The 282,511-nt window shown below is 39.9% G+C and overlaps 27 protein-coding genes, 3 long non-coding RNA genes and 2 pseudogenes across 64 annotated transcripts in view; 19 read left to right on the forward strand and 13 right to left on the reverse strand.

Annotated features, from left to right (window-relative positions):
- Window positions 1–818: 818 nt before the first annotated feature.
- LOC120110094 (protein LURP-one-related 15-like) lies at window positions 819–5,561 on the reverse strand. Its single transcript, XM_039124032.1, has 4 exons — window positions 5,137–5,561; window positions 1,852–2,079; window positions 1,389–1,521; window positions 819–1,088 (listed from the first exon to the last, which is right to left on the reverse strand). The coding sequence occupies exons 1-4, from the start codon at window positions 5,401–5,403 to the stop codon at window positions 1,081–1,083; spliced, it is 636 nt and encodes a 211-aa protein (XP_038979960.1). The 5' UTR covers window positions 5,404–5,561; the 3' UTR covers window positions 819–1,080.
- An 895-nt stretch (window positions 5,562–6,456) lies between these two features.
- LOC103714387 (DNA-directed RNA polymerase III subunit RPC4-like) lies at window positions 6,457–14,329 on the reverse strand. Of its 2 annotated transcripts, none has more exons than XM_008801608.4 (12): window positions 14,189–14,329; window positions 13,293–13,397; window positions 13,132–13,190; window positions 12,969–13,035; window positions 12,830–12,875; window positions 8,792–8,881; window positions 8,631–8,683; window positions 8,487–8,550; window positions 8,320–8,411; window positions 8,029–8,247; window positions 7,834–7,935; window positions 6,457–7,116 (listed from the first exon to the last, which is right to left on the reverse strand). In XM_008801608.4, exons 2-12 carry the CDS (start codon window positions 13,335–13,337, stop codon window positions 7,045–7,047), a joined length of 909 nt encoding a protein of 302 aa, XP_008799830.2. In that variant the 5' UTR covers window positions 13,338–13,397; window positions 14,189–14,329; the 3' UTR covers window positions 6,457–7,044. The 2 variants fall into 2 exon arrangements, with proteins under 2 accessions (XP_008799830.2, XP_008799832.2); XM_008801610.4 differs by having other exon boundaries at window positions 7,776–7,935.
- LOC103714388 (pentatricopeptide repeat-containing protein At2g38420, mitochondrial-like) lies at window positions 13,610–16,472 on the forward strand. 2 transcript variants are annotated; one of them, XM_008801611.4, is made up of 2 exons: window positions 13,610–13,995; window positions 14,809–16,472. In XM_008801611.4, exon 2 carries the CDS (start codon window positions 14,818–14,820, stop codon window positions 16,285–16,287), a length of 1,470 nt encoding a protein of 489 aa, XP_008799833.2. In that variant the 5' UTR covers window positions 13,610–13,995; window positions 14,809–14,817; the 3' UTR covers window positions 16,288–16,472. The 2 variants fall into 2 exon arrangements, with proteins under 2 accessions (XP_008799833.2, XP_008799834.2); XM_008801612.4 differs by lacking the exon at window positions 13,610–13,995 and having other exon boundaries at window positions 15,297–15,510; window positions 15,597–16,472.
- A 3,048-nt stretch (window positions 16,473–19,520) lies between these two features.
- On the forward strand, window positions 19,521–20,504 carry LOC120110095. The gene is made up of 2 exons (XR_005510846.1): window positions 19,521–19,617; window positions 20,369–20,504. It is a non-coding gene; the product is annotated as an uncharacterized LOC120110095 (long non-coding RNA).
- A 6,123-nt stretch (window positions 20,505–26,627) lies between these two features.
- On the forward strand, window positions 26,628–27,636 carry LOC120110096. The gene is made up of 2 exons (XR_005510847.1): window positions 26,628–26,749; window positions 27,501–27,636. It is a non-coding gene; the product is annotated as an uncharacterized LOC120110096 (long non-coding RNA).
- Window positions 27,637–44,192: 16,556 nt separating this feature from the next.
- On the forward strand, window positions 44,193–50,631 carry LOC103714386. Its single transcript, XM_008801607.4, has 2 exons — window positions 44,193–44,438; window positions 48,455–50,631. The coding sequence occupies exon 2, from the start codon at window positions 48,776–48,778 to the stop codon at window positions 50,492–50,494; it is 1,719 nt and encodes a 572-aa protein (XP_008799829.2). The 5' UTR covers window positions 44,193–44,438; window positions 48,455–48,775; the 3' UTR covers window positions 50,495–50,631.
- Window positions 50,632–52,730: 2,099 nt separating this feature from the next.
- Window positions 52,731–55,766, forward strand: LOC103714414. The gene is made up of 2 exons (XM_008801651.4): window positions 52,731–52,890; window positions 53,648–55,766. The coding sequence occupies exon 2, from the start codon at window positions 53,824–53,826 to the stop codon at window positions 55,564–55,566; it is 1,743 nt and encodes a 580-aa protein (XP_008799873.2). The 5' UTR covers window positions 52,731–52,890; window positions 53,648–53,823; the 3' UTR covers window positions 55,567–55,766.
- Window positions 55,767–60,562: 4,796 nt separating this feature from the next.
- On the forward strand, window positions 60,563–63,403 carry LOC103714413. Its single transcript, XM_008801650.4, has 2 exons — window positions 60,563–60,678; window positions 61,529–63,403. Exon 2 carries the CDS (start codon window positions 61,581–61,583, stop codon window positions 63,174–63,176), a length of 1,596 nt encoding a protein of 531 aa, XP_008799872.2. The 5' UTR covers window positions 60,563–60,678; window positions 61,529–61,580; the 3' UTR covers window positions 63,177–63,403.
- A 9,102-nt stretch (window positions 63,404–72,505) lies between these two features.
- Window positions 72,506–87,149, forward strand: LOC103714385 (SCAR-like protein 1). 2 transcript variants are annotated; one of them, XM_026807400.2, is made up of 11 exons: window positions 72,506–72,875; window positions 77,541–77,704; window positions 78,071–78,194; window positions 78,275–78,404; window positions 81,098–81,165; window positions 81,259–82,562; window positions 82,972–83,385; window positions 83,511–86,233; window positions 86,341–86,427; window positions 86,512–86,616; window positions 86,695–87,149. In XM_026807400.2, the coding sequence occupies exons 1-11, from the start codon at window positions 72,721–72,723 to the stop codon at window positions 86,743–86,745; spliced, it is 5,325 nt and encodes a 1,774-aa protein (XP_026663201.2). In that variant the 5' UTR covers window positions 72,506–72,720; the 3' UTR covers window positions 86,746–87,149. The 2 variants fall into 2 exon arrangements, with proteins under 2 accessions (XP_026663201.2, XP_008799827.2); XM_008801605.4 differs by having other exon boundaries at window positions 72,507–72,875; window positions 81,259–82,727.
- Window positions 87,150–88,991: 1,842 nt separating this feature from the next.
- LOC103714412 (putative pentatricopeptide repeat-containing protein At3g08820) lies at window positions 88,992–91,245 on the forward strand. The gene has a single exon (XM_008801648.3). The coding sequence runs from the start codon at window positions 89,071–89,073 to the stop codon at window positions 91,147–91,149; it is 2,079 nt and encodes a 692-aa protein (XP_008799870.2). The 5' UTR covers window positions 88,992–89,070; the 3' UTR covers window positions 91,150–91,245.
- Window positions 91,246–95,303: 4,058 nt separating this feature from the next.
- Window positions 95,304–97,874, reverse strand: LOC103714384 (annotated as a pseudogene).
- Window positions 97,875–102,665: 4,791 nt separating this feature from the next.
- On the forward strand, window positions 102,666–103,824 carry LOC103714382. The gene is given in 4 exon segments (XM_039124925.1): window positions 102,666–102,817; window positions 103,140–103,215; window positions 103,432–103,499; window positions 103,501–103,824. Coding segments are annotated over 4 exon segments (210 nt in total). The 5' UTR covers window positions 102,666–102,811; the 3' UTR covers window positions 103,561–103,824.
- Window positions 103,825–113,050: 9,226 nt separating this feature from the next.
- Window positions 113,051–119,906, forward strand: LOC103714411 (F-box/LRR-repeat protein 3). The gene is given in 11 exon segments (XM_017844579.3): window positions 113,051–113,458; window positions 113,461–113,609; window positions 113,611–113,893; window positions 113,896–113,972; window positions 115,215–115,325; window positions 116,052–116,183; window positions 116,265–116,646; window positions 116,735–116,864; window positions 117,347–117,641; window positions 117,723–117,974; window positions 119,487–119,906. Coding segments are annotated over 11 exon segments (2,106 nt in total). The 5' UTR covers window positions 113,051–113,220; the 3' UTR covers window positions 119,544–119,906.
- A 4,697-nt stretch (window positions 119,907–124,603) lies between these two features.
- LOC108511557 (WRKY transcription factor WRKY24-like) lies at window positions 124,604–127,762 on the forward strand. Its single transcript, XM_039124927.1, has 5 exons — window positions 124,604–125,093; window positions 125,745–125,933; window positions 126,078–126,664; window positions 126,755–126,916; window positions 127,112–127,762. Exons 1-5 carry the CDS (start codon window positions 124,773–124,775, stop codon window positions 127,554–127,556), a joined length of 1,704 nt encoding a protein of 567 aa, XP_038980855.1. The 5' UTR covers window positions 124,604–124,772; the 3' UTR covers window positions 127,557–127,762.
- Window positions 127,763–137,187: 9,425 nt separating this feature from the next.
- LOC103714381 (probable protein phosphatase 2C 73) lies at window positions 137,188–141,161 on the forward strand. The gene is made up of 5 exons (XM_008801600.4): window positions 137,188–137,740; window positions 138,753–139,115; window positions 139,205–139,322; window positions 139,479–139,702; window positions 140,306–141,161. The coding sequence occupies exons 1-5, from the start codon at window positions 137,519–137,521 to the stop codon at window positions 140,750–140,752; spliced, it is 1,374 nt and encodes a 457-aa protein (XP_008799822.2). The 5' UTR covers window positions 137,188–137,518; the 3' UTR covers window positions 140,753–141,161.
- A 7,591-nt stretch (window positions 141,162–148,752) lies between these two features.
- LOC108511558 lies at window positions 148,753–149,702 on the forward strand. Its single transcript, XM_017844574.2, has one exon. The coding sequence runs from the start codon at window positions 148,934–148,936 to the stop codon at window positions 149,375–149,377; it is 444 nt and encodes a 147-aa protein (XP_017700063.1). The 5' UTR covers window positions 148,753–148,933; the 3' UTR covers window positions 149,378–149,702.
- Window positions 149,703–154,296: 4,594 nt separating this feature from the next.
- On the reverse strand, window positions 154,297–158,015 carry LOC103714408 (cation/H(+) antiporter 15). The gene is made up of 3 exons (XM_008801646.3): window positions 157,705–158,015; window positions 156,339–157,346; window positions 154,297–156,025 (listed from the first exon to the last, which is right to left on the reverse strand). The coding sequence occupies exons 1-3, from the start codon at window positions 157,933–157,935 to the stop codon at window positions 154,760–154,762; spliced, it is 2,505 nt and encodes an 834-aa protein (XP_008799868.1). The 5' UTR covers window positions 157,936–158,015; the 3' UTR covers window positions 154,297–154,759.
- Window positions 158,016–159,937: 1,922 nt separating this feature from the next.
- Window positions 159,938–175,582, forward strand: LOC103714407 (pentatricopeptide repeat-containing protein At4g19440, chloroplastic). Of its 22 annotated transcripts, none has more exons than XM_026807386.2 (8): window positions 159,938–162,815; window positions 162,923–162,987; window positions 164,202–164,280; window positions 166,202–166,268; window positions 166,805–166,943; window positions 170,704–172,249; window positions 172,354–172,571; window positions 174,897–175,582. In XM_026807386.2, exon 1 carries the CDS (start codon window positions 159,966–159,968, stop codon window positions 162,375–162,377), a length of 2,412 nt encoding a protein of 803 aa, XP_026663187.2. In that variant the 5' UTR covers window positions 159,938–159,965; the 3' UTR covers window positions 162,378–162,815; window positions 162,923–162,987; window positions 164,202–164,280; window positions 166,202–166,268; window positions 166,805–166,943; window positions 170,704–172,249; window positions 172,354–172,571; window positions 174,897–175,582. The 22 variants fall into 22 exon arrangements, with proteins under 22 accessions (XP_026663187.2, XP_026663198.2, XP_026663179.2 ...); XM_026807397.2 differs by lacking the exon at window positions 172,354–172,571 and adding an exon at window positions 165,903–165,993 and having other exon boundaries at window positions 170,704–171,501; window positions 174,897–175,097; XM_026807378.2 differs by lacking the exons at window positions 172,354–172,571; window positions 174,897–175,582 and adding exons at window positions 163,700–163,757; window positions 165,903–165,993 and having other exon boundaries at window positions 170,704–172,060.
- LOC103714379 (aldose reductase-like) lies at window positions 168,241–172,336 on the reverse strand. 2 transcript variants are annotated; one of them, XM_008801597.3, is made up of 9 exons: window positions 172,122–172,336; window positions 171,395–171,445; window positions 171,221–171,294; window positions 170,853–170,940; window positions 169,465–169,671; window positions 169,288–169,359; window positions 168,985–169,050; window positions 168,693–168,869; window positions 168,241–168,614 (listed from the first exon to the last, which is right to left on the reverse strand). In XM_008801597.3, the coding sequence occupies exons 1-9, from the start codon at window positions 172,269–172,271 to the stop codon at window positions 168,525–168,527; spliced, it is 975 nt and encodes a 324-aa protein (XP_008799819.1). In that variant the 5' UTR covers window positions 172,272–172,336; the 3' UTR covers window positions 168,241–168,524. The 2 variants fall into 2 exon arrangements, with proteins under 2 accessions (XP_008799819.1, XP_008799818.1); XM_008801596.3 differs by having other exon boundaries at window positions 169,288–169,671; window positions 172,122–172,334.
- On the reverse strand, window positions 173,857–178,265 carry LOC103714380 (aldose reductase). 2 transcript variants are annotated; one of them, XM_039124933.1, is made up of 9 exons: window positions 177,369–178,265; window positions 176,683–176,733; window positions 176,464–176,596; window positions 176,169–176,278; window positions 175,002–175,208; window positions 174,838–174,909; window positions 174,539–174,604; window positions 174,251–174,427; window positions 173,857–174,172 (listed from the first exon to the last, which is right to left on the reverse strand). In XM_039124933.1, the coding sequence occupies exons 1-9, from the start codon at window positions 177,516–177,518 to the stop codon at window positions 174,083–174,085; spliced, it is 1,056 nt and encodes a 351-aa protein (XP_038980861.1). In that variant the 5' UTR covers window positions 177,519–178,265; the 3' UTR covers window positions 173,857–174,082. The 2 variants fall into 2 exon arrangements, with proteins under 2 accessions (XP_038980861.1, XP_008799821.1); XM_008801599.4 differs by having other exon boundaries at window positions 176,169–176,256; window positions 176,523–176,596; window positions 177,369–178,263.
- Window positions 178,266–180,384: 2,119 nt separating this feature from the next.
- On the reverse strand, window positions 180,385–189,930 carry LOC103714377 (protein RETICULATA-RELATED 5, chloroplastic-like). The gene is made up of 7 exons (XM_008801593.3): window positions 189,216–189,930; window positions 188,124–188,253; window positions 184,868–185,398; window positions 184,455–184,562; window positions 183,663–184,211; window positions 182,853–182,969; window positions 180,385–181,902 (listed from the first exon to the last, which is right to left on the reverse strand). Exons 1-7 carry the CDS (start codon window positions 189,872–189,874, stop codon window positions 181,738–181,740), a joined length of 2,259 nt encoding a protein of 752 aa, XP_008799815.2. The 5' UTR covers window positions 189,875–189,930; the 3' UTR covers window positions 180,385–181,737.
- Window positions 189,931–194,171: 4,241 nt separating this feature from the next.
- On the forward strand, window positions 194,172–204,215 carry LOC103714378. Its single transcript, XM_008801595.4, has 11 exons — window positions 194,172–194,416; window positions 195,897–196,045; window positions 196,366–196,547; window positions 196,712–197,482; window positions 197,616–197,672; window positions 201,518–201,878; window positions 201,963–202,162; window positions 202,576–202,652; window positions 203,429–203,530; window positions 203,632–203,818; window positions 203,926–204,215. Exons 2-11 carry the CDS (start codon window positions 195,898–195,900, stop codon window positions 204,013–204,015), a joined length of 2,175 nt encoding a protein of 724 aa, XP_008799817.2. The 5' UTR covers window positions 194,172–194,416; window position 195,897; the 3' UTR covers window positions 204,016–204,215.
- A 1,715-nt stretch (window positions 204,216–205,930) lies between these two features.
- Window positions 205,931–209,756, forward strand: LOC103714376 (SWR1 complex subunit 6). Its single transcript, XM_008801592.3, has 4 exons — window positions 205,931–206,160; window positions 206,544–206,646; window positions 209,157–209,266; window positions 209,355–209,756. Exons 1-4 carry the CDS (start codon window positions 206,056–206,058, stop codon window positions 209,556–209,558), a joined length of 522 nt encoding a protein of 173 aa, XP_008799814.1. The 5' UTR covers window positions 205,931–206,055; the 3' UTR covers window positions 209,559–209,756.
- A 956-nt stretch (window positions 209,757–210,712) lies between these two features.
- Window positions 210,713–214,269, reverse strand: LOC103714375 (laccase-3). The gene is made up of 5 exons (XM_008801591.3): window positions 214,082–214,269; window positions 213,848–213,999; window positions 213,401–213,645; window positions 212,076–212,204; window positions 210,713–211,973 (listed from the first exon to the last, which is right to left on the reverse strand). Exons 1-5 carry the CDS (start codon window positions 214,193–214,195, stop codon window positions 210,892–210,894), a joined length of 1,722 nt encoding a protein of 573 aa, XP_008799813.1. The 5' UTR covers window positions 214,196–214,269; the 3' UTR covers window positions 210,713–210,891.
- A 2,294-nt stretch (window positions 214,270–216,563) lies between these two features.
- Window positions 216,564–223,804, reverse strand: LOC113463203. Its single transcript, XR_003387039.2, has 2 exons — window positions 223,319–223,804; window positions 216,564–217,287 (listed from the first exon to the last, which is right to left on the reverse strand). It is a non-coding gene; the product is annotated as an uncharacterized LOC113463203 (long non-coding RNA).
- Window positions 223,805–231,880: 8,076 nt separating this feature from the next.
- Window positions 231,881–246,289, forward strand: LOC103714374 (sorting nexin 2B). 4 transcript variants are annotated; one of them, XM_026807376.2, is made up of 6 exons: window positions 231,889–233,040; window positions 235,413–235,622; window positions 235,767–236,027; window positions 239,702–239,788; window positions 245,533–245,612; window positions 246,040–246,289. In XM_026807376.2, the coding sequence occupies exons 1-6, from the start codon at window positions 232,039–232,041 to the stop codon at window positions 246,152–246,154; spliced, it is 1,755 nt and encodes a 584-aa protein (XP_026663177.2). In that variant the 5' UTR covers window positions 231,889–232,038; the 3' UTR covers window positions 246,155–246,289. The 4 variants fall into 4 exon arrangements, with proteins under 4 accessions (XP_038980863.1, XP_038980864.1, XP_026663177.2 ...); XM_039124935.1 differs by lacking the exon at window positions 235,767–236,027 and having other exon boundaries at window positions 231,881–233,040; XM_039124934.1 differs by lacking the exon at window positions 245,533–245,612 and having other exon boundaries at window positions 231,892–233,040; window positions 246,040–246,258.
- A 909-nt stretch (window positions 246,290–247,198) lies between these two features.
- LOC103714373 (probably inactive leucine-rich repeat receptor-like protein kinase IMK2) lies at window positions 247,199–250,558 on the reverse strand. The gene is made up of 2 exons (XM_008801589.4): window positions 248,409–250,558; window positions 247,199–248,081 (listed from the first exon to the last, which is right to left on the reverse strand). The coding sequence occupies exons 1-2, from the start codon at window positions 250,351–250,353 to the stop codon at window positions 247,432–247,434; spliced, it is 2,595 nt and encodes an 864-aa protein (XP_008799811.3). The 5' UTR covers window positions 250,354–250,558; the 3' UTR covers window positions 247,199–247,431.
- Window positions 250,559–255,307: 4,749 nt separating this feature from the next.
- LOC103700456 lies at window positions 255,308–256,355 on the reverse strand (annotated as a pseudogene).
- A 6,378-nt stretch (window positions 256,356–262,733) lies between these two features.
- On the reverse strand, window positions 262,734–263,770 carry LOC103714372 (PRA1 family protein B4). Its single transcript, XM_008801588.4, has one exon. It carries the CDS (start codon window positions 263,686–263,688, stop codon window positions 262,987–262,989), a length of 702 nt encoding a protein of 233 aa, XP_008799810.1. The 5' UTR covers window positions 263,689–263,770; the 3' UTR covers window positions 262,734–262,986.
- A 4,297-nt stretch (window positions 263,771–268,067) lies between these two features.
- On the forward strand, window positions 268,068–269,902 carry LOC103714371. 2 transcript variants are annotated; one of them, XR_005511198.1, is made up of 3 exons: window positions 268,068–268,944; window positions 269,034–269,751; window positions 269,799–269,902. XR_005511198.1 is itself a non-coding variant. In XM_008801587.3 (2 exons), exons 1-2 carry the CDS (start codon window positions 268,094–268,096, stop codon window positions 269,671–269,673), a joined length of 1,491 nt encoding a protein of 496 aa, XP_008799809.1. In that variant the 5' UTR covers window positions 268,068–268,093; the 3' UTR covers window positions 269,674–269,793. The 2 variants fall into 2 exon arrangements, 1 of the variants encoding a protein (XP_008799809.1); XM_008801587.3 differs by lacking the exon at window positions 269,799–269,902 and having other exon boundaries at window positions 269,034–269,793.
- Window positions 269,903–275,569: 5,667 nt separating this feature from the next.
- On the forward strand, window positions 275,570–278,245 carry LOC103714370 (exocyst complex component EXO70B1-like). Its single transcript, XM_008801585.4, has one exon. It carries the CDS (start codon window positions 275,845–275,847, stop codon window positions 278,038–278,040), a length of 2,196 nt encoding a protein of 731 aa, XP_008799807.2. The 5' UTR covers window positions 275,570–275,844; the 3' UTR covers window positions 278,041–278,245.
- Window positions 278,246–280,722: 2,477 nt separating this feature from the next.
- LOC103714369 (dehydration-responsive element-binding protein 2C-like) overlaps window positions 280,723–282,511 on the reverse strand; it is a 3,971-nt gene continuing 2,182 nt past the window's right edge. For 4 of the 5 annotated variants that reach the window (XM_008801582.4, XM_008801584.4, XM_017844578.3 and 1 more), the window contains one exon: window positions 280,723–281,980. In XM_008801582.4, coding sequence (XP_008799804.2) covers window positions 281,038–281,980 — 943 coding nt within the window. In that variant the 3' untranslated portion in view covers window positions 280,723–281,037. Of the gene's footprint in view, window positions 281,981–282,216 lie in introns of all 5 variants that reach the window. The other variant, XM_026807374.2, reaches the window with a different exon arrangement.

Raw genomic sequence — 282,511 nt, forward strand, 5'->3', positions numbered from 1 at the left:
TTTCCATAATTTTAACTAGCTTGGCCTAATTGCAAGCTTTTTTTTTACCTTTTTCCTTGCATGAGAGGAAGAGAAGGAAACCAATCCTTAATTTCTGTCATCGGGGATGGGAACCTTGGTAGGAATTAAGGAGGGTTCTGGGCGGGTAGGTTTGATGCTAGCTTTGTTGCCTTGGCATTGGCTGATTATTATCCAAATCCAAAATTTGACATAAAGTTAAAGATGGAGTGCTTTCAATAACCCTAACTAGGTCGGCCTAATTTCAAGCATAGAACAACTCACAAGTTTTTTTCTTTTCTTTTCGCTTCAGAGGAAGAGAAGGAGGCAAATCCTTGTAATTATCCAAATCCAGATTTGGGGATGCAACATCCAAGCAAAGAAGCATAACCATTAGTGCAAGCCTCAATTCGCAATCCTAGCACTGGTCCAGAAAGATAATTTAATTATTTGTATTTCATAAACACACATGTTCATGATTTGTACTTGGCGTGAGGTATGGGCAAGTATGTCTAGCCAAAATACAGTCGATATTTTTGTTTACGCACATTGCTAGTCATTTATTCAAAACTTTTCCATCATTTACTTGCAAATTAAAGAAGCCAATAAGCCTAAAGCTGATGGTATGTTCTCAAGGGATGCAAATTTTATCCTTGCAAGTGTTCTGTGTTAGACACATGAAATGGCTGATTTAGAGCATGATAGAAAATTAAAATGGCAGTGCACTTGCATCACCATCACCACAAGAATCATGCATGGGTAGCACCATGCTGCACAATTACCATATGAATTACTATGTTGACATAAAAGATAACAAAATGTTTTCCTTACAGGAAGCACATCCAATATGAATGTATTTGCGGTCGTGGACTCCGAAATAAATGAGAGACAATCAAAAATTGGAACATACGAACTTATATACTTTATGACAAAAAAAACATCACATCATTAATCAACAATAAACAAATACTTTAGAGGTGATAGTTCCATGCACATGAAATGTTATCTCAATTCACTAAAACTGGCTTGCCAACATCAGGATGCAGATATCTCCCATGCACCGCACCAATTTTTGAAGTTTCTCTAATCCCCTGTTGGCACATGATTAAGAGAACTCATAACATTTTAAAGGGGAAAAAATGAAAGAAAATAAATGCATACTACTCAGTAGAATTATTCAATCATATACTCATGGAGCTTGCTTGCAATAGTTGTCCACAGTAACAAAGAGACATTTAGACCTCAAACAAAATAATAGAATCTCCTAATCATTTGACTATATGCAGCATAGTTTTGTGCAGTATCATAATCCAAACATTTATGACCCCCTGAGGAAAAACTTCTGGAGATGCAAGTCTATGTTAAGCAAGCACACCAATCAAATTTATTACCTCTGTCATCATTAACCTCGTCAAGAATCACGATGAGGGCTACAATGAAGGCATAGTCGATATTTGGATAGATGGTCACCCCAAACATGTCCTTTCCGAGCATTGCATTCTTAAGCGTGTGCTGACGTCTCATCTGTACCACCAATAATTATTAATTTAACAAATTATTTTAATATATAATTATTGGCAGTATCTTTATCTCAGCTCTTTATTAAGCCATAAATCATGGATTCATGATATATAGCTTGATATTGGGTAGAGACAAAGATATTACCAATAGTAAAACTGGGCACCATTAATTATTCTAAAAAAAAAACACAACATGAGAATTATCTAGAGTTCAGTTTGACATCAATTAAATGAAGTACTAATTAAGATATGAAGATATTATAGTGATCTGAAAAATAATGTAACCAAAGCAAGAATAGAATTTTTTAAAGCATGGCGGAAAAGCCTTTCTTACTTGGGCTACGATTGTGTCAGACTCCCCAAGGTAAATGGTGCATGCCCTCTCGCCATAGCTCCCTTTAACCTTGAAATCACAAGCTTTCTCACTGGTGTTAGCAGCCAAATACACACTGAGCTCGGTTTTGAATTGGATGAGTGAAGACTTCTTGGTGCTGAATAGCAGATCTTTTGAATCTGTGCTGTCTCCCCTGTACACTACCCATCTTCTGTGTGCAGTAAATACCTAAAAATTGATAGTGAGGATTAAGAAAGGTAACCTTTTTTTTTTGTTCTCTCTTTTTTCTTTGGAATACAAGGACTAGTACATGTTCCTTATGATAGTACAATTAGAAAAACTAACATTACCTATTTGATTTTTTTTCTTTCTAAAAGGACATATAAAGTCCATATGAGTAAGCTCTTTAGGGAAATTCTCAGTCTACATAGTAACATTTCTATCCTATTGTGCATGCCTTGCAGTCTACTTCACTGCCTAACTTTCTTCTCTATTTGAACTGCTCAGCTTCACGCAGCCTTATCGCAGCAGAGATGCCCCATGAATGCTCCAGTAACAATATCTTTGCCTAAATCGTTGCGCAAGTTTTTCAGCAATGGTAGAATTATTTGTTCATTACCCTGACTTTATGGAAAACTTGTCTTGATAAAGTTGAAATCTTTAAATGGCTGGCTCTGAAGAACAAGTTTAGCATTGTGAAGTTTCTCAACAAAAAAGAGACGAAGTATTTAGTTCTCTCTTTTGCTAAGCACCTTCTGAAACCATTGATCTTATAATCCTCTACTGCCCTTGTGCAACTCAGATTTGGAGAATGATACTAGATGCTTGCGACCTTTACTCCTTTACCAGGAATATGACCATTAGGAATTAACTCTGGATGTGAATTTTGGAAGACTTCCTCATCTCAATCCTAAGCTTAATGCATGGGCCATCCTTGGTTCTTGCAATCCTGGACCATCTGGAGAGAGCGTAATATCAGGGTGTTTTTGGACAGATCTCTCCGTTCTAGAGCTGGCTCCTTATCTCCTTTTCTTTCTTAGAAGGAGATTACTCCATTGAAGCACAATCAAAGTCTTCTTGCTCTTACTAGCAGGTTAGATCGGTTGTTGTAACCGATTTCGCAATGAATCTTCTATTTTTCTGGGTGCCTTTTGGCGTCATTTCTAGCCTCACTGGCACCTTCTCCTTCATTTGCTTAATGAAGCAGGTGCAGCTGCTCTCTCCCTTTCTCTATTTTTTTTTTAAAAAAAAACTTCTTCATGGACGTAGGAGATCTTGTAAGCTAGTGCATCAAAGCTTTTTTTTTCTTTTCTTTTTTTAAAAGAAAAGTGCAGTTTCTCATGGATTTAGCTACCTTATTTACAAGAATATGGTTGACTGCAAACAAGTTGACTAGCTGCTCAATCACTATCACGTCCAGTATTTTTACAAATAGTAGCAAATTAGAAAATTGACGGACAACAATCATTCATTCCTATGCAGGGCCAGTCCAATTCTTAGGCAATTGAAGCGGTCGCCTAAGGTTCCGGCCCAAAGAAGGCCCGCAAGAAGGGCCTCAAAGATAAAATAGAAATGAAAAAGGCTCTCTTTAGTGAATTTGTCTTAGGCCGGTCCACTGCAGAGAAGGCTTCAAAGACAAAACATAAAGAAACAAAGCTTCTCTTAGTGAGTTCGCCTTAGATCTCCAAATACATTAAGCCGCTTTTGTTCCTATGGGCCTCATTCATCAAGTATATATCTTGGTGCACCACTGCTGAAACAAGCAGTTATGACTGGTAGGGTTTATTGTCATGTGGTGCACGTAATGTAGAACAAAAAATTTTCTTTTGGTGGTTGTGATTGGTGGCATGCACAACCATGTGGTGCACCTAGGATAGATTTTTTTTTTTATAATTTTGGCGGCTTTTGAAGACCTTTATTATTTGTAACAAAAAAAGCCTTTATTGTTCTTTACATGGAAAAGATCAATTCCAAGATTTATATTCAGGCTGCTCCTAGGAACCCCCAACAGGGTCAAATAAGATATGTAATTACTAACGGGCTAAAATAAGATGTTTAATCAAAGATCATGCCCGTCATAATCTTCCTTATCTAAAAACCCTCTCTGTACTTTTTCAAGAATCCAAGATCAACTTCAATAGTGGTAGGCCAGATGGCAGAGCAAATAGTGGAGCGGCTTTTATTATTCATAATTTTATTTTCGATTTGGTGGAAGTTGGGAGTGTTTCCTTTACGCCACCACAATTCCCCTATCCGAATTGAGAGGTGCAGGGTATCATCTGATGCGGGATTTGCACCCCGTCACCAGCACAGCCCGCACACCAGCCGAGCAGGGAAAGCGACCGCGTCCTCACCGAGGTATTGTCCGCTTTGAGGATCGGGGATCGTGACCGCTCCCGGGGGTCCGCGCTTTGACGGCGCCCCGGGTGGAACCACCCATTCCACCCCTCACGGGTTTGTCCTTCAAAAGGCGCCTCGGTGAGAAGAGGTTATTGAGCCCCCCATTTAAGGCACGGACCTTTCCGCTGATTAGCCGATGTGGGACTAAATTCGGGGAACCCCCCGTAACACAGCCCCCCCAGCGGGAAGGTCCTGTGCCCGGGTCGGCTCCTTGCTGGATAGGCGGAGGGCCAGGCCCTCCTTCTAGCGCCATCTAATGCGGGATTTGCACCCCGTCACCAGCACAGCCCACACACCAGCCGAGCAGGGAAAGCGACCGCGTCCTCACCGAGGTATTGTCCGCTTTGGGGATCGGGGATCGTGACCGCTCCCGGGGGTCCGCGCTTTGACGGCGCCCCGGGTGGAACCACCCATTCCACCCCTCACGGGTTTGCCCTTCAAAAGGCGCCTCGGTGAGAAGAGGTTATTGAGCCTCCCATTTAAGGCACGGACCTTTTCGCTGATTAGCCGATGTGGGACTAAATTCGGGGAACCCCCCGTAACATCATCTATGCCATCACCACCTCAATCAGGCTTGAAGGTGACTTCAAGATTGTCATTAGCTAGATAAATGGACTTGCCCTTCTGTAGCAGACTTGTGAAAGATTACTTAGGCGTTATCGGCCTTTTGAAGAAGTGTACGTATCCAAAAAAGCCAATAGTGTAACTATTTGGTTTGCTTTCCATGTTACTAATTACTTGGCAATGTCATTCATCCACCTCACTTAAAAAAAGAAAAACAAAAATCATGCATGCTAATTTGGTACCAATATTCTAACTTTAGGATATCTATATATGAAAATGTCCATATTATTATTATATGAAAAGAAAAAGAAGTAAACAGACCTTTTGTTGCATGGAGAGGACGGGATTGCCGGCGTTGTCAAGGAGGACTCGCCGGTCCCGGAGGCTGAGCATTTTGCCCTTCACCTTGAACGCCACGGTGCCGTTCACATCCGTTACGGTGAAGTTGCCGTCCGTTATGTGGAGGGCCTTCTCTACCACGGTGAAATCCACGGGGTACTGCAGGCAGAACTGCGGGCCCACCACCACCACGGGGCTGTTTAACTGCGCGTAGCTCGGTGCCGGCGGCCGGTAGCCCTGCGCGGCCATGATTCTGACCTTAACGCGTTAACTTCGAACGGCGAGTTGAAGGCCGGAAAAGGGCGGAAAGAGAAGGCAAAGAGGAAAAGGTGGCAACTCGTTCCAAGCGCAAACTAACGCGTTTGAAGGAAACCGGTATGGACGTTGAGTGCAACACGTGTCACAGCTCTGTTTCTCGTGCATCGCAAATGGTGGAATGGGAGCGATTCACGGGGCCATATAAAGTAGATGCACACCTGCAACGTATTGTGGTATTGCAAACTTTTTTGCAAACCAAGAGAGGTCTCCATAAATCCTATTTCATGTGAGCTATGGGCTTGTGTCCCAGGAGGATGAGTTGAGTATAATCCTTTTGGACTCGGGCTTGTTTTGCATGAGCAAAGGGACCAAATCATGTTGTATTTGGATTAGTACAGGGTAAGAGTTCGATCGGACTCAAGTTGTGTTTTGTGTAAGCCACATAGGTTTGAAGAGGTTGGCTTGGTTCTTGGGGTTGAGATGCCATTAAAATGGCTCATTTATTGATGAAGATGACCACTGGAAAAGGTACAATCGAATTATGAGAATTTTGGAGCAGCCGTCTCCATCCTTACGAGAATTGTTTGGTTGGTAAGAATAATCTTTTAGAATATCTTTTTAAGAAAGCTAATACCTAAAAAATTACGTTTTTGCATATTTGGTTAATCATGAAAAAATAACACATATCAAAGTGACTTATATTTGATCGAGCATCTATTTTTCTAAAATTTTTTTATAAAATATATGTTATGTGCTTAATAAAGAAAAATACTTTACTCCATTCTACCTTAAATACTTTTAAAAAAAAAAATCTCAAATTTTCATCCGATAAAAATTATACTTTTTCATATCTCATATGAATTTTTTTTTCTATGAAATATAAAAAAATCCTTCACTTTCTTTTTCTATTCTAAATCTCCTAGTTTTTCTTACCAGCTTAGACTAATCCCTTGCCCATTCATTATCTCAACAACAGGGGAATAGACTAGGCTCAACTTTTTCTCGAAATACATGACTCTTTTCAAGCATATATAAATCAAATAATAAAGTATACCATAAAACTTTTTGAATCTTATTGATTGCCCATCCGTACAATAATTATCCAACCTCCTTCCAAAAAAAAATTATCCATGCTCAAAAACTTAAAATGCACCACCTCACATGCAAACGTAGAATCAGGGGTTCAGAGGGGTTCGACTACCGGAGTATCAATTAATTCTTCTATGCAAGCAGGTCAGATTTAAACAAGTCGATGATCAACAAAGTTTCCCCGAATAGACCCCAGACTACGTTTGCCATTGAGCTGATCTATTATATAGTTAGCTTTGTTTAATGCCCGTCGAATATGCCATGCACAGCTACGAATATTTATACAAGGCGTTGACTTCGCCGCACACAGAGTGAGGAGAAAGCACTAATTCATGTCAAGTCACCAGCTATGCCTTTGCCAACTCCAACTATAGATAACAATGTCTCCTAGAATCAACCAAGTTTCAGGTGACTATGTCTTGGCAATCTCAGTCCACATGGAGGTGCAATTCACGAAATATAGCAACACACTGCAGCTAATTCTCACTGCTCTTTTGGTGTCAATGTAGATATAGCATTTTATCATGGAGTTGTTTTCCATGTTCAGGTTCCCTCTAGTTTGCAGAGGAATTTCCTTTCAAATTTAATCATCCTTCCCCATAACAATGCTGCATCCTGGGAAAAAATGGTCGATGTGTTTAGTATTTTCAAGTATGCTACGAAGGATATCCAACCTTGTACCAAAAAATAATAATAATAAACGAAATCCTACCAATAAATATTCATTTTATTCAGCTGAAACCTAGCATGTTACACATTTGCTCTTAAAGCCATATCGCTAATAGGCTAAAATAATAACTGAATATAACACACAGGCTCCGGAAAACATATTGAGTTTTGATTCAATACCAAAAGCTTTTTACCCAGTTATTTTATTGTTTGGTTGTGTAATGGGTTTGAGGGCCACTAGTCCTTGGTTGGTTATATATCTTTATAGGCTGTGGGTTTCGGTATGAGTGTACCTCGTGGCCATTCTGGCAGTTCTAATATCAGAAAAAAAAAAAAAAGACATACACAAATAAAACAGTGTTTATTGAATCTCAAAAAAATGCATATTTTTATTGAAAACAAGTGGAACTTCTCTATGCAAGCATTTGTTTGGAAACACTAGCATCATCATTATTAAAAACTTGGGATACATAGCAGTACTCTTATCATAGAATATTCACTAATTGCATGTAAAGCTTTTTTGCCATCATTCATAGCCAAATATTGCCTAGTTTATTTCAAAATTTAACTAAATACTGATTTAAATTATTTAAATTGAAACTAGCCTCATGATGAGCCCACAGCATCTATATAGTCTAACAGAGCATCCACATGTGGGGTTACCACTGCATGCTTGTCAATCTCCCCTAGGATGCAGCAGTGTTTCTCCTTAGTATTAATTGCTGCAACATCTTGGGCAAATACACAGTCCACGCCGGGAGAAACCTGTGTAAGACAAAGATTAAATCCTATAGAATGCTGTTCAAAAACAGAGTCAAAGAGAAACAAGCTTGATAAATAATGGGCTCGCAGACTCACATCAAAGAGCGCATCTCCTAGCTTCATCTTAACTTTCCCACTCTTGTACACCATTAATTTTCCCATGTAGCCTGCTGGAAGCTCTTCCAATTTGCATCCCTTCAATGCATGGTCAATTTTGCGAATATTATCTTTGGTGTCTGCTTCTGCGGCCGACTTCACCATTGGAAGAGTTGTAGGCATTTGGAAAAAAAGCATTTGTGGTTCTTCCCTCTTTTTCTGCCATTGCTCAAGTGTGAAAAACTGCAAGCAACAAATATAACAGATGTTATCTGATTCAGAAATACATACCATCAGTCCAAGCTCCTCAGCTGGATTGATCTCAGCTTCATCTAGACCTGACCTTGCAGAAGCCTCTCCAAACTCCTCCTCATCAAGAATTTCTGAGACGAAATAGGCGCCGTTAATGCGACAAGGATGGAGCACTCTAATACAAGCACCATTGAATCAAAGTTTACCTGGGTTCCCTGAGTAGGGCCTCCTGAGAGGAAGAGTAACGGGATAATACGAATGACTGTAATCCTGCAATAGGAACCAGAGAAGTGAAAAATCATAGGGGTTACCAAGGAGAGAGAAATGGAAATGGTGCTCCAGTCGCTCACCCAAGGCTCAAAATATTCTTTTTCTATCTTTGGGGCTGATGCTCCAAAACCATCTATTATAGTTATAAAAAAAATCAAAAAGGGGTCAGACCGTTTATGCTTCCCACACTGCCAGACTTGGAAAGAGAATGAGAATAGAAGATGGTAGTTGAAAATGATACCTTGATATTGGTTTCCAGAAAAAGGACCTCTGGAAAATGACCTTGCTAGCGAGGAACTTCCAGGTCCAAATGCAATTCGCGATGAAGCACCTACAATGATGAGACAAATACAAGGAATCAACCTGAACAATAATTGAAAATTGACATGACCACTGTGGAGAGATAACTGGTCCCACATCTATCTTCTGCAGAAAAATGTAATGAGCCATGAAGGTAACTCTATGCAAATTGCTAGTCTCCAACAAGGGTTTTAGCATTGCTCATGGACAAGCAAGAATCCTGATTCTATCATTTCAGCTTTGTCCTCTCACAAATCCGGAGGCAGATTAAATTCTACGCCGTGACTTCATCATGTCAATCCTATGGTTGCTACATGTGATCCCTCAGGGGCTATTCTTTAAGACTTAACAGGATAGACTGACAGAGGGTCTAGTTGTGAGAAAACCAACTGTTAAATTTTAGGGAACCCTGCACTTAATGCTGTCCCTGGCTACCATAAGTTCCTATAGTGTGAACTCACTAGAAATATAGGCCAATAGTTCTAGTGGCATCATGATGGATCTTGTGGAGTACAGTTATAAAATAAGCTGAGTACAGAGGATTAAGACCTTGAAGAATCTAAAAAAGCATAGCCTCAACATAGAACAACTAAAAGAATGTCAAGTCCTTTTGCAAGGAATGTCAAAAGAAGAGTCATACATTTTTGCTCAGCACATATCTCCTAGTATCCCTTCTAATCTAACAAAATAAGGCAAGAAAAAGGAGTAGTAGTAGTATGGGGCAAACTCTACCTGACTCAAACAGCATAGCCTCCACATAGAACAACTAAAATTTTTTGCTCAGCACATATCTCCTGGTATCCCTTCTAATCTGACAAAATAAGGCAAGGAGGGGGAGAAGAAGAAGAAGATGATGATGACGATGAAGAAGAGGGAAGTGGGGGACTCTACTTGACTCAAAGAGCATAGCCTCCACATAGAAGAGCTAAAAGAATGTCAAGTCATTTTGCAAGGAATGTCAAAAGAAAAGTCATAAATTTTTGCTCAGCATATAGCTCCTAGTATTCCTTCTAATCTAACAAAATAAGGCAATAAACAGAGCTGATTTTCTGCAAGCTCCTAAGCATTGCATTGTTGTGAGATATTTACACAAAAAAAAAAAGAAGAAAAATTCTCAATCTGCTCATGACCACGGCATGAAATGCCAGTCAGGCCAGTCAGTCACCAGCAGAATTGACATCTAAATTATTGAATAAAAAATAGGTGGCAAACATCTCCCTTTTCATCAAAAAAAGAATTGACATCTAAATGTTACCAAAAAGATATCAAAATGTTTATAAAAAATATCTGAATCTTCCAAGCAAATCTACAGAAAAAGAAGATAACTCGTCACTGAATCTTGGGAACATTAAAAAAAAATAGCTTGCAAGATGCATATCGAGTCAAAGTTAGTGTTGGCTAACTCCTAATTTTTGGCAACCACCTACTTTCCTAGTGCACCTAAAATGCAAGATCATGATATCTTAGAAAGAAGACTAAAATAAAGATTTGATAATAGACAGACCCTCAGAAGACTCTCACATCCCCTTTGAATAGCCCCTGAGCAGACACTCCATATTCCTAGAAAATATCCTATGTCATTTTAATTCCTTAAAAATATTGATAAAACTTAAGACACCAAAAACAAGGATTTAGATGCTGTGATACATATTGGTCCATACCACCTTGGACCCACTGGTTTGTGGTGCATATTGGTGGTTGACACATATCAGCATACATGTTAAGGATCAATACAGATCCATACCATGCATATTAGTGGGTGGGAACTTTCTAACCTGCTTGAATCACTCAAAAAAGTGTCTGAGTTAGATTGCTAAGTGGAGCCATGAAGCTCAAATTTGGTCCAAGTCACATCTCAAAAAAAAGTGAAAATGCATTTTGAAAGTCTTCTGTAACAAAAATTTATGAATTTGTTTGGTGTAGATGTTCAGCAAACTCACTATCCACCTAATACCCACCCATCAAGCTTTGACCCAATTCCTTCCCAACTTCAAACTTTGGCCTAACATTATTTGGCATGTAGTCTAATGTGTTGTTCATGCAAGTCGACATAGACCAACATATGCAATGCCAGTATCTTATCAGCAAAGGACATGGCTCTATTTCAGTGCATGTTTGTTTCAGTGCATGTTTCCTTGTTGTGTCCATGCTTTAGTGCATGCCAAGCATTAGTGCGACACTTACTAGTGCCAGACAGCATGGTACCAATGCATGACACTTGAAACCAAAGTACGTTGTATCAATCCGAACTGAACGGTACTAAGCGTATTGTACCGGTTCGGTATCGGTACTCGGTACAGGTGATGTACCTACACTCGGTACACTAAAAAAATTTCATACCATACTGTACTGATATTGTACTAGTGTGGCACCAGTATGGATTTCGGTACCAAGATGGCGAACTTTGCTTGAAACCCTAGTTTAAGCTTATTATGAAAAGCACTTTGAAAACCTCACTAAATCATTAAGCTAAAAAAACTTATTATTGGTCCAAAATGCCACAACCTTTACTGCTTCTACAACATCCAGAACACTCACATTCCTACTATCTTCCCTCAATACAGCAGTCATCTTTTTAGAAAGCAATGTGATAAGGTTTCCTAAGTCCTAACCACAATCACATAACTATAAAGAATTTGACCATTCCACAATTAGTTTTCTATCTTCGGACAGAGCCCCCTTGACAGCCCAACTTCCTTATTCAATTTTCCCTTTCATTTCAAATAGTACTTCACCATCCCAAATCAGCCCAAATCCAATAGTGCACTTTTCTCCTAAAAGATATCTCATATATCCAAACCAAGACAATAATCATCACAATTATCATAGTAAGTAACCAGCATTTGCACCACACATTCCCTCCATCCACCAATCCTCAACCCCAACCCGAACATAATACGCATATGGAATAAGAAAGGGGAAGAATTTAAGACCACTGAGCAAGAAAAATGAGAGAAGAGGGCACAGGAATCTGGTTAATGCAATGAATTACAAGTCCAAAGACTTTTGGGGAGTTCTTCCATTAAGTCAGTTCTTTAAAAAACTGAACCCATGAAAGTTGGAATGTAATAATGAAATAGCCTTTATCAGAATGTGGCAAATATGAGGGAGGGAATTTATCTTTAAATCAGCTTTTGAAGATGTCTTCTCAATGGTAAATAAGTAGATGCAGTGTATTCAGGATTGGAACCCTATAATATTAATTTCATTGTGCATGTGCACCTTCTTCATCCTCATAGAGTGAAGTACCTTCTTAGATGACCGATGCAAATATTTGGATGTAAGAAATGAGGAACACCCACAGTTTGAGCATTTAAGTTTCAAAAAATACTTGAATACTCCCAAAAGATGACATAGATTTTGAGTTTAAAATTACAATAATACATTGACCCACAACAACTAATAGGGTTATCCAACCCAACATTTTAGAACTACTTGATTTTGGTAACTACATAAACTACCACATATGCCTTTCTAGAGCTTCAAAAGCATTATGCTAACTACATTATTTGTGAAACTGGAATAAGTCAAAGGGTAGGCCTGAAATTGAAAAAACCAGTAGATGGAAGAGACTGTAACTACTTTTTACTGGGGAAAAACTATGGAAATTATTAATAACTATAATATTTATGAAAAAAATAAATTTGAAAATTACCATATTTGCTTACACCATAGTACCAACTAGGTTAATCCACTAATGACAATTTCTATACTAAAAATTTAAATATCTTTTCATGGGGGAATCAAAATAGATTTTCTATTGACTACTATTGTATGGATCCCAAACACCCATCTACTTTTAAAGGCAACAGAATCAGGACGGAAAAATAAAAAATATACACTTACAGAGTTGCTTTAAAACATAAAATGTTGCTGATAAGAATGATAATAAGACAAGCAATATGATAAATAACAAAATCTTATGCAAGGAAACAACTGAGTGAATTGCAATAACATAGTTTGAATGATCGGTCTCTACCTTTCCTCTCATTCTTAGGCATTCTCCTCCCAAAAGCATCATTAGCCTGCTGATTAATAGCTCTGGTTAAGGAGCCCACCATAAAATAATCCAGCGCTCATAAACCATTACACAAAGACAATGACAAAACTAAAAGTACCTTTGCACTGTTAAGCTTCGCCAGAAGCTCCTTATCAATAACATCATCCTTGGTCTCAGATGGTTCCCTACATGCAGTTTATATACATAAGTTCTATCAAAAGAAAATAAGGGACAAAAGAAAAAGAAACAACATCAAAAACTGCATTGTGATAACTAGAGACGTTTTGACTACGGCAGGGTTTGGAGGCTTGCGAGGTGGTATTTTTGGCACGAATTTCATCTGCATAATATGGAAGCATGTGAAGAAAGAGAGACAAAATCTAATCCTTTAACAAAACTACGAAAAAAATGGTGAAAAAGTAAAAGATTAAATAAAACAAACCTTTCGAACAGGGACGCTTGGAGCTTTGCTTGATCCGTTCTTCATTGTATTTTCTCCAAAGAAAAGCAAGATGAATACAAGAGCACAAACGAATTAACTAGCGTTCTGTAAAAAAGAATGAAATTTATTCCAAAGTTATTTATGTACGATTAGGGAAAAGGGGAAAAAATATTCATTCGATCCATCGTTCAACGGTGGAGAATATCATCTTTAGAAGAAATGAAAAGGAGATCATCAAAAAGAAAACACTAAAACTTCAGAACCCGAAGAAAGATTCAAGCTTTAGCGCTGTAGAGGGAGAAAGAGGAGAATCGGGAAGGGACGAGCGTGAAGGGCAGGAAGGGTTTAAGTTTGAGCTTTTATAGGTTTAGGGTACGGCGGTCTAGTGGATCCGGATCCGGACCGAGAAAAGTCCCTGGTCCGGCTATTCAAGCATGCTTTAAGATTGGCGAAACCAAGGACGTGGCACTCGATGAGGCAATGCGTGTACGACCGCTTATTAGACGCGTGTCTAGATTTTTTATTCCTCGCTTTCGCCCCCGTAGCCGCCGCCTTCCAGCCCCCCGACGCAGCAGGCGCCCGACGCTGCCGTAGCGGCCGCTGTAGGCCCTTTATGGACCGCCGGAAATCGGTCATCCAACGCCGTGTTGTTCGGATGTTGGGAAGCGGAATAGGACAGAGTGTCTCCTCCTAGACTACGAAGGTACGAATTTTAGGGTTTTGTGCTCGGAGTTTAGATTACTTCTTGACAATTCCTTTTCTAAACTCTTGGGTTTCCGTATGGTTCCCTGTCCATTTTTGTTAGCTTCCCTTCTTGACAATCCGGCGGCTTACCGGCCGTATTCCCAAAGAAATAATGACCCAAAGACAAAGGAGAAGGTGGAGAGGGTGCTCACCTTGCCTCCGGCGAGCTTCTCCGGCAAGCCCGACGGCGAACAACCCAAGCCTCTCACGGATCGCCTAGAACTCCAAATCTCTCTCTCTCCCCCTTTTTTTTTTCTTTTGAGAGAACCTCTCGGTTGGTGCCCTAGAAAGAGAGGGAGGAGGTCTTTTAAGAAAGAGGATTGGCCCAAATATAGTAGGGTTTGATCACCCTAAATCTCTCCTTCCGGTGGATTCGGGAGGAGGGAGAAGAGTTTGAAACAAGGGAGGGAAAAGACTCCAATCGGGAGTCTCCCTCCCCCATTTTTCATGTGTTGGGCCGGCGCCCTTGCTCAGAGGCCGGCCCAAGCCCAATATGTGGGCCTTTACAGTCTGCATCTTCTGTCTCTCGACTAAGTTTAAATAGTACCACCTTGCATTGAATCCGAGCAACCTGGTTTCTACTATGAAAATTTTCCTCAGAAAATCTAATGATGAAAGAAATGCTGTAATGCAGCCGGTCCAACTAAAATAAAAATGCCATCCAAAACTTGTGGTGGATTTGGATCATTTAGTTCGGTTTCCATAATTGTCTTTGTATGGTACCACAGATAAGTCTTTTGAGAATCTGATTTCAAATTTTGTAATATATTAGGAATGAAAGATGGCAATGCCTAGTCGTCCTGTAAGCAACAGCAGTATGAGAAGTTGGAAGTGGCCTCGCTCCCCATACAAAGGCAAGTGGCAGCAAACCTTCAGTGAGCTGCAAGCAATGGAAACACTGAAGAAGAAAGTATCGGAAGAAAAGGACACCCCAATCAACTTCATCTCCATCCTGACTGATTGTTTTCGCAGCTATGACTCCGATCCAAGCCCCTCTGCATACTCCTTCATCATCAAATATTTGTTCGGGAGATGTCTTTTGGCGCACGTACCTCTGATTCTTGATCATCTTGAGAAAGTTGAAAATTTTGATGTTCCTGAGAGAATCTTTGTCAATGTCATACGAGATTATGGCAGACTTGACATGCTTCAGGACGCTGTCGACATCTTCTTTAGAATTCCAAAGTTTCGATGCACCCCTTCTGTGATCTCTTTAAACTCTTTGCTCTCTATTCTGTGTAAGAAGGAGGAGGGCCTTCTTTTAGTCAGAGAGGTCCTGATGAAGACTCCAGAGATGAACATTCGACTCGAGGCCTCCACCTTTTGGATACTAATCAGAGCTCTTTGCAGGAATGGCCAAGTCTGCTCTGCAGTTGAGCTTCTTGACATAATGCCGCTTCACGAGTGCACTCCAGATGGAAAATTTTACTCATTGGTGCTTTGTTCGCTTTGTAAACAAGCAGGTTCTTCTGAGGTAATGGACTTCTTGGAGGAAATGCGAAATGCTGATTTCTTGCCAACTCCGATAGAATATAACCGTGTAATTGATGTACTTGTTAGGGAAGGGAAAGTAGATGATGCCTACCATGCTCTTAACCAGATGAAGTCGGAGGGCAAGAGGCCAGATATTGTAAGCTATAACAGTATTCTAGATGGATTTATCTTAGCAAATAATTTTCACATGGCAGATGAATTGTTTGATGAAATGCTCTTGATGGGTCTTGTCCCTGATGCTTTCACTTACAACACCTATATAAAGGGCCTTTGTAAGCAGGGCAATCTTGAACAAGCTTGTAAAATTGTCAGTTGCATGGAAAGAGCAGGATGCAAACCTGGTTTAGAGACCTTCAAAACACTCATGGCCGGACACGTTAAAGCTGGAAAGGTGGGGAAAGCAAGAGACTTGATGAGTGAAATTCTCAAGAAGGGCTACCAGTGGGACTCGCATACTTATACAATTTTAATTGAAGGATTGCTTGATGAAGGTGGAGTGGCTGAAGCGTATCAGTTGGCAACAGAGATGATATGCAAGGGGCTTACGCCAGGGCCTTCAACTTTTAATGCTTTGGTATGTGGCTTATGTGAGAAAGACTTGCTATATGAAGCAATGCAAGTGCAAAAAGAAATGACTAGCCGGTCTGTGACTCCCGATGCTAGGTCATGGGAAGCTCTCCTTGTAGGGTTCAAGTTGAGTTGCCCAGAAATTTCAGTTGATTTGGAGGACATCAGTGTGGAACCATCATCTTGCTGAGGCCTCTGAATCTCTTTTGTTTGTGATTATTTGTGATTACATAAAAATGACAGCCTTATTTGGTAACAAATATTGTTCTTGGAACTAGAGCATGAAAGCTTCGAATCAAGTTGTATAAACCTAAACTGATCTTGAAAATATTATCAGCAATTACCATAGGCCCTTAATGCCTTTCTGCTTTTCAATGTTTTAATGTATGGGGTGGTGCAATATTCTGATGGACCTTAAAAATCATTACCTTGACAAAATCAGGAACACACTTCATAGATAATGCATTCAATGCTTGGGTTGCAGGCAATATTTCTTGTATGTATAATGGAATGGCAAGCCAGTCTTTGCTATCCAAGGCTAGGATGGGGTGTCTGTTCATCACCTTTGAAAGCCATTTGGTAGTAAAGTATGTCATGTGAATCTTCCTTGAAGATGCTGTTGTATTATTTTTAATAATATCCAGTGAATGTGCATGATGGATCATTCAAATCAAGAATCTCCATCATTGATAATAACTTAAAATTTACAACCGAGCACTTGCTCTAATGGTATCACCTCTTAGGACTTGGGCAAGGGAAAAGGGGTTTGGTTCCAATTGGAGTCAACCCTTAAGAGCGGGTCGGGTATAGGATACAATGGTCAGGGATTGGCCCTCCTAATCTCGAAAAGCAATTGTAATGACTTCAATTTTCAAAACCATAAGCTAAGTCTAATCATTTATCATGTATTAGTAGAATAATTTAATTTGTAGTTTATAGGTTCTTCATCTACTATAACATTATAGGAAAGGATGCTGCCATGTTTTCCTAACAATCTCCCCGGAAATGATAAAAGAGATAAATAATTGTTAGGGCAACTGTTCGGCACCTTCTCTCCTTAGGAGAGGTTTCAGGTTCAATCCTGCAGAGTGCAAACAATGATGGTATTTCTCAAGCAAAGATACAATATGGGAAAAGAGTGGACCTCCAAAAATGGCTCATCCTAACACCTCTGCGAAGCTTGAGACGGTAGATAGTTTTGCATCATGAGGCTGTTAATGTTTGAAAATAGTTTGGGTTCGGCCTAACGGAGCCTAAGATGGCCTCTACTGGTCCATATTCATCAAGTACACTAGTAAGGATCTACTATTGCTGATAAATCTTGGATCCTGTCCATGCTCTGGTGTTTGTAAGTCTTTCACAAATCTCATCATCTCTATGTAAGTCTGCAGACCCATTCCATGCTAATTATTTTGGAGTAATCTTGCCATCATGGAGGCCGTGGAGAACAAGATTAGATTCTAGTAAAGTCATTTGATCAAACTGTTGTTTTCATGAACAAAAGCTTAGAATTTAGAGTATGTTATTATTTTTTACTGATCATAATTAGAGAACATTATTCGCAAGTTTTTCTGGGAAAAGATCTTTGGGTGCTAACTTTAGTGATTTGGATGATTCCGTGTCTTGGCCCTTGAAAAAAGGTGGCAGCTGCTGCAAACTAAGCTGAGCTTTTCCTTTTGCATACTGGAGATGAAATATCATGTAATTGATGGACGCAATTCAAACAAGTATTTTTCTTCAGCAGAGAAAACAAACAAAAAAAAAAGGTTGGATGATTTGTTAGCTAGTGGTGTTGATGTGAGATATCTAAGTTTCCTCTTGGTCCGAGCCGCCAAGGAGAGGAAGGAAATGATAAGAGGAATCTGACACCAGTAATGGCTATGAAACTTTGGACACCTTGTATGAGAAAATAAATCAATTTTCTTTTCTGGACAGAGAAAGGAAGGCCACTGGCGCTAAAATTACCTGAGTTTTAATTATAAGGAATGTGTCATCGTAGAATCAAGTCCTGAGCCACTGAATGTTAAATAGAGGAGTGCAATCACTAGGACAAACCCTAGTTTACAATAACCAGTCTTTTTTTGCTCATTGACATGTAGTAGGCATGCAAGGTGAGTCCTTCAAGTCTAATCAATTTGAAGCCAAGGGGACAAGAAATGAGAGTACGAATTCGTCGCCTTACATCTTTGTTGGGTCTTCTCATATTTGTCAATTGACAGGTGATTCTTTATTGTTTGTATCTATTTCATCAAAAAACAAAGCAAGAATTGATGGTTCTCATGAATAGTGCTATATATGCTGTGAAGACCCGAACTGAAGTCGGCAAGGAGTGCCGACTTCAGTTGGGTCATCGTGGTTTGCCCACGAAGACCACGCCGGCCGAACGGCCAGCGAGATCTCCGCCCCACCCCCCCTCTTCCCTCTTCCCCTCTCTCCCTCTCTCTCTCTCTCTCTCTCTCTCCCTTTCTCTTTTCTCTGAGAGCCCATTCCTTCCTCTTCTTTTTTTCCCTCTTTTGAGAAGATCGCCGGAGCCGTAGCCGCCGCCGGAGCCGCCATCACCGCCGGGAACCCACTCGTCGACGACCGGAGGTGAGGAAAACAACCTATCTATTTGTTTTATGGATTTAAGGGGAGAGAAAAGATGGGGAGCCATTCGGTTTTACCTTCCCCTGTTTCGGGGAAGATTTGGTTAATTTTGGCCGGCCGACGGTGGCCGGCCGGGGTCAATCCGGCCGAAACGAGTTCGGCCGGAGGTGGGTGAACAGGGGCCGGGCTTTCCAGCCCCGGCCTCTCTCTTTCCTTCCCTTCTTCCTCCCTTTCTTCCTCTCCTTCTCCTCTTCTCTTCTTCTTCTTCCCTTCCGCCGCCTGTGACAGCACAGTGGCCGGCAGCGGCTGGCCGAGCGCCGCCGCCGAGGGCCACGGTCGGCCGCCGAGGGCCGACCGGAACCACCAGCCATCTCCTTCTTCTTCTCCTCCTTCTTCTTCTTCTTCTTCTCCTTCTTCCTATTCTTCTTCTTCTTCTTCTTCTTCTCTTTCTTCTTCTTCTTCTTTCTTCGATCTGGGTGTTTTTCCTTGCTTTGAAATCCGTGCCTTAATGGTGAACCAGATTTTGAATCGGGTCTAAACTGTGAACCGGTTCCACCTATTCCGTGAATGGGTTCTGATTAGGGTCTGAATCTGAGTCAAGAATTTGGGTTGGGGGTCTGTTTTTGGGCTGAGTTGGGCTTGATTGGATCTGTGGGCTGGTTTGATTTGGGCCCGAGATCTGATCTGGACCTGTAATCTGGTTTGGTTCAATTGGGCCTAATCTGTGTTGAGCCACAATTGGTTTTGGGTTTAAAGGATTCTGATTTTAGGGTCTATGTTTGATCTTGGGGGCCCATTCTTGGATCTATGAACTTAGGAGTTTAAGGGTTTGAAAAATAGTTTAAATTATGTTTCTTAATTAATTAAATAATTAATATTTATGTTTAATCAGGGGTTCGTGATATCTGTGGCAGGAATTTTTAAGCGAGCCCAGGTAGGTGACTTATTGCTTTAAAATCGAATTATAACATGTATCTTGCATATCTTGATGTTATGGTTTATTCTTGGCATTATGTGTTAGAATTAGAATTAAATATTTATTTTTTTTATAAACTGCTATGTGACTTATTATTGGGAGCATGTTCATGACTTTGATTTGGAAATTCACGATGTGGAAAATTTATTTATTGATTTTTAAAGACCGCGTGACTATAGTCTAGACCCCGCCAATGGGATGATACGTTGGCCCTGTCGACTTGTACTGAGGAACTGGTTCCGACACCGTGACCACCGGTGATAGAATAGTGGCGGCACAGGGGTGCGTTTTGCTCTGCGGAGCGGCTCAGTGGAGCGTGAGATTGGCACCAGGGGGTGCGGCACAGTGGTGCGTTGGCTCAGTGGAGCGTGAGATTGGCACCAGGGGGTGCGGCACAGTGGTGCGTTGGCTCTGCGGAGCGTGAGATTGGCACCAGGGGGTGCGGCACAGTGGTGCGTTGGCTCAGTGGAGCGGCTCTTCGGAGAGTTGTATTGGCACTTCGGTGTAACCATGCCACTGGGTGATGTGGCCGTAGTCATGCGGTTGAGATATTTTGAGTCTCGGATCGGGTTTACAGATTATTGTGTGGATTTTTGGATTTATGAGTTTAGCTGCTTTTATATGCATTATGACATGTTATATGATGACTTTATTGCATGATGTCGCCTACTGAGCTGTTAGCTCACTCCTATTATTTATTTTTTTTCAGGTGATGACATGTGATTATAGGGATTACGGGATGGAGTGGTCATGATGTAGTTAGCTAATGGATATGGACTTTTCCTTTTGACATATGTATATATTTATGGACATTTGAATTGAAAACTGGAATTTATCTTTGTTTAGTTATTGATGATTGATCTGATTTATCTGCCTTGCGTGCCTGCGGGGTTCGCCCTGCAGGTGCGCGGCGTCTGCTCGCGCCCCGGGCCTCGGGTTCGGGGCGTGACAGATTTATTGGTATCAGAGCTTAGGTTAACGATCACTAGGGACATCAGAATAAAAAAAAAAAAAAAAAAAACAATAACTAATGAAAACCCTAGGAGCATAGGGACACATGTGAGGAAATGAGAGTGGGGTAGTAAACTCATAGGAAGATTTTTGACTTAACCCTAACTTGTGGTATTATGTCTGTATCAGGATGCCGCCCCGCCGTACTCGTATACCACCTCGTCGTCTGATTGAGACGATGGGAGATGATCCGGCGACTCCTCGCCCAGCTGAGCGAGTTCAGGAAGAGGAGATTGCTCCGACAGTTTTAGACCGACCAGAACAGGATCAGGCGGGAGGATCGACCCCAGTATTGGAACTGGTCAGGGAGGTGATTGAGCTGGTCAGACAGCAGAGGGACCCACATCCACAGCATCCCTCTGCTAGCTCGTCGGATCAGGGGAGGAGCATTGCAGAATTCCGGAAGTTGGCTCCTCCGGCCTTCAAGGGAACTACCGATCCCCAAGAGGCCGAATGGTGGATAGATGAGATGGAGAAGGCTTTCAGGGCCATGGGTTGTACTGAGGAGGAGAAGATCAGATTTGCCACCTATATGCTTCAGGACCGGGCTCATCATTGGTGGGAGTCTGTGGAGAGGACTATGATGCAGGATGCAGGATATGTGACCTGGCCGGGATTCCGCATGGCCTTCTACTTCAAGTATTTCCCTTCCAGTCGTATCAGGGAGTTGGAGAGGGAGTTTCTGAGTCTCTCTCAGGGGAGTATGACTGTGGAGGATTATGAGGCTGAGTTTGATCGACTGTCACGTTTTGCACCATCTCTTGTCCAAGACCCTAAATCTAGGATGAGTAGATTTGAGGAAGGACTGAGGCCTCGCCTGCGTCAGGGTTTAGCTGCTGTTCACTCGACTGATTATGATGACCTAGTTGACAGAGCTAAAAATATGGAGATCATCTGGAAGGAGACACAGGATGCTCAGAAAGGGAAGTCAAAGAGGACCAGGGACTTTGATTCTGACGGTGAGCGGCATCTGCGCCGACCTATGCAGTTCCGTTCAGGAGCAGGGCAGCGAGTTCCATATGGGAGGACTGCACCGGATCGCAGGGGGATATCAGGAATGTGCTTCAAGTGTGGCCAGACTGGACATAGAGCTGTTGAGTGTCTTCAGACACGGCCTGGTATTGGGGCATGTTTCAGGTGTGGTCAGCAGGGCCACCGGATAGCTGAGTGCCCTCAGACTCAGACTTTTTCTGGAGTTTGTTTCGGGTGTGGTCAGCCGGGTCACAGGATTTCCAGTTGTCCTCGTACTAGATCCGCGCAGAGGCCACCGACTTCTATAGCTCCTCAACGACAGACTTCCTTCACTCCAGTACAGGCTACCCAGTCAGCTGTCCCCAGGCAGCAAAGGGGAGGAGGATCTCGCACCCAGGGACGGGTATATGCACTGACACAGCAGGATGCTCAGGCATCCAACACGGCAGTGACAGGTACCTTATTAGTACATTCTACTTATGCATATGCACTATTCGACTCAGGGGCCACACACTCTTTTATTTCATCTACATATGTGTATAAGCATGATATATTTTGCTCACCCTTGGAGAGGGAATTATGTGTGAGTACCCCAGCTGGGGGTAAGATGATCACCTCACTGATATGCAAGTCTTGCCCAGTAATTGTAGAGGGTAGAGACTTGAAAGCTGACCTTATTGTCATGGACTTACATGAATTTGATTTAATTCTGGGTATGGATTGGTTAGCTATATATCACGCTACCATTGACTGCTTCTCGAAGCGGGTGACTTTCCGAATCCCTGACATTGAAGAGTTTTATTTTGTGGGTGATGGAGGGTGTGTCTCCCCTCAGATAGTGGCAGCCTTACAGGGTATTCGGTCTCTCAGGAAGGGGTGCTCTGTGTATATGGCAGCCGTCATGGATTCTGAGCAGTCGGAACAGAAAATTGAAGACATACCCGTGGTCAGGGAATACCCTGATGTTTTTCCTGATGAGCTTCCTGGTTTACCACCAGTTAGAGAGGTGGAATTTGCCATTGATCTAAACCCTGGTACGGCACCCATATCTAGACCTCCTTACAGAATGGCCCCGGCTGAACTAAAAGAACTGAAGGAACAGTTGCAGGAGCTATTGGATCTGGGTTTCATTCGACCCAGTGTCTCTCCTTGGGGTGCACCAGTGTTATTTGTGAGGAAGAAGGACGGCAGTATGAGGCTATGCATTGATTTTCGGGAAATTAACAAAGTGACTATCAAGAACAGGTACCTCCTACCCCGGATTGATGACTTGTTTGATCAGCTTCAGGGTGCCCAGGTGTTTTCAAAGATTGATCTGCGATCTGGATATCATCAGTTGAGGATAAAGGAGTCTGATATAGCCAAGACTGCCTTCCGCACCAGATATGGCCATTATGAGTATCTGGTGATGCCTTTCGGGTTGACAAATGCTCCAGCTGCATTTATGGATCTGATGAACAGGGTATTTAAACCTTTCTTGGACAAATTTGTAATTGTGTTTATTGATGACATCTTAATCTATTCCAAGAGTCATACTGAGCATGAGCAACACTTGAAAATTGTTTTGGAAATTTTGAGACAGAATCAATTGTATGGGAAACTGAAGAAATGTCAGTTCTGGCTGGATCAGGTGATGTTCTTGGGGCATGTGGTATCTAAAGAAGGAATTATGGTTGACCCGAAGAAGATCGAAGCTGTAGTTGACTGGAGCAGACCGACAAATGTATCAGAGATACGCAGTTTTCTTGGATTAGCCGGCTATTACAGAAGATTTATAGAAGGCTTCTCTAGTATTGCTGGGCCCTTGACTCGACTCACTCGCAAAGGAGTGAAATTCGAGTGGTCGGATCAGTGTGAGAAGAGCTTCAAGGAATTGAAGCGCCGGCTAGTGTCAGCACCTATTTTGACTCTGCCAGTCACGGGTGTTGGTTATATTATTTACAGTGATGCCTCCAAGAAGGGTTTGGGCTGTGTGCTGATGCAGAATGGAAAAGTTATTGCCTACGCCTCTAGACAGCTCAAGCCTTATGAAGAAAACTATCCCACACATGATCTCGAGCTTGCAGCAGTTGTATTTGCTCTGAAATTATGGAGGCACTATTTGTATGGAGAGACATGTCAGGTATATACTGATCATAAAAGCCTGAAATATCTCTTTACTCAAAAAGAGCTGAACATGAGACAGAGGAGGTGGCTAGAGTTGTTAAAAGATTATGATCTGACTATCCACTATCACCCTGGAAAGGCAAATGTAGTAGCAGATGCACTGAGCCGGAAATCTTCAGGGAATATTGCAGCCTTGATTACTACTCAGAAGGATATTCTGGAAGATCTGAGGAGAGCAGAGATAGAGGTGTATCTACATGAGGCTACTATGAAATTGGCAAACTTGCGAGTCCAGCCTACACTTATTGATAGAATTAAGGCAGCGCAAGTTGATGACCCTCGACTCCAGAAGATCAGGAGGGATATCGAGTCTGGTACACAGTCAGATTTCCGTATACATGAAGATGGCTCTTTGAGGTTTATTAACAGAATCTGTGTTCCAGATAATCCTGGTCTGAAGAAGGAAATCATGGATGAAGCTCACAGTACGGGATATACAGTGCACCCAGGCAGTACCAAGATGTACAAGGATCTGAAAGCGGTGTTTTGGTGGAATAACATGAAGAGGGAGATTGCCCAGCATGTATCTCAATGCTTAACTTGTCAGCAAGTTAAGATTGAGCATCAGAGACCAGCAGGTATGCTACAGCCTCTGCCGATTCCAGAGTGGAAATGGGAGCATATCACTATGGATTTCGTATCAGGACTACCTCGTACCCTTAGAGGTCATGATTCAGTCTGGGTGATCGTAGACAGACTGACCAAAACAGCTCATTTTCTGGCAATCAAGACTGGGATGACACTGGAGAAGCTGGCAGAATTATATATCGAGCAGATAGTACGGCTGCACGGAGTTCCAGTATCCATTGTATCAGACAGAGATTCCCGGTTTGTGGCACATTTTTGGGGCAGCTTGCACAGAGCTTTAGGGACCACCCTTAGCTTCAGTACAGCCTTTCATCCACAGACAGATGGACAGTCTGAGAGGACCATCCAGATTCTAGAGGATATGCTGAGAGCCTGCTCTATTGATATGAGGGGCTCTTGGGATCATCACTTGTCACTGGTAGAGTTTGCTTATAATAATAGTTACCAGGCAAGCATACAGATGGCTCCTTATGAGGCTCTATATGGTAGGAAGTGCAGATCGCCTATCTGTTGGGATGATGTGGGGGAGAGGAAGATCTTGGGTCCAGAGATGGTGCAGCAGACAGTGGAAAAGATTCAGTTGATCAGAGAACGACTCCGAGCAGCTCAGAGCAGACAGAAAAGCTATGCAGATATCAGGAGGCGGGAATTGGAATTTCAGGTCGGAGATCATGTGTTCCTCAGAGTATCCCCTTCTAAAGGGATCATGCGGTTTGGAGTTCGAGGCAAGCTCAGTCCGAGATATGTGGGACCCTTCGAGATTCTCGAGAGAGTTGGATCTGTTGCTTATAGACTGGCACTTCCACCTGCTCTATCGGGAGTTCATTCTGTATTTCATGTCTCCATGCTGAGGAAGTATATTGCTGATCCAAATCATGTGATTGATGTGGCACCTTTGCAGCTTCACGCCGATCTTACATATGTGGAGCAGCCTGTCCGTATAGTGGATAGGAAGGACCAAGTCTTGAGAAGACGCACTATCCCATATGTCAAGGTCCAGTGGAGCAATCATAGTGAGAGAGAAGCCACCTGGGAGCTGGAGGAGGAGATGAGAGAGAAGTATCCAGCCTTGTTCTCGGATTGAGGTATGTTTTTAATTTCGAGGACGAAATTTCTTTTTAGTTGGTTAGAGTGTGAAGACCCGAACTGAAGTCGGCAAGGAGTGCCGACTTCAGTTGGGTCATCGTGGTTTGCCCACGAAGACCACGCCGGCCGAACGGCCAGCGAGATCTCCGCCCCACCCCCCCTCTTCCCTCTTCCCCTCTCTCCCTCTCTCTCTCTCTCTCTCTCTCTCCCTTTCTCTTTTCTCTGAGAGCCCATTCCTTCCTCTTCTTTTTTTCCCTCTTTTGAGAAGATCGCCAGAGCCGTAGCCGCCGCCGGAGCCGCCATCACCGCCGGGAACCCACTCGTCGACGACCGGAGGTGAGGAAAACAACCTATCTATTTGTTTTATGGATTTAAGGGGAGAGAAAAGATGGGGAGCCATTCGGTTTTACCTTCCCCTGTTTCGGGGAAGATTTGGTGAATTTTGGCCGGCCGACGGTGGCCGGCCGGGGTCAATCCGGCCGAAACGAGTTCGGCCGGAGGTGGGTGAACAGGGGCCGGGCTTTCCAGCCCCGGCCTCTCTCTTTCCTTCCCTTCTTCCTCCCTTTCTTCCTCTCCTTCTCCTCTTCTCTTCTTCTTCTTCCCTTCCGCCGCCTGTGACAGCACAGTGGCCGGCGGCGGCTGGCCGAGCGCCGCCGCCGAGGGCCACGGTCGGCCGCCGAGGGCTGACCGGAACCACCAGCCATCTCCTTCTTCTTCTCCTCCTTCTTCTTCTTCTTCTTCTCCTTCTTCCTATTCTTCTTCTTCTTCTTCTTCTTCTCTTTCTTCTTCTTCTTCTTTCTTCGATCTGGGTGTTTTTCCTTGCTTTGAAATCCGTGCCTTAATGGTGAACCAGATTTTGAACCGGGTCTAAACTGTGAACCGGTTCCACCTATTCCGTGAATGGGTTCTGATTAGGGTCTGAATCTGAGTCAAGAATTTGGGTTGGGGGTCTGTTTTTGGGCTGAGTTGGGCTTGATTGGATCTGTGGGCTGGTTTGATTTGGGCCCGAGATCTGATCTGGACCTGTAATCTGGTTTGGTTCAATTGGGCCTAATCTGTGTTGGGCCACAATTGGTTTTGGGTTTAAAGGATTCTGATTTTAGGGTCTATGTTTGATCTTGGGGGCCCATTCTTGGATCTATGAACTTAGGAGTTTAAGGGTTTGAAAAATAGTTTAAATTATGTTTCTTAATTAATTAAATAATTAATATTTATGTTTAATCAGGGGTTCGTGATATCTGTGGCAGGAATTTTTAAGCGAGCCCAGGTAGGTGACTTATTGCTTTAAAATCGAATTATAACATGTATCTTGCATATCTTGATGTTATGGTTTATTCTTGGCATTATGTGTTAGAATTAGAATTAAATATTTATTTTTTTTATAAACTGCTATGTGACTTATTATTGGGAGCATGTTCATGACTTTGATTTGGAAATTCACGATGTGGAAAATTTATTTATTGATTTTTAAAGACCGCGTGACTATAGTCTAGACCCCGCCAATGGGATGATACGTTGGCCCTGTCGACTTGTACTGAGGAACTGGTTCCGACACCGTGACCACCGGTGATAGAATAGTGGCGGCACAGGGGTGCGTTTTGCTCTGCGGAGCGGCTCAGTGGAGCGTGAGATTGGCACCAGGGGGTGCGGCACAGTGGTGCGTTGGCTCAGTGGAGCGTGAGATTGGCACCAGGGGGTGCGGCACAGTGGTGCGTTGGCTCTGCGGAGCGTGAGATTGGCACCAGGGGGTGCGGCACAGTGGTGCGTTGGCTCAGTGGAGCGGCTCTTCGGAGAGTTGTATTGGCACTTCGGTGTAACCATGCCACTGGGTGATGTGGCCGTAGTCATGCGGTTGAGATATTTTGAGTCTCGGATCGGGTTTACAGATTATTGTGTGGATTTTTGGATTTATGAGTTTAGCTGCTTTTATATGCATTATGACATGTTATATGATGACTTTATTGCATGATGTCGCCTACTGAGCTGTTAGCTCACTCCTATTATTTATTTTTTTTCAGGTGATGACATGTGATTATAGGGATTACGGGATGGAGTGGTCATGATGTAGTTAGCTAATGGATATGGACTTTTCCTTTTGACATATGTATATATTTATGGACATTTGAATTGAAAACTGGAATTTATCTTTGTTTAGTTATTGATGATTGATCTGATTTATCTGCCTTGCGCGCCTGCGGGGTCCGCCCTGCAGGTGCGCGGCGTCTGCTCGCGCCCCGGGCTTCGGGTTCGGGGCGTGACATATGCATATGTGTATAGGTGTATTTAATTTGTATCAAGATGCATGACAAGTCAATTAACTCTTGAGTAAACAAGAATTTGGCTAGTTTCAAATCATTAAATATAGATATTATTATCAATGGTAAGGATATTTAAAAATTAAAATATTATCAAAGAACAAAGTTAAAACAAAACAAAAAAAGGTCACTTTCAACATGGGATTCCTAATCAATTAGAAACATATCAAAGTGATCAATTTCTAATCAGGGATAGGAGACCACTCTCCCCCTTTCTCTGATAGTGAGCTATCGAAAGACTAGGTAAATGGCGACCCAACCTCATATGATGCCTTGGTCCTCATGGCAAAGCAGCTGGCATGCATGGTGCCACAGCAAGCCACTAGGTCTTCCACGCTGAAGGATATGAAATAAGATAGGGTTCTTAACTCGGATTGTAGTTCTTTTTTGATGTTTCTGATTTATGTAGGTAAGCAGCATCCCTTGTTAATTGCTATATATATATATATATATACAAAAAAAAGCCTTGTTACATTATGAGAATGTTGGTGTTTAAAAATAGTTCAGCTTGGCTTTGTAAAAAAAAAAAAAATCTTAATCATTATCAAAGCTCATCAACTATTCTTGTGAGCGGGCTTCGGGCTTGCAGGTAAAGAGTATATAGTTTGGACATGGAGCTAACTTAGATCAATTTTAAACATTTAACAACCGATGTTTTGGTGTTGGAGGAATAACATCTTTTTGTCAACTTCTTTGCATATAATCTAGTACAACTTCAAGAATCACCTTTTTTTCATTATTTTTGTTTATCATTTATATATGAAGCTAATGGTGCATCAAAGTTAATAAGTAGTTTATGTTGTTCGCAGTGCACCTTTGCATCAGAAAGGGGAGGCTTGGGACGAGTGTGTGATTTGTTTATCATTGTTCTTTACAGCTTTGCGTTACTGCATAATCATCTCTCCTATTCGATTAACTATTTGAAGATGAACAGCTCTTTAAGTCAACTTTCTCCAGAAATGAAGCTAGCTACCTTTTCCTCACAAACTTCTTGAAGAATCTTTTTGAAAATAGTATTATTCCTTGATTTGAAAAGATATTCTCCATTACCATATTTTACTTGATGGATTGTCACTAACCATAGCACTGCTTTATGTAATATATATATATATATATATATATATAAGAACTTCAATTCAAAGATAATTCTCAAAGCACATTTAAGGACTTGATTTTCATGAAATCATAATGTTCATTTTCAGCGTCCAACTAAAATCACAAATTATCACACTATTTTTAATACATCTGAAAGAGCAGTCCATCTTTTAAACTATAGTTCACACAAATAAACTTCACCTACAATTTTGCACAATAATTTCCTGACTTTTTGAAGCTAAATATTGTACTAGATGGCATCCATTAGTAAATCAGGAGCATGAATGCATGCGCTTAACATAAATCAAGAAAAGGAGGGGCATGAAAAAGGTAGCAAGGGTTCGAGCCAGTGCAGAGGAGCACTTTTGGCAACAATGGGCCATGTGTCATCAATTTTTTTAAAAAAATCATAATCTTGTCAGCAAGATTAAGAACTGGATTAAAAGTTATCGTTGTTTCTTATAGAAACATTATATTAATAATAAAGCAGTTTTCTATCAACTTTGCCTTCATTAAATGCTGCAGTTGCTTTACATACTTAGCCAATAAATTGCTTTCCAAATCAGAAAACAACTTTTCGCCTATTTAAACCTGTCTAAAACTAGCTCTATGGATTGCTTCCTTTCCGGCTCATCACTCGGAAAGTTTTTTCTGGATAGACCACGAAGCTGTGCCGATGCCTTTGCGCAGCATTTTGTTTTCTGATTTTATCGGCCGTTTTCACACTCATCAGGTGTGAGCCGCCGATGTACTAAAAAAAAAAAAAGGGCTCTATGGATAAACTATCTGTAGTCATAGTGGATCTCAGCTCAGACATTGAAGTTATGTAGAGGATCAAATCCTCATAAATTGCAAGGTCTGTAGAAACTTGAAGTGCAGGCCAAAAATATCAGCAGCCTAAATGTGTATTTAGGAGAGGAAAAAAAATGGACTGCAAGCTTCTGCCAGTAAGTAATTTGGTGCCAAAGATGAACTTCCTGCATCCAGCCATTTCTGAGCACTTCTGCACCAAAATGAACTTAAAAGTAGGAAGTTCATATTGGCACCAGATTGCTCAGAGTTGGCCTAAAAGGTATTAGTGGAATCTAGCTGGGATGGGGCAATGAATTGAGAGATTGGTTGAGGTGGGAAGGCGTGGCAGGTCTATGGTACAAAATCATTTTGGTCGAAGGGCCCATTTTCAGATAGGCTAGAGTTTTAGTCCTTGTAAACGTAGAAGCTTTTTGGCTCGGTAGATCTAAGCTATCTGTCATGCACCAAATTATTAAATTCTTCCTTTCCTCTTCTTTTAAGGAAAGTAAAAGCTCTTGATATAATCTCTAAATGCAAATATGAGCATACAGTACTATTGTGCACAAGCTTTGGTTTTGCTAACTAATATTGCCAAGTGATGGTAGTACAAGACAGCGGTGCAAGACCCATTTCTGCATATGATATAAGATCTTAACATGGTAGTAGGTCTATATAAATAAGCAGAAGATGTTAAAAAAAAAAAGAAAATCCTACCTGAATGAAATACAGACTCGGCAACCAGTTTATAGATATGAAATAACTGAATAATTTGAATAATAATATGATGATGCTAGTTGTTCTTCGAAATATGAGTTTCCTTGTGAAACACATTGAATCTTTTGCTGATTTGTTGCTTTTCACCTTTCGCGAAGCAAAAGAAGGGATCTTCCGCTTATCAGTTCAAAAAGAAAAAGAAAGAAACGAGAAAAGGATCGAAGCACAACAACATCAAGATGTCTTCTCCTTCAAAACTTCAATTTAAGGTACTCTCTCTCTCTCTCTACATATATATAAAATGCCAGAAAAAATACCCTCTAGAGAAATTCATTAAAAAAACTGTAGTCAAAATTTTGTAAAGAATCATGAAGGAAATGAAAAGGACCTGTAGATGACAAGAAAGAGAGGAAAAGAATTCTACAGAGATCAAGAAGAGGATCGAGTGGTGGTCTTCTCATAGTAATGAATTGAGTATTCACCCTCATGATGGAGTGCTGCTTTTTCGATCAGATGACAAGTTTGATGCAAGCTTACCAAACCCCGGTTACTGCCGATGTTGGCGAACAATCTAGTCTTGCTGATCTTCCATATCCAGTAGTGTTAGCAGAAAATTAGGTAGGTTGGGCATGGTGGAGAAGATGGGCACATGAAGAACTACATAACTCTCTGTAACTTGGTGAAAGAGAGGTGTTCAATAGTAATGCACGTGCCCTGCTTCTCCATCCTGCACAACCCACCTTCCAATGCTCCGGAGCACCAGCAACCACCTACAGAGATTGAGAAGCTCTCCCTCCTTTCTTATTCATATATACCATCCAATTTGGCCTGTCCATCTCTCTCTCTCTCCCCCTCCCTCTCTTATCTTCTTCATTAGTTTACCTCGGCTTTGGATGGGTATTGGATGGGCATTGGTCATGAAGAGTTGGGAGGGTACCAACCTAGGGGTCCAGGGCAGAAAACTTTTCTTTTTCCTTCCAAAGAGCAGGTGACAGATGTAGTCCTCCTCCTAGTGATAATTAATGCCACATAGGACACATTGCCCGACGACTTTGATGACATGGACCCATGGGGAGTCCACAGGTGTGATTGGCTGGTTGGGCATTGAAAGGCCGAGCTCGAAGGTTTGTGGGAACGCAAACTTGGTATCACCCGCTGCATGACAAGGCCCAAATCGTGGCTTGCTACCTTCCATTTCTGCCAAATTTTTTTACAGTAGCTGCAGGGTCCGTTGGAAGTCTTCTTCTTTTAATAGTTTTAGTCCCACATTGTTTGTGTAAAGTTTTTTAGATAGCTTTATAAGCATTCATATCCTACACATGTTAAAGTAACTTTTTGGTGGGAAGTTGTGGAGGGAAAGCCAATATTATATTATCAAAGATTGGCACTTGGCACTTAGTTTTATCCGTTTTGCATAAAATAACTGCACTAACAGTTATGTTTTGAACAGGCACTATTCCAAAGGTTGTGTTGGTTCAGAGTTTAATTCAGGATTATAAATTGCCAATATTCTTCACAGATTTATATAACTTCTTCTACATAAATCTTTCATTTCGTTGTTTTGGGGAATTCTAGTTTGCTGGCTAGGATTCTGTTTTGGTTTTGTTGTATCCTGGAGCGAATTTGCTGGATCACCAATAGCAATATAGTGGGGCAAAATTCGCTTAAGGACAGTGTTAATTCACGCTTCAAGATCGGTTTCAAATACTAGAGTTCTTCCTGCTTCAACAGCGTCGGCAATCCACTCGTCTCTTCAGAACTCACAGTAAAGGGTGACGCATGGGAGTGATTCACTGATTTCAGTGTAAGTTTGTGATATTTAGGTTATGGAAGGTGCCTGCAGCCACCCTATTAATTATTACGGCTGCTCATGAAGATGACATGGGCGTGTTTCTACCTCAACTACCATAAGCAAAACTTTTTCTGTCCTAAAATGACAAAACATAATACTTTTCATATGTCTTTTCCTTCATTCAATCTCCACGCTACCTATAGTTTCAATATATGCACAAAGAAATAGAATACTTTTCATTTGGCTAGAAAGAAATTTAACCGCAAAGCATTGTGTTATCATACTATTTTTTTCTACCATTCCATACAAATGATGGAGAGAAAAAAATTTCACATAAATGTGCACCTTAAATGAAATCTACACTGATTAAAAATTGCCCAAACTAGCCAACTCAATTACCAGTGAAACCATATATGATCCAATTGTTGCTTTAACCATGGTACTTGAGTTATTTTCTAGTGCGGCTAATGCATTGTATATCTCATATACCAAAAATGTGAAGGAAATATGACATAATGTTCATAGGACCACAATCTCTTTGTCCCAATTAAACAATGGTCCCAAAGAGAGACCTGGATCTTGATCTATCAACAAAATCCATCTCACTACCAGATATGTAGAGAAATTGGAGAAGGGTGTCGCTTAATGACCATCGATCTTCTCCTGCGATGAGCAGCCTCAAAACACTAACTACGTTTTTCTAGCATCTGCCATTTCCCCATGAGTTTTAGAAAATATTTCTTATTATCTAATTAGTTTCTATCTAACATCTCAAACATCTCGAGAGAGCAGGTAGACATATGGATATATCACATGATGGCAGCTTTTCTGTCATGACCTAGGATCTCACCTAAAAAGATTAAATAGAAGATATTGTTTGGATTTCTTAGTTCTGTGTAAATATCTAAGATCTATCCCGTGTATAGTCGATGTGAGACTACATTCATATCTACATAGGTCCTCACATACTTCCTCCATTTAAGTCTTAGTATCCTTGCTTGGCTAAGAGTTCAAACTTAATCATAAATACTACAATTCCAATTATAAATACCATGACCAGTCCATGGTCAGCTCAAATGGATCCATCTTGCAGTATTCTCTAGTCTACATAGGCCACGGACCAGGTTCACTCTGATACCATTTGTTATGACCTAAGACTTCACCTAAAAGGGCTAGCTAGAAAATATTATTTTAGTTTTTTGGTCTTGTATAAGTACTCAAGATCTACCTAATGCATAGCCAATATGGAAAACAAACACTTATGCAAGTTCATACAAAATATGCGAGGATCCACATGAGCATATATTTAGTCCTACATCAGTTATACAATAGGTGGATCCTAGGAACTTATATAGTGATCCGATTAGAAAGAATGGAAATTTTTCTCAATCCGCTTAACTCGAATCTCTTGAAAGAAAAATAGAAGAAGATAGAAAAATTATAAAAATAGAACTTAAATCCGCTTCTCTTTTATTGATGATTAAAAAAACGAGGCATATAGCCTCTATTTATAATGACGAGATTCACCCTTATATAATTTAGATCGAATACATTTTCTTAATTCTAATAAGACTCTCTTTCCTAAAATAAATATTACTAGTAGAAAGCTTCTCGAAAAAGTTAAAATTATTAAGGAGGTAGATCTCGACTTCTATATCAACTCTGCTTACTGTTGCTCCATATGATTCTTTTCGAATAAAAAGTTATGTCTGGTCAAAGTTTTATTCAAAAAAAAAAAAAAATCAGTTTGATAAGCCCATTTCAAGCCCCAAAAGATAGAACTTAGGCTCAATTGCTAGAGATGCTGCTCCCTTAAAAGGTTTGGCGTCACATTGTAGATTCAAAAAGTTGTCTGATTTAAGAAAAAAAGAACATCTCAATCAGACGTCATATGATCAAATTATGGTCTCCAAAAATTTGGCCTGCGATTTGGCTTCCTAATGTAGCAGATTTTGCTTCTAGACCCTGTTCAGCTCTGCTCATAGTGGCCAAGATAGTTCACATCAATCTGAGGATCCTCCTGGATCATATAGGGCCGAGGTATCTAAATAATACCTTCTGGCTAACCTTTTTGGATGAGATCCTGGATTGTTAGAAAATGCATTAGAACAAAACTCAAACCCATAACCATGTGGACTCTAGGATACTGTAGCACAGGTCTACTTGAATTTACAACAGATTGATCATGATATTTGTGATTAGATTTGGGTACTTATTATTAGATATGAATGAATTTGAACTCTTAGCCTGATGAGGATGCAAAGGTCTTAATGGAGAGAAGATGCGAGAACCCGTGCGGGCATGTCTTTAGTCTCACATTGGCTACATAATGGGTAGATCCTAGGTATTTGTACAAGATAAAAAAATTGAAATAATATCTTCTGGCTAGCCTTTTGTGTGAGGCCGTGGGTTGCTCGAGTTTCCTTGTTTATTTTTTTCTGCATGACATATCTAACCTACAATAATAAGCTACATTTATATAGCATAAGTTACATCAAGTGCAAACATATTTGCATGATAGTCGATTCTGAATTGTCGTATCTTGGCTTGGAATTCAATACATACCTCAAACTTTGCACTAAAATTTGTCTTCTCACAAATATAAATTATTTTTAACATAGTTTGTCATTGATAGCAGTTGTATCTCTATGAAACCTTTTATATTATTCATCCTTCATTTTTTAAAACAATAGTATGATAAGGATGCAACCATCAAGATTTGAAACATGTACCTCTGCCAAAGTGGAGAATGTGATGCATGTAACCTAATATCTTGCTGATCATAATAATATCTTAAGATTGAGTGCAAAATTCATTCTCTATCTAGCATTATAAGATGAAACAAAAGGTTTAATTATAAATAGATCAAATGTTTACAGTGTGCTTGACAGGTAAAAGCGGCCAAAGGATCCTAACACCCATATTTTTCTATGTGCAGATGAGTAGATCGCGTCGTCGTCCTACTAAGATTCGTCTGCTGGATTGGTGGAAGGAACCGTGGCATGGTCGGAGATGCGCGTCCTCGATACGATTCCACAGTGGATTCCAACACGGAGATCCTTCCAAATTTGGGCTATTTATATACGCAGTTCGGCTGCAATGTTTCAAATATAAATTTGAGGAGGAGGAGGGGGGGGGGGTTTAGTGACGGACTTTAGTGGTAAGTGATCATTTCATGGCGTGAGGACATTAATGCGCGAGGAATCATTACACATGCGAAAAAGAGCAGGCAGGGAGCAAGTAAAAAAGGTTGGCTTTGGCCATCTTTTTATATAGCGATGGTCGTCGCAAGAGCCAGCATCCACGAACCAGCCGTCAGTGGTGAATCCAAGACATAATAAAAAAACGAAAGATTAGATCCCCACCTTAATATCTTAGGCAAGCGTGATTTGTGCACCTATACCAATTAGTCCTAGTAGTTTCCTCCCTGGTTTCGTGCAACCATTTGTACTAAATCCTCTAGTTTTTTCCCTGGCTTCCTGTTTGCTTTTGTCCTGTATCCTTCTCTTTCTCCCCCTTCTAGAATACGTGGACCATCCAATGAGAAAGGAGGATAAAATTCACCCTTCTTAAGGTTTTTGAGGGGAAAAAAATCACTAGTCTGAGTGCAAGTGCTGCTTTCTTATTAACGACACTTTCAAGAAACAGTGCAAATAAGAAAGTGATACCTTCTCTTTGATGCCTCAGTAGCTTTTACTAGCATGAGAATTTGCATTATATGTGGCCATGATTAAGTCATGAAATCCACTTCAATTAGCTAAACTTTAAGCATTTAGATACATTAATTTGCCTTGTGCATAGGTATATAAGTCACATTGCGCTATAGCCCCTTTGAATCTAAGGGACCATAACAGGTTATAATATATACATATATAATTATTCTTTCCTTTTTTCTTGAGAATGACAGCAAGAGAAAGTTCAGCTGAAATTGGGATAAGGGCAAGACCGAGCCGAGATCGTTGGCATTGGTTGGCACCTTCAACTTTTTTTTTGAAATTGTAATGCTTATATTTATATATCTCATTTCCATAGGAACTTTTGCATTCGAGTAAGGTGATATGAGCTTGGGCCTGCTCTAGATATGAAAACAATGAGTAGGAAAACAGTGGAAGGCTGATTGGTCTCATGACATTGCCTTGTCTGATACAAATTAGATTTTGTTAACATGCGGTCCCCTAGTGGACACGCATGCAACAATAAGGGCCTGTGGATCAGTCTTTTAGTTAGCGGGCATATATGCTTTTTAGAGGGATTAAAAATTAAAAAAATATACGTATAGTTATGGACCGATTATTAAAAAAATGGTCCGATGGTAGCACTTTTTAAAATTTTGGTTTATAAAAGGACCAATTCTTTAGTTTCCCTGATAATTAAGAGGGCTCATCTAAGACAAGACTAAAAACTTGTTTGATTCGAAGAAAAAAAATATATCTAATAAAAAATAAAAAATTTTCTATTTGGTTGGAGTTTTCGAGATGAAAAAGTAGCATTCTCATGAAAATAAAATTCTCATATTTTATGAAAAAAATTCATGATACATTAAAAGGCTACTTTTTCGCCGATTGAAAATTAAATTTTTTTCTAAAAGTATCATTAAGCCATCAAAATTTATGGATAATTTTTTTTTCTGTATTAAGAATATAATAGATATTTCATACAACTTTTCTAAAAAAAATAGTTGCTCAACTAAATATAAGCCGTCACTTTCGTATAATCAACTAAATATGCTAAAACTATTTTTTCAGATATTATATTCTTAAAAATTATTCTTTAAAAATATATATATATATATATTTCTGCAAATCAAATAAGTAGGAGTATCGGGTTGCAGTCTTGCAGAGGAGCTGGGCTGGAAGGGTCCCCTACTTTAACTCCATTTTGTTGGTATTTGAAATGCGCATCTTTCCTAAATTTTGAGCCAGACTTTGTCTATATTTTGAAATCTACTGGCCGATGCCCTGCTGTGGCCTCTCGTTTCAAGCCACTTGTGGTCACGTAGCATCAATCTGAGCCTTCTCTTTTCTCTCCGAGAGAGCACCTTTCATCTCCGTGGGCATCATCGTCATCTCACAAGTCACATGATCAAGCTTACGTCCTTTTCCAAGACATCAGCCTCGCTTGGTGCCTTTGCAATGGCTGTCGGACTCGCGATGATGTGACTAATGGGGGCCCTCAGCATGGTGACTTTGGACTCCTCATTTGAAATGGCAAGCTTGCAACCTCAATGACTTTGATGTCTCCCTCAACATGGCAAGTTTGCACTCCAGACGTATCGAACATGGTGGCCCAAGATGTGATATGGCTCATTGAGTAGTGTCATGTTCAATGATTAATTTGACAATCTAAAATAAAAATAAAAATACTAATAGCGCAGCTGATTGGATGGTAACTTAAGTAGCCAACCATATCGGAACTATATTATGGAACTTCATAGCTTATTTTTTTTGCTTAATTTTTGAATATCTTATTTTCTAATTTTTACGAATATATTTATTATAGAAAGTAGTTTTATTTTATCAGATTTATCAAAAAAATTACATCAATAATTTACAAAATTGATGTGCAAACCTAAGTGGACAATTAAGTATCGTAAGTAATACAGATTCTTAGAAAAAGGTAAGACAAACAAAGTAACTTTTGTACAAGATTCTCATCTAGATGTACATGCATGTCTATATGTATGGACCGCTATCAAGTGCCGTTAAATACGCATACCATATGAGAAGCAAAATGAAGATAGGCCGCACGAGGTGATACCTTAATTATCACCAAACCTAATGGTTGATAGTCTCAAATTAGTGATCTAGATATTAAGGACCTTATGAGCTTTCCTCTTTCTTCTTTTTTTTTAAAAAAAAAATAATGGTAGTAGTGTCTTTACATTTTGTAATCTCTCTCTTTTCTTTTCTTTTTTTTTTTTTTGAGTGAAGGGGAGGTCAAAGGCCTCCCAATTTATTAAAAGGAAATGTACATATCTCCATTAGACAAGGAATGGGGGATGGTAGTTGTGGGCTTTTTCTTGAAAAAAATTAACTTAGAATCCATTTTGGATGTATCATTTCATCCTTCACTTTCATCCTGAAAGCTACTGCATTGAAAAAAATTAACTTAGAATCCATTTTGGATGTACAACCAAGCATTGCTGGCAGAAGGCTTAGGTCTCAGAAGGGAGATATCTAGAGATAATTTTCCATCTATAGTGTTGAAAGAGAATATCTCTCCATCCTTGTATATAAACAGTCAGAGCCAACCTCTTTTCCAATTGCGGTGCCTAACATGAGTAGTCATGGATGCTTACATGACAAATTGAGTGACAAGAGAGAAATTTCTACACTCAAATCCAGAACTAAGCCTCGCCGGCGATCATTATTCGCTCGATTGCGTCTATGATAGCTAGATGCAGGATAGCTGCATCCTCAGCTGCATCATAGTGTTTTCTTGGACCATATGAGAGCCCAAGCTTGTTATCTTTCCTCGTTTTCGTTAAGTTTTACTAATTATCAAAAACATAAGGCAGGAACATGAAAAGTAAAACTAAATAAATGCATGCTAACAATTAATTGGCTGCAAGCAGGAAGTTTGCAAGGGTTGCTTGGAGATGAAGGAATTCATGTAGATAATAGCATCTAAAATTTAAATACTTAAAAACTTTTAGTGAGACTACTGGTTTCTCTCTAACAAATGGTACCAAAGCCAATGACTAACGATCGTAGATGACTTTCGAAGCCGTAAAGGTACCGGAACTGGTAACTCTCATGAAGAAAGGTAACATAAGAATTGGTAGAGCCGCGTTGTGGTAGTTGTGGTATGTCAAGTGAGTACGGCAAATCAACATGATGGAGCCAAAGGGTTGTTTCGAATATGGTTCTTGGGAGGGTCACTTGGCGAAATGTGGTTGTTAAAGAGTACGATGGGGCCAACGGATTTTCGATTTCTCAGTGGTGTGTGCTGAGCTCAGAGCCGTCTGGAAGCGCATATCCTATGCCCAACGGACACTCGGTGCAGATTAGATCATCCTCGAGGGTGACTCGGCCACAGTGATTGATTAGATCAGAGGTCGGAGACGTGCAGGCGAGATCAGGCCGTTGCTACTTAACATTCGCAGACTTTTGCAGGAGTATGGTACCCATCAGACTACACACATATACAGAAAAGCGAATTGTGCAGCTGACTGGGTCGGTTCCTATGCAGCTTACTATTCTGGAGGTTTTGTTTAGAGAGAGCACGACATAGTGCCGGAGCTCTTTTCTGCTTTGTTATTTTTGGATTTTGTTGGCCGTATTCACATCCGTAGGGTGTGAGCCGCCGTTATACCAAAAAAAAAAAAAGTGCAAAATCCTTGAACCGGAGCAATAATATAATTGGTGAAATATAACTCTCGGCGAGCAGGCTTTGGACCGGAAGTAACACATTATGCATTCAGAAGAATAATTAGGCACAGAGCTGGAATGGAGAGTAGTGGGTTGGACTGGAGTGAGTTAAAGTTGTCTCATACATGAAGGGGAAGATTGTTGAGGATTATACGTGAGTTTTAGTCCCATATAAAATAATTAGATGAAGGTAGAAGGATTGGTATGGAAGATTGAGTTCAAAGCTAAAGGATTAAGTTTTTTAAGTTGAAATTAAATTTGACTTGTATATCAAGATCTTCTCTTAGTTGGAGTCAAAACTTCCTTAACAGTCTCCTTCTTTCCAATTTTTTTTTTGGGGGTGGTTGGCCTTGCATGTAGGCATCGGGCCTAAAATGGCCTAATTGATAGCCTTATCCGAATTTGCCAAATGATGTATTTTTCTTTGAAACTCTCTTCATCCAGGTAGGCCAAAGAGGCGGAACCTGCACGTTAGTTGGTGGGCACAAAGACCGTTTGCAAGATTGGGTGCCGCCAACATAGAGTCCAAATGTCATTGATTCTAGAGGCATATTTGGTTAGGGAGAACTAGATGCTGGAATAGGAATAGAAATAAGTAACTCTTATTCTGACTGTCTTGTTGGGGGGAATCTTATTTTCATTCCGATTATAGAAGAAAATGAGAATGCCCTGATCCCAAAAATTCAATTTCTACTCTTTCCTAATATTCAAACCTTATTTTGATTTTCATCTCGAACCAAACACATTAGCGGATATGGCCATTCCGATCTTCCAATTCATTTTGATTCTGAATCTAATTCTAATTTCTATCGCGAATCAAACACACCCTGGATGTCCTTAATAATTAAAAAAAAAAGTTCAATGTCAGGGGCTAATGAAAATGAGGTGATTAAGCAAATTTCTCATCATATGTATGTTTTCTCAAAAAAAAAAAATATTGATGTGCCCTTATTGCATGCCTGTCTCGTGTCTGTTTGTGTGAAAAAGTGGGACAAATCAAAGAAATCGCATCTGTTGCAGTACCAAATGTAGAGAAATTCTTTCATCCCGCATGTGCATGGGTGCGCATGTATGCATGTGTGCATGTGTATGTGCGGGTGCGGGTGCATGTGTGCTTGCGTGTGCACTTTTTCTTATTTCCTACCTTGTAACAAAAGTTTTGGTAGGAATTCCTCTTTTTAGCTTCTCCTTCTTCTCTTGAATATCGAGAGCTCTTTTTAGATAGAGCTTCTTTAGAAAATAGGGTGAAGGGATTGCCTTCACTTCAAAATTTATAGATATAAACAAGAAAAAAGAATAGACTTCTATAAAAAATATGAGCTTTTAGATCTTGCTGCACGGGTTTGCGTTTTCAACCATAACAATTTATTAGGACTGGCAATGGACTTCAGTCAAACCAAAATCCATTATGCTCGTCTGGCTTTAGGTTATGTTTTGGACCAGACTGAATTAATTTTGCATCAATTTCAAGCAAACCTTAGCTTGGCCTAAACCTGCTCCTACCTTAATTTTGCATTAATTTTGAAGCCTGAGCTTGAAACTTGATATATATCCTGAGCTACCATCACTTTTACATGGAATCTTAAACATCATCATCTTTTATCTAATCCAAAACAAAAACATAACCCCTTCTCACTGTCATCGCTTTGCTCTTCCTACATGCCATGCCAGCTCCCAACACCTCGTTGCTCTTCTTTGCCCTCTTCCTGTTCCTCCCCACTGCCCATCTTAAGGGCCTCAGCTCTATCAGCAACACAAATACCTATTCTACTTGGCCCTTCTCCACATCCAATAATACTAATAGCATTAGAAACGATCACTAAGAAGCCTGTTATAATGGCCAAAGCTACCATGCTCTAACTAAGCTTTTGTCCTCTCTCTTATCCCATGAATGTCCCTGTCCAGGTAATAAAACAGGAAAAATTAGAATTAACACAAGTTCAATTATATAATATAACTAGTACATCTATAACTAGCTAATAATATTTTTTCAGGGCTTGTAAATTTAACATCATGTATTGTTAGCCTATCAAGCGAACATCTCAAGAAAAAAGTTCCCAAGATTCAGACCTCTTGAATTATGTGGCATCTGCAAGTCCTCCTAAATTGGACTGAACCGATAAGGTGAGTGGATACTCTTCCTAGGATCTTACCTAGCCAAGTGATTGGACCAGTTCAACATCTTGACCCATTCCTATATGGGCTGGACCAAAAGCATTTAGCATGCTAAGATTACCGAGAACTTTCTTCTAATCACGTACTAAGATCTTACCTCAGAACTATAAAGCCAGGGAAAATTAAGGAGAGATGAATGGCTGTCGCACAAGAATAAAGATACAACAATATGCAATTATGCAAAGCCCTGTCGCAAGGAGAACAAGAACATAGTCTAATGATCACATTTTGCCTCCATTTATAAAAAACTTTCAGGTTTAAAACTTAGCAGAGGTTTTCTAGGTTACCATGGACATTGGTATCTAAAGCGAATTTCTGTCCCTATTCCTAAGAAAAGTTGCAAGACCTAAATGCAGTTTAGTAACTTGAGAAAATATAGTAGCACAAAAACTTGGATGGTGAATTTTCCCAAAATTGGGTTATTTGAGCAATGAGAATGTGAAGTCTGTTGGTTGCGGTGCTGCCAATACCTTATTGCATTTGCACTTGTAAGAGAAATTGTAACAAATGAACCAAACTTCCCTTTTAAAGGAAATAAAAGGAATTTTTTTTGCAAGATCTAATCAATGTCCTAGTAATTTAACTCTTGTGAATAGGACTTCATCCGATTTTGACTCTTCTATTACAATAATTATGAAACTGCTACTCTATTCTTTGCAAAGTTTTTTAGTGTTTGACATCTTTATATTCTTTTCATATATTTTTTTTTACGTATAATTCCTTTGTTTTGTTGACTAATCATATACAAAGACTCCTTTTTTACACAGTCGACCTCTCTTATTCCAGAATTTCTTATAAATCTTTAAGTGAACTTCTTAGTAGTCACAAAAGGATATTTTTCCCTATTTTTTCCCCGTTTCACTCATCACTCGGGTCTTTAATACTTCTAACCAGTAAGCCATTCATTCTTTTCAACACTCTTGTTGTCCAGTTTCAGTTTTGTTGCCAGCATCATTGCTATATTTTAGATTTCCATTCTATCTCAAATTCGAAGTCAAGCAACAATAGGGAGAAATGTAGCTCACTTAGTTAAAAGCTTTGAAGGATTGAAGAGATGGAGGGAAAGAACTACACTAAATACTTCAATGTGGCTAATGGGGAAGGTAATTAGGGTCTTATTAGACAATTTTTTTTATAAGCAAAATGTCTCTCTCTCTCTATATATATATAAAGGACTTTATGAACAACTTATTGATAAAGAGAGGAGTTATATAAAAAAAATCCCTGACAATTGACAACTGACAAGGTCAGGAGAAATTAATACCCTATCATCAGGGAATGAATTTTTCATTAATACCCTCCTGCCGTAAAGAGATTATACCCTCCACCAAATGCACAGATCAGCAATGCACCATGCCAATAAAATTTCGCCACATGGCGTAAGAAGAAAAAACAAAGCCGTGCAGCAGCATTGCCTGCCTCATCATCGCAGACCTCGCCGTCCCCATCGTAGCCCAAGCAGAGCTGATCACGGACCTTCTGGCCCGCCTAAACCTGGTCCAAAATTTTTCGGACTTGGGCATTAAAAAAAAGGCTCATGGGTCGGATTTGGGCAAGAAAAACGGTCCGATCAAAAAAATCAGGCCGGGCCTGATCGGGCCATTCTGGCCCATTTTCAAATTCCAAACAAAAAAAAAAAAAAAAATCGGACCTATCGGGTCGGGTCGAACTAGACGGGCCTAGAACCAGATTTATAAAGTCGGATCAGACTTGGACAAAAATTTAAATCCGTCAGTCGGGCTGGGCCGAGCCTGGGCATAGCCATCGGGCCTAATTTTTGCTGTAGAGACCGGTCCGAGCCCGGCCCGGTCTGAATTTTGATCAGCTCTAGGCCCAAATCCTCGCCAAGACATCCGGCCATTGCTCGCCCTCCTCCGTGACAGCGGCACAGCCTCCCTCCACGCCCAGGTCGCGGTCGCCCTCAGCAACCACTCCGCCGGTCGCGAGCTCTTCTTCCTCATTGTTGCGGACGTCACCGTCCCTCTCGTGCTTCAGGTCCTCATTGCTGCCCTTGTTGCCCGGATGGAGTTCGCCCGCAAGGACGCCATCCGCCCCTTGTCTCCTGGCCACGTGGTGAAATCTCATTGCCAAGGTGCAGGACCGATGTGGTGCACCAGGTTATGGTTTTCGCAGCTGACTCTTAGCAGCCAATCCGTGTTCAGGGCATTGATGGAACTCCATCACTCGAACACGTGTCATTCATCCGATGGGAAGATGAGGTATTTCTCCCAGCGTTTACCTTCTTGTCGATTCCCAACAAAACCCACCCATCGTCGACTGTCACAATCAACCCTCATTTGCCGCTCTGTAATTGGTTCGGTAAATGGCGATAGTAGTGATGCCACCATTCATCAATGGCCACGTCATATATAATATTGTTGTGAATATGGAGGTGCCCTTTAGTATTTTCCTCTTTAAAGATTCGCTGGAAAGCGGTGGGTTATCCACTTGTCTTCCCTTCTCCCTACCTTCGTTTGGTCACACCAAAAGCCCCAAAGCTCCTCCTCCTACCGAGATCAAAAAGGAGAAAGAATGTCTACGAAAGAAAGGGAAGAACAATTAAAGAAAAACCCTAAAAAGCCCTCCTTTCGCTCTGTCTGTTTGCGCTTTTCTCCTCTAATCTCTTCCATCTCTGGGGGCTTCTTGGTTTTCCAGGAAGAGAAGAAATCTCTCCTCGTTTCTTGACCAATCTTGAAGCCAGCGGTGAGTATGTCAACCGTTTCCAGTTAGGATTTCTGTATTCACATGTTACTTATCTGGAGCCCGTTCTTGCCCCGTTCTTTCTGTTTATTTTATAATGGGGTAATGGAAATCTCAGTTGAAATATGGTGAAATTTGAGATTTTTGTGGTTTATGCTTATGATTCCTTCTTCTCGATCGGATTCGTTGCTCTATACGTGAGTTTGACTGCTAATTGATATGTTTTGGTGATGATATGTATCTGGAATTAGTTAAGTTTGATCGAATCAGGGATTTCAAGGCCGGGTTTTGTTGAATCTTCGTTGATTTATTGAAAGAAACAAAAATTTAGTCTTCTCTTTTGTTCTAACAAGTTTGTCTGCTGATGCTTCTTCGAATTGTAAAGCTTTGTATAGGAAAACTTTGTTGATTAATGACATGCTGAAATAAATGCGGGCAATGCGATTAAAAAAAAATTGGAAGGATAAATGCGTCCACCAAATGGTTCCTACATATGAGGGGAAGAAATTGTGGGTATTCGATAATTAGTCTGACCTTTATAGTATAAAACAACGAAAATTCTTGGCTAAGAAGTTTAAAACTTCGAGGAAGAAGATCATTAGGTATGCCAGTGAAGTAGGAGGAGCTGAGGGAAATGGGAGGTATGGATCCTAGTAAAGCAGGGATCCAGGCTTATGAGGGTTGATCACTGTAAGGAGGACACCTCCATATGATCTTGTGGACTGGTCCAAATTCAACAAAGTCGAGGGAAGAAACAATGGCAAGAAAGACAATGTTTTTTTCCTTTAATTTTTCTGATAAAAAATTAAAAAAAAATTACCCGAGTATATGTCAGCCATGGAATAGCGGATTGTAGTTGTGAGCTTTTTCTTTAAAAGAAAATAAACTGAGAATTAGGACTAACTTACTGTATAAGGTGTGGTAGCCTTGCAGGCAGAGAACTTATGGTCGCCTTATTGTTGAACATGCTTTAAAAAAAATATTTTATTAGTTATTTTGTATTTACAAGCAATAAAGATGGGGTGTCACATCCTAAATCCAAGACATAATACAACCATGCTACCGTGGGGTACCCCGCTCACGATAACATGAAGCCAATCATGGCAACTTGTATAAAAGTTCATATTATACAAAATATAATAATAAGGGATCCAAAATCTTGCATCAATTAAATAAGAATCAAGTTGTTGCTACAAATCTTCTAAACTCAAAATTCTCATATATTCATAAACCAATATTTCAAAAATCCATAAAATTATTAACTCTAAGCCAAGAGTCAATTAATAAACTAAAATTCTGCTGCAAAGGTCTCTTAGCTCAAACTCCAAGCCTAGATCATTCCTCATTTCTAGTGATCTTATTTGTCTAAAAAAAAAAAAGATGTGAGCTATATAGCTCAGTAAGTAAACCTTATACTATCTTATCAGATCAATTATAAATTTTTACACGCATCATTAAATCATTTAAAGAAAATAACTATCACTAGAAAACAGAATATATTATAATAACAATATAATCGTAAATTAATCGTGTTTTTGTATATGCATAAATCATGCAAATTACATAAATATGGTTTCCAACACAAACAAAATCGTAAATCATGCTAATTTTATAAATTCATAAATCATTTATCATTTTGCTATATCATAATTCATAATAATTCTAGAGACTGAATGCTAAGATCAACTTATATCCGTGACAGGACTGTAATCAAAATCATGCCAACTACTATAACTGCTGGTGGGGCTGTATGCTAAGCTACTATAATCCGTTGGCGAGAGCTGTATGCCAAGCTATTGTAATCTGTTCACGAGAACCGTATGCCAAGCTACTGTAACTCGCTAGTAGAATCGTACATAGCTATTTAAGAGCCCATAGTTATATTTCTTATGCCATATTTTCTTAAAACATATGTTCATATGTCATAAATAAATGAATAAATAAGTTGAAAGACATTAAATGGCTTGATAGAGTTAAGAGTTCATAAATAAATCATTAATAGTGAAACAATTATGTAAGCAGTCGTTTCATAATAAAGATGCAAATTCCATAAATATGGAGTTCATAGTTCATAAACCAGTCATTAATATAGAAATATCAATAAAACCATACTTTTCATGACTGTACATGATTGCATAATATCATATGCTTGACCTTAATTTAAGAAAACATAAAATCATCAATATCAAATATTCTTTTTATATTTCAAAAAGTTTTAAGCAACTGATAACTCAAAAACTACTAAGAAGTGTCAGAATTACTTATCTTTTGCGTTAAATCCTCAAAATTCACTAGACAAATCTGCTAAATTTATTTAAAGATATTAAAAGAAAAATTAATTCATATTCGATAACTGTAATAGTATTAAAATAATAAGAAAAGGGGACGGTTGGTCAGGCATGCGGTAGCACCGGGTGCGTGATGTCTAATTGATTCGATCAATGAATCATGAAGCACGGACTCGATCAAGGCCAAGATCGTTTGGTAGGATTTATCTATAATGGGTTTCAAGATGCTCAATAGGGTCGGGATGATCGGTCTGATAGGCTATTCGGGCCCCAAGGCAGCTTCGAGCCTCTTTGCAAAGGTCAACTTGGATCCATAACAAAAAAAGATAGAACTTTGAATTGGGATCCCTAGGTCCGCTTAGAGAGAGAAAGAGGAAAAAGAGAGAGAAATAAGAAAGAGAGCATCTTCATCTCTTCTAGAAGAGGAAAGGGAGGTTGGGATCATCAAGGACCATGCTGGGGGGCATGGCTAGTGGCCAGTGGCGGTGGACAACCACCAGCAGTAACTGGTTGGCAAGAAAATAAGGGGCAAATGGTCAAAAAGATGGGAGAACATGGAGTTTTCTTCCATTTTTGTAGCCCTTGGTTGCTCACTGGCGGCGATGGCTTCGTCGGAAAGGGTCATAGAGAGGGTGGGGGACTTGGCCAGAGGTTCGGCATCAAGAGGCGGTGGCATCGGTAGCTAGAAAAAGGAAAGAAGGGCCGAAAAAAATAGGAGAAGCAGAACAAGGAATTTTTCGGTCAATTTTCAGCCAATTTCTTGGCCGGTGTCAGTGGTTTAAGGCTGTGAGAAGAAGAGAAAACAAAGAGGAGGAAGGCCGAAGCCTTGCCTTGGCTCCGCAACCTCTCCGACCCCAATTTCCAGTGGGCACAGTGACAGATTCTCCGAGATTTTGAAGGGAGAAAAGAGGGAGAAAGAAGAGAATGAGGGTTGTTGCTCAATGGTGGAGGGTCATAGAGGGGAGGGGTTTTCTTTTTATAGAGGAGACCTAGGGTTCCAGCGGCCTTAGGTCTCCGATTTGTGCTCGGAATCCCCGATGGGAGTCTACTGTTGCATGTCACGTGCGAAGCATGCAAAGGGCCTGCGATAGGCCAAGCCCAATCAGGCCTAGTGGACCAAGCTCAGGCGGGCCTTCACATGGGATTGCAGAAGAAATTGCTGAAGCTGTTTGTCATGGCTTTAATATAAAGAGATGGGTTAGAGCATATGCCAGCCCTCTTTTAAGGGATTTGCAGAAAAGTATAGGAAAGAGTGAAGAAGAAAAAGAATTAACTGACAAGATTCTTGGTGGTTTAGATTTGGGGAGGGTGGGGGGCAAGAGTTTGGCCTTTTTATTTAATGTAGGTGCACAAATAACATGAAAGTCCAAAGATAATTATTTTTGTATATTTTATGAAAATATTATTTGAATTTAGTGGTCCAAATATCGCCTAAACTGAATTATCTTTAGTTGTATTAAACTAGTACCGGTCAGTTTTCTTGATTTCTTAATATTCTATTTTTGCTTTAATTGTTCTTGCAGTGGTGCATATTATCATTAATAGTGTTTCATGGATGGCAAGGCTCTAATGTATCTTGTTTTTATATACATTCAAGTTTATTGTCTGATATTCTTATAGAATTAGTGATCTTCAGTTTCATGCTATTATTGTCTGTTGGAAAGCTTTATTAAATAAGTATCACTGTAATAATGACAATTATTTGATATTTTAAATATTAATTTACTGCAGGTTATTCGGTCGATTGCTTATCAAGATTAGAGTTGGTGCTGTTCCTAGGACAGAATTTCAGGCATCTTACTTGAGTACAGAATTCTGTCATACCTATTAATGCTTAACTCTGTGTTCATCTGTGGCGTATCCTTCCAAAGACCCAGAAAATTCATAAAAAAATAGTGAATCCTAGCATTTATGCCCTTGAGTGACTTCAGAAAGAGACTATAGTAGGGTGAATTTCCATTAAGTAGTTAATCATCAACTACTTCTAGTCACAGCTGCCTAAGAGACCTGAACTGGAGTATCCATTGAAGTTTGCTTAAACTATACAAGAGAATGGTTTCAAATGGTAATGGAAAATCCACGAATGAAATCCAGGAAGAAGTAGGATCAACCATGCCACCAAATGGTTATGGAACCAAGGATCAGATACCTCTTTATATCCAAACTTCTCAGATGGGACTTCTGGATGAGAATAAGCACCACAATAAATTTCTGAATACATTAAAAGCTATTCCTTCTAAATCCAGATTTAAAAAATTTGGGCCTTCCCCTTCAGCCAAATTCCGGCAGCTTGCAGCAGAACGAGATGAGATCTCACGATCAGTTCATTCTGCTGATGAAAGTTCTTCGAGACACTTCCATGTGCCCTTTGTCCGGAAAGTCAATTGGACTTATCTGTGGGGACTGTGTAAGGAATGGATCAAAGAACCCATGAACATGGCTCTTCTTGTTTGGATTGCTTGTGTTGCCATCTCTGGTGCTATCTTGTTCCTTGTCATGACTGGCATGTTAAATGGTGTTTTAACAAGGAAATCCGAGCGAGACACTTGGTTTGAAGTTAATAACCAAATTCTCAATGCTCTGTTCACTCTCATGTGCCTCTACCAACACCCAAAACGATTCCACCATCTTGTGCTTTTATGCAGATGGGAACCCAAAGACATTCTAAGGCTTAGAAAGATATACTGCAAAAATGGGACCTACAAGCCTCATGAATGGATGCATATGATGGTCGTGGTGATTCTCCTCCATTTGAATTGCTTTGCTCAGTATGCTTTATGTGGGCTTAATTTAGGATACCCCCGATCAAAGCGACCTGCGATTGGAGTCGGCCTTTGCATAGCTGTTGCAATTGTTGCCCCAGCTTTAGCCAGTGTATATAATATTCTTAGCCCTCTTGGTAGAGAATACAAGATTGAAATGGATAGTGAAGCACAAGTTGAGATCATCTCTACTGATGATAGCAGACCAGCAGCTCTCCGGATCAAGTCTCTTGAAAAGAAATATTCATTTATTGCAAGAGAAGACCACGGGGCTCCAGAGAGTAGACCAGAATGGATAGGGGGGTTATTCGATTTCTGGAATGATATTTCTCTAGCCTACCTTTCAGTCTTCTGCAGCTTCTGTGTTTTTGGGTGGAACATGGAGAGGCTTGGGTTTGGTAACATGTATGTTCACATCGTGACTTTTCTTCTATTCTGCACGGCTCCTTTCTTTATTTTTAACTTGGCAGCGGTCAATATTAATAATGATGCTATTCGAGAGGCATTGGGAATTGCTGGCATTTTACTTTGTCTTTTTGGCTTGCTGTATGGTGGCTTTTGGAGGATTCAGATGAGGAAGAAATTTCACCTTCCTGGAAACACCTTTTGCTGTGGTCATCCCTCAGCGACTGATTGTTTTCAGTGGCTTTGCTGTTGCTCATGTTCTCTTGCTCAGGAGGTGAGGACAGCAGACTATTATGATGTTGTGGAAGATAAGCTTTGTATGAAGCAAACCAGTGATGATAACCAGCTTGCATTGTCTCCTTTGCCCAATGAAGACGGGTTGCCTCTATTCAAATCCACCCCTAGTTCTCCTTACAGGGGAAATTCCAGTCCATCTCTTTTCAAGATGGAATACTCATCAAGTCCCGGCAGGTTTTCAGGTGGGCATACTCCAGACAGGCATTTGCCTGCAGTAAAGGAGGGTTCATCTCTGGAAAAGGAAGATGATGAAATGAGACCACCTGTTCAAGATGTTATAGAAAAAGAAGATACTCGGGCACCATAGTTTGTGGAATAAGAGAATTGTAATTTTGAGTGTATTCTAGTCAAAACTGTTTTTGTTTCTGCAATTTCTTCTCACTGTATGGAATTTCTATATTGTGTTGCATGAAATGGAAGTGATCGAGTTTCAATATTTTGATCTATGTCTGCCCTTAGATGTTTTCACAGAAAATCACCTTCTTTCCTTGCATATTCAGAAGTTCAATGACATTTATTTGTCATTAGCTTATTTATTTCTCATTGCAAAATATGAACAAAATATAACTACTACTAAAGGTATTACATATCTAAGACCTAGCTGGTGTCTGATTTACCTTGCTTGGCTTCTTATTTACTCTCCTATCAAGTGTAATGCCTGATTAGTGCGATGAGATTAATATACTTTGTTTAAATTAGTTGCAGAAGAACTGTATGTACATTGTTACTTTTCCGGTTCTAACAGGTCTAAAACATATTGATCAGGATGGATCTCTCTTTCCATCATATTCAGTTTTAGCTAGTCTTGGGTCCGGGAGGGTGAAGCCAACAAAGTCAAACTACTTCTGATTGCTATAGGGTGGGATTTTGCTCATGTCGAGAATTGAGAGTGGAGTATTATCTGCTGCAAAAAGTCAGCAAAAATGGCAGATTTCAATTTGTTGTAGGTTCACATTTGTCTCTCATCATTTGAAACAGGTAGATGCTCGAATATGAAGCCACCTAGTTAGGAAGGACTACTGCGTAACATGTCTACATCGATCTCTCAAGTACTAAGTGATGAGGATAGCCCTCATTCCATGCTCCTTAAGCCATCTCTATGATTTCATCGTCACAGCGCTGAATGTTTTTTATACTGAAGAGATGGGAAAATTCGGTCATGTAAAAGAGATCCGGTCGCAGCGAAAATTTGAGCCTCCTCAAATCAGAAATCCAAGGGGAAGCAGACAATTCAAACATAGTAGACCACCCACTCTTTCCAACCACATTCCCATTCTGACATGTAAAAAGGCCACTTGCTCCAATATTCAAGGCCTGTTCTGATGCAAAAGTCCATCAACTTGCTCCAACCAATCACCTGTTCCGATAAAGTATATGGAGTTTAAACTTACACTTCCTTTCAATTCTGTTTAAATCTTTTATTTCCCCGTAAGCATGTCATTGGATATGAAGGATAAGAATTGATGAGGTCTTTCAAGAAAACAATTAATGAGACTGTCCTAGCGATATTAGTGGTTTAATTCGGCATTGTTTGGTTTAATGCGTCTTCCTGTCTTTTGTCAAGTGGAAGCAAAATGATGCATATCATTAAAAACAGAGGATTCTGCTGTTTGACGGCATTTCCGATGATTAGAAACTCCTCTTTATTCATCCATTATTCGCAGCCAGATCGACGGCAAATTGTGTCAAATGGGTGATCCCAGAAAAGCTTCTTGTTGTCAACTCTCTTCCCATCCAACATTTTGCTGTTTAATAGGACGTTTGGGGTACTTGGATCTAATATGTATCTTCTGTTGCTCGGTCAAGTTTGGGTACCCACCACGGTCCATTTCCTGCTCCACCGGAGTGGGGTCTTGGCGTGTTGGTCCAGGCCTGCAGTCGACCTCACCAAGTCTTCCCAAATAGAAGGATTCAATAACGAGAGAGGATGCGGAAGAGGGTGAGTCATAACGGTTTCCAAAGCCAGACTATTCCACAGTCAAATATGTCATACTGCTTGTTTGTCAAAAGCTATTTAGATGAGACGCTGGTCGTTTGTTACATATATCCTTCTCAAGCCCGAGTCCCAAACTCCCAATCAAATAATATTGACTGGAAAGTTGCAATTTCTAATAGCCTGATGGTCTTCGACTTACAAAAAAGATTACTCTTTCCTTCTTCTGATTAGCTGAATTTTTTTATTCGTGGCTGGAGAAACTCTCATGTTGAGGGTACAACACCTAAAAATGAAAGGAGGGTCCTATTCCAAGAATAAATTTATTCTATTCCTCCATTGAAATAATTATTCCAGAAATAAGTAGGCCCGGTGGGAATAAGCATTCTTGCGGCTGAACTCAATAGGGAGGGCAATGCCGTAACTTCGGTGAGACATGACTGGACTCTCTTCGTTTGACCCAAAGAAGTTTGAACGTCTGGTGGCGAGCTGACCGTTTCCACCCGCCCTTTTGCTTATGATATCCCTTTCGGCCAGTTCATTTTGATGTCTAATTTAATTTCCTCTTCTATATATGTATATTAAGAAAAAAAATAAGGCTTTCACATGTTTGTGGTACAACTAAATGGAAACTTCTTCCAATATGAACGAGGGAGCCATGCTTGTTCTCTTCCGGGCAAGCCCTTTCTGACGGGAAGCAGGAAGAGCTCTGGTGCGGACTTCCCAGATTCTTTCGATCGACCGGCATATCATCTCTCACCATCGCAGAGGTAATTCTTGCTCTTCGATTATATTTAGGAAGCTGGATTTGTTTATTTCTAGTAGATCATAAATATGAAGATCTGAAGGTTTTGGCATGACAGGTTTGGATAATAGAATTTTTGTTTCGTAAGATTGGGTTTTGAGTTTTTGTGAATTTGGCATGTTGCTGAACTCGGTAGGATCTGCTGAACTCGGTTTCTCTTATTGTAGAAAATTTCAATCGAAATGATTATATTTTGATCATCTGGTTTGTTGTTTCATGCTATATTTATCAGCTACAATGGGATTATTACAAGTTATATTTTCTCGATGCCTTGAAAGCAGTTTTTGTGTCAATTGATGGATATTTGTTGTCATTTTTTATGTGAATCCCATGTTGGATATCTCAAGTTAGTGATGGTATTAAGGGCTTCCTTCAGCAACTTGGCATTGGTTTCTGGCATATGGCAACAAGTGATCACTAGAACTTTCGAACTCTTTGAATCATAGTTTGGTGAATACTTTGCTAGGATGGGGAAAGGATAAGGTGTTTGTGTTTTCTGATAATGTGCTTTAAAGTTTGCAACTTATGATTTGCCCTTTTATTTCCCCTAGAAAAAGAAGAAACAAACAGTTTTCTGGGTAGATGAAGTTCTTCAGATTCTGATTGTATGCCAGTATTAATATAGCTTTTCAGATATAAACACCAAAGTTAACATGCTCAGGACTATTTCTGCTCAAAAAACATGGCTAGAATTATTCATCATCTTTGGGATTTCGATGCAGGAAATTTGGTTTTGGTCCTGAAAATTTTGGTGCCGCCAGCCAGCATCATATTTGCAAGAAGTTTTGTCCAAATTTCTGGCATCCTCTTGAGAAAGTTGACATTCTATCCATCAAGAAGGATTTGGCAAAGAGTGGTCCACTGAATTCCTCATTCTTCAAATTATTAGCGTAAAACAATGGTTTCTAGTGGCAACGAGGATAGCACAGAAGAAGTCCATGATGGATTAGAATCTGGAACAGCACCAAGACTCCCCAAGCTAAGGGAATACCGCATTAGGATCCCATCACTTGATGCAGGACCACTGGATGAGGGAACACGCAGCAGGAGGCTTCTGGACTTTCTGAAAGCTCGTCCCTCCGTCGAGTGGTTTAAGAATCTCAAATTCTACTCCCCCTTCGCAATTTTCCGGCGAGCTGTAAATAAAAGAGAAGAAATCTCAATTTCAATTCCTTCTCCAGTTGGCAACCGACGCCGTTTCTATATCCACTTCATCAGGAAGATCAACTGGGCTTCTCTCATTCATATCTGCAAGGAATGGTTGAAGAATCCACTGAATGTTGCTCTTCTTCTCTGGTTTCTCTGTGTTGCTGTCTCTGGTTGCATGCTGGGTTTGCTCCTGCTTGGGCTCTTGAACAAGGCCTTCCCTACAACATCATCTAGAAATCATTGGATTGAGATCAACAACCAAGTCCTTAACGCACTCTTCACACTCATGAGTATTTACCAGCATCCGAATCTCTTCCATCACTTCTTTCTACTCTGCCGATGGAGATCAGAAGACATCATTGAGCTCAGAAAGATATACTGCAAGAATGGAGCTTACCGGCCTAAAGAATGGGCTCATATGATGGTTGTTGTGGTCCTCCTCCATATCACTTGTTTTTCGCAGTACACCTTGTGCGGTCTCTACTGGGGATACTCCAGAAAGCAGCGACCTGAGTTTGCCGAGAACTTCTTCTTTGCTTTGGGGATTGCTGCACCAGTCTTTGCTGGTCTGTACACAATTTACAGTCCTCTTGGGAGGGAATACAATTCTGAATCCGAGTCTGATGAAGAGTCCCAGGCTAAGGTTTCTGGTGCTGATCCTAACCAATCTAATAAGGTTGGTCTTAGGCTATACGAAAGGAGAATAGTGATAAGTCAACCAGAATGGGTCGGCGGGCTGTTCGATTGCGGCGACGACGTTACCGTCGGCTACCTCTCTTTCTTCTGCACCTTCTGTGTCTTTGGATGGAACATGGAAAGGCTTGGGTTTGGGAACATGTATACTCACATCTTTACTTTCCTTCTGCTGTGTGTAGCTCCCTTCTGGATTTTTAGCATCTCTGCCCTCAACATTCACGATATTGTAATTGGCGATACGGTGGGGATTGCAGGGATACTTCTATGCGCGTTTGGTCTGATCTATGGTGGTTATTGGAGAATCCAGATGAGGAAGAAATTCAAATTTCCAGGTAATACCTTGTGCTGTGGCTCTGCTTCGATGACTGATTACATGCAGTGGATGTTCTGCTGGGCTTGTTCCCTGGCTCAGGAGGTGCGAACTGGGAACTTCTATGAGATCGAGGATGACAGCCTCTACAGGAAGCTTTTGGATGCTGATGAAGAAAGCCGGTCTCATGATGGTGGATCGAGCCCAGAGATTGCATCCGATTGTAGCTCCCCTCTTCCAACCTCTTGTACAGCTGAGTCACCAACTTCTACTACGAGAAGAGGAGTGGAATGTAGCAGTCCAGATGATCAGTCATTTGGAAGAAGGCAAGAGAGCTCTTTGTTGACTCTTCATGATGTAATGACTCCGCCTGTTCAGCCATTGATGGAGTCTCAATACAGAGCTAGCGATGATGATGCAACCACACCATCACCGGCTTCACCATCCATATTACGTACAGAAGATAAAACACCGCCTCCAATTTAAAATGTGAAGTTTTATGAGTTTGTAAAGATTGTGCAACGTTTGTACCAAAAAAAAAAAAAGATTGTGCAACGTTGCTTTACCATAACTTGTTCAGCAGTGTGCACAGAGAACACTGCTCTTATTCATCAGAGCAAGTTGTTTCAATTTTTAATGAAAATTCATTCATGATATCTTAATGACAAAAAGGATGGCTTGGTATACGAGGCTCGAAGATTTGGAGAGGGTCGGATGTGCATAGCCTTTCTATTTCTGTGTTCGGAACCTATGACATCTAGATCATAGTGAAACAACCCTGCAATGCTGCACTCATGAATTACCATACTATTAATGTATTACCATATTATTACTATTCATGAATTTCTAAATTAAGGATTCTATACTCATAAAAGGGTTTTTATTTTTTGTTGAATTTATATATGGAAGAAGGCAATGGCTTTTGAAAGATGGATTTACAATCGTATAAGCTTGAAATTATTTATTCTTGAAGAATATATAACTAAATTTCTATAAAATAAGAATGAAAAAAAAAGATTTTAGATACAACCACTAATTAAATGGAAACAATTGTTAGGAACAAAGCAACATTTTGTCCAAGATGCGGATTTTTAATAATAATATTCAAAAAATAACTTTTTTTAAAAAAAAATAGGTGGATTGAACTCTAAGCCTCCAACAATATTGCAGGTATGTGCGAGTCAAACATAAGGTTAACACTTAATATTTTCATTCAGAGATATTCTAGATCAAAACCTTCCTATTATTTTTGCGCCTTGTTGATGCATCAGACCACATGAGATCAGCTCACTTTAGGATACAAAATTTTAATATATACCCTAAATTAGCCTTAATCAAGTCGTATTGTTTCATTGTGTACTGAAGGGGTCTCTGATCATACATGAATCTTTCATTGATCAAGTTGTTAAAACTCCATTAATAAAAATGAAAAAAGAGACAGCATTTAGAAACATAAAACAGGACTAGGATCACCAAGCATATATTTTGATCTTAATACTGTTTTCCTCTTTTTGAACAGAAAATAGAGAGAAAAAGCTTAGACCATCTTGCATTAAAAAGAAATATGAGTCTAGACTATCAATTGTTTTCAAGATATTTTACAATTATTCATGATAGGCATAAATTAGTGGTCACTGTTATTGCTTCCACCTATGTGCTTTATATTGGCTTTCAGTACTATAGTTGTATATAGACAAATCAATAATTTTACAAATATTCATGGATGCCACATGTAAATATTTTTAGTGAAATTTTTTAATACATGATTGGAGTTAATTGCGTTGCCCCTCAAGCTTGGGCCTATGGTGAATGGAAGCTGACTACTGCAAAGATTCAAAATTTCGCAGCCTTCTGAATTGTCCACCCTTTCACTGGCCTCTCAAGTTTATGGAAGGGTAGGGTATAACTCTGATATAACATAGTCTGGAGGTGGCCTGCAAGTCTCCTAGATTTCTGTTCGCTTACTCAACCCTTTAGATTCACCAATAACAAGTCTAAGTCCTCTTCTGCAGCCTAGCTTTAAGGGTCCAAAGGTGGACCAATCAGAGGGTCATATTGTGATTATAGACCATGCATGGTGCTCGGTCAATGGTAAATGATGCGGCGATATTGTTAATTTTCAGGAGGCTCATCGGATGCTAATTGGTCTAGACTAGTAGGATCACTTATATCATCAAATCGGCGCATCAGCACGGTAATTAGTGGTCTCACTATTGTGACCATGGTTGATTCTTGCATTGCATCATTAATCTGAGTTGACTACGCCATTTGGCCAGGTCAACTGGTCAAAGGCACATTGCTAACCGACCGATGAATGGCATATGGCCCAAAGTTAGATTGATGAATCAATTTTATCCGGTAGCAATTGGTCGTCTTGCCATGGTTACCATGATTATTTCATAAGTTGCACCTTAAAACCAAGTTAAATGCTCCACTAGGCCAGGTCAAGGGTGCGTCATTGGCCTACCAATAAATGTGACATGTATGGCCCAGAGTCAGGTTAGCCAAAATGACCTAAATTAAGTTCAGATAGACTTTGGGGTGATGGTAGGCCCCAATTGGGCTGGACGGTTATCTAATTAGATTTCTTGGCTCAATTTGATACTGATTTTGGAAAGTCCACGGGAAATCGCCCAATATTGGACCGGTTCCATCTTCTTTTATTGGTAATGACCAGTTCCATGTAATGGCCGGAAAATTGTCCTTCAATTGACCAAGAAGAGCTCGCCAGCTGGTCAGCGTGAATGTAGTCATGTTTGGACTCGTGTGGGCAGGCTTTGCGGCCAAATATTTTTCTAGTTCTCCATGAAGTTCATTTGATGTAAAGAGGATAGATCCTATATATTGGCAAGAAAATGTTATAGATTAGTAGTGTGTGGTTTGATTTAGTAAGATGATATATGATATGAAACTAGCATATATAATCTGCAATAGATACGCTTCTGTAATTTTTTTAACTATTTTTGAAATACAATATTGTAACAAACTATTTTTTATTAAAAAATAATAATGTAACAAACTATTAATATCCGTGAAGGGTGGGTATATTTTTGTCTCCTTTACAATATAACAATGTATTAACTTATAATAAATAGAAAGTTTTAATGATTAAATTTTTGTTGCATATTAAATAATAAATCTTAATGATGGTTTAGCACAACACCATCAAATAGTGAGCTTCAATGATGGCCGACATCCTAATACGGATAACTATATTGGACAAACAGGACCTCCATGCAGAAACTTTTATTAATAACACCGTCATCATTAATATTTTTGTTACATATCTCAGGCTTGACTGGAAACCAGGTTCTAAAAAGACAAAAGAATAGTTTCAGGAAGAGGGTGGAAGGCGAGAACATCGATAGCAGGTTGTAATCTCTGAAGAAAGAGGGGTCGAAATCTTTTGTATTGGTTGAGATTACGAAGGAAACATGCAATAATCTATTTCTTCCTTGCGTGTATGGATGTCCGGTCCCTACTTTCACCTTGCTTTCGAAGCATCCTCTGAATTTCCTCCCTGAGTGTCCCTTGTGAGAACAACGTCCGGTTTTCCACAAGAAAGGAGATTTGTTCCCTAACCGTGTCAAGTAAAGAGGCTTCAAAACAGAAAATCCGGTTGCTTCGTTCTCTCCACAAGCACAAGCACAAGCACAAGCACACCATGGCTCTACCGGCTCCACATGAGGTGCAATTTTTTTTTAAAAATAATTTTAAAAATATAATATAACAATATAATAGATTATAATAAATAAAAAAATTAATAATTAAATTTTTATTGCAAATTAAACAATAAACTTTAATGATGGATGAGTACATGAATATCGATGTCATTAATAGTTATTGCATATTAAGCAATGAATAGTGTTAGCATTATTAATACGGAGTTTATATGATATAAGTTAAGCCTTTATTTTATTATGTATGTATACATATAATAGATGAATTGGGTTAATAAGAAGATACTTTTATCATTAATATTGATATCATCCATTTGTCGAATGAAAAACTGTACAATTTTTATGTAGAAACTCCTCTCATTGATACTAGTATCATTAATACCGATCGCATGTGATCTAAGAGATACGTTTTTTCTTCTTTTTCTACATGTTCTTAAAACATAATATAATAATATAACAAATTATAACAAATAGAAGATTTCAAGTGCTAAGTTTTTGTTGCATATTAAGCAATGAACATTAATGATAATCAGCATATTAATGTAGACATTATTGTTACGAATATTGATATGGTGAATGGAGAGTTTTGTACAAATTAAATCTCCATTTTAGACATATAAAATAGAAGAGAAGTGAAAAAAATAATTAGTTAGTTAGGCAATCATATGGTTTGCCAGGAACATTGCTAATCCATTTTTATTAATTTTTCATCCAGGACAATTTTGCAAAAGTGAAAATCTTGAAAGTTGACTATAAATAAAATTTTTCTACTTAAACACATAACATGTTTCCAAGCAGAGTATTTGCGCCACTAATAATGATTCAAATATATAAATTCACTTTTAACAAAAGTTTGTTCTCAGCATGTTACAGAACACAAAGTGCAGTATAGATTTGTTTCATTGTCCAAGTTACAAATATTTTTAGTACAATCAGACAACTCGAGGGCTCTTGTGTCATAAATTTTGTAATTAAGATTGTTAGCATATAACATGGAACTCATCGTCCACTTAATACAAATTTCAAACTCATTTATGAAACACATCTTGTTTCAAAGAAAATACCTCATTTCCCTGTAAACACTTAAATACTGTTATCTTTCCATCAACCTGGAAATAAAAGGAGAGAGTTTGGATGCGTGTCTATTTGTGTATGCACGTGTACGCGTAATTGTCGCTAAGTAATTCGTCAAAACAAACGTGCAAACCGAAGGTGTGAACCTGTGACTTCTGGACCCGACGCAATAACATAATGAAAAAAGTGGGGTAAATTTATCAATCATCCGGTAGCCGCAATCCGCGCAAAGACCTTAAAGGACGCACTGAATTCAAAGACGCACCTCATCAATTGGACTCGCAAATCACGCGAGTCGGGGGTAGTTCGGTAATTATGGCGTGGTCCGCCATCTCCAGCACGACAGGATACCTTGTGCGTGTGGGTGATTTGGTCAGCAGTCCTCCCTGGAAGTCGACCAGCTTCCGCCCGTTTCCGTCGACCGTTAAACGTTTGAAAATCTACAGTCCCCGCTCCCTCTCTCACCATCTCTTGCCGCCCTTCTCTGACCTCTTCATCCTCCCCTCCCAAATTCCTCAAACTTTTAATACGGTTAATGGGAAGTTGCTGCCATTGACTATAAATTTCTTTTTTTTAATCGGATATCTCCAAGGAGACCATTGACTATAAAGCCTTGAGGAGAGGCAATAATAAATTTAGTTAACTCTAAGAGCAGAAAGGTCACCTCTATTGGTCCTTATCATTTATTTTTCTCTCTTTCTTTATATATAGTGGGAAAAAGGCATTGCATGCCGAAAGTGCTCCTTAAGCTTTTCCAGGTCTCTTTAGTCTGGGAAAGGAGGGATCAGGAGCATGCGTTTCTAGTCATCTTCTCCTCCTGCTTGCTCTCTCCGCTTGGCCAGAGGTACTATTGCTGGCCTTTACTTCTTCTGTATCATGTTCATTTGATAGATGTATCGATAAGGAATTTAAAAGCTTGTGTTTAGAAAAAAAAATCATACTTTCTGAAATTGAATTTGACACTGTGATCGTTTGTGTTGTAGTTTTTCGGTCTTAAAAGAATAAATCTGCTTTTCTTCTTGATTCTGTGCTTTCTTGATCAAATATGATGTCGTATTATTCTTTTCTTAGGATATTTTTTGCTGCGAAGGGAGGAGGTATATGCTCTTTGTAACTCATAGTTCTATAAATCCTAATGGCATGTCAATTAATTGATCTGTACAGAAAGATCATGGCTTGGGAATGGAGTGATAGTTTTGAAGATTTTGCGCACTTATGTGTTAAAAAATTCTACAATTAGGTATTGATTTTTCTTAGGATAGCCTTATAAAATCATTATGGAAGAGAAGAAATGACGCCGGCATCAGTTTCACACAAAAAAGAAAAGAACTTAAGGCATTTGGAAACAGATGGATGAGCAGGACAGAAAAGGAACTAGTAGGAGAGAGAGGACGAAGAGAAGGACAAAATTTCTTGGATGTATTCGTACATGTATTGTATGAAATACCCGTTTTCAGCACAAAAAAAAAAAAAAGAGAAGGACAAAATCATGATAAGAGAAAAAAATATTATGACAGAGAAAAAGGTTTTAGTAACAAACCACAAGGTGAAAGAGAAGGTGATCTTTTGATGTGATAAAATATGAAACCACAATTGACATCCATCCAAATATAATTCATCGCTTAAATGAGTGTTAATAAAGATAAAGTGGCTTCTCAATTGGGCTTTTGGAATCTGACGCTGAGTTTTTACAGGTAACTGGCATAAATATTGGAGTCCCTTCGTTCTACATAGATACAAAAAAGAATGGATTCCGACGAAAACGGTGAGAAGAAAGATGAGATCCAGGCAGCACTTGGAAAGGGCAGAAGGGATCACATCCCTGTTTGCGTCCCAACTGTTGAAAAGGAACTTCTGGATCAGAGAACCCGCAAGAAAAGATTTCTGGACTTCTTAAAAGCCCGTCCATCCAACGAATGGTTCTCCAAATTTGGCTCCATTGGTAGGTCGTCTCCTTTCACCTTTCTGAAGCGAAAGGGAAACCAAAGGGACGGCTCTTCACCACCTGATCCTGCTCCCGGCGGTAGATGGCGACACTTCCATGTTCGGTTCGTCAGGAAGATCAACTGGGCGGCCTTGCTCAGGTACAGCAAGAACTGGGCAAAGCATCCCATGCATATGGCTCTTCTTGTCTGGCTCTTCTTCGTCGCTGCGGGAATCATCATGCTCTTCCTCCTCATGACCGGGCTCCTCAACGGTGCGATACCGAACAGCTCCCAAAGAAAGAGGTGGACGGAGATTACTAACCAAATCCTCAATGCTCTCTTCACCATCTTGTGTCTCTATGAGCACCCAAAATTGTTCCACCACCTGGTACTCCTATGCAAATGGAGATCGAGCGACACCGTGGAGCTAAGGCAGGTTTACTGCAAGACGGGAGCTCGCCGGCGTTATGAACGGGCTCAAATGATGCTCGTCGTCGTCCTTCTCCACATCACTTGTTTATGTCAGTATGCCATGTGTGCTCTCTACTGGGTTTACACCAGAAAGACGCGACCAGACTGGGCGGTGAACCTCTTAATGGGCCTTGGGATTGCAGCACCAGTCATCGCCGGTCTCTACGTTGTCTACAGCCCCCTGGGGAGGAAGTATGAATCCGAGACAGATGAAGAGTCGCAGCGCGAAGTAGCCATGGCTTCTAAACCAGAAGCAAGTGAGCTGAAGCAGTATTCCAGAAGGGTAGTGGTGACGAGCCCAGAGTGGGTAGGAGGGCTCTTTGATTGCTGGGATGATCTCACTGTGGCCTACCTCTCGTTCTTCTGCACCTTCTGTGTCTTTGGGTGGAACATGGAAAGGCTCGGCTTCGGCAATATGTACGTTCACATCGTCACATTTATGCTGCTCTGCCTTGCTCCTTTCTGGGTGTTCTACGTGTCGGCCCTCAACATCGAGGACGATGTGATCAGAGACATGATGAGGATCACAGGCGGCGTGCTCTGTTTTCTCGGCTTACTCTATGGAGGCTTTTGGAGGACTCGGATGAGGAAAAGGTTCAAACTTCCTGGGAATCCCTTCTGTTGTGGTTACCCAAACGTGACTGATTTCATGCGGTGGCTCTTCTGCTGGTCATGCTCTCTAGCTCAGGAGGTGCGGACGGCGAATTTCTATGACATCGAGGAAGACAGCTTCCATCGAAAAGAAATGGAGGAGGAGAGCTGCCCGGGGTTGCAGCCGCTGCCACGAGAAGGTGGACTGGGGCCATTGGTTGCACCCAGCCACCCAATTCTGAGCAACTCTAGCCCAGCTAAAGATGAGAACAGCAAACCAGATTCTAATGGAATAGCAGCAGACTGTACTCCTGATGATTCGGCAATCACCACCAACACAGGGGTTTCAACTTGAAGATAACCAGATGCACAAGAGCTGAGATAGGTCTCTGAGTGGTTGATGGGTCAGAAAGAAGAGGGGGTGGCCGTCCATAGGCTTCCTTCATCAGATAGGACACTTCGCTTGTGTTAGAGATTCTTAATTAAGAGCCTAAAGAGTTTGATGATCTTTCTTTGTACTTATTATTCATAAGAAAATTCTTTTCTTATCAGTATAGGATGGAAACATAAGCTGATTTAATATTGGGGTGGAAGATTGTAACTGGGAAATGCATATAACCTTAGCAATTTGGTTGTGTAAGGCCCAGCCTTACTGGGCCGGCTTGTTGGCCTGGCCTGGTGCCAAAATAGTGGCATGAAGGCCTGTTTTAGTTAGAAACAGAGCAATGCCCTGGTAGATCATGGCGGAGAAGGAGGAAGAGTCCTTCTCCACCATGAACTCCATCAAAGGCTAGGATAAGCCTAGCCTCCACTACTATATACAGCCCTCCCAACTCTCCTTCAAACATCACCAACGATCGCCGACCACCGTCGCCACTTTTTTCCTCTTTCTTCTTCTAATGCCGCCGATTCCTAGTCACTATGCTCGCCGGAAATTAGGGTCGACGACGCCGACCGAGCCAAGGTAATGCTCCGATCCTCTTCCCCATTCCTTGTTCTTCCTCTCATAACCCGAAGTAATAGCTGTTTGCCACGAAATAGACCAAAAGACGACTGGATAAGGATCCCTCATTTTGCCTCTTTTTCCTTTTTTTTTGGCAATGCTCGTCGGCGGCATTCATCGCCGAAGCCATCGGCCGCTTCTCCATATTGGTTCATGGTCGGAGCCAGACCCTCAGCCATCGGCGAGCGAGCTGGGATCCGAGTTCACTGTGGTATCCAAGAGAACCATCCCTTGTTGACCAAATCTACGAACCCGAGTTAACCTCTATAAAAGGCCCTATCCACTCTGGTGCCCGAGCTGCCTACTCGACTAATCGCTTTGGCCCTGTTAAATGTCCCTACAACCTTCATTGATAAACCATTTTAATTAATTTTGGCCCTAATTGAGTCTGATTCATTGAGCGAATTGTCTAAACCTAACCCACATGAAACCATCGTATGCCCGATCAAATCTTCTCGTATTATTTTATTAAAATTATCAATTAGACATTAATTTTGTTGTTAATATTTTAAATAGGTCTAGTAGAGTTGCCTAGTGAAGTCTGACAGTCTAAGATAAAAGAGGTAAGTAGATCTTACACTCCTTATTATTTTTTACATGATCATATTTTTTTTGTGCATAAAATTTGCTCGTGAAAATATCATGCTTTTCTGAAAATTATGGATCAGCATATGTGCTATGAAAATCATGCTTTATTATGAAAAATAGTTTCATGAATGTTTTGATGAAAATAGTTTTATTATGAAATATGAATCTGATCATGTCATTTAGTGTTTTTCATCTATTTATATGTATGTTTTATATATATATATATATATATATATATATATATATATATATATATATATATATATATATATATGTTTTCTAAAGGCTTTTAAATTACTATGACCACTCACCACACAATTGCCTCCGTCCCTCATAAAATAAATGTTAGAAATACATATAAAGAATAGTAAATTCAGTGGCCTGTGTGATACATAAGTAACATAATTCCATCCCTTGAGGGGAGGGAAAGAATTCGGCATGTGACATGCTGAATCAATTTAGAGTACCAATGTGCAAACCAGATCCCTTGAATCCCATAGAGAATTTATGCAAACCAATTTACAGGTTTAATATCTAGTTAATCTGCTATATGACCTCAAGGGCAATTACCGTGGCAGAGAGATCTTATCTGAGGTATGAATTGTGGGAGGGAGCATCAGAAGGTTGTCCATCAAAGAAAACATTGAGAGGTTGGAATAAAACCTAAAATGATGAGTTATGAAACTAATAATCTATAATAGGAGGCAAAAATAAATTATTCCTATGAAGATCCATGGGGGCGTATGTTTAGTCCCACATCGACTATGTATTAGATAGATCTTCGATATTTATACAGAACCAAAAAATTCGAATAGCATCTTAGCTAGTTTTTTTGGGTGAGGTCATGGATTATTACCAATAGTATTAGAGCGGATCGAGCCCATAATCCACCTAGATTAAGGAAAACTGCAGCACAGGCTTATTTGGGTTAACCATAAGCTGATTATGGTATTTGTGTTTGGTTGACCCTTAATCTGGTGAGGATGTTAGGGATTAAATAGAAGTATACGAGGATCTTAGAAGTTTTTGTTTAGTTCCATATCGGCTATATATTGAATAGATTTTGGATATTTATAGAGGGTCAGGAAATCCAAATAACATCTTCTGATTAGTTTTTTTGGGTTCAGTCCTTGGTTATTACAATTCTTTTAATGGTTCTCAAAATGGTGAGCTTAATTGCCTATCACATATATCTAGTCTAATGTATTGCATATCTCAATACCTACGCCTTGTTCCTTTTTCTTCTTTAATCATTTGAATGCTCTGAGGGAAGGATGTCTTGATGTAAATAAGCATCTAACCGGGTGCAAGGATATATCTGTGTGTGTGTGACACGTACTCTGCCCAGAGTTCAAGCGATAAAGCAAAAGGGAACCCAATTATTTGGTCATAAGCTCATAGGCTGAAGGTTTCGGGTATGTTGTATAGCTACTACAGAATAATAAGCTAGGGTTCAGAACGTTAAATTCGGGTTTATTTGGTGATATTGATCGCCCACTTCACACAAAATTATCAGATCTGGATTCATGCAGCCTCCACCTCTGGTTTACAATGCTGACATCCCCAAAGCCCTTGAGCAAACCTTGACCACTTCACAATTTTTGCTCATTTAAAAATGTATAATTAGATAGACCTCTGAATACTTTTTTCTTCTTATTTAGATGGTGTTTACATCCCTCCAAACTTTTAAGATCAAGCTTCCTCAGAGCCAGATGATCTAGGTAAAATGAATGTGAAGTGATACTTTATGACAATGTCTAAGCTGCAACTGGGTCATTGATTGCCTTGTTTTAGCTGGCCAGGGCAAGTTAAAAAATTTCTAGAGACTCTCAAAACGTGAAGCTAAACACTACAAATTATTTGGGCTCTGAGTTCCTTTTTGCCCCTCTTTCTTTTCTCCTTTTCAAGATGCCATCAACTTGATAGAATATAGGACAATTGGATAAACATTCTATGACCTGATTAGATTTCAAAATGACAACCTTGCTATTTATTCCCTGCATATCGTACTTTAGAATCTTAAAAAGCTGCTAAGAACTTTTTAGGTGCTAATCACTGCAACGAAAGGGTAGCATTGGTTATAACCAGCCTTAGCTGAGCTGGTTGGTATCCCTTTCCACTTGAAAGAGATCTGGGGTGAGAGCACCAATGGTGGCACGTTCACCGTATTTCTTAAAGAAAGTCAAAATTCGTATTTAGTCCAGCTGCTTTAATAACATCAATAAACGCTAATTTAAAGAAAGTTTGGTACCAGAAAGTAACATTTCAGATCAATATAGGGGAGATGAGAAGGAGGTTGATGTAAATGGAGAATATTCAGACAAAAAGGGGTTTTGAAATGTATACCTTATTTCTGGAGGTATCTCTTTCTAAAAGCAGGGAGAACAGGTAAGACAGGAAGTTTTCTTAGTGCATTCAGACTTTTTAACTACCTTTGGTTCATTTAGACATTTACCTTTTGGGCTAAGTTAGGGTTTGAGAAGTTCTCCAAAAAGTAAATTTGGTCCGAAACCTATGCCGATAGGATAAATGGCTTTAAACTAATTATGTTTCTCAAATTCTGGATTTTGATATTATCAAACCGAATTTTTCTCTAGTAACGAACTTAAAGGATTTATTGTTCCAAGAAAGAAAGCAACAGTTTACATTGCTTTCAAAAATAAAAACTAAGATAACGGCACGTTATAATTCTATTTGCAGAACAATATATAGTGCTTTCTCTATTTAATGATCTAAATTGAATAGTGTAAAGTTGGGTGGGGTCAACAGCTTATTAAACATACCTCAAATGCAAAAAGAAGTTTATTCTCCTTACTCCTTGTGATAACCAAGATCTCACCCAAAAAGCTAGGCGGAAAGTATTTTTTTGGTTCCTTAGTCCCATATAAGTAGTTAAGATCTACCTAGTGCATAGCCGATATGAGATTAAACACACACATGTACGAATCCTCATATACTCCCTCTGTTTAAACTCTGGCATTCTCACCAGGCTAAAAATTTAAATACATTCAAATCCAATCACAAGCACTATGATCGGCTCATGGAAAGCCCTATTTGGAAAATCACCAGATTCAATGTGGACCATTTTGGCCACTACGAGCGGGGTTCGACAGGGTTCAGAAGCGAGATCCGCCACATCAGAAAGCCAAGTAGTAACTCAAACTTTAGGAGGCCATAATTTAGTTATACGGTGCTCGATTGAGATGATTTTTTTTTTAAAAATTGGGTATCTTTTCGAGATCTACAACTTTGGGCCAACCTAGGAGATTGAATCTGGCTAAAATTTTATTGTTTAGGCCCCGAAACAAGTTGGTCAAACCGCAAGTTTTCTTTTTGGGTAAGATTTTGACCAAGCATAACTCTCATCCAATAAGAATTCGGTGGAGCGACAAAAGTCAAAGTTAATATAAAAGTCGAGATCTACCTCCTCAATATTTTTAAATATGTCTATTTAAGAAAGAGAAGTCATACCAGGATTATAAAGAGGAATCCGATCTAAATTGTGTTAGAGCGGACCTCACATTATAAATAGAGGCTATGTACCTTATTTTTTAAATAATTAATGAAAGAAAAGAGAACTTAAAGTCCTACTTTCGATATTTCTCTATCTTCTTCTAGCTTTCTTTTAAGATATTCGAGTTCAGCAGGTTGAAGAAAATCTTTCTTCTCTCCAATCGGATCACCATGGGCCAAATCCGTTTTGATACCATTTGCAACAATTTAGGACCTCATCTAAAAGGTTAGCTGGAAGATATTATTTGGATTTTTTTAGTTCTGTATAAGTACCTAAGATCTATCGAGTGCATAACCCATATGAACTAAACTCACCCATATGAATCCTCACACTCCTAATTTAGTCTTAGGTATAAACCGCTCTATCAACAACGTGTTGTTAGCAACTGACATGCTTCAGCAGAACATTCCACTTGCAAATTATAGAGCTCGCTCAGTTGTATCACTTGTAGCGAGTGCAAGGACCTTCAAGGTTGACCGAGCCCCTCTAGAACTGCTCTTTCTCCATCCCTCCTCAAATGGAATTCCCAACTCAAACTCTACTCCATCATCCCTCCGCGCATTTACAAGCATTTTAAATGCTAAAAGTATTTCTATTATGATCTTCTGTTACACACAACACTGTAGAATTCACTTTTCAATTGATTTCAGCTAAATTGGTGGTGCAGTTGGATGCAGTTGTTAAAAATACATATATAAATGCACTACAATACACATAATCTAAAGTATACTATGAAATGCCTGTCAATTTTACAATCACTGGAGCTTACACTTCGTTTCTATTAGGATATTGATGTTCTCATTTGGGCTTTCACTCTCTTTTTTTTTGGCACTTCTTTGAAAAGGTACAATCATCATCTCTTGGTAAGTATCATGCCTTTACACCAGTCATCTATTTCTCCTTGTCACCGTGGACCATATTTGGTCCATTATATAATTTCTATCATTGTTAATTGGCTATTGGATCTGATCCTGCAGCATAATTGTTTCAATCTTTTGATGATAACATTTAGAATGGCATGAATTTTAATCATCTTCACCCAAGGGTCAGACTTCTAGGATGAGCAACTAAGTAGCCCTGCAAAATAATGCATGTTGGTGCCAGTTAGGAGATTAAACCGTGACTTCCACCACCTTATAAGTTATAAATTGGCATTGTCATGGTAGGCCACCATTTCCCACGCCTAGTGTGACCTAATTAAAAACTCATCGGTCCAACTCTCACTCATTGCAAGCCCTCAAAAATCCTTTTTCTAATATCAATTCAAGCATTGCATGCGTCGATTATTTGCATCATTTTGATATATATAATATAGACATATACATGTATATTATGTATATATACACATACATATATATAGACACACACACACACATACTTACAAGCATACAAGCATACACATTTTGCTAGATATTTCAAGCACACACTTACTGTGAGGACAATAGAACAGTTATTTCAGTTCTCCAATTGGAGTATTTCTGGGGAAACAATAGCTTCAAGGCAAAGACAGGCCCACGTTCCTTCCCACTGAAAGGAAGGAAAAATACAAGAGAAAGGAAAAGGCTTCATCACTCATTGCAGTAATGGAGGCCATTATTTAAACTAAAATGACACCTGAGTGGTGTAGAAGCATCAAAAGTTCTCTCTCATGATGCATGAGGCTCTTCTTGTGCAAACAACGTTCATGTGAAGCTTTACAGTAGGAAATCACGACACAATGTACATGTATTGTGCGGTTCTATGTTTGAATTGTTGGTGATGTATGAGGTTTCCAAATCTTGAAGCTGAAGTTCTTATAGTTGCATGATTGTAGGGCCTGCCTTTTGTTGGTCGTTAAGTATCTTAGAGTTGTGGCCATTATAAATAAGTTCATATAAAAATTGAAGATACTATATGGCAATTATATTATATATAGGTAACAAAGATGACATGTGAAATGAAGCCTTAGATCTTACGGACATCAAGCTTCCATGGTACTAGATGATTAATAATAGTTCTTATACTAATGATATATCCATCGAATTCTGACATGCTAATTACTAATTAGCAATTTTGTTTCTTAAGTTAGGTATCAAGGTACATTTCGTAACTGTTCGTTCCACATCGGAATTCACAGTTGCTTTCCCCTTTATTTTCATGGTCGAATGTTATAGATTATGTTCGATGATTTCATCTTCCCATTTCCTGTTATGTTAAGTTATTATCGGTAAGGTGATTGCATCAACAGAACAGGAGAAATAAAATAACAGTTAGAATATAGTTGTTCAAGTTAAGTTGATGTTTTCCACTTAAGAGTGACGGAAACATGGTTGCGATTGTGATTAAGATATGATTTGTTCAAGTTAAGTTGATGTTTGAAGTGTCTTAATTTATGTTTTACACTTAGTGTAATGAAAACATGGTTGCGGTTGTGATTAAGATATGATTTGTTTAAGTTAAGTTGATGTTTGAAGTGTCTTAATTTATGTTTTACACTTAATGTAATGAAAACATGGTTGCGATTGTGACTAAGATATGATTTGTTCAAGTTAAGTTGATGTTTGAAGTGTCTTAATTTATGTTTTACACTTAGTGTAATGAAAACATGGTTGCAATTGTGATTAAGATATGATTTGTTCAAGTTAAGTTGATGTTTGAAGTGTCTTAATTTATATTTTACACTTAATGAAAACATGGTTGCGATTGTGATTACGATATCATAAATTCTCTTGGACCTGCTCAAGTATGGGAGTGGGACGGCCAGATTTGGTAGGTAGTTGGTCTCATGTATTGCACTATAAGTATACGGTCATGATGAGGGGGTCCATAGTATCAGACATGGTTGGAGATAACGACATGACTCCAACCAATAGCCAGAACGGCAGAAGCTGTTCTATTTCATCATTAAATATGCTATGTTTCGATGATATTGTCGCCGTTAATTAATTAATCGAGAAGTTTGACCATACCCCGGCTGTGCGCGTACTTTTCTGCTTAGATTGCGCCGCGGAGCATTCTAACTCGGACTCTCTTTTACCAATCGCAGGCTATCATGTGATCGCAATTATGCTGCCCCCGCACCGATATAAGGACGTAGATAAAGTTACTGTTACCGTCCGTGATTTCCTTTAATTTTGTAAATAAATTTATAGTCTAGAGGTGGGCTTCACTAGTTCATGTAGAAATACAAACATTGGCATTTGATTTACAAGAAAAAGAAAGTACTCTTCATGATAGTTAAATATTACAAACAATATAATGTTTGAAAAATGTATTGGTGAACTGGTGTACAAAAAATTAAATTACATGAAAGAAATGCGGGTTCAATTAAAATAGCTTTATCACCAAATGGTAGATAATATATCTATTTTCTAGAAAATATGTTGGTTGCAAACATACAAAATCTACTCCATGATATGTGTGTGAAAGAAAGTGAAATTGATCTTTTTTTCAAGACATAAATAAATTTTGATTTTTAGTTATACAAAATGATAAATGTACTTTTATGTTCAATTTTCTAATCATTTTATTTTTTTTTCTTATGAATAAGGAAATTGAATAAGTCAACATATTGATTAAAGGAAGGATCAGTAATTTTTTTTTAAGAATATGATAATGGAGATAAAACTGGAAATGCTATAATGGCCAGTGTACGTGGAGCCATCAAAACATTCATCAAAGTATAGAGATAGAAATGTATTACTAAATTAAGTATTTTATATAAAGCTTCTTTAGCTAAAGCTTTTGTAGCAAGAGAAAAGGGTTGAACTTTTGAAGCTTTCATTGTTCTTGAGTTGAGAAATTTGCAGAACTTTTTCTAATTACAAATTTGAGAAATTTTTTTTGCACAAAACCTTTTATTGTCGGCTTTTCTTCTACATCAGAGAAACGAATATTTTACGGCTAGGGTTGATCGAATATTGTTATATTTATATCCATATTTATTTTATTTGATGAATACAAATATGGATATAGATGTTAGTCAGATATAAAACTTCATATCTATATTTATTTTAAATAAATACGGATACAACTTAGACATCGATAGTATACATATAAATATAGATATAAATTGGTTAATTAAACTTTAAAATGATAAAATCAAAAATATTACTAAGTGTATGATAAATTAAGTTAATAGTATATTAATGTTATTTTTTTAAAAAAAATTATGAATGCTATGTAAAATTAAATAGGATTATAAATAGAATCGGATATTTGAATACGAATCGAATAATTATCCATCTATATTTATATCCATTTTTTTAATAAATATAAATATTAGTTGAATTCTCGATAGGCTGATTTGAACTTTTATCCCTACTTCCCGCGCTCCGTTTTTAACAATTGTTTTGACAACGTAAAGATCACTACTTACATCTAAACCTCGGAAGAATTAATGCTTATGTTAATCCGCCGGTAAAATGTAGCAGGTTGATGAGGCGTGACGTGGGTTACCGGTTTCCGCGGTAAGCTGGACCCCTGAATGGCGCACTTTAAGGTGGGTCCACCGTCAAATTAACTCAGAAGTTTTTAACGATCTTATTAAATGCATTCGCTTCTATCCGGTTTCCACTGTATATTCACCGGAATTCCCAAATCCCTAAAAAAGGAACCAAGAAAAAGAGAAGCAAAGCGAAGGGGCTAAAGAAATCTCGTCTTTACGCCTCTCTCTCTCTCTCTCTCTCTCTCTCTCGTTCTATGTGAGCTCTGTCGCAGAGCTCTAATGGACGAAATGTAGCAGATTCCCGCAAGGAGAGCGGCTCCCAATTTCGAAATCCGGCAGTTTTTCTTCTCTTTCTTTGGGTTGGAGAGATGCCGATGATTCGGTACCAGATAAGGAATGAGTACGGATTGGCGGATCCGGAGCTCTACGGAACTGCACAGAGGGATGATCCCGAGGCGCTTCTTGAAGGGGTCGCCATGGCAGGCCTCGTAGGCGTCTTGAGGCAGCTTGGAGATCTCGCCGCGTAAGTGTGATTTTTCTTTTCTTGAGCTACTTGTGTGTTTCTTGAACCTTGCTCGTTGATTCGGAGTCGGAATATTTTTTAAGGGGATTTGACGGGATTGGGTTCGGGCATCAGGGTGGAATTGGAGAAAACGCGCGCTTTTATTTCTTTGGAGGATTTGAGTAATTGAAAAAGAAATAGGGTTTTTGGGGTTTGTTTTAAGAGAGAAAAAGGTGAAGGGCTTTTGGGGTATTTTAGTTGCTCAGGTTTCTTGCTTAAACTATTAGGTGTCGGTGGAGAAAATGTTGGATTTGATTGTAAATTTAGAAGTTTGGGGGATATGAATTTCCTTTTCGAGCCAAAAGAATGATAGAGGGATATATCAAGTGTAAGAAATTATTATTCGTAACGAATGGAATGAAATAATATGTGTTTAGATGATCTTGTTCGACATAAATAAAAAAGTAACCATCTTTCCATTTCTGTATTCCTCCATGCTTACTGAATTATTGCTTATTTGGAGTCCTTAGATTATGTGCCGGGAGACACATTAAGAGTTAACATGATCCTTTGGACTTCTGATATTTAAGCTACCTGGATTGTTTGCTTTAGGAACTGAAATGGTTAAGGTTGGCTCTCTTATTGTACTTTTGTAATACAATTGGATCTCTGTTGAGAGTTTCAAAAACCCGTGTATTCTGCAATTACATTGAGGCTTAAGTTGTGAAGGAACTCAATGAATAGAAACACTTAAAAGTATCTGGCATGGCACCGTCTGGTGTCACGGGAGATTGGTGGAGCTATATCACAGTGAGATTGTAGGAGCGTAGCAGAATTATGGAAACCAGGTATGATGCATAATCATATAAACTTGTATAATTTTAATAAGACTTGTGTATCAGAGGTCTATACTTGATAAAAAGGGAGCTGTTAGTCTCAAGTGGGATGTAATTGAGGGGACTTTAGATTCTGGAGGGGGTGCCACAACCAAGGTAGATAATTTTAGTTACTTAGAAAATGGATGAAAGATCAAAAGATTTTACCGACCGCTTGAATATATACAAATAAACAGTAGACCATGGATGATACAATTAATAACAAATAAACAACAAAAGAGGAAGATAAACAGTGAGATGTGTGTTATAAATGTCACGCTCCAAATTTGGGACATGACACGACCATACCACCGAGAGGTACAACTCATGATAACATGAAGCCAATAATTACATTTAACTTCCAAATTTATCTCAAACAAAATATAGTAAATAAAAGTCCAAATTCATCATCTATTAAATGTAACCAATACTGGTTTGGAGCATCTAAATCCAAACATAAATACTAAACCCATAATTCTCAATATTTAAAAAGTTATTAAGCTACAAATTCATGACCAACTAAAGAATTAAAGTCCTGCGACATAAATCACCAAACTTACTAGCACAAACTCCAAACCCGAACCATCCTTCCTTCTACAAACTCTACTCATTTGAAAGAGAGAAAATAAAAGATATGTGGACACAGCTCAATAAGTAAAATTTACACGATCTTACCGAATCGAGCATAAGTTTTTCGATATCAATACACTATTTAAAGAAAATAACAGTTATTGTAAAAATAAAGCTTTTTATAGTACAATATATTAAAAAGTCATAAGCCAATCATGCATGCATAAATCATCAATATTTCATAAACATAGTTTCAAGTTTATATTATAAATAAATTCATAAATTATTTTTTTGCCATTTAGCATATCATAGTTCAAAATATTGCTTGTAAATATTCGTGCTACAATCACTTTATACTCGTGATAGGGTCCTGTTTCGTAATCGACAAAAAATTATGTTTTGTATGCCAACTTTATATCCACTGGCAAGGTAGTATTTCGTATGGATGCTAACTTGAAGTGTCGGTCTTCTCCAAGTCTGGAAGGTCATACATAGCTATCTAAGAGCCTTTCAAATATTTATATCTTTTTTTCTTAAAACATACACATAGATAGATAAAAAAACTAAATTGAATGATCGGATTCATAATTTATAACAAAGCTATTTTCAATGAAACATTCATGAAACTATAAAGTATGATTTTCATAACACATATGCTGATCTATAACTTTAAGAAAAACATAATATCTTCATAGACAAATCTTATGCATAGAAGACGCGATAATTTAAAAAACAATAAGTAGTGTAAGATCTACTTTCCTCTTTCATTTTAAACCGTCAAACTTCGTTAGGCAAATCTACTAAACCTATTTTAAAATATTAAAACCAAAATTAATTTCTATTCGATGATTTTAGTAAAATTAAAAATAATAAGAGAAGACTTGATTGGGCATTCAATGGTTTCGGGTAGGTTAGGTCTAAACGGTTCGCTCAATGAATTAAAGAGGCGCAGACTTGATCATGGCTAAGATCGTTCAGTAAGTTTCATCAATGATAGTTTGAGAGATGCTCAACAGGGATGGGGCGATCAGTCTGATAGGCTGTTGGGGCACCAGGACGGTTTAGGACATCTTTACGGAAGTCAATCTGGGTCCATAGGATAGGAAAGTGGGACCCTTCGCTGGGGTCCATAGGTCTTTTAGAGAAAGAGAGAGATGGGAGAGAGAAGAGAAGAGACGAGAGAGAGAAAGAGAGGGATGGGTTCTCTCTCTCCTCTTCTTTTTTTCTTTCTTTCTTTCTTCTTCTTTTCTCGATAAACAGGGGAAGAAAGAGAGGGTGGATCATGGTGGTCCGGTGATGGTGCCAACCGGAGGTGACGATGGGAGGTGGAGAGCGGCCAATGATAGCCTATGAGAACGACCATGCTCGGCCAAAGCAAAGGAAGGGAGAAAAGAGGAGCAGCATCCCTAGCTGCCTCGGTGGCAGTTTTCTCGGCCCAAGGGAGCGGCGACGGGGGTGGGGAACTCACCAGCGAGTGGCATGGATGGCGGCTCTCAGCCGTGGCGATGGATTCCGATGAATCTTAGCGAGAAGAGAGATGATGGCTCTCAAAATAGGGCACCGAAAATTAGAGGGCGAAGGTGGTGTTTCGGGCGGTGGTGCTCGGGCGGGTGACACGCCAGCCACTAGAGAAGGAAGGAGAAAGGAAATGGGGAGAGGTGCGGTGATCAATCGAAGGGAAGAAGGGGTTTAAATAGAGGTTTTGGGAGAGGATAAGATTGAATCAAGTCGGTTGTTCACCGGTTGCAGCGGCTCCCAACAACCGCCGGCCGTGGAGAGTTTGCGTTTGTTGCGCCTCCCTAATGGTGGCCGTTCGGGCGGGGGATTGCGATCTCCTACTCCATTTCCTTCTTTTTTTTCGTTGAGGAGTTTTGGGCTTGTTCCAAAGATGGGCTGGTCCAGTGAACCAGGCCATCATAATGAAGTAGCCAGATGAGCAGAATATCTGATTCACAAGTAGTGGATGGAAAACTTTTGTAAAAGCAAGATAGACTATGAGGGCCTAGGAAGCACAATACTTCAAATTGCATCTCGTGCTGATATTTTTTGGATAGTTCAAGGGTATACGTTAGATACTTATTTTAATTTTTAAGTATCTTATTTTTCAAAATTTTGAAAGGCTTCAAGTATTTCCTGAATATTCTTGAGATACTTTTTCATTACCTCTAAGATGATGGGGAGGGCTGTATTTCCTTACATCTTTTTTATGAATTTTCATATTTTATGGTTAATCTTGGAGTTTGTGGTGTTGATATTACTGTACGGGGTATGAAATATTATCTATTAATTTGAATCCAATAAAATGATGGAGTTTGTGAATTTTAATACAGGCTAGGTTATCTAGTTAACCCACTGTGCTCTACACCTAGCAATATTGCATCCTGCTTTTTCAAGATTTCCCATATCAGTTATTCATATTGTGTTATATCCTATGCCCTATCTGGAGGCGGTGCTCCATGGACAGGGGTGCAATTGTGCTGGAGGAACTTTAGGCGATTCAACCTACAAAGAGAGAAAAGCTATTAGCTGGAAAAAAATCTTTACCTTGACATTACCTTTTATTTTCTGCCTAGTTCGAGAGTGTAACAGATCCTACACATTCAAGATATTCTGGCTACTTCAGTTTTTTCTTCCTAGTAATATTGGTGAGATTCTGCTGGCTTTGCTTTTAGTGGTATTGGCCATATTATATAGTAATGAGATGGCAAACCTTTGAGGCAAATTTTCGTTAGTTAATCTGTAATGTTATAGAAAAATTAACTGCCGAGTTGTTTTTGTCTACTTCAACATCGTTCCTATCGTAGTTAAGTTTATTACGTTTAATACAGTCAGCATATAAGAAGCAATATAAGCAGCCACCTAATTATCTAAATTGGGTAATGCATGTTTTATCCTTTTCTTTGTGAATGGATGTTTTTGCCTTGGCATCTTCATGATAGAGATGGAACATGCACTCATAATATCAAGATGGAATTTAATCTCAATATTGTTTTGAGTTATATAGTTCTGTATGATAAGAACTTATTATATCCTTCTCTTTTAAAAATGTCATTTTATTACTCAATTTGGGAGTTGGTCATATGTGTGTCTGCATTTTTTATTCTATTGTTTCCAAAAACATAAAGCTGACATGAAATTTGGTCCCCTCTATGCAGCTGTGCGATAAAAATTTCATTATTTGCTCACAGTTATTTTGGATTGTTCAGTCAATCGAGGTGGTTGTGTTGCTTTTCTGCCACAGGTTTGCTGCAGAGATATTTCATGACTTGCACGAAGAAGTGATGGCCACGGCTGCTAGAGGGCATGGACTGATGCTTCGTGTCCAGCAGCTAGAGGCAGAATTTCCATCAATCGAGAAGACCTTCTTCACTCAGACAAATAATTCAAGTTTCCCTTGCAATGATGGTTAGTGTGCATTTGTAAATTCTTCAATAATGCTAATTTGTTGTTGTATTTTTAAGGTCACAAACAAAGTTAAAAAACATAGGTCTGTTTGCAGTTTGGTTAAGCTGATGCAGGTTCACTTAAGTAGTTTTAGGAATTAACCACTCTAATTATTGAAAAAGGAGCTTAGTAAAAACTTTTATTACATATTAGGTTGAATTGTTGTTTTGTATCTTTTCTCTTAATTGATTATCCTGAAACATTAAAGAAGAAGCAATATTGTGATATCAGAACTGGTAAGAATGTTAATCCCTTGGAAGCATCCAAGTTCCAACATTTTAGTTCATATATATTCTTATGATTGTTGTTAATGTGACCATGCTGTAGGTATTGACTGGCATGCTAATATTCAAATGGATCAGAATCTAATCACGCAAGGAGATATGCCTCGTTTTATCTTGGATTCTTATGAAGAGTGTCGTGGTCCACCTCATTTATTTACACTGGACAAGTATGATGTTGACACCGGGACCTCATCTGCTTTAGTGATATTTAAAAGTTGTCTTTGATGACTCGTCCTTGGTCCTTCAGGTTTGATGTTGCTGGTGCCGGTGCATGTTTAAAAAGATATTCTGATCCCTCTTTCTTTAAGGTGGTGTTAGCCTCCTCTGGAATGCTGGAAACAGAGCTCCCAAGAGAAAAGAAAGCTCGTAAGACTAAGGTAATATATTAAAAAGTAGATAATGACAATATGACACATTTGCCATGTTAGGATTGTGATACGGCTTGTCTGGAGTTTCTTGAGAGATCTTTTGCTATATTTTGTTGTTCGGTGTGGTTTCTTCCTATGATTACTGCATTACATTTTAGTTGACTTTGTAATGTAGAGTAGGGCCTCCATAAACTTTTAATAATGAGTCCATTCATGTTCCTTATTTTTTTTTTGTTTTCTCCCCTCCCCTCTATTTTCGTTCTTCAGTGAGCCGTCTCCCTCTTCGAGGACCCTTAATCAGATTGGGGATACTGAGATGTGACATCTATAGCTTAGACTCTTCACAATAGTTGAAGACTGGATGCTGCCTTTGGCTTTATGACTAGAGTGAATATAATGGTGTAATCTTTTGGGGAAATATGGACTTTAATAATAGGTTTAGAAATCTCTCATGCCACTTTAATTAAGTTTTGAACTTTTGGGCAATTTGATCCACCCATTTTCTTGATTTTTTTTTTTTTTGAGGACTTCATGTTTGTGACTTACCTTGCAAGGAAGATTGGAAATTACTGACATATGTATATATATACATATATACGTACACACACACACATATGTATATATATACATACACACACACACACGCATATACATATATATATATATATATATATATATATATATATATATATATATATATATATGCATGTATGTATAGATATACATATATACATATATATATATATATGTCTCTCTCTCTCTCTCTCTATATATATATATATATATATAATCTATGTGTGTGTGTGTGTACAAAAAGGGTCCTCTGAGGCAAAGAAATCATGATCCAAACATCATCTAGTCATGCTTTTGTCTTTGAGGTGCAGCAGCTTGGGCATCACTTACTTCTAGTCGTCTTACTCATCTTTTAATTCGTGCATTTGTTGCATGTTCTGTTTACCTGTTTCCAGGGCCAATAGGACCCTTTTTGTGATTTTCTTGAGGATGTGTAATCAATGGTGATTAGGATATGCTATTTGTGCCTTTTGAAGAATGAGAGCATTCATTACTTGGCTATATTGGCACTGTAGTGACATTTACTTCTTTTTTTTAATCTGTTGAAGGGTGATGTATATTTCTAATGCTTAGTTAGGAATCTACCTTGGCCTTCCAAGAACGAGATATGTTTGGGTTCGCCCATGCAATTGACCATCCTCCAGCCTGCCATTCTGCATATACTCATTTGTCAAGCTGATGTTCTTCTCCAGTTCAAACTCTAGGTTTTTTTGTATGCCTTTTGGTACATCGAAGGACCATTATTTGTTGCTGTTTATTCTATTCAGGCTCTTTGCTTAAGGCTAGATACCACACTTATGTTGAGAACCACTTATTCTGCCAATCAGCAGTCTACAGCTGTCTTTTACGTCTTCTTTTTTGACTTTGTCATAACCTAGAACAGCAAGAAGCAATTTTTTCCGTCAAACAAAAGCACCAATCTGGCTATCTGATGTTGTTTCATAATATTCTGGAGGTTGTTTAGCCTTCTCTCTTATTAATAAGTTGCCTTTGGTGATCCGTTTGTGCTATACTTTAATCACCAATAATATGTGCCAATAGTAAAACCAATAGCCCAACTCTTCATCAACACACAAAATGTGTTTATGTTAGGGGGATGAAGCACTGATGGTAAAGGTAGGGAATCAATGCCCTATGTATCCACATTTACCAAAATTCCTGTTTGAGGAATACATTGAGATTTTGATTCTCATTTTGATATTTAGTTTGATCCCGATATGAATCTCTTCCTTAGTGTAGTCTATGTAGCATTTTTTTTTTAAAACTTAATAAGAAGATTCAACCCATCATGTTCTTTCACAATTTACAAGAACGAGCCATAGCTCTATGATTGCCATTTTTGAAAGGAGTATATGTGTGGGAAGTGAGCGGGAAAAACTATATTGTTGGTATGTATTTTCTACTTAAGTGTTATTCTGGTGTAACGATAGCTATGCAGGTGTATTAGCCAATTGTCATTGCATATCTATCATTATACTTGCAACTTGTAAATCCATCAATAACTCCACAAGTTAGTGGTCTGATTATTAACTAGTTGCATTGGTATAATAGTTGCCAACTTCCAATGGTCTTGAAACTTCAAAGATACCAGACTACAGCAAACATGTGTTTTAATGGTCATAATTTCTCCGAGAATCTTTGGCCTAGGTATTTGCTGGAAAGAAGAATCTTTTTGAAGCTATGGTATTGGAATCTATTATTATCACTGTGAGGTGACTAATGAGATATGATAGAGATATTAAAATGTTCAAGCACCTATAGACTCCCCTGTTTTTAGTTAACTTTTGCATATTACTTTGCTAAGAGGCTGTTGATCATTATTATTTTGTGGAAAATTTTGACGGGTAAAAATACCATTCTTTAAAATAATATGTGCTAGTCTCTTCTCCATTATAACATAATCTATTTTTATAATTCATATTTTCCCAAGAAACTTTTTCATATTAATGAGTTATAATAGGAGTTAATTCTATTGCATTCCAGCGATCATGTTGTGTCTCTTCCCTATGTTGTATTTTTGTTTTTCTTTACTATTTTCCACTTTTTTAAGAAAGCCATATTATCAACCTAGTTTAAATTATCAATTTCTTGAAATTTGAAAGGAACATGCTTTATCATTTCTCTTTCAGAAGAAGGGATCACGTCGGAAGAATGGTCAAACGCTCGAGTCCTTGTTGGCACCCGATGCCGATTTTGAGTAAGCGTCCTTTTGATTTAATCTACAAGCTGATTATATTTTTGATACATAATGTCAATTTATTGTCTTTAACTTTATGATTGGTGCATACAGTTTGCGGCAGATAACTTTTGACCAAGTTTCTGAGAAAACTTCAAGACATGTGAGGTTGAAAACTAGGCATTCGAATGGTATGGACAAAAGCAACGACAGAGGCTTAATGGAGCGTCTACTTGAAATACATTTATCTGAGCAGAAAGTTCTGTTTGGAAATTCTATAAGCCACTCCCACGTAAAAATAAATCCAATTGATTCAAATGAATCAGCTACTGAAATACGCGAGATTGCAGTTGATGCTTCAGCTGACCGCCCATTAGTTAGAGTGACAGACCTAATTCAGTCTCCTGATGAAAAAGAAGTGGCAGGGTTGCCTTTATATGATTTGGAGATGCAGAAGATAAAGAATAAAGAATTGTCAGAGGTACTGCATGACTCATTTGGTGAACTAAAGAAGACTGACTCAGACTATCTTGTTGTGGAGCAAAAGGAAATGTCCACTGAGTGTGGATATAAATCAGAAGTCTGTCTTGATGGCTATGTATTTAATCAACCTGAAACAACTCCTTCACTGCAGGTGGTTGATCAGAACAAATTGTTGGGGGATGCTGAATGCAAAACAGAAGGTGGTGCTTCCGATGACATAAGTAGTGAGCTGGATAATTTCGTGGATGCATTGAATACAATGGAATCAGAATTAGAAACAGATTTTGAATGCAGAGGTAAAGCTGAGGCGGGTGTCTTCAACATGGAATCTCATGGAGAGGATTCTGACACTAATGAGGCACAACAGGAGTTGCAAGCGCAATTTTCAGAACGAGATTCTGTTGATAACTCTGCCAAATCGTTGAGCTCAAACACTATGCTTAAAAATGAAGTAACAAGTATTTCTGACTCAGATGCAAGTAGTTTGGCTGTTGCACAGCCAACTCAAAGGAATATGGTTTCTCTTGATTTGCCTGCCAATTCAGAAATTTGGACCGGTAAAACCCATAATAATACCACTGAAACAGATTGCAAAGACATGGAAAAATCCGATCTGGGTGTCGTTATCGTGGAACCTCATGGAAAGAATTCAGACAATAATGAGGCACAACAGGAGTTGCAAGTTCATTTTTCAGAACCGGATTCTGTTGATAACTCCACTAAGTCATTGGACTTGAACAATATGTTTAAGAATGAAACAACATGTGTTTCTGAATCAGATACTACAATTAATCCACTTGTTGGACAGCCAACTCAAAGGAACATGGTTTCTGTTGATTTTCCTGCCAATTCAGAAATTTGCCCTGCTAAAAGTCACGATAAAACTACTGAAGAGCTCTGGCAAGATGACGAGGACATGGAACTGAATTCTTCAGGTGATTTAGTCTCTAGTTCTTGTTTTAGAGATTCAACTTCTGTTCTTGTCAGTGATCATCATCTGGGGAGCTGTCATGAATCCCAGTCTGTTACCGGAGACCAGAATGGGTTACCTTCTGGTTATGAAGCATCAGAAGCTCATGAAGCTACCAAATATTTGGATGGTAATTTATGATTCATCTTCGTGTGGAAAATGCTATGATGAAAAACTCTGAGAACAAATATAAAGACTCGTATTTGGGAGACAAACATCACTTGTCAGTGGATCTCACCTGTCAGCGTGGTGTTCTTTATCCATAAAAAAGAAGAGTCTTGATATTTGGTGTTAACATAGAATTGCTGTTTTCCTATTTGCTGAAAACTTTTACATTTCTTCTGATTCTTTACTCTATATAATATGGCTGGCAGGTTCATCCCTTGAGAGCGATCATCTTGAAACGCCTCATCCTGCAGAGCATGTTGAAGAGCTGATTTCAGAAGATATGGCAGGAACATTTGACATGCCTGATCTCTTTTCCCAAATAGAAGACAGAAGTGTGTCCAGAGAAGTTCCTACAGGGTATATTGAAGACTCATTGCTTTCATTAACTGCGTCCATAATAGGAGAGTCACAAGAATCAACAGAACCAGATACTAGGGCTTGTTCAGGTGGGGCCATATCACCAACCATCTCTGCATTCTCCCCTGACATCAATTCTATTGCTTCAAAGCCTGACAGCTTGGCTACAGAACTGGAAAATGGCATGCAGCCTGAAGATATAGTTTCACAGACATCATCTGGCTTTGTGAAAGACACTCATGACATAGCTGAAGAGTTCGATGGTAAGTTTCTTGCAGAGCAGAGGCCTCTGAACTTCTTTCTCAAGCAAATGATGACATGGTGTTTAAAAAATTTTAAACAGTCAGAACTCATTTCTGATGTTTTTTGCATTTATTTTATATGACAGGTTCATCCCCTGGGACTAAAGATGATGTTTCTGAAAAGATTCATCCTTCAGACCATTCTGTGGAGCTAAATTCAGAAGATGTGACAATAATGCTTGACATGACCAATCATCATTCCCAAACACGAGATGAGTGTTTTCTTGAGAAGGTTCCTCCAGGCTTTGTGGAAGATTCAACCCTATCTTCAACCGGGCACATAGGAGAGACACAGGAATCCATGAAACAAGATACAGAAGCTTGTTTATGTGGTAGCATATCACCTACCATCCCTGCTTTGTCTCCTGATATCAGCTTTACTGTTCAGCCTGAAGGCTTAGCTGCTGAAATGGAAAATGTTGTTGCACCTAGTGAAAATTTAGCATGTTCAACAGTTGGCCCTGAAAATGCTGAGGAAATGGCTGAATATAATATTTTAGTTCCCAACACTCTGGCCCCTGAGTTGGAGTACTTTGCTGATGCTAAGCAGCCTCAAGAGTTTCCCTATGTGGTCTCAACAGGGTTTACCCATTTGTGTTCTTTAGAAGAAACCTGTCCTAGTGACATGCAGTTGCCGTGCAATGTTCCCAACCATGAGCTGATTGAATGTCCCATTCCTGTTGATGATACTTTGAAATTGCTAGATGAGCCTACAGTACATACTTCTCAGGAGAATACACTGCAGACAGGAGAACCTACACAATGTGATGACCTAGTAGCTGAGAATGCAATTTTTGAACATAACAGTGATAATGCACATTCTTCTTCAACCTATTCTCCAGAAACATCAGGCCTTCAAGTACAGTCACAAGAATATGGCATTCCTGATGTTGCAGCGGTATATCAGCACCAAGTGGAGAAACAAGAAGCAATTAGTCCAAAGGACAAAACAGCATTGGATTCTCAAAACATCCGGTACAGGACTCTTCCTTTAAGCGAGGAAGATCAACCTGACAAATCAGCATTGGATTCTCAAAGCATCCAGTACAGGACTCTTCCTTTAAGTGAGGAAGATCAACCTGTGGCTGCTTCTACAGCTTTTGACCCTGAGTTATCCATTTTATATTCATCTGATCCATCTGATTTTAGATTGCTTACCGATGTTTGTCGAACAAAGTCATCTGGAGATGTCCAAACAGATCTGCATTCCGACAATGACGAAGCAAATTCGGTATGTTCCTTAGAAAGCAAACAAGATTTTGTTTTAAAAGCTTTGCCATGTGGTGGTTGTGAGAGTACAGAAGAAAAGAAGCTGCCTCCATCTACTCATTTCCTTTCAGAGCCAACAATTTTACTTGAAGAAGCTGCCTCCAAATTAGAGATCGGCAGGGAACTAAATGTGTTACCTGTCCATCAAGAGGGTGGGCATCTTGATTTGCATGCTCCAACTATTGACCTTAATGATGAACCATCAGAAGAAGGGCCAGAACTGAGGTCCCATGACTCTGCTACCAATGCAGATGTTAGTGAGTTGGATACACCACTATCAAACAAAGCCATATGTTGGCAAGTTGAGCCAGAAGCTTCCACTTCTTCTGCATGCAGTTCTGAACTTATCTCAAGTTCTTTGGCTTCTAATGTTTCAGCTGTTATGTTACCATTTGTTTCAAGCTCCGATGCGATGATTTTGGAAACTTCTCCTCAATTGCCTGTCGAGCCACAATATGGTAAACCAGTCTCCAGCTTTCCTTTTCAAGATGTTGAAGAACCACCACCGCTTCTGCCACTCCCTCCACTTGAGTGGAGAAGGGGAAAGCTTCAACTGGGCTCCCTATCATCAGTTGGAAGTTTATTTCAACCTCCTAGTGGAACAAATCGATCAATGGCACCATCAGCTACTGATTGGAAGCATGGACATGGTTTACTAGCGGGTGAAGGCGAAATGGTTAAGCCAGCAAATCCATTTGTTACTTTACCGGTGTTGGAAGCCAAGAGTTCTCAGCATGGTTTGTTAAAATCAGAGGGAGAAAAGATGCATCCCTTTAGGTTGTCTGAACTGCCACCTATTGCGGATGATGAGTATCAACATGATGCCCCATTTTTAGAGGGGAAAGTTGCGTATTCTTCAAACCCTTCTTTGGTAGTTTCACCTGTAGAAGATGAGAAGCATCGGTACAGTCATAATTCGGTGGGGGGAGTGATGTTGTTGCCGTCAAACCCATTTGCATCATTATCAGCATTAGAAGATGAGATCTCTCAGTGTTCCCCACTATTACAGGGGGAAACACCACAGCCTTCAGAGGTTACTGGTTCTCAACATGATCAGTTGCTTAGTTCAGAGTTGGAGAGAGATCAAGATTCCAGACATGATCGCTTAAGTTTAGAGAGTGAAACAATCCAGCCTCCAAAAACATTCTTGGCTGGTTCTCATCATGATCAGTTGCTTAGTTCAGAGTTGGAGAGAGATCAAGATTCCGGACATGGTCGCTTAATTTTAGAGAGTGAAACAATCCAGCCTCCAAAAACATTCTTGGTACAGTCAGATATAGAACACGAGCAGCATCAGCATGGCTCTGAAATTTGTGGAGTCGAAAATTTGCATCTTCTGCAATCATCGATGCCAGTACCAGCCACAGGAACTGAGTTGCCTAAGCCTGGCCATGTAACTTCAAGGGAAGATGGTCAATCTTCTCAAATTGATGCTTTACCAACACCAGACGATGAGAACTCAAATGTGAAGCCTCGTTCGATTCGTAACCGGCCTAGAGATCCTCTGATTGAGGCTGTTGCTGCTCATGATAGAAGCACGGTAAAAATTGTTTAGGGACACAAGCTTATATTTTCAGAAATCTATGCCAGGTAAGAATTGAATAAGAATTTTTTCCCCTTTTATCTTGTGTTTCAATGATTTTGCAGATGAGAAAGATATCAGAGATGGTTCGACCTTCCAATAAGCCAAAGGAAGATGAAAGGGATTCATTACTAGAGCAGATAAGAAGCAAGGTAAGTTGCACTTAATTGGATTTCCTTTGTTTTATTAAAGGCCTGGCTTTGGTTCTCACTTAGAGATTACTTGTTCTTTATCAGTCCTTCAACCTCAAACCAGCAGCCGTCACAAAACCAAATATTAAGGGTCCTCCAACAAATCTCAAGGTTGCTGCTATCATAGAGAAAGCAAATGCAATCCGCCAGGTTGCTCCTTGACCAATAGACTAGAAGTTAAATCTCTCTCTCGTTATCACCATCTTAGCAAACATATTGTTGGTATAGGCATTTGTGGGAAGTGATGAAGACAATGAAGATAGTTGGAGCGATTCTTAAGCACTGACCATTTCTTGAATTGAAGTTCTCCATAGTTGGAGTGATTATTAAGCACCAATCACTTGAACTTTTGAGCTCTCTGTATCTGGCATATGCCAATCATGCGAGTCTTCCTTCAGTAATACGGTGACAGCAGTGGAGTAATCTGCGTGAACCAAACAATCAGCACAGAAGGGAGTCTTTTTGTTCATGCATATATATTGTCGTGTGTATAATATTCTTTTAGTCCTTTCTTCTTTGTGTCAGAATGTATTCCACAGCTAGCTTGTATTCACCAGCGAAGGCTTTAGATGAAAGAAACAGACCTTGCCCTTGTCGCTTAATGTAATTTTAAGTGAAAAATTTTGGTTTGTGGATTTGAGAGGCATAGATATTTGAAGTGCATAGAGCTTCCTTCGAGGCTAGTATTTCCTGGTTTTGTGCAGGGCTTATTGCCCCTGTCAGTGCAGACTTGGTGTGGGACCGCGAGTATTTGTGTGACCTTAAGGCTGCGGGTGTTAAACTGTAGACTTTATGTCTGGTTCCTAAGTTTTTCTCCAGATTGGAACCTTAGAAGGCTGAGAGCTGCAATGGAATGATGCAGACTTGGTAACTTCTGAAATCATGTGAGGCAGTAAGTCTTCTGTGGCCGCTGGGAGAAAAACCGTTCTTTCGCTTCTCTGGAGGGTGGACTGAGTTTGATCTTAGTCCATATTATCTATATATCCAAAATGTTTTCAACAGCGTACAAAGTAATGTATGGCAAATCACTGGTATAGAGTCTAGGTGTCAGATTTTCGTCGCTGTTTCATTTTTTTCCTCTAAGTTCATTTCATTTTTCTTGGAGAAACGCAGAATTATTTACACTGTGAATTCACTTCTAGAGTTTAGACAATCAGGAGAATACAATACTCTCTCTTGACGCATAAATAAACACATTATTAGAGTGATTTACTTGTAATTTCCTCTTTTTTACATGGATGCGGAAGGAGAAAGTGTTTTCTTGTGTTGGCTCTCAGCAATTGTGTGTGAGTTTGGATTAGCGATCCTGTCCTTTCTCTCCTCTTCCCTCTCACAACATTATGTTCAATTCGATGGGAATGCTGCCTATCAACACCAGCTTCGGTGGCCTGGGGGGGGTTGGCGGTAGCATGACAGGGATCTGTATCTAGTCCCGGCGATTGGTGTGCAGGGCCAGCGTTTTACAATCTCCTGTATCATGTTTGAACTAATTTTGGCAGCAAGTATGAAGGGACCGCCAGAGAGATTGCATATGTTGTGTTCTTGCCCTAGTCCGGGCAGTCCATATGGAGGGACTAGTACAAATTTCTCGTATACGACGTTTGTACAAGTCTCAGCGGTGGGTTATATGTTCGAACTAATCGCGGCAATGACAGTGCAGGAACTATAGGTGACATGTCTAAATTAGCTGTGGATGAGGCAGGGAGCACCAGTATCGGCAAATGGTGTGCCGATATCAATGTAGATCTCGTGCTCCCTGAGCTAGTCGCACCACATAGAATACAGTGAATGGTTCACACTTGATGTAAGTTGAACGATGGAAGATATCATCCGTGCAATATCCCTCAAAAATTAGGTTGAGGGAGAATAATCCAGTCACCATCTCTTTAGTTTTTTACTCATCTCTTTTAACAGTTTCTCTAAATCCTGCGTGCCAAAAAAAAGAAATGCTTCCCTAAATTTTTAATCTTTAAAATATATAAGAAAGCTGCCTAAATTTTTAACTTTTCAATTTCAAACATAATTCTAAGAAGATTAATCCATTAAAGATATAAAATATTTCTAGTAAGATTTTTTTTTTACTTAAAACGTTTAAAACATGCTAAGCCTTCTTCTGGAGAAGGGATTCTATTATTAGAAGACTTTGAAAATAAGAAAAGGAGGAGAGACAATCTACAGAAAAAAAAATCTTCTCATAAAAAAAATTCAAAACTTCTAAAAACAATTTGGATTTTGATAATTTTCAACGGAAAAGAAGAAAAACATTTATTAACCAAAAGACGGACATAAGATATAATGTATAAAAAAATAAACATAATTAATTATGATTATAATTATTCGAAATCTAAAACCTTTAAATAGCAATGTGTACTTGTATCCGAATTTTAGCCGGTCTATATGTCTACATAACCATTAAAATTTACAGCAAAAAATTGTTAAACAAATAATTCGATAAATACTAAACATTTGATTTTAAGACCGCGAAGCTTAAACAAATAGCCTACAAACCTTCTCCGGCAATGACTTGTAACCTAAATTGCTTCCAAAGTCTTTACAACATGCATTCCTTCCCTCCATGCGGCCCCTTAAATTTTTTGGCGGGGAATGGCCGCCATCCCTCTCCCCCGCCCATCCCCTCCTCCTGCCTACCTCTCCGCCGCCCCTGAGCTAAAGCGGCGCCTCCTCCAGGGATGCCGCTGCTTCCAAGAGCTCAAACACCTCCACGCCCGCCTCCTCCGCCTCGGCCTCAACGGCGACCAGTACCTCCTCAACCTCCTCCTCCGCTCCTCCTTCGACTCCGACCAGCCCGCCCACGCCCTCCTTCTCTTCCACCGCACCGACCACCCCAACCTCTACCTCTGGAACACCATGGTCCGAGGCCTCGTCGCCGCCGATCGCATGGCCGACGCCGTCCACCTCTACACCGACATGCGGCACGAGGGCCTGTCTCCCAACAACTTCACCTTCCCCTTCGTCCTCAAGGCCTGCGCCCGCCTCCTCGACCTCGATACCGGGGTAAAGATCCACGCCCACGTTTTGAAAGCCGGGTTCGACTTGGATGTCTTCGTCAAGACCAGCTTGCTCTCTCTGTATGCGAAATGTGGCCGCTTGGATGAAGCCCAGCGGCTGTTCGATGAAATTCCGGTGAGAAATGTTGTGTCTTGGACCGCGATTATCAGCGGCTACATGGGTGAGGGAAGATTGGAGGAAGCGCTGGATATGTTTCGGAGGTCATTGGAGATGGATTTGAGGCCGGATAGTTTCACACTGGTCAGGGTCTTGACTGCCTGTTCCCAATTGGGGGACTTGAAGGCCGGGAAGTGGATACATCAGTATATAGAGGACAAGGGGATGGGAATGAATGTTTTTGTTGCTACATCGCTTGTGGATATGTATACTAAATGTGGAAGCATGGACAAGGCTCGAGCTGTCTTTGATGGGATGGTTGAGAAGGATGTGGTGTCTTGGAGTGCGATGATTGGTGGATATTCTTCCAATGGGCTGCCTCAAGAGGCTTTGGAACTCTTCTTCCAAATGCAGGCTGCCAACGTGAAGCCTGATTGCTATACCATGGTCGGAGTTCTTTCAGCTTGTGCTAGATTAGGAGCTCTGGAGTTGGGCCAACAGGTCAGCCGTCTAATGGACATGAGTGACTTTCTCTCGAACCCTGTGTTAGGGACAGCATTGATCGATATGTATGCCAAATGTGGAAGTACAGCTCATGCTTGGACTGTTTTCGAGAGAATGATGGAAAAGGACCTTATAGTTTGGAATGCAATGATAACAGGGCTTGCCATGACTGGCCATGGGAAGGTGTCGTTTGGGCTTTTTGCTCAAATTGAGAAGATGGGAATCCAACCTGATGGGAATACTTTCATAGGCATTCTCTGTAGCTGTACTCACACTGGTCTAGTGGAAGATGGAAGGAAGTATTTTTATAGCATGAATCAGTTATATAACTTGACTCCCAGAATTGAGCACTATGGCTGTATGGTTGATCTTCTTGGCCGTGCAGGCTTGTTGGAGGAGGCTCATCGGTTGATCAAGGAGATGCCTATGGAGGCCAATGCAGTTGTTTGGGGGGCTCTGCTGGGTGGTTGCAGGATACACCGTCACACCCAACTGGCCGAGCTTGTTTTGAAGCAGCTTATTGAGCTAGAGCCTCAAAATTCTGGGAATTATGTCCTGCTATCAAATATATATGCTACAAGTGGCAGATGGGAAGATGCAGCAAAACTCAGGTTAGTCATGAATGAGAAGGGGATCCAGAAGACACCTGGACGTAGCTGGGTCGAACTGAAAGGTGTGGTTCATGAGTTCCATGTGGGGGACAAATCCCATCCCTTCAGCAAACAAATTTACTCAAAGCTCGATGAGTTGGGTAAGCAACTAAAGGCACTAGGATACATGCCAACAACAGAAGTAGTATTGTTTGACATAGAAGAGGAAGAGAAGGAGCATTCCCTTGGGCATCATAGCGAGAAGCTAGCCATTGCATTTGGTCTCATCAGTACTAGACCGGATGAAACAATCCGGGTAGTGAAGAACCTTCGTGTCTGTAATGACTGTCATGCAGCTATTAAACTCACTTCAAAAATTACCAGCCGTGAAATAATTGTGAGGGATAATAACCGGTACCACTGTTTCAAAGATGGCTTGTGTTCATGCAATGATTATTGGTGAATCAACAGATTATTGTAACATAGAGAAGTTATTTATTTTGTTGAATTAATGAAGATTATTGTAGTTGTATGCATATCAAATTATTGAAGTTGGTATGGTTCCAAATAGAAATTTAACACCCTAACTAATTACCACCTTTTAGCTTACTGATACTGCTGTCGTGACTGGACAGATTGAAAGGGCTATGCTCATTAGGCCAGCTCGGAATCTTCTGATCATGTAAGGCAGAAAACTCAGAACATCTGCAATGTAATTGAACATGTCAAACCATTTGTATTGCATGGTCTCTTCTTACAGTGCCTTACTATTATAATAGAAAGTCTCTTCTTCCTACTCCACCCCAGATTTCCTTTTTTAAATAAAAAAATATTCTACGATAGGGATCAGGCCCCCATATATAACTTTTTCTTGGGCATCCCCTTCCTGAGATCGATGCCACATTTTTACTACTTTTTGTTCTTCAGATACCGAAGCTGAGTCTCCAGTTTTTGTGATCAAACTCCCATGTGTCCCAAACATGTATAGAGCCCCATGCATCCCAAACATGTATATAAAGACACGTGCATAATACTGGTTTGTATTAAATAACTGGTTTTGTTTTAGCATGTACAATTGAAGTTTTATTTATTGACAGATAACTGACTTCTGATGTATTTTGTTGGCAGTATCATATTCGATCAAGCCTCATCAATGCCTGTTTCATGGCTACACAATTACGGGGTATTGTTTTAGTTTTGCTTCTGAATATGCATAGATCGATATGTTTTCACTTGAATATAAAATATAAGTTGAGCAAGGTGCTGTAATGACCATTTGCCTTTGTGGTGGCAGAAAGATTATATTCCCAATGTGTGATATGTTCCAGTATCTTATTTCTGAATTACTTTTTTATGTCAATAAAACGTAAATTAAGTTTGCAGGTATGTGTTTGTATTTTATGAGTTTTCTCCTATGCAAATGTAGAGAGATGATACTTCTCCATACGAAGGAAAAGTATAGAGAAATGGTGCATCACTGCAATCTAACTGAGATGTTATAATGTATTTGATGTCCAGATAAGTTACCAATGCACAAGCATCTCGAAGCTACTTTTTACAAGATAGATGCTGAACCAGTCACAAGGCTCCGATTTGATGCTGATCATGTCTTGCCATCCATGGAATTCCCCGAGACGTCACTATTTCTTTCCTCCCACTCTTTGTTCCTCCTGGAATTCTTCAATATTTTGTGAGCAGAAATTCTAGTTCAGAAATAGGCCTTCCATCAGTCAATAAACCTGCAGTGGGACATACTGTGCTCTTGGTGCACCAACACTTCTATCTTTTCTCCATTCCCATGGTTTCTCAGGGTTTGGTGAATCCCAGAGACCTCTATGTCTGGTACGCATTTCTTTTTGTCCCACTGAGAGCATCATTCAAGCAAAGGATAGAGTTGGTAACATTTTCAAAGGATTATAAAATGTGATGGCTGATGCTGCTGGAACTCCCTTCTGCAAATTCAGGGAACTGATTATAGGTCACATAATTAACCTTCTCTTCAGCATCTTCTCCTGCAAGAGCTTGACAGGGGCATCTGCAGAGCAGTTAAGCATGAAGGCAAGGACTTAATCTTGATTTCTCACCTATACAGATACACCATTACAATAAAGATCTCTGACACATCGACAATACTGATCATCTCCATATGCATGAATTTGCAAACTCTTCCTTTGGATAAGCTTAACCAGCTCATCCATAACCTCCTTCCCGTAAGGCATTGATCTCCCTGTTGGCTTCTCGAAGATTATGACAAGACAAATGATGACAATATAGGTACAAGTTTCTTCTCTGTCCATCAAATTTGTTCCCTCATACCATAGTCTAATTCAGTATTTACTTGTGAGGGCCTTATAATTCAAACAATTTAAGACCCTGTAATCAAATAATTTTTTTCTCATTTTTATTTTGAGGGAACGAAAATTAATTGTTTCACTCATAATAAGTAAATGTTACGATAGAGATTTGGGTGACCTACATCCTGCATTATTGATCAGCTTCTGAAGTGCATCGGCCTTTGTGCAGTTCTTCACAGTTGAGCCATGGTCCTCTCAATGGTTGTCTTGCATGTTTCATAGAATGCGTGCCAGTTCTCTTGGGTCTGCAGTGTCCACATGCAACGTAAAACTCTATCAGCAACAGTAATTGCATCAACCTATCAATAGAGGTCAGTCATAGGAGATGATCAAAGCCACATGTTTTCAACTTGATGTTGAACTATTCATGGTTAAGAGTAAATCACAGGCAATGCCTGCAGTTTAAACTTCACTCGTGGCAGTGATGATGAAACAGTGTAGGTTTCTTCAGGAACCAAGATGCCCTGATGAAAGAAGGATGAAAAATACCATACAGCGCCTAGATGGAATAGAAGAGTGAACAGTTTTGTGAAAAAATTTCTGGTGTGAACAGCTTGATGGGATTCCACAGGTTTCACCTCAGCATCTGCTTTCTGATTCCTTGTCAATGTCAGAGGACAAGCTTGGTTGCTTCTTCTAGTATTCTTGGACGTGGCTTGGCTTCCTTCCATGCCACTGATAGTTTCTTGTACCTATATTAAGTAGGAAAGCATAAAAATGGACCTCTTCAGCTACTCAGGGGTGTCATGCTCTTCTAAACTAATACTGTTTACAGACTATTAATTGTTAATTAGCATCATGTTGTCTTTGTGACTCATAGAAGAGCTCGTTAGTGTGTATGTAACACTTGAGGGCAAATTTCTCTTAAATGCTACAGACTCGAGCTACATGTGGATGGCAAGGCAATCCATCCCAAGATCACATTGCCATCTGCTTTGGAACCGGAAGTGATACTCTTGCAGGTGTGCTTTCTTTCTTTTTCATTCTCCCATTGTCTTCCTCATCATTTCTTACTAGACTACAAATGAACTAATTGTTGAAGTTTGGTCTAACACGCTAAGAGCAAATTGTGATATCAATTGGTCTGCGCTTTTTTGGAGGAGACATGTTGTCTCAGCCCTTCTGGAACCATGATATCAGTAAAAATTGAAGAGAACTTAAGTTTCCAGTGGAGAAAAGTTACAAAAATGTTATCTTTGATATGAGCTCATGGATAAAATACTATTGATATCTTTAGCTTCAGACAGCAGAAACACGAAAATAGTGGTGGTGGTGATGAGTTGATGATAAACACCTGAGAGGTTATGCCGAAGGTAAAAAGATCATGAGCCTCATGGGATGTGCAGGCTGGTCACAGTCTCCTCTGAAAAATTTGAGGTATTTATCATATTCCTCCAATAATCTATTACACTTTATTCTACTCAGATGTACAGAGGAAGAGGGGAAACAGTATGAAGTTTGCTAGGGGAGACTTGAGAAGTCAAGGTGAGGAGGCCACAGAGAGATGCAACACATGGCATTGCCTCATTGCAAGATGTTTCAAGTTGCTGGGGAAAATCAAATACAGTTCGGTGAAATGGATCTGTTGAATATAGGAGGCCAAGGCAGTCAGAACCTGATCTTAGAATTCCATGGTATTGATGTAACCTGAATATTCTATGTAGTGGTCCAGCCTAGATCAAGTGGTTCCCAGACAGTGGACCAATCATGCAGCCATGGTCTCTGGGTGAACATCACACAAGCATGTCCTTCGTTCATCTGATGTTGCTACCTGTTTTGCACCTGAGGGCAGGTTGGTTTCTTCAGTAGCTGTTCATGCATTTTCCACAATGTCTCTCATTTGTTTTCTAGTAATCATGAAAACAAATCTATTCTGCTCGTTGACATGATTCTTAAGAACTAGCTTTCTCTTGACCTCTGCATTAGCTGGAAAAAAAAAACAATGGAGAAAAGCTGGTTTGACCAGTTTCTGCCACCGAAATTATCGCACCAAATAATTTTTCAGTCTCCTGCATAAATTTTAAGTAATGTTTTCAGGGCTCAACAGATGTCGCAGTGGCAAAACAAGAAAAAGGGTTGCTCCCCATTATTTGTTCTATATGACTGAGTGCAATAATGAAGTTTCAATGCCTTTTTCTGAAGGATATTTTTATGTCGATAAAACGCTAATGAGATTCCTGCGCAAGATTTTGCTATTTGTGAGTTTTTCTATTCAAATATACAGAAATGGTACTTCTCCTTCTTTTTTTTTGATGTAATATGGAGGAAGCAGAAATGGTAGGTACTTCTCACAAAAACAGAAGAAAGTGTACAACAAATAACACACCAGTGAAACATCATTGAGACATTATTACATATTTAATGTACAGATGAGTTGCACAAGCATCTCATTAACTACTAACATACAAGATCAAGAACTAGTCACACGACTCTCAATTGATGCTGATTATATTTTTATCCCCATTTCCTGGTGTTGCGCCTGCCGTAAAGCTCTCCCAGATGTCACTCTTTCTTGATTCCCACACTTTGTTAAAGAAATTCTTCAATTTCGTGTGAGAATACCAAAGAACACAGGCACATCTTGAGCTCCCTAAGGCAGACTTCATCCCAGAAGCAGGCCTTCCATCGGTCAATGAACCTGCAATGGGACATTCACCGATCTCCATGCACCATTGCCTCTATCTTTTCTCCATTTCCATGGTTCCTCGGGGTCCGGTAAAGCCCACAGACCTCTCCGTGCATTGCGTGCAGCTCCTTCCCACTGAGATTTTATGATTTATGCAAAGATTTGAGTTCATAAAATTTATAAAGGATTACAAAATACGAAGGCCGATGCTACTGGAACTCACTCTTGAGAATTCAGGGCGTTGCTCATGGGTTACATAATGCCATGCACAGCCTTTCTTCAGCATTTGCTCCTGCAGGAGAAGGTTGGAAAGCACATCAGCAGCAGAGCATCAAGTACACAGGTAAGAACTTGCTCTCACCTGCACAAATACACCGTCGCAATAAACATCTCCAACACATCGACCATATCTATCTGGGCCATATGCATGGATTTCTAAGCTCTTCCCCTGAATGAGCTTCACCAGTTCATCCTTAGCTTCCTTCCCATAAGGCATTGGGCCTTCTGGTGCATCAATTCCCCTGTTGGCTTTTCATGTCACGACAAGACCATTGACAACAATACAGACACAAGCTTACCGTCCATGAACATCTAAATTTTGCTCATTACCTCAGCCTAATTCGATATTTCTTTGCTAGGATCTCCTCATTGTTTCGACCTTTAATAACCCTGTAATGGAAGTTTTTTTTTCAGTCATTGTAAGTAACAATACTATGATAGATAGTGAGTTGGATGACCTATATCCTGCATCTATGATACGCTTGTGAAGTGCATCTGCCTCTGAGTAGCTTTCTCAGCACGAGCCCTGCTTCTCTCGATGGCTGCCTCATGTATTTCTAGTGGCACACTGGCTGACTCTCTGGGTCTTTTGTGTCCACGTACACAGTTAAACCGTCTCCATCCACAACAGCTCTTGCATCAACCTAATACCAGAGATCATATGAGATAAATAAAGCTGCAGGGTTTTCAACTTGATGTCAAGTCCTACAAGGTTAATGCTATCTCACAGGCAGTGTATGCAGCTTAAATTTCACTCCCTCAGGCAATGATGATGAAGCACTGGAGGTTTCTCCAGGAGTTTGGGGAGAAGGAAGACCATAGAAAGCCAAGATACCCTGATCAACAACAAGGATGTCAGACTCTTTATATATAAGGCCTATGAGATAAAGATGCTCAAATAACCTCATCCTTATATGAAGAGGAAAGTGAACCACATATTCTAAAGGTCCTGGTGCAAACAGCCTGCATGGGGGTCTAAGAATTCACCTCGACTTCTGCATTCTGAATTCGCTTCAAAGTCCGAATAACAAGACTGGCTGCTTCTTCTGGTGTCTTTGGCGGTGGTCTCGCTTCCTTCCATGCCTCTGATAGTTTCTTGTACCTACATTAAGTTCGAAAGCAATCAACCTCTTCATCTACTCAAGGTCAGGGGACCAACTAATACAGATAGTATTCAATTAATACTGACAAACTTAGAAATCTCAATTCGTGGGTATAAAACCACAGGAAAACCGAGAACAGCATCCTGTTAATACCACGGACTCAAGCAGCTCATGAGTCATGAATCACAAAAGTCGATTCCCTGAGTGTTGTCTTCCTCATCTTTTCCCACTTCACAACTAAACAAAGTGTTAAACACTGGGTAACAAGCTAAGAGTGAGTATTATACCAAATAGCCTGTGCTTTCTTGGAGGAGACCACATGGCGGCTCAGTCCCTCCGGAACCTTTTTTGACATTGAAAATTGAAGAGGATCTAATGTCAATCTTTAATGAAATGAAGACATGGATAAACATATTTATATTGAATAAAATTTGGTGGCTTAGCCTCCCTTTCTCTCTCTCTCTCAAACAAAACAAAAAAAAAGACATGGATAACTACTATTGATGCCTTCACAAAGATGGCGGAGATGAGGTGATGATGGTTACCTTGGAGGTGATGTCAAAGTTGAAGAGATCATGAGCTAGAGCAGAGAGGCCAACGGTGGCCGCTGTCACCCCATGGGGACCTAAGGATTGGGGCTCTTCGGGAGGTATGGACAGGTTGCAGTCTCCCCTCACAAATTTGAGAATGGCGTTTCCCATCTCTTTCTCCTTGCTATCTCTCACACACTGGGTTGCTCGGAGGAGCGATAGGAAGAGAGGAAGAAGAAATGGGAAAGAGCTTTTGTTTGTGGTAAATGGGAAAGAGCTTGGAAGCCTGTTAGGGAAGACCGGAGAATTGAGAGCTTAAAGTGAGGTGACTAGGACCACAGTGGATGATGTGACACGCGGCGGAGTTTCATTGCCTATTGTTCAAGTTAGTATTAAAAAAAAAAAAGAATTGCTGTGGTTCGGTGAGATGAGTATGTTTTTGTCAAATTGAATAATTGCCTTCTTTGCCGAGCAAAAAAATAAAAAATAAAAAATAATTGCCTTCTTTAAAATAAAAAAATGAATCCGTTGAGTAATCGATTCGAATCCGTGGGGTCTTGACCGTCAGCGAGAACCATGCTTCCAAGGGAAAGTGTGAATTTCAAAAAAAAAAATAAATGTTTTATTAAAAATATTATATATGGCATGGTGAAGGAGCCAAAACTACTGCAATAGCTTTTATAAGTGTTGTCATTGGTCATTAGTTTAAACCTCCACTGGAGCTAACCTTCTTACCATCTGGATTGGAGATGCCTGATCTGATTCACCGGATTGGGTATTTGGTTCCATGAGCGGTGTGCTTGTAGCAATCGCAAATTATTTTAGACGCGTAGCAAGCAAATCCATTTGGTACTCGGTTGGGCCTCAATGGTTGTTATTTATTTCTTGCCTTGAATTATGGGGCAGTAGGAGGCCAGGATGAAGCGTCGGCAGGCCAAAAGTGGCTTTCTGTGGGGCCTTCAGTCCTCCCAAAAGCAGCCGCCATTGATCTAGAGGATGAGGGACGGCAATTGGAAGCTAATCTAGATATCCGAGGCAACTCTGCTTGAGTCATCAGAGGAGTTTATTCCTGCATTTGTTGAGTCTTGAGCTTCACACAAACACAATGGCATCAGTGCGATGTAAAACACATAACATCAGCAAGGGATTAGGATTGCTTTAGAAATTCACTAATGGTTGTTAATGTATTCAATGATTTACCACGGTTGATAACAATAACAATTGAGATGCGCGGCTTAGAGAATATGATCGTGAAATATGATGCTGTAGCAGCAGCCGTAGCATGGGGAACTCGAAAGAGGCTATTGTGATCCCGATCTTAGACAATATACGCTGACTCTTCGGATCTTCTCAGTGGGCCAAGGGGCTCTAACCCATCATTTGGGTTAGCTAATTCATTGTCCTATGGTCCTTTATTAGCAACTTTTTCGGATCACAATTGAAAACTGTAGACAAAGAGGAAGTTCAGTGGAAAGATCAGCTTCCATTGAGGTTCGTCTTCTTTTTGGTTCCCATGATCCGTGTGAGGACGAATTCCCATTGCCATTGATAAAACCCTTTGTTTGAGGATCAATTCGAACTAATTAAACATGACCTTTCCTGGGGAGTCTCATTCTGAAAAAGAAGGTTCTAATGAATTCGAGAAAATAGCACATTATGGCCATAACCAGCTAAAGATCATTGCCATCTCACGAATTGGGTTCGAAGCAATAAAGCTATTTTTCTTTTAGTAGATCGTGCGTGGGTCTATTCCAATCCAAATGAGCTGGAATAGACCATTATGGCCATAACCAGCTAAAGATCATTGCCATCTCACGAATTGGGTTCGAAGCAATAAAGCTATTTTTCTTTTAGTAGATCGTGCGTGGGTCTATTCCAATCCAAACGACCTATTTAAACCCTAGACGTAGATAGGTTCCAGATAAAATAGTCAAATAAAGTTCGGTCGGATGCGGGTAATGGTACATCCCACTCCGAAATCCGATCCGATATCCCTTAATCTAAATCCCCTTTCCGATCCGACCCGAAGTGGGTATGGACCAGGCATGGTTGTTGGAGCTTTTGCGGAGCAGGTACAAATATTGGCCGATCTGACCTATACCTAATTCATTGCCATCTCTATTGGATGGAGACTTTTCTGAATTGACCTTAGCTTTTGGGGAGAATATTGCAGTTATGTGATCATAGTCCTACGTCAAAAACACCTTTATTCCGAAAAAAAGTGAAAGGGAGAATATAAAAAGTTAGATCATCATGTGATTTATCCGGATGAGAAAATTTGGAGGATTATGACCTTGTCAAAAAATTGTATGACCCCACTATAAGGCTGTTAACGAGACAGGTCCTTCCCAAGCCGGGGAAAAAAGCCCGAGCCCGACTTGGTCCAACCAAGCTTCGTGGATCTAAGGCCCCTGTAGTTTCTGGCAGAATCAAGCCCTTGGCTATATCTCTGAAGGGCGCTCAGTTTCCCTTGAATCCGGTCACTGGGCCAATGAGGACTAACTAACCGGCCCACTAACAGCCCTACCCCATAATCAAAATAGCATCAAGAAAAATTGATAAATATTTTATTTTAACATAACGTTTTTTTCCGATGGTATTACAAAATAAATGGCTCCCTTGAATGTTTGACTCATGGACCTCTAATTGCAGAGTATTACCTAAGCATCCAAGGTTTTAGCATTATATGTACACCATATCCGGCATGTGTTACCCCGGTGAACTACAAAAAGAAAAAATACAGCAAGATTATTATATACATGATCGGATTGAATAGCGCATATCTGAGGGTCAAATCCTAAAGCCATCCTAGATCCTAATAAATTTTAATTATAATTCCCAAATCCTTTTCAAATCTTATAGAGTTTGCTAAACATATCCTATTAGGATTCGGATTGGTTGGATACCCGAAAAAATCCATTTGGCTATCATCCCTGTACGTGAGCAGTAACCTTACATCAAAAACACCTTTATTCTGAAAAAAAGTGAAAAGGAGATTATAAAAAGTTAGATCATCATGTGATATCTCCGGAATGAGAAATTTGATGGAGAATTGTGACCCATCATTATAAGTTTGTCAAAAAAAGATTATGACCCATCGTTAGAAGATTGTTAATGAGAACGGTTGCTCTCAAGCCTGGAAAAAAGGCTGAATTGAGTCCGGGACAAAGCCCGACTTGATCCAACCAAGCCTCGGGGTGGGGCAGAATCAAGCCCTTGGGCTCTATCTGTTAACCCCAGCTCAGTTTTTCTTGGATCCGGTCACGAGGCCCATGATCAAAATAGCATCCAGAAAAATTGATAAATACTTTTTTGTCTTAAAATAATGTGGTTTTCTGATGGTATTACAAAATAAATGGCTCTCTTGGATGTTTGATTCATGGACCTCTAATTGCAGAGAATTACCTAATCATTTAAGATTTGAGCATTATATACACCATATCTGGCATTGTGGATGCAGGCGAACTGTAAAAAAGAAAAAGTGTAGGATAATTAAGTTGCACCACTATGTAATACCACATAGTTTTACTAACTTAAAAAGTAATTTCGGAAATTTAGATGTCTTAAGGCTGCATTTGGTAGAAGGATAACGTTTGGAAGGTTGTCCCTCAAGGGATAAGTTTTTTTCATTTGTTTGGGCCAAAAGACTGGGCCGGTCAAGTGGACCGGGCACTGGGTCTCACATTGATGCACTGAACATAGTCTCTATCTAGCAACCACAAGAATAATCATGTTAGAATGCAAAGAATAAGGATTTTGAAGTGGAGAAGTTCTTCTGTTTGAGAACTCCTTAAGTCCTGATTACTTATATTTCTTTAATTTTTGAAAGAGAGATGCTTTTTTGTCTCTCATTTTGGTGGAGTGGTACAAAAAATGCTTTGTGGTGTTGATCAATCAGATAAAAAGCTCCTTATGCCATTGCTGCAGTAGCATGGCTCGCACTTTATAATTTGATCATGCCTCCATGAATCACACCAACCCCCCGAGTTGCCACCACCTTTTTGTGCAGTTCGGCTCAAAGAACTTTTTTTTGTGTGTGAGTGATCCAAGCCATGTTGCATCACTTTAGTAGTGTAGAAGAAGGTTCTCAAGATCTGGGCAAGTGTGTGGGTCTACTAATGTGCAGAAGATATGATTAACCTCAGGTAGCTTTAGTAAGTTTGAACTGCGCATACATTTCGTTCTCATATTATTTTTATTAACCTCATGCATATGAAGTATACTCTGTTTGAGGAATCTATAACCTTAAAAGATCGTTTGTTTTAGAGGGTGGCTTGCATGATGAAGTTTGTTAGCCTTCTCATCCCATAATCGCTCTCTCATCCCTCGTCAAAAATAGTGGCCTCGAAACAAAGATGCATTAAACTTCTATGGAAGAGTTAAAAATTTGAGAAGACATGGGTGAAAGAAATGCCTTCGAAACAATTTTGAGGACCCGTACAGATGTGTGCTTGTATAGTCCCACATCGGTAATTCACTGCCATAGATTTTGTGTATTTATATAGTACTAAATAACTCAAATAGTATCTTTCAGCGAGTCCTTTTAGTGAGGCCCTCGGTTGCGACAACAATGAGATTATAGGCCATGCATTTCTCAGAGAGAATTGGCATGGTATTAAAGCAGATTATAGAAAAGTTTGGCATAAAAGGAGACATTTTTTATGATAAAGGCACGCATTTCAATTCAAACACCAAATCTTTGCTTCATTGCTTAGCTCAGCAAGGTTTCTTTCCAGTCATAAAAATAAGTTTATGACCCATCTTTTATGGTGCAGATCAGGCATGGGCTTATCCTTGTATCAACAACAGACTAATGCACTGCAAAACAAAGTCCCACCCTTAACAATCATTGATAGGTAAATATTGGGGTAGTTTTGATTTTTTTGTTACATTTTACCCCCACTTCATATGATTAGGGGATTTATTCTTGGATGTCAAATTAACTAGCAAGTTACTGATTGTAAAGCCGAATGTGGAGGCTCTGTGGAAGCAATGGTTGTAACCTAGCTAAAAAGAGATTCCTCCTGTTGCTTACTCTGGAAGTAGCTTTTTGAAGTGTGTGAAATATCTGACTTCGTTTCAAGGAGAAGAGTCAGTGGGTGCACTTGCTGCTTTAGGGAAAGTAGTACTGCCCTGCACCAAAGAAAGGAATCTACCAGCTTAATAAATTTCGAGACTCAAGACACCATCTCCACACTCTTCCAGTCTAAAGACCGAACTACACTGAAGTACAATGGCTGTAAGTATCCCTTCTTCGCCTTAAATCACAACTTCTGTACCTAACTGGAGGAAAATGGTATGTTTTGGTGGGTAATCTAGCGTGCAGCAAATTTTAGACTATGATCATGGTGGTCAAAAGACAACAGATCTGTCTCTTTTATTCCTTTCCCCAGAACATTAATATGATGTCCAAGAATGAAGTTCTTCTATTCCTCTGCAACTTCATTTCTCTTACTTGCGTATGATCGCGGAGCAATCAATACTCCTGCATGTCAACACTTGATGGGTTTCTTTTTCCTTTTTTTTGCTAACTTTTCTGTTCTCTTCTTTTCATCAAACAGTTGGTGGAGTTGAAGGTAGGAATGCACTGTGAGAAGTGCATCAAAGCAATCAAGAAGGCCATCAAAAAAATTGAGGGTAATGTTCTTAGTTTGGCATATGTATTTTCTAATATCATATATCCCTTCTCTCATGTTTTCTCATCCTCTGTATAACTTTGTACCACAAATAGACGTATAACAGTTCATTGAACTTTACTCATAAAAATAAATTATAGTTCTCCATATTTCTCAATATATCAATTTGCAGTTTGCGTTGTGTTCCTAAATTTAAAATTGTTCCATTTATGCTGAGATGCGCAGATATTGAGACTTACAGGCTTGACAGACCTCAACAAGATCACTGTGACAGGCAACGTTACATAAATGAAGAGTAGTCAGAGTACTGCACAAAATTGGAAAAAATGCCTCTTCCTGGGAGTGAAGACTAAGAACTAACGGATGAAACCCCACCTTTGGATGATACTTTCTTCACAACCTCACAATTATTATGCGGTGGAGGCGTTCTACTAGCTGTAAGATGATTGAAAGCACCATTTCCTGTATAACATGGGTAATTTTAACCTTGAAGTCTCTTGGTGATTTCAGTATTATGTACTTCATTATTATGTGGAAGCCATGCACGTGGACTAAGTTGTTTGTCCAAGCTGATCATAAAGATTATTGGCATTGATAGATTATTTGTCAAGGGCATGTTCAGTATTGCTGCGATTTTTTTTTTATTATATTATTTTTTTTTTGAGTAGTAGGGATGTAAGAATACCATTCGGCCCTTTATTGCAGGATCGAAAAGAGCTTACAGATATAGGATGTGACTACAATGGCAGCTGAAAAGAGCTTTTGATTACAGGGGAAGATGAGTTTACCCACAACAAGATAGTAGGAGTTAAAATAAGACTGCAATAATGACTCCACAAAAAATGAAAGCAGTAGGATAGGTGAAAAGTCATTTAAAACAAACAGCTGCAACCTGGCTGAAGAAGGTAGAGAACCCGGAGAAGAAAACTTGTAATCAAAAAACAGAATCTTTCAAATTCGGGCATTCCGAAAGATGATCTTCAGTTGAATTTAACTCTAGTCTTCTGAATTTCAAACATTAGAAAGTGCAGTAGCCAATCTTTTGATTTTGTGCCACACTAACGCCATATTCAATCAGCTGTTTGTTACTACAAAGCATCGACCAGTTATTAAACAAACTGAGACACTCTGAGGCTATTATAGTCATGGATTTCTACTTGTTCAGAAAAAGTTTTGAATTCCTCTCTTCTCTAGATGGCCCAATTTAATGGTAGCTACAAGCATTAGCATTACACAATGAGTCAGTTTTTGGAAAGTTTCCTTCTGGTCCAGCCAAAGCATAGTTCTTCGAAGGCTTTGAAAGATGGCAAAACTCCCATAAGTAAGCACAACGATTTCCAAATAGTACCGGAAAACAGGCAATCGGCAAAAAAATGATCGAAAGTGTCAGCTGCATGCTTGTAAAAATACAGCCTCCTAAGTTTTTCTGAAGTTCCAACCAATTACATCTTTAGTATTCAGCTTGTTCTTCCAACACTGCCACATAAAGCATTTTATTTGGGGGGCACAGACTCCCAAAAGTGCTAGGAATTGCTGCAATTGCAGATGGGCCTTTCTTCTCTTTTTTTGATTTTTTTTTCCCCTTTCTTCTATTTTTTCCTTCTCTTCTAATTGTTACTCTTGTTCACTACATGTATTAATGAAATGCGAGGTGGTTCATTATTTATTTGTATAAAGAGTGCAAGGCGAGATTATTTGCCACTGATTTATTTGTGTGAGCATGGCATGCATGCTTGCGTGTTTGACTCTGATGTGCAAAATAATGACAGAAAACCTCAGCCATTTGTGGGCATTAATTTCTGTTTACCCGAAAAAATTTAAAAAAAAATTAAACAGGACTATAAATGTTGGAAGGAGAGAACAATCTGTAACGCCTGACCTGCAGGTATCAAATGTTGCTGGTTATAAGAAAAGACCTTGAACTTTCAAATTCCTAGGATACTTGAGACCTGAGACCTGTCTCTAAGGGGAATTCTCTTGCGAATGAGCCACAGCTCATTTTATATGTTTTGTTTTGACCTGTGCCTTTGCAAGCTTACTAATGGAAATTAGTAAATTATTAGATTGCACTTCATGTACGGAAGACTTTTAAAAAATAAAATAAATGTCTAATCTTTTGCATGCATGCAGGTCAGATAGAAACTGCAAACCATATTTTAGACATCAATATTTAAGAAAAATTATTATAACCTAAACCTTGATATTTAAATCATTTCATACACGTCATTTGAATTGTTTTTTAGCAAATTGATCAATACTACATGATATCTACCCGAAGAAATGATGTTTGGTAGATTTCTTTCTTGACAAGTTGAACTTCCAGTTATAGAAGTTTCTATCATGTAGCCAGTGGTAATTAATATCATGGAATGGCCGGCAGGCAGGATGTAGGAATCAATCATCTTTAATGATTCTTTCTATTTCAACGCTCAAATTTGCCTATGTTTTTTGGGTGCCCCTGCCTCTTGGTCATCTCAAAGTGAACTTTGATGCCAGCATGTCGTTGGATGGTGTATATGAGGGTGTGGGTTTTGTGATTAAGAGACTCTCTTGGCAGTTGGTAGCTGCAGGAGGTCGGCGGTGCCTGGTCTCACTGTTGTCGGGGCAGAGCTTCCGGACGGCATGGGAGGGGCTGTCTTATACGAGGAGGACTCTTCTGTGGTGATTGACTGGAATGTGGTTTGGATAGGTATGGAGATGGTCACCCTCTCATCAGAGCGTCTCGCAGATTGGTTCGGGAGATGGGTTGATCTCTAGGTAGCACATATTTTTTCGAGAGGCGAATCGTGCAGCAGACTGGGTTGCTTTCTTCGTCGTCCAACATTTTGGGGAGGTCCTCTGGACTTCCATAGGCGATATTCCCTATCCCTTGTACTATTTACTTTCTGTTGATCTGGCAGGCTGTACTCACATTAGATCTTTATAAATGCCGTTTTTCAACAAAAAAAAAAAAAAAAAAAGATTCTTTCTGTTAACGTTTTTTTAGGTGCCAATCTTTTTGCTTCATAACCACAACTACTGGTGCAAGATTTGTTCAACATAGATTGCCAACACTTTGAGACAAGGCCTAGATCATGGAGCCCAAAGGCATTGAAGGTTTCCTTCCCCTAGGAACATATATTGTCTCACAACTTGGTTTCTATATACAGGGTTGCAAGTGGGATAAGCTCCTTTTGGAAATTTGGTTGGAAGGATACATGGAGAGAATGAGGGATCACATTAGTTCTCAAAGGATTTGAATTTTATTACAAGAGCAAAATACGCTCAAATATGTTTAAAGTGCAAACGGAGGTCGAATTGTCATAGAGGGCTAAACTTCTCCTATTTCATGGGATATGTGATTATGCTATGCTCATATTTTGGGATTAAACAAGTCATAGAATGGATACCAATTATGTTAGGCTTATCTATTGAAACAGGTGGGCAATATAATAAATATTGATTGATGAATTCATTGGGAGGAAAATATATATAATTCTGGAGAATATATCTTTTCTTATATGCCTTTGATAGTGCTCGACCTTTCATCCGAACACCTGTAAACTTTTTCTTGATTTGGACCACCACAAACATTAAGAATGTCACATCCAAGTCCTCTACAATGGTGGTTAATCTTGAACCGGTTGTGTGGTTGTCTGGTAATGATGAAGCCAATATTTTTATATTTTAACCGAGCAAAACTCTGATGAAGTCAATATCGAAGAGCCATGGCAATCAGAAAAGCAAAAATATTAGGGGCTTTTTGAAACTCCAAATCCCTTTTTTTTTTTCTTCTCTCTCTCTCTCCCCTTTTTTTTCAAGTTTTCATACGCACTAGCTTACGAAGTACCTAAGACAGCTCTTCTTCTCTGACCAGAGGATGTACCCTGAGTGGTGGGCCGCGTAGGCAGCCACCCAATCGGCCGCCCCGTTGACTTCTCTGAATACATGCTTGGCTTGGAAGGCCACCCTATTCCTCATCATCATCCCTATGTCCCGGAATCGAAAGGTGGTCCGTACTCTCACCCCTCGCCCCCCCCCCCAAATCCACCTGATAAACATGGCCGAATCGTTCTCCAGAATGATCGAATTTGCCTGCAGCACCAGCCGCACATGTCGAAGACCAGCTTAGGCAGCTCGCAACTCTGCCTTCAAAACTAACGTGTCAAACAACTGGCAGCCAACTGCTGCCACCATTCTGAAGTGTGGGCTCCGTATAACAAAGCCCGCACCGCCCCCGCGTACCTCCATACAGCACCGACTCGTCGAAATTTGATCTTGAGGAAGGTCGGAGGTGGAGGCTTCTAGGTAAAAAAATCTTGAAATTGTTGTAATTAATTGACACTAGATAGATACTTGGGGATTCGCTTAATCCTTATATTGAGTTCAAGTTGTAAACATAGGCTGCATGGTCGATCCCCATTTTATTGGGAAAGGCATGGGCAAGGATGATGGTTATCCTTTTTTTTTAATCCCCTCTTCCAGGGAGAGGGTGGGGTGTCCTTAAGAGCCATCATTATTCTAATATGGTTATCCTACATGTCCATGATTTTTTTAATTTCAAGATTTAACATAGCCAACATTGCTTCCAAGAAAGAAAGGTACCTATAAAGTACAAATTGCATGCACAAGGGAATAGAAATTCCATATAGATGGTGATGCTTTACTAAGAAATTCCACAAGTTTTGTCGGTAGAATCATAGCCCATACAAGAAAAAATTCTCCTAAGTGCTGCTTCCTTATTTGCTTCTGATGTTGTGCTAGTGCGGTACTAATGGATCGAGCACATTATGGGTGGCTAAGTTCCTTGTGAATCATGTCAATCCTTATAATCACACCAATCCTCTTGTGAATCACACTTTTCTTTGTAAATTGTGGACTTAATAGTTTTTCATTTCACATCTTTCATTAAATATTGATGAATTATTGATGCAATAATTACCAGTGTTATAGACATATTACCTCTAGACATTATACCATATCCTTTCTTCCAAATTTTCCAAAGTATAGTACTATAAAAAGCTAAATCAAAAAGCATTCCATAACTCAAAGTTACGCAAGTCCCTGACCCACCATGCCACTCCATGAAAAAAGGATAAGCTACCTGCCATGCATTTTGCGAAGCATCCCACACAAGTGAGTAATGAAAAATCCCTTCTTGTCAAACAAAATGTTTGGTTCTATTGCTCCATAGTTCCATAATTAATATATGTTATTTTAGCTTGGTTGTTTATTATCACTTTGCTAAGGAGAGGTCCAGCTCAAACCTTGATGATGATGCCTATTTGGACGATCTTTGGAATATGGCAGATGCTGATTGCCTGAAATGCTGTCTGCTGTTCCCATTGGTACAGCTTGCTACATTTCACTACTTACACGGTACGTACGGGTGGTGGGATCTCAACGTCCCAGGTGGAACCTCCCCCCATTTCATAGTGAACTCGTGAACCCTTCGTCCACAATAAAAGTACCAAACATATGAAACCACCGGATGAACTCGCACAGCCAAGTGCAAGTCTAACAAGAGGGACCCACAAGATAGGTTGGCTTTAGAACTAGGTGCCTTTCCTGTGGGTGTACGAATGGGTGGAATGTTAAAAGGTATGTGGGATAGGAAGGTACAAAGGACAAGGAAAAAAAAGAGCGGAGAGAGAGAGCCGGCCTTCCCGAGTGTGACCTGGCTTGGTGGAATTGGAAAGAAAGATGATGAGGAGGCACACAGACTTAGGTTCGGGTTGTATCTTTCGCGAAAAGAATGATTCTCCTTCTTTCGGGGACTTCAACCGTTGGATTGTGCAATATTTACTTCAAGATCTGTGCAGTCAGATGGAAGACAGAGATTGGATTGCTTGAGAGATGTGCAGTACGTGATCCAACGGTTGATGTCGGGAGAAAAAAAAACAATCATTCTTTCGCGTGAAAGATACAACCCGAAGCCTACAGAGTTTGACGCTTGCGCAATTATCGGGGTCAGGTGAGTACTCCCGGAGAAGGTCCTTTAAGTACGGCATATGCTTATTTCCCTTATTATTCTATTCCCTCTTCCAGTCTTTTCTCCACCCTACTTGCCTGCATATGCTCACCTCCCCTAGAGCGAAGATATTCTCCCCTTGCGACGCTCGCAAAGCAGCTGCCTCCTTCCCAATCCACCAGCCGTCTGAAACTTTGTCCCAAATCACACCCAAAAATATATATATATCATCAACCTAATAAAAAGAAATAAAAACTTAACAGAAAAATATTAGCATATATGTACATACCCAAATTATGTAGAATGATCCAAATCAGATATCTTAGATTTTGGGATTTAGAAATAGAGATGAGTTTTAGGTTCACACTATCATTTATTTTAACTTAATTTTATTGACTATATGTCAGAAATAGCTTGAAGAAGCATCGGTAACTTTTAAAAAAAATTTAAACATCTAAGTATTCAAATTATCATAATATTATTTAAAATATATATAATCTGAGATAATTGATATACATAAAATTTCTGACATTAATGTTGAGAATATATATTTCAACATCTTGATCTGGCTATCGAAATATAAATAATAATAATAATAATAATAATATGTAATTCTAGTTACCCCTAATTCTCAATTTCTATAATTACATGATGAAATGGGGTTAAAGAAATATTATAATTTGGTATTGTATTTACATTACATTGGTCATTGGATACTCTTATTATTACCCTCACTGATTTATAGTATTATTTCATTTAAAAATTTAATTCTTAATTGATCATGTTATATATTCAAATGCAAGTTAATCATGCACCTTCCGTTAGCGGCTGATAGGAGAATGTGAGGTAAGTTCACCTCAGGGTGACGTGATCTGGATCGTGGCTACAATATCAATAATTTCACGGACGGGTCTAAAGAAGGCTACGACTTTATGCTTCGCCGTCCAGGAGCAACCTAGCGATCGTACTGTCCGCACCCGGCGGCCTGTCCTTCCCATATCTCCTGCACCACAATAAACTTATCTCCCCAACTTTACCATTCTACCCCTCCTCCCGTCCTTTCCATACCGGCAACGCCGTCCTCCTAAACTTACGTCCCTGCCCTTCGCCAAACCCTAGGGGGCCTGACAATTTGGCTTGTTAGAACTTAGAACTTGAATTCTTGACTCGAAAATTCTTGCTCTTTATTCCTTCGAGTGAGGAGATCCATTCAGTTATAAATTATCAATTGATGATTTAGGAATGTACACCCTGACTATTTGAATATAACATGGGTCGGGTATTGAGTCAAGCTCGGTTTGAACTATTTTAATTTTATTACAATCATTTAAAATTATGTTGTGTTGTGGGATATCAAAAGTTTAATTTTATTAGTATTTCAAATTTACCTATCTAGTATTGAAATAAATCGAATATACATAGGTAGTTAATGACTGCATGTCTTCCTATCATCTTTAGCTGCTTTTAGAAAAAAATTGTATGCCTGATTTGACCACAAATAACCATGAAATGACTTATCAAAGAAACTACATTCATTTAAATTTGGAGGTAAGTTGAAGCTGTATAAATTGGTCAATCAGATATGTTTTAAATAGCATATATGGTAAATATGAATGTATATATGGAAATTGAAGGATAAGGAACATGTAGACTTTTATGTGGTTTGATCATAAAGTACTGATATTTATAGACATTTTAGTAAGTATATTACTTAATTGAAAAATATTATATTATTGCTAAAATATATATTTTTATAAAAATATATTTAATATATATTTTAACACTTATCTATTAACTAAATATATTTTTTAAAAATGACTATATATATGTATACCTCGATAAATATGGTTTGTCTGATTAGGTAAATAATCGCCATGTCTCCAACCCTTAGTTTACTTACTTCACATGTGAATAAAGATATACATCAATACTTTGCATACATCTTTCCAAGTAGATCTCAACCATCAATATACATGGCATCATTTTCCAAACATCTTAAATGAGTGTATTTCATAAATGATATACTTTTTAAAAATGATTGAAGTAATAAGGGGCTAAAATACTAAAATCTGTTAGCTTAATTAGTTGGTATCCTATCTATGGGCTTGCCCTTATAGGGGGTCTTAAGATTCAAATCTTAGTAGCGGAACAAGGTGCATTACACCGGATTGCTGAAAAAATAAAAGAGAAAGTGGTTTTCTATCCAGCTATTATGATTTTTCTCAGATCTCTAGCTGGCATGGTTAATAAGTGAGAGATTATTTAGCTCACAGGTTTTTATAAAACTACGAGAATAAAATGACCATTGGAATGAGGCATCCGGTGGGCTTGGCAAAACCATGTTCGTCTCGATGGATAAGACATGGAATCATGAAATATTGAGATATGATATTATAGAAACCCATATTTTCTCCATGGTCTTATTCAATAGCGAGATCTAATTAGGCATGTTACTATGGGCTAACCATGTTCTAATAAATGTATTACTATTTTCCTAGAGAAATTGCGTTTATAAATACTGAACAATCTTCTCTTCTCTCCTAAATCAATCCTATTCTTTCTCCTCTATTGATTAAAAGCTTCAACTCTCCTTATTTCTTATGATGGATTGATTTATAGGTGTCCATAAACAAGTGAACACCATTGAGAATATACAGGTATATTCTCTCCCTATAAGCTTATCCTTTAATCCTCCATCGTCCTCTCTCACCCTTCTCCATAATCGAGTCAATCACTTCTCATTCTCTGTATTCTCACTCTTACCGACTTCTTATCTCTACCATTGTTGTCCGTCTATATGTCACCCGTAGACCTCTCACAACAACCACTGCATTGAGACTATCACCCCTATCATCATAATCTTCTCAAACTTGTCATTTGACTTTTATCCTATCCTTCTACTTTTGAGTCATGTAATTTTATTCTAGTCTATCTCACACTTCTCAACTTCCATATGTTGTTTTGACCACTATGTTGGAACACTAACATAGGCTCCTGCCTCTCTTGCTAACGTCAATCTCCACCACTTAATATTATTTTATTTATCTTCACTTCTAATGTAGTTAATAAAATATTCCTTATAGGATGACTTAAGCCATTATCAACTCTCCTTATTTTCTTTTGAAATAAATTCATCTATTTTTTTTAAAAAAACTGTTTTGTTCTTATTTCTCTCTCCCTCTCTTTTTAAAATTTTGCTACATTTAACTCTTTTTTTTCTTCTTGTTCACTCCACCCACTTTAGACCGCTTATAGGTTTTGCTTTTGGAGAGGCTAAAAATATTTTTTTGGAGTCCAAACTCTCCCCGTTATTTTATTCTTTTTTTCTTTGATTTTTTTAAAAAAATCTCTAATATTTTTTTCTTTCTTTTCTACTCCACTGCACAAATATATCACATGTGGTTAAATATTAGTAACATATAAATGCGAGACAGAACCTTTTGGAAAGGCCAAAAATATTTTTTTGGAATCCAGACTCTCCTTATTGTTTTATTTATTTTTTTTCTTTTATTTTTTTCAAATATTCTATAATATTTTTTCTTACCTTTCTACTCCAACTGCACAAATGTATCACATCGGTTAAATACTGGTACCATAAAATGCGAAACAGGGTGCACAAATCTCAATTAAATGAGATTTGGAGAATAGTTTCACTCAATTATGGGTTTTCATGACAGTGCAGTTTTAGGTTATTCAAACGTCGTAACGGATTGGAGGAGAGAAAACCCCCTCAAACCCGGGCCTGCCACAACTACCACACTAGGGGTATTTACGTCATATAAGTGAAAAATCACTCGCTCCCTCGTTCTTGGAAGTAAACATAGTAAGGGCATTTTTGGGTAACTTCTCACGCACCATCTTCCACCTCCGTCCTCCTTCTATATCTGCCCACAGTTTTCTGTTATCGTTAACGATTACCCCTCTCTCTTTTCTTCTCCTTCTCTTCAATCTTGGCTACCCTCTCCCCTGTCCTTCGTTCTCAAATTCCCAAATCCTGCGTTCAAGAAGCCATTTTTACACCGTTTCTTTCTGTGTTTTCTTCTTTCTTTCTACATAATGGAAGCGATCGGCCGGAGTAGTTGGAGCCCCGGAGCTCTCCAAACCCTAACGTTCGATCTCGTCTCCAAGAACTCCAACACCTACCCTCGCCTCAATCCGAGACCCATCAAGAAGATGCGGGGAGAAGCGGAGCAGCAGCGCAACCCCTTCGACTCCCTCACCGAGGAGATCCTCTTCTTGATCCTGGACCGCCTCGGCTCCAACCCCGTCGACAAGAAATCCTTCTCCCTCGTCTGCAGTCCTTCTACGCCGCCGAGTCCCGCCACCGCCGGACCCTCGCGCCCCTCCGGTCCGACCTCCTCCGCCGGGTCCTCGCCCGCTACCCCTCCATCGACCGCCTCGACTTCACCCTCTGCCCTCGCGTCACCGACGGCGCACTCACCGCCCGCCGCCAACGCCCTCCGGTCGTCGCTCCGCTCGGTCGACCTCTCCAGGTCGAAGGCCTTCTCCAGTGTCGGGCTCGACAAATTGGCCTTGCACTGTACTTCTCTGGTCGAGATTGATCTGTCATACTCGTTCTATCTGACCGACGGGGCCGCTGCGGCGATCGGCCGGGCGAGAAATCTTGAACGGCTGTGGCTGGCGAAGTGTAGGAGGATCACGGATATTGGGATCGCAAGGATCGCCTTGGGTTGCCCCAAGCTGAGATTGCTCTGCTTGAATGAATGCATCAATTGACCGACATGGGGATTGAGTTGGTGGCGTCTAAATGCAAAATGCTTCAAAGTTTGGATCTTTCCTACTTGGCGGTAATACTTTTGATCCTTGATCCTTCTGATAACTGATACCTGATGCTTGATGCTAATTTGCTACGAACAGAGAGCTAACAAAGTAATTTTCTGGTTTTAGATAGGTTAGCCTTGTGAAATGATTAGCCCTGGCTTCTTTTTCTTGTGAAGAGGGTATACTTTACTGGCATTAAATCTTGATTTGGAATGGGTTTTTCATTTTCTTATCAGTGTTTGTTAAGGTAATTGTCTGTTTGTGTTTGCTATATTGATGTCGTGCTTTTCTCTCAAAAAATTCTATGGTGGTGCTATATAAGTCAGAGAATTTCTATAGTCATATTTGAATTAGTGTAGTTGCAAAGTGGGGACTTTCTTTGCTCCAGTTGTAAGTGCTTTCTGCTCCAACACAAGCTAAGTTGGTTATATTTTGACATTTGCTTAAATTAGTCACCTATCAGAAAGGGCTGGATCCTGATTTTTAATTATTTGTGATAGAAAAATAGCTGTTTTTAATATTAGCCTGGAATTTTGCTTCTTCTGAGGTCTAAAACAAAGTTAGGTTAAAGTTGAAATGTGCTATGTATATACACTCATCTCCTTTTGAAGAAGAGGGACACGGAATTTGCTGCAAGAGTCAGGGAAATCAAAGGCTGGAGTAGGATTGACTCTCTTTAGAAAAGATGTGTAGTTTGGTGGTTCGAGAGGAAATATGCTTAGGCATGCAGGGCAGAAAACTAGCTTGAACTGCAAAGCTCATCCATTTAAAAAAGGCAGCACATCAAATAACACTGGAGCTCATGCATCAGGCAAGACGGAATGTACTTCATGTTGCATAGAGCTGTTTTTTTACCTACAAGTATGTGTACATTAACAACAACATTTGTAAAATTAAGCTGCCAGATGGTAGCTGGATTTGAAAGCAGAACATGCTTAGTTGTTCTTCTTGGAATCATTCACAGCAAAATAGCAAATTGTCTAGGTTGGTCATTTTTAATTAGTAGTGTTTTGAGTTTTGACCAATCTAGAGCCATTTTGCCTCGTAAAAATGAATCTGAACTATTGATTGCAGTAAAAAAAATTAAATCGTTTCATTTCTCAATCTCCCTTTCTGGCTTCATCAGTTGTTTGAAGTTGGCTTTCTCATTTGCAAGAGACATGAATGATGTCTGCTTGCTAATTTTATGACCTTGTGCTTTTTTTTTTTCGGGCACTTCCCACGCATTGTATTATTTTGATGAAAATTTTGCATTCTTGATGTTGCAGATAACAGAGAAATGCCTTCCAGCTATCTTACAACTACCATATCTTGAAGATTTGTCATTGCCAGAATGCATTGGTATTGATGCTCTCAGCCAAGGATGCAAGTCATTAGAGGTACATATTAATGATCTAGCTAAAACCAGCTCAAAATGATTTACTGATGTTTTTAGAATAAAATGTCTTAGTAGCTTATTGTAAGACTGATCTTAATGATGCTTATTGTGGATATTAGTTGCACTTGAGCATTTGCAGATTGACAGGATGACTATTGAATAGGTTTGGAACTATAACATGTGAGTTATTAGTAGTAACTTTCACACCATCAATAATGGAAAACGATCGATAAGACAAGCATCAGGCAGATGTATCATCAACTATTATCCAGAAAAATAAAGCATTTGTCATAGTAAAAGCTATTTATGCTTATTTAAGTATTTGAAATTACATTATTTTATTAATTTAGTCTTCTTAAAAATGATGCGGAGTGAGTGAAAGGAGAAGAAAATCAAAATAAGTTTCTTAGATAAACTGTACTGTGAATTATGTAAAATGGCATACAAAGGCATACATCCCTAGAGGAATGTTAGAATTAGCTTTGCATTTTATTTAGGTAAAAGGATCAAATATTCGTAATTGTAAAATTCATATCTGATACTTTAAATCTAAAGCATTAATTGCTTTTAAAGCCCCTTTCCTGTAGATGATCATATTATGTGATTCCAGCATAATATCAATTATTCATGACCTCAAATATGTGTTATCTCACATCCATGTACTCCTCATTACCTAGTCAAGTTTTATTGGGCCCTACAGCTTTATTCAAAATTTTGCTTCCTGCAGGCACTCGATATGTCAATTTGTCAGCAGGTATTCGACATATCAACTTGTCAGCATGCTAAGCATGCTGGATTGTCCTCCATCACTAATAGAAGCTTGGGTTTACGCCAACTGGGTTTAACATACTACATTCCTGTAAGTCCATTCTAACAATGCCCCACCCTGGGAAAGACTCAAGTTTCCATGAGACATATTACTAAATTGATTGCTACGCAGGTTACCTGTTTTTTACAAAGGCTTCCTAGGTTGCAATCTATCAAATTAAGTGACTGCGAAATCACATCAACTGAACTGAAAGCCATTGGAACTTCCTGCTTATCTTTGAAGGAGCTTAGCTTCAGCAAGTGCTCTGGCATCACAGATGAAGATCTTTCTTTTATTGTGTCAAAGCACAGGGAATTGGTGAAATTAGATATCACATGCTGTAGTGAGATAACTGATGTTTCACTAGCCAAGATCACAAGCTCATGCACATCCCTTACCTCTTTGAGGATGGAATCTTGTAACCTGGTTTCGAAGGAGGGCTTTCGTCTGATTGGTCAACATTGTCATCTCCTGGAGGAACTGGATCTTACAGATACTGATTTGGACAATGAAGGTATTTTCCTGTCATACTGTTAAAAGTTAAGATTATCATTTTTTAAATTTATCAAATCATAGATTCTAATAATATTTTTTATATGCAGGATTGAAGGCCGTCTCAGGATGTTTCAAACTTTCTAGCCTAAAAATTGGCCTCTGCATGAACATTAATGATGAAGGTCTTGTTCATGTTGGGAAATGTTGTCCAAAACTCCAAGTGCTTGATTTGTACAGGTTTGTGACTGTCTGCTTCCTTTGGGCTTTATCTTATCATTATCTTTAGTCATTGTCAAAAAAAACATTGGTGTTAGTTGCAGCATCGAGTTATTGAACCCAATCAAGTTAGAGGAAGGAGATTAGAAATAAATAATTATGACTTAGAAATCTCTACATTAAGAGGATTAAAAGCTGAGTCTTTCTGTTCTGTTTCTGAGTTTTCGGAAAACATCTGGATGTTAGAGAACTTAATTTCAGGAGTTGTTTAGACTACATCAGAGTAACAAGCCTTTATATTTGATTCTTTGCATTTTTCTCCATTTTGCAGTGAACCATAATTTTAGAGTATTTCATTTTCAAGTGTGACTAGTTCCACCAATGATGTTTTGATTACTACATATTTCAAGGTGGAAGATTAGGTTGGACATAAGTTGGTCATGCTGGTATGGCTATACAAAATTTGCATTTTGGAGCTAAACTAATATGGATTACTACTACAGGTGTACAGGAATAACTGATATGGGTGTTTCAGCCATAGCTCTTGGCTGCCCTATGCTGCGGATGATTAATCTGGCATACTGCTCAGATATAACAGATGATTCATTAAGATCATTGTCAAAGTGCTTGAACTTGGACACACTGGAGATTCGAGGTTGTCCCCAGGTCTCCTCTGTTGGTATCTCAGCTATAGCTGTGGGATGTCGACAAATCACCAAGCTGGATGTCAAGAAATGCTATGATATTAATGATGATGGAATGCTTTCACTTGGATGCTTCTCCCAGAATTTACGCCAGGTACGATATTTGCCTTTTTTTCCTCAACATGCCAGGATGGCGATCTGGATTTTAACACAAATTTAATTTGTCCACTTTCAGATAAACTTGTCATATTGTTCAGTAACAGATAGGGGGCTTTTGGCACTTGCTAGCATCAGCTGTCTACAAATTATGACTATTTTACATTTAAGGGGGCTAACTTCAAATGGTCTGAAAAATGTTCTATGGGCATGTAATGGTTTAAGAAAAATGAAGCTTCACTCATCATTGAAGTCCTCAATTTCTCAACATATTCTGGAATACATAGAAGCACGTGGATGTATGCTTCTGTGGAGTAATAAGCCATACCAGGTATCCTTGATTTCCTTGTCCAATGAATCTGCAATACTGATGAGCATATTGTTTGGTTTTGTTCTCTCATACACTTCTTTAAATACTTGCACTTTTAATAACTTTCTTGTTGTCCACATTTGAGATCTTCGTCTTGAGGTTTTGATCGATGTACATGTTAAAAAGAGTACCTGTGTGGTACTAGACTATATATGTGTTGGTTTCTAACATTTTCATAATTCAAGTAGCACATCATATTGAAGGTGCAGGATTCTTTTATTTTATTTTTATTTATTTATTTATTTATTTTCTGCCTATGTGAATAGTTTTCTCAGTTCATCATGTGCTCCACATAAAAACCTTCAGATCACAAGCATCATGTAAGGTACCACCTCAAGGTGTTGTTTTAGTCTAACAGTCACCTGAAATCATGATATACAGCAGGGCTCTGGTGTGAGGCTGGAGTGCTGCGAGTCTTGATATTAGGCTGTTCCAGAAACCACCTCTGACTGTTTAGGCGAGAATTCATACATTAAATTGTCAAAATGATATTTTTTTCCATCTGGAATTAGCCAAACTTGGGGATCAGGCTATAGATTGTTATTGCAACATATCATTTAAGCTATGAAGTTCTATATATAAGGCTACAGAGGACTAGGGTGGCTTTTTTTAATGGAAAAAAGGTGATTTTGTGGAGAATCTCTATGAATAATAGAATTTACACAATCCATGTGTTGGTTGATAAGCAAAATGCTAAAATATATGGATAACACACCAATCATTTGTGATGTTGTATGATGGATCATACAGAATTTGTGAAAAGACAAACTGAATGAAAGTGTAATGTTCATTTGTGTACTGAAAAGAGAGCATAAAAGAACTAGTCTAGAGGATGAACTGATGGAACCCGAAATCTTCAACAGTAAATGAGAGGTCATGAGCATTGGAAGGCACTGAAGTGACCACATGAATGTGCTTTGGTGCAAGGTTATTTTACCAATGTGCTGAGATGTATTTAGTAGAGTTATAGGAAATTATAGAAGTGTCATTGTGACGCAGAAGACCACTTGATGCTAATCTTATGACAAGTCTGTCCTTTGAGGAGAGCATAATGATGCAAGTGGATCCAAACTTCTGATATTGGTAATATACAAAGGAAAGTAGGGATTATATGTCCAGTGCAATTTCTGCACTTCATTGGTCATATTTCTAATTTTCTCCTTGTTATATGCTTCACATCATCATTTCCTATCACACCCTTCATTTGTACATGAGCACGTTTTTGCTGATTTAGTAATATGAGATTTGTTGCCATCATGTTAAAATCTTCCTCAAGTCACAAGCTTGTGATCTCATGATACCTTAGGAACACTGGTTCACTTTTTCCATCACGATAAAAATAAGAGAACAAGCACTTTGTAAGGCAATGAACGTTTAGGTGTTGACTATATCCTTTTAGGAACTATATCTTTATCTTTTTTTTGGCAGGCTGAATTGGTGCCTAATGATTAATGGATAATGTTCTTTTGGCAGGCTGAATTGGTGCCTAATGAAATTTGGAAGCAACAGTCACGGGGTATGCCTGAGTAGAAATTAAAACCTCAAGGATCATGTGTGATAGCCTCCGCAGGAACTATGGGCCCATTTCTTCATCAATGTTGTTGGGACTCAAAAAGAACAATATACTTAGCCTTGGAAGTTTGGGATGACTTTGTAATGCTTCAAGCTGTCCTGATTGAGGTTACCTTTCGGGCAGGGAAATGGTTCTTCTTGCAAAGAATTTTATTTTGGTTAATGTTTCTGTATGTATTTGTGTTAAGAAAACCAATGAATCCGTTTTTCATTTATTTTTCTCCCAATCCAAGACACAATTGCTCTTTTTGTACCCCGTTATTTAAGGTAAAAAAACGTGGAATCAGTTGGACTAATTCAAATATCTTTTGAATCCCATCACAATGTGGTTGCCATGGTTGTTTTCTTGGGATGGTTATTAAAAAACAGACTAATTGCTCTGTTTACCAATTTCAAAGTAGGCGTATGATATTGATGTTCGATCGGTGATGTTCTCTGTTCTGTTGGCTTCTTTAGATATTATTTTCTAGGCTCCTCGCGCGGGCTCCCTGCAGTTCTAGAATCGCGACCTTGGCGTTCCATTTCTCGTGCCGTTCTTTGTTCTTTGTTTTTGGGTTTGACTGTTTCAGCCCCAGGGGACGGTGGAGCCCGGTCCCTTGTTTGTCAACTGGTAGCCCCTTTCTTTTCTTTTTTCTAGATTCGGTTGCGGGGCCCACCACCTCTCTCGCTACACATCTAACTCTAGGTCAACATCGAGTTAGCTACTAGAAACCTATACGGCAAACTAACCGGATTGGCTCCGAGACCAACCCGAAAATGACCTTATTCGGAATAGTCGCAAATCAGGTCCTGTTACAATATTGCACCTAATAATGTGATGGAACAACTATGAGTGGAGATATGATCGTTAGAACCAACATTTTGTTGTTGTCCTTTTCTAGTTGGATTGGGTGTGAGCCCATCTTATCGTCTCTGGAGTTCTTCTTACAATATTTGGGGCACTTTCTCTATGTTTACCAATCGTCAGCTTCTCCGTATCTTTAGCCGCTCCATGCAAGCTGTGGTTACCTGCTCCAGAATCAAGGCATGGTGCTGTTTCCTTGCTAGAAAGATAATATAATATTCATACACATGATTTTTGAGAATGTATTTTAAACGCATGATGATTGCGTGGGCTTAGAAGGGTGGGAAGCAGACTTGCCCGTCAACACTTGAAATGGTCTTGAATGAAAGCCTAGAAGACACATGGTGTGCGCACCATGCCAACTGGATTTGACAAATCCTCTCCTCCTCCTCCTCCTCCTCTCTCTCTCTCTCTCTCTCTCTCTCTCTCTCTCACACACACACACACACACACACACACACCCCACCCGGTGTACCTCAGTGGTACACCGGGCAAATAATATTCCACCAGGTGGACATTCGGGCCACCTCGATGCAGGGAGAAAAAAAGGAAGCAAACCGCCACTGCCTCCGCACCCCACGACGCCGCCGTTCGCCCCGACATGATCCACCTCATCCCTCCAAGCACATTCAGTCGAGCGCTCCTCCTCCTCTTGGCGATGACCTGAAGGTCGCTTGCGAGACCCTGGCAGAAGCCGGTGGCCGGGGATCCATCTTCGGTGGCGGCGGAGGACCCAGACCTTTCGATAGAGTCGTTCGAGGTCTTGATCGGGGACAAGATCGAGTGGACGGACCTGAACACCGTTTACGATCGAGAGGAGGAGCATAGCGAATCATGAGGAGGAGCACGGCCCTCATCATGAATGGAACCGTCGGCGAGGCATGAGGAGGAGCATGGGCTCATGGCCCTCGTCGCCCCCCCCTTCGCCTCTACTATTTCCAAGGTCGTTGTGGCCCAGATCTGCTGTCTCACCATTGGGCACGCCGCCGTGGTTCCGTTAGGCTCGGGCTAGGAGCCAGAGCTGGAATTGCTGAGGTGGCCAGAATATTTACATGAAATCATTTTATTGGCCCGGTGTAGGTTATAATATCTCCATGGCGACAGAAGGAGACAAGTTAGTATAACTGAGAATGAGCCACCTGTTGTAATTGTAATTGTCTCCCCTAGTTGTGATGGTAAGGCACCTAATGTTCCAACCATGAGAAATATTATTTAGGAATTTAACAAGAGGAAACTAGATGGTGCAGCTAATCTTACAACCAATACTGTGGATCCCAGCTCTTGTACTAAGAAAACAAAATATTATAATGCTAGCATATCATGAGGCAGGAGGAGGAGATTGGTGTAATTAGAGCACAGCCCAACACAAAATAGAGTAATACCAGTAATCCTACTACGACTTATGTAAAAAATTTCTGTCTTTTTTTTTTTTGCTAAAACAGGTGATTCATATTAGACGGGTACGAATACACCCAGAAGCGTCTGCAAACAAAATGTCCCGAAAAGCACCGGGTAAGTCATCCTCACCAACCCATAGGGTATCTCCCGAGTGGCGAGCCACATATGCCGCCACCCAGTCCGCGGCCCCATTGGCCTCCCGAGTGGCGAGCCACATAGGCCGCTTCCATCTTCTCCGGCGAGAACTCCACCACGTCCGTGAACCGCCGCTTCAGGGCCTCGAGCTCCGCCGCCGAGATCTGGTGATTTGTCCAGGACGGCACCCTCGACGGGCCCTTTGCCACATCCGCCCATGTCCGGGCCTTCTCGGCCGCCTTCAGGTGAGGTTGCGTCCCTTTCTCCCCCATCCCCACCTCCGTCGTCTCCGATTCAGCAGGGCCCCGTGCCGCCATACTCCACTGTCACCAAGGTTAACAAGTAACAATACCCTCCCTCCTCACCACTCCAGGTGTTTGGGGAAAAGCCCCACCCACCGCACGAGATTTGGCGCACCTAGGCACCCATCCCGAGCCACTCTCTCTCTCAAAAATTTCTGTCTTTGTACCAAGCTTGGGCAATCACAACAAGAATTTATTGGATATACCTGTTTTTGTTATCCAAATTCCATCCAAAAATGAATCGATCCAATCCAAAGTATATCGCTCCAAATATGGAGTAGATGTACTATAAATACAGAAGACATTGGAACCATAATACCTTTTGTTTAGCAATCAAAGATTCTAGATTCAATTTTTATAACATTTTGAAGTATTTGGATCTAAGTAATTGTATTATTGGCAGGTCTTCCTATTTTTCCCACTGCCTATCTATTTTTTATATCCAGAAAAAAGATAGGGAGTGGAGGCAGCGGCGGTCTGTTTTTTTTTTTCCCCTCCTTACACTAAGATAGCCAGAATATTTATTAATTGGTTGAATATTATTTGCTGGCTGAACTGGTACAGTGTGTGGGTGTAGGAGATGATATCTCGTGACCACATTGGCAACTGGAGCCTGCCACGGCTGCATCCTCGCATGTCGGTTAGACAAACGGCTGTTTTTTTAACGACTGCATTAGGACAACTGTGAAGCAATCTTGCCGCGTAAAGTCGAAACAATTTGGTAGCCGGCCTTTCCAGCGACATGGGTGGCCACCAAAAAGCAGCTGGCTGGAGGCTGAAGCCGTAGTGCCTAAAATTGTAATGAAGCTCAAGGACAACCAAATCCAGACAAGTGTGGAGATTTTCCTAGCTATGTTAACTTTGCCCGCTTCATGTTAGTTTGGCAGCTTTTGCTTGGGGCCAGTCTCAAATATCCCATAGAATATAGAATACTGAATATAGGAGGGGATGGTGCCATGTACAAATTGAAGGGCATGTGTGCCGCAAATTAGACATCATGGAAAATCTATCAAAGTTGTTAGCTTTGCCTCTTTAACCTTCTCTCTCTCTTCCCGCGCCACCCCCCTCCCCCCCCCCCCTACCTATATATATGTATGCATGCATGTGTATGTATCTGTATGTATTTATGTATGTATATGTATATATGTATGTATGTATGAATATGTATGTATGTATTAAAAACTAATTCTAATTCTTCGGATGGAGAAATTCACTTTCTTATCTCATTGATAGAAGAATTGTGAGGCTTTTTCTCTATGGTGGTTTAGTTTAGAATTGAACCCATTAAAAAATACTTTATCTCAAACTGGCAAAATATGGTGGAGGCAACACATTAAAAACCCACAACTTCTTGGAGTTATCCTGCACTTGGAAAAAGAAGTAGAAAAAAAAAATAATCATTTTTTTTTAAATTTGAAATAATGTGATAAGTGAACGACGGGAATTGAACCCACACATGGTGTCTACTGCCCTGATCCGCTTAGCTACATCCACACATTATATGTGTGTGTGTGTGTATGTTTATATATGTATATAGATATACACACACACATGCATATATTTGTATGTATGTATGTGTTTGTATATATATCCATATATCTCTATATGTATATATGTATGTATGCATGGAATATGTATGTGCGACATAAATTGCCTCCACGTGTGTTGTTGGATTGCAAAAGTTAAATAGTGATGGCAGGCGAAAGACCCTGGAACTCCCATGCAGATTTTTCTCTATGATTTTTTGTTCTTTCTTGCATCCAATTTGAAGTTTGGCAGCTCTAAAGTCTATATTAGAACTAAGTAATTCTACCCACAAGGAAGCTACTCAGAATTCACACATAGCAACTATTGTTTCACATGCAAAGGAAACTAACATTTGTTTTGACTCTTCAACTTAATGACTTAACAATATAGGTTGAGCGTGATCTCTTATTTACAGAAAATGAGCTCAGTCAAATCTCCAAATGCAACACATCCTAATTTTATTTTTATTAATTTAACACATTTTTTTACTTGGGACTTACGAAACTCACAGGACCAATTTACCCTTTGCTTAATGAATAGAGGTTCAATTATAATTGGTTATTTTTTTTATTTTTTTTTATTTTTAACCCTTGGACTTTCAACAAAGACACAAAACTAAGTCATTATCATGAGCTAGTATTAATAGGAGCAAAATTATTTAGGGATGTTTTTGTGATTTCCGCGGCACGGAGGAGGTCAAGAAGGATATCAGGACACTACGGCCCTCGGCCGCCGGTCAAACCCACGAGTTTTGACCAGCAATTCAACGGTCAAGTTTTCCACCCTCGCTATCTCCTTCTAAGAAGATGCCCCCGGCTCACCTTTGCCCATTTACCTAATACGTAACCCAGTAGTCCAATATCACCAATCCCCATCCTCCCCTTCCCTTCTCTCAGCCATATTCCACCTCTCCTCCTCCCCGACTCCATTCCAACTCCCTCTCTTCCTCTAATTCTTCCCTTCTTCTGGTCTCTCCTCCCTATGGCTTCCTCCACGAGGAGTTTAGAGACCTCGGCCAATTCCCAGTCAGCCACCTTCTCCTTCCCGACGTCCACTTCCTTCTCCGAGCTCCTCCTGGGTGCTGGAAATAATGATGGCGAGGACCGGGCGATGACCGGGGCCAGCCGGGGGTTCTCTGGCAGTATGGTAAACAGTGGAGCAGCTGGTCCGAAGTTCAAGTCCATAACTCCTCCTTCACTGCCTATATCTCCACCTCCTATCTCTCCATCCTCCTACTTTGCCATTCCACCCGGCCTCAGCCCGACGGATTTCTTAGACTCTCCTGTTCTCCTCTCCTCTAACGTAAGAAGATGAAATAATACAGTCTCTCCTTGTCTGCATATTTTTATGATTATATATTTCACGAGTTACTTCTTATGCTATAATTTCGTTTTGGAAAAAATAATCCTCTCTTCCTATTTTATGAAGCTATTTTAATGGAATTTTAGGTACTACAATTGGTTCCTCCGCTGTCCAGCTTTTGCATGATAATATTCAGTCTGTTTAGATGTCTTGTTGACCTTCCTACCTTCATTTTATTTTCCATCCCACTTTTATTATTGTGATGATGATAAGAGAAATTTTGGGGTTCGTTTTCATGATTTCCTATTACAGCTAAAATCTGTTCCTCTAAATCCACAAGGATCTCTTTTGAATTCAAACTCCTCAATATTGCTTGATTGATTGATTGGTTTTCTTTTCTTGGTAGCGTTACTACGTGATTTCATGCATGTTTTGGGACAAATTGTAGTTTGTCTTGAACAACCCCAACTAGCCCCTCTTTCGGCCCCCTTTTCTTGCAGCATCATTTAATTTGTGCCTTCCAACTGTTGTGTTGAGATGTCTAGTCTTTCTGATTCATGGGTTGACCGACTTATACATCTATTAGGTATCTGTCAATTATTCCATAAATGATGCTCTACTAATTAATCTGCGTTGAATATCTTTTGATAGATTCTGCAATCTCCAACAACCGGTACTTTTGCGACACAAACTTTTAATTGGAGGGGACCTGCTGTTGATTATCAGCAAGGCATCAAACAGGAAAATGAGGCCTACTCTGAATTCTTTTTCCAAACCCAAGCAAGTAATGGGACCATGCAAACATCATCCCTCTACCCTTCGTCAATGCCCATTTCTTTGGTATGTGCCCCAGTCTCCTCTTTTATAATCACTGCTCTTGTATGTTCTTTTCATTTACTGATCTCTGACATGAAATATTTTTGATATTATAAGACCTTATATGATTCTAATGCATACATCTTGCTTCTCTTTATGCTGATGTAGGATCAACAATCATTCAGTTACCAACAACACAGCAACAATGCCTACACTAAATCTGAATTCGTCGCTCCCAGCCAAACGAGTTCTTCTGGAATTCCAACCTCACAAGCGAATATCCAAGTTAACAATGGCGGCTACCAATCTAACGTGAGTCATTCTGGTCAAGCTGCTCAAACCCTAAGAGCGCAGAGGAGGTCAGATGACGGCTACAACTGGAGAAAGTATGGGCAGAAGCAGGTGAAAGGAAGCGAGAACCCTCGCAGCTACTACAAGTGCACTTTCCCGAATTGCCCGACAAAGAAGAAGGTAGAGAGGTCGTTAGATGGACAGATTACGGAGATTGTGTACCGGGGTTCCCACAACCACCCAAAGCCTCAGGCCACCAGAAGGAACTCGGCTTCCTCTCAAGCAGTTCAGGCTTCGGGTGCTGCTGAAGCAGCCGATCATTCTTTCAAGGCACAATCAGGCATACTGATTGACTCCGTTCCGACACCGGAAAATTCTTCAGCATCTTTTGGTGATGACGAACTTGATATTAGTAAATCAGGTGCTGATGAGTTCGATGAAGGCGAACCGGATGCTAAGCGATGGTAAGCATTTTCTTTTGTTAATCAGACTTTAAGAAGAGTAGTATTGTGAAGGGGGAGCGAAGTGAAATAATGTCTTCCTTTGTTTTCCAGGAAGAAAGAAGGCGAGAATGAGGGAATTTCAGCCGTGGGCAATAGGACAGTTCGGGAGCCGAGAGTGGTGGTTCAAACCACAAGTGATATCGATATCCTTGACGATGGGTATCGGTGGAGAAAATATGGGCAGAAGGTGGTGAAGGGGAATCCGAATCCAAGGTACGAATTATTATAAGCATGTTCATGGTACACAAATTAGTATAACTGAGTTTAATTAGCAGGTCTATATATCTTTTTTTTTCTTGAGCTCTTTGGTTACTTGCTTCATGTATAGGGAAAATATAACGTCTAGTGCATGATGTAAATCCTCTTCATTAGAATCGGTGACTAATATCGGTTCCATGCTACCTATAGGAGCTACTACAAATGCACCACAGTGGGTTGCCCGGTGAGGAAGCATGTGGAGAGGGCATCCCATGATCTCAGGGCAGTGATCACGACCTACGAAGGCAAGCACAACCACGACGTTCCCGCCGCTCGTGGAAGCGGAGTCAGTAGGCCTTCAACAGACAGCAACAACTTCACCACGGCTATTAAACCCTCAGCAATGGTGAATCATCCTAATCGAATCGCTGCTAATTCTCTTTTTAGTGACAGAACAAGTGCTTCTGTGAGCCATGCTCCATTTACACTCGAGATGCTGCAGACCCCAGCAGGGAGCAATATTGGATTCTCTGGATTTGATAACTCGATGAATTCTTACATGAATCAGCAGCACCAGAGACACATGGAGGGTGTGTTCTCGAAAACAAAGGAAGAGCCAAGGGATGACTTGCTTTTCGAGTCATATCTATGCTGAGATTTATAGGAGGGAAAAGCAATAAACGCAGTTGGTTCTACTAGTTAGGATTCTCATCATACATTTTATAGGCTTTTTGGGTGTAAATGGAGTCAAAGTGGTATAGAAGATCTAATCTCATTTTTTCATTTGTTTTGAGGCCCAAACCAGGCCTCTCTTACTCCTGAATGAATAGCATCAAGGAGGGAAAGAAAGAGGAACTAATAGATTTGAGCAAGTCCAATATTCATGTTGTACCACAGGATCTTGTGAAAGGTTTAAGAAAGGAAATTTTCACAGAATCTATCAGATATGTGAATAACGGTAAAACTTTAATGCACCCAAATCACAACCCAAAAGCTAGGGGCGCCATTTGCACATGCACATAAAAATTATATAACTTGATGCCTTGTGGCAGTGAATTAGTACCCAATCTTTCTCTCTCTCTCTCTCTCTCTCGCGTGCGCTTGTCATTGCGTATCCGTGCACTCGCTTGTAAAAATGGTTTGACATACTATAGCTTGAATAGTAGCTTGTTTATATCAAGCCTTCAATAAGGAGCGGGGAGAAAAAAAATACTTACAATGACGGCGCACTTTATTTGAAGGAACCTCTAGGACAAGCTTGATTAGTTTATTGCCAAGTGTTAAGGAAATTTTGTATATATTACAAGTGGCGTTGCTTGACTTCGTATAAAATTGCCTTGCGTACGTACAAACTTGGGATTAACGATTTTCTAGCATTTACAGTGACATTGTGTGATAGCACCAGTTATTTGCATCTATGAAGGCATGTTCTTCAATATAAAATCAAAAGGATCGTTGAAATATTCAACAACTTTGGGCAATAAGAACTGCTCCAACTTTGCAAGCCTTTCTTCCCTCACAAATACAGTCAAATCAACTCATCCTATCTTATGTTGGAGCAAAATAGATGCTAATAACATGCAAATCTTTTCAAATAACAATGAAAAATAGAGCTGAACAATGAGGCACAAAATAGGCTCAAAACCACTATAAAATCCTTCATTTCAACCATTAAAAACTGAAATATAACTTACAAATATGGAGAAAATCAGCAACTAGGAAGATGTTTTTTCTTCTTGTAATCTTCTTTCTTTTAACACAAAATCTGCTCAAGGAGTTTCTTCTATCAAGCTCTCACCACTCTCTTTTTATTTTTCAAAGAGAAACTCAAAAGACACCCTCATACCATAAAACCCATGGGCTAATTTTTCTTCTTTTTTTAATATAAAGTAGGACCTACAAAGAGACCATTAAGTACACTAAGAAACCAGAAAATTACATAAAATGCCATAGACTAAAAAGTCGAAGAAACCAATTAAATTGGGTTTAAATTTCCAACATCTTAGTGACCTCAAAAGAAGCTTCGGCAATCACTTAATTCCAAATTCCCATTGTTGTTTCTTGTTTAAACAAGATATGTAGTCTTCCAAACATGTGAAAGCGGATCCACGTAAAAGCATTTAGAGTCTCCTTTTGATTTCATATGATTACAAATTGCTTTTCTACGTAGCCAGCTTGTTTTCCATTCTTTGTAAGAGGACCATCCAGTCAGATTTTGAAGGTCTACCACCCCTGAGTGGGAGGCCAAGGTATTTTAGGGGAGGCGAGATCAGCGGAAAATTCAATCCATAAGCACACACCTCCAAAGTTTGACCTGTGCCCAAGGGAAGAAACCGAGCTCTTGTGGCTGTTAATGGATAGCCTAGAGACTAGCTCGAAACATATATAAGAGGATCACTTTGAGGACTGCACAGTACTTTGCCTCCGCTTTAAGAAAAATCAAGGTGTCATCCGCATATTGCATGATCTTTGTGCCACCAGCAATCCATGGGTTCCCCAGTCCTTCATAAATCCTTGTCGAAGCAGCATCATTAAGCATTCTATATAAGGTGTCTACTGCAAGAATGAAAAGGAAGGGAGAGAGTGGATCACCTGTCTCAATCCCCTCCTGCAGAAAATCCAATCCCCCAGCTCGCTATTAATATTTACAGCAATTTTGCTTGTGAGAAGAATATTTTCAACCCAACTGATAAATAAGCGTGGGAATTTTTCCATAGTGAGGACTTTGAGAAGATATCTAGGGTTGATTCGATCAAAATCCTTCATGAAGTCCAGTTTGTAAACCGCTCCTTCTCTGTCTTGCACTTTCTTGAATTATGCAATATTTCATTTGCACAGAGGAAATTATCCATAATAGATCTCCCTTTGATGAAGGCAGGCTGAGCAGGATCGATAAGTCTATCAAGAAAAGGTTGAATCCTGTTCACTAGAACCTTGGATATAATTGTGATGCAGCTGTGGATTAGACTGATGGGCCAAAAAATTGTAGGGAATTGCATGGTTGAGTCCAGCCAAGTCCAACTTTTTCTGATACAACTGTCGGAAAGAAAGAGGATGTCTCCAAAAATCATTCGATAATGACTGAAGCACACCTGGGGTTGGGTGTACTAATTTGGATTGCTGTAGGCCTGCTATCCAACAATCATTCGATATCAAACAGTCTCTAACTATTCTCTTTTTCACTGGCTCCCCAAGACCACAGACGTTCCAACTAATAATAGTCATACTTGAAGGGCCAAGACAACATTGATATCCAAATAAACATAGGAAGCATAATGACTGAAAACCAGAACGAGTGCGAGCAACATACGTAGAAAGACTCATATCCACCCCCACAGGTACAGGAGGGATTCTTCTACTAGGTACAAACAAACTGGGACCATCATAATAACTTCCAACTTATAATATCCGTAACAACTTCATCCAGGATACAGTAGACGATTAAACTGAGCTTAAAGAGGCTCTGCTCTCCTCCATGCAATGGATGATTTGAACAATCTTCTCAACTTCATCAGAATCCAATATCTTCACCCCAGAAAGCCTCGCCCATTCCACCAACTTGTCTGGGTCAACAGATTTCAAGAGCAAGTGAAGCTTGGCAACCTCAGACTGGAGACTCTCCGAGAAAGCGTGCCGGTGGACCTCGTTGCTAAAACTCGGCTCGGCGTCTGACAGGGGTACAGGAGGCTTGCCAGTGGCACATTTCTTCTTCTTTGCCGAGAGAAGCTTGGCTCTTGTAATCTTGAGTCTATGAAGGGCTTTCAGTATATAATGCAACCTCTCAAGAGGGCTTCTCCACCCTTTTGCCAGTTTCATTCTTTTTTTTTTTTTTTTGAAGATTAACTATAGGGTATATAGCCAAGGTTTTTATTTATTTACTAATATAAATATGTACAGTGGTCGATCTTGAAAAAAAAAAAATGGGGTCTCTAAACACATAAGGAAAGAAGAGAGAGAGAGAGAGGTGAATCCTGCAAACCATGCCACTATCCTTGCATTCATTGCTCAGCTATATCCCACGCGTTGCACTGCTGATGGTGGATTATCTTTTATTGGAAGTCCGGAGTATGAGCACGAAGTTTGTTTAAAAGTTAACAACGGGTTCACAAGTCCATATTAAATAACAAATTCCAGATAAACAACTGCCATATGCCTTGTCACATTTGCGAACTTGTGCTCATATGGAAGAAATAAAAGATGTTCGTTCAAGCAAAAGTAAAAACAAAAGGGAGAAATGAAAAATGAAGAACAAGCGAATATGATTATATACAAATTTTGGCATAAAGCCTATATCCAGATGCCAAAGCAGAGAGAGCGAAGGACAAAAATGCAAAGAAGGCCATGTTGATGGAGGCTCTAATTATATTTGTGGACAAATTATGTGCTCCTTCGCGTATTGTCATAGATAATCCCGACAATAATAGATATGCAAAAACCTAAAAAAATAAAAAACCTTTTAGATTTTTCTTTCTCCAATATCTAAATGAAGTAAAAATGTAATTTCATATACATTTTATTGTAGCTAGTCCTACCAATAGGTTAGACTTAATTGACACTAATTAGTAAATACATGGAGAAATGGGTTGGTAAGCATAACTTTTCAATTTTAATTTGCTTCAAGTTGCAAAAGAAAAAGAAAATAATTTTTAAAGTACCTTTTTTATCAGCTTGTTAAACATAAAGTTTGGTGACTGAATGGTGCAGTGAACGTTACAATAGATAACATATGCTGTCTCTGAAAGAATTTAAAAAAAAACAGTAATAGTCGATTAAACATCAAATAAGAATAAAATTTTTGAATCAAATAGCACATCGCCACTTAAAGAGATCCTCTCAACAGAAAATATTTTTACCATATGATGTAGATAAGTGGAAGATAAAAATGATAATTTGTAAAAGTAAAATGTCTTGAAGGAAGTTTTGATAACCATAGTGGTAATTTATGCTCACCAAATGTTAAATCCCAAACCAAACTTGGAACATATCAAGTACTCATATATATAAATCAAGTTTCAAATGTCTAATATTGAAAATAGTGAGGGCAGGCTCAAAAACAAAGGGACATTAAACCTCAAAAAATATTTATTTTGTAATAATATTAGAATTTATTGGCTCTAAATTCCATGTAGAGTGGAAAATAGAGTTGAAAGATCCTGTTAGTCGACCAAATACAGTATTTTGCATGAAATACTCAATTAGAAGTAATGAATTGCTTAAAATTGTAATTTCATGTGAGCCAATGTTTCCTCAAAAAAGATAGCTTCGAGGAAACTTTAGCTTATAATCATGCTGAAAGAACTATATCCAAAATATATTCCTACCACATCTTTTTAACCAAAATTGCAAGGTTATACACTAGTTAGCAGAATTCCATTTCCATTGTATCGAAATTTGTCTACAAATCACAGAGTCCTGATTTTTTAGCTGATGTATCAATTAGCACAAATCACCACTTCACAGAGCCAAAATGCATGCTATTGTTCCCATCTTTAATTTCAAATTGTAGTTTATGTCCAATTGACAAAAATTTACCAACCTGGTCTGCGGCAAAGCCGATGATCCGTGACGTCCGTCCCAGATCCTTCCCCCTGCTCAAACGGTGGACTTGAAGAACAACTTGAACCATAGAATACAAAAAGGCGGGGATAATCACAACGAAACAGTACCTGTACGTAGATCACAATAAATTTTGTTAACAAAACCGCATTTGAAGGCAATCATGTTAAAAAGCTCTCATCTTTTCCGATTATTATCAACCGTAATGAAGGAGTGCAATCACCTGAAGTCATAGTATGGATTAATGAAGCCTAGGCAGTGACGTTGGTTGTTGGAACCCATGAGGATGAGAGAGAGTAGGGAGAAGAGCCAGCCCAGCGCCCTCAATACCAGACTGCTCTTCTCCATCGAGTCTTCCCTTCTCCTCCGGCGGTCAACCGGCGTGACCACGGCTTTCTCGAGAGAGTCGTCGATGTCGATCGCCGCATGGTTTCCCGGTGGGGGTTCCATGGGTGCTGTTGATGTGGGAGATCTTGCGCTGTCTCCGTCCGCCGCAGATGCCATGCTCGTCCAGGAATTTGATTGGTTTGGAAGAAGATGGCTGCAGACTTTCGTCGCGAAGCTGAGGAAGAATCGATGGCTGTGGGGTTCGTCAAGAGGAAGAAGAGGAGGAGGAAGAATTGAAGGAGTTATAGATGCGTGCTTACGGGAAAGGAGTTACGGAGATGTGACGGATGGGCAACTAACCTAACAGCATTGGGTTTATTCTGACTCGGGGTCAAGGTTGCTGCGACGCGGTCGCCGGCGGCTTCTGCCTCCTCTCCTCCTCCTCCACCGATGCCTCCTCCGCTGGAGACTGGCCGGTGCCGGACCCAGGCCCGGAGTGGGGGCGGAAGGGCGTGGAGTTCCACCCCGTCGTGTTCCACGACCTCATTGTGGAGGGCTTCCTCTCCCCGACCTCCAAGACCCTCTCCGTTGGGTCCCCTGCCGGCCACGAGATCATCGCCCTGCAGCAAGTCGGCGTCCCCGACTCATTCGGTGTCGCCGAGGAGCCGGCGCCACCTCTGGTGGCCGCCGGGGGCGATGACCTCCGACGACGACTGTTAAATGACGGCACCTTCGACTTCGTCTTCGCTGCCGCCGGCCGCGTCGATGGGGCGTGGCGGCAGGCTGGTCTCGCGTCAGAGATCGCGCGGATGCTGAACCCCGAAGGGTTCTTGGTGGTCCACACGACCTCCGCCGGCGACCTCCATTCGCTTCTTGATCTCTTCTCCAGCCGTGAAATGATCCAATCCCGCAAAATTCACGGCCCAAGTATAAGCACAGTTACGGGCAGTGCCTGAAGCTGTTCACTTCGCTCAGGGAGAGTGGGATTCTTGCCCATCAGTAGCAGTGATGGTTGAAATTACCGTTTGCCCCAAAAGTTTAGACCGACATTTTTATACTCTCTTGAATATAGGCTAATTTTTTTTTTAACTCAGTGTCTTATGTTGAAATCACCATTTATTCTAAAATAGAATAAGATAAATTTATTCATATCTTTTATATTTTCTTACAGTAATAACAACGGATTCTACAAAGAAGCAGTAATAAAAAAATTTTGCAGAATTCTCTGGCCAGACTTACCACATTGGCATCATTCCGCGTAGACGGCGTTCAGCATTGATTGTGCCGACTGCAGTGCTCCCATAGCCCTAGGTTGCCAAAATAATCAGTTGTTGTCAGTATGTGTTGAATTGCTTCTCAGCTACAGCTGGAGTCATCTGATTTGAGGTACTGTTCTTCTTCATTAGCAGGTGTCGAATAACTTTTCTGCTTGGTCCGGAGCCGTTCACCTTGATTTATACCGAGATCAGGGGGAGATAGGTGGACTTAATTTTGCTGTGGTTGAAGGGTACGTTGTCGCCAGAGAGGGGCTTTGTGGTGATGAAGATGGCTGCGGAGGGAACAGAGTTTGATCTTTTGTCAAGCAAGTTCGAAACAGGGGCTATCTGTTTGGTTGACGAGGTCCTTCTGGAGTGCCATTATAATCGGTGGTAGAGGTGCTGTCCGGAGAGAGATCGCCCAAGTATAAGCACAGTTACGGTAGTGCCTGAAGCTGTTCACTACGCTCAGGGAGAGTGGGAATCTTGCTCATCAGTGGTGGCGATAGCGACAGAATACACAAACCGGCAGTAATGTAATTTTTTCACTGTTGATTTTGTTTATTTTTTGATCAAGGTTTACGGTACCTGTTAGAACCATACTAAATATACCGTAGCATACCGGTACTGATGCTTGATATACTGAACTTACCGTATCATATTGCATACCAATATTGTAATAGGATAGTATCGATATGGATCCACTACCGAGACAAGTAGCTTTATTTTTGATAATTTCTTTGCTTGCATTTGTTTACTCTTTCTTGCCGTAGCTGAGGAATATATTTTTTTCTTCAACAGTTAAGAAGTTCAGTTTCTTCAATTCATTATCCAGACTATTGTTTCATCAGATTACAATCTTTGTTGTTTCACTCCAGGTCTCTCCTCTGTTTGCCCATTTTAACTGCTTCTTGTATTAGAAATTAATGATAATGGTGAGTGCACTGGATAGCCAAGAGCAAAAATCTGCAGGGCTTTCAATAAAATGTTGAGTTGATAATTTGTCAGTATTTGGAAAGATTGCTCCTCTGATCTTATATTTACAGTCTTAAACTATTATGACTTTAACAAGATGAGCCATGTTATTCTCAACTTGAAATATTTGGCAAGTTTTCATTATGATTGCATAATGCTTTTCAGTTGTTTAATGTTTTTTTATTGGAAAAAAATTAACAATAACTTCTTTCTAACTAGCTACAAGATTATCTCCAATAGATAGCCAGTCTGCAGGAGAGTGCTTTCAATGCAGTCTAACACATAATAGAAAGAGTCAAGGTATGCCATACTAGCACGAACCAGATAATATGAAGTGTATCGTACTGTACCAGTTCAGTACCGGTATCCAGTACAGATGGCATAACAATATTCGGTACACCAAAAAAATTTCGTACCTTATCGATATTGTGTTAGTCTGACATCGGTACAGATACGGTACCGAGATGGCGAATTTTGGATAGAGTCCAGTAAATCTTGAGTTCTATATCAATGGAGCATGCTAGATTATAAAGTAAATCAAAGATTTTTTGCAGCACTAATATTGATCGCTTGGAGGTTTCTTAGGTCTGTATGTGGGTGGAAACTAGTTGCCCGGACCGGAGAAAATAATTCTTAAATATAGCTCTGATTTCTATTTTTGTTTTCCCAAAAACTTTTGAAATTATCTATTTAACTGTTAAATATTTAACAAAAGGTAATTTTGTAGCAGTTTTGGTTGATGGCTACTTGTGGCTTCTAAAAACTCTCAAAGTGCGATAGTTACATATCCAACATAACTGAAATCTGGGTAAATGCTTTCCTATTCTACATGCTTTGAATATGGAGAGGATTGAGAAACAAAGAATTGATTATGGTGGAAAAGGGTACAATAGCTTAGTCTTTTAAGATCAGCAAAACAGAGCTCTTCATATTCAAAAGCGGCTAGTATAGCAGAAAAGTGTTGGCCTGAAAATCTTTGTGAAATTGCTTGAAACTTTCAGACAATGAATGCTCCCACTTGTTGGTTTGGATGAAATTCTTTTCCACCACTGTTTTTTCTTATAAGCATCAATATTTTCTATCCTGATTATCAGACGCTTGGTTTAGAGTCAATTAACTTCTTTTTTTCGCATCAGTTTCTTTTCTCTTTTGGCAACGTAACTCATCTCTGGTTCTCATCTTTGTTATAAATATGATTAATCTTTAATAAAGCGGGTTGCTCCTTTTTGCCTCCCTTTATATTTAAAAAAAAAAAGAAGCAAGGTACATTTGTCATCACCGTGATCATTATACGCCGCATCAATCACTTACTATCACAAGAGAGTGGCACTCGGAAGCAGCACCATAAAATTATGAAATGTAATTATTTTTAAGCTGCTTATTTTAGGATTCTGACCCAAGAAGAAACTTGCATAGTTACTGCCTGGTGGTAAAAAATGGTTTCAAGTAAAAAACTTAGCTTTTACTTGTTAAAAAAAAAAAACTTGTAGATTATATATGAAAAGTTTGCCAGAATTATGATTATTAACTTGGTAATTTCATAATTAACTAATTTATCATGATGAATAATAATAGTTCATAAGTTGCATTGATCTCTCCTTTTGATCTGGTAAAATGGTAGTTGTGTGTCGCCGCTAAAATTGAATATGTCAAACTCGCCGAGGTTCGATCCGAAGAAACTGGATGAGCTGGATGAGTTAGTTGAAGCAATGAACGGTGGTTAATCAATTTATTTAATGTTCGTGCCGGAAGGTCGGATCGAAATAGTAAATCCGACCTACGAATAGAAGGAAAAAAAAAATGGAAAATTGCCGGAATTCATCCAGTTGGATCGTTGATATCTAAATCATGCATAAAATTTTGCAGTTTATAAAAACTATATAATATTATTACGTAACCTAACTTGCAGTTTATATTACGTAAACTAACTTGCAGTTTTTCTCATTTATAACGCTTTCTAATGGTAGCGGACCTGCTGATGCTATTGATTCTGACATGCCATTTAATATCCATGTAATGCTTCATTTTGTCATAAACGTCACGCCTTGAAATGGTTTTTCTTCTAAAACCTCCTTCTCTATTGGCATTTGGCGTTGTTATAATTGGAACTAGCTCTCTCCCTCTCTCTCAACCTGTACATGGCCAAACAGCTAATTTTTTTTTAATTGTTTTTGTTGGATAAACCTCTATCGAAGGCTCCGTTCCATCGTTGATGTGGCAAGCCAACCAGCAAGCAAAAGAAACCCCGAAAAGAAAAAAAAAAATAACGGATTGAAAAGAAAAAAAAAGGAAACATTAATGAGTTGAAACAAAGCTCATGTTCATGACCTGCAAACCAAGGACGCACGACAGTAAATGCTGTTCCCAGGCGCAATGAATCTCAAACTCACATTTATGTCGCCATTTATTCCTCCTCCCTCCCTCTCTAGCCTTTCTGAGATCCTCTAAGGTGGTCTGACTCCTGGCCGGAGCCAAGGTGGGATTGGGTCTGATTTGGAGGAAGATGGGAGGGTGTTGCAGCAAAGGGGAGGTCGGGGCGGGAGGACTTCGACCCAAACACGAGGAGGAAGAATTTTATGATGGGGAGGAGGAGGAGGAGGAGGAGGAGGAGAGGGAGGAGGAGGATGGCACACGTGTGAGGTTGAAAGGGTCGTGCACCTTTGCATCTATGTACACGCAACAAGGATGGAAGGGTGTCAACCAAGACGCAATGACCATGTGGGAGGTAAGGCTCAAAACGAAGAAAATTAAGATCAAAAGTAGGAGAGGGCTCTGACTCTGAGAGATTTTGAGGAAACAGCGATTATAGGTTTTGTCATGTGTTTTGTCCATAGTTTTGAACATCTTTTCTCTTTTAGGTTCGTGTATTTGGATGCTCGTTTGTTCTCATTGTTTAATTTTCAGTTTCGTAGTTTTAATTCATGATGGTGAATGGTTATTAACAACTTTTGTTTTTGAGGATTGAATTTTAATGACTTTTCATCAATTCTGAGTTCTTCCATTCTCTTTTTGTTTTGAGCAAAATGGTGGCAAGATCCACCCTGTTTCATTCATGGGAAGGTAAAAAGAAACGAGAATCTACTTCTCGGCTCTCTGTTGGTGGAAATTCTGTGTTTTTTTTTTTTTTGTTCTGAATCATTCGATAACTTTTAGACGTTTGATAGATTTTTAGCTTTTCAGAGACCTAGCCAGATTCCTTGGATCGAGTATCATAAAATGATTTAATAAGACGGAAGAACGCATGAGAAGAAGTTAAATGTAACAACAACAACAAAAAGAATAATAATAATAATAATAACAATAATAAACATTCACAATTTTTCCTGAAGTTGTCCTTTAAAGAGTTTGATGGTCATTTCTTTTGATTCCTTTCAAAAATTTTCAACCAATTTCATGGTTTATTAAACTAATAGGTTTGCCCATCTTCTTCTCACGGACAAATAATAATAATGATGATCATAGTTCGTTAGTTCTTTCCAGAAAAAAAATTATGTCATTTCTCCTAAGCAATATCGCATTTGTAATTTTTTTTGTTTCTTCTTGCTATAGAGGGAATTACAATTTTCTGTGCTTTTTTTTCTATTTTTCTTTAAGAAATAAGAAATGAAATATGGAATTAGTGTTTTTTTCCTCTACAATTTCCTTGAGAATGAATTATATTTTTCTCATTTACTTGAGCTGTTTCTTCTTTATGCTATTCAAACCCGTTCTCATATTTATAGCATTAAGATCCACAGGATTTTGTGGGTGAGAAGGATACAATCTTTTGTGGTGTCTTTGATGGACATGGCCCCTTCGGTCACAAGGTTGCCGGCCGTGTTCGTGATGCCCTGCCATCAAAACTCTCTTCAGAATTGAAGTCATCACAGTCCTTTGAACAGGACAACAATGAGAGAAATCTGAATCAAAACAATGTTAATGGGGATGACAGCGACGACTCAGATCACTTCCATGATGCTAGTGATGATTCCCAACAATGTTTCTCCTCATGGAAGGCCATCTTTGTTAAGGCCTTTGATAAAATGGATAAAGAGCTCAGCCAACAAGCTGGCATTGATTGCTTTTGTAGTGGAACCACAGCAGTATCCATAGTTAAACAGGTATATCTATGTCTTGTAAAGAAAAAAAAATATTTTTTAACTGATTATGATTTAAATTCTAACAATTTGTCACTTTTTTCCTCTTCTAGAGGGAACACTTGATGATCGCCAATTTAGGAGATTCTCGGGCCGTTCTTTGTACCAGAGATGATAAAAACCAACCTGTACCTGTCCAACTCTCAGTTGATCTAAAACCAAATGTTCCAAGTGAGTTCTCATATTCTAATTCAATCTTTAATTTATATAGTTTCAAGTGTCATCTAGTTTAGACAAGCGATTTTTTTCTTTTAATATGGAGACGATACCGGGCAGTGGTGTCAGCTAATATGTATTCTTTTTTCTTCGTCATTGGGTGTGAGATAGGTGAGGCTGAAAGGATTAAAAGTTGCAAGGGAAGAGTTTTCGCTCTCAAAGAAGAACCAGATGTGCATAGATTATGGTTGCCCAATGAGGATTCTCCGGGCCTCGCGATGGCAAGAGCTTTTGGAGATTTTTGCCTGAAGGATTTTGGGCTTATCTCCACCCCACTGGTTTCTTATCGGAAGCTATCTGAAAAGGATGAGTTTGTGGTTCTCGCATCAGATGGGGTAAGCAGATGTCATGAAAACCTATGTATAGATTGCGAGCTAATTATTTTTAAGCAATAATACTACAAAATTACTCTCAGAATTTTTTCCAGAAGATTTTATTCTCGATCATTCCATAGTTGATGAGAATAAGTGATTATTCTATATGACTTACATGGCCCAACTATACTTAGTAGTGGACATACTATGCTGTTTCTGTCCATGTAGATTTTGAGCTTTCAGATGTTGACATACTATAGAGTCAGTTTCTAATTCTTGCAATCGTTCTTTCATTATAAACTTTTCTAAGTTTTAATACCAATAACTTGGTGACCACGGTCTGGACTGGAATTAGAGTTTGTTACCATGGTCTCCTCAGATGAGCTAATGTTTGTAAATGTCATGGAATCCATATGATGCCTCTTCTTCTACTTTCTATTCAACTTCTATTTACTCAACTTTATTTGTTTTTTTATTTATTTTCTCATAGAACATTCAATTTAAATCTTGCTATCTATGATTTTCCCTTTGTTCACAACATGAAGGATAAACAACTTGAAGAGTGGAGGAGATGTATGTTTTGCAAGTTAATTCATCTAATGCAAGCATTACGGGTTTTTGTAGGTATGGGATGTCCTATCAAACAAGGAAGTTGTTAAGATAGTGTCATCGGTTAGTCAACGATCTGATGCTGCTAAGATATTAGTAGACCGAGCAATCCGAGCTTGGAGATCCAAACACCCTACCTCTAAAGTTGATGATTGTGCCGTTATATGCCTGTTCTTGAATCTGCTTCCCACATCAACCATGGCAACCATGGAGGTTCACAGGAGCAGTGGAAAATCTCTTGGATTATCGTTCTCCGAAAGCTTCAAAACAGCAAGAAGTGGGGAAGTCTCCGATTTGGATGATGAGAGTACTGCAGGCTCAAAGAAAGAGTGGAGTGCTCTTGAGGGTGTCAGCAGGGTGAACTCATTGTTGAAGCTTCCTCGGCTTACCGGTGTACTGAGCTGGCGTAAGAGATCGGTCAAAGTAGAAGAGAATGAAATGCCAGCTTCACCCAAGATATAGTTGTTACCCTTCAATTGATGCAAACCAATTTTAATTAGAGTAGATATGTGCTTGAAGATATCCTCTCAAAAAGGAACATGTACTTGAAGGTGAATCCAAACCATTGCCCAGGCAAACACAATCACCAAACTGGCATGGTCCTGTGCACCTAACATATGCTCAACAGGACAAGATGTTCCCATGATCTACGCTGCTGGATTTTTCTTGAAAAGATCTACTCTACTAAATATGAAAAACAACAAAAGGAACCAAGTTGATGAGCAATAATACCTTCCATTTTTCTTCATTTATATCACTGAGATCATTTTGATTCTTTCACAGTGTGCTCTGCTTCTTATCAGCAATAAAATCAGAACAACTGCAGTGTAGGGAGGTATTAATGAATATAAACAGCCTTCTATTGGAATTATCTTGGTGAATCTGGTTTTATTCGTTCAGGTGAAGGGAGGCAAAGGGCTTGGATGCTTTATCAGTTAAACTTGCTCGTGCTCGAAGAATTTGATTTATTTGCTATAGTCTTTGCTGCATTTATCAAGCTTTGTGAAACATACCAAGTAGATGAGTGAAGATATCCCATTGGGTGTAGGAAATTCTAGCTAATCATCAACTCTCATCTCACTTTCTCTGATCAATAAGGATTTCGGACCTTTAATTAGATGAAGAATAATAGCACTTGGAGAGCCCTTCAGAGAGGAGGTAAATAATGACGAAGAAACATGTTGACTTATAGAGAAGCAGATTCATATGAAATACTAAACCGTTTCATTATAGGAATTCTTTCAACTTGGAGTTACATGTAGAAGAGCATACTTCAATTTTGAGTGATAATAAGATAACTTTACTAAAAGAGACAGCTTGATTACATAGGGAAGTTCTTCATCAGGTACTCCAGGATTGCTGTTGTGGCCTCTGCACCCAAGGTTCACATCCATCATAGCCTTTAAATGGTGCTCTTGCGGGTTCTCTTCATGACTAACGTAGGGGTACTCTTCATGACTAATGTAGGACGCATACGTGCAGACAAAATGAGTCTCCCCATTCCTTAATACAGGTCTTACAATTTGGTTAATCCAGGTCCAATTTCATAAATTTTCCAATTTCTGGTCAATACCACTTCTTTGTTTGTACAATAAATGTCTATTTCCTTACCACACGGTCACACACTCACTAGGGCAGTTTGGCTTTCGGCCTCAGGGATCCAAGTCGCTAACCCACATAATTTGGTCTCTATGCGGCAACACACTCTCTAGTGTTGGCTATAGCGGTGTAACGAGACAAGCTTGATCAAGCTTGGCTTGATATTAATTTTTAGCTTGACTCCAAGATCACACTTGATTTACTTATTATTATTTTGAGCTCAATTCAAGCTTAACTTTAAATCAACTCAAGTATGAACCTATTTGATTGGCTTGATAATCCTAAATTGATCTAAAATTGACTCAAGATTAAAAGAAACTTAGTTTAAGCTTGATATAAGCTCGATATAAAATTCAAGCTTGGTTTGTTTAGCTTCAAATTGAGCTTGATTCAAGTTTTTTTCAAGTCACTGCCCAAGCTGAGCTCGAAATGTTCAGTTCCTTTGACACCCTGGTTGGCAGAAGGTTAGCAGGGCCCAATGCGATGCCCAAATTCTCATGTGAAGATCTTGTATCCAAAAATTCCCATGTTAAGATCCCAGTATAGTATTGGTTGGATGAGAACATCTACAAAAGGTGACAACCGGCCAATGTTCGAAGAATCGGGCACATTTATTCTTTTTATATATTCTTTCCGATTCCCTCAAATATATATTATCGGGAAGAAAAAAGATTTTTCTCATTCCACTCAACTCGAATCTCTCGAAAGAAAATTAAAAGAATATAGAAGAATTGTAAAAATAGGGTTTAAGTCCTTTTTTCTTTCATTGATAATAAAACAAACGAGGTACACAATTCTATTTATAATTGTGAGTTCCATGCTTGCATAATTTGGGTTGCATAATTTCTTAAATAGAGGTTCATCCATCTCCTCCTACATATCGTCGATCTCCATGGATAATGATTTGTCGGTGCTTTGTAGACTGGCTAACCTCCCAAGCATCTCCTGCATATGGCCAAGAATCAACGACCTACCCACCATCCTGAATAACGATTGATACAGAAGGATCACTATCTCAAGTGAAACACCCGTTTGTTTCAATGTTGATGTCCTTTGATCCTCTCTTTAGTCAAGTATACCAAGCCTTTTTTTTCCCTTTTTTCCCTTCTTCCTTTGTACATATCTATACTTGTATACATTTCTCTTTTTTTTTTTTTTCTGCTAGGCCGGATGATTCATACAACACGTGTATACCCAAGCATGTACATTTCTCTACCATAACAAAATTTGGGTGGTAGGCCTCCCCTCCAATCAAAAAAAAATAAATAAATAAAAGCTAATAACGCAATATTACCATCAATATAGCCCCTGCCATCAACAGTACTTTGTTGCTGGTTGGCACTGCGACAGCCATTCATAGTGTTCAGTTTGGAAACCAATTAATTTAAGCCAATACCAGGCTAGCATGCAACATTATGTCACGATATATAAAACTAAGCCGGCAAGAGGTCGCACAAGAAAAACAAAAGCGGACACCAAGTCAATTAGGAGAGGACTGGCCGTATACGAGTCCTTACGAAACCTTTTGCCCAAAAGGCAACCCTCTTATTATTATTACCATCTTAGGGCCCCCCACCCCTTGTCTTCTTGCGCCTTGACAGCCTTGCAGATCCAGCGGTTCCGCCGCCGTGGGACCGCCTCGCGCTCGCCGTCCGATAGGACGGGGTCCTCCGCGGATCCCACGGTGGTCGGTGCCCGAGACTTGCGAGCCACGAAGCTTCTCGCACGTAAGCACCAATGCCCGTACGCTCCCACCGTCGGCCGGCTCCATTCCCAAGCTGCCCTCCATCCTGTCCACCTGTTTTTCTTATGCGTCCTGAGGGTATTTTAGGGATAATGTGATGGGTTCTTTAATCTTAATCATGTTTTATAGTGACAAACTTGATTTATTAGCCACCCAATCTACATGGAGGACGGTTTTCAAAAAGAAAAGGCCATTATAAATATTTATAATGATTTTGAAGGACCACAGCGTTAAATAGATGTAGAGTTGGGCAACGGGCCGTGCCGGGCCGGCCCGGCCCAGGCCCCCCGGGCCCAAATTCTAAGCGGGCCGTGCCTGGCACGGCCCGTGAGGCACGGAAGGCCAGCCCGGCCCGGCCCCCGGCCCCTCTATTGGTGGGCCGGGCCGTGCCAGGCACGGCCCGTAACGGGCGCAAACGGGCCGTGCCAGGCACGGCTCGCAACGTCTCTAAACGGGCCGTGCCTGGCACGGCCCGTAACGGCTCCACCAATAGAGGGGGAGCCGTTTCCAACGGCTATTTTCGGGAAAAAGTCGATTTTACCCCTCCCAACAGTCCAATAACGGCTGAATGGAGGGGTATTTTGGGAAAAAAAAAATTTTGGGCTTCTATAAATAGCCCATTCCTCCCTCATTCTCACCACACCAAACCTCTCATTCTCTCCTTCTCTACTGCTATTATTTCTCTCCTCTACAGTGCTCTTCTAGCAATTTAATTTTTAGTTTGTTCAAGTGCTACACAAGAGGAGGTTCCTGTTGAGAAGAGAAGGTCGCTTCTGTTGAGAGCACAAGAGGAAGCTCGGAATCTCGGCTCTGCCTCTGCCCTCCGACCCTCTACTCAATTCCTCCTTGCGGTTAGTTTTTATTTTTTGAATTAATCATAGATATGTCATCTTTTGAGGAAAGTCAGTTTGGCATTCCTGTTTCTGAGGGAGAAGAAACTAATCCCCAACCCCCTGTTCCTAGTTCCTCTAGAACTGGTGAACCGAGTGAAGGTCAAACCTCTTCTCGTAAGAGGACTAGTACTGTATGGAATGAATTTGATAGAGTTATAGTTGAGGGAGTCTGGAAAGCTAAATGTAAAAAATGTGCCAAACTTTATAGTTGTAGTAGTAGTGGGGGAACAGGACATTTAAAAAGACATCAAGAGAGTCATAGGATGCATGATTCTCATGCTCAAACTCAAAGTAGCCTTAATATACAAGGGGGATTACTTGTAGGTAATTTTGCATATAATCATGAAAATCAAAGAAAAGCACTTGTAAAATGGATAGTTAAGGATGAATTACCTTTTAGTTTATGTGAATCTTTTAATTTTGAAGAATATGTTCAATTAAACCTACAACCTGCTTACAAAAGAACTAGTAGGCGTACATTTAGAAGAGTAGCTATGACCAATTTTTTAGCAATGAAACAAAATTTAATTGAAACACTTTCTACTTTAAATGTAAAAATTTCATTAACTTCTGATATTTGGTCAGCATCTGTAGGTAGTAATTGTTTTATTGCCATTACTGCTCATTATATTGATAATGATTGGCAATTAAATAAACGTATTCTTGCTTTTCGTGCTTTTGATTTTCCACATTCTGGGCAACAAATTTCAAATATAATTTATCAAACTGCATGTTCATATAATATTAATGATAAAATTATGTCTATTACTTTTGATAATGCATCTAATAATAATTCTGCTGTTGTATTATTAAAAGACTCATTGCATCCCATATTAGATGGAAATTTACTGCATATTAGATGTGCATGTCATATCTTAAATCTTTCTGTTCAAGCTGGCATGGGCATGATTCAAGATGTGATTTCAAAAATTAGAAATGCAGTTTCTTTTATTCATGCTTCTAGATCAAGACTTCAAGAATTTAAGGAATTATGCATAAATAATGGTAAACGTTTTAAAAAATTTAAACTTGATGTAATTACTCGTTGGAACTCCACATATAGCATGATACATGATGCATACCTATATAAAAATTTATTAAGTGCATATATTAATGATCGTGGATTAGGATTTACATTGACTGAAACTGATTGGAATAAAGAAAAAATTTTGGAAGATTTTTTGCTTAGTTTTTATAATGCTACCAATGTTCTTTCTGGTATTTATTACCCTACTTCATGTTCATTTTTACAACAAGCATATATAATTAGTCAAAAATTTGCAGAACATAGATATGATGATGTTTTAATGCCTATTATTCACCTAATGGAATCTAAATAGAATGAGTATTGGGACAGGATATGTCCTATGCATAACTTAGCTGCTGTATTTGATCCTAGAGTTAAATTAAATGGCGTGCTAATTTTACTTGATGCATACGCTGAAAATATGAATCAAGATGCTGAATCTGCTAAAGATGAGGTAAGACAACTTCTTTATGATATTTATGCTATATATGATGAAAAAATTCGTGGATCTAGAACACAAATACAAACCTCTATTCCTCCTTCTAGTAGTTCTCGTTCGTCATCTATTTTTTCATTCATTGCACAGAGAAGACACACACATGCTTCAAGTTCCTCTTCATCTTCTTCATCTTTAAGTAGTGAACTAGAATTTTATTTACGAAATGATCTTCAGTCTGCATATGATGAAAATCAAATAGAGAATCTAGATGTATTATCTTGGTGGAAGAGTGTTAGAAATCAATATCCTGTTATGTCTGCAATTGCACGCGATATTTTAGCTGTGCCGATGTCCACGGTAGCATCGGAATCCGCTTTTAGTGCAGGTCGGCGTGTTCTTGACGAAAAGAGAAGTAGGATGACGGGCGAAACGGTGGAGATGCTTCTCTGCTTCAAGGATTGGCTGGATGCTGAGGCAAGACTTCAAGATAAAGGTGGACATAATACAACATCCTCTGATGATGATGATACAAACACTACTGAAGACTGAAGACTGAAGACTGAAGAGTGAATACTGATTCACTGAATCACTGATGATTAGTAAGATTTCTTAATTTTTTATAATTGTACATTTTTATTGTATTCTGGAGGTCAGACCAAGGTCCAAACCTCGGCCCTTTCTTAGTTTCTTATTGTATTCTAGAATCTAGAGGTCAGACCAAGGTCCAAACCTCCCTTCATGTACCATTTTGATTTAAATTAATAAACTGGTAGGGGTCTATGCCAAACCCCCCACCATTAAGGTGGCTTTATATTCATAAATCAAGATTTCTTAGTGTTCAATATTTATTAATTTATTAAAAAAAATTTATCGGGCCGAGCCGGGCCCAGGCTCGGACCGTGCCAGGCTCGCGTGCCAGCCCGGCCCAGGCCCTTATGGGCCGTGCCGTGCTGGCCCGCGGGCCGTGCCGTGCTTGGCCCGCGGGCCTAGACCGGGCCGTGCCGGCCCAGGCCCGAAGCGGGCCGTGCCTGGCACGGCCCGCTGGCCAGGAACCTCTAGCCCAGCACGGCCCTATCAAAGGGGCCGTGCCAGGCACGGCCCGGCACTGTAGCTGGCGGGCCGTGCCAGGCACGGCCCGCTTCGTGCCGTGCCGTGCCGGGCCGCCCACGGCCCGGCCCAGTGCCCATCTCTAAATAGATGGTATAACCAGTAATTAAATAATGATTGTTTCCCTTAGAAAATGATTAAATAATTATTATGTGGCATTTTTTTTTTGCTATAGTGGCCATTATGAGTATTCGTGCTCGCACGTATTTAATTATTCTCTAAATAAATTTTAAGTATTTATATAAAAATTATGCTATTCAAATAATATCTCTACAAAGCTATGTGTAAGTCTTGTTGCAGTCATCTGTAGACTAATATTATACAAATCAAATAGCGGTGCTATTTACCATATTCGAAATGGTGGCTAATAACAATTGTTTTGGTAAATCTTGGACATCCAATCCACGGTTAGGTTAACCGTCGCTGTTCACAGATATTACAATAAACAATCATATTTGATTGTTAAAGCCTAGCCGGATGACCAACAGGGCATGTCAGGAAAAAAATCAACATTTTTTTCCGAGCATCATCACTTTTATCGTCCAATCGGTTGATAAATTTTGTTCCTTAGCCTAAGCCTATACCATAGAGTGGTGTCCAAAAAGGTTACTCTATCATGGTGATGAGGCCGGCAACAGTCCCGGAATCAGTGAGGCTTGGTGCATGCTGTGTCCCCCCGAGCGCATCTCCATGAGAGATTTGGGCGGCTCCGACGGTGTGCACTCAGCCTGAAGGCCACCCACTACGCAGGCATATTTGCAACTTTAGATGAGAACGATCAAACACCATGGCCTAGAATTAAGGAGGCATGTTTAGAAACACCACAACAATATCATTGGAAAACTTTTGCTAGATACTCAATGATCTGTAAGCAAATGAAGATTATATGCACAACAAAATTAATAATATTATGCACCATGTTGGAGAAATAGCTAATAAAGATGATGGCTCCTCAGAATTCACTAGGCACTAATATGAAGGTTGTTACTGTTTCATATTCTTAATTATGATTGCATGCACTTATAGGTTCTTATTAATTTAATGCCAATTTAAAACTGAGCCTGTTTGTATCCATATTAATTTGGTGCAGGATATATTAAACAAAATCCAGCTGCAATAGATATTTTAGACTGATGGGTTTATGAGAGGAAATGGGCAATTCATGCTATGATAAATCAATTATTTAGTAAAACTTTCACCGAAAAACTAATCTGAAAATTAATAAAGGTTGCATAATTAAAGACGTCTTTGAGATATGATTCCCTGCAACATTACACAGCCAAGCATTTGAAATGGCCGACCTTCCTTGGAGCATTATTGTGCTTAATGAGGAGATTAGTGTCATCCACTGCTACGCGTATTCTGGGAACATGTAAACCATTCCAGTTGAGTCAGTGATGGTACGTGGCAGAGTAGATGAGCCTCTTCCGTACCTGCATTGCAGGCTGCCACCCTGTGAACGTGAAAAAAAAAAGTACAGGCTATCAAGATGTAGCAAAATTTTATAAAACTCTATAGGCCCCAGAGAACATGATGGAGAGGTGCTGCTCATCTTTTTTTTTTTTTTTTGAAGTAGTTGGATGAGGTTGGGAACAAACTTTCTCAGCTTTTAAAATGGTATTGAGCAAGTCCAAATGAAACCCACCCCCTAGAATAAGGAGACCTTTTTTGTCGCGGTGCAACATGGCTTTTCATGCTAGTTTATTCAAATTGAAGTGATGGCTTCTATTTATAACCATGGCAACCCCACCAGAAGAAGAAGAAGAAGAAGAAGAAGAAGAAGAGAGGAGGAGGAGGAGGAGGAGAGAAAGAAAAAGGAAGTAGATAGGAGAAAATGGGCAACAGCCTTCGATGTTGCTTGGCTTGCGTCCTCCCGTGCGGCGCCCTCGACGTCGTTCGGATCGTCCATTTGAACGGCCAAGTCGAGGAGTACAGCCGTCCAGTCCCCGCCGGGGAAATCCTGGCAGCCAACCCCGACCACATAATAACCAAACCGTGCTTGCAAGGAGTCAACCATAAGATCTTGATCGTGTCGCCTGGCTCCGACCTTAAGCGAGGTCACATTTATTTCCTTATTCCGGAGTCATCGCTTACAGAAAAGAAGAAGAAGAAGAAGAGGAAGCATCCCCAGAGAAGCACGGCCATGTTTGAAGTATCAGATCAGGACTACTTCCTAAAGGAGGTTCCTTCCGAAAAGAAGTCCGGCCACCGTCGGAGGAGGAGCGGTCGTGTTGGCGTATGGCGGCCGCACCTCGCGAGCATATCAGAAGACCCATGAAGATCCCGAGAGGCCGGAATCTCACATCAGGGGGGTACCTTGGAGAGCCGGATTCCACGGATTGACATTATTTGCTGGTCTCTAAGTTGGGATTGCACGGATGTGATCTCTCTTTTTTTTTCCTCCTCCCACTTCATGGAAATGAGTGGAAGTTGTGGGACCTTGTGTATTTTATGAAGATCGATCATTTCTTGGAGAAGAGGGCTTAGATTGACGCACTAGAAGAAAGTGCAATAAACCGTTTGTAATCATATGGGGATTGGTACTTTAATACCCACCAAGTTGTATAAAGAAATGAAAGCGTTTTCTTTCGTATGCAGGTCGATCTTAATGTCCATATTTATATATTAATCCTGTTTTTAAGAATTATTTTCTTTTTTGGAATTCAGATATTTTTGGTTCTAGTAAGACGTTGAGGTGTGCAACTCCCCCCGAATCCTTTTTCTTCATCCATTTATTTCTAGCTCTCTCTAGCATCAAGCAAAACTTTTGACTTTATATCTTCGTTTCACCATTGTGCTATTGAAACAAAAAGTTGAGAAAAAAGTTGATGTTTTTAATAATTTGTACCTTATTTTTTACCTTATCTTTCAAACCTTGGATTATATGACATCAAATCTGACCATGTCAGCAATATAGGAATTTGACCAGAATTACATCAAACTTCAAGTTCAATATATTCTGAGTTGAGTCATTCTAGAAAATATAAAAATTTCCTTACTATTGTCACATAGGTTAGAATCAATTTAATTTGTGATAGTATGTGTTTTGAGAAATTATTTTCAAAACAATGGAAGGAAACATTTTATTGGTGCATACTCATCTAGCAAGCAAATAATGAATTCAAATATATGAAACTAATGTATTCAACAACAACAAAAAAATATATATCTTGAGTTGTAGTCTCTTCTTTCTTGGAAATATATATGATAGTTATACATTGATTTTTTAGTGAAAGAATGAAATGCATGAATTTTGAAGTTTGAAGCTGATTTGATGCAAGAGATTTATGTCACTTGGACAAATTGGACTTTGGCTATGGATGTGAAGTTTCAAAATGAAATTTGGTATGTCAAATCCCTGATATCTTAGCTCTTTGAGTTATATTTGATGTTTGTCTCATCATCATCATCCTTGAATTTTATGCACTTAATGAAATTCTGCTATGCTCTTTCTTCGAGTGCCATCTTTTTCTAACAAAATATTTATATCTAGATTTGCTCCATATTATTATATCCCCAATCATGGGCATAAACTAATTAGGTCAAAGAGGCGATTTATGAAGCCTTTCACACTCCATCCCTCAGCAAGGAACCATGAAAGCTTCATTGAAATGAACAAAATAAGATAGAACATGTTATACATCCACAATTTCTCTTAGTTATTCCAACCCAGAGACTGCATTATCTAGTTGGCCTATGGGACCTGAACCCTAATCCTCTCTATTACAACCTTCAAAAGGAACTAACCTAACTTCCCTCAAAGGAGGGAGAAAAAAACTTACCAATTAATGGTAACAGCATAGTACCTAGCTAGCAATGGTGCTTCACAATCATTGCAGTGTTGCAGGACACCATGGGATCTGTGATTCAAAATGTTATGTTCCTCAACCACACTTAGAGTTTGGGTTGGCCCCAATTATGATTTTAAACAAAAGAAGATATCAAAATTGGTGCCTGTTCCATTATTCTCCCTAGATTACAAGCAAGAGCTAGAATAATATTATTCAGGGTATACAACTTCCAGCTAATGCAGTCCCATTTTCTAAACAAACCATTTGCTACAACTGTTGGATCGAGTCATCACGAGAGGCTATTTATATATAACAACCATGCCTATTGATTCCTTTCCTTTCTCGGTTTAAAAAAGTACAGTGGACAGCTACGAGGCTGTGGTTGGATAAGAATATTAACTTGGCCTGAATTTTTCAAAGTTTAGTATCTTTCAAGTAGCTGCCAGAAGTCATCGCTATTCTATAACATTAATCATCGAGACTGCTAACAAAACAACAGCACTAATTATTATAATAAAGTTATAGATTATTTAAGATTTTTATGTAACGTAATATTAAGTATAAAAGAAATATACTTTCGCTCAGATTGGCATAAGATAGTACCATGTCCGTACATGGAGAGAGAACAATACTTTATTATCCGTGAACTCCGTCTTCTTATTGGAACTGCAAATACGCTGGAGTGTTAAACTTACACGGCCATGCTTAATTAGCACTGTAATAAATTTTAGTTTACTTTTGTGCATGAAATAGTAACAAGTTTTCAGTTAAAAAACATAAATCTTCGTACTCGCACTTAATTTGCAGAAAAAGAAAATATACTGAATTAAGCAGCAATTTTACGCCAAAAATAAATTAAGCAGCTAGAATATGTCCAAGAAGTTTGCCTCAAACATGAAGAATATATGAGACAAGTCAGCTTAAAATATCAAAAATTAATTAAAAAATCAAAAATTTAGTGGCACATGCTATATATATTGCCTTGCTTCTACATTACAAAGAATTAATAAATATGTGGACAAAAATAAACCTCACAAGTTACCGCCGATAAATTAAGTATTCTACCGGAAAGCTTGAAAGGAGAGGGTATATAATATAGCGACAGGCTTTATTGGCAAAAAAATGATCTATTACTGAAGTATTTTATCAAACATTATTTTTTATTATACTTAAAGTGTGCAAAAATATTTTTGCTGAAACAAATGATATTTTTCCCACTTTTGCTTCTTTCCGGCAACTAAAATAAAATAAAGTAAATCATACTTTAAAAATATAATTTTGAGAAGTATGCATTCTAAGCATTTTGTAGACTTTAGTTTTTCTTCTGTTTCTTTTTAACTCTTGAAAGGAGGGGGGAGGACCATCGAGCTAGGTGGTAGCACGGATAGAACGGGACTTTGTTTCCACCGATGTGGCCCAGGTTCGAAATGCGCGGGCATCGATTAAATATGGGGACTGGATGCCCTCCGTCTGGACGCACTCGGTGGGAGTACTTCTAGTCCGCTGATACTAAAGTGGTGCTGGGGTGACGTACTCACACGTGGATAACTATGAACAGGGGAGGATATGAGTGTATTGTCTATCTGCATCGAACATTTTCTGATAAAAGGAAGGCTCTGGGGGCTGCTACGCGGATGGGGTTAATTCTCCTCCCCCCGCCCCCTTCTTTTGCCTAAGCAGAAAAGGAAAAAAAAAAGGAAAAAGAAAAGGAGAGGAGGGGGAGAGGGTACTGTGCATTCTCAAGTTAATTACTTTTGCTTATCAAGAAGAAGAGAACTCTAGTTTAAATTTCCTTGAAAATAAATAATTTGTTTTGGTTGTAGTACCATTTTGTTTACGAGAAAAAAAAAGAGGCAACAAAATAAAAGTTGCAGAGCAAGAACTCCTAGATTATATTAGATATTTTTTCTTTTTTCCCATATATGTTCGAACATAACTGAAGTTGAATATATTTGCTCAAAAAGAAAGAAAGAAAGAAAGAAAAACTATGGTTGCGTCCACCTTACAACGTTAATTAGTTATAACAAGAATATATGAAGCCATTCTTTTAATGTGTTGACGGACAACACATTAATTAATGCTTCTTAATTGGCTCCTCAAACCACATCAGAGATGACCATTTACCTCATCCAACAACATGCAGTTACTTCACTCGAGATTATAATAAGGAAGCTTATAATCTTTTGGGCCAACTTATACCGTGTTGAGATCCAAGTGGGGACTTCTCTTCTTATACAAGAGGAACATAAGGGAATCTAACCAATGGTGAACTGCTGTTTATGTTTTGCCAGTTTATACGTGTCATCCAATGATGACTTTTCGAAATAATCAGTAATATTTTTCTCTATTGTAGTTAAAGCGGCTTCCATGTCCAAGAATGCCAAGATCCACCATCAATGCAGCGTTTCTTGCCCTTTAATTAACTTTCTCTTCTTGAAACGCCATGCGTCAAGAGGGAAAGATGCCGTGCGTGTCTGAGCTAGCTGTTGGAACATGACTCTGCGTAGATTCTGGATTCCTGACCATGATTGAGAGAATAGAGATTGATTTAAATAAGAACAGATCCTTTACCCAAAAAAATAAGAACAGGTCGGCCAAGTTTTCCTTATTGCTTGTGGTTGCGTGGAATAGGAGCTTCTTTGTTTTCCGTTTCCGTTTCTGTCACATAGTCCATTTCACTACCTACCGAATCTTGATTGGTCTCATCAACCAATGCGCTGCAAATGGTTTTTTTCTTCTTTGTTTTTGGTACAACCTGCAAATGGTTGATAGCTGGCGAGTACAGTACGAAATGAATTGTTTAAACCCTTGCCACATGCGGCTCTGCCGCCCTGAGCGTGGGTTTGGAATTACGTGCATGCATGTATAAAATCTGTAACCTTCCCTCGAAGATAGTGCCTAGAAACTGGCCGCAAAAATATTGAATATGTTAACCTCCGCTTCAACCAATCTTCTTGACCTAGTAAAACCGAAGCCTCGTTCTACTACCGATAAAAACCGGCAGTTAAGGTGATACCATACTTAATGCAGTGATTGCTGCGGCATACTGGCATTGAGTGATTACCACATTGTCAACATCATGCTAAATTAGATAATAGATCTGTATTCTACTTTAAATTAAAAAATAGCCTAGAAATTCTTAAATAAGCTTATTTAGAAATTTTTTTTTATAAATTTTTTTTTTCTTCCATACTGTCTGTCGTTCTATTATTCTAACTTAAATATCGAAGGATACTCCGTCAGAAGCTTTTCGACAAATCGATTTTTTTAGATTAACCTCGAAGAAGACCAGTTGTTCTTCATCTCGATCTTATTCAACCTCACTCAACTCGGTTCCTACTGGCCTTAAAGCAGGCCGAGCCACTCAGAATTTTGCGGCCACAGAAATATTTAAACACATAGGAGCATTATATAAACAGGACGGAAAGATCCATGTTGAGTGCATTACATTGCAGGTTTCAAGATTCGCGTATGAGAAAATACATGATAATTTTTAAAAGACGAGCTGAAGGTACACTACTTGGAACACGGTACCACGGTACCACGGCAACCGATAAACTTGGACTCGGTCCGGTCGAACCGTAACTACAAAAAAGAATCTTAAATGGACTCATGGCCCGGTGCAATGCATGACAAGCTTTGAGATATATGTTTAAGGTACGATACTTAGAACCCAGTACTACATCATCCCACAAACTGAACTTGGCCTGGTGGAGCCATGGGAAACTTAATTGGCTGCTCGAACCCAGATCCTTCTTGCGATACTATGTTCATCTCTCCATAGTCCAGAAGTGCGGGAGACTATTACCATTATCTGAGATCTCCAAAACAAAACTCCTAAAAGGAAAACCTTTGTAGTCTAATTTAGTTTAAGGCTGCCTGTGAATCAAAACATCCTTCACCTCCTCCGGCTGTTTATTGTTGGGATTGAGGATGTTAGCCATCATTCTTCCCCCTTGTCTCTTCCTTGCACCGGCAACACTACCACCACCATCTCCTCCTCCCTCCCCTGCTACTCTGTCGAGCTGCTGCTGCTGCACCACCATTATCGACACCTTCCGCTCGAAGTGCGCCACCGCAAGCATGTCCCCAATGATCCCCAGCTCCGGGCACTCGCTCCACTCCGACAACCCGCTAGTCAACGGCGACGACTCCAGCCCCTTCCTCCTCCCCACTATCAACAAGTCATACTTGTTGCTCATATCCCGTACCACAGCCGCCGTCCCCTCACCATCCTCCACCGCCTTCTCCATGTACGTGACCCGCTCGGCGTCGCCGTGGCGGTCGCGGAACTCCTCGATCATGCGCTCATCTTGCATCGCTTCCTCGTCAGGCTCCGACGGGGTGTTGTTGGCAGACAAGACGATACGGATGACTGCGAGGTAGATGCTGTCGTTGGCGGCCATGCGGGAGGCGTAGGCGAGGGCTTCGCGGTCATCGGGGCCGCCGAGGAAGTAGACGGCGACACGCTGGAGGAGGCAGTTGGTGCGGGCGCAGGTGGTGCCGGCCGGGAGGCTGTGGTCGACGAGGATGGCGACGGAGCAGGGGGCGAAGTCGAGGACGGAGCGGTTGAGGGAGCGGAAAGCATGGTTGGCGGTCTCGCTCGCGCCGTCCGACTGCTTGTGGAAGGGGAGGAGGATGACGTTGACCTTGCGGTCAAGCGCGAGGGAGCAGACGTCGTTGTACATGGTGGCGTATGGGGAGATGGCGACAAACGGGTGGACGGAGACGGCGCCGGGTGAGGATTGCTGCTGCTCGAAGTAACGGAAGGCGTTGACAATGTGGTCGGAGGTCGAGGGGTGGGCGGACGATCGGTGGCTACGCTTGTGGGGGCGGAGGACGGAGGCGGCCTGGCCGACGAGCTCGGAGACGTGGAGGACGGTGAGGGAGATGGGGGAGTCCTGGGTGGCGTGGGAGGACTCAAGGAGGTCGAGGACGCCGGCGACTTGGTCCTGGTTGTGGATGCAGGCCAGCAGGCGGAGCTCGTGGTTGGGCTTCGCGTGCTGGATGGTGCGCCGCTTCCGGGAGACGTACCGCACCGACGGGTTGTACAGGAGCCTGATCAGCGGCATGTTCACTGCCGTGATGCACATCACCGACACCGTCAAAATCGAGTAGTGCTCCACCGTCAACAACTGCGACCATTTATGCATGCATGTTTTCAGACAAAAGTTAAAATTACATGCAATGCTACTCGAGTCGAGAAATATTGCATCCGTTCAGAATATTGGATACAACCCTATGACTCACCCGGCGCTTAATACTTGATAGTCATAAGCATCAACAAGAAAATTGCATCTGTTTGCATCAAGATATTTTAAGGGCAGGGTCTTTGGCTTTAAGTTTTTCCTTTTTATATTAAAGCATCAAGATATTTTAAGAGAATCGTGTTGCCTGAGGGTGGCGGATCTTAAAAAGTGAATACAAGCTGAGATGATGATACCTCACCTCCCTGTCACCCCAATCATTGATAAGGGAGATTTCGATGATCCCTTTAATGTTGGACATGAGCCCCACAGTGATGGCATCCCGGAGAGGCATCTTCAAGTAGAGCGAGGCGGCTACGGAGCCCATTAGCTTCCCCACATAGCACAGGATCACCACCAGCTCCAGCATCCCCGACGCCTTCAAGCTATTCAACTCGGAGAAGTCCGTCCTGAACCCGGCCAACACCATGAAAGAAGGCAAGAACAACGCCAAGAAGGAGGAGTCGACCCTCTCCGTCATCGTCGCCCCCACCGGCATCCCCCCCGGCAGCGCTAGCCCCAGTATGAACGGCCCCAGCAACGCCCGGTACCCCATCATATCGGTCAGAAGCCCCGATGCCAGCGCGGCCAATAGCAGCCACACAAAGGGCCCCTCGTCGAGCAACTCCCCTGGCGGCGTCCGTTTCGCCACCCACTTGGTCGCTGGCCGTGCCACGAAAATGACGAAGAGCAGGAACAGCGCAAGCGCCGCCACGGTGGCCACCGGCCACGCCGGGCTCCGGGACTGCATGGCCAGCCTGTACGTGGTGGAAGCAGCACCCAGGACCCAGCTTATTATGTCGGTGACGAGCGCGCCTGACATGACTATGCGGCCGAGCTCCGAGTTGAGGAGGCGGAGCTCGCCGAGGGCGTCGGCAATGACAGGGAAGGACGCGAGGGAGAGGCGGGAGGAGAGGTCGAAGAGGAGCGTGCCATTACCGAGGTCCGGAGGGAAGTGGGGCTGGAGCGCAGCGATGAATGCGGTCGAGAGGACGAAGGGGAGGACGAAGCCAGCGATGCCGATGATCAGTGCACGCTTGCCGGGCTTCTTGATGAGGTTGAGGTCGGTTTTGACACCTATGGTGAAGAGAAAGAGCATGAGGCTGAAGAAGGAGATGATGTCCAGGAGGAAGGTGCCGCGCGCCGGGAACAAGGTCCTCCGAAACTTGGTGCTCCGCCCCATCACAGACCGCCCCAGTAGTATGCCCGTCTGCACCAAGCCATGACAATAATAATCCAAGACTTAGCTAATCATTCTTGTAATGGACCTTTAATTGTTCATTAGTCATTACTTGGTAGAGGGTTTTTCTCCAGGAACTTGAATTTGTTGTAACATGTCATGGTTGTCTTGTCTGAATTGGCATCTCTAGTTATACGAATTAGGCAATTGGATGCTTCATTGTTCATATTCGCAATAAGAGAGAGAGTGTATGAATGGGCATCTCTAATTCGTCGTATGAATTGGCATCTCTAATTGTATGCATCAGGCAGTTGGATGCTTCATTGTTCATATTCACAATGAGAGAGAGAGAGAGGGAGAGTGGGGGAGTAGGGTTAAGAGGTCATACCACTATTTGTGAGACAACTCGAGGTTGGCCAAGGTGCCCAAGGACATGGTGAGTTGCATTTGACAACAAGAACATTACGATGACCTCCGACAGCAAGAGGGGGAGCGAGTACAGGAGGGGCCGTTCCCCAAGGAATACTCCTTGGGAGTTGACCCAATTTTTTTCGTAGCATACCGTCCGGAGACGCTTCACAGATGTCCCATTGGCGACTGGGGACTCGACGAGAGACATTGGAATAGGATAGGGGCGCCTACGGGAGGGTCCTTATGCTCGTGCTGGCAATTTAGACATGCAAGGAAAAAGGCGAGGAACAGAAGAGACGAGGAAGAAGAGAATGGAAGAGTAATAGCCTCAAACTTTTTTGACATGGATGAAGAGAGAGAGGCTGGTGAAACTTGCTTCATTTCTTTCCTTGTCGATCGTTGACCGTTGACCAATAACGTTGTGGCCGTATTTAGGGCAGTCCTTTGATTGTTCCGATGGAGGTAAAGCCAGACACTTGTCACTCCCTCCCTCCCTCCCTTTTTTTTAAGACTGTTTTTAAGTTTTTTTTGCTAAAAACGGAAGTATCATACATAACGTGTACGGATACAACCAAAACAATTAAAAAGCAAAACATCACGAAGGGCCCTAGGCAACTTTGTCTCTCTCATCCATAGGTGGTCCCCTGAGTGGTTGGACTGTTTTCAAGTTTCATCTAGCCAAATGGGTAACTAAAGTGGAAATTTTCTATTCTAGGGACTAATTAAAGTTCTCATTGAGCGAATTACATTTTTAGCTTGCTACCCAATGAAACCAACTGATGTCAATTACAAAATTATACCTAATGATTCCCCTAAAAACATGGATCACCTCTATTTCATGGTGAATTTTTTGATTTATGTTATGGAACCTATATGTAAGACCATATAATTCTCTTTGGTGTATGATGTGAATTCAAACACGTTCATAGTTGCATCCAGAAAAATGATCGTTGGGCAAAAAATAAATCAGTTTTTCCATCTATTGTGTTTTGCTTTCGCCACATACTGATCCATAAAATATGACATCATATGTATGTATATGCACTGAATACCCACTTTTTTTGCTAGATCTAAATATGTTAATCTGACTGCATGACATGAACCATATATTATACCCTCTTATATAGATCCTCTCATAAATGGATCCTAAAAAGACTACATGAACTTGAATATTTGGTTGAGAGAAGTGAGACAAACAGTTGCTGCTAAAATTCAATCTAGAAGGTCGCTGACGGATCCATATAAGAGAAAAAAAAATCCGATCTACACTAAACAATCTGTATACAGGGAATGAAGAAGAGCCCGAAGGTCGTCAGAGTTGATCCGGTCAAAGGCACTTTGATACTTAAGTCAAACAAGGCTATGGGGCATAGCAAAAAAGTAGAAAGAAAAAATCTAGAATAAAGTAGAGAAAGAGTAGAAAGTATCTATATATTTTATGTGCCTGGTACCTTGAGCTTTCTTTTTTAAAGAAAGAGTTCTTGCCTCATCTGAGTTGGACTCTAAAGCCGAAAGTTAGGAGGAGAGCCTTTTCTTATCTAAATCAGTTCAAGAATCTAAATCCAATTAAAATAGGTCTCTGCTGATCCTACATATTAGTTCATAATTGGATGATAGATTTAGGTCACATCACAAACCATGCAAATTTTGCCTACAAGAATGCATGCACGTGAATTTCGCCTTTTCCATATATTTTGTATCTAGGCCATGTTGAATTTTATTACAAATTTGGGATCAGAAGCTTGCATGCTGCCAATATCGTTGATCCAGGCCAGTCAAAATTGCAAGGTGCAGTCACCAGCATGTGAATCAGAATTTGCGAACTTTGACACGGGTCATGGCTTGTGGACGGACCCAACTCCTGGCAACATTCGCGGATACGTGGCCCCATTCTGCTCATAATTCATCGAATTTGGATTGTGTTCTTCACGCAAAAGAAGGATTCCCCTTCCTTCATGCGAATCCACCATTGGATCGCGCAATATCCGTTTTGAAATTTCTACGAGCCGATGAAAGAAGAAGTTCGAAGTGCTTTGATAGCTGTGCGGGGCATCATCCAACGTTTGACGTCGTGAAAGAAGAAAAATCATTCTTTGGCGCGAAAGATATAACCCGAACCATTACATCATGAGTTAACCACAGTACGTACCGATCAAATCTCAGCCGTCGATCTCTCCTTCCCTCCCCTTCCCCCCGCCTTCCAAAACCCCATTCCGCGTCTCTCCCCCACGACGCACCATGAGACCACCTCCTCCCGTCCCAAGAAAACCCTGCCGGCCCTTGTCCTGCTCCAGCGCCTTGTCCAGCTCCAGCTCCGCCGCACCGGGGCCACACCACCCCACTCAGCCGCCTGGCGCCGCTGCCTCCGCCGACGACGACATCCCCCTCCTCCGCCGCAACCTCGCCCTCCTCCTCTCCCGCCCCTTCCTCGACGCCACCCTCTGCCGGGAGACCCTCGCCCGCCTCTCCCCTTGCCGCCTTGACAGCCTCCTCCTCGATCTCCGTCCGGCGATCAAGCCCCGCCCCGCCCTCCGCTTCTTCTCCTTCGCCTCCGACCGCTGCGGCTTCCGCTTCACTTCCCGATCCTACTCCCTCCTCGTCCACGCGCTCCTTCGCTCCAACCTCGTCGCCGCCGCCCGCCTCCTCCTCATCCGCCTCATCGGCAGCGGCGCCGGCAGCAACCTACCCCTTCTCCTCGACGACCCCAGCCACCGGTTCGCCGAGGTCGTTCGCGCCGTCGCCGACACCATTTCAGCGGATGAGCCATCCTCTGGTGCGCTTGATACCCTGGTCCACGTTTGCTGCACCCAGTTCCGATCCGACGTCCCGAAGCTCGCCGTCGTGGCATTCAAGATCCTTGTCGAGCGAGGGCTTTGCCCGTCTCTCAAGACCTGCAATTTCCTTCTGGCCTCGTTAGCTAGGAGCAGTGATTGCAAGAATGCGTGCACGGTGTTTGAGGGAATGCGACAGTTTGTTTTCCCAGACGCTTACTCGTATACTCCTCTCATTGACGTCCTCTGCAAGAACCACGAGGTCGAGAAGGCGATCAAATTGTTCTCGGATATGGAAAGCTCGGGAGTTTGTCCTACAGTCGTTACTTACAATGTGCTGATCGATGGGCTCTGCAAGAAGAGGATGTTGGATGAGGCATTTAGGTTCAAGGAGAAGATGATGAGGAGCTCGGTGAATCCGAGCGTTATCACATTCAATATTCTCATCAATGGCTTGGTTAAATCCAATAGGTTTGGAGATGTGGAGTGTATCCTAAAGGAGATGGAAGAGATAGGTATTGCGCCAAATGAGTTTATTTATAATACTCTTATTGATGGGCATTGTAGGATGGGGCATTGTTCAGAGGCTTTGAGGTTAAAAAATGAGATGGTTGTGAAAGGATTGCAGCCAAATTCAGTTACTTATAATGTGCTTGTACATGGCTTGTGCATGGCAGGGGACATGGAGCAGGCTGTGTATCTCTTAGATGAGATGCTATCAAATGGAATGGAAATAAATGTTGGGCTATTTAATTCAATTATTTTCTACCTTGTTACAAATGAACTGAGATTGGACTCTGCCGTGAGGTTCTTGAGGGAGATGTTGTTGAGGAATTTAAGACCAAATGATTCTCTAATGACGTCGATGGTTAAGGAGCTATGTGAGAACGGGAAGCATCGTGAGGCAATTGATATTTGGTTAAAAATGCTAGAGAAGGGTTTTGGTGTGAACACCATGACTTCGAATGCTTTGATTCATGGGCTATGTGTGTCCGGAAACATGAAAGAGGCAGTTGGGCTTCTTAGGGCAATGCTTGAGAGGGGATTGGCTTTGGATAGGGTGACATACAATACTCTGATTTCAGGATGTTGTCAAGAAGGGAAAATGGATGAAGGGTTTAAGCTTTGGGAGGACATGACTAAAAGAGGGTTTAAGCCTGATATTATTACCTATAATACATTAATACACGGATTATGCAATTTGAGTAGGATGAAAGAGGCCATTGGGCTTCTGGATAAGCTTAAGAATGAGGGTTTGGTTCCGGATCTTTTCACATTTAGTACAATGGTAGATGGTTATTGCAAGGCTAAGGAAGTCCATAAAGCCAAAGTCTATTTGGACGAGTTGGTTAGTTGGGGTTTAGAACCAAACAGTGTCATCTATAATTCACTTATTGGTGGTTACTGTAGGGATGGTAAAATTTCAGAGGCTTTAAATCTTCTTGATGAAATGAAAAATAAAGGAATCGCACCAACTTCTGTGACTTACTCCACCATTATGCATGGTATGTGCAATGTTGGTTGTGTGGAAGAGGCTAAGAACATGATTTTGAAAATGAAAGAGGATGGTTTGGCATTGAATGTTGTAACCTATACTACACTTATTGGTGGGTATTGTAGAATAGGTCAAATGGATGAAGCATGCAAAGTGCTCGAGGAAATGAGTGCTAGTGGGTTAGCCCCGAATAAGGTTACTTACACTGTCCTGATGCGTGGGTACTGTGAAATGGCAAACTATGATGCAGCAGCTAAACTTCTAGATGAAATGCTGGATAATGGTATTGATCCAGATGCTGTCACTTATAACACATTAATGTCTGGTTTCTCGAAGGAAGGTAGAATGGAGAAGACTTTTAAGATACCTGATTGTATGACTTGAAAAGGTGTGGTGTTGGATGAGGTTTCTTAAACTACTTAACTATTACTGGATGCCAAAAGGAAGCTGCTTCCATATCCAAAGGAAGCATTATCAAGCAGGGAATTGGGCCTTAGCATGTCAAGCTCGCTTCATGGGCAACCGAACCTGAACAACTACTTTCAAAAGAAATTATATGCATCTAAGGCATGTGTTAACATGCGGTGGAGAGTTTCCCTGGGACTGCAATCCTAAGGCAAACTTGTGCTTATATTCACCAGCCATGAGCACTGAGCACTAATTCCATTTTGGAGATGGCACTCTTGAAGGTTGAGATGGTTGGCATTCATGAAGGTAGAGATGGTTGACATTCATATCTGGCTGATGATCATAGGCTGACGGGTTCTAATCTTGCCAACTGTGCTTTTTGTAGTTTGTGGTTTTATGTCACTACATTAGACGGTATACATGCATTTGATCATATTAATATAATCTCATACTGTACTCATCTTTCTTTCTAAGCATAGCTGTTTCATTCATGCTTTTCCATGTGATCTACCTTTATGCAGGCAGCTTATTGGAGAAACATGCAAAGGTACTCATTGCACATACTAAAAAACATAGCACATATTAGGTATCAAACTTGTCTCAATTTAGATGAATCCTTGTCCTAATATATTTTTTCAAGTTGTATTCCTATTTAATCTGCATATTTCCATGCCCACCCTATTGGTTTTGGGAGTAGAATACATGGCTAGTTGTTTTGCAACTGGGCAATATTCCTATTGTATGTGAGACTTGTGGATTTCCTGAAGTTGTATGAAAACCAATGCCTCTTTTCCTTGTTTTCTTTTTTATAATGATATTTCCTTTTCATTATCCAATTTTATGAATTTTGCATCTAATTCTTGCATTGGAAAGATTATATTAAAGATTGGGGTTTTGACCAATTCATTCTAATTGATTCGCAAACTTCTTCATAGTCCTGATATCACAAGATCGATTCCAACCTATCTTCCACAAGACTGTAAAATTAGGGCTGTTGGTTGGAACCAGCAGAATCTTAATCCAGTTGATTATGAAGTATGACTTAAATTCAACTTGTTATTGACCTTTATCTTCGATGTATTGATTCTTTTTGTCCGAAAAAAAAAATTGAAGCTTGGGCCCTCTACCTCACCAAGTTGCACGGTTCATATTTTTATTAAAATTGGAAATGCAATATGTTTCAAACCTAAGAATTTGTATAGAAACCATCTTAAGGGAAAAAAAAGATGTAGCTATATGTACTGACTTAAATTTATAACACAGTCAAATATCCACTGAAGACTACCATATTGTGGCAGGAAATAGTTAAGGACTTCACGAAGACATGTTGGTTCTCTTCCCATGTTAGAAAAGCAGGTACACACACATGAACCAACCTCCATCATATACTATACAGTGTCTACTTATCATGCAAGTGATCCATATCTTTTCCATCCATAATTAGGAAAACAGGTGATAAATTTGCATCACCTTTGTTCACATCAATATCATCACCTTTGTTTTACTGACCAGTTATTGGTAATCAGACACATTCTACTTAGCCATATTATAATCGACAGAAACCATTATAACTTCAACACAATAAGTGTTCGTGTTATTATTTTAATAAGATGCAGAAAAATGAATCAGTTTTTACCAGAGTGATTAATGTGACTTTTCATTATCTTCCATGTGTCATTCCCAAGAAATTTTCAAGATAAATAGAAGTCTTATCAAAATTTTAATCATGCGATTTTTTCTGCGATGTGTCTGACATTAGTATCTCTTGTAAAAATTAAATTTAAAATTGATTATCTGCAGGATATCGTTCAAGCTTAGGATTTCAATTTTGAACTCAAAGGAACCATCAGCCAAGCATCATCATCAATGTCAAAATGAGGTGTGTTCCTTTGTTATTTCATTTTATTATTTTTTTATGAAGTTACAATATGTTTGTGCTTGATTGCATGTACATGCAGCTGGTGTTCTTTCGGGGCATTTATTAGGGCAGTAAAAAAAAATCACGGTTTCACAGCTTTATAGAGATATTTCTTATGTGGTGTTATGTTGCAATTTAACTGGGAGAAAGTTTGATGGCTAGTGCTGGACGAGCAATCTAACTGAGGCCCATGATACAAACGTCAAGTGTCTAGAGGAACCTGGTCTAGAGAACTTTGGACAATTTGACACCAGGACATCTCTGTACCTTATAGATGTGCTTATGAGCATACTTATGAATATAGTGGATAATCAATTGTACGAATGCTCATATATCATAAAATTAATAAAGCCTTCACAAAATTGTTATGTTAGACTTGATTTTTGATTAGAATTGCCAAAAGTTGATGCGTAGTGGTTGTGACATAATAATTTACCAATTTTAAGTATCAAGTAATGTAAGTGTCCATTCAGTTGTCCAAAAATTGGGAGCGTGGATGCAAGACATAAAGGATATTTGCATTCAAAAATGAAAACTGCATTCTTCTGTCTTCGTTAAGATTTCTCACTTGGAGCATTTGGATCTAAAAGAAACTGAAGAAATTAGAGTTTACTTGTCTCAAGGTTTTAGTAAATATATAGTTTTAGAAAAAGACTGGAGGGCGTAGATATAGCCTTTTGTCTCTCCAAGCAGTACATTATGTTCCTCGAGAATATTATATATGGATTACTTGAATCCATCTAGCTGGCAATAATTAAGTTAAATTATCCAAGTATGATTGCAATAATACATCAGCCATTTACCATCACCTCTCAGATTTAGAACAAGATACTATATGGTTAGGATGATGTTGAATCATCTGTGGTGCTTCAAAAGTGGCTATCTGCCATCTGCGGTAATGCAAGGCTTATTTTAAGATGATATTATTCTGCCACAAAAAACCATTTCTCTCTGCATTGAGAGTGGTTCTAATCGTGCAGCTTGCTAACTGGCCTCCTTAGGACAGGTCATGGCAACTTATAGGACTGGCGTCCTCTTACTGTATGAACATGGTGAATGATAGGAGGATATAGTATTCTGGATCATTATTTCTTTTTCACAGTCATCCTGCAAAAATGAATTTGGTGCCATCTCTGTACATTGCTAGCTTTTTGGTTCACCTTGCCACGACAATCAATCTTGAAGGACATCACCTGTCGTAGATCTGTGAGCCTTCAGCTCTGGACTCAACCAAAGGTTGTAGAGTTCCATTTGATTAACTAATCTGGCATTCTTTGATGTTGTTTTACATGCTCATTATTGATCAATAAACTAACAACTATATATTTATTTTTTGTCAGTTTTTAATTCAATTTATTTGTGTAAGTTTTGAATCCTAACCTGTGACCAGTAATGAAGACATATTTGCAAGTATACTGTGAAACAAATTTGATTTTATAATTTCCTTTTGTTGCACACAAATCGACAGTTGTAACTTGATGTTGAAGTGCTGACTGGGAGTCGCTTTACCAGTCTGGGTATGCAATTCTATAATCTTTTCTAATAACACCTAAATCTGTAACTTAGTATTTGTACATCATCAGGTTGCACTTAGCTGTCATGGATTAGGATCCAAGATATGACCACTTCAACTTAGAGGGAATGCTGATGAAGCCTTGACCACTAGTATGAAAGGTTAGAACCTGGAACTGACCATGCCTTTTTTCATCTATAATCAACATTCTGCTTCATCGCATCCATCACTCCATCGGAGATCGGACTGTGAATAGTTTTTGGTGAAATCAGACCATGAATTGTTACTGCCTGCCATTGCATAGGTAAAATTGCAGTGCTTCTTTGACTCTAGTACAGTGTTTTGAAAACAAATTTATCTTGATTTCAGTGGTGTGATCACTCAGCAAGCATTAAGAAATGATTAAGGGACAAGATCAGAGATGGTGTATCTAAAGGTTCAGCTTCACATCTCATTTCTTATCTTGGCTAAACTGACACTGATATGTAATGAACCAAAAAGTTGCATGACTTGGTATAGATTGATGCTTTCATACTTCTGGATCAACCAAACGTCTTTGGATTCTTTTATCTAGCCTGCGGTCTTGAGTCCTTGGGAAGATAGTTGAATTATTGCTGAAATGCTTATCTGATAATACTTTATAGAACTGGAATTTGCTCTAAGCACTTGTACTTCTTTAAATAATTTATAGTTTGAGTTTATCATCTTTGGAACTCATGTACCATTGCCTCACACAGGTCAGCCATAGCATGCAGATAATTGGCTGACCATATATTGATTTGCTGCTATGCTCCAGACAATTTTGGTATGGGCATATTAACTGCTGCCCACATAAGCTAAAGAATAGCTAAGATGCTTGTCTAAGTTGAACGTACCTAAATTACTTCCAGATTTGAAGTGTTTTCCCCCATATAATTTTAGATTCCTAGGCCCAATAAACATGTAGCAAGTTGAAGTATTGATCTTTTGCAGAAAAAATGATGCAGCTTAGCTTCTATGCAGTTTGATGTTCTTCTATACCCACGTCTGTCTCCAAACCGATTAATAGCACCAAAGGTTTGCATTCTTATTTTGGCTCTCCAGGCTCATTTTCTGGTCCTGATGCCAGCAGGTTAGCTCAGTTTATAATTACTGATATGTAGAAAACCATTACGGCATTGCATTGTTTCTTTGTAACAGTTCCATGTCTATGTTCTATGCTTACACAATACCATCGTCCTTGCCAAAACTTCTGTAGCATGATTTGAATTCGTTGCCAAAATGTTTACCTAATACATCAGATCGTCCCATTAACAAGATTATTTAACCTAATGAGCATATGACCAAATGACCGGTGTTCATTTTTCTTGGCCATAGTTATTTTCATGGTTTGTCTTGCAATGACTTATCATATGAAATGCCTGATCAGATCAGTTAAAATAGTTAGTATGGAGATTTTAAATTTGAGTCAAAGGTGTGGTCTATTTTGGTCCGAAACCAAACCAAAATCGATCCCCGATTTTGGATTGCAGTTTGTTTCAACGGTATTGAAACCAAAGATGGCAATCAGATCGAGTTCGAGTTGGACCAGATATAGATTGGGTCGAATACATGATTAAATAAGCCAAAAATCCAATCTTAAATCTGATTATTTTATTAAACAGATTTTTTAACTCGATGTACAAGTTGAAATAAATTAAATAGGTTAAATGATTAAGCATTACCGCCCCAATTGAAATTTACTAAAACTAACAACTAATATCATTTTATATTTTATTTTAATAATTACAATAATATGGAATCATATCTTCACTATATAAACAGCCCATTTAATTTTAATTTCCAATTATTTTTTAATTAAAAAATAGATAATAAATATGATCCTTAACAAGCCTAAAACTTCGAATGAAACTTTGACTATATCATTTTATAAAGACCATCCGAAACAACTAATAATAAAAGACATCTCATAGTAATAACAACTTTTCTTATAATAGTTATGTTGTTTTAAATTGACATGCATTTAATTATAAAGCAATTGATTTTAAAATTCTTGAAAGAAATACCTAAATTTGATATATTTGTGAATTCAAATAAAAACTAAAAGAAATATGATTATATTCAGCTTTAAGAGTTCCATTTTTTGTATGTCACGAAAAGCAATACGTATATATACGTATTGAATTTCAAAAAGCAATACGTATATATACGTGATGTACAAAAACCAAATAATTTAAACTAAATACTTTAAATTACTCTAAATTCTTAAATTTTTTAACTTTTAAACTTTTTATTATGTTTTTGCGAGGGGCAAAGAAATTGTTGTCAAAATTGAAACTCCATGGAACCAGTAGAAACCGAAATTTCAAGATCTCATGATCTACCCATTGGTTTGATCCAGTATCTTTGTTAGTGCAAACGAGCTAAGTGCATTGAAACTCTCGTACTCTTAGCTAAACCCATACATAACAAGCACAGTATTTAAGCAAGACATTGAGCACCTTAACCGGATAACATAGAAGCACAAAGCATAAAACGAAAGACAAGAGCATAAAGCAAAAGTTATCCTAAAGCAAAAATTTTACAACTACAGCACACTTTGCATTCTATTCTTAAGGTACGGTCCTAGGAAAACCAAGCAAAACTTGTACAACTACAGCACACACTGCATTTTATTCTCAAGGTACAGTCCTAAGAAAACCAAGTAGGCAAGCTAGTCCTCGTTGTCCCACAAGTCGGCTGCACACCTGTATGGACCATGGGTCTTGTTCACAAATATATCTTCTCCATCCAAGACTCTCCTCTGCAACACCGAAAAGCTCATATGAGTTCCATCAAAACAGAAGCTATGTCCCAGCTAAAGAAGAGTCCCGATATTCACCTGATCCCTGATGCTACTCAGAGCCCGGAATTCTTCTTCAGGGATTTCCCATCCAAAAACCTGGATGTTTTCCTTTATTCTTTCAGCATTTGTTGATTTGGGGATGACACTGGTCCCCCTCTGGAGTGCCCATCTCACAAGGACTTGCCCCGGGGTCTTGTTAAGCTTGTTTGCTACCTATATATAGTAATTGTAGTTAAAAAAAAAAAAATCAATTGATCAAAATAATCTGCAGCAGCATCGATGCAGCAAAACTTGATGGTAATAGTAGAACAAAATGGAGATGACAAACCTCTGTAACAGTTGGATCATGTATAAGATCACGGCCATCATCCTGAGATCCAAGGGGAGAGTAGGCCTGCAAGTGTAAGACTTACTAGTCTTATGCATGTCTAAATTCTATACTTGGGAAATTTTGAAACTATAGTCAAGACACTTTTGACTTTAATTCTACTCTGTTGGACACTTGGACTTTGATTCCTGCTTTGTTTTGGTTGTTATTCCTGTCTTTGCAGCTATATATTTCTATTTGTATTGTGTTGATGTTAGTAAGACATATTAGTGCCTCTCAAGAAGATAGGCATAATTTTCTTACAGTCACATGGATCCCATTTTTCTTACAAGCCTCCAACATCTTATCATTCCTCCAACCTGGGTGCATCTCCATCTGTGCTCCAGCCCAAGGAAACATGACATTAGTCCAGTAGTAAGATAAGTGCTTCATCACTTGTAGGGCCCTGAAAAAAACATAAAAAAAAAGGAGATAACATACCTGGCACACTGAGGGCATGGTTTGTGCAATTCGGAGTAGCTTGTCAAGCTTCTTGAGTGTGAAGTTGCAGACACCAATATCCCTAACTAGTCCATCTTTCACCAGCTGTTCCATTTCTCTCCACACTCCTTCCATGTCAAAGTCTTGTACTTCTTCTGCTTCTGGTGGCTTATGTGCTCCTCCTTTCAAGTGAATGGGCCAGTGGATCTGCCACCGCCAAATATAATTAGTTCTCATGACATTTTGGAATGAACTGTAGAGTTCATTTGTAAGCCTTGGCTTGTAAACCTCATCTTAGATTAGCATCAACAAAGATAAGAACTACATGATACTAACTACCCTGCTGCTACAAAACATTCCGATGGGTCTTTTAAACTAGTCAAGGCTTGTTTAGATATTTCTACAGGATTAAACTGAAAATTCTGTAGGAATCAGGTGTGTTGGCCCATTTATCTTGCATTCTAAGAGCCTGTCTAAAACCAGCACAGGTACTAACCTTTGGACTGCAGGATTAAAAAAAAAGACCTATGATATTGATAGAGGGCCATGCTTAAATGGTCAGGCTAATACACGAATCCTACAAGATTTTCAACCTAATCCTGTAGGAATATCTAAACAAGGCCACAGTTTTATCATTATCCTAGAACTATTCACATACTATCAATGTTAACCTCTAACTATCGCCAATCCTTTAGGCACATCCAAACTGTTATCCCAACCAAGGTCTCTTCAAATTTACGTGACATAGTTTATAAACATCCGTAACTCAGATGCTGGTAGAATTAATGTATAAACTGTATATTCATGTGAGGTATAATGTGGAGCACAGTTTCAACTTGGAAAAAAAAAAGGCAGATAGATCTAAAACTTGCTAGTCTTGTTTATCAGAATTATTGAAAAATTCTCAGATTATTCTTGTTGAATTTTTTTTCCTTTGATTGAAAGGGACTCTAAATTAATTGTAGGCAATCAATTTTACTTTAAAAAATTAATTTGAAGTTGATCACATGTAATTCAAGAAACATTTCAGGAAAACAAATTAATGATGCTATTGATTGCTAGTGATGGTGGTGTTTCAGCTATTGTTTGTCATTTTTGTCTCTTTTATATTTGTTTTTCATTAGTTTAAAAGCATATTAATTGCTTAGATTCTTTGTTCTTATTGATTCTTTTCTAACTGCTGATTATCTGAATTTCTTGAGCTTTTGGTGAATTCTCCACATTTTTTTTAATTTTCAGAATCTGGGATCTTGGCCTCTAGCTGAACATTTCCCCAATGGCTAAATTTGTGCCCACAGTAGAACATAGTTTTTCTTGCCTTAAGCTAACAGAAATAATGTGGATAGCTGACAAAAAAGCCTCGTTCATTCGAAAGACTGTTTAAGTACCAGGTAGAGATCCAGGTAATCAAGTTGTAGATCCTGGAGTGTGGTCTTCAGTGCAGTTCGGACTCTATCAGGAGACAAATCTGAGCACCTGCATAGAACAGTCTGAGCTTCCTGTTTAATTTTCTTTCTGATGCTGTGATAATAAAGGTTGCCGATAGAAAGCCACAAAAAAATCCCTATTAAATCAAAAAAGAAAATCCTATAAAGAGAGCTTCATATCCATGAAAAAGTAAATTGTTGGCCATGCTGTTCAGTCTGTTGCCACTTGGATTAGCAGCCATTTATTTAAAACCAACGTAGATATCTAAACATTAGGAAAAAAACAAACAGAGAATCGCCTAAAAGTGAGTGATTGGATGATTCCATACCATATCTTGGATGTGATGAATAGGTCTTTTCTATCAATCCCTGCTTGCATAGCAGCTGCGAGGCCATGTCCCACCTGAAATTCCAGGTAGATAGATCTTGAGAAGAGCCCTGTTGTGGATCCAATCCTGGCATGAAACAAATTGAAAAGAAAAAAAAGTAAACCGGACTGTTACCTCTTCCTGAACTCCATATTCTGCCGCTGTATCGACATGTCTATATCCTGCCTGCAGTCGTCAACGGACACACGGCATGAATATTTGCTGATATATACATATGGGAGGTAAAACCATTACCTTTTGCAATGAGTTAAGGCCATAAGCTTGATTTATTCCTGTTCATGCTTTGCTTTTCTTTGTGCCTATTGAGACAGTTTTTTTCAGTTCATGTCCGGTCCATTAACAGCTCAAAAGTGGGAATATTCGAATGCATGATTGTTTATTTTTCATCTTGTTATTCACGAACAAGTAGGGGTTCAAAAAAAACATGTGATAACACTTCATCCTCCTGAACTAGTGGAACTTTTTCCCTTTTAAAAAAGAAACAAGAAAAGAAAAGATCTCAAGGGGCTATATGGATGCCCAACTATCGCTTTTTTGATGCAAATAGAGGAAGGAACCCTTCCCCCAGCTTTCGTAATGAAGGGGCCGACTATCTCTTCCATGCACCAACTGATGTATCCAAAACGAGGGCCGAGAAGATTAGTTTGCAAATGGGCCTAAATTCCAATTTGATTCTGAATCATAGGGAGTGCATGTTAAAAGAGCAATAAACGAATGCTTATGTGATACAGTAAGTAACCTCTATAAAATACTCTTAGCTTGGCTTTGGTCTTTTTTTTGTCTGATACACCAAAAATTCCACGGGGTGTGGAAGCGAGACAGATGGGGAGAGATGGAGAACCTCGGTGATGGCCGTGAAGACAGCATCAGAGGCCTTGGAACCAGACCTCCAGGTGCCGAGCCCCACCGAGGGAATGGTGTGCCCGCTTATCAGATGGAAGCACCGGGGATCCGCTTGGCCTTGCGCAGGTATCAGTTGTGCTTGTGCCATCCTATCTTCTCTTCCTCTTTCCAACTCCTCCTCCCTTAACAAAAAAAGCTAAGATAGGCTTGATGCCCTCGATGTCTTATAGATGGACAGCGCCGTATGTATGTACGCAGCTGAGAGTGGAGGGCTTTGGGAGAGTGACACCTATGCTCATGACATGACACGTAGCTTTGAGCTCTCTTGACACATTGCTAACTTTTTGGTGCATCTTGCCACGACAGCAGCAATCTAGATGGACATCACCTGACATAGGGTTGTGAGATAAAGGCTTATTGCTCCTCACTACCGACTCAGCCGGTCAAGGTTTTACCTTTTACAGTCTTATTTGATTTAACTCGTCTGTCATTCTTTTATATTCTTTTACATGAGAATTCTTGGTCAATAAACTAAGAATTAAACCACCTATTGGTTTGTGTAAGTTTTGAATCCTATTCTCTTACCAGCGAAAATATACATTCAGAGATACTGTGAAGCAAAATTTATTCGTAAATTCCTTATAGTGCATGCAAATCGACATTTGTGACTGGATGCTAATTTGAATTCCAATTCTTCCTTTAACTTCAGCCCACTGTTTGGTGCGTAGATTCCACATTTCTACTTGGCTCAGCTGAAACGAGATTGACCCTCTATGACATTCTATCCAAATTAGTGGTGTAAACACAGCAAAGCATTGCAACATAATCGAGGAACAAGATCCAAACTGGGGGTTATTTTTGCCCCAGCTGATTTAGATTCCCAGGCCCAACAAAACATAATTTAGATTCCATCCAAATTAGTGGTGTAACCTTTGCTTCCATCCAGTATTCCAGTTTGATATTCTTTCATATCCACGGCTGACTGCAAGCTGATAGGTAGCACCTAAATGGATAAGCTCTGAAATGGTCTTGTTCTTGGTGCTGCTCTCCAGGCCGTTCTGAACTTCCGATGTTAGCAGATAAGCTCAGTTTGTAATTGCTTATATGTAGCAGACCAGCAATGTATTGTGATTTTTCTTTGTAACAGTTCCTAACTTATCTTCCATGCTTGCATAATACCAGCTTTGCTGCCAAAATTTCCACGGCATTCAATTAAATTATTTTTTCTGAAATGTTTAACCTCATATCTATGATCATGATGTTGACAAAATTGTTGACCTAATGAGCATATCATCAAATGACAAGCATTCAACTCTGTTTGGCCATATCAATGATATTATCTAAGTTTGTCTTGCCATGGCTATCATATAGAATGTAAAATGCCTGCCTGACATTTCATGTCTTAGTTTGAGTGAAATAATCTTATGGATCTGTAGTTTGTGTTGCATCATCTATTAGTTTATTCCCAAGCATCCATTATTGCAAGAGTTAGCAGCATTTGAACAATCATACACCTAGGGAACCCATAATAAGCACCAGATTTTCCCCCTGTCATGATGACTTTTTTTAAAAAAAATTTGTGACCCACTTTTCTTCTTTCTCTGTCTTTCTTTCTATCTTCTTGTGTTATTCTCAAGCTTTTAATGAAATGGTGGAATTTTCATCCCTCCAATTACATAAAAAAAAGCACCAGATTCTAAAGAGATCGATAAGATCCCACATAAACAGGATAATATCGAAGCACGAAATAAACAACACTACATAAAACAAATGTTATACAATAACACTACACTAATGCATTTTATTCTTGAGGTTCAGACTGAGGAAAACTCGTCATTGTCCCACAGGTCAGCTGAAGCACGAAATAAACAACACAACATAAAGCAAATGTTATACAATAACACTATACTAATGCATTTTATTCTTAAGGTTCAGACTGAGGAAACCCAACAAAGCAAGCTAGTCCTCATTGTCCCACAGGTCAGCTGTACTCCTGTATGGGCCATGGCTCTTGTTCACAAATAGATCTTCTCCATCCACGACCCTCCTCTGCGCCACCAAAAAGCTTATATTAGTTCAATCACCACAAAAACAATGTTACAACTATAGAATAGGACCCATACTCACCTGATCCCTGATGCTGCTCAAAGCCCGAAAGTCCTCTTCAGGGATTTCAAACCCAAAAACCTGCATGTTTTCCCCTATTCTTTCAGCATTTGTCGATTTCGGTATGACACTGGTCCCCCTCTGAAGTGCCCATTTCACCAGGATTTGCCCCTGGGTCTTGTTTAGCTTGTTTGCTACCTACATAGAAATAATCGAGGGTGTAAGAAATTGAACTAATCAAGAGAATTAGCAGCATTCAAGCAGCAAAACGTAGTAGTATTACTAATAGAATAGACTGAGATGGCAAACCTTTGTAACGGTTAGATCATGGATAAGATCACGCCCATGATCCTGAGATCCAAGCGGAGAGTAAGCCTGTAAGCAGAAAACTTCAGTTCTATAAATGTCGATACTCTCATTCCTGAGAAAAATGTGATCATGGTTGGATAAATGTGACTCCGACTCTACTGGCAACTTGAACCTTGATTCCTACTCTTTTCAGTTTTTCTGACATTTCCTGTCCTAGCAACTCTATGTTCTATTTGTTTTCTGTTCATTTTAACAGGATATTTTAGTGCCTCTGAGAAATATATGCATAGTTTACTTACAGTGACTTGGATCCCGTTCTTCTTACAAGCTTCCAACATCTTATCATTCCTCCAACCAGGGTGCATCTCCATCTGTGTTCAAGCCCAGGGAACGTAACATTGGTCCGGTCGCATGATAAAGGCCTCATCACTTGTAGGATTCAGAAAAAATTAGGACTGTGTACCTGGCACACTGAAGGCTTCGTCTGTGCAATTTGGAGTAACTTGTCCAGCTTCTTGAGTGTGAAGTTGCAGACACCAATATCCCTAACAAGTCCATCTTTCACCAGCTGTTCCATTTCTCTCCACACTCCTTCCATGTCGAAGTCTAGTACTTCTCCTGCTTCTGGTGGCTTATGTGCTCCTCCTTTCAAGCGAAAGGGCCAGTGGATCTGCTACAATAAAGTACTGTTAGTTCTTGTGAGCCATATTTTAGAATGAAATACAGAGTTCACGTGCCAAACTTGCTTCTAAACCACAGTAAGAGGTACAGAGCAACACTTCCTGACCATTAAAAGCCATTCTTATGGGTTATTATTTTTCTATTCATTCTTTTTTTTCTTTTTTTGAGTGAATATCTGCTCCTTATTCTTGTCATTATCGATCTCTAACATAGTTTGTAACACTTAAATCCATGTTATCTTACGTTTTATGATCACCAAGCTGTTACCTTGAGCAAGGTGTCTTCAAATGTACTTGGCAAAAATTCTAGATTATTTGTAGTTTAGCTGCTGGTAGGAATTAATGCAAATGCAGCAGATAGCCATATACTGGATTCATGCACAAGCAATCAGTGAAGATGCTTCATTAACAATGACTCGGCCATATATCCAGACCTATAAGTCTTGTTGTCGATTATATGTTTACAATGTTTTCTGAAGTGTCGAACAATTCTTGGACTACTCTTGAATAATTTGCCATTGAGTGAGTGACTCTACTACACATAATTCACTAAATAAAATGTTGAATAGACCGGCAGTATTTCGAGAAACATTTCCAAAGTACAGATCAATGATGCTATGGCGCTGCTAGTGATGTTGGTGTTTCTGCTATTTTCCATTATTCGCCTGTCATTCTTGTTGTCTCATAATTAAAAACATGTATCATTAGATTCTGTATTTCTTTCAATTCTTTTACAACTTATAATTGTCTGAATTTCTCTTTCAATTTTGGTGAATTCTCCACGTTTTTTTTCTCTGAATTTGAGATCTTTGCCTCTTGCTGAAGTGTTCCCTAATGTTATGTTTGTGTGTGTAATGGAATGTAGTCTCTTTCTTACCTTAAGCTCATATAAGAAATATAGAGCAGTAGGACAAAAGTAAACCTAGTCATCCAAAAGACTGCTTTAATACCAGGTAAAGATCCAGGTAATCAAGTTGCAGATCCTGGAGTGTATTCTTCAATGCGACTCGGACCCTGTCAGCAGACAAATCCGTGCACCTGCACAGTGCAAAGCTTACTGCTTAGTTGCTATCTGATGCTCTCTCAAGAAAGATCACAGAATGAAACCCACCTTAAAATTCCTATAAAGAAAATTCCTTAGTCATGTCAAAAAGTTTGTAGATTGTTGACCATGCTGATCAGTCCCATTCCACTTGGAATTGTTGTCAAGTTATTTATAGCCTACTTAGATATCCAAGCATTGACCCCTTTTTCCTTTTTTGAATAGGAGAAAAGAAGAGAGCAGAGTTGTGATGAATTCATACCATAGCTTGGATGTAATGAACAGGTCTTTTCTTTCTATCCCTGCCTTCATCGCAGCTCTGAGGCCTTGTCCCACCTGAAATTCCAGGCAGCTGGTTCCTGATGGAAGTTCTCATGTGGATAGCTGAAACCTGATAGTCATGAGAGTTACTAGATAATTACCTCTTTCTCAATTCCATATTGTGATGCTGTATCCACATGTCTATAACCTGCCTGCGGTCCCAAGTGAAAATATACATGGCATGAGTATGTGCTCGGGTATGATTAAACAGGAAGCAAGACCCAATTGCCTTCTTTAATAGGTGCCTCATAAGCCTGATTTATTCCTCTCAATTATTAAGCTTGTCCTAACTAAAACTCTTTCATTTTCTCAGCTCATGCACAGTCCATAAACAGCCCAAAAGTTAGGATACTAGAATGCGCGATAGCTTGCATTTCACATTGATGTAGACATATAAGCCAGGGGAAGAAAAAAAAAAAAGAATTAAGTTTATTTCCATGTTATCTTCATTGAGAACTTTGAGGGGCAATTGCCAACTATAACAAGAGTTTTAAATACAACCTGTAGTTTGCAAACCGGCCAACCGACTGATCCCCGTCCCCTTCATATTGGATGAGGGAGATCTGAATTCAAATCTAGGTGGGACTGCCTTCTGATTATTGAATCTAGGTAATTCTAAGAGACGATATCCCCTAAGTTTTCTTTTAAAAAAACTGATAATGTATAAGAAGTGCATGTTATAAGTGCAAACATATTCTCATGTAATCTAGTATGTAATCTTAGCTGGGCTTTGGACGGATTCAATCAGATACGTGTCAGCAATTTGAAAGAGAGATAGAGAGAGGACCTCGATGATGGCGGTGGAGACGGCGTCGGAGGCCTTGGAACCAGACTTCCAGGTGCCAAGCCCCACCCGGGGGATGGTGCGGCCGCTCAACAGCTTGAAGCCCTGGTGATCCGCTTGTCCTTGCGCCGGGAGCTGGTGTGTTTGTGCCATCCTTTCTTCTTCCTCTTTTTCTCCTCGCCCAAGGGCTGGAGATTGGCTGGGCTCGACATGTTGGTTCTCTTATAGAGGGAGCTCCCCAGGCACGTATGCATGCGGCTGAGAGTGGAGAGCTGCGTGAGAGTGCCACCTATCGTCATCACATCACACCATGAGATGACACGTAGCTTGAGCTCTCTTTACACGTGTGACTTCCATGCAGGCGAGAAGACCGTTCTTCTTGGTGGGTTGCTACTTGTGGTGGGGCTTTGCCCGAGCAGTTGCCACCTTCCTTGATTGGAGGAGGCGCGGGCGCTTCAAAATCGACCTGCAAAATTGTCTCATATAATTCATATTTGTTCATTGATTATTTATTTATTGCTAGTTTTGGTGGTTATGTTTATGTTAGTCCTTTGGCGGAGCGGCTAGAGTTTTTTCATGGGCAAGTGGATGGAGCGCTTGATTCCCTTTTTCCTTTTAACTTACGCGGACGTGGCCAAGCATGCATGCACTGCATCGATGATATAATTTCTCTTAGAACATCGTTGAAGAAATTATATCCTAAACCAGATGCACTGCATCGATGGTGCATCACAGAAATAAGATGAGAGAGGGGACAATTTAAGATGAGCTGCATGGTGAATGGACATGAGAAATCTGACTGGTTTGGTGCACTCCTAACATACACATAGTTTTGAGTATGATTTGCCTTATTTTCAGCGCCCAACCCTAGTGGTTCATCAAATGGGAGATCGCAACAACAGAGGCGGTCGTTGCAGTGCCGGCCCGAGCGTTAGGCGACCAAGGCGGTCGCCTAAGGCCTCGGGCCAATGGAAGGCCTCCGGGAGGCATGACCCAAAGAAAGCAAAGGCCCCATGTAAAAACGGGAACAGGAGCTGGTTAGGAGTCTTCCCCCTTGATGGAAGGGAGGTGGAGAGTTTCCTGGCCTGCAGAGAAGCAATTTGGGAAGTTGGGGACAGTAGTTTTGTTTTGGGTGGAGAGAGAGAGAGAGAGAGGAGGAGGGATTTGGTTGGCTTGATACACGCCTGAAGCCACTCTTATCTTTCATCCCATCTCTTTTTTGGTTTTGTTTTTGGTTTTCCTTCCCTCACATTACTCCTGATCCAGCTGGGCCATCAGCAAGAAAGATAGGGGGATTGGAGATGGACTTCTTGAGTTCTTGGAGGGTGGAGATTCTTTTAATTTTCTCCTCAGGGTTTCTTCTCCCCTCTTGGGTGGTAGAGAGAGAAAAGGAGGGAGGGGGTTGAATGGCTGCTGTGCTGTGATGTTGCAGTTGCTGCTTGGGTACTCACCTGAATGGGAGATGGTGGGATGGGACTTTTATTAATTAGATGGAGTAAATTTTCCATAATGCCCCTACTTTGTCTTATAAAGAGGCGCCTTTCTGGATAAATTCTTTTCTTTACCTTGACCATGAAGTGCCACGGGATGACCTTTTCTTACCCTGCTCTTGCTTGACATGATAAACAGTATTGCCAAGCATTGTCTTAGTTATCAGTCTCATGGCCCTTTTTTTAGAGCAATTACATTTTTGTGCTTTCATTCAAAAATTATATTAAATTGGAAAAGCTTCTTATCTATCTCTGTTAAATTCATGTATCTTTGTTGAAATAGTGTACTTGATAGCTATCTATTTTCATATTATTTTTTAAATATTTTATATTTATTAAAAAAATTATTATTAAAAAAAAGAAGCCTCATTCATTGGATTCGCCTTAGGCCCCCAAATGTATCGGGCCGCCCCTGGGTCGTTGTACTATCCGAGTCTCAGTATCAGCCCCGATATCTCAACCGAGCTAGTTGCTACATCTTTGGAGGGTTCAGTGAGCTTGAAACGGCCCACTCCGAAGTCGGATATCGTGACGCCATTGTTTCTCACGCAGTGGAAGGTGCCGATCGATCACTGCTGCAGGATCTCCCACGCATATGATGGAGAAGAAATCTGGAAGATCGGTACTTACTTTCCACCTGCCCACAGCCGAATCAGACATTTGGATCACTGGTCCGCAGTACCCCACGGAACAGGCATGTACCACCGCATAGTTTTCTTCGTCAACATGGAGGCCGAATCCATGTAGAAAAGAAGCATGAGGTGGCTCCGGGAACAGGAGCTGTTCCTCAATTACAGGTTTGATTCATGAGAACTTACATTTGCTTAACAAAGTAGGAGCCCGCCTGAGGAAGCAATGGTATTGGGAGAGTGTTAAGCACGTCGAAGAGGGTTCGAAGCAAAACACACTCGGGTCATGGCCGCAGGCATCACTGGCAGGTGACGAAGCGGGCGTGCCTGAGAAAAGGCGAGTTGTCATTGTCATCGTTGTCACGAAGCAGCCGGGCAAGGGGATTTGAACAGGCGGACCACGCGAGAAGAGATAAGAGCGTTGCTTGATTTCGACGCACGCGGCACGTTTGAATCCAAAAATAGAGTGGTGCAAGGGGAGATGCTGAAGGAAATAGCTGCGGCTGCCTTTGCTTTCACCTTCCTATCCAACATGGTAAGGAAAACAAATCCAAACTAGCCCTACAGAGGAAAGGATGGAGTTCTGCAGGGTTTAAAGCTAATGGAATTATATGATGCTCACGCTTATGTGTCGAACTGATGGAAGACTTTCATTCAGTGTCAGGAAGAAACAACTTCTAAGAAATTTGGAAATATTGGAATCATCATATCCTCTAACATATCTGATTCATGACTGAAATTAAAATTAAAATCAGAAACAAATTTAAATACTAGAAGAAAGTAGGGGTTGGAGTATTTCCATCCCCTCTCTAGAATCAGCATGAGAAATTTTCCAACCAAATGGCTGAAATAAGAGCCACTCATTTTCATTCACATTCTAGAATTCAACTCCTCTCGAACTAAATATGCCCTAAAAGTTAGACCATGGGCCAAATTCAATAGAAAAGGCAACTGAGTCCCAATACAGTTCATAATCTATCAAAATTCAGACACATATCATCCTCGGGCAACAGGGCCCAGTGGACGGTAGGCCCAGTCAAGCCCAAATATAAAAAGTACAGCTGTCTATGTTTTCCCCTTTAAATCCGTGGAACTATATCTATATGAGTTCACATGAATAAGACGCAAGATTTCTCTCTTAGGAGAAGCATACACAACTCATTCCAAGATATCAACTGTAAAGACATACACCAAATCAGAAATTTATAGTATTTTATCCCTTTTCCGCCCACACTTAACTTACGCTGGTTTCTAGGCGTGACCACCAGGGAAGCCCCATTTCACCTGATCATTATTACCACCACATGTTGAAATCAATACAGAAAACAATAGCTATTTTTTTTCAGGCCATACTGGATGATATCCTGGATCCGCTGGTCGACATTGTAATAACTGACAATAGGTATCTATCAGTTCAAGGAATGATCAACAGCAGTCCAATTAGCAAAAGAAAAGAAGCACAATTGTCCCAAAGCAACAGAATCTTTCTTGAAACTATGATAAAAATTTCAGAGAATCGTCTCTAGATGATAAGCGAGCAAATAGCAACTGCAGAACCTTTTGGGCAATGTTGGACAGTGGCACTCTCATGTCAATCAAACTTATTTCATGCATTTTTTTTTTCCCATGTACATATGCACAAACTCTAGAATAATCTTTTACTGATAAACAAATCTATCTATATCTGTTTGAAATTGATGCAGAAAAGCGCTCAGTGCCAACTGCTCAGTTGTCATTTTAGAAATAAATCACTGATCTAGTCAAGCAGGATTACCTTTGGTGGGGTAAAAAGAATAGAACTCCATGAGAGCATGACAAAAATAATTCATTACTTGTTATGTTGGATCCACAGCAGACAACTGCATTTTTCGTTTTGCCCCTATGTCACTGTGCTGATGTGCTAGTAGGTTTTGAACAATGGGATGGAATATATACAAACAGAACAACAAACTTGAGAATTGCCATCCTTCCTTTAAGCAGTAAGACTATCTCCAAAGGACAGTTTTAAACTGTAGGAAAACTTTTCATCATCCTTGAAAGATGAATTAAATCTGGTGGAAGTTTTAGACTTATATATCAAACAAAAGAAGAGGTGTCTACTTATCTGACCAAAACTTTCACATAATGTATCAGGCCAAACTCCAATCACATGGCCTCAGAATCTCAACCTCAAGTATAGCAGTTTCTGGCAGATTATCCCCAACAAATTTTTGGTAATGATGATTATGATGCATCACTTAATGGCTTGCCCTGTCAAGTAAGGCTGTCACCTGACTGATTGCTGCCTTCATCTCTACTGTCTATTTCAGCAGGGTTGCATTCCAGTAGTGGGATGTCAGGCGTCTCAGAAACCTGATCAGAGATCATTTCTTTCTTACGTGGTTGTAATCCTGTAAATCGTGCAAGATCGATCCATTGCTGCAACAATGTGAGAAATAGGAAATTAAGACAGGAAATATAATTATGAAATGATATTATTATTTGTGAGAATAACATATAAGATGGATAAAAAGTTTTTCATATATACTGAACTAAATTTATTCATGACTATACCAGCAAGATTGAAAAATAAAAAAGATCAGTGTTAATCTGTTCGGCATGATTATCAGAAACATGGGTTAAATGCTTGACTTTCAATATGTATGTATCTTGATTGTTATGCATTTGGATCATTGAAGGTATTGTTTTCTAGTCAGTATTTTAAATCTTATGGGATGTGAATTAACCAAACAAATAAGTTTTCACAATTGCAATCTCTGTTGCACACTGAACCTTCTGCTTATCCAATTCAGTCTGGAGTCTGGACAAGCAGGATCAGTCCTTTCTGTTCATCCTGGAAAAAAGGAAAATAAGTAGATGGGAGGAACTAGCCATAAATATGAGATCAAACAGCATTTCATCAAGGGATAAAAGAGGGTCAAATGAAAACTTTTGATAGTCAGACAATTAAACTGACCAAATCAAATCATGTATTGATCATTGTAGCTATCTTCTATTAAAGTTCATGACAGGAGCCCCTCACATGGTGTAAACAATCATGACCGCACTTAAAAGGTGATTTACAAGGAATATGCAGAGGCAAAGTATGTCAGATAGCCTCAGCCATCAGGTATGTCATTACTTTCACCTTCTTTAATGCATTCATGATTATGTTACAAAACAAGCACAAACATTAAATAGTGAGAGTGTAACAATCCAGGATCTCACCCAAAATGGTTAGCCGGAAGGTATTATTTGGGTTCCTTGATCCTGTATAAGTACCTAAGATCTACCCAGTGAATAACCGATGTGGGACTAAACACACGCCCACACGGGTTCTCACAGAGAGCGAGCAGCCTAGCAAATCAAAAAGTTGACAAAGGACCAACCTGTGTTCCCCAGTATGAGTTGACCGTGCGAACACTGAAAGACAAGATATTCGAAAGTAATGGCTGATAAGATAATAATTCATCTGAAATCCGATGCTCCACTATTCCAGCAATAACCTGCATATTATAGACTTATCATTAACTGCAAAAGAATCTTATCATATTCTGCCATGAAAAGTCATTTATAGTGAAAAATCTGGAAAGATTGAGATCACCAGGCCTGATGTTGATCAGGAACATTTAGTAATTGTTATGTAGTGGCAAAACCCAGAGAAGACAAACAATACTAAGAAATCAAATAGACAGTCAATAGGAAACTGAACATGACTAGCATTGACCATTAGGCGTAGAGTAGCATTAAGCCAACCCATGGTTGATTGAGCAATCAGCACTTCTCAGAAGGATCAGCAGTTAATATTAAGAAAACATAGGTGAATTACAGTATGTTGCAATAAGTGGGTACAAGGTTGCAAACCAATCTCATGAAAGTAAAGGCATATATTTCGTGCATTCTCTAGCCTAGACACAAGTGCATATATCACGGTCAAATATGGATATACACCAACAGATGAGCTACCATGGCAAAAAACACTAGTCATCACAACCTTATATGCCATTGATAAGAATTGTAGGATGATTTTCCTACCTAAAAAATGACAAGAGATAAGAGAGCAGAGGTTATAGATTAGCAATGAAATTGTAAAACATAAACAAATTAGAGCTACCGATAAAAAGACTTGCACATAATTCTTAACTAATCTTGCTATTGTTGGTTTAATCTATGCCAGCTGGGGCTGCAAGATGCATTACCTGATACCGCAGATTAGCTGACATTCCAAGAAAACATCCATTTATAATTGCTGACTTGAATATGGGAGATCTTTTGCGTTTTTCATTTACAGTGAATGAGGGTCTCAGAATTTGGCGGATAGCATATACAACATCTGAAGCAACTCCAGCCCCAACACTAGAAATAAACCCCACTCCAGCAAGTTTGAAGCCACCAATAAACACTGATGCAAATCTCTGATTCAGATTCCAGTCCTTTCCAACAGTGTTTTTTTGGAAGGCATTGTCTGGTAAAGATCTCAATAGACCATTCAGTAATTCCAAGTTCTCAGGGGAAGAGCTATCATCAGCATAAGAGAGGAATGACAAGGTAGGAGCAGGAAGCCACACAGTAAAGAAATCAACGACCGAACCTCTGATGGTATCAGTAAGAACATAGTCAATTTCTTCAAGAAAACGTCCTTTGCGTCTTTCATATTGTGCTAAAAGGGTGGTTGTTATTGATATAGCCTCTTCTATGGCTAATCTATGCAGAAATTTGGGATCTGCTAGTAATCTTTCCCGAAAACCCTGTAAGTGGACAAAACTGGATACTAGTATCAGAGCATTTTTGCACCACAACAAACATGCTATAGTAGTTATTCTGGTAAGTACATGCCCATAGTTTCCCAAATCATGAATTTCACAAATTTAGACTTGTTCGATAATTTGATGAATCTTCTATGGACCATGGCTACAAATAACTCAAATAACTAACATATATAACAGATAGTGAAGAAAAAATAAGGTAAAACTTCCAGTACAACCACTTACTTGGAACCGGTGAATAAGTTCTGAAATAAGAGGATACCGCTCGAGGTCAAAAAAGTTCTGCAGTATTTCAGGTGATACTACACCAAGATCCAGTCCTTTCTGAAGGTCCTGTGAGTAGATCCAATACGGGATGCCATTACAAAAATAGCAATAAAAAGCACAAAATATAGAAGTTACTTGATAGGCATCCGGTCTCTCTGAAGAAAGCAACTAAACAAGAACCAGCTAAATCGTGGCCACCCAACACATTGAAGTTTTATGGCCCTTTTCATCTTTCAGGACACAGGATAAGTCAAAATACCAAAAATTTCTTTTCATCATCACCGACAAACCATAAAAAGTAAACCAACTAGATACCTAAAGCAAGCAAAGTTAAGGCATCAAAGCAACAAGCACTATTAGCTGTCAAGTACCTGAGGTAAAGCTTCTCGCCTCTGACCAGCTGCATTCATTATTCGAGAAATTTCAGCACGATCAAAGCAATTTCTGCTGCAAGGTTTGGCAGCAGAGTACCACAAGAAATCAGCTATAGGGATTTCACCCTCTCTGCGTATCTGTTGCCTTTCAGGATCAAGCAATATGACAGCTTGGTTTTTCTTTTGCAGCTTCCTAGATATTCTAGCAGGAATCCCAATCCCCCTTGATCCATAAATGACATGGCTTGCACCAGTTACAACTACAAGCATGTCTGTAGAACCTTCCCCTATTATTGCTTGCATGATATTCTGGGACATCGTGTAGTCATCAACAACTCTTACCTGTGCAGATAGATATGAACTAGGACCGAACGGAACAGATTGATTCGATGAAATCTTGTCTATCAGTGACCTGCCTCGGATGGATGTGAAGCCAGAAATAAAACCTGAACCAGCTGGAGGACCATATAACTTCCGTTCTGTCTTGGAAAGACCTCGAATGCCTTCAGCTTGAACAGTTCTTAACACCTAATCAGTTAAGCAAAAAAATGAACTCTCCTTGGTGATTCCAAAAGTGAACAGAAAGAGATCTGGAAAGTTTGTTAAAAAGTCAAACAAGTCATTGAGGAAAAGATTGATAATATCTATATCAAGGAAAAAAAATCACTTTCTTCTAATATGAGTAGTTAATGCTGCTTACAAGTACATATCATATAACCTAATGGCCAAATTAGCAAGAGCAAGTATATTTAAAGGGCTGGAAAGCAGTATATGAGCAAGAATGTCTACATGTAACAACCAGCCTACTTAGGTTCATTTGGGATTCAGAAAATATGGAAGAAGAATTAGAAGGACATCCAAGAGTCATAAAGTTCGCATGTTCCGTCATGCTGTTATTGGACAATTAAGACAAGATGACCAAAGTTGAAACTCCAGAACCACAGTCATATTTTACATTCACCATTCAATGTATATGAGCTACACAATTGTATCAACCATTACCAGCTTTTGTAACATTTCATCCATTTGCCTATATAAACTTCTTCGAGTCTGAAAGAATCCTCCAGATGCATGTAACGAGTGCATCCCTTTAATGACATGGACCCCTGTTACTAGTCTCTTCTCTCTCATGACTCATATGGTAAACCAAAATATATATCAATAAATAAACAAACATTTAACTAGTCTTCTATGCCAAAAGATCGTGGTGCACCTATCAAGATTTTGCAAGAGCTCGTAATAGATGAATGGAAACAAAATCGATAACAAGTGTTGTACGAGCTAATGTAAGCACCATTATGTTCCATCTGATATGTATGTCATTTCAATGTATAAAATACCGTACAAGCTTGAAGTAGAAACAGGGTTCTGTTCAAAATCAGAAGTTAAAAAGGGAGATGCTAGGAAAAAGATAAAGAACATGACAAGACCATGTCATCCAGATATGGAGGAATTATTTAAAATAATTAAAGAGCCTTCAAGAGGAATAAAAGTTCCATTACAAATCAAAACAAATCACGGTTTCCTCCTCAAAGCAATATCCCCTTCTTGCTAATACGGAACCAGGTAATTTTCCTTGGCATGCTTACTGCCTCGTAAACATCAAAATTCTTAACAAAACAGAAAGATAAGATTTCTTTTCTGCAGCAGCCAGCAGAAGTTCAGATGATGCATTATAGCAACAACAACAATAGTTCATTGAGAAGGCAGAAGTGCAAACCAACTCACTTGAATTTATTTTCTGAATCAGAAAGATGATGCATTATAACGACAACAACAACAGATAATAAACCACCAAGAAGGTTGAAGTGCAAACCAATTCACTTGAATTTATTTTATGAATGAGAAAGTTCTCGAGTCCGTTAACAAATCAGGCAACACTATCTCAAAACCAAAAGGCACTAGTTAACTACCTGTTTCCTTCTCAACAGACAACAGAACCCCAATCCATAAAGTTCTTGCAGATGTCTCTGAAGAGACATCCTCATCTATCAAGTTACTAAAAACTTCATCTCCTTTTACTCCGTCACTACCTGTGTGGTAGCTTTTGTGATAGTGGTCGACATGGCCAAGTGTGAAGTAGAACAACCTTAAAAGCAGGACTTATCTTAGGAAAAGTATGCAAGTGTGTAGTGGTGTTCAACATGCACATGAAGCATTTCAAAAAAAAAAAAACAGAGCATCCTGGTGCACAAGGCTCCTATCACTGCAAGGTTTGGAGAGGATTAGATGTACCCCGCATGCAGAAAAGTTGTTTCTATATTTCAAACACGTGACACCAAGGTCATAATAGAGCAACCTTACCATTGCACCAAAGCCCACCCTCACATGAAACATAATGTAGAAAAAAATCAATACATAAATGCATCCTAAGTTCACATTTAAGAGATTAAGTTTATATACAGTTTTGAAGTCCATGTTCACATATAAAGCAACAGAATTTCTGATTTTCTATTATGAAAACACATAATCACTGTAAACAAAGAGATGTTAGAACACTGAGTAGATGAACCAGACCTTGTAAGGCTTCACTTTAATTTCTTTCTAAAATTAAGCACCTAATTTACTCCTCTGGAATTTTCTGTCAGAAACACAGTATATCATAGTAGTATACTGTCTTCAGTTTTTTTTCTTTTTTTTGTGCAGTTGCCTATGTTACCAACATAACCTGTAGCGCTCAATAGGCAGTCATCATTCTTGATGTTGTTAGGAATCTCAGGTAAAAGAATGTAGATAACTCTTAAAAAACTATAAGGAGTGATATGTTGAATTTCGTTTTCTTTTATTTATTTTGGTTGTCACTCTTATGTTTGTGTTACAGGTGCCAGGATGTTGGCCTTTGATAAGTTAATTGCCTGCAGTCATGGACCAGACTCAATGCTACACTGCTACTTTTGTCGCCATAGCCACCTTAGGTTTCTTGTCAAGATTCCCTTGGTAACGTTGTCCCTCAAGTTGTATTGTTATTTAAGACATGGTACAAAATCAGAAGTAGACAGGTCAATTAATAAGTGAATGAAATGCTAGAAAATGACACGGTTTACCTTAACTTCATTCTTTAGGGTTGTCTAATCATCTTAAGATAACATTGTTATTGAACGACTAGTTTCAGAAATAGCCACTATATCATCATCGAAGATCAAAAAGCGGCGGAGCTTGCCATTTTTCAGACAAGAAAAGAGGAGCATGGAGAATAAGCATCCACATTTTTCTCACATACATATTGATAAGTGCAAATACATATATGGATTACCTCGAGTGGTGTACCACAAGCAACAAGCTTGATTTGATTATCATGACAGTAATTTAAAAGAGGTTCATATTCCTGCCAGCGCTGAGGTGGCCAGTGAGAGGTATAAGATCTTAAGCTTCTGCCATCAATTCTGTCATCAAATATTGTTTTTATAATGAGAATATTAACTAAAACAGGACTGGCTGAATGTTTTAATCCAAAGAGATATATTGGCGAGTTTATAACATCATAAAGATCAGATATTATAAGATCAAGAGCTGTCACGTCCTTTGACACTTAATCATCAGCTATTTAAGTTGGTTTCTTAAATAACAGAGAAGAGTTGTTAACAGACAGAATACTGACTAAGAACATAAATAAAGCACGAAGCTACCACATGGTTGAAAGCTTGCCCAAAAACTATTTAGAGTATCTAATAAGCGTCAAGTGTTTCTTTGATTAATGAATTTAACTGTGAAGTGAAAGGAGGTAAAAAGGGCAGAAGAACAGAGAAAAAAACAGAGCAGAAGAGAATGGCAAACAAATGAGAAGAGAGAAGCCCAACAAGCTTATCAACAAGATTTTGAAATAATGTATGATGTAAGGACATGCTAAACGAATAAAATCCTCATCCCCTTCACAAAAGAGAGGCACTCTTCAACAGGCCAACAAAATCCCATGACTACCTTGTAGCATGGTAAGCATTAACTCAAGGCATTTCCCAAGTAGATTTACTTGACAGAATTCACCAGCTTGAGTCGTTAAAGATATTGATGCTAAAATACAATTGTTCTCTATGATAAGATTATTTTGAGATCTGATCACAATCTAAGGACAGGACACATTGACAAAAAAGTGAGCAAACCAGCCATTTTAGAGATAAAAAGGGCTTCAGCAGCACACTTCTTTATCCAATATCATTGATCAATTATTTCTCCCATGAAACATGAAAACAGTGATTTTGTCAAAGATATTCCATATACTTAATCAGTTCCACTATTAGATTACCAGAATCCAAACACAAAAGTAAGAATCCTGATAATGATTTGTCACAAATATTCATTTAAGAGTTAGTATTAAAAAAAGGTCGATGCAGCAAAGAGAAAAGCAAACCTTCCATCCATGAACTGATTGAGCTGCTCTTGGAGAGTGCAAGGGAAGGCTTCCAAAGCCACCGAGATTGTTAGCTGCCGCTCAAAGCATCGGTTTCGAAGATTTTTAACAATTTCCAGCTCCAAAACCCTATCGTCACGATCGGGAACCTGCTCGGCCTCCCCCAAATAGACAACCCGAGCGCTCATGAGCTTCTCCCACACCCTGCTCTTGTTCTTCCCCAGCGCCTGGGGCTCCCCGATCACCGTCGCGTCGTAAACCCTGGACAATATCGCCACCTCCCCCTCCTCTTTCTTCTCCTTTTCCGCATCCTTGACGGCGGCGCCGGACGCCACGCCGGTGGCGGCGGCCGGAGCATCAGGGGCCCTCTCCTCCGCCCTGGCGGCGGCGATCGAGTGGAGGAGAACCGTCGCGGAAGCCAAGGAGGGGAGGAGAAGGAACTCCCGTCGCTTCCCGGCGAGAAACCGGCGGTGCTCGGCCTGGCTTTCGGCATCTCCGGCGGCGGGGTCTCTCCGGAGCCCAGCGCAGAGGGGCCTCGTGTGGCGGCTCGCCGACGAGGGATGACCGGAGAGTTGGATTCTTGGTCCTGCGTGGGGAAGGGGGGAGGGGCGCCAGAGGAAGGGCTTAAAATCGGCGATGTTTTGGGCGTGGGTTATCATCTTCCGCGGCGGCGTTCGATTAAAGAAGCTCTCCTCCGGAGCAAGGGGAAAGGAAGAAGGCTATAAACGTTTCATTAATAGTCGGGCCGCCGGCACGATGTACGGGGACTTCAATTTGGACCGTATATCACTTAACGCCGTTAATAACTCCGTTATGAACCGTTGTAACAGTTAAGAAATGTAACATCTTATTCTAAATAATGTTTAAAATGTAGAATATTAGTGTTTCTTGTAAGAAATATTTAAGAATGAATGTTTCTTTTTGGTAAACTTGTCTCTTATTACCTCATGTCCTTGAGCTTTTGTCATCATTTTAAAGTCCCAAATGGCAAGTCTAGCTGCATAAAGCTATCTTAATAAAAATAAAAATAAAAAAAAGGGGAAGAAGAACGAGCACAGTGAGCATTAGATTGAAACATATTAATGTCTTATGAGTTGCTGTAAATAGCTAGTGTGTCAATCTATAGCACGATCCTAAGTATGCCTATTTTTCTATATAATTCTTTTTAAGAAAATCATTTTAGTGTATATTTTAATTACCAATATTTTCGACCATGCAACTCATTATGATTCTGTATTGGCAGAAATGCATGAGAATGACCGTTATATAAGTTTACTTGATTATTACACATTTATAACAATTGGTTGTATAGGTTGCTTACGTAGGTGGTTAATTTAATGGAGGTTGGTTTCGGCTCTCCTTTGATTTGAATCGGTCGAGGCTAAGCTTAAATTATTTGGTTCTCCCATGTGAGAAATTTTCCAATATTAAATTGGCGCAACAGAATAGCTGAAGCCAAGTTCGTGTTTGCGGAATAAAAAACGTTTACGTGTACAGAATACATCCATTGATGTGAGTGGCCAAGGCTGAGCTTTCCGAGCTGGAAATATGGCGGTTGTTGGGATGCGTGGACTGAGATCGGGCAGGCTTCTACCACCACACCCGGGAGTTCGGACTCTACGAAGCCCACTTGCCAATCAGCGGGCTTGACGACGACTATGAGTGCGAAAAGCCTAAAACTGACGTGGTATTGACGTGTCAGTCTAAAGCTCACCAGGTTTTGGAGTGGTCTCGGGCAGTGCTGCAAGGATCAGACACGTCAATTTAATACTTATCCAGCCAGGGGGATGTCATGATCACTGGGTTTTTTTTTTTTTTTTCTCTTTTCAAGGAAAAAAAATGGCAAACCTGGGTCAGCAAAACCGGTCAGGTTGGCCAGGTCGCACGAAAGCTGGCCAAATCTAAGTGGTTGCAGCGGGTCAATTGTAAATTGGATCTCTAGAGAGCTAAGAGACGTCCCGATTATTTAGACATTTCTTTGTTAAGGAGAGCTTGAAACACCTTGTCGGGAGGCAAAAACAAAAATCTAAATTTGGCCTTTCTGGTTTATGTTTTCCAGGTTCGACCAATTGGTTTAACTTGTATCAGAAATTATGGGCAATGTTATAGATATGGTATATGCCATATTTTACCGAATTGGACGGTATGAAATGTACCATATTGTACCAGTTTGGTACCGATATATATAACGTACTGACATTCAATATGCCGAATAGGTTCCGTACCGTATTATACTATATCGATATAATGATAGCATGGCATGTGTATTTTGGTTTCAGATCTTTGTTTGTGTGTTTTTGTAGAGTAAGCTAAATGAGTTGATCTACTCGCCGCTCGTTCAACACCCTGTGTGAAATTCTCCAGCTTATATGGTAGGGCAGTTTACTCTTCAATTAGGTTGAAAGTGAATTCTATCAACTTTCCCCAAAAAAGTTCTTTTGATCTCATAATAAATTGGTTATTTTAGTTTTCTGAAAAGGGGTAGAAGTTGAACCCTGGCTATTAAAGCCCTGGTTATTGTAGGAACCCAGACCTGATATGTTTCATCGGATCAGCTATAAGTTTTGTCACTCTGACATGCTTGACCAGTCAGTTTTTTGAGCCTATTGACCAATCCTAGATGAGTCTGATGATTATGACTATAAAAATTTGAGTTTTCTGGACTTGTATACCTTTGCACAAAAAAACAGGTTTATTATATATTTATCTTTTGAAAATATCATTTGAATATATATCTCTTAAATCATCTAATTTTTGCAACGAGACCTTTTTCTATTAAATTTTGATTCACGGTTATCAATAAATAACTATTTTAATTATAAAATAACTTTATGACTTTTTTTCCATTAACACTTCTAAAAAAAAATATACAAGCATATAACTTCTTAAAATATAAACCGAGATTGTACGCATTGTAGAATGTTGTGCAATGCCCAATGACTACATCAAAAAATAGATGACTATCAAACAAGATATTTTTACATGCTATACGTCATTGTTGGTAGCCATCGACCGTTGTTCAGTATATTATTTCTATATTTTTGAGGATTGGAGTAGTCTATTGACATCTTATTAATTTAAAAATAAGATACAGATATTAGTAAGTTCATTTTTCAAATCTTCAAATCCCCATATATAGACCAACCATATGTATTACTTTACAGAAAAGTGGTCCAACCTATACGTCATCTCTCATTTATTATGTGGACTACTAGGCCTTCTTCTTTGGAAGAATTATGTCCATGACCCACTTTGCAAGAATGAGAATTGGAAATAAATTTCTCATGTTGGCTCAATTCCATTGTTGGAAACCTAGACATTAATGAGCTTTCACAATTTTGACCCTATATCCAAATCTAGATGATGACCAAGCTATGGCCTGTGACCTCTTAAATGGAGCTTACACTTAGCTCAACCCTCTAAAATTTACAATTGTCGATACAAAATTAGTACTTTATTTTCTTATAGCTTCATTAACTAAAATATCATAGGGCATGAAGATTGTGATGGCCATAGAAGCCCCTCTATCTTACTAGGAGATGTAAGCTTTGAAGCATTAGGTTCGATTAACGTTACGAAGTTATCCTCTCATGGCTATACCATTATACGACTTGGTCAACTGCCTCATTTGAGAACTAAGCACACCACATCTAACCACTTTTCTCACATGCATAAGCACCAAAATATTCAAATTCACAAAGCTCCGTAGTAATCAAGCAATGATCTCCTGTTGTGAGCCTAGTCGATAAAAATAATTTAATTTCCTAGATATGTAGTTTCTTAAGCTCTCTAGCTTTGTAGTGTATGGGTTATGTTGCTTAAATAATAATCGAGAAAAGACTAAGCTAACTCTACCCTTTCACTTTACTTTATTAGTTATCAAAAGTTAGTCATTAAGACAATAAACAAAATTTAACATGTTTATGTCAGGTATGAACTTTTAGTTGACTTTTAGAGCCATATCGAACAAATCCTCTACGTGGGAAATGAGTCAAGTTGTTTAATAAGCCTTGCATCCTTACTTTAACTATCACCATGAAAGCCTATGCTATCTCCTTGGTGTTAGCCAGTGTTCTTATTCGCCATCCAAGGCTACAAATTAAGATATGAAATCCGATATCCGCTCATCTTCTGTATTAGATACAAATATAATAATCAGGGTGGGCAAATTGTCCAATAACTATAATTTATGGAATCAATAAGCAAATTTGCAATGGAATTTAAAAAAAAGGGGTAACAGAAACACATCATATCAGACTTGCTGATGATTTGTAGTTATATCAACTAACAAATTTCTCCATGACTACTTTAATATTAGAGAATCATAAATATCCAATCTAATGCGAGAATTTTTTGTTGAACCAATTTAGTGCAAATTCATTCAGCTGGTAGCATGCATTACTCCTCTAACAAAACGGTAAAAAGATATTAATATTGATTAGAATAACATCTCAAAAAAAATGAGAAACATATCATATCAAACCTGCCGGCAATTTACAATACCAAATAGTTATTTTCTCATAATCAACATGAACGATATCCTAAAAATTCAATCCAATAAAATAATAATTCAGGATAGCAAGCCATCTCGGTCCATTTATCACATATCACAAAATAATTGTAGATCTTCATCTTCATCAGGTTCCCTTGAGTTCTCTATTTGTCAAGTATTAGTGCCTTTTTCTTCTCTTTTCCCCCCTTGTGCAAGCCTGCAAGGATTCTAAATGGGTAATTGAACTGGGCCCAGGAACCATTTACTTATAAAAAGTACTTCATTATGGGCCTCGTCAACCTAGGCTCAGGCCCATTAATAAGGGTGACCTTGGCGCTGCGGCAGTTACATTTATTTTATGGAGGGGGACTTGAGGAGTATAACTTGGGAGTGTATCTCGAAAGAACTACGCTATGGTCTACATTCGTGCATGTACTTAGGAAAAGAAGGTGATTAATGCGTTGCCTTTCACGGAAAAGGAAATGAGAAGGTCGGCTGATTTTAAAAGGCACCGTCACTTCCACTCTCTCCGCCGCCTTCCTTCTCTGAGCGCGCGCTCTCCTCCCCCTCCAAAAGCCCGGGTTGATCGTCCCTCTTCTTTGCTGCTCTCTCCATTTTCTGTTCTCTTTTCTTCATCCTTGGACTCACCCATTTACGTTCGCAGTTAGAAACGGAGTTAGAAACCGCTGATCCTTCTTTTCACAGAAATGTGCGTTGCAGGCATTAAATCTTACTTTCCATCGTCTCCGTGGTTAAATTTCTTGTCGTGGATGTCTGTGTTTGCAATGTGCCATGGATTAATATGTTTGTTTTTTTTTTTTTGTGAGGGTTGATGGATTTGAAGAGATAGTATTGTTCGTCGGTAGAGATTTTTGAGTTATTTTAATGAAAATAAGGAAGGAATGTTGTTTTCCGAAAGGGTTTTTAATATATATATTTTTTTAGTTTGAGATTGTGCTAGGTTTTACTGGGAACTGCATTTGTGGTAAACTTTTTGCCTGTTTTTGCTTTAATATTCATCTGAGATCTGAAAATGATTTAGTGGTTTTCTGTAAGAGAAATGGTAGACAAACGGAACTGCATTTTTTTTTTTTTTTTGAAAAAAAACAACAAATAGATGCAGGAAGCAGCCCCCAAGTGATCTATTAATGAAGCACGGATTGGGTGGCAATAGCTTATGGGCTTTATGTTTTTCCATGGTTTTGTAAGCCATTTTCACATATTTGCAGGCGGTTTTGCCACATTTTTTTTTTCTTCAGGCTCTTCCTTAAATTTTCCTTGTGCGTTCTCAATCATGGAGAAACGGGTTAATCCATTTCTGAAATAGCTTCCTTGGAAGCACTGGTACATGAAAACATTTTATGATATGTAAGAAAGCCATTCCATAGCAGTTCCTTTAATAGGAACATCACTGGTTGAACATCACAAACATTGGGCTTATTTGGCTCAAAAGATTCTCTTGAAAGTCTACTTATCAGGCTGAGAACAATCTAAGCACCTTTTCTTACCTTTTGGGTGCACACCTGAACTGCTTGAATTCTAGACATCGGCTGCATGTACTTAACTGCTGATTCTTCTCTGGTTACTTATAGGTGATAATGAAATTTAGCGTGCATTGGTTTCATGACAATTATATGACCTTAGCTTTTGCCTCTCTTTTCTGCTAGTGTTTGTAGATTGTTATAAAATGTATGCTCTGGCATTGCAAGGGATTTGTGTAAAACTGAGGCTCTTAAGGTATTAAGGTAGATGATAGCACACAATGTCTTTTTATCCCTTCACTGTAGTATAAATCTGTGATAGTTTCATACTGTCCCTAGAACGGCTACAAGTAAGTATCTATTTTTCTCTTAAGGTATCTGGAGTTTATCCTTTTCCATGTAGCACTTAGATTTTTCTTTTCAACATGTTTTCTTAATACTTATTATAGTGACTTACTTTCATGTATATTGACCTGTAGCTGCTTCTCACAGGTAATATTACATTATGTATTTAATTGAACATAAGTCATTTTCACATTTTGATGTAAGTTTTTGCATTGTAGGAGAAAGAATCAGTCTGATTTTCTTTTCTTTTTTTTAAAAAAAGGCAGAAAACTAATACTCTGCATTCGTCGTTGTGCTTTCAGTTTCTCTTTCGGATTGTTTCATCTTAATATTCAAGTTAATGTTATTTTCTCACACAAACAGAATGGACCAAAGGAAGATTGCACATGCAGTAAGTGTGCCTTCCAACAGCTCTGTCTCTGCTAGAAACTTGCGCAAGAACGATTTGGGGGGAGTCATCTTTGGGTGCAAACACAGCACAATAGCAGAGTGCCTCTCAAAGCAATTATTTGGTTAGTTCTTGCATCTGTCTTCACACTCGCATGCTACAAATATTTTATGATCTCAAGTTAATTAACTTTAGTTCTTTGATAATGCTTAAGCTTTTTGCCTGTTCCTCGATTCCTTTTGCAAATTGGATTCTGGAAATCTTATGCAACTGTGGCAGTTAGATGTCACAGAATCATGTTATTAATTTTCCTTTAATCTTATTAAGACATTATGTTATGCATGGTTAAAATCTTATACATGTTAGTTCTGTTTACATTGAGTGATTTTCATCAATAACTAAAAATAACGTTCCATCGATGCATGTCATCTTTGTATCTGGCAGGCTTACCATTCTCGCACTTCAGCTATGTAAGAAATATTGAGGAAGGTCTTCCTCTATTTCTGTTTAATTATAGTGATCGGAAGCTGCATGGCATCTATGAGGCTGCAAGTCGTGGGCAGTTGAATGCCAACTCATATGCTTGGACTGATGGTGGTGCCGAAAGGACACCCTTTCCTGCACAGGTATTAATGATCAGCAGTTTCTTTCTTGTGATATAGGTGGTCAGGCTTTTCATTTTATCTTCCTGATGTAGCTCAGTAACAATCCTTTTATTGAGTTTCCTTATTTGTATTTGTCAAAAAAAAAAAAACTAAGAAATCTTTTTTTTGTTGCTTTTTTTATCAAGGTTGCAATCCACATCAAAATGCGCTACCAACCACTCCCTGAGGATCAGTTCAAAAAAGTCCTTGCAGACAATTATTATACACATCGACACTTCTGGTTTGAGCTGGATCATGCACAAGCAAGAGCGCTGATTGCATTGTTCAAGTCTTCATCTTATCCTATCAATACCCGGCTCACTCCTGATGTATCAAACAAGACCAAGTTTTTAATATCATTACCAGCCACCAGAGGGAGCACAACTGCAAATATGGAACGCACATATGCTAAGGTCTGTGAGTTGAAAAAGGATTTGGAGTCATCTGTTGATATGGTGATTGAGAATAAGTTCACATCACTTGGTTGGGATGATGGAGATCTTGAACCAGGTAGCTCAAGTAAGACATCATCTGGTGCTCCTGATGATATGGAAAATAAAGTGCCACAGCTATTCTCTGTTTGGGAGGAATGGGTAGAGAAAAATGAGTTGGCAAAGGGCTCAGGTGCTAGCACTTATTTGGATGGAGGGAACCAAATATTGCAGGAACAACAGTCTGGTAATGAGAAACTAGCACCTGACATGGAAATGGTGTTACTTAAGCTAAAGGAGCTGTCTGCTGATCACCAGCCTTTAAATTCATCTGCCAATGAATGCAATGCAGATAGTGTGATCCCATATGACCCTGTCCCTATAGAAGTGCATGAGAATAATGAACAGATTGCTGAGGATTGCCCAATTTTGGATGAGAAGGAAGAAACTGCAACTGCAACCAACCTTGTCCAAGGAAATGCAGAGGTAGTTAAGCTAGCAGGCCTTGTGTAGTTTTGTCCTATATGATTTCTTTTTCTTATGCCATATACCTTTCCTAATCCTTCAATTCCTTCCCCCTAATTTTAATAATTAATAATTCCTGTATGTTTTCATGTAGTTGATGCAGGTTATCAAAGAGCTGCAAGAAAGGACAACAAATTTGGAGAAGAAGCAGGTTCTCTCTCTCTCTCTCTCTCTGTGCGCGCGCGCGCGCGCGTGCTTGCATGGGTGAACATGCATGGTGCAAGTCTAGAAATTATTTACTACATGTTTGCTTTGGACCTTTTTTTATGGAGAAGAATTTTAAATTCTTGTATTTTGAGCAAAAGTTTTGAATATTGTTAAATCGTAACAACTAACAAGTTAGCTCTAGTTTTGGATCGGCTTTTGTTATATATATACATATGTGTGTGTATATGTATGTATGATATATGTCTCTCTCTCTCTATATATATATATAGAGAGAGAGAAAGGGCTAGACTTGGCTACACTCAAGTGGGTCTCCACTCAGATCCAGTTAGATCTACATTAGAAAATAGGAGTTCTATATCGATGATCCGAGCCATTGAATGTGATCTACTATCTCTAAATTGCTCACGCACCAAAATCATATGATTTCAAGATCCCTAGCCTATGCATCAAGTGATCAAAAAAATATACATAATTTAATATTATTTAAGCTATCCAATTTTTTGATCACTTGATGCGTAGGTAGGGGTATGTAAATCATATAATTTTTGATATGTAAGCAATTTAGCGACAGTAGATCACATCCAACGGCTTGATCATTAGTGTGGGATTCCCATCGTCTAGTCTAGACCTGATCGAATCTAAGTGGAGATCCACTCAAGTGGTGCCAAGTTTGGTTCTCTCTCTCTCTATATATATATATATATGTATCCCTCGTTGTTCTATTTTATTATTGCAAACCATTGGCACCTGCATCTGTTGGATTTGATGTTCATCCATAGGGATTCCTTGATTTCTCAATGTTAGATCCAATTGCTTTTTTCATGTTGGTGTTTCAGCTTACTTGCTAAAATTCATTTCTTCAATATATTTTTCTACCATCTTCATTCTATTATTTTTTAAAACATTAAGAAACTTAAGAATTCTTGTTGAATGATAAAGAAATTAAGAGAATTAAGAATGATATTAAATTGAAGCTTAAGGAAAAGGTTTATATTTTGCATTGTAAACATATTGGATATCTAGCTTCATGGCTTAGATCATGGATTCACTTCAAAACTTGGTCATTAAGTTTCATCACACCAAAGCTGCATGTTGCAGCTATAAGACTTAGGTCATCATTGTATTGAATCCTAATGCCTCAACCCTTTTCCCCCATCAATTGACCTATGTCATCTGTCAAATGTTGCGAGAAACTATCTACTTTGGGCACCAGAGAAGTTGTAGGATTCTGGTAAGAGCAAAGGACTAGACATGTTTTTTTTCCTGGAAAGTCATGATCCATCCTCTTGACTAGGGCTAGATTCAGGTCGGACGTGCTGGGCCACGCACATGGTATGCCGTACCGTACTGTACTAGATGGTATCGGACGTATCGTATCCTATCGATTTGATACTCCTACCGGTTCGGTACCCATATCGGTACCAGTGGCATATCGAGGGTCGGTATGCCAAAAAAACTCTGTACCGTACCGTATCGAACTATGCTAGTATAGCACCGGTACGGGGTTCGGTACTGGTACGGCAAACCTTGGCCACGCCATACCCAAGCCCTGCCTGGGCCTGGGTCTGGAGTTTTCTTCCCCTCCCCTAGCCCTTCCCCCAAAAAAATTCCTGATTCGAGCTGAAAATGTGCCCAGTTTCGACTCGAATTAGCTTGCTTAGGCCAAAAGGCTCGGCCAACCTGAATTGGTCCGATTAACCTGAAATTTTTGCCCAATTGGCTTGAATGCCTAGGCCATGGATGATTATGCAACATGAATGTCAAAATTTTCTCTCTTTTGCCCATACATATTTGTTTGATGCAATGCCTATGTCAATACATATGCATCATTAGTACTTCGTCTACTTTTATAAAGCATTTCCTTAATAAGTGCGCATTGATGTAGGGGTTGTTCGGGTGCCTGCATTTCTAGATGTTGCAGCAACTAGAATGCTGCATTTGTATTTATAGTATGCTTGCTTGCATCTAAAAACTGCATCTGCAATTTCTATGTTTGGTTGTTTAATCTGAAGGAAGTGTGATCTTCATAGAAAGTGGTATCGTCCTGAACTGCTCAATTCGGGTTATACCAAATTGTACCGGGGGTGGACCGACACAATTACGCCCCTTGATTTGAGAAATTCAGTGAGGGAGGGGAAGAGGGTGAAGGAAAGAAATGAAGAGAGAGAGAGAGAGAGATGGGGGGGGGAACGAGAGGGTTTTCAAGCCCCCTCTCCTCCGGCTACACGAAAACAAGGGCGGAGCTCCAGTTTCATTTCTAAATAGAGGCTTGGCTCCTTTTTTTTTGAATTTTTTTTATAGTGAAGTCGACAGCAGACTTCACTTTCAAAAAAATTCAAAAAAAAGAGAGCAGAGCTTTGTTTCGTTTCAAAACAAGGGCTTTGCCCATCTTTTCATGCGGCTAGAGGAGAGGGGGCTCGAAAGCCCTCTCCCTCTCTCGGCTTATCTCTCTCTCCCTCTCTCCCTCTCCCTCCCACTCTCTTTTTTACTCTTCTTTCCTTCTCCATCTCCCCCTCCTGCACCGGCTTTGGTTGTGTCAATACAAATTCGGAATGGCATGATAAGATACCGCACTGTATTGCCGAGCAACTGGTATGGGCCCCAGTACTAGCATAATATACCTTGGCGATCACCTTGCAATTGGCATGGTAAAATTTTCTCCACTAATATTATTATATCCATGGACTGCTATATCGCTCGGTATGGGGTGTCGTTTACGAAACTCAAGTTTGGATTGATACTCGTCTCATATTGCCTCATTTCGAGGTGTACCTAGGTGTGTACCGATCTGTATTGAGACATACTGAGATTAAAAGTGAAAAAAATAGTTAGAGAATTGTTTTGGTATGGAATATGTATCGTACTATATCGAATGTACCATACCGTACCGAATCGATAAAGTATCAGTATGACATTCATTATCGAGATTGCGGACCTTAATTATATCATTATCATATTATCACACTATATAATTATTAATATTATATTATAATATTATATTTATAATAATTATGAAGATATAATATATTACGACAAAATACTACATTAGATAATATCGTATAATAAATATTATAATATTATGTTATCTTATATTATATATCTTATAATATAAGCTAGTGCTATAATATAATATAATATACATAAGATAATACAACACATAATAATATAATGTATTGTAATGTAATGATCATGCAATATAATATAATATACTGTAATATAGCATAATAAATATGATATTGATATTGTATTTATTATATTAGTTATTATGATATAATACATTACTATATAACATCATGATATTAATGATTATTTTGTTTTACAAAAATATTATCATAAGAATGATGATAATATTATAATAATATTTTACTATTGTAATCATAGTAATATTATTATCTTACAATTATTGGAGATAATAATGGGAGGTGATAATATTTTCTGGTTGCATCTCTAGATGTAGCAAAAGGGACTTAGGGTTGGTTGCTTGCATCTGGTGCGGCAACCAAACAGCTGCATCTGTGTGCTTATTACTAGGATGCAGCGTTTGAAGCTCAGAAGCAGGCAACCAAACAGCCCCAGAAGGAGGGGGCCTGCTTATAACATTAGATGTTATAGGACTTGTCGGCAATATGTTTTCTTTAGCTATCAATTTTTTGTGCTTCTATTTTGTGTATTTATGCAGTTTGCACTTTCCTTCAGATTGTTATCAATTACAGCATATCACGTGAGTGTTTAAGCAAACATATAACTATCTTCAGATACATATATATGCACTTTACTGAGGTCACTCAAAACATTGTATTTTCTTCCAAATTGGACTCTTGTATTCAGGTCGAATCAGATACACAAATGCACCAGTTAGGGGATCTAGTTAAGGACTCGGGAAGAAAACTTCAAATACTGAAGGACTGTGTAAAGGAGCTAGAAGCTAAGAGTGATCCTTCTACTGTTGTTGATGACTCTCTAAACAAATTTGTTGAACAACGCTTGGGCTCAGAGGATGTCATATATCTAATTGGGGGTTTTAATGGCTTATCCTGGTTATCAGCATTAGATTCTTTTTCACCCTCACTGGACCTATTAACACCCCTTAAACCAATGAATTCTGCTCGTTCTTATGCTTCTGCCGTTGCATTAGATGGCAGCATATATGTTTTCGGCGGTGGCGATGGTCATTTGTGGTATAACACAGGTAGCTATTTCATGAATTCAGTTTCTTTCTATATGCTTCATAATCATCATCACAATTAGGTGACTTATTTCTACTTGTTTGAAGTTGAATGCTACAACCCAAGGCTCGATGGGTGGAGCTTATGCCCCAATTTGACTCATGAGAAAGGAAGTCTAGGTGGAGCTACTTTAAATGCCAAAATATATGCTATGGGTGGGGGAGATGGAACTGAGATTTTTTGTGATGTTGAGATGTTTGATCCAGCTCTTGGAAAGTGGATCAATGACCAATCAATGCTTCAAAAGGTACCTCATATTTGCAGTTTCTTTCATATTATGCTTGTTCTTTATGTCACTTGATTACCGACACTCATAAGTGCCATGATATTTATAGTCCTATGTGTGAAATCTTTATGGATGAGAATGTATGAATTTTTTTCCTTGCTTTTTATAGTTATTTTGATTAGACTCAGCACAAAGGGACTCAGTATGTCACACTGCAATGGATATATAGCAATTGAAATATTGATATGTAATCCTAAATCCATTGTGTCTTTGGGTCATATAGCATTGGTTACCCTATAAGTTTATTATGCACTTGCAGGAGTAAGAGCCACCATATAGTCTTCCTGATTACAGCCACTATTTTTGTATCTAATCTTTCTTTTACAGACAATTTGTTTAATTCTCACTGGTGTTACATCATTGTGTCATTTCAGCGGTTTGCTCCTGCTGCAGCAGAACTTAATGGTGTGCTTTATACTGTTGGCGGATTTGATGGAAAAGATTACTTGAAGTGAGATGCTCCCCACTTTTTATTTCCTTTCTTTGCTCCCGGTTCATCAGGTTCTACCACTGCAGGGCCCAATCATAGTCAAAATCTGAGTTTGATCCTGTCATGTTATGCTAATTATGAAGCTCTCACATGCACAATGTCTCAACAGTGGTTGGTCTATCACATCTGTTATAGAAAAATGGCATCTTTGCATTTGGTTATTATTATGAAGTATTAAAACAAAGCTAATTTTGAAAATTCAGTTGCCTGTGATGGCTCTCTCTCTTGGATCATGTATATGCTTTATTGAGTTTATTCTATTCTCTGTCTATCTATCTTGCTTGACTAAGTTCTAACCATCAGTCCTTGTCCTATCTATCTATTTATCTGTCCTCCTTAGCTGTTTTCTTGATTAAAATGTTGAAATTTATTTTTTGAAAATGAAGATTAAGGTCTTAACCACTGTATCATGCTAACTTTGTTGCTGTACCTGACATCAAAGCTCACATCTCTCCTGCTATACGATATTTTAACATTTTTATATCTGAGCATGATGCACGACGCTTTCAGAAACCTTTTAACTTGAGTGTTTTTGGGACTTGTCATTCCTCTTGCTCTCACTTCCTGCCACTTCCAAGTTATCTGATGCCTCTTCCACCAGTTATTTAAATCACATTTATTTTAGTTAATTTCATATTCCTTCTCATTCTTTGCTCAAGTAGATCAAACTGTTTATGTGATTCCATGTGTAAAAGCTTCACATTTTCCAACTTGCTGATGGGAAACTCTCTTCCCAGGTCAGCTGAAAGATTTGACCCCCGTGAAGCCTTTTGGACAAACATTGCTAGCATGAGCACAAGGAGAGGCTTCCACTCAGCGGCAGTGTTCAATGAGAAGCTGTAAGTATTTCTCTTTGATATGCAATCAAATATAATAAGTGAAAGCTTTGAATCATATTCCTTCGAATATTGTTTCTAAGACTCATCAATCTCTTGTTTAGATATGCAATTGGGGGATTTGATGGCGAAGAGATGGTCTCTAGCGTAGAAACATATGATCCTCGTATGCCCTCCTGGGTGATGGCTGAGCCGATGAGTTTCAGTAGAGGGCATGCTGCTGCAGCTGTCCTCAGCGGTTCGTTGTTTGTGATTGGTGGGATTAAAGACGAAGATAATATCTTGGACACTGTACGGTCATGGTTTTGTTAGTCTTTTATGCCTCATATTTTCATATTTAATGCTTTGCATCAAGGACACATCAAATAATTCTTTATTCTTGTTCAATGCAATGACAGATTGAATGTTACAAAGAGCAAGGTGGCTGGAGTAATTCTGGTCTGGGGGCTATTGGAAGGAGGTGCTACTGCTCAGCCATTGTTCTTTGAATGTGGTCATTAATGTTGCTGCTGTTTTTTACTGTGTTCATGACCTCGCTTGACTTAGATATCAGGAAATGTTTTTGAAGTGGTCACTCAGCATATGCGCTGGAAAGCCTGGCACTTCTAACTATTTGTTTTGCATGACGCTTGACTTAGATATCAGGAAATGTTTTTGAAGTGGTCACTCAGCATATGCACCGGAAAGCCTGGCACTTCTAACCATTTCTTTTGCATGCAAGTGTGCTTGTCATTTTTTATCTTACCTCAGAATCAGGTAATTAGCATAGCTATGAAAATCAATTATCTTTCTCAATAATAATGGCAAATTCAGGAAAAATATCAATCGAACTGTCCTTTTCTCTAATATAATGCTGTATTATATTTACCTTACTCCAATAAAATGTTAATAGAAATTTATAAGATAGTTCAGACTGCTAGCTCCTGAAGGGAGGCTGGTGGAGCTCCAGAAGATTGGCCAGTGGCTGATCCACTGTCAGTGCTTCTCTTTAAACGTCTCCATCTACCTTCTTGTGGTTTTGACCTTGGCAACACTTTTTATGAGTAGGCCATGGCCCTTAACTTGGCAACCTGAAAATTGGTATATGAAATTATATCTATCCATCAGCGTGTGTGTGTGAGAGAGAGAGAGAGAGAGAGAGATATAGAGAGGCTTTGGGAAAATGGCTGGTTTTGGCCCTTTGGGTCCGAACGATTTGGCGGTGGCTTTAAAACTCGCTGACCCGAGTCAAGACTCATCCGAGTAGGGTTGGATTGGTTTTTTTAGTTTTTTTTTCCCTTCTTCCCTTCTTTTTCTTGGTGCGCGGTCGAAAATCTGTTCAAAAATCAACAAAACCGGATCAAAATTAAATTGTACCCCTTTTCTTCGGCTAGGTAGGTAATTAAAATATACAGTTCGGCTTGCTTGAGTTTTAGCAGACTAGTAGGTAGGCTAGTTTTATGTACCGATGAATTAGTTTTATTTGGATTTTATGCTCGTGATTTTGTATAATTCAACTAAAATTTTATATATTATATTAAGATATGAATAATACGGCTCTTTAAACCTCTAATTTAGGGTTTTTGACAAAGGTCGATGTTACAATCTCTCTAAAATTTTTTGGTACTGTTGGTCCAATCTCAAATTTTGCATTTCAAAATCATGGATCTAGCTGTCCAATATATTTATAAGAAATTTTCAATTGGTGATATACATGGCATAAACTAACATAGGATTAACATTATATGGAACTTATCTTTTTTTTAAGTGAATATAATATCAAATTTTTTAAGTGATCTTCTTTTTTTTTTGGATTTTGAAACAAACTAAGTAGACTTGGATGAATATTCTTAATAAATCAAGTTAGATTTAGATTGTTTAAATCTAATTATAAATGCACTGGATTTGTATTTAGCTCAAGACCCAAAAAGAGACGAGTTCTACATGCCAACTCGTTCCTGGGTCCACAGGTTAATCAAGCAGATAGTGCGATTCATGGTTAAGAGAAAAAACATAAAACACTGGATACAAGATTGGAGAGAACCATACGATTATCATTTATCTAATATATTTTCTTTTATTTATCTAATTATCTCCTCTCTCTCTCTCTCTTCTCTCTCTCTCTATTTACATGTCAAGCTAGGGTCCATTTCAAGCCTCATTTTGCTTTCGTTTGATGCACATTATCTGGCTCTGGAATCAGGCCTGGGCCGTCGGGCCGCCGACCGTTCTGCAATTTGGGCCGTAAGCTTCTGTCAGGCTGGATGTTGGAGCCCGACTCCAGCATAATTAAGAACTAAGAACAATTCAGGGCCCCCACACCGACGGTGAAAGATCGGATAAGAGACCAAATGGACCGTTGGATTAATCATGTGCAATAACGCGGGCGCACCGATCGGAGCCGTCGCCGAGACGTTCTCTTCCTTAATACTTTCCTTCGCCTCCTGCCCCCTCTCTCCATCTCTGGCGCTAATTGGGTTTTCTTCCCTCGACCAAAGAATCGCTTCCTAAACCTAGATTTCGAGAGCTCTCCGAGAATTCGAGCCGCCATGGACGAGGAGAACACGGGCCCCTTCCGCCGAACGTCGACCCGGACCAGGAAGATGGCGTCGAAGATGGCGGCAGCTCTCGCCAGTACCGATAACCGCACCCAGGTAGATCCCATATCCCCCTCTTCTTGTTTCGCGAACTATCATAGTTTCAAGCGTTATTCCCTTCATTTGAAGAAATCGGTTCTAATTGATGCCATCTTGAACAGATTTAAGGGATCGATGTTTATCTCTTGTTGAATCTGACGCCTTTTTATCGATTATTTACTTGCATACACATTTTTCTGAACAAAGGTCTTTAATATATATGTTATAAGAATCAAATCACTAAATTAGATGTGGAAAGAAGAGTTTGGATGGTTAACGTTTTGAGTTTTTGCGGTCATGTTTTCGGATCTTGTTGCCCTCTCTGATACCAACATTGACAATTTAATGATTTTAATCTGTATCTATTCTTTTTTCTTTTTTCTTCTTTTATCTTGCCAAAGGCAGCACTTGCTCGTCTTGATGCATTGGAAAGTGACAATGCCGGAGCAGAGGTGTTAGAGATCAATGATGATGATGATGCTTCTCTTGATGATGATGATCAAGGTTGTTTACCTCCTCGTTAGGTTTCTTATCTCCATAAAAGTTTTTTTGTTTTTGTTTGAATGTTATGAATTTGCTAACATTGTATGATTTAATAGGTCTGTTATCTCACCATTCAAACCGATCTAGCTTATAGAAATTTGGAGCAATGTTAGTAGGATGCTCAAAAATAGGTGTTAGTGACAGGGTTAGAAAAATAGGCGGAAGCTTAGAGTTTCCAAAGGAAAAGGATTTAATGCCACAAGGTGATCACTGATCGACTATGCTATCACATAAGAGGCTTGCTGTGTTCGATGTGTCATTATATGGGAGACTGAGCATTATACTTCTGCATTCAGCTATGAAGAGATAAATTGATCCGACAGAATAATTATGAACTCTTCCATGACTAGGAGCTGAGAGACATCATTATTGCTAATAATGAGAGTCTCATTAATAAGTTGTTTAGATTAATTTCTGTATCCTTTGTTTCCATCTTTATTACACCTTCTCTGGAATCCATGTGGCCATCATATGCATCATATGATTTGGCTGTAAGACTTCATCACTTTAAAGTTTAAACCTTGTTATGAACTTTCCCGTTAGATCTTATTTTTCTGCAATTTTGACATACATGATAATTCCAGTTAACTTAGTCTTTCTCAACACGACATGGGTACCTAAGAGCTTTCGCATTGCACTTAATCAGACTTGTTGTATCTGGTTTTGCCACATAGTTGTCACTCAGTTCTTACCTAGGCTCATTTAATCTTACATGCCCCTTTGCCTGCTTCATATGTGCCAAATTACTCTCAGTGTTACATATTCAGAATTTACACAAGGGGCGCTTCCACTGCTTCACTAGGTTATATATGAAAAGCTTGTTATGAAGTTAGTGGTATCATAAGACCTTGGTGGAGGCTTTTTTTTTTTAATCACTTGCATAGTTTTGAATTGAGGGTGAGTCTTAGTGTTACTATAAGGCTGCTCTATTATGACCAAGGTGTCACGGGTTAAAAACACGGAAATAGCCTCTCCACGCATAGAGGTAAGGTTGTGTATATGTGGCCCTTCCCATACCCCACAGTGGTGAGAGCCTCATGCACTGGGCTGCCCTTTGCATACTTTTAAATTGTCCCTTACACTCTATTGGAGTTTGAGATTTTAGCTGTTTCTTGGTGGTATAAACCAATAGATTCTCTAAGAGTTTACTGATTACACATATAATTTTTATTATCTTGTAGTGATGCTCCAAAACATTTGCAAATACTGATCTCAAAAGCAAAGTGCTACTTTCAGCATGCTTGTCTTCTAAGAACGATGAAATTCATATTCTTCTTTTGCTTGAATTTTTTCATGTGTTTCATTATATTTTATTTGTAAGCAAGTTCTTTGTCACTCATTATGTTCAACTAAATCAGCATTATAGAGATGGGTTCAAACTTTATCTAAAAATAGCAAAGTTTTGTTCTAAGATAAATAAGAAGCATGAAAAAATGACCATGTGCACAAACAAAATAAGAAAACAAAAGGTTTTATTTATGAACATTAGATTATCATTTTATTTCATAACATGCCTTATATAAATAAGAAGATGCACAAATATTCATCAAATTGAAAAGGTGAAACTTTCTTTCTAATAAAATTGCGCTAACAGATCTGCACAAGTACTATTACTATTTTCTAGTAAGTCTTTCGCAAGTCCTATAGTAGTTCCATTCTAATCCCACTGTCATGTGGCTCTCTCCAGTAGATCATCTTCAGATTCAACCAGAGATAAACACAAACAAATATTTATTATGTTTGGAGGCATAATAGTGAACTCTGCACATTCTGCAGAGCTACATGCTATCAGCTTCTATTTGAAAAAGCTTCTTTAGACTTTTGTATAGCTCTTCTCATCAGATAACTTATTGTTGGACTGAAAGCACTGGCTAAATGCGGTTGACTTTTCAACTCCTTATAATTTGTATAATATATTAAACCTCATTAAACAGAGGTGCATGACTTGTTGAAACTGTTTCTTTTCATAGACAATGAGCTACTTCTTTGGAGCACTTGCAATATAGTTTTCAGTATCCTTGAGTTCTCCCAATAATGAAACTGGCAATTTCTGCTGTTTAAATTCCTACATCCGTGCCAGTATCTTTCTGTTGGAATTCCTACATTAGTGTAATTATCTTTCTTTTTCGATTAGTTTCCCTAAAATGAGCACCCCGAACGCACAAGTTAATTTCTGTTGTATTCTGTGATCAGTTTTATGTATGAAGGTATTGGACTACTAGTTTAATATTCACCCATTCAGCTGACAGAGAGCATGCCTGTGCATCTCCTTTGCTCAGAAAACTCCATATGACGCTATTATTTCTGAAAACACTTGAATATGCCATTGTCACACTTTAAGACAGATGTGGTCTTGTGAAAGTAGAGTTGGATCAGTTAATGGTGCACTTGTTGAAAGTGAGCTTTGTCACATCAAATTGAAGCCAACTATTTTCCCCTGACACAATATAACGTTTATTATGTGTTTGTAGTGTACGTTCAAAGGAAGCAGTCCAAGAGCATGAAGCGCAAGACCAGACAGGCAAAAGCACTGGAGAATGCAAAGAAGGCACCAAGGACATTCATGGAGGTGTTGCAGGATGTAGGCACTAGTGCATATCTTCTGGTTTAATGGCTATCTACACCTATACTTCGTCTGACATAATGCCATTTGCTTTTAATTGCAACAGGCAAATCTAGAGGCCCTGCCTCCACATGTTCCCTCCTATTTGAAGGCTGCCGTAGGCCCCCCAAGCACTACATCCCGTCGCCATTTCTGCACAGTTTGTGGGTATGCTGCCAACTATACGTGCGTTAGGTGCGGAATGCGATTTTGTTCATGTCGTTGTCAGGTTATACACAATGACACCCGATGTTTGAAGTTTGTAACCTGATCTCTGGCTTGCTAGTTATCAAGAGTTCCATCATGAGATCGCAAGTTGTATTGATTAGGTGGAGTTAGGTTTGATCAGTTGAGAGGAGGTTTGCTTCCTCTTTGTAAACATTATGATGTTAGATCACATTGTATTTACTAATATTTGAAAGAGAAAAAGAAAGAAAGAAAAATTTATCATAAAACAAAAGGATCAAAATTATAATCAACAAATTCGCCTAGCTATGGTTGGCAGTTGGTATACAACCTTAAACCTTGTGGATATTGACATAGATGAATCCTTATCTAATTCATATCTAAGGCCTGTAGTTTCCTATTGGAAGCTTTTTCATACTGCAGCTCATGCTACCCAACTACCCAATCCTTGTCCCTGCTCGAGTATATAATTTGCTACAGCTGTCCTATTTCCTGATCTGTGTATCTCCCGCTTGTCTAACTACAGATCCATCTCAATTTGTCTTTGTTATATATAAAATATATAAATAAATTTATTTTATTTTATTAGCTTAAACTTTTGGGACAAATGGTGATTTTAACATAGTATCAGAGCAGAGGTTTTGAGTTCGAATCCTAAAGAAAAGTCCGGCTCACATGTGAGGAGGAGTGTAAGAAAATATAAAATATATAAATAAATTTACCTCATCTTATCAGCTTAATCTTTTAGGATAAACCAACTTTCCTTCAAACAATTCTAAGCATGTTAGTTTAAAATCATCAATGCAAAGTAGTCTCTGTTTTTAGTTCTTTATGACTTGGTTCTATTGTATCCACGAAGATACATGGATGCAAGAACCAACCTATCGGATGCATAGGAGAGGAACATACTTTGTTGCTTATGTCAGCTGGGTGATCCATCCTACCAGTTACGTGTTGCAGTTTAGCACGTTAGATGATGCATAATGGGCCTGAGGAAGACTCCAATCTAAAAATATGATCCATCAGTAAGTAATTTATGCCTCTAAATTCTTTCTAAATCCTTCTGAACGGCCTTACAGAGATTTCTTTGGGGAAAGCATGGCCGGCCCTTTACCGTCTGCCTTGCGTATTACTAACTTACAAGCATATTCATTGACTCTCTAGTCAGGAAGCAGGCATTCAAAATTGATAAAAGTGATGCAGATAAATACACCGGTAAATATGCATGATTTGAGGACGGAAAAAAAGCTAGGAGATGGTATTCTTCTAACAATAATTATTATTGTTGTAATAAATGTAGATAAGATCACCAAATGTGAGACTCAAATAATCCAAAATCCTCTAAAAAAGAACAAAAATAAAACAAAAAACAATAATAAAAATAAGGAGGACGACTACGCTGAGAATCTTCCTCGAGCCTAGCAGACGGGAAGGTCAGCTGGAGGGGGCTCTAGGGACTGCAACTCTCCGACTCCGTCCTCCACCAGGAAAGCCATGGCCAAGCCCCAGGTGATGTGCACATCCAAATGGCAGTGCATGAGCCAGACCCCCGGATTGTCCGCCACGAACCGGATGACAGCCCAGCCGTTCACCGGCACCCCGACGGTGTTCTTCATCGGCGGGTCGACAAGGTTGAACTTGGCTGTGTCCTTGGCGGCGTCGAAGTTCCCGAACCCCTCGGCGAGAATGTAGAAGTCGTAGCCGTGGATGTGGATCGGATGGTTCTCGGCGGCAAAGATGCTGGTGCCTTGGAGCACCAGCTGCACCACGGAACCGTACCTCAACTTGTACACCTTGGTCGCCGCGACGGGCTGCCACAGGGCGCGGGTCACATTGGTCGCCGTGTAGTGGAACTGCACCGGCGGGTTGGCCGGGAAGTCGGTGGTGAACACGCCGGCCACGCCGTGGTGGTGGGCCTGGAGGATGGAGAAGCTGGCGGGCAGGACGAAGGAGATGTTGTTCACGCTGGCGCCGAAGCGAGTCCCGTTCGGGCCGCCGCACGTCTTCCCTGGAGGGCAGTTGAAGAGGCCCAGGCCGACGGTGAAGAAGAGGTTCTCATCTACCGGGCTCGGGATGCTGACCTTGTTCAGGCTTCTGAGGCCGGTGGAGAAGGCGGTGGCGGTGGCGGTATCGTTGTAGGCCGGGAGGTTCGGGAATGCCGGCTGGATGCCTTGTCCGGGCTTGGCGGAGCATCCGCAGTCGTAATCCAGGATGGCGGTGGTGGTGGTGTTGTCGAAGGGGACGCCCTGGGCGCTGGCGTAGGCCCGGGCGGCCATGTAGTACCGGGAGGGCGGCTGGTCCATGCTCACGAGGACATCGGTGGTCTGGCCCGGGCCCAGCATGACCACGGAGGTGGTGAAGGGCTTGGTGTAGGAAGCGTCGGCTCCGACGACGGTCATCTGGTGCCCGGCGATGGCGAAGAAAAGCTCGGTGTTCAGGGCCGCGTTGATGATCCGGAGGAGGTTGGTGTCACCGGGGGCCACCGGAATCACCGTTGTGTCTGTAGATATGGTAACCAAAATAAAATCCACGGCAATTACATGAATCGCAGCCTACGGTGAGAGGTTTCGTAACCTAAAAGATTACGAAGAGATGAGCCCACCTTTGCTCGAACAGTTGTAGAGATCGCCGGGCTGGCCATTGATGGTGAAAGCATCGGAGATGTTTGGAGCTGCTCCGGTCCGTGTCGCCTCTCTGACGACATCAATTGGATTCGCATCCCACCACTCTCCTGTTCATCATTACCGTATTTGCTTAGAATGATCTATTACATGGTTATTGAAAAAAGATCTCTGTATACATGCCTTACTAAATCATTGGTTGGGCCACGGTTCAGGCTTGTTGCAGCATACAAGAGTTTCCTCCTTGGAAACATTATTTTGTCAACTACTAATTAATCTTAGCAACACATTACGTTAAATCATCATCGGAGACATAAATTTCTCTTTGTTGTATATATTCTCAATAACATATGGGGCCATCTTTGCATGTAATTAGGTCCTAATGAAAGTTGGTTAACTCCGTGGTCAATAGACTTGACTGACAATTATATATATAGATATATATCCTTATCTTGCACACTTCTGAAGAACATAAGGTACAAATTTATTAGAATTGGTGATAAAATTTTCTCTTTCTTGTGTACTCCAAGGGTCCAATTTTATGAGTAACTAGGTCCTAAAACCCTGTAGCCCATAGACCTGCCAAATGATGTGGTTGCCTAAGTGGTGATGTTTGTTTGTGATGCCTGTCATTTTTTTTGCTCTTAGCAAAGTCAAATGACTTTTCTGTAGCTAAATTATTGCCTTTTCACAGAAGAAAAGACTCCTTGCAAAGAACACCCCTCGTTTCCAAAGGACCCAAACTATGAAAAGCCCTCAAAACCAATTATCTATAGAATTCCCTTTTTTTTTTTTCTGTTTCCAAATTTTCTCCCAAGAGCCTCTTTTATTTTACCAATTTCTACACTTCATGACTCGTATTTCTAAACTTTTTTATGGAATTTAAAATTTTCTGCAGGCCATGGATTACTGCCATAACCACTCACGAGCCCTCATATGGGCACGAGTCTATGGCTACTCTGCCAAAAGCGGTATAATAATGGTAAGGGATTATGAGACCGTATCAGAAGTCGCACCCCAGCATCACTTTAAACTGTAAAGCGGTCAGTCCCACCGGATGAAACCCAGCCAATCAATGTAAGCATTGCAGATGGCCATCATCTACGTGGGCCCACCAAAGTTGCACGCTATCTACGGATGGCTTGGCAGGGATGGTGCGTGGGGGCCCACCATTAATCTTCATCCCAAAAAGAATTTAACAGCAGCATATGAACATATCAAGATGTTTCAACTTTGGCATGTCACACTCTTCGTTGTTAGTTATTTACTGTTATTTGAGAAAGACACAGAGGCTTGAGATTGTTACCGAGAAGGATGGGGATTTCTCTTGCAGGCTTTGCGAATGGATAGGAGGTGTTCTCCTTTGGGTGGATGATGAGAGCTCCATACACGGTGGCGCGGAGCCAGGAGCTGTGTGCGTGCCACCACAAGGTCCCCTCCTGGCCCTCGATCGTGAACCGGTATGTGTAGCTCCCGCCGGGCCTGATCGGACACTGAGTCACCATCTCCGGTCCATCGGCCCATGCCGTTCTCATTTGTCGAACTCCATGCCTTCATAAAAAGGAGACACAGAGAGAGAGAGAGAGAGAGTTTTTTGAAGAACTATCGATGCAATGAAAAGAAAATTGAGCAATACAAAAGATATGCGATAAATCTGAATATAATGTGGGTTTGCATGCATGTTTTCATGCAGGTGCTCGTGCGAATGGATATCTGTGTATGTGTGCGTGCATAAATGTTCATGTATGTATACCAGTGAAGTGTGACATTGTAGCTGGCTCGGTTCACGACATTAATCACGAGGGTGTCACCATTTTTAACCTCTAAAGTTGGTCCTGGGTATTGCCCATTCACCGTAATGATGTTGTGGGTCTTGCACAGCCTCTTCACTGGCGTCGCTTGGACCTGAATCCAAAGTAGTTCATATTCAAAACTGAGAAGAAGAGGAGGAAGACGAAGGAGAAGAGTGATAGAAATGGATACATACAACAAAGTCGTGGTAGTGAACTTCAGCTTTGGTATGGGAGAAGAGAAGAAAGAAATTACTAAGGAGGAGGCAGAGGAACCAGGATGGAATGGCGGTGTTTGAGTGAGACTCCATAGCTTAACTAAGCCTTGTTGTCTTTCTCACGAAAACTAGGCTTGGTGTTTGAAAGCTATGAGATGGTAATGCGATGGAAAGGGAGAGGGGCTCTTATATATAGATCGCATGGGACAGGCTTTGAGGCAATGGGGTTGTTTTGAGGTTGGCAGATTAGGTGTTGATTTGCGGTGAAAGCCTTTTGTTTTCTTTTAAATTAATTTTTGGCAAAGTTTCGAACTTCTCTAAGCTCCGCCCTGTAGAAGTTGGTGCACCCACTGGCCTCTTTGTTAGAGGTAGTAATTTCAGAAATGCTTGTTCCACAAGTTTCCCCATGGATGAACCCCCTCAGGACAGCACATCATGATGGCCTATGCTTTCCATGCATCATATCACATGAAATTTTGTCGATACCAAAGTTCTACAATTCGCTCCCTTACTTGGTTCTCTATTTTTGCATGAACCTTTTAAAACCTATGGCCCATGACACCTTGGAAAGGGATTAATATATATTAGCTTTTTGACAATGCATCAAGCCTACAGTCAAAAGCCTCTTGTCTATCGAAGCCCACCAATCTTTCTTGGAAGCGACACTAAGTCTATGGGTTTGGTTAGGGTGGTTGTAGGGGGGGTGCAGGTTTTGGTGCAGTAAGTATATATGACCGTTCCATTTTGATGGAGAAGTGAGGGGCCTGAAAAGTCTACATTTAGGTCTCATGCCCACACCCTCTTCTCAGCTGGCTTGTTCTCCTGGAGAAAGAAACCTAGACGTGAACTAAATCGATACGACTCCTCCGGGCTTGTTGTCATGCTGTTGGAGTTATATTTGCTTCTCCTGAACTGTCAATCATCTTATATTCCAATCGCCTTTTGTCAGTTTACTATAAAAAAAATGAGAAAGTTTTGCTTGCTTTAATCTAGTTGCAACGATTTATAACTAAATCCATGACTTCACATTAATAAAGAAGTTGAATTAGGTAGAGGCCAATTGTCCAATCCTTCAAAACTCGAGAAATTGGACTCGACTGCATTCTAGAATTTTTTGACCTCAGCTTTTTTTATCCATAAGAATGGAATGAACATGAGAATCAGTAAAGTTGGTAATCAATATTAAATAAGGCTAACTTTCTTTACACAAGGCTATGTATATTAGCTTTGCAGCGTTGCTTGCACAGCAGTTGCCATTATGCACTTCAGTCCCAAAAATTCCATGCATCCATCCAATGGTTCCATGAGGTCTCCCCCTGTCATGAAGATTTCCATCCTAGCCATCAGGTGTACTTATTTGGTCTATCATAGGCAAGGCTACCTAATAGCTTGGTCCACTGCACTGATGATCTCTCTACGGCGACAGCACGGCAGCCATCTAATGTTGCTGCAAGGAGCCTTGTAGAGAAAATCCAAACAACGTATTGCTGATAGAGTCATTTTACCGATCAGTTTCCTTAGAGTTTCTTCATGGTGGATGTTTTCCCTTCTGATTCAAGGAAGGGAGGGGGGGGGGGAATACTTTTGAGAGCCATTTAGTCAAACAAGTGGGCGAAAATGACACCATCAAATCTTAAGATGGACGATAGTTGTTCAGCCAAAGAAAAAGAGAGGATATTCTCGGTAGGATCAGACTGAAACTTAGGTGGAGACTAATGATTGCTGATTTGGAGTGATTTGGCACCTAAGAGCACAACCATAAACAATGGTTAATGATTCTCCAAGACGTTTCACATGCCGGCTGGTGGTTCCTTAGATCTCTATCAACATATTCCAAGGGGGTTACGGGCACTTCCACCAACCATTGGATGGTGACACAAGGACGGACACCTTAATTTGGTCCTGGTGAGGGGATCCATGGATCAGCCGAGGCAGACATCATTCTACACACCGCATGCAACCGTTGCCTAGATGCGATTTTTAATGCACCACTCCCATCATGACGTAAACTCGGCTGCATGGCTCCAAGCAGCCATCCATCACCTTGTATGTTGGTAGCATCGAAAGATGGTTTTAGGATTCTAATGTCGAAGTAAATGAATCTCCAACATGCTCTCTTGCATCATACAATTCTGACACAACTCAGAAGAAGGCAGTCGTAGTTTAGCTCTGAAATTCAATGGTTCAGAGGGGATGGTGAGAATTATAATTGGGCAGGGCAGATTCCAATGCGATACACACGTTCGAACAATTCGAGACTTCAAGTTGATATAATGCTTATAGAAATTTGAAGCAATGTAATTATGCAACACTTTGATTACAACGAGCCTATTAGCGGCCCCAGGATCCAGTTTTCCTTTCGCAGCAAAAACCATTCATATTTTGACTGCTACCTCATTCTGAACGTAATTTTTTTTTTTAAAAAAAAATGATATGTTTAGGCATCTGGCATACCTCAAAGTACAAAAGTGGGGCAAAAAAATAATTTATATAACCAATCAATTGGCATGATCTTCTTTCTTTTCCTTTTGATCTGATGGAAGATCCATTTGCCTAGACATTAGAAGAAGCTCAGCACTCTTATTTACAATATCATCCTCTTGCAAGATCATGAGAACCTTTCTGTGTTTAAAAAATATGGATGAAAGAACTTTTATCCATTCAGTATCTCAATTTACACAACTGAGTCATTACAACAAAAAGAAAGACCTCAGAGAAGGGTGGGGAAGGGGATGGAACAATATTAAATTCTTCCTGTATGAAAGCCAGGCCTGGATGTCAATACATACAGCAGTCAGCAAACAACTCTCATTGAGACCAAGAGCAAAGTAAGAAATCTTATATAGTCATCCAAGACTACCCTGTGATATACTGGTGCTGCCAAGTTCGGGACCACCCATACACTGTACTGTTGAATGACTACGCCAGCTTTACCTTTCAAATCGCGTGCGACCACATGAATTAATATACAATATGACCAAGCAATCTTGTATGCTAGCATACCTAAATTAAAGTGTAGATCTTGCGGTATTAACCACCCATTAAGACCTTCCTCGTGATCCCTCTTCTGTAGGTCAGAAACCAGTACATCCAAATCCTAACCCACCAGCTTGTTTATTTGATAGCAAAGCAGTTTTCAACACCTTAGTGCAGTTCTCACAAACTTGAATCAGACAATGCAAAGCCTGCAATCAAGGCGAGTTCAACTGATCAGTCGCAAAAGTATAGATCTTCGACATGATGTGCCAAGAAAAGAATTTTGTTATTAGATAATCCAAAACTGGTAGGTTACATTTAAGACTAATTAATGTTAATGGTAGACAAATCAATTGTTTTTATGCAGTTTTCAACCAGGCTATATACCATGTGCTATGAAGCTGCACTGCACTTCATCCATCTACAAATTGGAGTTACATGAATTGATTACAGTGGCAGGATAACACCTGAACCAAATTCAGGTGATAAATGATAAATTATACTGGCAAAAATGCTCAACAGCAATGCTCGTGCTTCATTGTCGCTACCTCTATCTATATTGATGCAGCTGGAGTACAATGATGTCCTATGCAAGATCATTTTCCCCCTAATAAGATGATTTTTTTTCTCCCTGTAAAGAAGAGCCTGCAATGGGAAATAAGAAGAAAAATGCAATCCCAATTCCAATAAATAAATGCGAAAGTCTTATACTCTTGAAAAGAGCTATCTTTAACGCTTTCCAGAGTGTCAAAAATCAAGGAATGGAAACAGAAAAGGTTTTCCTACTTTATAGGTCTAAACAGCTCTTTTCGTGACAGAAAGAGAAATAAGCCTCCGAGGTAAATAATTCTGTTGAAAAGCATGATATAAAGAAGAAGTTAATAATGAAAGGCAAATTGAGAAAAGGTTCTGCCCTTTTACAACCAGGCCCATTATTGCCTCTCTACTTTATTATCAATAAAGGTGCAGATAATGGACAGGAAAAACCCCAATTTAGAGGCAAAACGTAATCATTATTCAAACAATTCACACTTGAGAGGATTTCCAGCACTTTGGGGTCCCAATATTACCTTTATTTCACCATTAAAAGCATAAAGAAACCCTTTTTTCTGCATATCTTTCCAGCAGAGACTATAGGTCTTAGCTGCTATTCGTGTTAGCCACCAAATCATTAGGCTTGACAATTTCCTCGATGAAGATGAAGCCATCTATATCAACAAATATGAAAGCATGGGAAGAATGGATTTCCTCTCAGCATCTTTTCCCACAATGCCAACTTTCCTCTAACTTTGATGGTTATGCCAGAAATGAGAGACACAATATTACTAAAATCTCGGCAAAGAAAATCAACACATTTAGTAACACTATGTATGATCTCCTTTTCGTGTATTGTCTCCAATTCATTTAATAACTAAAAATCAATGAAGCAAACTAGAGTTATTGGCAGCGAAAAATCCTTCCCAGGTAACTGATTTTCAAGCACCACGAAACCCTTTTCTTACAAAAACGTTACTTGATTAGATATATATCATACGGAAAAAAGTTTTGATTGCACATTTTTTTCTATGTTTGCACATAGTTATGTTGGAAATTGCATTAACTAAGTTTCATCATGAACCGGAAATAAAAAGCATATGATTCATGAATCATGATTTGTCACTTAAGAATAATGTTGTCTGCAACCCACTTTCTAAAAACAGTATAATGTAATACTATAAATATAAGAGAGAATCCTCTGCAAACCTTTTGTTTCACAGAGACTATATGCTAATTACAAGTCTCACATCATTTTACTGGTTCTCATATGAGAGGGTTTAGCAAGACCTAAATCCAAGATTGACACATAAAAGCATCAGGGCCCAGGCATCACAAACAACTTTGACAAATCAATTTGGGGTCAGAAATCCTTCATTGCAATTTGTATCTATTATGACTGCATCCTCAGTCAATGCCAGCTTTCTCAAGATATCTCCTCTCCTACCATCAGTGCATGTGCATCCATGTTACATGTATACAGAGAAGAACTAGAACTCATTAGTAGCACCATAACAAAAATAACAACAATATTATTTCCCTTTCTTATGTTAATTTAGGACTATTATTTCTCTCTCCCAACATGGCTAGTATGCGTCAATTAGATTCAGAGCACATCATCAACAATAATGAGCTTTGATATCGGTCAACAACCCACATTCAAGATTCCAAAGCTGTACAAAAATTAGTAATCAATGAAATAACATTCGGTATAAGCAAAATGATACGCAACTTTTATACTTTTATGATCACCTGTCATCTAAATTGCATGGACATGAGAGGGTGAAGAACAAAAACCAGGTACAAGAAAAACCAGCGCAACATTTAAGCTGTATACATCAATGTATCATCAGATAATCACATGGTGGTAACACCAGCAAAAAATCAAATACTGTAATGGATCACCTGAAACTAAAACTAACAGTAAAGAGAGTTTGACCTGACTCCAAATTCTTTGCGTTAGTACAAGCCGAAACTATCTAAACTGTAAAGATAGAAATAAACCTATATATTGAAATGAGTAGATCATGAGAGGGAAATTCCAGTCTTTTCTTCATATCACTGAAAGGGACAGAAACAAATATAAATATAAATAAACATTATCCAAGAGACTCTCACAAGCAAGAAAAACTCTCTTCCGAGATCCTATGGCAGTTGCAATCTAGAAATATAATTTACATAAGTAGGATACATGGCTTGCCAGCAATTCAGGTACGAGGATAGGATTTGGAAGTTTTGGAGATATTTAGATCAAGGATGAAAGGAGTTGATTACTCTTGAGCAGCTCTTCCCCTGCTTCAAATTTTCTTCTAATTTCAACAAGTGAATTGGACCTATAACTGACTTGATCTTCCTATCTAAGAAAATCTCAAGATCACAGGGCAAATGGCACATGATGTAAGATACAAGCCTCTTTGATTGTCTTCCTAACAAAAGCTACAGCATCAAGCCAAAAAAATTGCCATGTCTTGCTTGAGCTTCCTCCAAGCTTTGATCTAAAATTTAAAAGTCCAGGCCATACTTGAGTGATCTAGCCTTGGGCTATTGAGTGGCCCTATCCATGTCCCTCCTCAAGAGACTACAGTGGAGCAACTTGCCTAGCAGATAAGAAGCTGCACATACAACAAAAATGCAACAAGATCTTTCTGCCCTGCTTTTGGTACTTCCAAATTAGCTTATACATCATAATCTAGAGCATCCTATTACACGATCCTGAAAGCTTCCAACTCTACAACATGTTCCCCTGCCTTTTTTTAAATTTCACATCCAATATAAGCCTCCCTCTCTATCTCAATGTGATGGATGCCTTTAGCTCCCACATTACTGGTGCTCATGAATGTCACTCTGACCCAAGATATTTAACATTCCCTTCTTTCATGTTGCTCTTCCTCAGCAACTAAATTCAAAAAGCTTGAGAGGAAGGTGCAGTGGAGAGGGAGCATCATTATGATCTTAACACTGCTTGTATATATCAGCATTCAGCAATGGCATTCCTGTCTTTGTTCTTTATATGTGCCAGTTTTTAGGATCACTTTTATGTCATTGCCTTGCTTCCAAACACCAAGGTACCTTACAGGTTTACATGCTTTACTTTGCTAGCTTATGGTAAAATATCTTGGTTCTTCCCTTTGATTTGCTGACTACTTATTTTCAGATTCAATCCTGCATATACAGTTTATAATTACTATGCTGTGTCTAGCCTTCTTAGATATCTCCAAGGCAATGCTGTAATATCTAAATCCTATCCATTAGATTATAGATGTGTCTTTCTGACTCTATTGTAACTTCACTTATGTTCACTCCCCAATTTTTCCCCACCTCCTTCATGAGGTACTCCTTCATAAGCTACTTTGAGTTTGCTCCCTCTAAATCATTGGGTCCTTCTGCCTCCAATATGCTCCTTGACTGGCTACCGTATTTCATTATTACTCTCCTTGATCCAATCATATCCTGAGATTTTTACCCCCTATGTTCCTCATCAAGATTCTTCCATTACAAAATTACTCCAATACGATACATTGTACAACCATTTGACACATGATACTTTTTAGATATTTTATTGGTTGGATATTAGCCATTTTGCACTCCATTCATTCTGCTCATTTCTCTTTCATTCTTTGTTACCTTAAAGGATAGCAATTACGACCTTCCCCTTGTGTTCCTTCTTGCCCTCGAAACTTAATGTCTCACTCATATTGATTAGGCATGGGATTCCATAGCTTGGTATTTTCAAGTTTATCAAAGAGCCTATGCAACAAGGTTCGCCGTCTCAATACTAGATCCTATTCTGGCGCCATACTAGTATTGTGTCGGTATGGTACAGTACAGAAATTTTTCGGCATACCGCGTATCAGTATGCCACTCGATATGCCACTCGTACCTTGTATCTGTACCCAACCGGTATAGTACATCCTGTATCTCCCGGTTCGGACCAGCACGGCGAACCATACTAGGCAATACTAGGTGGTAAATCACTTGTATGACCTAGGAGGGAACCTATATTCTTAGACGGCCACATAAGGAGGAAAGGTCTCCAAGCGTTTATTATCATATGCATAAATAAGCATGTACATATATTTTAGATACACTCTTTTTTCTTTATGGGATCATGAACATATGTTTCACACTTAACAAGATCTAAAGATCAAAATACATATGGAGAATAGGGTTGTTACAGCAATACCCAACAAACTATAGAATACATCCAGGAAACCAACACCTAGCAAGAAGTGGGAGGAGGCAAGCAGATTATAGGCTAGCAACAAAAACAAGTGGGAAAATTTAGAGAAAAAAAGTGGAAGAAAAGTCAAACGAGGAAGAGGTGTGCTAGTCATGGTATGCACTATTACCACTTATCACTATGGGCTACTGACTGACCTGTCGGCAGCCACTGATCAGCCCACTAGCCATACTAGGTTGGTGGTAGCCTTCGGTATCCTCCCATGTGTCCCATGGAACTTAAATAAGGAAAGAAAATAGAAAAGAAAACCATTAAAGAGGCAGAGTTTAAACGGGCTGAACCTAGTAACCATCCAAATTAAGTGCCTAGGCGGCTGCTTTTGACAACACTGAGGTATTATATTATGAATTTTCAGAATTTCTCCTTATTCTTGAAAAGCAAGTTCACCGTATCAATCCATACCGATCCACACTGTACATATTGTACGGTAACAGTACTGAACCGAGACTGGGTACATGAGATGCACTAAGTCTCGACATCCAGAATTAACCTCTACACTGGCCATAGCGACATCATACCAACATGGTACCAGTATGGGGTCTGGTGCCAAAATTGCGTACTTTGCTGAAAAATGTCCATCTCTTAGTTCAATATTAAAGTTTAGTATCATTTGACAACCTGCACACATAAGATGTTCATGCTGTTTGACTTTGCACTGGACTTACCTATCCGTGATCCTCAACAACTAGATGATGATAGGAGGTCCTAAAAATGATAACCAAACGGATTCTTAGTGGCTTCTCGGCCTCATCCCAACTTGGATGCCACATCACCACCCTACATCTCTCATGTGATAGCTGAAGTAATAAATTCTTCTAGGATCAAAGAAGGCTTATTATGAGTAAAACTTTGTCGCTTTGCTAAGACTCCTGTCACTTTTCCTTGTTCCCCTCTCCATGGTATCGCATGGATTTCTTCAGAAATACATAATGCCGTGCACTTCCAACCTATATTTTGTTAAACTCCAGATATAACCCATCTTGTCAGATGGGAGGTAGAGACATGAACAATTATACTTATTCTGAGCCACCATAGAACTTTAATGCATGCAAAGCCGACATCAAAATATGTACTGACTAGTGTCGAGCATTATTTGCAAGAACTGTGAAAGGGACTACAGCTTATTGTGAGCACATAAACAGAAACTCATATAATACAAAAATAAATACAAACATACGTAAATACAAATAATCTCCAAGAAAAACAGGAAAGATTGAAATCGATCCAACTACTCAACCAACGTAGCACACTATCCGAGAATCTAACAATCCCTTTCTCCACAACTTGTTTTCTTTTGTTCTTTACGTTAATATTTTTCAATATAAGCATATATTTTACCCTAAACTCAACCACCGAATTGGTGATTTCCATTACATCAGCAAAATAGTTCGTGAATCAAAGTTGCGAAATTGATTCCAATAAATTTTGAAACAAAAGAGGGGAAATAAAAGATGGGAGAGACTTACAAGAATGTAAAGCGAGTTAAGGTTGAGCGAGGAAGGCAGAAACGAGTCTAGGGTGAGATTCGAAACAGCGAGAATCGACGGCGTCCCGTACCGGCCAGTGACCGGGCCTGCCGGGGATCCCGAACTTATCTGCCCTCCACCGCCGGCGGCAGTGGTTCCCGGTCCGACTGGGCACCACCATCCTCGCCGTCGGTTCCCCCTTTGAATCCGAGAAAGCCGTCACTGATCCCTCTTTCCTTGCACGGGGGTTTCGGGGGGGCGTCCATGTTCTTTGATTTCGCCATCATTTTATCATTAATTTTTGAGAACCAGATTAGGTCGCAAATTGCGACCTCCGCATATGAATGAAGGGAAGATACGGAGTCTTGGATATGACGATGCAATGACCCATCAGGTTGGCTCAAAGTCCCCAAGTTAACAGGGAAAGGGGTTGAATTACGCCTGGGATCTCAAGCACACGCCTTAATTCATCGCTCATTTGAATGTTGCAGTCATAAGATACTGTGATCCGTGTTGACCGGAATCAAAAATATCATTTTTATCTTCACTTTAATGATCCTTTGATAAATTTTTAGTTTATGATCTGTATTTAAAGTAAATCTAATTATTTATTACAAGAAATATAATTTTATAAAAAATAGACGAGTGCTGAAAGCGGAGCGGACTCTTCTCGAGAGAGATGCTGCCAGGGTGATCGATTGGATAAGTGGAGAGGGGCGAATGGGAGATGAGTTTCCTCTACTTTGCGACATTCGTCGATTAGCAGGGGAATAGAGCCACATACTAGATTGCTACCTATGTTACGCAGCACTTCAGAGAAATTTTCTTTTTTTGTCCATGTCATTGAATATAAGAAAAATATTACTTTTTTTGAATTGAATTGAGGATTTAAATTTTAAAAAGTAGTATTTTAATTGGGTGAGACATGAGACATGAATATAGCCCGGTACTTGTTATTCTCATTATTATGCAGCAATAATCATAATAAGAAAAAAATTGCTAAATAAAAAATAATCATATTTTTTTTGTATACGTTATAAATGTAGTACTCCATAATTTCAAAGTCGAAACTAGCTTTGTTCCTTCCTATCCATTTCAAAGGAATTATCTTTAGATCCCTATACAATTAAACTGGAGTCAAACCATGAACTAGAAAATAATTTCTTCAAGAATGCGTAAATCTGCTACAGGCTAAATCTTCTTACAATTTTTTTAGCTTTAGCATCACATTTTGCTAAGCAAAGTTCTCATGATGCTAGTGACGTAGTGATTGGAATGCCTTTGGATTTGAAAATGATGATAACCTACCTAAATAAATATAGAATGAATTATAACAACGATCCCTTGTGACAAGAAATTAGAAACATTTTTTTTTAAAGAATCCAGAAAAGGACAACACTTTTTTGCCCATGTCAGTGACCCCAAGATTTTTTTTTTGAATTGATTTGATAATTTTGATTTAAATAAATACTATTTTAATTGGGTGCATCCTGAATATATCTCAATGATTGATACTCTTATTATTATTCATGATAAGGAAATAATAGCTAAATATTTAGAAAAACATTCATATTTTCTGCATAATTAATATAAATAAAGGCTGCCCCAGTCTCAATGACGGCCACTATACTAGCCTTTTTCTCTCTAAGCATGAGATATGGTCCTCATTACTAGTTCCAACTTTACATTGCATATTTTTGGTTTTAAAGGTCATTGTTAGCCATTATAATGGCAAAAAAAAAAAAAAGAACAATCAGACTATGGCATTACCCACAAAATAAAATATTATTGTCAAGTTAGTATGAAGGTTTTTAATTTTATATATATTGTCTTACTATCGTCAGTAATAAAAATACTAAATTATGATATATTTTTATTATGTAACTCGACTTATCAGAACTACCTCATTCCTCAAACTCTACACTGTGTGATCATTCATCTCCACCTATAATAATTATTTTGGTTGATATAAATATGCCTTGCAATGTTTAGTTGTAAGGGACAAACAAGAAATTCATCTCATACAGTTGAGAATGCTTTACTAAATTATATGAGACATTTAAAAATGTTTTAAAGAATTGGGGTTCATTTTCAAAACCATCTATACTACTACTCAAATCTTTGCATGTATCAATAAAATCGATAATAATTTTGATTATTTGTGGTGAGCAAGTTTGAAAATAATTGGCATGCATCCTGGAGGTTCCAAAATATTTTACCCTTTGTATCTCTGCATAACAACCAAAAAATAACATGGAAATTTGTGAAATAAGAGATTAACTCCAAATTCCTTGCATGTTGTTTTGCTATCTTTATACCTGTATTTTATTTTTTTATACATCTTTATTGTATAAAAAATATGCTAAATGAAAAATTAACCACTTTGTCTATAAAAAAAAAAGAAAAATATATATTTAAAAATGAAAATGAAAGATTAATAACAAATTCCTCATTTCTCTTCTCTTGGAAGTTTAAACATGTGCTTATTTTCCATGCTTACGGGGATGCCAATCAACCAACCGATCTACCGTCCAACGATGGGCAAGAGTTAGAATTTGTGACTCTCATTTTTGTTAATACCTGTGCAACCTGTAAACGTGAATAACAATTCTGTTTATTTCCAAAGGATTGTGAGACACAATAACCAAGCTTGGACTTTTCTCTCTCTTTTTTTTGTTTAAAAAAAATAAGTAATGGAGTAATATATTTTTTTTATAAGGCACGCGTTTCACACTATTCTATGGTGAATACATTCAAAATAATCAAAAAATAAATCATCCCTAAAAGCTGTAGGAATGTGAGCCTCAGAAATCCATACAAGAGCGCCAGAGTTACCGGCCATGTAGGAGACCATCTAATTTGTGGCTCCATTTGCCTCCCGATAAATAGAGATGGGCACTGGGCCGAGCCGCCCACGGCCCGGCACGAAGCGGGCCGTGCCTGGCACGGCCCGCCAGCTACAGTGCCGGGCCGTGCCTGGCACGGCCCTTTTGAGAGGGCCGTGCTGGGCTAGAGGGTCCTGGCCAGCGGGCCGTGCCTGGCACGGCACGGTCCGCGGGCCAGCACGGCACGGCCCATAAGGGCCTGGGCCGGGCTGGCACGCGGGCCTGGCACGGTCCGGGCCTGGGCCCGGCTCGGCCCGATAAAAATTAATGCTTCATAAATTTTTTTAATAAATTAATAAATATTGAACACTAAGAATTTATGATTTATGAATATAAAGCCACCTTAATGGTGGGGGGTTTGGCATAGACCCCTACCAGTTTATTAATTTAAATCAAAATGGTACATGAAGGGAGGTTTGGACCTTGGTCTGACCTCTAGAATACAATAAGAAACTAAGAAAGGGCCGAGGTTTGGACCTTGGTCTGACCTCCAGAATACAATAAAAATGTACAATTATAAAAAATTAAGAAATCTTACTAATCATCAGTGATTCAGTGAATCAGTATTCACTCTTCAGTCTTCAGTCTTCAGTAGTGTTTGTATCATCATCATCAGAGGATGTTGTATTATGTCCACCTTTATCTTGAAGTCTTGCCTCAGCATCCAGCCAATCCTTGAAGCAGAGAAGCATCTCCACCGTTTCGCCCGTCATCCTACTTCTCTTTTCGTCAAGAACACGCCGACCTGCACTAAAAGCGGATTCCGATGCTACCGTGGACATCGGCACAGCTAAAATATCGCGTGCAATTGCAGACATAACAGGATATTGATTTCTAACACTCTTCCACCAAGATAATACATCTAGATTCTCTATTTGATTTTCATCATATGCAGAGTGAAGATCATTTCGTAAATAAAATTCTAGTTCACTACTTAAAGATGAAGAAGATGAAGAGGAACTTGAAGCATGTGTGTGTCTTCTCTGTGCAATGAATGAAAAAATAGATGACGAACGAGAACTACTAGAAGGAGCAATAGAGGTTTGTATTTGTGTTCTAGATCCACGAATTTTTTCATCATATATAGCATAAATATCATAAAGAAGTTTTTTTACCTCATCTTTAGCAGATTCAGCATCTTGATTCATATTTTCAGAGTATGCATCAAGTAAAATTAGCAAGCCATTTAATTTAACTCTAGGATCAAATACAGCAGCTAAGTTATGCATAGGACATATCCTGTCCCAATACTCATTCCATTTAGATTCCATTAGGTCAATAATAGGCATTAAAACATCATCATATCTATGTTCTGCAAATTTTTGACTAATTATATATGCTTGTTGTAAAAATGAACATGAAGTAGGGTAATAAATACCAGAAAGAACATTGGTAGCATTATAAAAACTAAGCAAAAAATCTTCCAAAATTTTTTCTTTATTCCAATCAGTTTCAGTCAATGTAAATCCTAATCCACGATCATTAATATATGCACTTAATAAATTTTTATATGGGTATGCATCATGTATCATGCTATATGTGGAGTTCCAACGAGTAATTACATCAAGTTTAAATTTTTTAAAACGTTTACCATGATTTATGCATAATTTCTTAAATTCTTGAAGTCTTGATCTAGAAGCATGAATAAAAGAAACTGCATTTCTAATTTTTGAAATCACATCTTGAATCATGCCCATGCCAGCTTGAACAGAAAGATTTAAGATATGACATGCACATCTAATATGCAGTAAATTTCCATCTAATATGGGATGCAATGAGTCTTTTAATAATACAACAGCAGAATTATTATTAGATGCATTATCAAAAGTAATAGACATAATTTTATCATTAATATTATATGAACATGCAGTTTGATAAATTATATTTGAAATTTGTTGCCCAGAATGTGGAAAATCAAAAGCACGAAAAGCAAGAATACGTTTATTTAATTGCCAATCATTATCAATATAATGAGCAGTAATGGCAATAAAACAATTACTATCTACAGATGCTGACCAAATATCAGAAGTTAATGAAATTTTTACATTTAAAGTAGAAAGTGTTTCAATTAAATTTTGTTTCATTGCTAAAAAATTGGTCATAGCTACTCTTCTAAATGTACGCCTACTAGTTCTTTTGTAAGCAGGTTGTAGGTTTAATTGAACATATTCTTCAAAATTAAAAGATTCACATAAACTAAAAGGTAATTCATCCTTAACTATCCATTTTACAAGTGCTTTTCTTTGATTTTCATGATTATATGCAAAATTACCTACAAGTAATCCCCCTTGTATATTAAGGGTACTTTGAGTTTGAGCATGAGAATCATGCATCCTATGACTCTCTTGATGTCTTTTTAAATGCCCTGTTCCCCCACTACTACTACAACTATAAAGTTTGGCACATTTTTTACATTTAGCTTTCCAGACTCCCTCAACCATAACTCTATCAAATTTATTCCATACAGTACTAGTCCTCTTACGAGAAGAGGTTTGACCTTCACTCGGTTCACCAGTTCTAGAGGAACTAGGAACAGGGGGTTGGGGATTAGTTTCTTCTCCCTCAGAAACAGGAATGCCAAACTGACTTTCCTCAAAAGATGACATATCTATGATTAATTCAAAAAATAAAAACTAACCGCAAAGAGGAATTGAGTAGAGGGTCGGAGGGCAGAGGCAGAGCCGAGATTCCGAGCTTCCTCTTGTGCTCTCAACAGAAGCGACCTTCTCTTCTCAACAGGAACCTCCTCTTGTGTAGCACTTGAACAAACTAAAAATTAAATTGCTAGAAGAGCACTTTAGAAGAGAGAAATAATAGCAGTAGAGAAGGAGAGAATGAGAGGTTTGGTGTGGTGAGAATGAGGGAGGAATGGGCTATTTATAGAAGCCCAAAAATTTTTTTTCCCAAAATATCCCTCAATTCAGCCGTTATTGGACTGTTGGGAGGGGTAAAAGGGTCATTTTCACGAAAATAGCCGTTGGAAATGGCTATTTTCCTCCCCCCTCTCCAGACGGGCCGTGCCAGGCACGGCCCGTTTGGAGACGTTGCGGGCCGTGCCTGGCACGGCCCGTTTGCGCCCGTTACGGGCCGTGCCTGGCACGGCCCGTGGCGTGCCGTGCCCGGCCCGGCCCACCAATAGAGGGGCCTGGGGCCGGGCCGGGTTGGCCTTCCATGCTGGACGGGCCGTGCCAGGCACGGCCCGTTTAGTCTTTGGGCCCGGGGGGCCTGGGCCGGGCCGGCCCGGCACGGCCCGTTGCCCACCTCTACCGATAAACATGTCTCGCCCCATGGAATAATAGCTTAGGATGCAAATTAGGCTGGCCAGCACAAGGTGTAAGCTCAGTTGGTTGGAGTATAGATTTTAAACATTTCAGGCTTCAACATAAGGCAGACCCTGGCATTGTAACTTGCTCCAGCCCCCTGCCCTACAACTCAAGCATACATATTATAGAAAGGATTATGTCTGCGTGTAACCGACACATTAGAAGAAAAACTCGGAATTTTTGACTAAAGAAAAAAAATTCTCGTTCAATGTCTTAGTTTTGCCTAAATAAAGATATAAAGGAATAAAACTTTCATTTCTAGTGATCAGATGGATCGAAATCAGGCTTGGTCCATATACATATTATCCATCCATCTCAAGCATACTGCAGGCCACAACGGCCCATAAAATACAAAGCTGCAGGCGACAACGGCCGCCGACTGGGCCAAGGGCAGCCTGGGTCTCTGTGTACTTCCAGTGCATGCGATTAGGGAGCCTACTCCAGCCTAGTTGAGCAATTAGTTGCTTTGTCTTTGGTCGTTATGTCAAAGGATCGATCAAGATTAGGGCGAGTCAGAAAACATATGTTTGATTTCAGCTCATCTGCAAACTGGACCAAGCTCGTGCAAGCTTTTTATAGATCCAAGCTAAATTTTTATTCCTTTTTTCAAACCCAAAATATTCGGACCTGGATTACTTAATCATCAAGCTTAAAGAAGAGTACGAACGGCCACATATGCAAACCAAGCCAGATTTGGCCTAAGCAACTCGGTTTGTTTGAAGCCCTATGTATGATAGCACAAACACTTGCTTTATAGAATACAACTTAATTATTCAACATGACAATAAATATCTTCGGCAGGATTAGAATCTTGAGCTATGACTTACCAGACATGCCTCATCTTCTCTAGTTTTGTTACATTTAACTAGTCAATTCAAGCCTTGACCAATATCCAATACTTTACAAAGTCATTTTTTCTTGGTTTTACTTCGAACACACCGAAAACCAAACTAATGACCATGCCACTTGGCAAGCAAATGTAACAAATTGAAGACCTATCAGCTATGGGTTCAATAACTTGACCAAACCTAAACCCTTACCGTCGCCATAAACATGACGTATTCGGATGGCTGTTTCTCTCTCGTGAAAGGGCACGAGACGTCGGCCGATCCCGTGATGAATGTGAGGTGCTTCGAGGCGGTACGCTCACCGTACAGTGTCCGGATCTTAACCCCATTCATAAACACGCCGTGCCCATGTTAGTCCTCGCCACTGGACTTTCGGGTACTCAGTTCTTTCCGCCAAACACCAAACTGATCCAATAAGTAGACGCCAAGTAATCATAAAACTCGAGACTTCTACAATTGGCTCCTTTCCCTTGGTACATTTGATGCTTGGTGTGGGTTCCTTTTACACCTGAACCGTTCCCGATGACACCCATCTCTACCCAATTACTGAAAAAATCCCGAATCATTTTCATTCTCCCTTTCAACCGAATTATTCTCCAAATCATCTTATTAAACAAAACAAAAAATGTTTAATTATTCATGAAGCATATCAAGATTTTCATAATTTATTGGTGAAATATTCAATTAGCAGCGTGGTTGCATTTATCATGTTTATTAATTTCACATCTTTTATATTTTATTTATAAAAACTAAGTAATAAATATTTTATTTTTATTTTTAGCGAACTAAGTTTTAATATAGTGTTAGTACCCTTTTTGTTTATTTGCAAAAAGTTGGAATTTTGATTTTACTAATCTTTCTCAACTCTAAATTGTTGTAAAAAATATTATGGATGCCAATTTTTTGATTTATCGGACCATAGTTTAGGAGGTACTACGAAGACAAGGATAGCTAGTAATCTGAGTAGTTCAAGCTTAGTTTGAAAAATGTTCATTTTAAACTTGATTTGAATTAGACAAATCAAATTTGATCAAAATTAACTTTAAATCAAGCTAAAAATAAATATAGTTAGATCAAATTTAGCTTTAACAAACTTGAAAATATATACATCCATATTATGTATTTAAATTTACTTTTTGAATCCATCATCACAGAACCACTTTTCGTTCAAGCTTGATTTGATTTATAGTTTAGTTTAGGATGCTTAACCTGGTTGATTAGCTATATATTTTGCTTGGTTGAAATTAAATTCAAATTATGCTTGAAATAGTGGTAAAAGAATCATGGTTGGCCTCATCTTTTTAGCTAGAGCTAGAAATTAAGTTCGAACCAAGTTTGATCAGACCGAAATCGAGGTCTGATCAAACTTGACGCCGTTACACCCTTACTGGCGAGCGACACCGTGTACGCACATATAGTTTTTATGCGTACGTTCGTAAAATAGCGTCATGGCACTCCGTTGCCCGTTTGGCTTAGTCTCACAGCCGGTACACATACCACTCGTCGCCTCCTCCTCCGCCCACCACCCACTGCGATCCAAATCTCCGCCCTTTTCCTTCCTGCATCCAAAACCCCCAGCCTCTCTCTCTCTCTCCCCTTCTATTAAATTTTATCCATTCTGAGTTATTAAAAATAAACGAAGAGAGAGAGAGAGGGGAACAAAGATGATGGGCGCCGAGAACCATTACGGGCTCGAACCGCCGCCTCCGCGAGAAGAGATGGAAACCCTAGCCCTCGTCGATGACGACCATCCCTCCACCGACCCCCACCCTCTCGCCGCCGTCCCCGCCACCCTCCACGGCGGCGATCCCCTTCTCTTCCCCCCTCCCTCCCCCCACTCCCCCTCCTCCTCCTCCCCCTCCCCCTCCCCCTCCTCCTCCTTCCTCGACCCCCCCGCCTACGCCGACGTCGTCTTCTCCCCCTTCGACTCCCAGAATGGCACCTCCTCCGGCTCCAACTCCCCCCGCTGCGCCGCTGCTGCCGCGTCTGAGTACGCCAGAATCACCGTCTCCGACCCCCAGAAGGAGCAGGAGACCTCCGGATCCCTCGTTCCCGGCGGCGGCACCTATGTGACCTACCTCATCACCACCAAGATCCGCACCCCCGCCTCCGGTGGCGGCGGCCCGACGGAGTTCCGCGTCCGGCGGCGGTTCCGCGATGTGGTTACGCTTGCCGACCGCCTCGCAGAGTCCTACCGGGGGTTCTTCATCCCGCCCCGGCCCGACAAAAGCGTGGTGGAGAGCCAGGTGATGCAGAAGCACGAGTTCGTCGAGCAGCGGCGCTCCGCCATCGAGAAGTACCTCCGCCGATTGGCGGCGCACCCGGTGATCGGGAAGAGTGATGAGCTGAGGGTTTTCTTGAGGACGCCGGGGAAGCTGCCGCTGTCGGCAAGCACCGACGTGGCCTCGAGGATGCTGGACGGGGCGGTGAGGCTGCCGAAGCAGCTCTTCGGGGAGGGCGGAGGGGGGTATGCTGGTCCGCAGGATGTGGTGCAGCCGGCGAAGGGGGGCAGGGATTTGTTGAGGATATTCAAGGAGCTGAAGCAGTCGGTGGCAAATGATTGGGGAGGGGCGAAGCCAGCGGTGGTGGAGGAGGATAAAGAGTTCTTGGAGAGGAAGGAGAAGGTGCAGGACTTGGAGCAGCAGCTCAGCACTGCGTCCCAGCAGGTATATCGTGATCAGTTGTAGTTATGGTAGGAGCAGTTGCTTTGTTTATTTAGTTTTCTTGTGGTTTGCTTGCTGAAACTGCTTGCCGATAGATAGTTATAGTATGAAAATTTTGGAAACTGGGTTTGCTTGATTGACAGAAGTTAGCTTATTCTCTCGTTGATAATAGGATATATGTAATAGGAAAATATAGTGAGAGTATGTTAAATGCTTATTGCAGCTTGTGGAATCCTGGAATGCTACGTCCATGGAAGAAATGAACATTCCTTTTCTTCAAAGTGGCCTAACTAATGATTGTGAATGCTTGAAACGCCACGGAAACATTCATTAATTTCCTTCAAGGTGGCTTGACTAATAATGCTGAATGCTCGAAATACCACAGAAATATTCTTTAATCCGTGCATGCACGTTGGATCGCGCGTGTATGAGAGAGAGAGAGAGAGAGAGAGAGCGCAATGAAATACTAATGATTCATCAAACAACCGAGAAACAACACCTAGCCTTCAATGGAGGTACAAGTATTCAATCATTTTGGTTGATGACCAATACCAAGATGAACCGAGATCGCAGTTTATTGCAGCCAAGATGGAATATGGGAAATTAAAATCAACTGAGATATTCTCAGATCTTTGGTTGATGCATCGAAATTGAGCTGTCAAGATCTTGATCGATATAGTAAAACCAAGTTTACTGTTTTGGGGCATCAACTTTGATATTTATTAACTAACAAAACATTTAGAATGGTAAAAGAGAGACCAAAAAATCTTGGTCAAGATATTGATATTTGTATTGAAGGATAACTCAGGGTATAATGGTTTATATTTGTTGATATAATACGAACTGAGATTTCATACATATATTATTGGTGGCTTCCCAATGCAGAGGCTAAGTGATATCTTGGCCAAGCTGAAAACCTTGCCAGGCTTGCCTTCTAGAGCAAAGACAACATATGTAAATGCTATCTGCTATTTTGGAAGTACAATTACAACGAGTGTACAAAGGCAAGATGGATCATTTTTAATTTTGATTGTTGGCTTGTTCATCAGTCACAAATAAATGATTTCTTTACTTAACACTCCCACTTAAGCTCTATAATGGGAACAAATGATACCTTATTGAAAAGAGATGGACCAGAATGATTTATCCATATTTGGACGCTACAACTTCTTTATATACATATCCAATGCCATGAAAAGAGGAACATATCAGGGAACTGATAGAGAACTGCGACCTCGTAGGTGCTTTATCAATAGAATCTTACATATTCTAACAAAGATTGGGATTTATTTAGTTTCATGGCAAAAAAAGTTTTTGGTGGGAGGGGGACTATAAAAAATCTTAATGGGTTAACGTCATGATCTGCTATACCACCTTGTGCCGCCCCGTACCGGGAGAAAACTGGTATGAAACATACCTTTAAGTCAGTACAAGCACCGTACCGAGGTGTACCGAGGTATACCGCCTCATACACAGGTGTACCGATCTGTACCGAGGCGTATCGGTTCCGTATCGAGACGTACTGAGATAAAAATTGAGAAAATAACTAAAGATATATTTCGGTATAGAGATGTACCGTATTGATAAGGTACCGATATGGTACTCGGTACCAAGATTGTGGACCTTGGCTAATGCTAAGGAAAAAATTGTATTTGTGGCTATAAGGACTATTGATTGGTCAAGATTATGTAAAAAGTTCTTTTTTGTCATGAAACGAGCTGTGGATAGAATCGACAAGGCTAGCTCGAAGTTTCTTGGAAAGGGGTAGACAGGAACAGAGGTCACAGCCTTGTGAATTTGGTCCATGTATGCCAAACAAAAGAGCAAGGAGGCTGGTCATTTTAAACCTTGAAGATATAAACCTTAACTTGCTTAGTAAGTGATGGTGGAAGATACTGTCTTCCATGGTGCAGAGAGTATTTGGAAGAGAAAATATAAGAGAATTGGGCTATTTCTTCCAAGACCAAGGCGATTTATCACGTTTCCGGAAAGGTTTCTGGTGTAGCTTCCAAGTATGCTATTAAAATGGCATTGGAGAGGGACGTACAATAATTTGGAAGGACTTTGAGGCTGGTGAGGCTTTGTCAGCAACCCAATTTCCACCAATATTTTAGATTTCCTGGGCTGAGAACACCATTATCTGCCATCATTGAGTCGATTACATTGAATACTGAGGTTCAGCAAAGCTGTGGGAGGGAACGCTGATCTTGAACCTGATAGTCTGGTTCATCTTTCGAGCAGCGTAGGAGTTAGTTTTCCTGAATTGTGAACATGTTTATGATTCAGAATTACACTCCATTAGCAGAGATTTACCTGTCATATTTTGACTTCATTGTAAGTGATGTTCTCATGTAATTTTCTTTTCTTGGGTGCAGGCTGAAGCACTTGTCAAAGCGCAACAGGATATTGGAGAAACATTGGGTGAGTTGGGATTGGCATTCATTAAACTCGCAAAATTTGAAACTGAGGAGGCAACATATGATTCACAAAGAATACGAGCTGCTGATATTAAATGTTTAGCAACTGCTGCTGTGAAAGCAAGCCGATTTTATCGAGAATCAAATGCACAGACAGTCAAACATCTGGTATTTTGGACTTGTCCCACAGTGTCAAAATTTGATCTTAGTCCAGTGTTTTTATGTTTGTCATGGTGGCTTTGCAATATATATATATAAAACTAATTTTTTCATTTATTTGTATGCATATAGCTGATATCATGCTTTTGGCAGGATACCCTCCATGAATATTTAGGGCTGATGCTATCTGTTCACAGTGCATTCTCAGATCGTTCCAGTGCTTTGTTAACTGTACAAACACTTTTGTCAGATTTGTCTTCCTTGCATGCAAGGGCAGAAAAACTTGAAGCTGCATCCTCAAAGATATTTGGTGGTGACAAGTCTAGAATTCGTAAACTAGAAGATTTGAAAGAAACAATAAGAATCACAGAAGATGCTAAAAGCTGTGCAATTAGAGGGTATGAGCGGATTAAGGTACTGTATGCTGCTAGGCTTCTGCAGTCAATTATTTCTGCTAAGTTCTTCTAGCTGTTGATCACCAAGTATTTGATGTTTGCGACAATATTTATCGATGATCAGCCATATTCTAATGGATTACTGTAACATTCAGTAAAGAAACTTGAAATGTGAAAACTCATTGGTGTACTGGATGGGCATGCTTGAAGGAGAAAACTGGAATATGGTTAGCATAAATGTCTATATTTTAACAAATAGAAAGAGTTTTTTGGAAGAACATAGTAAGATAATAACAGACGACTTAGCATGAAATTAGTTATGGATGCACAAACTGAATTATCAATATTTTATGCATAATTATCAAGGAAGGCCGAACCGGACTGAAGTGGTTGGATCAGCGGACCTTGGTAATTATGAACAAAATCAAGTTCGCATAAATCATAGTCGCATTCTTTTCAAGTGCCACGACTTTCCATGTAGGGACCTTAATCACAAGGTCTGGTTGGGTCACCAAGAGAACAAAGCATGAGTATTTACAAATTACAACACGTTCCTGAACCAAAATGAGGCTTGACAAAAGAGGCCTTCGGTGAGCCCAAGCTCATTGACAACCTTATTTCCATAATCATAATCATGACTAATATGCTTTGTCATAACTAATTGAGCCATGCTTTTGATCTCCTTTTTCTTGTTTGTTCATGTCATGGGCTTTCTTGTAACTTCTCTTTATATAATTTCATGTTTCTTCTCTTTCTTGACCGTTCAATATCAACTGGTGTTGCTGTTTATATCTGTTCCTAATTGTAACTTTGTTGCACTTTTCATGGTTCTATCCTCTGTTGTTTTCATCTCTTCGAATCAGTCATTCAGAACAGTAGTCTTCTTGGTTTTACTGCACATCCAATTTAGTAATCTGATTTATCAGATGCTCAATAACACAAATGACAATCTCAACTCTCAAGGCTAGATGAATAAGGTAGAGAGTTGACATTACAACCAATCATAGAAAGAAGCTCAAACTATAAAATGAATCTTAAATTGTTAAATTTGTAAAACTTGCAGTAACATGAAGGTCAATCCTTAATAAAAAGGAATGATAAATAAGGGTTTACAAAGACAATTTCCAGATATTTTAAAGCATAAGCTGATGGGTATTCATCTTACATGCATTGACCTTTTTTTTTCCCAACATTCTGATCTATCCAATATTTTAACTCCTATTGTTTCCTTATAATTTTCTTAAGTCTTCAACACATGAAATAAACAGATCATGTGCCGAAAGAGCTCTTCATGTCATTTATCTTGTGTTAAAACCTTTTCTTTTATTTCTCCTCTCTTTTAAATATCATATTTAAGATAATTAATTGCTGTTTGGCCTTCTATTTTATCCATTAATGTATTCTATCAATTTGTATTTAATGAATTTTGATTTAATTTACTAATTTTAAGACACTTATCCTCCAAAGTTTTCCTCCATAAGTCTAGTTTAATGGTTTAAGGTTGTCCTACTATGCAGCCCCTTATCATCTGATGGCAACGCATGGCAGCACTTCCTTTTGAATATCAGCAGTAGTTTCTTTTTTGAGAAAAGAATGCCAATAGTATTGTCCTAAATCACTTGTGCAATCTTATTAACATATTCTTAGTTGAAAAGGCTCCCTTTCCTAATAGAGTTCAGGCTATTCAATTTAATCCAAAGACTTCATAGATGAAAAACCATATAAGCTCTTTATTGGTATTTCATGTATTAGTTTTTTTTTCCTGTGTGCAATGAGATGTATAAGTTCTAGGTTTTTCCTTAGGATGCAACTACTGCACCTGCATAGTCTTTTTAATTTTTTTTAATTTTTAAGGAGGAGGTTGGCATGCCAAAGCTGCTCCAATTAACCTAATGAAAGAAGATCATACATGTAAAATATTGAACAGCAATAAATTCTTACAGCTTTATATGTACTGTTTTGAACTTGTTTTGGTACTACTCCACAATTGTGAAGCTATACCTTTTCAAACATTTTCAATTTTTGTAGACTTGTAGGACGTTCTTGATTCCTATATTCAATATTTGACACTGTTCATGACTGTGGTCACTTTGAAAATGTTTGTGCAGTTGGTTTTTCTTGTATTGCAACCTTCTGATCTGTTGAGTATGTGCTCAGTGCTATAATTTAATTAGTGCTAGGAAATACTGGGTTCCATATTGCAAGGGGCTGAGCTGTTCCTTTCAGGCAGGACAATGCTTTATGAAAACATTAATTGTGCAACTGTAGGCTTTTAATCAGGGTTCTGAGGTCATTTCAGAAGGACCCAAGTACTTGCTAACGGAAGTGTGGCACATTATCGATAAAGTTGTATCCTGTCTAAAAGGAGTTAGATGAGTTGCTACCATCCAAATTTGTAGGGACCTTGATTTTACAGTACATATTTACTTCTTAAGTTCCATTCCTAGTGTTACCATGAAAATTAAACATTATAGAATCTTGCTTATTCTTCATGACATTCATGACTTGCATGGAAGGCGGCACCTCCCCAAACTATTCGGTTCGGGACGTACTCAGGAAGAGAGCAGGAGAGGGAGAAGGAAATAGAAGGAAGATATAAGAGAGAGAGAGAGAGGGAGGGAGAGGGAGAGGAATGGAGGGAGAAAGAGAGGGAGAGGGAGGGGGGATAACGAGACAGGGGCTCTGGCCCTTTTTTTTTGATTTTTTTAAAGTGAAGTCGGTAGTGATTGCCGAATTCACTTAAAAAAAAAAAAAAGGAGCCGAAGCTCTTGTTTCGCTTCGGTAGTGACTGCCGACCTCTCCCTCTCTCCCTCTCTCTCTCCCTCCCCCTCTCTTTCCTTCTCTCTCCCCCCTTCCCTCTTCGCCCCCTTTTTGTCGGTACACCGTAAGTCACGGTATGTACCAAACCATAACCCGAGCAACTGGTACGAGTTCTGGTACCAGTTCGTCCAACCTTGGTGACTTGACATTAAGTAGAGTGACTTGTAACTCCATTACTAGACTTAGTTATGGTTATTGTTGATATGCAAACCCATTGAAGTTTTATTATTATTATTATTATTTTAAAACAATTATATAGCAATCAAAGGAACCACATCCTTGTCTTTTCAGTAGTCCCATAATCACATATAGTGTAGGAAACTCTGACAGGTGTCACAGGTCATATATGATGATTATGATGATCTGAAATCAATTCTTATAGCAGCGTCACCATATTATCTTTACAAAATTAAAACAAAAAATAAAAGCTTATACTTATATTGCACATGAAGCATGGACTGCTAGATATGTAATTACTTGGTCATAAATATTGAAGTCTTACCTTTTTCATGGAACTTAGTAGTATGATTATTAGGCTGATTATTTATATATTTTTTCTAACCAATTCAATAATTGCTGGCTGCCATACTTCATGTTTTCTTTACCAAATGAAATAATTTTTGGAAGTGACAAAGCAATCTCTCTCTTTCTCTCTCTCTGGTTCTTTCTCGTTTAAATTCACCTTGTCATTTTATCAGCAAATTTAGTACATGGATGGAAATATTTAGATAGAGTCATTCTACTTTGTATTTTGCATCTTTATGGAAAAAAATGGCAATGGACTGCTGGATATTATGTAAACTACATAATAAACCACTCCTTTTTTTTCCCAGTTATTTAAACATATCTTCTTTGGTTATAACAATAATGCAGGAAAACAACAAGACTGAACTGGAGAGGCTAGACAGAGAAAGACGTGATGATTTTGTAGCTATGCTCAGGGGGTTTGTAGTTAATCAGGTATTATTTAGTCCATTTAATGCTCTATGATGTGCTATTTTGTTCTATAAAAGGCTTATATTTTTCCCTTCCAATGAAGCATGCCGAGTTGTCTTTTAAGCTTGATTGTGATTGGCATGTGCTTGTACTTTGGTAGATTCGAATTAATTTTTTAAACAGACATTGATGTATGAAAATAAGATTAGATAGGGGAACAATTCACCAACTTGTGCTAATTGGATCGGACATGCCTGCAGAGGTAATTAGAAGCAAGTTTTCAAGTACTGGTATGTACTTGTACAGATACCTGTCTGGTATGAGTGTACCTAGTGCCAGTATGATAGGCAGTCTCACACATAGTGCTGGTACCAGGGTTTTGTACTGAATACCAGTCTCTAGTCTCTACCTGTTTGGCACAGTATAACTGGTATGGTCAAATATAATTTCAAGACTCAAAACCTTGATTTGAAGGCTTTAAAAAATTACAATATTAGGCATTTCTAGCTTGCTTTGGAAAGATTTTTGGCACGGAGAGGTCCATTTGCGATATTGTTAACTATGCCATAGCGTCTTCAAGGGGTTATCATCAATCTCAACATTTCCAGAAAGAAGTCTTGGTACAATCATTGCTCTGAAGAATGTGGGAATTCATTGGAATATGGAGAGATTTTGAATTTTTTATGTAATCACAGCATCAGTTCCAAGAAGATTCTGCAAGATGCTAGAGCTTTTTGAATGATCTTCTCGCTGGCATACGAACCATATTTGTCTTTTAAAAAGAAATTTGAAATACATTTCTCAACGTACAACGTTCTTTGATGTAGGTCAGGCTGAGGACTCCTACTTCTCATGTTGAGGAAATAGGAATCGGGGAAGAATGTTTTGTACCTTCTTAAGGAGGTTTGGGGAAACATGCTATAGAATCTAAAGATAAACGACCCAATACCAAGATATTCAGGAGGGCTCCAGTAAACAAAAATAACTCATTATAGATGAAATAATATCTGAAGCTTTAATGCCTATGTCCTATTCTGTTTGCTCATTGATTTTGAAGAAAAGCCTAATATTCAATTTTTGGTATTGAGGCCTTCTGATTTGAAGGTTCCGTTGTGTTTGTGGGATCTTGTATATTATAAGTTATTTTATCTTGAACATATAAATTTTTTTAATGGTAGAATATGATTTTGTTGTACCTTTCTGTTTGGAGCAGACTATCATGGAATCTAGCTTTATTGAAAGCAGAAGATTGTGGCTGAAAGGGATTTTCTGAGGATATGGTAAAGGTGGCAATCTTTAATCTAGGATTGCAAAAGCATAACAAATAGTGACTTTGTTTCTCAAGTAACGAGTAGTTAGAATAGTAATAGAAGAAATATACTGGGAAATATATAATTTGCTAATAAGGAAGTGGGCAAGGAAGGGCGAAACTACAACTTTATGTTTACAAATACTCATTCATAGGAATGATTTTAGAAGTGAAAGTTTAAAACTGTCTTTTAGTTGTATTAGAGGCACAATTGCATATAAGGCATTTTGGATGAGGTGGTGGATAGCTTTATTACAGGGTTACTTTTCGTGTCAAGGCCAATCACTTATCTGAACTGTAAATAACTCTAGCAAACAAATTTTTTGTTTTCTAGTGTACATGGTTAGGAAAATATGGCCTTCAGAGGGATATTTTGATTTTTGATGAATTTTTGCATTCATTTTTTTCTTTTATTTTTCGATGAATGTAGCATTAATATTCACTAAACAAGATCTAGGGTTTATAACAAGGTTGTCATCTTGGTTGAGATTTCAACCCAGATATTGGTCTGTATCTAGGGCACTGACCTGTTTGTGAAATAGGGGCCTGTATTTACTCAGCCAATGCAAATACATTGGCTGGTCCAATACAAATATATTGGCCAGGATCTTTATTGAATGCTTACTGCCCTAATATGGTCTTTAATTAGGTTTAGTGAGCCCTGATCGGGAGGGGGATCAAAATTTCTCAAGGGCTATCGAAGGGGAGGGTGTGAGGCAAGGAGGGCTTTTGCAAAGGTTGGCAAGTCATTGTACTTGGACCATGAGAGGAACATCGCAGCTGCAAAGAGAGCAATAAGAGGAAGCACCATCTTCCGAGAGGGTGGTTAAGGTCTTGTAGTTGTTGTTGGTGATGTTAACCAAAGGTGTGAATCAGCCATACCCTTGCAAGGAGAGGGCTGATGGCAAAAGGGATCTATGGTGGAAGGTGCCTGCAATTATGATGGAAGTTGATGATATGTCATGGCCAAGCAAGAAGAGGAGCTGACGGTGAGATGGATCCGTGTAAAGCCTTAGCTACCGTTATGGAAGGATCTACTGTGTTTGAGCTGGTGGTGGAGCTCAGAGAAGAAGGGAAGAGAAGGGTGAGAGAGGATTGGACAATTTATCTATTTTATTTGCCTTTGACCATTATTGAATTATGTGTATTAAAGAAGGCTGTTTGATTTTCCTACATCTTGGTCCTCGAATATTGGCCACGATGTCCTCCAACCTCAACACACTTAGAAAAAAACTCTTCAATCAAGGCCAAGGTTAACAAATGTGCTGCTTTATCTCAGCTCGGAGAAGAGGTGAATGGTGAGAGAGGAGCAGATAGTCATATGGTATTCTATCTTCTACTCACCATTATTTACTTTCATGTATTAAAGGATATTGTTCGATTTTCCTACATCTCAGTCCTCTAATATTGGCCGTGAAGTCCTCTAATTTCTTATGTCAAAAAAAAAAATGCTCAATCTTCCATCAAGGCTGAGGTTAACCAATGTCCTGCTTTATCTTGGTATTCCTACCCCACTGAGATGACTGAGATATTGGAATTTTCAAACCTTGATTTACAATGAGACGTTATGTTTTCTGCAACTTAATTAGTTGGATGAGATAGGCATTTGACAATACATTTGTTGATATGAAAAGCCTTGATTTGGAAAGAGTACTTTGTGGCTTCTAAAGCTGACCACCCCAAAATATTGGAAAAAGGCTTGATGCTTATGATTGTGATTATGATTATGACTTGGTGGCTCCTAAAACCTTGGCACACACAAAAGATTTTCATTTTTCCTTACAGTGACTATGCAACTACTTGAGGAACATTAAATCTGTAACGAGACATAGCAATAAATTTGCTACCAAAGATTAACTTGGCAATTTCTGTGCTGCTGAGTGATAATGTCCAGAGTTGGAGAATTGGATTTGACAAAATATCAGGTTGCAGCAACATAATCCTTCAAATGCCTTTAGTAAAGGTTGAGCATTTATAAAATTGTTGTGGTAGACACCCTTGACACCTTTGTGGATGGTCCAGGAGGTTGCCTAGTGTTGTTAGTGGTCAGCTTAAACCACCCAAGTAAACTATAAAAATAGTTGCTCGCAAGTAGATTGTTCAGTTTGATTTATATGTTGCTAAAAAGGAAATTTTTAATAGGAAAATTGAGCAAGAGAAACAACAAGAAGATAAGAAGAAAAAAGAAAACAAATAAAAGAAAAGATACTAAAGAACTTTGATTCAAATGTGCAGTTGGTCGGTAATAATATTCACAGCCTGTAGGTGATAAGATAGAATTTAATGCACCCAAAAATATCCATGCAAGAATATACTTGAGAATTTTTTGGAATGCAATCAATGACTCCTTTTTGGTGTATTGCATGTAATGTAAAGGAAATTTTTGATAGTAGAGATGGTTGATAATAAGAAAGTAACATCATGATGTTATGCTTCTTAAATTTGCTGGGTCATGCTCGAAATTGAGCTGAGTTGGACTTGCTTGACTAGTGAATGAGTGGAACTCACGCAAGCTTTTCGAGCTAGGAAACAACAAGAACGAGCAAGCACGAGCTGGAAATGGTCTCAACTCAAATAGTTTGAAATTTATTTTAATATGTAATATTGTCCATCCTATATATAAATATAATATAATATACATATATCCTTTTAATAAGATAATATTATACATCCTATATATAAATATAATATAATATAATATATTCTTTTAATAAAATAATATGTTTATGGATTTTATGTTGAAGAGGTTTTGATCCGTTAGACCTTAATCTAATGTCTGAACTATTTGCTTATTACATAGCTATTGGATTGAAATTCGATGGTTGGTTTTTATAGTGTAGCAATAGTATGTAACATGAGAACCATGGTTCGTCGTACCGGCCCAAACCGAGCGGTATGGAACGTATCGTACCATACCGGTTTGGTATCGATACCTTATACAGGTGGCATACCAATACTCAGTATGACCAAAAAAATTTCGTACCGTACCATACAGACATTGTGCTAGTGTGGCACCAGTACGCGGTCCGGTATCGAGACGACGAACCTTGATGAGAACCAAGAAGTCCTCTACCAAGGTTTTCATCTCTGTCGAAATCTTGTTTTGTATCAATATCGGGCACCTCCTGATAGTATATATAAAACTGCTGCCCTGTTATCTCGGCCAATATAAATCGATAAAATCCGAGATATCAACCGATATAATATATTCATATTATCTGATTTTTTTTTGTTTGCTTTTTTTACTTGAATATTTTTAATTAATAGTTCTTAGAATTAATGCTTAAATATGGTTCTTAATTTTGGATTTATTACTATATTGATCAAGATTTCAATATCTCAATCCAAAATTATCAGCCGAGATCTCCAAAAATTTTGGTTCCCTTCAATTTTTCCTAGATACTATATTGGTTGAGATAAGGCGATAAACTAGGATCTCGGTTTATCACAATCTCAGCTACTCACTGAGATAATTGGTATGTTGAGATTTAAAAACTTTGGCTTCCACTCCCACCACCTTTCTCAATCCCTTTTTCTTCTCCCACTAACTAGGTGTCCGCCACCTCCACTATTGGTCTCCACCATCCTCTCCCGAGTCCAGATTCCTCATCCACCTTTCACTCCCACCATGACTTTCTCGGGAACCTGTGGCTTCTTCGGCAGTCATCTCTTTCTCCACACCCGCCTCCATCCAATCCTGCCATGCCAATACTCACCATTGTGAATGGGATTTTGAGTTAGGTTGAGGGGTTTGATTTGAAGGAGGAGGAGGAGGTGGTGGTGGTTCATGAGGAGGGCATGTTACTGGGTGGACCCTCCTCACTCTCAAGTGGCACTGCTGCGATTTGCTGGCCCCCTCTTCCATCCTTGTTTCTATTTCCTCTTCACTAGTCCCTATGCTCCCACCATCTGATCATGAGCCTAGACAAGCTGGATGAGCTCGAGTTCAGATTGATTTTAGTTTCAGAGCTGAAGCTAGCCGAGCTTGAGCTGGCTCAACATTTAGACCAAGCTAGAGCTGGGCTCTCTTAGCTCGACTAGATCTTGAGGCATGCTTGAGCTCGGCTCATAAACAGTGAGCTTGAAACCCACTGTTTATAGCCTCGATCTGAGTTGAGCTGAGTCCAGCTCGCTTGTGCTAATCTCTTTTCCACCTCTAGTGGTTACCTGTAATGATCTCATGTAAGCATGGAGTACCTTAGTCACCTTCACTGGGGTATGGTACTATGCTTGTTGATGCGCCCTCCTAAGAATTCAGTCTCCTTTTAGAAAACAATGGAACCAGAAGGTAGGAAAAGAAGATGCTCCATGCTTACCATAGTATTAGATATGTTCTTTCTGGGCTTTGGTATAAACTAAACAGTCGCATTATCAGAAGATTGAAAGTGATGTTTATAGAATGTAATTTCCATTGAAGTAAAAAATATTAGATGCTTAATATTTTAGAACCAAATTGCAGGTGATAAGGTCTTCTTGCCTGGAATATGATGATTTGCTGTCCTGCTCGCATGCTGTCCTACCTAACTTTAATATTTTGGGGTTAGTGAAATGTCTTGTAATCTGCCACTGGAACCTGCATGATTGTAAGAATGTTATATTTCACATCCTGTCACTTTGCACCAATTTTTAGCTTATGATGTTCGTAGAAATTGAAATGAAACGACTTGCATGTTCTAATTCGAGAAAATCAAGTAATTAGTCCTTGTGGAAATAAGGGATCCGGGAGCATCATATAACACCAGCCAAAGCAATGGAGCATCAGAAATACTTCTGCATAAATTGTCAGTTGTCAATTTGCTATCCCATGGGAACCACCCATTTGCCAGTAGTTTAGGTCTCTCTTTAGATCATAGACAAACTTACTGATTTAGTTTTGCTCACGAGTTAAACTGTTATCATTTGTCAGTCATTTTCTGCCCTGCTCAATGCAAGCTGATGAATAAAATTCGTTTTGTTGTATGTGCAGGTTGGGTATGCAGAGAAGATTGCCAATGTGTGGGCTAAGGAAGCAGAAGAAACTAGCAGATATGCAAAGGAGAGCAATTAAATTCAGAATATATGTAAAAATTTCAGGTTTTTAGCCTTCCACGACCCCCGCCCCGCCCCCCTATACATGCTTGTGCATTAAATTGTAGGAACCAAAGACTCAATAATAAACATAATTCAGTGGAGTTTCTTGATGCAATTTATTACGTCTTTTTTTGCACTTTAGTTAACACAATTTTGAGTCTCTAATTATGGCCTGTTGTATTAAATTGCTTTATAGTTCCCAAGATTGGAAGTGATTTTTATTGCTGTAGCTTGCAATATTTGCAGCGGGGGGCCTGCATTTGTTGACTTTTCAGTATCATCTCATGGTGGTAGATATCTACTCTATGTGGATGCTTTATCCTCTCAGATCTTGTAGTATTTGATCCTGCACGGTCTGTGAGTGGATGCTCTTTGCTCCTGCCCTTGTTTGTCCAGGGGAACAAGTATATGATAATAAAGTCTGCGAGAAAGATGGTGAAAAGACGCCATTCGCTCTCTATTCTGCACTGTGTCTAAAGAACATGGAGGTCTCGTTCATGATTCCATTCAGCATGTGGAAGATCCTTCTTGGTCTAATTGCCGCAGCTAGGATCTGCAGCTTGCTTGCATTTGCGAAAAACTCCCCAAGTCGGCAGAGAAGGCAGCAGAAGAAACAGAGAGCTTAATTGTCTCTCACCAACACAGCCTATTGTGAAGAGTGATGAGCAAATGATCTGAAAAGAAATAAATTGAGAGAGATACAAAGTACACAGACAAAAGCTGGGGCGAGCAAGCCGCTCGATATTATCTTCGTGGAGACCGTCTTAAAGTTTGCAATATGCCTTATTTTCAGACATCATGGCATGGAGGGAGGAAGACTTTTTTGTCTTTTGATTTTGATCAATAAGGAATGGCTTAGATGAACAACTTTCTTTGTAAAACGGGAAGGCTTCAGATACCGAAGGCACCACATGCCTGGATTAGCTGAGATAAGCTTCAACGACTATAACTCATATTGGATAAATTTAAGTTGCATTGGATTAATTAGTGTGTGGGCATCATAAGCTTCTGTCACGGCACCAGAATATAATCACCAAATTATCATCAAAATCACATAGAACACAACTTAAACACAATTTTCCTTTAATTTAATCATCTCCTATCTGAACATACATATGCTCCTGCATAAAGAAAGCTAGATAAATAACAAATGAGAATTACTAAAAATCATAACGTGACAAATAATTCTATTTACAGACCACAAAGATCAACCTAGATATTTCTTAATCATCAAAACTCAAATGAATAAAAGAATACTCAAGGCTCTACTGGATTCTCTCATTATCGATTAATCATTGCTTGTCGGCGTGGCGGCGGCGGCGGCGGCGGCAGCAGAACCACCTTCATCGGTGGAGCCTGCCGAACCATCAGCCATATCAGGCTTGATCTCCTCCAGTTGCTGCAGGACTTGCTGAGCCTCAGGCCGGGCCACCGGCGAGGGATCCACACAATGCAGGGCTAACTTTAAGGTGTTGAGCAATTCATCCCCCATCATCCCTGTTGCATCTCTAATCAGCTCCAGGTCGAACACCTCATTAGTCCATTCCTCCTTCACTATAGAAGCTACCCACTGAGGCAACTCCATGCCATTCATCGACTCCCCTGGTGATTTACCTGTTAGGAGCTCGAGTATGATCACACCAAGGCTATAAATGTCTGTCCTTGTGCTGGCCTTCTTGAGCTTCGAGAGCTCCGGCGCGCGATAGCCAAGCGCACCGGCGGTGGCAATCACATTGGAGTTGGCAGCTGTGGTCATGAGGCGGGAGAGGCCATAGTCAGCAATTTTAGCGTTGTTATTCTCATCTAATAGAATATTGCCGCTGGTCAGGTTTCCATGGATCATATTCATGTCATTGTGAAGGTAGCATAGGCCCCGAGTCACTCCCTTCGCTATGTTCATCCTTGTAGGCCAGTCTATAGGGGTGTCTGGTCCGCGAGCTGCGTCGAGGAGCACAAGATGAAGACAGATTAGTTATTTCATCAAGAACAAAATTTCAGTTCCACAGCATCTTTAAGAAGTCCAAAATCTAAAATCAAAGAGCTTAGAGAACAATTGGATCTCCATGGAATGCACTGCAGTTAATTAAGAAGCGCCATTGCTGAAAATATCTTGACTTGCCTAAACAGGATAAATAGGCGAACATAAACATAGGTTGGGCTTGGTTATCTTGGCATGAAGTTAAAGAAGCTAAATGAAAATAGAGACATTAATTTCAGCCAATGACAAAGGAAAATGCTACAAGCAAAATTCAATAGAGAGCATACCATGTAAAAATGCTGCAAGGCTCCCCTTGGGCATGAAATCAAAGACAAGCAGTTTCTCCCCTTTGGGTCCCAAGTAATAAGCCTGAAGTGCCAATAGATTTGGATGTCGGATCTTCCCGAGAACACTAACTTCTGTCTCAAACTCCCTCTGGCTCTTTGTGATCTTCTCTCTGAGTCTCTTCACTGCAACTTGGTTCCCATCTTCCAATGTCGCCTTGTACACAGTCCCGTAGGTGCTCTTCCCCATGATCTCCGCCGTCGCGCACAGAAGATCATCGGCTGTGAATGCCAATGGCCCGTCGAAGTGGACCAGCTTCCCTCCAGTGTCCCCACCTGACTCCACTTCCGTTCCTGCAGCGGCCGCCGGCTTCTCGCCTCTCGCGGCAGCCCCGGCAGCTTTGCTCTTCTGACTCAAAGTAGTCCTTTTCCTGATCAAACAGCAGAGCAGAACACAGCAGAGTAAAAGTAGAAGTGCAAGCAGTCCTCCAGCAGCTACGAGAATAATGTCCTTAGTGCTCAGTTTTCGCCGGCCGGTTTTTGGGGGACTGACCGCAGGTGCAAGGTTTGGAGAAGGAGAAGAAGGACAGGGGACTGACACACTATAACCACAAAGCTGAATGTTTCCTCTGAAAGAGCTGGAATTGAACTTCTCTGAGAGAAGAAGAGGAACCGGACCTGACAGGTTATTGTTCGAAACATTGAAGGAAGCGAGCTTGGCGAGATGGTCCAAAGAGGCAGGGATTTCTCCAGTGAGATTGTTATCAGACAGGTCCAACTGTGATAGGCGAGAAATATTCCCGAGTGTTGCTGGGATCTCGCCATGGAATCGATTCCCGTTTAGTGATAGAACTGAGAGATTCCTGAGCCCATCGATGGTTTCCGGGATCCGGCTTTGAATGTGGTTTCCCTCAAGTTCTAACCGGACTAACGACGACAAGTTGGACAAAGAAGCAGGGAAGCTACCACCAACGGAATTGCCGGAGATATCGAAGGTTTGGAGCATGGGAAGCCTCCCGATCTCTTCAGGTATGCTTCCACGGAGTTGGTTGTTATTAATTGAAATCTCTTTCAGCATTGGTAGCCTACCGAGGGAGGATGGAATGTTTCCAGTAATGGAGTTATGACCAAGATTCAGAGTCTCAAGCTGATAGATTTCATTTCTATTTCTTGTCGCACCCCAGGTGTCATGAATGGAACCAGACAGGTTATTGTGCTGAAGTGAGAGAAAAGTAAGAGAAGGGGAGCGAGTGATTCCGAGAGGGATGACGCCGGAGAGGCTGTTATAGCTAAGGTTGAGCCTATAGAGCTTAGTGGAATTGGCAATTGAGGAGGGAATGCTTCCTATGAGAGAGTTGTTGCTAAGATCGAGGGTCTGAAGCATGATGCAGTTACCGATAGACGGCGGGATGGCACCCGAGAACAGATTGTTGAATAGGTGGAGGCCTCTGAGATCGGGAAGGAACTGGATGCTCGAAGGGATCTGGCCTCCGATGGAGTTGTCGTGGAGGCTGAGCTTTCGCAAGGCGGTGAGTTGGCCGATCTTCTCGGTGATGCGCCCACCGAGCCCCCGCCATGGGAGCTGAATCGCAATGACCTTCCCCTTGGCGCACTTGATCCCCGCCCACGCGCCGGCGCAGGCCCCGAGGCCGGTGTCGTTCCAGCTCCTGAGGAATCCACTGGGATCATCCAATGCATGCTTGAAAGCTTGCAGGCCTTGGTAGTCCGACTGGGCTATGATGAACCCGTCCCATGCCTGACTCGATTCTGAGCTAACGAGCAGCATCAGGAGCAGAGAGCACAGGGATGCCGAGAGCCGGTCTCTGACTCCAAAATGCCAGAAGGTGCATCTAATGGAGCTCTTTTTCTTCGATTTCTTCGATAGAAGCTGCGAGAGATTGGAAGGATACTCGCTGAGTCCATCAGGGAACTGATGGGATTCCTCCATGGCAATGGCGAAGGTTGGGCAGCACCGTGAAGGGAGAAGAGAGAGTTGGGAGAGGAGTTTGTAAGGGTGAAGATAGATTGAGATCTTTGGAAACGAGCCGGGTCTTATTTTGGAGGGGATAAGAACTGGATCGCGAGGACTTTAGAGACCTAACGGCTAGTTTTTCTCTCGTTTATAAACAGGGGACTGGGCTGGTGTTGGAAAAATTTGCGAGTCTTTCCAAGAGCCGAGCTAACGGCTAGTTTTCCAACGGGTCCCAGCTCCCGGTCCCCGTCGTTGATGAGATCCGACATAAGTACGGCTCTGACTTAGTTCTTGAATTACGCAAGCATGACGAAGGGGCATTAAAATTTAGATTCCATTTAACTTCTCTTTTTTGGCTCCGGTTCGTACGAGGAAAAATCCCTGCTATTTTTCACTTTTTTTTTTTTAAAAAAAAAACTACTTTCTTGGTGATGTGTTTCTGGTCCCAACACTGCGATTCGTCTAAAGATGCGAGCGTTTGTTGATGCATGGGCTCGATGAGGGTCTTCTGTTGATCCGACGGCGGAGTTTTCATTTCAACATTTGACCGTTTCGGGGGACGTGCGTTGTGTGGGGCCTGTGGGCCAACTTGTAGGAGATCTTTCGAAGTTGGAGCTGGTTTTGGTCGACGCTGCCTGCGGTTGGTGTAGATTCTTGGATATTACCAAGATTCCGTTGCCGTTGTTTTTTTTTTAACCGCCTCCCGAGTGAAAACCACAGTTCAGCTCCGATGCATCCTTCCTTGGAGGAGCCTGGGATGGATCCCACGAAATTTCTTTGGGGCACCGGCCATGGGGCGCAGCAGTATGTGATGGCTTTAGAATGACGATTCCAATAGTCCATGGACCACTAAATGGTGATGTATTTCAGAGGAAACCGTCATCTTTGTCATCTACTTCATTTCCTCCTGCGTGTCTAGAAATGGTTCCTTACAAATGTTCTAGCAACTTAACCTTGGTCTAGTGTTGCATTTTAGAAGGAATCCTATGTAAGTTGCTGGCTGGTGGTGGCATGAACTCTTTGCTAGAAAAGGTGCTCCATTTTAACGAGTGGAGACATGCAACTAATAGAAGGTGTAAATTAACTATGGAGATAGATGATAGTTGTTGCTGTCATATCCAGACCGAGGTAGGAGCGCAGCTCGGATGACCCTTAGGTTGGTTAGAGATGGGTTGAGCAAGTTGGTTGAGGCATTAGACGCTAGAGTTCTCCATTGGGTGGCCTACAAGAAGTCTACTTGTCGGAGAATTTTCGACTGGGATCCTCTGATGCCTAAATCAGAATAACGAGACAACAATATGAAAGGAAGAGATTTCAGTAGAATAAGTCTTTGTGAGAAAGGTAGCATATTGCATGTCTTAGATTTTTCTGATTGTTCCTCTTATATAGGAGAGCTAACGTTGTTACCTGGGCTGATGTGACGTGCAATAATGCCAAGCAACGGTTGGTGGTACAGCTGCAAAGTGCGCGTAAGTCCATGTGGGCAAAGTGCGATGTGGTTTGACGCAGGATGTGGAGTTGCCATGATCATGGACTAATAGAGTTGTCGGTTGTTGAGGATGTCGGCCCTTATCGACGCGTGCCGATTGTTTTCCGCGACCGGCAACCTTTTGGTCAGAGCCAAAGTCATTCACCGAACCAAAGTCGTTCATTTTGATTTATGTTCGAGGATAGAAAGATTGGTTAGGCCCGAGAGTGAGGTATCCAGTATTTTCTTCATCAGCAAATGCAGCTAAAAATGCCCATTATTGCTGCCGGCTTGGGTTTGAATCCTGCCCTTACCGTAATGAATGAAAGTGCAGCTGTACAAAAAATTGAAATATTTAAAATTAGAAGAGCAAGTGGGGACTTGTGTAGGTCGGTTCAAGCCGAGTCACTTTCATCTCAATGTGATGCGGTAGCAGAGTTCGACGCAAAATGAGCAATGCCCAGGGACCAACATCAGATATAATTACACACTATCATTTCGATAATTTTATCTAATTTTATAAATTACAGTTTTTTTAAATATAATATAAGTACCGATAAAAACATATTTTATTTATATATTTTGCTAGAAAAGCATTTCATATTATGAAGATTGCACTTCTTGCACTTGTTCCGAGAGCATCAAATTCTTGGCCTAGAATTCTTTTAAACACTTCACCGCACCTACGTAATTGCCCCCTTAACTTTCTTGGCGCATGCTAGCTTTTGTAACTTCCGAACCGAGTTCATGATTGTTCATCTTTCTTTGCGAGGAAAAGGACCAATTTGGTCGTCCGCTTTTGGAGCCCGTCTAAGATATAGCTTTACTTGCCCGTCTTTCACCTAGAGCTCGTTTGGTTCGTGGAAAAAAAAAGAAAGATAAGTGTGGTCAACGAAAAAGTAACGAAATATTTTTTGTTTGATTGGAGCTTTCAAAGAAGAGAGATAAAAAAGTTATATTTCCATAAGAATGTGATTCCCACATTTCATGAAAAAAATCTTTTTCATGATAAACATGGAAAAGTTACTTTCTCATGAGTCAGAAATTACTCCATTTTATTTTTTTTTCCAAAAAGGCCCTTCAACATTAAAAAGACATTAAAGACCTAATTTTTATTAAGGATATAATATGAATTACAAATAACTTTTTTAGAAAAGTGGATGATCAACCAAATATAAGTACTCTGAAAATCTGTCACTTTTTTGTGGTCAACCAAACATGCCAAAATTACTTTTTCAAGCATGCTCTTCTTAGGAATCTGCTTTTCAGAAATCATATTTTTAGAAAAAAAAATGCTTTCTACATACCAAATAAACCCCTATTGTTGCTTATGAGCTACCGAACCATGCGAACATTGAGTAAATGAGCCGGCTTCAAACCTATCTGCAGAAGGCCAGGCTACAAACATGGCAGGACAAGCATTACAACTGTGTCCGCAGGTGAAATGAATCCGGTGGAGCCAATGAAGAGTCCTGTTACAGAAATCTTTGCAGTCTCACATCTTCGTTTCGTCGCTTTAACAAAGATTGATATGGAGATGCGTTTGGGTGCAAGCGTGGACGCATGCCATGGCTCTTATCATCTTCGATCAAATCGAGTTCTTTCTTGACCCCCTTTTGGGGTCGGTGCTAGTGCTTCTAGGTACCAAAATGAACCACCACACTTCCTAATGTCGTCCATAGTGCGAGGCCAAGTTGCACCATTAGATGAGATGTCATTTCAGGCAGACAGTCACTAGCCAGATATTCCCTACCCGTGAGCAATCAATCATTCAGTCCTCAAAACGATAAGAGGGGACTTTTATTTTCATATTTTTCTCTTATGCTCATCTTAAAAAATAAAAAAAGACAAATAAAAATAAAACTTTTTCAACCAATACAATCCATCAATTCTATAACTTTAAAAAAAAAAATATCAAGCACCAATAAAGGCCATGCATGAAGAAACACCATTATATTTTTTCTTTCTTTCTCTTTCTCATCAAGTAATATACACTCATTGGCTTTCTGATACATACTGTAATTTTTTTTTATATACACTTAATAACTATGCAATACATTCTTTTAGGTAAATCGATACACAATTTATAGAATATAGTTTTCATCGGTACAATAAGATATCACTAGTTAATACATGTCTAGCAATATAGTCATCCAACATTCAAATACACATCTTTAGGTAAATTAATATATAATTTTTATAATATTGTACTCACCAATATATACTACATGGTTAAATGATACACACTCGTCGGGTTTCTGATACATACTGTAAGCTTTTTTGATACATACCCAGCAACAACCTGATACATATCTTTTAGGTAAATTGATACATAGTTTTTGGAACATGGTATTTACTAGTATACACTGCACTGTTAGATGATATAAATCTAGCAAAATAGTCATCCAATATTTCAATACACATTTTTAGGTAAATCGATACACGGTTTCAAGGAAGGGACAAAGAGACTGGGAGGAGAAGGAAGACTTCACGGATGAGAGAAACAGTTCATAGGAAAGGAAAGAAGAAGAGGCTTGACAAGAAAAAAAGAGGATGTAGATTTTTTTTTTTTTGTGTGTGGATGGTCTCTCTTGATGTATGAATTTTTTTTCTTTTTTGTTTTTTTATTTTTATTTAATTTTTGAGTTTTTTTTGTTTAGGATTGTTGCAAAAGTGAACATGTTAAAAAAAGAGAGCCCCGTCCCGTATTTTCTCCGATGGTGTCCATCTCACATAATTTTTGTCGAATAGTGACGGGACCCATAGCTTTTTCGCTAGCAGAGATCCTCTCAACAGAGTCCGCTTACTCTAACTTCGTGGCCACAACGCTCGATCCAATCAAATATGCACTCACTTTTGCAGCATCAAACTAGGAATGAGTCGAGATACCAACCATCCCACCCGAAATACCAACTTTCCCCCTTTACGTTAGAACTTGGATTCCTGTCTAAGCTAGCAAACAAGCTCTTGAGATTTTTACACAAATATCCTTTGAAAGTATAATAATAAATATTTTAAAAAAACTACAAGGTTTTCAGCAACCTGATAGTGCTAAAGTGGCATTTGTGATTAGGGACCACGGCTCCAAGCTGATTGCTACGGGGGACGTCGTTCCTTCGAGGCTTCAGCATTTGGGGCAAAGCTCAGAACAGCATGGAAGAAACTCTTCTACGCAACACGTGTGCTAGAGACTGACTGTATCATCCTACAGAAGGACTCAACCTTATTGATAGAGCGCTTAAAAAAGAAGGGGCGGGAGGAGGCAGAGTATTTGCTCCTAGATGACACACGACAAAAGCTGCGGAAGTATCGTGCTATCCAGGTCAGGCATGCTCTTTGGGAGGCGAACCAAGCTGCTGATTAGATCGCCTTATTTGCTGCTCATCATTTTGGATAGAGATGGGCACTGGGCCGGGTCGCCCATGGCCCGGCACGGCCCGGCACGAAGCGGGCCGTGCCAGGCACGGCCCGCATGCTACAGTAACGGGCCGTGCCTAGCACGGCCCATAAAAGGGGGCCGGGCTGGGTTACCACTTTCTGGCCCACGGGCCGAGCCCGGCACAGCCCATAAGAGCCTGGGCTGGCACGGCCTGCGGGCCAAGCACGGAACGGCCCGTCTACCGGGATGAGGTAGTTCTTCGCCGGCAGCCGGAGCTCCCGCCCTTCCGGAAAGTGGAACGCCACAGTCAGCACCTCCACGCTGCTCCGCGACGAGAGGTCGTAGCACGTGTCGAACAGCGACATCCCCTCCGCCGACGGTAGCCCCGACGTCTCCCGCCGGAACGCGTCCCGCAGCGCCCCGTACGCCTCCGCCTGGAGCCGCGTCACCGCCGTCCCGGAGTCCACGATCACACCGCCGCTCCCGCTCTCGTCCATGGCGAACGACGACGACGGGATCGACAACATTTTCCCGCCGACGATGATGCCGGAGAGACCCACGTAGTAGAAGGTATCCAGCTTCCAATTGTGGAGGAGCGGCGCGGCCACTGCCGGGCCGGAGGCGGCGCCGCCGCCGCCGAGCTCGAGGGTGGAGCTCGCCGGGGAGTCGCGGTCGACGAGGCAGTAGGAGAAGGAACGGGCGGAGATCTGGGAGGGGAACGAGAGGGGCCCGCCGCCAAGGGCGAGAAGCCCCGCGGCGTCGACGAAGAGGCCCTCGTTGTCGTGGCCACAGCCAAGGGTGACGCCGGCGACAGGGGCGGAGTTGCCGAGGGTCACCGTCTCCGTCGCGAAATCCCCGACGGTGTAGGACCCATCGCCGTAGGAGACCTGGTAGAGGCACGATGAGCCTCCTTTGCCGCCGGAGGAGTTGCGGCAGGCGGAGACGTCGAGGGCGCGGCAACGGGGCGAGTCGCAAGGGAGGGGGGGTGTAGGAGGAGGAAGCAGAGGGGTCGAAGACGGGGTCGTGCCTGGAGGGGGTGTAGGACCCGTTACGGGCCGTGCCTGGCACGGCCTGTCTGGCAGCCCATGATGGGTCATGCCTGACACGGCCGTCTCGTGCCGTGCCGGGCATGGCCCGCCAATCCACGGGCCTAGGGCCGGGCCGGGCTTGGGTTTTAGGCTAAGCGGGCCGTGCCCGGCACGGCCCGTTTAGTCTGTGGCCCGGTGGGCCTGGGCCGGGCCGGCCCGGCACGGCCCGATGCCCATGACTAATTTTGGAGAAGTCCTCTGGACCCAGCAGACCTTTTCTTCTGCTTTGTGTAGCTTTCTTGCTAGTGATGTAGCTGACTGTGCTCAGATAAGAGTAGCGTGAGCAACTGATGTACACAAAAAAAAAAAAAAAAAACGCCCCAATCTCCTGAGAAAATTAAAACTTACAAATTAGATATAATGTCTGCAAGATGAAATCATGAAAGGAAATGTAAAAGTCCTTTCCAAGCAGATTCAGATTATTGAGCTCAGAAGACGATCCTACAAAGAATTAGAGGCTTTGGACTGTCTTTTATATTGTTTATTCAGAAACTCTAGACGTGGTAAATAATTTCCGATTCTTGTTGAAGATTTGCCTCACAGTCGGTGTCGCTTGGTATTTTTTATTTATTATTTATTTTCAAAAACAGAAAATTAAATTTCATTTCTATTCTTTTCAAACTTTAGAAAATATAAACATATTTATATTATTTTTGGCGAAGGCACTGGTACCAGCAGCGGAGACTGGAGACGGCGATGGCGTTAGAGACGTTGGCGATGTAGTGGAGGCAGCGGTGGCGATGGAGATATCGGCAATCTGACGTAGGGGTTGTGGGCAACTGACGGTAATATTGATTTGACGGCAACGACAGTAACACCAGCAAGTAGACATATCCATCGAGTGGGCTGGGATGTGTTTTGGCGAAACCCAACCATGATGTATAACCAACATTAGTCAAGCTTGGGCCAGCCTGATCTTTGGGTCTATTTTCTAGGTCCAAACCTGATACTTAAATTAGTCAAGCTTGGCCCAGCCCGATCTTTGGTTTCTAGGGTCTAAACCTGATACTCGCCGAGCTTCAGACTAGGTCTCAGGCTTATTTTTTTTATTAAAAAAAACGTAGAATGTGAAAGGAAAAAGATAGAAAGGGGAGACAGATGAGGAGGATAGAAGACCGAGCTCCGACCGAGCCAACCAAAGCCTTAGATGGGCTTACATTTCAGACCGGCTCAGCCTGTCAAGCTTAAAATCCAGGCCCCGGCCCTTCGAAATTATTTGGATTTGAGCAGACCATGTGGACCAACCAGATCTAACAGTGATAGTGACCATGGTGGCGGATGGTGGTCAAGATGGTATTAGCGGTGATGGCCAAAAAAAAACCATAAATGTTTGTTCCAAAAAATATTAAAACTAAGAATTTCTTACTTTTCTTTTTTAGAAATAATACAATTACTTTAAAAAAACAAAATAATAGTACTAAATATGTTTTTTTAACAATTTCCGTAATTTTATTTTTAAAAATGGAAAACAAGAAGCAAAACCAATGCTAGCCCAATCAAAATATTTGGCAATAGTTACATAGCACACTCAAAAGAACTGCAGAAAAAATAAAAAAATCACCGAGAGTAATGTATCAGATGCCTATCTTTGGACTTATATAGTAAAATCTGAACAAATTACTAATCAATATATTTCCAGACCATCATGCGTTTACTCACCAGTAACTAGAAATTTCATCTCTGAAAACCATCCAGAACTGCTCAGATTTCACATTATAATTTATGCCAATCTCGTCCTGATATCACTTGATGGAAGCTCAGTCGTGCAACCTATGTTTCAACAACAAACAGGAAGTAGCATTCAACTTGGTCAGTTTGGCAGTGAAAATGATCCCCTTTCATCAAACAGGTAATCCATGTTTGACAACCCAATGTCATGTAGCTTCTAGCTAACACTATTTCAGCAAAACTTATATGGTTTCGGAGATCAAATTTGACAAACCGGGCATTCCACAACAGAAATAGCCTGCATTCTAATTCTCAACAAGATACCAACCAAATTTTGCACACCCATGCGAGATCGAATCGGACAGCCAGACATAGAACACAAAACTAAATATCTAGCGATTATTTATCACCATTCTTCTATGGTTGCATGTGACCACCCTAAAGGACAAAGAATTCTCAAATTTCATCCTTCACCGACAACATCAAGCTTTTCTAGCCATGCTTTACTACCTAAAAACCATGTTAATTCCATGCACAAGCACAGGTACGCATTACAAGAGCATGCAAAGACGACTGTGTGCCCACATGCACCCCTCAACCCCACCAAAGAAAAGAAGGAACCAAAAATACACTCACGCAACCACGCCATTACCCACAAAAAGTCTACTACCTAAGATCCAACGTCATGCATGAATTTCATTTTGTTCAGATTTTCTATTGGGTCATACGAAAATGATATTGTAAGCCACGGCATTACAAGGTTTTAGGGTGGAGAAAAAGATCTCGATTTTGGAAGAAATGCTGGCTGAGATACAAAATTTTCATAGGAAGTGGCACATATAAGCAGAAGACACAAGGCTAACACAAATTAACAAGTGCACGCACCAACCTAACATAAACTTCAGGTAGGTAACAATAAGATACCCACTTCCAAAATACGCAAGACTCCCCAAAGTGTGCAACGTACAAACCTGACCGAAAGGAGACCCTGAGATTACCATTAAGGTGATTGGAGGAGGAAGGAGGAAAAAGAAAGAAGACTCTAGGTCAAATGTGAAGTTAGAAAAGAAGACTCTAGGTCAAATGTGAAGTTAGAAAAGAAGACTCTAGGTCAAATGTGAAGTTAGAATCTGAGAAATGTCTCAAATTTGGAGTCTGAAGTTCCTGCTTTAGCAAGTGCAAATAGATCTAATGGAAAACAGAACAAGAAGTCATTGACAATAGGGAGGACAATTACTCAACAAACACCTCAGTCAACAATCAGATGAACTCCTGTATAAGAAACAAAAGCTAAAGAAGACTGATAAGCAGGCATATCATGTCAAGGTGATGTATCCAATTTTCAGAATGTATCCACCTTCAATAGGCGTTCTCCTCATCAGTTCGAAATAAAAAACCACACAAAGTGCTCGAGCAGTGAACAACTTCAACATTTTCTTAGAAAAAACATACAGCTTAGCAAGATGGTGGCAAAAGGGAGCCTTGCACAGCATGCTTCTTTCCCATGATAAACAACAGCTGGAACACCTAAACAGGTTGCATGCACTCCTAAATCCATCTTTCTAAAATCCTTGCTTCATGAGCATGATGTAGAATTCTACACCAAAATCACCATGACCCCATCCTTGGAGGAATAATCACCAAAATAAAACAATGCAATTCCCCGCCCCCTCCTTAAGTAGTTAAATTTCTGCAGGACCACATTTAACCATCAACAAAACTGCATACCTTTGACAAGGAAGAACTACCTAGCTGGAGCTCATTTTCTTTTATCAATTTGGGCAGCAAATCCCCATTTTTAATATCAATATTCCCCACAAAGATACATCTCTTGTTTTGCTAACCCCGTTTCTAATATCAATATTCCCCACAAAGATACATCTTATGTCTTGCTAAGGTTATTCTTCAACCTTGTCCTCAAGGGACTTCTGCAGATACATTACAATAACCTTCACACGTTCCCCAGTCTCATCAACTACCTACAGATCATTTGCAAATAATAGGCACCAAACTTGAATTTTAGCCCAAAAAAAAAGATTGATTTAAAAAAAAACAACCAGGGAAAGGATTGACTAAAATCACAACTAGGGAAACATATTATGTATCCCACCAATCAGATATAGACACAGTATAATGACCGAAACCACTGTATCATGCATGCCAAATTGCATTGGTTCATGCCAACTTTAAAGAATCAAAGCTAAGCCATGTTTTCTGAAGTGGGTCCCCAGCATGTGACAGGCACAACACAGTACCATACCATGCTGCCACTGATATAGCACAGCAACAACACATAATAATGAAGTCCTTAAAATGAGCACCAAGATACACGCTTAAGTTGGTCTAGGCTCCTTGAGGCTCTTACATAAGTGATGTCAGACATGTCATTGCTCTCATGTCTTTCATATTGTTCATGTACTAGTGTCATCTTGCCACTCTTCATCAATCAAATATGCAACCTTGGCATTCTTTGAGACAAACCATATTCAGAATCCTTATCTGCTCTTAATTTTTTCACTGGCTGTGCAAGAAAACCACCATAATGGTTAACTCTCCTGACATGAAGTCACATATTGGTTTTCTGATTTACTTGGCTGATAAATGTGTATAATAACTATAAAATGAGGAAACAAAAACCAGCACAAATAGAACAATATAAGTGCTTTGTTCATCTATTATGAACAAGCATGTGGGCACTTGTGAGGCAAAGGACCTATTATGGGTTAGACTAAGTTTTTGTGGATGAAGTGTCGAAAGATCTAATGAGTTGCAACGGGCATTCCTGGACAAATAATTGCCAAAGTAGAGATTTGAAGTTAATATGTAGCTAGAGACAGTTATAGTGGTAATGACGTAATGTAGGAGCCGGAAAAAAGATTGCAGCCAACTTAACCAAACCAATCCTCGCCCCCCGATATGAGGAGAACTAATATTCTACTATAATGGTTAAGAAAACAGGAAATTTTTGTATACCAGAAATGATTAATATGGTATGTAATGGATGAATAGGGCAGAGCTGCCATCACCAAAGTAGCCTTAAACTTCAGGCAGTTAATGGAATCACGCCATGGAGAAAAGTAATAAAAAAGAAACCTCTAGGATTTTATTGTAAATCTCAATCAAATTCATTCCCAATACCAATCGTATAACCTCTTCCAGACCAGTCCTAGGCACATTTCTAATGGGACCAGAATAATGATACCAAAATCAACTGTCTGTAAAAAACTATAAATACCACTCTTGATCTTTAACAAACTAAACACTTAATCACTGACTTAAAACTCACATGATCATAGAACTTTTTTTTTCTGTTACAAAGAAAGAAATCATTTTCTTTAATCTGCTGCATTACCTTGTCAAATCACAGAAGTAACTGACGTACTTTGTTATCTCTGGCCATGGAAAATATGGATTGGTTGTGATGTATGCTCAGTAGACTAGTCAAATTATTCTGCAAGAACAACATTATGATGCACAAAACTTTTAAGCCAGAATTATATGGGCCACAAGGAGAAAACATGTACTGAAGGCATTCAAAATTAACAATTGAGAAAAGAATCAGCCTCTCCATATGCCTTCTCATACATGCCGGCACATGACAGGATACAAGTACCACTTATTCTCCATTGCTCAAATGTGATGCAATAATTAACAACATGTTCAAGATTTGAATCAATGCCCAAGATTAGAACCACAAAAACTTCTGTTCAGCAAATATTATTTCACTCATATGAAACAAACTAAAAATGTCACAAAAAGAAATGCACTCTAAAAGAGTCAAAAGGTAAAGAGGAATGCTACATTAACCATATTCAGGAGCCTCCCAATCCTATACCAATGTTTAATATGCAACACACAGAAAAACCAAAAAAAAAAAAAAAATTGCAAGTAGCTGAGGTGATCTGCTTGAAATTTGAATTCTAATTCTATTCCATTGAAGCATGGATCACAATCTACAAACAAAAAGAAATCCCATTTCTCAACAACAAGAACAACCTTTCAGTTCCTTATATTATTCAATTATATGGCTAATCATGAAGACAATTATATTTTTTCATGCAGCAGGTATAACACTGAATCTCGTATTATGTTGCCAAAAGGACCAGAACTAGTTACAACTCAGTCTAAAACCTTAATAATGACACAATAAAACCATGCATCAAGACCAATTTACCTAAGATATCCACAATGTAGTGCCATTGTGCATTGATGTGCATCTCCTTCTCGATCCATAAGTCTAAATATAACGAAAATATTACTCCCTATTACATCAACACCACAGTCTATCAATCTCCAATTTTACCATCACAAAGATTTCCATAGCTCAGTACAGTTGAATTTCCATAGCCTAGTGTATCCCCGCAAATTTCTCAATACACCAAAAATGAAACTGGAACACATTTGTTTGAGGGGAGAAACCTGTTAGCCACTTCTTATAATTTTCGCACACTAGTTCTAATTTATCATGCCAATGATGAATATCGTTTCTGGAAAATAGAACCTCTCCTTAAATCTCAAGAAAAAAGTAAGTTGCTAACCATAAACAAGTAAAAGTCCGTTCTAGATCTGGAACCTAGGTGTTAAGAACAAGCAGATCTAATCATTCATTGCTCACAATGCTGAAGATCAGCTTATACCCTGATGGAAAAAGATAAGAAAACCAGAAGCCACATAACACCCAGGTCCACTCTCACCTTGAGCAAAAAAAACCGCATCAAACCAAAATACCATAGTAGCGAAACGATTCTAAATGAGAAAAAAGACAGTATGAATTCAAGAACATATCAGATTTATTCTTTCAACAGACAGATATCGTACGCACTCATCAACTAAAAACTTACAAGAATCCAGAATTTTATATTACGATTTGTGTGCATATATAGTACTGAAAGAACCACATTCGAACAAAGCTTAGATCAATGATTTTTTTTTCTCCCCCTACAAAGAAAGAAAGGTAACGAAGACAAAAGAAATCTCATGGCCTCACCACCAGATCGGCATCACCATCAGACGCGCGCGGCGACGGCGGCGACGGCGGGGCCGGCGGCGGCGGTGGCGGACGAAGCGGTCCCTCCGAGGAAGGAGAGGAGCCCCGCAGCGGCGCCGCCGGGCTCCTGGTCGTCGAGAAAGAGGTCCTCGGGCACGCGGAAGGCGCCGTGGGCGCAGACGATGGCGACGCCGACCATGAGGGCGGAGATGAGGAGGGATCCGACGGAGGTGAGGAAGATGACGAAGACGGAGAGGAGGACGAGAGCGCCAAGGGTCTCGCGGTCGGAGAAGGTGCGGCCGAAGAGGACGAGAGGCGGATCGGCGGGGCGGAACAGGTAGAGGAAGCACCAGGCGGCGAGGAGGCCGAAGAGGACGAGGAGGGAGAAGGGATGGGAGAGAAGGGAGAGGGCGAGGACGGCGGCGAGGAGGGCGATGTAGTTGACGCGGAAGTAGGCGAAGTTCTTGCGGACGCGCAAGGAGGCGTCGGAGAGAGAGTCCGGGCGGGAGAAGGCGGAGCGGTCGACGAGCTCCGACCAGGGGCGGCGGTTGGAGAGGGATCTGCTGACGGAGTCGGAGAGGCGGGACAGAAAGAGGCGGAAAGCCGGCGTGGCGATCGGGGCGGCGCCAGTGCCGGAAGCGCCGGAGGAGGGGGCGGCGGCGGCGCCGGACTGGGAATTAGAGATGGGGAGGGGGGTCGGGGCCGGGGTGGAGGCCATCATCGCGGTGCCGGCGATCTGGGCGGGATTCTGGCGAGAGTTTTGGGGAGGAGGAGGGCGTGGTTAATTTATGGGGGGGTGGGGGGGATCCGGTGGTGGAGAGACTAGATGGGGGCAATTATTTTAATAAAAATAGAGGAGGTTGGGGTTTTCCAATTTCCTTGCTCCGGTATAAAGTCACCGCAAGGGTGGACCTAGGACGGAAGGTGGAAAGGAGGAGGGCGCTGTCGAGATGGTCCGAGGAGCATCGTAGTATTAAAGTGGTCCGGCATTTCTTGATGATCGAATCCGTGTCATGAACTTCACGAGCCGTAGATCAAACGGCCGTCGTGATGTTTGTAGGATTGAACGGGGTCACGGGGCATAGGTGTTCGTAGAAGGCGCTATTTTGGTTTGGTGGGTGGAAAGAACATCGACGGACGGCCAGGATTGGAAATTGACTGTCGGTGATGCCATATTTGTACAAGTGCGGCATAGCTTAGTATAGCGCTGGATACTGTATGTTGTCGAGCTTGACGTGGGACATTTCCGCGGGGACCTGGGTCCGAAACTAAACTCCAGTTTTGGTTGGGCTGGGTTTGAAGGTTAGCTATTCCAATTCAATTCAATGCTGAACCTGATCTCCTGAGTCCAAATCCAGCCTAGCTGAAAAATTTTCAACACGAACGCAAGTTGGATTGGTTCAAGTTATGCTTGGATCTAGTAAACTAAAATAAAGTTTAAGCCATGCAGATTGGATGTTTAATTCTAAAACTTAGATTAACTTTGAATTTGATTAGGTTGTGACCTATATAGGGCATAATGGCTTAGGCTTGATTTCTATCGGTTTAGATGATTGTCGTAAAAATTTGAGTTGGGCTAAAAAGCACCAAGTTCTCAACTCGAACCAATCCATCTTGAATTTGGTTCAGCACATTTCAATTCATCCAAAACCAAGATACATGCATGCATGCATGCATATAGACGCACATGCACACACCTACCCAAATTATGCGTGAGGTTAGGTTGGTTTTGGATGACAATCTAAATAGACAATGTCTTCCATGGTTGTCTCTTTGCCCCTTGACATGGCCATCGTGTGATGCCTAGATACATAATGTTCCCTATGGAATTTATTTCCCATGGCTATAATTTTTGATGCAAGGATTCTCGATCTACAGTACTCATTGTTCAGGGACGATTTGCAGTATAACAATAATAGCATTACGACGATTGCCACATCTCTAACCTAGGATGGCCATTACGACGATTGCCACATCTACTAATAGCATCCTCATTAGTAGGATTCCATGGAGTTCCATCTAATAGCATTACGACGATTGCCACATCTCTAACAAAGAAAAGATTGCTAAAACAAACACTCGAGGCATATTGGATAAACATATGCATGCAAGGCAAGGAGTTAGCCACACATCAACACATCTAGCACCACCCAAGAACCCTGTGACCACCAACCTCACAGACTCATTTTTATCATTTTCTTTCCATATGTCAATGGTATCCCTTCTAGTTCACCATGCATTCACCTAAAAAAATTCTTCTCTTTTAAGAGCTTCCTTCTCCTTGGTGTTTCTTTTTCTCTTTTTCATATATCTAACACGCATCTACCTACTAATGAATGGAATAAGGTGAGTGTCACAAGTATCTTGCATGACCATTGGTTCAGCTTTTAAGGCTTTTGACTGTAGATCCACCACCCTATCCATTGGAGACATCCTTGCTCATATCTCCATTCTCATTAATTAATTAAGAACATATTTTCTTTCCCCAGTTAAGGAACAATTTTAAAGTAACAAAATTGATTATTTTAGGGCCAATTCAAGATTTCTCTCTATATATCTCAAAGTATTCTTCTGGTACTTGATAAATTTCTAATTTGATGCTGTTCTCTACTCGTCTTATCAACTACCACTATAATTTGTAAATTAAATGAACCAATATGCCTTCTCTTGGACAGTTACAGCCGATCTGGTTAAAATAATTGTATGAAGGTAGGGAGTGGAAGTCTACATTAATTAATTAGCAAGATACTTAGTTTTATTACAAGTTGAGAAAAGGAGATCTATTACAAGTTATTGGGCATCTGACAATGTTATATCCATCTTATATTCTATCATTGTCAACTAAATCTGTATGCATTCTTACTTCTTGATTTTGTTTCTTTTTTTTTCTCATAATCACTCGATCAGGAAAAAAATATGTGTATGCATTTTGAAGTATGAAACAAAGCGAAGTATTTTGAAAGTCTTATTGGTGCAATCAATCAATTTGAATTTATAATTTTTGTCTTCAAGACTTCAAGATAGGTTAGTTTACTATTCTTTCCACAACCATCGTTAACTTACTGGTGCTCAATCTAATCTTAAAACTTTACTCGCTACTTGTTTTTTCTTCATTCTCCGTGCTAATATATTCTGTCCAAATAATACTTGTTAATATTGTATATATATGTGTGTATGCATGTATGTATCTACGTACTTACTCACATACATATATACTTACGCACATATGTATAAATGCATACGTTTCAAATCATCAGAAAGACACTCCACAAATTAATGGCAAGAACAATTACTTCCTGGATAAAACTAGCGATTCAAAGAAGAGAGAATTTGGAGGAGTAGTTTCCTATTCATGAAGACGTCTTTCTGTTTTTTTGGAGAAAAAGAGAGGGATAACGAAGCTATACTCCATTAAGATAATGAAATATTCATGAAGATGTCAATGCATGCTTCCATGCCTTTTAACAGTGGTTCAAATCCTGGGTATCGTTCTGAAAAAAAAAAGTGTAACAAAAGACTTCAGAGATCCGGCTAATTTTGATTATAATACTTGATAAATGTAGCTTTAGATTTTAAAATTTGAAATCAGAAGACATTCTAGACTGGTAGAATTAAAATGGAAATTATGAATTCACTTCGATAAAGCGCTCTTTGATGTTGGCTGGAATTTTGATGATTGAAAAATGAGTCAGAACAAGACAAGTTAATTTATTGATTCCAGGTTCATTAGATTTTTTACCATGTCCATCGAAACCAGATCAGAGAGTCTGAAGGTCTTTATTAAGATAGAAACCAAACGAAATACTTGAGAGATCTGCTAGACTTCCACTTCCTATGAATCTGTATAGCTGTGTGGTTGCTATATAATGAACAATCAGAGACCTAAAGATGCATCTGTTTTGATTCATCAAGTACCATAAATAATGTTTTAGAAAACAAAATAAATAAATAAATAAAATAAAACACCATTTACCAGGTATACTCTTTCCTGCATTGAATCCTAACTTTTGTTTCTCAAAAAATCCTAACATGTGTAATTGCGTGTAAGCTAGGCTTTGCCTGAAAGGAGAAGCTTGGGATAGAAGTTGCATGCAATTCATATGAAGAGATCAGAAACCAGTAGTTTTCATGACAAGGAAGACTCCGGACTAGTGGATACGCTACCAGGGAAGAATTCTTTCTCTTGAGTGCCAGAGGAACAGCACCTACTCGTTCACCTATCATGCTTTGAAGCTATCTCTCCCTAATTTAGCAAATCGAGACACATCAGTAGATTACCAGCCTTCCACGAAATGCGAACTTCCTCATTCGAAGAGCATGATGTATATGGGCATCAACTTTTGTTTCTTCTTGAAAAGGAAGGTGTGAAATTTAATTTCAGCAAACTGCTTCAGGAAGCGTGGACTTTGAAGAGATATTGGTAATACAAGGAGCATAAGCAATGAATGGTAGGTGATAATTTGTGGATTAGATGATTAAGTTTGACCAAAATCTATCTATCCAAAGTAATCCTACCTTCTCTGCTCAAAATTTCTTGAGATACCCAAAAACATAAGAAAGCTGTTAAAATATTTATAGAAGAAGAAAAGAGAGAGAGAGAGAGAGAGAGAGAGAGAGAGAGAATTTTATTTCTTTGTTCCGTCATCTTCGGTACATCTCAGGAGTTACGTACACTCATGTACCGACTCTATATAAAAAATAATAATATAGGCCGATATAGAATCATACTAACAATAAAAAATATTACTAGCTAATATAAATTGTTATATGATCCTTAAATCACTTTAACAAGGTTATGCTGATAAAAAAAAATAATATAGGTTGATACATAATCACATTAATAAAAAAAATATTATGAGTGATGCAGACTGTTTTGTATTCTCTAAAATTATGCTAACAAAAGCAATCTACGGTAAGCTTTTTCAAACTATACGCTTCTGAGCTTATCTTGCAAATCTCAATTATATTCATATCTGGAGGTTACGTACTGCCATGATTATATATGCATTTCTGGAAAATCAGTGTTATGGCTGCTTTCGGCTTCCTCCCCTATCATTGAGGATCTCCTCTTTCAGATGCTTTATATTCCATGATGTATGTGATGAATTCCGCAATCGATTCATATCATGGCTTCTACTTGTCTTCCTGATATCTGGAGATGGATAAGAAACCTTCCCTCCACCAATCAATGGAATACAAACACCATTTCTCTTTGCATCTGTTCCTCAGAGTCAACAAGCCGATCCCTTAATCTGTCAGTCATCAAAAGCCTCCACAGACAAACACCACAAGTCACCTTCTCCATCTTTGCAGGCTTCCACATGCCTATTTACCTTTGGACATCCAATTCCTTCCGCCTGAACACCAAGGTCCAAGAGTACTTTGATGAAGACTTCATAACTCGTCTGTTCTGCAGCATCATCAATTCAGTCCTTAGGTATGGCTCCAATAAGAAAAGCCCCATCAGACAACCAGCAATGCAAATCAGTGTTGATTCCTCAGACATCTTCAATCTGGCATTCCTCAATCTTACTTTCCTAGTTTGCCTCTACGAACTTCGTCGGGACCTTCGCGCAGAATTCACAGACTCTCTGAGGCTTCAACTGGCTAGCTCGAGGTCCCAAGAAGCATCAAAGCTGTTGATGCGGGCCCTTGGATCCAACCTCGAAGAAAAATGGATGAGATCTATCAGCCTTGGCATCACTAATTGGATGATGGAGCTCCAAGCTTCAAATAGTCCTTTCACATCGCCCTCCGCATTGTTCTCATACGCCTCGTCAGAGAGCAGGCTATGGAAAGTGCAGCTGTACTGCCCAATGGCAGCCATGAGCATCGAAGATTCGAGCACAACGACTCCAGACGATCGCTTGGATTTCTCGCTGAAGTACCAGCAGTTCGAAGGTGTGATTCAGCTTGCGTACAAAATCATCTTTCGTCCGAGCTGGATCGAAGTGTCGGTCAGCGTGGATAACATAAGGTCAGTAGAATATCAGTTGCACTTCCAAGTTTTCAGAATCATAGAAGTCGAAGCGAACTTAATATATGTCTCTTTTTCCCCATGAATAGGTGTGATGTGTGCCCACTAGTATCTGATAGTCTGATGACTAGAAGAGGTTATGGACCTGAGGAGAAGCATTTCCCTTCTCGAATAACCTTGCAACTCACTCCAACCCTTCAGTCCGATGTGCTATCGGTATCGGTAAGCAAATCCACCGACAATCCTATCCAGGAAATTTCCACGGGGACGAGCCTCCAGGGCTCATTCGAACCCCCAAAGGCTTTGGGACTCTCAGTTACAGCTGCAGAAACTTTCACGATGAGCATGAAGCCTTGGAGATTTGAGCAATCAGTCCATGGAAACAGCGCGATCCTGAATTGGTTTCTTCATGGTGGCATCAATGGCAGAGAGATCTTCTCTTCCAAGCCTTCGAAGCTGATGTTATTTCGACCTAAAGCATGGTTCAGAAACAGGTACTCGAAGGCTTCCAGACCTTTCACAAGACAAGGAGGGGTGATCTTTGCTGGAGACGAGTATGGGGAGAGTGTGCGGTGGAAGGTGAGTGAAGAAGCCTTAGGGAAGACCATGGAGTGGGAACTCAGAGGGAGGATTTGGTTGAGCTACTGGCCTAACAAGCAAAGAACCTTTCACAGTGAAATTAGGGGGTTAGAGTTCAGGGAATTACTTTATCTTTCACTAGACAAATAGCTCAGGATCAAGATCCTTGTCTTTTAGATCTCGGTCCCTAAAAATAAAAACTGTGTCATTTATTTAGTCATTCTGTATGATTTGCACCTTAGCTGATGAAATAAATTATGTGCTTGCAGACTTGCAATGCAGGTCTAATTGGAGAGTATTATTGGATCCTGACTTTATTGTTTATGTAGCAACTCAAAACTTCACCCAAAATAGCTAGCCGAAAAGTATTATTTGGATTCCTTAATCCTGTATAAATACCCAAAATCTATCCAGCAAATAACCAATGTGGGACTAAACACACGCCTACATGGTCCTCACATACTTCCCTTGTTCAAGCCTTGACATCCTCGTCAGGCTAAGGATTCAAATCTAATCACAAACACCACGATCGGCTCATGGTCAGCCCTAATGGATCCGTGCTGCAGTGTCCCTTAGTCCATATAGGTTATGAGCCGGATCCGCTCTGATACCATTTGTAACAACCCAAAATCTCACTTAAAATGGCTAATCGAAAGGTATTATTTGGATTACTCGATTCTGTATAAATACCTAATTAAGATCTACCAAGCGAATAACCGATGTGGAACTAAATACACACTCGCACAGATCCTCACAAATTCAATGCAGCTAAATCTATATCGAACTTTGAGTTAACCGGATGAACACATTCTTTCACTAATAAAAGGCCATATTGTCTAGAAAATAGGATGTCAAATCAGAAAATCAGACATTCAAAATGACCGGAAAGACATGGCAAACTGAAATCACAGTTTCACCAAGTTCTTTATTGATCTATGTACACAATGCATGCCCGCATGGCCAAACACACACCTTCGAGCACGTCCCGCATGCATGCGAGCATGCAGAAACTCACGCATCCACAACATCTTCTCCTACATGATAGAAGTCTCTCGGACATCTAATCAAAAGACCGAATTGGAAAGGCATTCAAGAATTGGAGTTGAATTGGAATTCAGAACATTTTGCACTACCGCCAATGCTAGCAACATGAAGGACCACATGTCCCTCTGCATGCCATTAAATTCTGTCAGCAAAATAAGTAGATATAGGGCCTGAGTTTATGCTACATTCTCCTGCTTCTAAACACTCCTGCAAATCAAAAATAATGATCCAAAATGACTAGAGAATAAAGACCAAGCCTTGATTGAATACAAGAACACAGAACGTAATAATCAAGCAACATGCTGTGATGCTAATAGCTTGTGAGTATTACAGATAAATGGGATAAGAAGTTGAAGGGAATGTGTGCATCTCGTAGCATCTGACTATGTCATAGCAAGCAAGAATGATCATTTGCTAGTACTGTATGGAAGCATTTGTATCAACCTAAGGAGCTTAGAAGACAAAAGTTGCCCTGTTGTTAAATAGTGCCATTCCGGAACATTTAGGAAACTAGTCTATCAGAGTAGCTATGGAAAGCATACCAAAAATATGGGCATGATAGCATCAGAAGGTCAAAATCAAACTAGCAATTATTATAATGCCAAAGTTTTTGGTATCTTGTATCTGAGTTAAGATAAACATAAAGTGAGACACCTGAATGTTCTTCCCATCCTATTATTAGACAGATAAGCTAAACAGCAGAATGCACCATTTTCTCATCCTCGGTGCCGCAGTAAGACTGAAACAAGAGCATTATTATACTGCCTTTACACACCATAAGGGTACCCAAAACATTGAAGCTAGCATTTGCAGATGTAGGAAGAAGAGATGAAAGATGAGAATATATCAGAGTCTTCAACTGACAATTGTGATAATAGTTACGGATAAATCTGTCAGTAGATATTCTTTTATATACATAAAGATTGACATGGAGGGATCTCAAAGCTAAGAAGATGACATGACATGGAAATAGTAGATATCCATGTCTATTGCTGATGTAAAGCATGCGAACACTCATGAGCATATTCTTGTGTCTGATGAGCCTAACGAAAAGGAAAATTGCAATGAAGAAATAATCAAAAATTATGTATACCCATCTTAGGGTCACTGAAGAAGCTGAGGTTGCTTGCCTTTGAGTCACAGAACTTGAGGAAGAAACGGGACTTGGGAATAGACAGTTTGGTCTCCAAAATTGTAGCAATTGCCGCACTAAGCTTCTTGTTTAGATCAGGATTCAGTCCTAAGATGGTAACTAGTTGACCATATGCTGCAGGTTGCTGGTTCCCCCCCAAAATGATATTGGAACAAAAAGTAAAGCACTCAGATCACAGACTTGACAGCTAAGGTTAAGAAAAAAATACAGCAAATTCATTAAGCAGCAATATGTTGGTAAGCTTAAATCAGTATTAATTCCACATGTTATGACCATTGTTGCTTCGGATACAAGGTGTGTCCACATGATGAAAGTAAGTGATAATTAGAAGAAACTATTAAGGGACACCGAGTAGTTACGATCATAATATACATTCTAATTTGAATCCCCCTTTCTTGTCCCTGACAAAAAAAAATCAAAGAAAATATCAGGTTGATCAAAAAGAAGAATAAAAATATGGATTCAGTTGCAAATTGTTAGACATATTATTCAGATTACTTTAAAATAAATAATTACAAGATGAAAAATATGTGGCCAATTACTAAGATGTTAAAAGGAAAACAAGATGAAAAGTGATCCACAAGCATTAAAAGGCATGGCCACCTGCAGCAAGATGATGGACACAATTAATGGAGTTACTTTTGGAGAAAAGTGCTGACATAGATAATGCTGAATGAATCAAGATCCATGCAACTGGCAGCATCAAAGTGATTAAAAAATAAGAATATTTCACATCAAAATGATCTAAAAGAAGCAGAACTCATTCTGTGACAGCCAGTTACCAGATTGCTAGCTGGAGAAAAGGATGAAAATCGACAATACTAAACAAATTGAAGCTCTGCTGAGATTTTACAATTGCAGAACAAAAAGTCTTTATGGTGGAAGCATGTCCATAGGCAGGCAGCATATGTTCGGAAAGCCACATATTATTACATTAAATTCCAGCACCCTTGCATATGTCTCTCTTTACTTCAAGGACTAGCAAAGAAGCAGGTAAATGCAAGTCAATCTAGAAGATATGGATTGCAAAGAATTAATGATGGACAGCCAAGGTAACATTCTAAAGCAGTAGAATATCTAAACACTTCGGCAGTTTTATGAGAATTATCTGCCACTCTTATTTAAAATCTAAGCCCCAAACACTACTGAAAATATGCTAAATGAGCAAGGGCAGAGAGAATTTATTCATTTCGTCAGAGCCAACCTCTATAGTCGGCAATGAGAACTTGTCGAAACAAGTGGTTGCTTGAAATTGTATATGATAATGTTGGTGCAAAAACATTTCAGCAGTGCTGAAACTAACTGTTAAATCATTCATGATGGATATGAGTTTGATGAGGAGGTGAATATGGATTAATAACTGTGAGAGCTATTTAAAGGTTAAAGGTTAAAACCCTTTGTTTTTTTGTGGGGTGGGGGAAGGGCAGAGGGTGGGGCAGGGCATGGGGACAAAGGAAGGGTAGGGGGTGGGGGAGGGCTAGGGTGAGAGGTAACTCACAAATTGGTGTGACCAATAAAGGTGGTGGAGAAATATCATGACAACCATTGTCATCCAAAATGAAGCAGAAGAAATAACACATGATATAAGATCATCTAGCTTTTGGCAGCAACCACTTTCATAGTTATACATAAGCTCATCGGCCAAAGAAGAAGAAGAAACAACTCATGACATTGAAGGATATGAGAAACTCTAAAAGGTCTGAGACAAACTAAATTTCAAACACAATGAGCAAGAAAGGGAGTATCAGATAAGATCCTCAAATGACATCAAAATTGTATGATTTAAGTATATCAATGCAATCACCACATTATCAACAAAGTTAGAAGGCTATGGTGTGAAAACAAGTTCAGTTTTAGGATTTGGATGCCTAAAACAGAAATTTTGATAAAAATGGTTGCTAATTTTGATATTTTTTTTTATGGGGATTATTTCATGAAAAAAAAAACCCTAACTTTTTCAATAGCCTAATTGAGTTGAACTTTATTTTCAAGCATTGTTTGGTAACTGATCAAGGTCGATGCTAAATGTTTGAGGTTCCAAATGAATGAGCACTTCATTTGCAACCCCTTTATGCATGAAGCTAGCTGTCCGATGGCACCAGTGAATGGCAAGTTATCTATGGAAAATAACAAACCGATACATCTTGGTCTCTTCTCCAAGAGACCACTCAAAAAAGAAAAAAAGAAAAAAAAAGTGATGTCCCTTTTTCTCATCATATAGCTCATCCTAAAAGTCTCAAAAAAGCTAATACAATAGATTTAATTTATGCATATATAGTTTATTAACTACTGCCGATAATAAAGGACATCCATTTTTTTAAAAAAATTCTGGGTGAAGTGTGGAAACTAAACTCAACTTTGATGGCTGCACACCTATAACTCAAGTACCACAAAGAAAACAAAAGCAAGTAACTCAGCAAGTTATTCTAGTTTTGAAAACCATCAGATCCTTATATATATATATATATATATATATATATATATATGTTGGTGATCCCTTCATTGTTGATTCACAAAATTCACTATAACATTCCATAACACAATTTGGATCTGGTCCAACATAACCTAGGCAATAAAACATACATATCTGACATTGTTTATATGAGAATTATCTCGTTTAAGATAGAAAACTAGAATTTTTTTAGAATGATTAAGATATCCCAATTTCTCAAATGATATAGTTATGACTTTCTTATACGTCGATTTTTTGGTAAAATTATATATTGATTTTGATATTTGATAGTTATAAAACTGATAAGACTATGATAAATAGTCTTAATCTATGTAATATTTAGTTTCAGTTAAACTAGTCCAAATGGACTTACGTAGGAGACCACCCCTCACCGTGTTGGCCAATATATTACAGCTGTATGGTTTACGTAAACCAATACATTAATCTCAAGTTCGGTCAGCAACTAAGAATAGGGTGGTTTCGTGAAAACCATGGTCCCAAACCAGTTGCTTTACTATGATGCCGTCAAAGAATGTTACATCAGGCCTGGTTCTGGTTTCATAAGGACTTAGAGAGTTGGGACTTTTTTCAATAGAGGATAGATTTGGATCAGATCAACTTGCTTAGATTCATTGATAGACGGTAGACGGATAAAATTTATTTAGACCTTTGAACTATTTAATTTTTATTTTAACCTGTTTAATAGTTGAGTAAGATGAGATCATGACTAAGATCATTTAATTCATTTAAGATATGCTTAACTCCTTTAAAATCTATTTAACCCGTTTGTATCCTGGCTTCTGCAACCTACTTAATATATTTAAATACATTTAATTCATTAAAAATTCATTAAATCTTGTCTATCCCACCTGACGTGGTTCAACTTGTTAGGTTGACTTAGATTCTCTATAAGATAAACTTATAAACAAGCTTTGGATTTTACTATGTTTAATGAATAGATCTCATTTGGATTGATAAATTTTAACCTGACGTGCATTCAAGCAGACCTACCCTATTCCCGGAAGGAAAAAAATAAACTAAAAAGATCCGAAGGTCACGAGAGAATAAAACTATCAGCGGTAAAAGCATGTTGAAGAGTCAAACATCCGCTGGCTGAACGGTCGATCACGGTATCTTCCTTTCCAGAAAATTCCGACAGCTCCCATCTTTTCCTTTAGTCCCTGTCTTATCCGATAAAGTATTTTGGGGCGCAATCATGTCACCAAATGCATCTCCTGCACACGTATCATAAATCCGATGGGTCAGGAAATCCCAGAATCTCACCAATGAGCTGGTGCCATATGACATGGAGAACAAGTTTGGTGCAGTAGCTGGGCCCTGTAGGAAAGTCTCCCCCAGATCTACGTCCCAGCTCCGATCCCTACCGTCCATCTCAACAACGCACTCTTATGGATTCCCGTTGTTTTCCGGCCGCGCGCCAGCTCTCTCGAGTTTCAAAGAGCCGATCTCAAGCGGTAATATACTCCGCAGACAAACTAGAAACCTCAAATCCTCCCACGCCGACATCCATCTACCAGATAATCCGGAACTAATCCTACGGTTCATACTCACTGAAGAGGGCGACATATTCTAGATTAAAGCAATGACGAGGAGCACCAGCTGTAACACTGACTAAGTAAAACTTAGTCATAAAATTACAAGAATTGCCATTATGGAGGCGGCTCAGCTGTCGCTTTCGTTTCCACCTTCTCTTCTTCTTCTTCCGCTCTCTCTCTCTCTCCGCGTTATTTCCTTTTCGTCTTTCGTCTGCCAACCACCTGACGTCTACTCGGAAAACCGCGTTCTTTTATCCCCAGATACTCTCCCCCACCCAATCCAAACCCTAAACCTAACCCTATCTTCGAAGGCCCTAATTCTCGCGTGCTGGCCATGGAGGACGAAGGCAAGTGACGGCCGGAGTGTTGGCGGTGGCGGAAGTGGGAAGGGAGTGGTGGAGAGGTTTCCAACTGGAATGGCCGCGGAGAACGGCGAGGATAAGCTGCTCGCCGCCGTCCGCCATATAGCCAAGACGCTGGGCCGGACGGAGACCATGGCCGATGACATCCTCCAGATCTTCTCCACCTTCGACGGCCGCTTGTCCCGCGAGAGGCTTTCCGAGAAGCAGCAAGAAGACGGCATCCTCGGCGATGGTGGAGGCGGGGGCGTCGCCGCTGGCGACGACCGCCTATCGCTCTCGTCCGTCGACCGGACGCTCCGGTCTCTGGACCGCCAGATCTCCCGTTTCGTAGCCTCGGAACGGTTGATCTGGTCCAACTCCGCCGATGCGTCGGCGTTTCTCGAGGCGGTCGACGATCTGTTGGCCACGATCCATGATCTCGAACCGCCGGCGCCGGGGAACAAGCCGCTGCTCGACCGGGCGGATAATCTGCTCCAGAAATGTATGCTCCGGCTCGAGGACGAGTTCCGCTCGCTGATCGAGCGATCAGACGCTGGATTGCCGTTGGATGCGCCGGCGGCGGTGTCGTCGCCGTTCGATTCGGACGGGGAGGATAGCGACGGCGACGACGGCCGGGTCCCGGTGGCTCACCCGGTCACGGATTACGACATCATCATCGACGCCCTCCCACCGGGCACCGTCTCCGACCTCCACGAGATCGCGCGGCGGATGGTGGCTGCCGGCTTCGGCCGGGAGTGCGCCGAGGTCTACGCTCTCGCCCACCGGGATTTCGTCGAGGAGAGCGTCGCCCGGCTGGGTATCCGCCCCCGTACCGCCGAGGAGGTCCAGGGCACGCGTCGGGCCGACCTCGAGGAAGAGATAGCCCGTTGGATCAAAGCCTTCAAGATGGTCTTCCGCATCCTGATTCCCAGCGAACGCCGCCTCTGCGACCGGATCTTCGCTGGCCTGCCCCCCTTCGCCGACCTCGCCTTCGCCGCCGTCTCTCGCGCTTCGGCGATCCAGCTCCTCTCCTTCGCCGATGCCGTCGCCATCGGGAACCGAGCACCAGAACGCCTTTTTCGGGTCGTCGACATGTACGAGGCGGTGCGGGACCTCATCCCGGACCTCGACCTCCTCTTTTCCGACCAGTACTCCACCTTCCTCCGGACGGAGGCTGCGACCGTCTCGAAGTCCCTGGCGGCGGCTATCCGGGGGATCTTCATGGAACTGGAGAACCTAATCCGGCGAGATCCGGCGCTTGCCTCCGTGCCCGGTGGAGGCCTCCACCCGATCACCCGCTACGTGATGAACTACCTCCGGGCGGCCTGCGTCTCCCGGCGAACCCTCGAGGAGGTCATGGAGGAAGACACCGGAACCGCCTCCCCGCCCGATCCGGACCGTCCGTCCTCTTCCCTCGCTGTCCAGATCTCGTGGATGATGGACGTCCTCCAGGGGAATCTCGAGGTGAAGTCCAGGATCTATCGCCAGCCGTCGCTGAGCTACATCTTTCTGATGAACAACGGGCGGTACATCATCCAGAAGGTGCGGGACAGCGAGCTGAGTGTACTCCTCGGGGAGGAGTGGATCAGACGGCAGATGGCGAGGGTCCGGCGGTGGGGCATCGAGTACCAGAGGGCCACGTGGAGCAAGGTGATCGCGGTGCTACGGACGGACGGGGCGACCGGATCGGCGTCGGCGAAGGCGATGCGCGAGCGGCTTCGGGTTTTTAACGCGTATTTCGACGAGATATATCGGGCGCAGACCGCGTGGGTCGTGGCGGACGAGCAGCTGAAGACGGAGCTCAGGATATCGGTGTCGGAGCTGGTCCTGCCGGCGTATCGGAATTTCTTGGGTCGGTACCGGAACGCCGGGGAGACGGGGAAGCACGCGGAGAAGCACGCCCGGTACAGCGAGGAGGACGTGGAAGCAAGGATTGGGGAGCTGTTCGAGGGAACGGGGAAGAGATCGTAAGGCGATTAGGCAAATAAACTAGATGTTTGGGTTATATTTTAATCAAATATAACTTTATGTACATTGGCTGTTGGGCTTTGGAGTTAGTTTGGATTGTAGCAATTGGGATGTAGTTGGTGTGTATATTAGGGGTGGAATGCCCTAAGAGATACTAATTTGTGAAATTTGTTATGATTTATTAGTTGACTATATTTTTCGAGCTCCAGTGATTTCGTACCGGCTGCTTTCTTTTCAAGGTTTTGGTTACCATTAATAACTTACTGAGTTAACAATGAGGAATTGTGTATCGTCTGTTCCATAACCATCCATTCAATCACCTGGCACCCCATTATAATGGATACGTCATTCATAATGTGCAACGACAAGGGTCTCGATCGTGTTGTTCTACTGGAATGGACAATCCGACGTGATGCAAAGATCACAGGTTTATCATGGAGGAAGGTGCAAGCTAGAAATGGTCGACTGTGGGATCCAATATGATGGACTGAGAAAGATATTTTATGATACTCCAATCTGAAGTTGGAAGTCATGTGCCAATTATCAATCATGCAAAACTTGTACCAACATTGGAAGTTTTGCATGGCAATGACGTCGATGCGATGCTGAGCTTATCCCCGAGAATATTCTTCTCTATTAGCCTCTCTGCATCAATGGACCGAGCAGGTGCTGCTGCAGCATCTCCTACAGAGAATGCTGCTTTTCATCCATCAAAATAAGTTTCTGATTAAAATTAAATCAGATTTGGAGACTTGGTTATAGTAGGGTGAATCTTTATTCAGATCCGATCAAGCATAAATTGGACAATAAGAATCTTTTTTGATCCGAATTATAGGATATGATCTATTATTTCTAAATTGCTTATACATTAAAAATTATAAATTTAGATACTTTTAATATTTGCATCAAACTGACAAAAAATTAAATAATCTTAAATAATATAAAATAAATTTTTTTTTTGATTGCAAGTAGAAAGTTTTTATCATACTCATGTGCTAAAATATATGATAAAGTATTTAAATTAAAAATATATTTTATTAATTCTTATCTATGAATATTAAAATGTATATATTAAATTAATAGATCATAATGCTTAGATGATTGCAAAATACGATGTGATATCAATTTAATCGATTATTTTTTAACCTATTTTATGCATAGGTTAGAAACTGTAGAAACATATTTTTTTTATTTTTAAGCATATAAATAATGCAAGATCCCTACATATTAGACTCCGGGAGTAGAAGGAGACTGATATTTTATGATTCTTTAATACTAGATAATTCTCACTTGCCTCCAATATAGGTGACGGAGTTGAGATAGTTATCCAACAAATTACGGCCATAGCTGCATCGCCCCTACCAACCATTATCATATACAATGAATTTTTAATAATAACTATTATTTCATCGTAATGACAGTTACACATGAACAATGATGGTTGTTATTTAACATTTTCACCATTCACCTAATAAAATTACATTTTTTTTAAAATTAAAATCTAATTATCAGCTCAGAAAAGTTTTCATTTAATTCAACATTGTTATTATCGAATATTTTTTTATATATATATTTTCTTCCAAATATACCCCATCCAAGGTAAATATAACAGTTGTGAATTGTGATTTTGACAGCATCAACATTGTGGGAAAGCAAAATTATATTTAAAATCACAAGTGGCGCGGATGATTTGAGAGGCAAGCGGGTCCAATGGCCCCTGGGGAGGCATAATTTAAGGGGCCTGACGGCTTTGAGCCTATGTTGGTTCGAAGTAAATGAACGCTCCCTTTGAGCCACGGTTCTCTTTTATATTTGAGCATGGGTACGAGATAATGTTTTCTTTGCCTAAAAGCAAAGAAAGAAATCCTCCAACTAGGCTGAAACCAAAAGCCCAAGAAGGTGGGATGATGATCTTGCCAGGTCTCGAAACAGAGGACTGAAGTGCCATAAATTCTTTGTCAATTAAAACAATGAGAAAAGCACCATTCAGAGTAGATCACTGTTAAGAGGGTGGCGATTTAATGATACAAATTTCCTCGCACCAATTGAAACAAACGCCAAACGGGTTTTATACTAGTTTTGGAGAGAATGTCAAATGGCTCAGTTGATGAAGTCATTAGATATTGATATCAGTGACCTAGATTTAAATCCTTCATTTTTCATTTCATTTTCTTTTTTATTTATATTAATAAAATTTCTATTAACATGAAATATTAAATAATATTATGAAAATGAAAATAATTTAACGACAAGATTTATTGTCGTTTCTTGCATGTCTCTTTAAGAATGTAAACCAGCAAAAGAATGAAGCTGCATTCATTTCTTGCTAAACACTTAAAATCTGTTTCCCCGATAGATAGTGCAAGGCGCGAAAGAACAAGCAACGGCTTTTGCCGTTGCGCATTAGCGCAGCCGTTTTCTTTTTCGTAGCGCGTTAGTTTTGAGGCTGCGCCCCTCCGTTTTTCACCTTAAAACGCAGCGTCAAGGGCATATAGACTTTAGGACCTGGCTTCCCTATGTCTTCCTAGGGAGGTAAGAAGGAGAATGTAGTCAAAATATATGCGTTTTACAAACTGCAAACCTCTCCTAAGAGCGAATTTTCTGGAAAAGGGCTGTAGCCAAACTTTAACAAGAAAGTTAAAAGCATGAACACTATGAATAACTTCATTAATACTGCCTCAAATCTTAAAATGTATAATCCACTTGAAGCTTTATTTAGACTGGATATAAAAGTGTATCTCATTTCAATTATTCCAAACCTGTATGTAAGGAATCAAAATTTTCACTTTAACTGTATACCAAAAATCAAAAACCCTTTTGCACTGCAAGAACATGGCAGCCAAGTTCCCATTCTGACAAAAATTTAAAAAAAAACACCAGGAAGAACCAGCTTATTTCTATCTAATACTACAAATAACCTTTTTTGAGTATAAATACAGATGATAAATTGTATAGATAAATTTCTCTAACTCTACAACCTAGGTGATTCTGGGAACAGCCTCACAAGTCGTGAAATTCCAGTTCAGGAATGCCCTGGTCATTGGTAAGCCCATATTCCATATCTTGATTCATATGTCTGATAAAATCGCAGTCATCAACCATGTCAGCCGGTGTTTGCTCCATTGGACACCAGGTTCCCAGGCTCTTCCCATCTGAACTCTGAATTCCGAGTGAGAGAGCTGAAGGAGTGCCGTAATGCCCGATGGTATTTGCATCCACGCTTCCAACCTGGTCTTCCTCGCTCTTCATATTCTGGGTGGTAGCGGTGCTATTCGATGGATACGAGTCCATATTCCCCAGTATATCTTCAATGCCAAACATGTCCTGGGGTAGATCCTGTAAGGAATCAAAATGTTTAAAAAGCTCCTCATCTGCCTCAGTCTTCGCCATGCTCGTAACAGGTTGTTCTGCAGTTGATTGTGGAGGGTTGACACTTCTTGTTTCATCTCCTGCTTCTAGTTTTGGAGCCTCAACTCCTGATTCCTCAACACCAGAAACGTTGGAATGCTGTGACATGGTTGTTGTAGATTCATAGGATGCTGCATTTGCCAAGGTTGTATCTTTAGCTGCAATCCCGCATTCAGGGAGATTGAGGCGGGCACAGGGACCATACATAGCCCTTGCAGCTTCGTCATAGGCCATAGCAGCGTCCAATGCAGTGTTAAAGGTTCCAAGCCATAGGCGGCTGCCCCGGTTGGGCTCTCGGATCTCTGCAACCCACTTGCCCCAAGTACGCTGCCTCACACCACGGTAATTACAGTGCGAATTTTCTGGGCCTCCTTTTCCTTGCATGCATCCTTTCCTAGAACCCTTAGCAGGCACTCTCCGGGCATATTTATCAACATCACTGGAGCAGTCCAGTTGCCTGTTTAGCTCTCTCCACTTGGCAATTACCTCCGCTACAGGATGGGAGCCATCGTGCCGATTTCGCACCCTTTTCTTCCTGGAAGCAAAGCAAATAGACAGACAAGCCATTAAGCAGGAGATAAAAGGATCATCAGGTACAAGAATACTAGAGAAGTAGGCACGGCACTCAGTATTGGATAACATGGAGAAGTGAATTGGCAAATTTAACGAAAATAAACAAAAATATTCAAACAATCTCTGAAAATATCAGATAAACAACGTTCCACTTCCATGATCAACAAAAAAATAGCTAGCCTTGCTACAATCTCTTACCTCTGTAAGCACAAATATCCAAAGAGACGTTAGAAGCAGACTTTCTGCAGAATACCCGAGGCAAACTATCTATATCAAAGATTAGCGTGAATATTTTAGCTAATTGCAACCAATTTTCCAATACTACTTGATTGTATATAAGATCATATACATATTTGCTTACATGGTCGCTTTCAAAGTACATATCCAATTGACAGATCATGAATCGGAGCAGCCTTTTCTTAAACTCAAGACTTCCATATTATCTGGGAGATTAATAGCCAGCTCAAAATCAAAATTGTCTTTTGGCTCCTCT

Source organism: Phoenix dactylifera, chromosome 3 (genome assembly GCF_009389715.1).
Source record: "Phoenix dactylifera cultivar Barhee BC4 chromosome 3, palm_55x_up_171113_PBpolish2nd_filt_p, whole genome shotgun sequence".
Lineage (NCBI taxonomy): Eukaryota > Viridiplantae > Streptophyta > Magnoliopsida > Arecales > Arecaceae > Phoenix > Phoenix dactylifera.

Bases quoted from the DNA above. Each gene is read 5' to 3' on its own strand.
- LOC120110094 (XM_039124032.1), bottom strand. From the start codon at position 5,403: ATGGCCGCGCAGGGCTACCGGCCGCCGGCACCGAGCTACGCGCAGTTA. The intron at 2,080-5,136 runs GTCTGTTTACTT...ATCAATTTTTAG, and splicing joins TCCTCTCCATGCAACAAAAG to GTATTTACTGCACACAGAAG. The intron at 1,522-1,851 runs GTAAGAAAGGCT...TTGGTGGTACAG, and splicing joins CTGACACAATCGTAGCCCAA to ATGAGACGTCAGCACACGCT.
- LOC103714387 (XM_008801608.4), bottom strand. From the start codon at position 13,337: ATGAAGAACGGATCAAGCAAAGCTCCAAGCGTCCCTGTTCGAAAG. The intron at 7,936-8,028 runs GTGAGTCTGCGA...TGTCTTACACAG, and splicing joins TAGGAGATGCGCTCTTTGAT to GTTTCTCCCGGCGTGGACTG. The intron at 7,117-7,833 runs GTAACCCCACAT...ATTTTTTCCCAG, and splicing joins AGATTGACAAGCATGCAGTG to GATGCAGCATTGTTATGGGG.
- LOC103714388 (XM_008801611.4), top strand. From the start codon at position 14,818: ATGGCAATGCCTAGTCGTCCTGTAAGCAACAGCAGTATGAGAAGTTGG.
- LOC103714386 (XM_008801607.4), top strand. From the start codon at position 48,776: ATGGTTTCAAATGGTAATGGAAAATCCACGAATGAAATCCAGGAAGAA.
- LOC103714414 (XM_008801651.4), top strand. From the start codon at position 53,824: ATGGTTTCTAGTGGCAACGAGGATAGCACAGAAGAAGTCCATGATGGA.
- LOC103714413 (XM_008801650.4), top strand. From the start codon at position 61,581: ATGGATTCCGACGAAAACGGTGAGAAGAAAGATGAGATCCAGGCAGCA.
- LOC103714385 (XM_008801605.4), top strand. From the start codon at position 72,721: ATGCCGATGATTCGGTACCAGATAAGGAATGAGTACGGATTGGCGGAT. The intron at 72,876-77,540 runs GTAAGTGTGATT...TTTCTGCCACAG, and splicing joins CAGCTTGGAGATCTCGCCGC to GTTTGCTGCAGAGATATTTC. The intron at 81,166-81,258 runs GTAAGCGTCCTT...TGGTGCATACAG, and splicing joins GCACCCGATGCCGATTTTGA to TTTGCGGCAGATAACTTTTG.
- LOC103714412 (XM_008801648.3), top strand. From the start codon at position 89,071: ATGGCCGCCATCCCTCTCCCCCGCCCATCCCCTCCTCCTGCCTACCTC.
- LOC108511557 (XM_039124927.1), top strand. From the start codon at position 124,773: ATGGCTTCCTCCACGAGGAGTTTAGAGACCTCGGCCAATTCCCAGTCA. The intron at 125,934-126,077 runs GTATGTGCCCCA...ATGCTGATGTAG, and splicing joins CGTCAATGCCCATTTCTTTG to GATCAACAATCATTCAGTTA. The intron at 126,917-127,111 runs GTACGAATTATT...TGCTACCTATAG, and splicing joins AAGGGGAATCCGAATCCAAG to GAGCTACTACAAATGCACCA.
- LOC103714381 (XM_008801600.4), top strand. From the start codon at position 137,519: ATGGGAGGGTGTTGCAGCAAAGGGGAGGTCGGGGCGGGAGGACTTCGA. The intron at 137,741-138,752 runs GTAAGGCTCAAA...TAAGATCCACAG, and splicing joins ACGCAATGACCATGTGGGAG to GATTTTGTGGGTGAGAAGGA. The intron at 139,116-139,204 runs GTATATCTATGT...TTCCTCTTCTAG, and splicing joins CAGTATCCATAGTTAAACAG to AGGGAACACTTGATGATCGC.
- LOC108511558 (XM_017844574.2), top strand. From the start codon at position 148,934: ATGGGCAACAGCCTTCGATGTTGCTTGGCTTGCGTCCTCCCGTGCGGC.
- LOC103714408 (XM_008801646.3), bottom strand. From the start codon at position 157,935: ATGTCTCTCGTCGAGTCCCCAGTCGCCAATGGGACATCTGTGAAGCGT. The intron at 157,347-157,704 runs GTATGACCTCTT...GGCTTGGTGCAG, and splicing joins GAGTTGTCTCACAAATAGTG to ACGGGCATACTACTGGGGCG. The intron at 156,026-156,338 runs GTGAGGTATCAT...AAATGGTCGCAG, and splicing joins ATGATTGGGGTGACAGGGAG to TTGTTGACGGTGGAGCACTA.
- LOC103714407 (XM_026807386.2), top strand. From the start codon at position 159,966: ATGAGACCACCTCCTCCCGTCCCAAGAAAACCCTGCCGGCCCTTGTCC.
- LOC103714379 (XM_008801596.3), bottom strand. From the start codon at position 172,271: ATGGCACAAGCACAACTGATACCTGCGCAAGGCCAAGCGGATCCCCGG. The intron at 168,870-168,984 runs GTTTGTCATCTC...TACTATATATAG, and splicing joins ATGATCCAACTGTTACAGAG to GTAGCAAACAAGCTTAACAA. The intron at 168,615-168,692 runs GTGAATATCGGG...TCGGTGTTGCAG, and splicing joins TGAGTAGCATCAGGGATCAG to AGGAGAGTCTTGGATGGAGA.
- LOC103714380 (XM_039124933.1), bottom strand. From the start codon at position 177,518: ATGGCACAAACACACCAGCTCCCGGCGCAAGGACAAGCGGATCACCAG. The intron at 176,279-176,463 runs GTCAATGCTTGG...ATAGCAACTAAG, and splicing joins ATTCAAAAAAGGAAAAAGGG to CAGTAAGCTTTGCACTGTGC. The intron at 174,173-174,250 runs GTGAGTATGGGT...TTGGTGGCGCAG, and splicing joins TGAGCAGCATCAGGGATCAG to AGGAGGGTCGTGGATGGAGA.
- LOC103714377 (XM_008801593.3), bottom strand. From the start codon at position 189,874: ATGATAACCCACGCCCAAAACATCGCCGATTTTAAGCCCTTCCTCTGG. The intron at 188,254-189,215 runs GTTTGCTTTTCT...ATTTGATGACAG, and splicing joins AATCAGTTCATGGATGGAAG to AATTGATGGCAGAAGCTTAA. The intron at 184,563-184,867 runs GTACTTGACAGC...ATCTACTCACAG, and splicing joins GGCGAGAAGCTTTACCTCAG to GACCTTCAGAAAGGACTGGA.
- LOC103714378 (XM_008801595.4), top strand. From the start codon at position 195,898: ATGGACCAAAGGAAGATTGCACATGCAGTAAGTGTGCCTTCCAACAGC. The intron at 201,879-201,962 runs GTAGCTATTTCA...ACTTGTTTGAAG, and splicing joins TCATTTGTGGTATAACACAG to TTGAATGCTACAACCCAAGG. The intron at 203,531-203,631 runs GTAAGTATTTCT...TCTCTTGTTTAG, and splicing joins GCAGTGTTCAATGAGAAGCT to ATATGCAATTGGGGGATTTG.
- LOC103714376 (XM_008801592.3), top strand. From the start codon at position 206,056: ATGGACGAGGAGAACACGGGCCCCTTCCGCCGAACGTCGACCCGGACC. The intron at 206,161-206,543 runs GTAGATCCCATA...ATCTTGCCAAAG, and splicing joins GTACCGATAACCGCACCCAG to GCAGCACTTGCTCGTCTTGA. The intron at 209,267-209,354 runs GTAGGCACTAGT...TAATTGCAACAG, and splicing joins TCATGGAGGTGTTGCAGGAT to GCAAATCTAGAGGCCCTGCC.
- LOC103714375 (XM_008801591.3), bottom strand. From the start codon at position 214,195: ATGGAGTCTCACTCAAACACCGCCATTCCATCCTGGTTCCTCTGCCTC. The intron at 214,000-214,081 runs GTATGTATCCAT...CTTTGGATTCAG, and splicing joins TTCACTACCACGACTTTGTT to GTCCAAGCGACGCCAGTGAA. The intron at 211,974-212,075 runs GTGGGCTCATCT...CCATATCTACAG, and splicing joins CTACAACTGTTCGAGCAAAG to ACACAACGGTGATTCCGGTG.
- LOC103714374 (XM_026807376.2), top strand. From the start codon at position 232,039: ATGATGGGCGCCGAGAACCATTACGGGCTCGAACCGCCGCCTCCGCGA. The intron at 235,623-235,766 runs GTATTTTGGACT...TGCTTTTGGCAG, and splicing joins CACAGACAGTCAAACATCTG to GATACCCTCCATGAATATTT. The intron at 245,613-246,039 runs GTTAGTGAAATG...TTGTATGTGCAG, and splicing joins CCTAACTTTAATATTTTGGG to GTTGGGTATGCAGAGAAGAT.
- LOC103714373 (XM_008801589.4), bottom strand. From the start codon at position 250,353: ATGGAGGAATCCCATCAGTTCCCTGATGGACTCAGCGAGTATCCTTCC. The intron at 248,082-248,408 runs GTATGCTCTCTA...TCCTCGACGCAG, and splicing joins CCTTGCAGCATTTTTACATG to CTCGCGGACCAGACACCCCT.
- LOC103714372 (XM_008801588.4), bottom strand. From the start codon at position 263,688: ATGATGGCCTCCACCCCGGCCCCGACCCCCCTCCCCATCTCTAATTCC.
- LOC103714371 (XM_008801587.3), top strand. From the start codon at position 268,094: ATGGCTTCTACTTGTCTTCCTGATATCTGGAGATGGATAAGAAACCTT. The intron at 268,945-269,033 runs GTCAGTAGAATA...CCCCATGAATAG, and splicing joins GTCAGCGTGGATAACATAAG to GTGTGATGTGTGCCCACTAG.
- LOC103714370 (XM_008801585.4), top strand. From the start codon at position 275,845: ATGGAGGCGGCTCAGCTGTCGCTTTCGTTTCCACCTTCTCTTCTTCTT.